General features: G+C 39.0%; 2 protein-coding genes across 8 annotated transcripts; one reads left to right on the forward strand and one right to left on the reverse strand.

Moving 5' to 3' along the window:
* The first annotated feature begins 33348 nt into the window (after positions 1–33348).
* On the forward strand, positions 33349–88808 carry GLCCI1 (glucocorticoid induced 1). Of its 4 annotated transcripts, none has more exons than XM_065666202.1 (8): positions 33353–34299; positions 54079–54230; positions 62368–62454; positions 70439–70555; positions 73491–73643; positions 80287–80497; positions 86113–86233; positions 87067–88808. In XM_065666202.1, the coding sequence occupies exons 1-8, from the start codon at positions 33843–33845 to the stop codon at positions 87413–87415; spliced, it is 1647 nt and encodes a 548-aa protein (XP_065522274.1). In that variant the 5' UTR covers positions 33353–33842; the 3' UTR covers positions 87416–88808. The 4 variants fall into 4 exon arrangements, with proteins under 4 accessions (XP_065522276.1, XP_065522277.1, XP_065522274.1 ...); XM_065666203.1 differs by having other exon boundaries at positions 70442–70555; XM_065666204.1 differs by lacking the exon at positions 86113–86233 and having other exon boundaries at positions 33349–34299; positions 87067–87242.
* A 12989-nt stretch (positions 88809–101797) lies between these two features.
* On the reverse strand, positions 101798–175771 carry ICA1 (islet cell autoantigen 1). 4 transcript variants are annotated; one of them, XM_065666209.1, is made up of 15 exons: positions 175607–175771; positions 163119–163156; positions 158910–159081; positions 156851–156923; positions 155242–155365; positions 152821–153019; positions 127319–127444; positions 127032–127130; positions 119823–119917; positions 117821–117870; positions 114359–114421; positions 114201–114242; positions 109821–110096; positions 104540–104638; positions 101798–102720 (listed from the first exon to the last, which is right to left on the reverse strand). In XM_065666209.1, the coding sequence occupies exons 2-15, from the start codon at positions 163133–163135 to the stop codon at positions 102599–102601; spliced, it is 1557 nt and encodes a 518-aa protein (XP_065522281.1). In that variant the 5' UTR covers positions 163136–163156; positions 175607–175771; the 3' UTR covers positions 101798–102598. The 4 variants fall into 4 exon arrangements, with proteins under 4 accessions (XP_065522281.1, XP_065522278.1, XP_065522280.1 ...); XM_065666206.1 differs by lacking the exon at positions 175607–175771 and adding an exon at positions 175407–175427; XM_065666208.1 differs by lacking the exon at positions 114359–114421 and having other exon boundaries at positions 175607–175690.
* Positions 175772–219226: the final 43455 nt, after the last annotated feature.

Raw genomic sequence — 219226 nt, forward strand, 5'->3', positions numbered from 1 at the left:
CTCTGAGGATCTGGCTGTGAGCTGGGAAGTACTCACAACTCTTATAAGGAAGAATTGATCTTACGAAGTTGTTTAGAAGTGGTTTGTGTGCTAGTTTTTTAGTTAACACATACCTGAAGCACTAAATTTAATTTTCATGATTGATTTATATTTAATCATTAAAAAAATAATCATTCTGCAAATAGCGTGTTTCCATTCAAGTTGTCCATTTCAGATCTGAAAAGTTTCTGCAGCTCAGCTGGTCTAGAAGCAGAACTGCAAAACACTGTTGCAGACTGGACAAACTCACAATACTTGTTCTTTCTTTTCTAGCTGACTTGGCGTGTAATTTTGTGCATTCATTTCTTGCCAAAAGTTAGCTAATTTATCTAAAATAATTACATCTTGTCAGAACTGTGCTCTGTTACACTCACAAGCATCCTTTCAAAAGAAGAGGGGAAGCAAAGGAGAGTAGGGAGGAGGTTGTATTCACCCATGATGAGAAATGTGGACACTAGGTTAAACATTTGGCCTTCATCCTTCGTCATGTTTTGTAAAGGGTAAAATCTACATCTAGCAAGAGTACTAGTAATGAGCAAGGGTACTTGGACTGTGTCTACTGACAGCCTTCTCTTTAGCCAGACCTGGGGAACAAACCTATCCCTTGCTTGAGATCATCCATAAAAAGTGGATTGAAGCCTAATGGTATCCAGACAGCAAAGGTAAAATTCTTCCCACTGGGATAAGAATAAAGTACACTTAAACTGTTATAAATTGGTAAGATTTATGGATATTACTATATGCCTACTGCTAATATGAAGGTGGCACAAAATCTTCAGAAAATTAAAGATTTCAAAGAGTCTTAATTCATTAAAAAAATGTGAATTACTCATGCAAGATGTTTAACCTTTTATGTTAAGTGATTATTGCATAGGATATATGTGAAGATCTGTGTTTCTGTTAGTGTCAACAAATACTGAATGGTTCCGTATATTGTCAATCAAATATTTGAACACCAAAAAACGAATATAGTTAATTTTTTAAAAAAATTAAAACCTATTAAAATATAATCAATAATGATATCAAAATAGTAAACCTCCCTGGCTATCCTTTCTGTATATAATAATGAGAACTGCAGTAGAACTGTTTGCTTTGTGTTATGCATAGATATGTAAATTATTTAGAACTGAAAGATATATCATAGCTGATGTCATTAATATTAGGATTAAGGCAGGTCGTCAACTCCAGAACTAATAATAAAAGAGAAGTGTGATCCTGGGCCAGTGAAGAGCTGCAAATGGGAGCTCTGTCGCTGCCATAAGTGGACGATTTACTAGGCCTGCACTCCTTTACTAGATAGTTTATTTAGAGTTACTGTAGCTCATGGGAGATTCTGAGTTTCGTTTGCAGTTCTCTACATTTTCCCTGCAAGAGATGTACTCTGTGTTGTGTGATAGCTTCCTTATGGAACTTCTAATAAATCAAACATAACAAGACACTTCTTATTTCCTCTGGAAGAGTTGTAAACACAGGCTCTGGAAAAGTCTAATTTTAAGCATAGGAAAAGGGGAGTGAAGCCCACATGAATGAAGGTAAATCAAAGAATAATTGCATCCAGAGCAGCCTGACAGAAGGCTGACTAGGAGCTGGTCCTCGGCAGACAACTCCCCAGTGACAGACGCAGAAGTGGAACCAGAAAATGCTGTGCCCAGCAGATCAGTCAAGGAGGTGGTTACAGATCCCATTTCTGATGTTTTCTCTAAAGTATGACCCAAACCCTGATACTGCAGTCCTGCAGGTGGCAAATATACACTTGTGTGGTCACAGCTGAGAGGTTTTGACCCTAGAGCAACTAAAAGGAAAAGGCAAACAGCATATTCACCGTGGTAATTACAGTGTCTCAAAAATAACACACAGCTCATTGCATTTTTAGCTAGAGAACCTGTTATGTTCACAAAAGCACTAAAGCAGTCTCCTGGGTAAGATGAGTGGGTTGATTCCAACAATAGCATAAAACTTGCACTTGGGAAACCGCTCTCCTCCCCACAACCACCCTTTTATTATGACATGACAGTTCATCTTGCTTTGGATTTTCTCTACTCAGCCTATTGAGTATGGAGAGGAACCAGAAGTGCAACTCCTAGGTAAGTCCTTCCCTTCTTAGCTAACTGCAACTCTTTGGCCAATGACAGCGCAATTCCAGATTAACCAGATTTCCTTTTGAAGCTAGAGAGTGTCTGGTACAGTAACAGAGGCAGAAAATCCTCTGTATATTCCAAAGGCAGGCTCCAGTTTGGTGCTATAAGAAGAAGGTTTAGTAAATGGAGCTGGGTTTGCTCAGCCCACCTGCTGTACTGCAGCTCTTTAACAGTGCTAAGCTTTGGATTCTGTAATGAGCTTACAAAGCTAGGAGGAGGTATGTTAGGCCTGATTTTTTCCCAGTTCCTTAAACTAAGGAAAATTACTGATCTCCCTCTATCCTCCACTGTGATCATCTTCTTTTCTTTACCAGCTAGATATTTACATCCACTGAGTCTGCGAGAGAACTACCTCGTTCTTTTCAACATCCTTCACACAGATGAAACTTTTCTGAAAAGAGACCTTCACTATGCTCCACTCTGCAAGAGGGTTCTGTTCCCAAAGGCCCTTTCTTAGCCCTCCTTCTGTCTGAATCACAGCCATTCAAAAGAAGCAATGCCAAGTATTCATGCTTACTGGAAGGGGAGAAAAGTCACTAGGTTGTTCCAATGATGTGGACAGTCAGTTAGCTTGGAAGCATTATTGTCCAAAGAATGAAATGGAGATTTTTGTCAACCCAGAATTTCATCATTTTCAGATGCCAGAAGCGTAAGAAGTAACCTTGATCTAGGCACAACATCTCACTGTTCAGTTCTGGAGCACACATTTTAGGTTCTGCATGCAGGTATGTGAAGTTTTTTCTTTGACTATATGGTGCTAATGATTAAGGCTCCTTTAATTCTCCTGCATGCGCCAGATAAATGATCGAAAAAACAGAAAGATCGAAAGTGCTCCTTTGACTTCTGTGCATGCAGTCCCTCATAAAACAGAGTTTTTCCCTCCATGTATAAGTGATTTTAGTCATTCAGTAGAAATACTAAAAAATAATGCTTTAAACTTTATTTTCTGAAACATATTAATGGAAAGTTTTTCAGCCTCTATGATGGGTCAGTAGTTCCTGACTAAGACTGGCTATTCTACTTGCAAGTACATTGAAGCTATTAAAAATTACTATTTTTTTACAGGTATTTACCTAGCAGGAAATGGCAAGGTTCTCATGTGTTCATTACTTCTTTTAGTTGTATAGAACGAAAAATATGTAGTAAAATGACACCAAACTAAGGAAGGGGTTGGAGAAAGGACATGTAAAGCAGTTTTTGTTGAAAGTTATTTCTGTAATATTTGCAGTTATGAAAACATGGAAACTAAATGAAGTGCAGGTGGTTAAGAATATGATGACACCATCATATGGTGACCTGAATCAGAAACTATATGGGTATCATGCCCTATAGTCTTTTTTTGTGTACATGGAGTAGGTAGCACCACGGTCCCTCATGCAAATGCCTCCATACATTAACATAAATAATAGAGAGTAACAATGGATCACATACTCCTTTCAACATCTCAGAGCAGGTACTTCTCTTTAGTCTGCAGCCCTTCATGCAATAGTCTTTCTAGATGGTGTTTTACTCCCCAGAAAGTTGGTGAATATTCTATTAAAGTTTACGTTCTGATGAGGGTAGCTTACAGAGCTTTATTGTATTGCAGCTCAGTGGCTTGTCAAATACATCCCTTCTCTAGAAGTAAAACAGTCTGAGCATGCTGCATGCTTTGTACAATAAACCAGGAGTTGTAAAGCTTTCAGCGTTGTACTGCCGGTTATGATGAGATGTTGGAGAAGCCTTTTTTAATTCTGTAGCAAAAGAGGGTATCTAGCAGTGGAAGTGGAAGTTACGATGACCCCAGAAGGATGCAGCAGCTGTGGAACAGAGACAAGAGAGCTTAGTTCTGCCAGCCAATTCAATTCACTTTTCTTTGCTGCAAAGATAAAATAAACTCTTGAGATCAAAGATCTAATTTACAAGGCTGTCCTCTTAAGTCAGTCGACACATGTACTTCAGTAACAGAACATAAAAGAAACTGCTCACAAGCAAACAAAAAAAAGATGAGCCTCAATTATAAACATCCCTCATCCAACTGTTTGTGGATATCAGCATTACGGTAGGAGTAGCCACTCACATCCAAATGTTCATGTAACTCTTCTGGGAGGTCAGCTTTGGGCATCCATCTAAATCACACTGGAAAAGAAGTCTGAAGCAGATGGGTTCAGAAGACAAAGTCTCAGGTGAGATGGACCATCACAGCGAGAAGGGAATTACTAAAGTAACTGATGCTTGTTAGAACTGAAAAAACTTTGCTGACCACTGCATCACCCTTTCCATGAAGAGATCTGCTATTTGTCTGTTTTCCTTAAGAAAATTAAGCAACGTGTGATGTTTTGGAAACTACTCTAATTTCCTTTTTCATCTGTTTTTAGAAACTACTGGTGCATCTGCTTGGCTTTTTCTCCTCTTAAAGACATTTTAGATTCCTGTAACTCAAATTTTGTCTATTAGATGTTTAGATAGGGCTTTTGTCAAAGACTTACTATTTATCTTACCAATTGAGTCAAAGGATCTTTTTGTTACTAGTTGACTTTCATGTATTTTGTCGTTTGGCTAGTTCTCCTTCAGTTGTCTCCCAAATAAAAAACATTTACACTTCTCCCTCTACTTGATAGGGTGGAATAGAACATTTGCCTTAAATTTATTCCAGAAAGGACTGCCAAATTTTGTTTCAAGCAGTATTACAGTACTTACAGATATTACATATCAATCTTAGTATAATTGTGGCTAAGATTGGACTCACAGGGTTAACATATTCTCTCTTTTGATGTAGTTCAAATAACATTGAAATTTATCTCGTGTTTTGAGGGCAGGCAAAGTAGGAAGGTGTCATATTGGGAATTGATATTGGATTAATACAGGGATTTAAAATTTATTCCTCTTCATATGTTTACTGCACATTGTGTGCAGTATATGAATTCACTCAATGATAAAGTGAAAATAACTACTTCAAAGATAGAAGCTGCCATTCTAGCTTTTCAAATGGCATCAAATAAGAGGCTATTGATTGAGAAATGGAAATGTAGTTTTGCTGCGGATCTCTCAAATGCTTTACAGTAGAAATCAGTATTAGGATTCATCTTGAATATTAATATCATAAATTGAAGACAAATTTTAAACCTTAGAAATGCTGTAAAAAATAGAGTGAATGAACAAAGATGGCTGATGTATTTTTGTTTTGTCAGAGGCTAGCTAGCAAAATTATCTCCAATCATGTTGCAGTTATTTCCCTTGTATGTCAGACTGTTGGTCTAGCTACTGATTTGTAGAAATCTGAGAGAATGTCTAGGAATAAAGCCATTTTCCAGGATGATAGGGTTTGGACAAAACTGTTCACCTTCATATTTAAGACCTCTAAGTCTTCTCAGACTAAGACTCCTCACCACCACCTCCAGTGGCTGTCTTTGCTTCAGAAGAAAGTTGCACCTTAATTTAGAAACATCAGTCCCATGTCTCCTGACCTCTACTCCATGCAGCTAGATTTGGAGAGATGGTTTGCTTCTGGGATGGGGCATATTCTGGTAGATAGGCATTTCAAGGGTGACAATCCTTAAAGAAAAGGATGTTGCACATCGATACTCTGTGGGAAAAAGCAATGCCGACTTGACCAACTTCCATTCCTATCTCCTACAATACTAGCCATGTAATGACAGACCTGACACACTTCCTCTGAGCATGTAAGGTGGCGCTGAATTCCTGCTCTGTCTTCTTGGAAAACAACTTACTTACGAAGACTTTGAACTGAGCAAGATCATCTTCTGGTGATCTGCCAACCTTAGCAGATTGCCTGAGCCATTTCACCCTGCTTAGACCAAAGGAGGAGATTTAGACCAAAACACTAAAGACATCCTAGAAGAGGAAGTCATCCCAAGATTGATCTGTTCACCACAGACATCACAAAGAAGTCAGATAAGACTTGCTCTGCAAGAATGTCCTGTGGCAATGGAACTCTGGCTATTTATACGAATATGTGCACAATGACTAAAAATAACTTTGTGGTATTAGATGGGTTTGTATATCCTTGTCTTCATACCACAGAGGAGGGAAAGTGTTCCTAGCGTCTCCACTACAACAGCAGCCTAGTTACCCAAAGATTATTTTCTCCAAAATAAAAATAGTTGTTAGTTAGGAAGAATAAAGCCACCTAGTACACCCTTCTTAAACAGATGAGGTAGTTTAACTAAAGGATAAGATCTTACTTGGAAATTTGTAAATAGATTATTGTGGGTTTAAATTGCAATTAACTGAACAAGGCCTTTCTAGCACCTACTGCCTCATCTTGCTTCAAAATGGTATTTTGTCTTGCATGCAAACTAATATTCTGCTTCCTCAAAGAAATGAGCTATGAAGGTAATGCTGAGGATGTTCCCCTTTGAAACACCATTCTCTTCTGATATATCACTTATTCTGGAAATCATGGCCCAGTAACCTGTCAGTCTCCAAGAGAAGAGTTCACTCTTTTAGAACTTATTCCAAAGCTGGTAATAGAACAGGTAATCTATGCAAACACATCTCAGCAAACTGGATCAGCGTAGGCATTGCCAGAGCATTAGAAGATGAGAGAAGGCATCCCCACAATGGGATTTGGTGAGAGCACTGGTGACATCAGAAATTAGAATTTCCTATGCTATTCATTGGCCGGGGGGACAAAAAAAGGAAAAAAAAAAAAAAAAAAAAAAGAGGTCGCAGTGTGGCACTTTGCTCTCATTTTTAAAAGTACTGAGGGTCTGCTTTGTAATAGCTGGCTGGAATGTTATTGAGAACATGGTAACTCAGCAACACTTGCCTTACTCTGCCTTTTTCCCCTGTATGTATCTATTGACCTACAGAAAGCGTCTTCTACCATGTTTATTACATTAATAAGATGATGAAGTTTGGGTTAAGCAGAGAAGAGAGATGATTCTTATCTGAGAATTTCCTCCCTTGAACCTTTTGTCCCAGATAAATCCTACCTGGGCTTGTAGGTGGCTTTTGTAAGTGCCTGATGGTATGCTGGCTCAGGCCAGGCCAGAAGATCCAAGCAGGCAATTTTTCAGATACAAATCTTCCATCTTCTCTGCTGCCTCCATGCTGATGTTCTTAATTACAATCCCAGTCACCCTAGTTTCCATCTGCTCATAGGAGAGGAGGGAAAGAGGAGCTCTTTGGCCAGTGTTAAGATGAGAATCACCTTCTGGCTTGTCCCCACTTCCTTTGACAGTCTGTGCAGGGAGCCAAGCACGGCTATTGCTGCCAGAGGTGGCTCCAGCAAAGTGCCTGGAAATGGTACGAATTTATCTATTTCAGCCTTTTTATCTTACTTGTCTCCTGATGAATCATTTATGCAGAGATCACACCTATCGTTAGCATTGGAAGGCTGTATTACAAATGTGTATTCGTTTACTTTTAAATAAGTATTTTGATTTATTCAAAGTTTTTTAAGTCCTTATAACGTGGTCTGGGAAAGGTTCAGTGGGCTATTTCTTTCCTCTAAATACAATGAAACAGTTGGTCTGCTGCCAGCTGTAGAGGGAGGAGGAGGAAATTAGAATATGCAGCATTTAAGGAAAAAGTCAGATAAAAATAAAACTTCATTCTGTAGATACAGTTTTAGTTACAAACTGAAGAGCAGTTCAAAGTAGAGAGATGTAGAGGAAGTTAATTTATAATGACCACGTCCTAAAATGGAGTGAGGTGGAATTCACAATACAATGCTAGAGCTGTAGGCCAGCAACCAGTATGCTTCAATCGGCTGCTTTCTCCAAATGTGTGAGCAAACGGCCTTGTGAGTTCACATAACTTCCGTGAAGCTCACTTGCCAGTTGGGGCCTGCAGATTGTCCTCAGCTAGGAGATATTTTATCCACACACACACACAAAAGCAGTTCTGAAAGGAAAAAGAGATTCTTTGCACAAACTTCGGTTACAGCAAAGTTGTTATAATTTATATCATCGTCACTGAGAACAGGTTTTGTCCCACAGGTTATAGTAAAATTCATGTAAAAAGTTAGGGCAACAGAAATGTCTCATAAACTCAGGTACTTAAACAGAGAATGCAGATATATATTACGTATATGTGTACATATGTACATATACGCACATGCATAGACATACAAGGTGATTATTCACAAAGAGATACATTGGGTGAGATTGGTGTTCAGTTTCTCCAGAAGAACTTTCTCACATCCTTTAATTCAGATGTCAGATGCCAGATGCTTCCTATGACTTTCCTTTTGGCATATCTGCTGTTAATAACACACTTACCAGCTTGTTCACATGGAGAAGAAAGAAAGGGTTTTTCTAATGCCCCATCAAAAATAGTACTTGAAGTTTTCTCAATTGTAACTTTTATGAAGGGGCAAAATGGCCATATACATGGATGAAGGTGAAGTTTCTAGACCTGTCTCTTTGGTGGTTTTATGTGAACCGTGTGCCTTTAAGAACTACTCTCTATACTCATAATTCCTTATTATAGGAAATTGCAGTTGGCAGCAATCAGGTTAAGTATTTAAATATTTTACATTTAATTGAGGGGATTAAATTCGCATTTCCAATTTAAAATGTTTTTCCATTTTAACTACAAAACCTGGTCGTATGTTTTAAAGCTTTTTAAAAATGTTAATACCGACTTAGTGAGAAAATACTTGATTTCATGAACACAAAAGAAAACACGTTGTCTTTTTCTCATCATTTAAAGAAGGACACATTCTGTCGCAGGGACCAAGTTGTTTCTTATTTTGACTGCTGCCTTCCCTTCGCTCCCCTTCTCCATCCCTCTCCCAGTGACTGATTTTAAGTGTGGAGAAAAGCTTAATAATAAAAGAGTTGGTAGAATCTGGTCAAGAACACCGACCCTTCTCTGCAGGGCTCACGCACCGCTCATTTTTTGTAGTGTACATTTTCCCACAGGTTTTGGAGGGGTTTTTGAGTGTAACTTAGATATTTCCAAGAACGAGGCTCAGAGAAAAGGAATTGTGGTGACCTCTTCTTTGAAGTTAAGATTAAAAAAAGGACAAGGAGAAAGTCTATTAAAATGTGGCTGCCTTCCGTGCTTTTAATAAACGTGCGTTTGTGCAGTGCCTGCCAAGGAGCCCGTCTGCATCTTGTGTGTTCCAGTCAACAGCACACACCCTGCAGTTGCAGCTCCTCTCCACTTTCAGGCAACTCTGTCTCACCTTTCCTCTGCTCTTAGCAAATATGTGAGAAATTCACTGGTGTGGTCTTCTGTACCTTTGTCATGAGGATTTTGACTACCAGGCTGGTGGAGCAGCTGTTGATAGCCCAGGCAGGATGGCAGTTTGAGACAGTGTGATGGATTTTAGGGCAAAAGCTGGGTTCATGTTGTCCTGGAGTTGTTTTTCTTTCTTAAACCTAGACAATTTCAGCCATTTAATTCTAATCTAAAAGAGCGTTAAGACTGCAAAGCCAAGCATGAGAGTGCTGCTCCTTTGCGGGGGCAGAGTCTGCATCTGGAGTATTTCCAGAAACTCAGCAAAGTGGCTGTTACCGCAGGGTTCCTAAAAGGTAGCTGGTGCAGGAGCTGTGCTTTGTAGGCCAGCACGTTCAGCTAATTGCCTGTCCCACTGACATAGATTGGAGCCTGCACCCCCTTGCTGCGTTCACCTGCTGTTCCTAGAGACAGAATGATCATTGATCTCAGTGAAAGCAAGGAGATCAATTGGGAGCCAGGAGGTTTTTTTCCTTATGAAGGCAAAATTTCGCTCCTGTGACTGGTTGTTGCTCCCATTTCCAATCTCCTGCTGGATCTGAACCCTGCTTCTCATGGATATGGACTCGTGCTTCACAGTTGCTAATAATTATACATCTAATTCAGAGGTCAGACTTAACTTCTTGCCTCCGATACACACCCAAATTGTATTCTGGGTGCACATTAAGACAAGGCCATGGTGTCTGCTATTTTTTTCCCCATGCTGCCTTCATTTGGAAAGAATGCGTGTGGGTAGAGGAGGAGCTGTGGTGCCTTGCAACAGATCCTCATCTGGACCACCAGAGATCCAGGCCTGCATGACACAGCACCCCGCGTCCCAGAGCATCTCTTCCCAGAGTTCACATTCAGCAGCAGTCTGATGACTGTCATGAGGGGTTCTTGATCCTCCAGGTTAAACCCTTGCCTTCCTTCTCTGTTTCAAGGAGGCTTGATACATGGTCTACCTTTAGAGGCTGGCTATAGTGGTTGTAAGAAAAACAATCTGAGAAAGATCATTCAAGTACAGACTGTTCATAGTCAAAATAAAATACCAGTGGAAAAAAAATGTTTCCAGGTGTTGGTTGGAGTGAAGGATGAACTAAGCCTGATGTCATGGGCAAACAAGTTCTACACACTCAGGTTCACCACAGCAACACCGCGGCTCCCTTTATGTCTTGGGCAGACCAGCACAATCTCCACACGCTGTGGAAGTACTGCTCCTCAGTGGGAGGTGGTTGGGGAAACATTCAGATCTTGCTAGGACCAACTCCATCAGGCACTTCAGAAGCCGCCAGAGATACCTTTAAAGCAGCCTGCTGATTACTAGGGCAACTTGTAAGCTGCGTCAGGGCGGACATGGTGTAATCATAGTTTCTCAACCGGCTGAGCGAGGATGCACTGGGAGCAGCGAGTAATGGAGCAACTGGGATTGAAGTTCACACGGGATGGTTGCATCTGTGGAGGAGAGGACTTTTTCAGAAAATCCTGAGCCCCGTCCATCCTTTTAAATGGACATCAGTTTAAGATGATACTCTAGGTACTGTGCTTTGTTGATACTCAGGGTAGTGATGATTCTCATTAGCTATGTCCATACTACATTAAGTAGTGCAGCCCAGGAAGAGTGAATCTGCAGAGCAAAAAAAAACCCAAACAACCAAGGCTGAAGTCTTAACACCCAGTCTTGCATAGAATCACAGAATGGTTTAGGTTGGAAGGGACCTCAAGGATCATGCAGTTTCAATCCCCTGCCATGGGCAGGGACACTTTTCACTAGACCAGGTTGCTCAAAGCCCCCTCCAACCTGGCCTTGAACACTGCCGGGGATGGGGTAGCCACAACTTTTCTGGTCAACCTGGTCCAGTGTCTCACAACTCTCACAGTAAGGAACTTCTTTCTTATATCCACGCTAAATCTCCCCTGTTTAAGTTTGCATCTCCCCTGTTTAAGTGCAGGCATTTCTAGTCCAGACTACTGTTGCTCTTGACCAGTGGGCTGAATGTCCCCTGGATCCCACAGCACATCTTCTGGTTGGGTTTCATTCAAAAGGAAACCAACCTGTATGTTCCAAGATGGCTCCATGATTCAAACGGGGATCATGTAAGCTGGAATCTTCTGGAGATGACCTCCCAAACTGAAATAAGCTGGAATGCTAACACATAGGAACCTCTTGTGTTTAAACAGGACTCCACTGCAACAGCTCTGCAAGCACAGGCTTGAGCTGGAGAGATGCTGAACGCTCTTGTGAAGTCATAAGCCAGGGATTTGTTATGGCAATTATATAATTATTATGTAATTGCTATCAAAGCAGGATTTGTCATAAAATCAGTTATCCTCTTATCCTCTCCATGCAGATCAGATAACAATATTTTTATTCAAGAATATCATCCAGTCTCCTACATCCATTCACTCTCTGGCTATGCTGAAACACCGCAATAAATTCTTCCAAAACAGTTCTTAATTTTCCATGCTTTGCCTTTCATACACATAACTACTGGGGAGAGAGATTCTGTGTCTTTTGGAAGACTTTTTATTCTTCCCAACTGAAAGAAAACAAACTCACAATGGAGTGAAACATAAACCAGGTCATTTCTGCGCTTGCATTTGTTGAAACTGTAAAATAATGTAAAAAATACATTTTCCACTTTCAATATTCATTTTTGGCAAAGTAATTTTGGAAACAAACTAGAACAAAATGTTGAAATAGGTATTAATGGAAAACTCTTCCAAGTCAAAAGTTGCTAGAATAGTAAAGCATGAGAAGAGTTTAAATTTTGATGACCATTGACTTTCCAGTGGTAAATATTCTCAGTAAAACTGATTAGTTGCCTCTTTAAAAGAAAGGAGGAAGATAAACAGTGTTCAGTTGGAAAATTGTCTTATCTATCCAACAGGAAAAGCAACTATATGATTTCAAATCCTCCTCCAGGTTCCTCATCATCAGTATCTAGGACAGTCTTCAAATTATGATTTTTAACTTGAAAAAGAATTAGGAATGTCAACTGTCTTTTGTGTGTGGTGCCTATGCTTTTGTAACCTTTTCCTAATCACAGCATGAGATGTAGCACGGCCTGGTAGTGGCTACTAAGGTGTTTGGTTGAAAGAAGCAGCACTTTTCACTCTACAGCCTTCAGATGCAGCTTTAAATGACTCCTATGTTTATATGCACTCCTTTATATGACTCCTATATTGAGGAGCTTTATATTTCTCCTCCAAACACAGTCATCTCCCCTAATCCATACTGTATTGAACAATTTGAAAACAACAATATTAACAGGAAGGTAGTCACCCACAGAAAGCATAATCACATTTGATTTTAGAAAATAATTATAAATAGAGCACCCTGTCTGGATCTCACTTGCTTATGTGCCTTTTACAAAAGGATACATGGACTATGGATGATTTATAAACATATACCATTATATTATTGATCTCTAATCTCCATGGTTACTGGGCTCCTCCAGTTTCATCTTGGCTTCTATGTAATTAAACCCTGTTGCACACGTACAGCAGTGCAGGCTTGGCTAGGCTGGAAACACAGGAATCGTTACAAAGGACAAAGAAGGAAATTTCATTTATTTTGCACCATGGCATAAGTGGCAAAGCTGCTTTGTCCCTGCATATGGGATTGGTGGGAAAAATCAGACGCTGTGCTCAAACACAAGATACTGAGTGCTTGCGAGTAACAGCGCACTGAAGTTAATGGTGTGCTGATGAGATTTAGGTCCTGATCTTTGTCCCTAGTATTGTTACAGACCTTTCTGGCACTTTCTGCCTGTTGTTATACTTGGATCTGGAACACTCTCATCTTTAGAGTCACTCTGTTCTAATGTGACTTTGAAGTCACATTAAGTAAGTACTCAGCTTGTACTGTTAATTTTTAACATTTTTTGCTTCCTTCTTGCTGTGTGAATGACCCAATCGACCAACGGGAGTGTTATTATTGTGTATAAAAAAAAAAAGCCATGTGGAAATACCCACACATACACTATTAAATGACATAAATCCGAGCTTTTGCCCCCTCCTCTATTTTTCAGCTACAGTAATCTCAAGCAGTTCTTGGAGCAACAGTATTGGGAAGTTTACTTTAAACTTCAGTGGAGTTTACTTTTTTAACAAACATGTTTTGAATACTCTCCTATGTCACCTTTGAACTGACCTGAAGCAGGTTAGACCTCTTCTAGATACCTTGAGTCCAAGCTATCGAGCTACTTAAAAATGCAAATAGGAAACAGTGGGGAAGCTTTTGCACCTTGAAATAACTTTTGGAAACCTTTCTTTTAGTCTCTGTGTGCTGATTATTCTTTTACTTTTCCTTATCAGACTGTTTTCCATTTAATTTTAGTTTCCCTGTTTCTGGATTCAATTTCCGCTAGCTTCATCTTTGTGGCATATTTATCCTGCCACAAGCTATTCCCCGAGGTTGGGGATATCTGCTTTCCAATCTAACTGCAGAGGTAACTGCTCTGAAGGGCACAGTCACCTTTACCATGGCAGCTACGAGAGGGCTCACTGACTGCTCCTTCCCCTTGCATTTCTGCATATTTTCAAACAGCAAAGTACTGCCTGTTAGCCTTGTCAATATTTTAATACTCTGCAGCCTCTCTCCTCCCTTTCTGTTTCTTAAAGGCCACAGATTCCTTCCCAAATAAAGCACATTGATGACTTTTTTTCCTCTCGTTCGGCTTTAGGTTCACTCCCAAATATGGTACTTCTGGCATCTATTGTATCTCTTGAGGCTCCCAATGGAGTGGATACTCACAACTAGTAGCAGACATGAAAATAGCCCCAAAAATGGGATTTACAAAGAAGCTTTACAGAATGCTCTTCCATGTAATCCAGTTCAGAAAAAGCAGCAGAAATGAAAGGGTTTAAATACAAAAAGCCCATAAAGTCGTTAAACCAATATGCTTAGGTACAACTGTACTCACAGAAGGACCATAAGCAACAAAGAAATCAGCTTTTAAAACACAAAGCATATACAAGCCTATGGAAAACCAGAACATTCAGTGTATGGAAAGAGGATTTGTGGATGTTTTTGGCTAGATCAAATCTCAAAAGTTGACAATAAGAGTAATTCCAGAACTGCATTTAGATGACACTTCAATGAAAAACAGTGAAGCAACAATGTAATTCTATCTATGTTTCTGCACGATTGCATCATGTCCCCCTCCAAATGTCTAAGTCTCTGAAACTTTTCCCTGACTTCCAAAGGAAAATAGTGGCCAAAAAGTGAGCCCAAGTGAGCCCAAATGAGCCCACTGGTAAGAATTTAGAATAGGGGCTTGCCAAGTGGAGTCTGTGGAAAAACACCATGAGATATATATATTAAAAATGATAAAATTGTCTTCAGGAATCAGAGGGAGTATTTTGGTCTTCACTTGCCTTCTAAATAGGAATGACAAACTGCAAAATGTGCAAGGCTGGATCACATTAGGGAATTCTCATAAATTATATATTCCATAGTTGGACATTAAACTGTTAATACAGGAAAGCTTCGGAGTGTGGGTTTCCAATTTCCACGTTATGAATTTTTGTCAGCACAGCTTCCTGTGGTCAGATGATGTGTCCTGTCAGTGCCAGGCTTTCTTTTTTTCCCAAATACTTAATTGAATTTTAATGATGCCCAGAAACTCACACACCGGTGTGGGGTTGAAAGGCAGTGCTAGCGGCTATTGCAGTTTTTTGCTCCTGATTGTATCCTTGTGATTTCTTCCTATACTAATTCTTGTAAGCATGTCTGATTTTCTCACCGAAAACTTAGCCACAAGAGCCTTAATTAAACACATTAGTAGTCATGGAACAATTAAAGTAAGTCTTCATCAGAAAGAACTGGTCTGCAGGGAAGAGGAGCCGTACAGTAAGTGTACTCTGTGCTAGCACATTATTTACAGAGGCCACATTGAGAAAACCCAAGATCAAATCAATAACAGTTTGCCTAAAGAAGAAACTATCATGCCTCGTGGATTGAGACACTAAACTCTTCTTCTTGCCTATTATTCTTAATACACAGCCACTGTCATGGAGCTTAATCAGAATTCATGAAGCTGCTAAACCCGAGAAAGATTATTGATCTTATTAAAGATGTAACAGCACCAGACTGAGAAGATGGGGCCTCCAGAGGGAGGAGAAGACAGGAGCCTCAGGGAGAAGCTAAAGCAGCAATAAACTTCATCTGTGTTTAGCTGGTGGTTCTGCAAAGAAACCAGAGGCATTTTTCCTCCCTAGACGAGAAGCTTGAAAGCCTGGGCACAACTGCTCCACACTGAGCATCTAAATATCTTTACCTACAGCTTCTAAGTATGCCTTCCTGGTCATCATCAACGTTTTAATTAACTTTGAAGACTTGATTCCTCTTCAGCTAATCCTGTCTAATGCTTCTGAAAACAAAGGAGTGGCATAGGTGTAGCTGGATGGGAATTTAAAAACTGTGGATTGCAAGGATGTTACAGATGGCCTAATTTGACTGACACAGCTGGTACTAAGAGAATCATTTAGGTGTACTTTTGTATCCTAGGTTGTTCTGGTTTTTCTTTCACTCTTTTTAGAGTGAAAATTAATTGCTATATTTATGGAAACTGTTGAGTGACAACATTGGAACTCAAGCTGCGGAAATGATTTTTTTGTATCAGTTGCCAAACTCATAAAATAAACAAAATTTGGTTAGACTGACCCAAAATAATTTATTTTCCATTTTTCATGATGACAAGAAGAAGTGAAAAAGCCCCAATTTGAGTAAATTGTTCCTTTTTGACAGGCAGTTAGCTATTTTATTTAGGAATAGCTGGAACCAAAGGAATCGCAGCACTCAGTTCACAGAAGTTTGGAGTCGGGGGCTCCCCCTGCTTCACTCTCTGAGGTGCAACAACCTGGGTTAAATTTGCAGGGTTCCCCCAGCCTCAGGCGACACGATGTTCCGAGATGAATCTCCTTCAGTCTCTCCACTACAACTCTTCCATCTTATTTCTATATAAAATGCATTAAAATATTAAGTCATTCAGAGCCTGTCCCTGTGGGACACAAACTCCTTACTTCTGGGCCTCACACTTTTTCCCTCTGCTGAAGGAGCAAAGGGATGGAAAGAAGGATGGCAGAGAAGAAGCACTGGTTCTTGCCCCCTCTCCCTGGCTGAGAAGGACAGAAGAGCCTGCAGCTGGACACCTTCAGGGTGAAGACACTGAGCTCCTAACCTTGCCCCTGCACTGCTTGTAGAGGTGCTGCTCCACCCTGGATGTTTAATTATATACACAAAATACACCAGTATCAGGAGCAGAGACTGGGCACCCCACCCAGGCAAAGTCAATAACATGATAATTAGAAAACTGTTGTAGGTAGGAAATCAAAAATCTGAATTCAAAGACTGTCCTGAAGAGGAAAGTCTTGCCTAAATAGCTCGTTTGCTCCGCATCGCTCGAGTGCCAGGCATTGCATCAAAGGAGGCACGAGCTTTTCCTTTTGCTCCTCCAGCTTTATTTATCTTAGGGAAAAAAGCCCAGCTGAAACTATTTGGCAAATCTGATCCAGATTAAAGTGAGGGGAAACTGAACCCAGTACTTTTGATAATTACTGTAGTCATCTAAAACATTCACCCAGCTGAACACCGCAGTGGCGTTCTTGCAGCACACTTGTGCAGGCAGGATCATCAAGCTAAACTGGAATTCATTTTGTCTGTCCACAGCAGGTGAAAATTCAAACCAGCAAGGAGTAGCACAGGTCTCCTGGCCAGCAACCACTCTTGACAGCAGGTGACACGCAGCTGCTCTTACTGGGGTGAAAACTACCACCAGAAAGGCAGAAAATCGTTTCTGGGTTTATTCCCACTGCAGATGATAGGAAGTTGGTGCTGTGTCAGCTGGGAGGAATCCTTTCTGGCTTTCCGCTCTTTCCACTGCGGTGCACTCTTACGTGGCAGCCCAGACAGTTCCTTGGTTGGCGAGGGCGTACCAGGTCCTCCAGCAGGAAGAGAGAGGGGCCCAAGCCCTTGCTCCCCTTGTTTGTTCTCCAGGAATCCCTCACCAGAATCAAGCAGTGGGCTGGGCTATGTCTCTGTGTGCGCTCATATGCTGTTCAGGGAGCTCATGCTGGGCTTCAGTTTCATGCCAGTGACACGTTTCCTGGAAGCCATGGATCAGGTTAGTCTTCCAGTTCTGCTGTGTTATTCAGGTAGAGTCACAGATTGTGTTTTCATCTACGATGGATATGTTCTGTGTTTCTGATCTATCCAACCTATCTGAAAGACTTCTGGCTGTGAAAAGGAACCACAACTTCATCAGGAATGAGATTAGGAAAAGACCACCTCAATCTTAGTAAGTGTTTATTGAGTATGCCCCATTGCAAAGGAATTACGTTCTCACTTTCCTGCATTAGAAAAACAACCTTTTGCTTCTTACAATAGTCCTTTGAAATCAGCCATAATAATTTCTGTGGAGTGAGGGCTGATCTCAGCATGAAGCTGTGTATCCAGGTGTGTCAACCCACATATGTCATGGATGTTTTAAGCAAATAATTCCATGCATAATGTCATTTACCTCCCATGTCAATCTGAATAGTTACAAAATCAAAATTCCTTGGTATTATCTAGGCTGATAAAACAATTTTCAGCATGGAATCTATTATAAAAACAGTCAACACTTGGCATGAAAACAGAAGAGGCTGCCCGAACACATGCTATCCTTTTGCGATTTTTTGTGTATCACATACCCCTTCAAAATATGAAATGGGAATGTACCTAAAAGCAGTTGTAAAGTGTTTTATGTGGATACTGGAACACCATTCCAGGACAGGCAGGACAGTGAAGGGGTAGCAGCATGTGGGAGAGGCCAGGACCTCTGCAGGATTTTTCCCTAGGCAAGAAAGGGACCATGATAAAGTTCTCTCTGATCTTCTGGAAGAAGACCAACGAAGAGAGAGATGACTTACTCTGAAGTGTGGCAGACACTGTGTTTCCATTGATAATCCATGCAAATCCACTGTGTGTAGAGCAGAGTTACTTTCACACAAGAAATGAAAGTTGATCTCAATATAGACTGAGTGACAGGAAATACCTGTTCAGCAAAAAAAATGACAACACGACAACTACAAAGTACATAATATCAGCACTAAGGACACTCACAAATAAATGCTGCAAAAGGGCAGAATTACCTTAGGTAGGAGTTCTTTGCCTTTCCAGAATAAAAGTACAGCAACCATTACCAAAGACATGTTCTAAGAAATCATATATAATTAGGGACATTTAGGATTGATTTGATAAAGCATGGAAAGCCATCTCACTGGAAATCCATCTACATGCCTTATTGGTGGAAATAGGTACGCTTTTTCTCTGTATATCTCACAGGCTCAGTATCTCAGGAGGAAAAGAAGATATGTGGATATAAATCTTAACTGGTAATTCTGACTCTCATCATCCAATTAATTCCTTGTAGAAGTTTCTTCCTTGAATAAGACATGGGCTATATCAAAACAGCCTTATTATGTTGTTATTCTATTGATGTACTATTATTTAGAGATAGGGTAACAGTAGATTGAAATCTACGTTTCTCTTTCCAAACTACTGATATATAAGAGAATTTGGCACAGCAACTAACTTCCTTGGTTTTATTAAAATTCTGTTGTGTAATTACAATAAGCACAACCTTTTCTCTCTGAATCTATACGAACTCATAATAGCATCCTTTTATAATGATTTTTTTTTTTTTTTCTCCTAAAGATTCAGGTTTCCTTGTTCTGCAGAATCCTTTCAATTAAAGCATGCCCGTAGACACCAGAATGTTGCAGGACGATGTTTTTTGGAGCTGCTGCTGTATGTTCATGAGTATGCTGCACATCTTGACAGAAAATGGCAGTTTCAAGACATACCTATATATCTTATAACAGTTTATTCTGTACTTTTAATTTATGATACTTTCTGAACATGTTGAATTTTAGCTTATATGTAGACTCAACCCAAAATACTTTTCTGTAAGTGTGTAAGGCTGCTGCAGGGAGCGATGCACTGCAAGCTGTAATTTAGGGGCAGCTGGAAACCGCCTGAAATACGTATATCTTCATAAGTTATTCCTAAAATGCTATTGTTACCTGAACTCCCCCCAGTCTCAGCACTAAACATCCTTTCCTTCCTTCTGCACTGAGGTAGAAAGGCAAAGTTATTCTTTGTTTCCATGGCTGTGGAGCTGTTATCACTGCTGGTGGCTTCAAGAGCTCAGCCCAGCTGGGAATACATTTGGGCTCCCAAGGGCTGTGCTAGCTCTGGGAAAGCAGGGATTCCCCAGACATCAAGACATCCTCAGGATGATGGCATTGGACAAGGGGCACACTTAACAAAGCTGACACTCAAATACGAAATGCCTACCTGAACTTTTAAAAGTGAGATGTGTGTATTAACACAGTTCTCAGAAGTCACAGCGATGTCCATTTGATACATCCCAATGCCTGGATCAAAGGATCAAAGTGATCATGCTAGTGTATGTATTACAATTTCTAAATGCACTACTTAAGACGCTGTTGCAAAAGCTAAACCAGTGGGATCTTTGTTCTTGTAAACTTTATAGTTATTCTTTACATAGTGGCTTGTACATAAGACTCTTCTTGTACAGCTATTCACGTTCTTGAGTGTCTTCGTGAAACTATAACCAATCAAAATTCTTTACTTGCATATAATAAAGTGGGATAGTTTTAGTGTTATTTAGCATAGCTAACTTGTGTACATGGAAAATAGCAGTAAGATGCTAAAACTTATATGTAATAAATTGTTTGATGGGAATTTGTAAATGAGAACTTTTCTTCAGAAAGTTTGCAGCTTGAAAGAAGAAAAGCTGTTTTACTTGGGAACTTAAACCTCTGCTGGATGGAATATTCCTACTTTTTGGTCTATCGGATGGACAAGCTGAGCTTCTAAATCTTTTCTACCTCCATGTGTCTCATCACTGTCACTGATAAATTTAAACAGCAAGAAGCTTAATTTATAGGTATGTAAGAATAATAAAAAGATAGACAAAATGAGGATTACACAGCAGTTAGGGGCTATTTGTCACAGAATTATTGAGGAAGCAGGAAAATGCCTGGGAGCTGGCAAAACACTAATAGCAAAAGTGGACTTCGACTTTCATTAAACACAGGAATAGGACTTCTAACTTATTATTTTTTTTACTCTTTATGTTAATTCAGACTTTAACATACACTAGGGAGTATATTTTATCTACACTGACACATACTTCCTGAGTGGCAGAAGACAAATTTTGCTCTCTGATAGTTGCTTAAAAATCCCCCACAAATTCATGGTTATATTTAAACTTTTTGTCAGCATTTGAAGATCTCAATATTTTTTGTACTTCAGGCATGTGACTGGAAAACAACCTTTACTTTTTACATGTATGTCACATTGATTCAAATTAAGTAAGGGCTTCTCCATGTTTATAACCTAAAAACGAATTTGCTTTGTAAAATACAAACATGCAGTTTAAATTGTTCTCTCCTGAAATCACCTTCACACACCTCTGCCACCTTCTTACCCGTGTTATCAGTTCTTTCTTTTTCAAGAGAAGATCTAATCAACGAATCCACATTCTTTCTCCTTTCATCCTCTCTCCCACTTTTTCCTCTCTCTCCCAACCCCTTATCCTGGCAGTTCTTATCACATTTTCATTTTGCCCCTCCTCCTTTACCAGTAATCCTGTAATTTTGTATTTGGTTGGGGTTTAGTTTTATTTTGTTTTGTTTTCCCTTGTTCTTTGTTTTCCTTAACTCTTCGTGTCCGTCCCAACACACACAGTATGTCAATCTCGTGCATCTTTTTTAAAATCCTATGTCCGACCTCATTTTGTTCTCATTTTTGTTCTCTCATTTTGAGATTTCTGCTGAGTTTTCCTCCTGCCTGTAATCCTCAAATTAAATAATGCATTGTCTAAAACAGTTACCTTGGGTGGCTTTCTGCCAACTTCACCTTTCTTTTCATTTGGTTGTGTGCACTCCCCTCAGCTCTTCTGAGGTCACTATTAACGTGACTGAATCTCAGGACTCCATCTTCACAGCCTGTCACATTATTGATCATACTGTGGCTCTAAAACCTTGTCTTCTCCTGACTCCCTGTCTTTTCCTGTTTTCTTTTGCAAATCATTGCCAGTTCCTTAACCTCTCTTTCAGTTGTGGGAGATCTCCATCCTACTTTATCTTTCAGCACGTTCCTCACCAGTCTCTATTTTTTACCTCTTATTACTCTGTTCATGTTTTTTTCTTAAGTGATTTCTTGTGATTGTATCAGTGCATCTCTACCACGCAAGTTCTCCACTTTTCGTTACGCATTCCTGGTTTCCCCTCTAGCCTAAAACACTGAAGTCAAGATGGCCTCCCTGAATTCTTTCTATGATTTTATCAGCCTGTCTTTGTACCCTTTCCTGGCATTCCCCTTTACTGCCATTCTGAATGCAAGTCAGGGGCACCCATGGGCACTCATCTATAATCTTATCTTGTATCTTACTGTGCAGCTCATTGTGCCAAGCTAACAATACCATTTTCAGTTGCCCATACATCTCTTTCTTTCAGAAGTTTTTCATACACGTGTTTCAGGCTTTCTTCTAGAGAACTATACCCAAAATAGGCTTTAAAAAAATCTGCGCAGCCTTCCTTCAGAGGTATCTCAAATCCCACTACTTTCATGATGCATTCAGGAAAATGAGAATAGGTGTCAGTCTGCAGCATCTTCAGTAGGGAGTACTCTTTTCAATTGAATTGTACACTTGTATGTTGTGTGCTACATTTTGCAGTATAGATATCTAGTCTGTACTAAGTAGAATCACAGAATTGTTTGGGATGGAAGGGACCTTAAAGCTCATCCAGTTCCAACCGCCCTGCCATGGGCAGGGACACCTTGCACCAGACCAGGTTGCTCAAAGCCCTGTCCAACCTGGTCTTGAACACTGCCAGGGATGGGCAGCCACAGATTCTCTGGGCAACCTGTGCCAGTGCCTCACCACCCTCACAGGGAAGAATTTTTTCCTAATGTCTAATATAAATGTACCCTCTTTCAGTGTAAAGCCATTCCCCCTTGTCCAGTCACTGCATGCTCTTGAAAAAGTCTCTCTTCAGATTTCTTGTAGGCCCTTTTTAGGTATTGGAAGACTGTTATAAGGTCTCCCCTGAGGCTTCTCTTCTCCAGGCTGAACAGGCCCAACTCTCTCAGCCTGTCTTCATAGAAGTGCTCCAGCGCTCAGAACATCTTCACACACTCTTGCCTCCTTCTTTTTTCATTTACTACATTTTCCCTTATAAAACAAGCTCTTTTGCTTTAAGAACTGCCTAGTTGGGTGTGCACAGTAACCAGTACAATATCCCATGACACAACAAATAATAACTATTTTATTTTAGCTCTACTCACATGACACTGATGAGATTTCCATAAAACACTTGTTCTCCCTGGACACATGTAGTAGCACATACACAACAATAAGACTCAGCACTCAATAATCTGATGGCAAAAAAGCAGTTAAGTTCAAAGATGTCAGACAGTTTGAGGCATAAATATTGTGGCATGTCAGCTCATTTCAAAGTAATGTAAAAATATAATTTGAAAACCAACCCTGTGCAATATTGCACACTTCAGTCCAATCAAAATCTTTTCACAATCAGGATTTTATACCTACTTTTAGGATACTGGGGCAGACAGAGGTTCCCACTGCTGCCAGGAGAGGAAAAAGGATGGAGAAGTACTTGTGTGCCATGTATATACAATGCCAAACAGGATCACAATTAACCACTAGGTCACTCAGGTGCTATGAGAGTACATGGGAAAAACCTTTGAGTTAAAGTTGGTTAGAGAATATTTTGAATTTAATTTCTTAACGGTATGAGAATCCCAGGCCATTCCAGATCAGCATATTCTAATTTTATATCAAACAAACAAACAACCCCAAAATACAAAACCCAGGCCCACTGCATTGCATAACTTATAAATCACTTCAAAAGACTTCAGTGTGAAAGGTGATATGAAAGTGCAAGTTGTTAACCACTGTTGCAGCTTATTTGTTTACTCTCTAACCAGGTTCTGCTTCAGGATTCTGTACCACAACTAATTTACTGTAATGCTTTGTAATTGTATAAACAGAATATCTAATAGATCTGTATGATACATAATTAATTCTGCCCTTAAGGAAAGCTTTTGTAAGTCAAACCATGTGCTGTTTGAGAATTGCCTCTTTATGTTCTCCCTTATGAGGCAGGTATAGTTCCCTGCCAGCAGAGCTTGGGGAACATTCTAGAAAATAATGTTTGTTGAGGCTGGCTGGGTGTTTTCTTGCAGGACTGACTGTTGGGAGCCCCATCTCCAAAGCTGTGGTGGTTGCAGCTGCCTCTGCCTTTTCCTTTATGCAGCCCACAGTTAGGAAAGGCATTCCAGTACAGAAATTAGTATTTTAAAAATAGTTTTGATTTTAGTAGTTTTAAATTAGTTTGAAAATTTAATATTTACAAAAATGAGTTTTAAAAGATGAAGCCCACTTGCTCTTGCCACCCAGTAGTTATTTGGTTTATCTTGAGTTTTGTCGGCCTTATTTCTCTATATTTTTTTTGTATATTACATTCCAGGCTCAACCCCATCATTGCTACTGGGCCTGCAAGACCAGAACAAAACTTCAGACAAATGCAAATATTTTGTTTCTGGATTATGACCCATAAATAAACACAACCCGATGTGGCTAGAGAATAGCAATTCTCCCATCTGGTGTTTGATATGCTTGTCCTTCCCACAGGAAAAGAAATGACACACAGGAGTTCAGGAGACCTGAGGAATGAGACACCTGATTTCATTAGCTGAGGGCCTGCTTCCTTGAGGAAGAGGCAGCACCTACCTTGAAGACCTGTTCAAAGGTGTGGAAGTGCCATGTCATCCTTATGTAGGGACCAGAGCTCTGTGTGTCCCAGGCTGTGGCTGGAAGAGAAGTCTTGAAACACCAGGCTTAGCAGAGCTGATTTGAGTCCAGTGAAAGACTCCACTAGACTGTTTTCAGAAAAAACCTGTCATTGTAAGATGCTGATCATAGCAAGCAGCCATCCAAGCACCCCAGGATGGGAAGTTCCCACCTACCTAGTACTCTGCTGATGATCTAGTTGGAGATGCATTTCCAAGGACCACTGTGCCTTGGGGCATTGGTTCTTGCTTTGGACATGTTAAATGTACATGACAAAAGAAGTTAATATAAAGATAAGATGTTTGCTGAAAGGAAGGAAAAAAAAAGAGAAGAAAATAAAGAGTGAGCAAAGAGCAGAAGCCTCCTTGATCTAGCCACCACTCTGCACAAGTTCATATTACACTCCTCTGGAATGATAATCACACCCTTCCTCAAGCCTGACACACCACTGAGAGGAGGATTATCTTTGCATGGCTGCCTCGATCCCTCTCACTGATAAAGCTGCTCTATCTGAGAAGTACTTAGCAGAACTGTCGCCATATATACAGAGGAGCCGACTCTTCTAACCTCAGAGGCTTGGTATGGGGAGTAGTCTGTATCAGCTTTTGTGTCCTCCAGATCACTTATGTAACTTCTAGAACAAGACACACAGTTTCCTTGGGGAGCTTTGAGGTGGTTTTATTAATTGGCTTCCAAACCTTTTGAGGTAACATTTTTAAGGTAACAAGCGTTTTTAATACAATTGCTTTCCCACCCACAACCACTTCTGAGTTCAGAGCTGTTTTCCATCCCTTGGTGTGATAAGAAGTCACAAAAAATTTATTAGTTTTCTTCTTTCTTCCAAAATTAAGAGGTACAGCTTCTTCTGCCCCCGTATGATCAACTTACTCCCTTTCTCTAGACTTCTTACAATGAGTTATCTGACATGTCCTTTTTCAAAATACATTTTCTGTATAACATTCCCTCTCACATAACAGAGGTACGCTGTATGCTGGAAGAGCCAAAGCCATAACTCAGTCTACAGGAGAAGGTCTTCCCCTTGTGACATTTCATCCCGTGCTTATAATAACTGAACAATTACATCAAAGAGTACAGTTTCCGTGTGATGACCCTGATTTCAGCTGTTTATTTGAATGCAGTAGTTCTGTCTCCACCAGGAGTGGTCACATTATATCTCAAGCATCATGGAAATTATGTGTGCCTACATCTGCCTAGCTGGCCAGTCCAAGTTTGCACATGACAAGCTTAGAAAGAATTTCTAAGCTATTCTTTCTAAGCTATGGGATTTTTTAATTTAAGACTATGAAGGATCTGAAGAAATTACCCAAAAGGCATACTTCATTGGAACTACTCTGATCTCTCAAAGAAAGAACTCTCTATGGGCAAGTAACATATATAGACAGATTTGCCAAATGATGCCTTTCTTTCCAAGGACCCGTAAATCTCAGATTACTCTTGAGAGTAATAAATGTTGCAATAATGCTGTTCTTGATTACAGGCAAGACTATAACAGCTCTGACTGGTAGTGATTCCATAATTATGTTTGATTACAGACATGCTCCTACTGTCTGCAAAGTGGATTATTTGTTGCTTTGTATCAGTCTCCTGGATTCCACTGGAGACCAAGAGCACATTGTGCCAGCATGCACAGCTCACTCAGCTGCCTTCCTCAGAGCTTTGTCACTAAAGCAGGACCTTAATAGCAGGACCTGTGATAGCAGGGCATGCAAAACCTTTTTGGAGCTGTAATTAAAACACTATATAACTGCATCAGTGGTGGCTACTTTCTAACAGGATCCTGAATCTCAGCAACTCTCAATGGCTCTTGATTGTTAATAAAGTTCTACTTCACAGTGCAGGGGCTAAAGTTACTCATGCCTTTAGTGTATTTCAATTACAGCAAGAACCAAAATGTCAATGAGAAATAAAGAAAATATCTGTAACACTGCACATGCTTTCTACTACTACAGAATTAAAAAAAGGAAAAGCTCCATTAAGTCAGGGAGCCCTCCCTCTGTCAATGCGCAACAATAAAAAGAATATCATGCCTTACAATTTATTCTCCAGTGCTTTGTTTATTTGGTATTAAATGACTCATGGAATAAGGTTTCCACCTCTCCCTGTGGGAGATTATCCCAGCTGCTGAGACCTACTAGCAGTTCCCTTTCCCTTTCCTTTGTCTCTCTTTTAATGATGCCCAAGTTTTGCATTCTATTTTAGTTCGGGATGTAAAATATACAAAGGAAATTCACATCCCCAAACCTGGTTTTAAATGCAATTAAGGCTGTGACATGAACCCACAAACCCAAGGAAACTTGTAGTTAAAACAGAAATGCATCATATATTTCACTTGAGCACTGTGCCACTTCAGTGGGACACTTTTAAGCTAACTGCGTGCTTCCTTGTTTTTACAGGTTTATTCCTTAGTGTTATGTAAATGCACTTTTATTGTATGTAAATTAGCATTAGGCTAACTGTTAAAGCCTGTTTTATAGCTGTCACACCAACAAACTACATTTGCAAGTAAATATTTGTTCTACATGTGAATATATTACCTGCCTGGAAATAATAATTATTTTCAGCATTTCGTCTCAGTGCTGTGACTCTGCTCTGGCCCAAAAACCTGTTGTATGCACAGAAGCTCTCAAAATGGAACATCCTGATTAAGAGGACATTGCTTATGGAGTAGCAAACCCTAAAGCAATGTGGCTCTCTAACATATTTTATTCTTACTCTTCTTACAAGGCTGCAAAATCTGTTTAAAAAGAGAGTATTCCCCTGCTGTGAAGACATAGAGACAACATGTTTACTTCCAAGTAGCAGTAGTAGAGGCCACTGTGTCACTCAACTTCATCCCATTTGGTTGGTATAGAAACAGTGGTGACGCTCCAAATAAAGTTTGTTGCTATTTGGTGTGCCTGGGAAGAAAGATGGCAGTGAACAAGGCTTTATTTGTGAGAAAAAGTAAAGTAATACAAATCCAGGGTAGGACTCTCTGAAACAGAGGCTGGAGTTCCCACACCCTCAGATTTACCTTTTAAATCGGTATTGTCAGAATGTACCCTTACTAATGTCAGCACAAACCTGATGGCTAGGGCACTGGTGTGGTATGAGTATTCACGGTTAGAGCAGTTCAAAAAGAACAACAGAAAAACAGATATAGACCAAATCAAGAAATCTTAATGCATAAATTTCAGGGACTCTGCTATCAGACACTTTTAATTCTTTTAGTGGGTCATAATGGACTCAAATCCCTTGTTAAAGGGACACTGTTCATTTAAAAAGTAAAATGCCATATATATCAAAGTACTTTAGAACACATTTGTGCTTTTCTTATATCCTTAGCAAGGTAACTGATCACAAAAAATGGTGCCTTTCATTTATTGTATTTGGTATGATTAGTAATAAATATAACAATATAAACATAAATATACTCAAATTGCTACTGGTATTTGTTTGTTGTTTCTACCTTTTCCATTCAAGGTACTGTTGCTCTACATACTTAGTACAGAGTACCTGAAAAAATCATTTGTTTTCTCACAGATGGTTCTATGATGTAGCGTGAGGGTGTTTTATAAATAGGAAGAATTACTTCCATTATGCCTATGTAACATGAAGTGTTGGATTTTTTTAGCTATTTTTATTGATATTTCACAGATGACACTGCAAGAACAATCAAGGTTAATATACTAGAAGTGCCCATTACATCTAACATGTCAGGTTATCAGAATACTTACTATTTTACACTGTTTCAATCAGCTCACATCGGTGTACAGGAACCACACAAATATGGCTGCAAGTGTCCTTAGACCAATTGCTTAGAAATTGAATAAAGGGAAAGCAAACCTGTAAAAGCTGTCAGCTACCCCTGTGAAAGGACTTGGGCTTAGTCCCAACTGTGCCAGATGGATTTTTTTTTCCCCAGATGATAAACTAGGGAAAGGGGATAGAGACGGAATTGAGTCAAGTGACCAAATTCTGAACAGTAACTTAGGGCTGGAGAAATCTCAGCTTCTCACGGGGTATGGTCTGACACAGTTGTCTTGTTAACTAAAGGAAAGTGTTGAATGGAATTACCTGTAGCAAAGGATAGAAAGAAAAGCTTCAGACTGAATGAGGAGCCTGGAGGAAAAAGGACTAGTGATTTTAGCTGTGAGTTGAACATTCACCTTTATGTTAAACCAGATGCCTAAGGAATACATAATTCAAAAGTCCCAAGTGGTTGGCCTATTTTCCTGAAGAAGAGAAGAGGATGTAGCAGCAGGTCTGATTCCAGATGAGATAAGAATTTGTTATAACAAAGGCAATGGTTAATGGTCATGTTCTGGTTTAAGTCAGTTATTCAGTACCACAAAAAAAGGTTTCTGTCAGATAGGATAAAAAGACAATTATCCAAAATGGTATTCAATTTTCTTTAGGGAAAAATCTTACGGTTCTTACTCTGTAGTTTCCTGGCTTGTTCATTATGCAGTCCTTATCGTGACAATCCTGTGCACTGAATGAAATACAGTAACAAGTAGTATTTGACTAAAAAGACAGAGCTATAAAACTTTTTTGCTGAAATTAAATGCTAACCTTAATTCTGAAATTTTCCAGTTTGTGAATACTCATAAATACTCATTTGACCTGGTATAAATACAGCTTGACTCCATAGGTCTAACATGCCTTTATCTAATGCCTTTTCCCAATCTCCAGGAAAATAAAGACATGAGGAAAGTAAATCTAACACCTGACCATGTTTGGCCCTAAATTGGCTGATCAGTAATGTGAAGGTGAAGTCCTCAGTAGTGGAGCTTCCTTTTGTGGTTGGAAGATAACATGAGCATGTAGAGACTTGAAAGTCATTGTGAGCTGGAGATGTTGTGAGTGACACTGAATATGTAGACAAAAGTTTTGCCTGCCTCTACCTGCCCCATTTTGGCTTCTACTCTCCTTTATTCTCTGTGCCTGAATCCTTGTCCTCCTACCCCATTCCCAAATACTTTCCTTCTTTTTTATATGTCTTGTCCCATTTCTCACTCCATTTCATCCAGCCTTCTCAACCACATTCTCAACTCCAATCTCTTCCCTGGGGAGTGTCAAGAAACCCAGCAGTGGAGATAATGACTTTGTACCAGCAGCCCTGGAGAATTCAAGGGCACAATTGAAAGATAAGTCCCAAGAAGACTGTGGACAGAGGGTGCTCAGCTGATCTGAGGAGGCTGTTATCTCTGCCATCAAACATCTGGAGCTGTGATAAAATGGAGCAAAACAGGCCAAAACGTAAACCAACACATCCACAGCCTGAGAGAGACATTTTCTTGGAAAATTTGCCACTCCTGCTTCGCAGAGCTACTCAGTGCCAGAGGGCAGCATTCCACACAGAGCCCTAACTACAAGTGATGCTCCCTTTCCTACCTAGGGATGCTGCAAGCGCACAGTGACAAGCTTACCTCAGACCCCGTTTTACCATTTGAGAGCTGCACTTTGGGTTCTTTGGCATTGTTCCAGTCTTCAGCTGTAGATAATGTTTTCTGGGCATCCTTTGCAGAATGTTACTGGGATGTAAGTACTTCATCTTGTTATTTCTCTCTTCGCAAATGTAATATTCCCAATTACATATTTGTTACAAATAAGTGAAATAAAGAGAATGGATCCAAAGATATGTGAAGATTAACTCACCCTTTCTCATTTCTGTTTTGCATTAGGTGCTGTATGAAAACCTCAGAGACAGTCAGAAAGAACTGAATTCTAAGTGGAGTGGGCAAAGGGAAGCAAAGAAAACACAGAGGGAGATAGACACAAAAATAATGAGATAAGCATGTAGATACGCTGGGAGCAGAGTATTGATGGCCTTACACCCAGGTAAGTGCCTAGAAACAAAAGATATGTCCAGATTTGATGAGTTTTTCCTCTCAAAAACTTTCAAGTAGGAACAAAATAAGGATTAGGATTGCACAGTGTCTAGTGACTGCTGAAACATTCGCGGTTTCCATGGCTCATGGCACTCAAATAAACCTGTTTCTGCTCTCGAGAGAGGAACCCATTAGTAAATGATAATAGTAGGAGAGACATGCTTTGCTTTTGCCTGTTGTTGCTCCACTACTTGAGGTCACTCCCTTGCTCCCATGCTTTTGCTGTGATGTGTAATTTCCACTGCTTTCATGATGCCTCTCCCAGAAGCTGTGCAAAGGATGCCTGTGTCTCCCAAAAGGATTTAAGTTTCAGAAATATCTGTTACCTCCAGTATAAACTCCCTTAAGCACATGCCTTCTGACAAGGTAGTTTCTTAAAATGGAAATGAGAAGCAAGAAGCGCCTATTATGTGGCTTTTGAGAAGTTGTCTCAAGGTATTTAAGGCAAACATGGATTTTTGAAAGATATAAAGATGCTGGTAGGAGCTCAGTCTTTGCTTCACTTTCCCTGTTACATCTGAATACTGCAGAGCAATGGTATTCCCAGAGGGAAGAGCTCTGAAACCTAGACCAAAAACATAATGAAAAATTCAGCAGTTGGCATACCACTTTAAAACACAGAAGAATACTTTCTTAATATCTTCCAAAATCAGCTTCCTGGGCTCATGGTGGTGTTAAACTACGTATGCTAATCCTAGTTAAGAAAGGGATGAAGCTGGAAGAAACTTTTGGGGAGCGATGTCTCCCCTGCCTGCCTGTTGATGTGTCTGGTAAGAGTCTCATTGGAAGTGGCCCTAGTGGGTCTCTTCCTCACTTGCTTTGAAGGCTGCACAAGTGATGTGTTGGGTCAGTTGTCAGTTCAGTTGTGTTTGAATCATTTCAGACTGGAAGGTTGCAGCACAGCCTTCTGTTTGGAAAGGAAGACTTGCTGCTGGTATTTTATACCGCAGTGTCCTATGGTTTGGGGGGTTGTTTTTGTTTTGGAGCTTGTGGGATTTACTTTGTGTCACAAGTTTATCTTGTCTTTCTGCATCTATTCTTCCTATTCAAATATCTCACTTGTTTTGACAGGAAAGAATGTGATGGACGTATTTGCACGGATTGCAGAACAGAGTCTAAGCAGCTAAAATCAAAAGTTATACTTGTTCATCTTTATTTTAGTCGGATGTAACCCTGAGCACCAGCAATCACTGCAGCATATCAGCTATTGTCCTAGTCAAAGATTCACCTTCTCTCTCAGATGACACCAAATGATTTTCAGTCTGTAAGACATGAGTGTATCAGCAAAGTTATCTGACAAAGATACAGGAAAATGTGCTTACTGTTTAAAACACCACTGATATTAGTGTGGGCAGGCTACTTCTACAGGTGAAAGCTTTCAAATCATTTTGATCCCAGTGCAGTGAAGCAGAAAATAATAAACTGGATAGACTTCATAAGCTGTGATTAAGCAGAGCATAGAATCCTTGAGGAGAAAAGGCTCTATACCACAGTTACACAAACAAATTTGGCTTATGTTAGCAGAAAAAATAAAACAAACAAAAAGACTGGAGTAGTGGAAAAATACATGGTTGCTGTTTCTTCTTAAAATTAATTGATAGGAGTAGCTTTGTTGACGAGCACATGTTCATGTGGATGTGCAGTGTATTATTCCAAGCCTTTCTGTAACATAACCACGGTGGCTGCATCACATGGTGCTAGTGCCAACATAGGCTTGTTAACAGCCCATGAATAGAAGCATTTTCCTAGAATACAGTTTCTCCTTGGGACTGTCGACTGGTTCCTGGACTACCCAGGGGTCATGATAGGTGCAGACAGCTTTGGAAGTACAGAGTGACTCTGCTAACCTGAAGTGAGCTATAGGACAACTGTAAGTATTTAGATAATCAAAAAGAGTACAAGGAATATAGCTAATTCTGGTGACACTTTTGTTACTGATTGGGACACAGTATCTTATATAGCAGAATATAGCTTGTTAAAAAGCAACCTTTTTATTGCTACCTATGTTTCATGTTGCCAATTTTGTTCTCTTGAAGCCTGCACTGTGAATCTGAGAGGCCATCACACTGTGCTGGCTCCCTCCATGAAGGAGGACTCACTGTGTTTTTCCTTTCACCTCCACCAGCATCCTGTTTGTGTCAGATCCAACATAAACCCTGCTCTCTTGGTGGACTCAGCTCAACTTATCTTTCTGATCTTATAGCCTTTTATTTTCGTAGCTTTTAAGATACCTATCTAAATCTTTATTTTCTTTCTGTCCCATTGTCTCATGTTATCCGTTCATCTAGTGGGAGCTTTTTCTCCTAAAACAAAAGCACTTTTCTTAGTATCACTGTAAAACTTTTTATTTCCTTCTTGACATTCTTTCAGGTTTTTGGATTTACACTAGGAAAACTTTCATATAAATCCCATCTACACTTACATGAAATTACGAAACTGCATTTAATTAGAATTTTAAGAACATCTTGATCTTTTAGCAAAAGGAAGATTATTGTCAGTCACACATGATGGACGTGAATAAACTTCGTCACGGGTAATTGTGGCTCTGTTTCTGAGCCTGCCCTGCATGGGAGTGGAGGATGTGGGGAGAGATAGAGTCTCATGGGATTAGGGGCAGTGCAAGACTTGGTCCAGAATACTTGCTATCTTTGGTTAGTATTAAATCGGCATCTGCTAAAGCCAACTTCAAACTCTTGGTACCTCACTGCCCTCCCCTTCCACCTATTAACAATACAGCCCGGTAGTCCGACGTCACCCGGCCCCGCAAACTCGGGCATCCCTGAACGCCCACCTGGGAGGCGGGGAACCAGCGAGGCGGCTGGAGCCCGGGGAGAAATAGGCCGCTACCCTGAGGGAAGACCCTGACGGGGTCAGGACGCCTCCGGCCGGGCCCCGAGCAGACTCCTCTCACCCCTCACAGTCCCACCGCCCCGGCAGGGTCCAGCGCCCGGGCCCCCGCGGCGCGGAGCAGCCCTGCCCGCCCCGCAGAGCCCGGCCGCCCCATGCCTGCCACATCCCACTTCCCATCGCCCGCCTCCTCCGCCAGCGGGACCGCCCCGCCCCAGTCGCCCCGCCCCGCCGCGAGGAGCCGCTTTCTCATTGGTTGAGAGCAGAGAGCGACAGGACCATCTGCCAATGGAGACTGATCTGTCGCGGTAGTGGCGCCCAATAGACGCACGTGCCTGCCGCCCCTGCCTGTCGCGGCCGGCTGCCGGGGCTGCGCGTTGCCATTCGGAGGCAGGGCGGCGCGGGGGGCGGATGGTGCTGCCTGGGGCTGACGGGCGCTGGCGGGTGCGAGAGCTGGAGCTGGTTGCGAGCGCCTCCGCCGCTCCCCGCCCGACCCCCACCGGTTCCGTGTGCTCTCGTCGCGTTCTGCCGCCGACCGCCCTGAGCCGGCAGCGCTGTACGATGTGAGCGGCCGCGGGGCTCGGCAGCGCCCCCGGTGCCCACGACGCTGGGGCGGGCGGCGATGGCCAGAGCCTGGCGTGGGAGCAGCCTCCGTCGCCGATAGGAAGCGCCGGGGGCAGCTGGGCAGGCGGCGCGGAGACTCCCTCGGGCCGCGAAGCGCTTGTCCCCCCGCCCCCTCCCTTCTTCCTCCTCCTCCTCCTCTTCCCCCGCGGCCGGTGCATGCGGGACGCCGGGGGCTGAGCTCGGCCCCCCAGTAGCAGCCGGAGCGGGTGGCCCTTCGAGTCCCGAGCATCCCCACCATGTCCTCCTCGTCCAGCTCCTCGCAGACCCCCCCGTCCCACCACCAGCCCCCGCCGCAGAGGATGAGGCGCGGCGCCGCCGGGTCCCCCACTGCCTGTGGCGGCATGGCCGGGGGACCCGGTAACGGTGCCGGGGGAGGTGCGGCGGGGACCAGTCGACTGCTGCAGCCCATCCGAGCGACCGTCCCGTACCAGCTCCTGCGGGGCAACCAGCACAGCCCGACACGGTCCCCCGCCGCCTCGGTGGGCAGCAATACCGGGCCGGGGGTTAGCGGCGGGGGTCGCGGCGGAGGCAGCCCGCCGCCGCCTAGCGCGACGCCGCCGTTGACGGCGGGAGGCATCGTGGCGGAGCCTGGCAGGGTGAAGGGCAGGCAGCGGCGCTCTCCGGAGAGCGGCGGCAGCAGCAGGAGGAGCAGCTCACCTGAGAGACGGAGCCCCAGCTCCCCAGTGTACAGAGGTAAAGCACCGGGACAAAGCCCGTCCCGCTTCCCTACCCCCCTGGGGTGCCGGCCGGGCCGGGGCCATGCTGCCTCCTGGCACCGTCTCCTCAGTTCCCCGGGGTGGGGGTGCGCCCTGTCCTTCCCCCGGGCGGACACCCGGCCTGGCCCGACGGGAGCAGCCCCGCTTCGAGTTCTAGCGAATAGGGGAGCGAGGGTGAGCCCTAACCCCCACCCTGGGGAGTGGGGCAGGTGCCGTGACCGGGTTTGCCCTGCTAGGAGGGAAAGCCCCTCGTCCCGCCGCCTTCCCAGGGGGAGGGAGCGACTCCTTAGAAGTCATCTTCCTCCTGGGGCGAGGTGGAGATCCAGCTTGGGAAAAACACCCCCTTCCCCCCTAGGCGCCCAAGGGAGGGATCGCATGCCCAGCGGAGTGGGGCGAGACCCCCCGACAGCCCCCCGGGGCCGCCGCGGTGCCCCTCTGCGAGGAGGAGCAGCCAGGGGCTCCTGCTCCTTCCTTCCCTTGTGCCCGGGCTCTGGAAGTGGAGCTGTGTAATAGAGCAACGAGTCTAAAATTAACTTGCTTCCCTGTCTACAGGTGTAATTATTTAGTGCGGGTTGTTAATGGGTTAGATTTATATCTAACTGGGTGTCACAACCCAGTTCTGAAGTGTGTGCTAAAACCGAGCATCAAACGCTCTTCCTTTCTGCAGAGCTTGGTTTGTTAAGGAGTTGAGTTTTTATAACATCTTAGGTTAAAGTACATGATGTTTTCAAGCACAGACTCCAAAACAAAAAAGCAATGCCCCTCGTGAGATGCTTAAAAACAAATAACACAGTCTGTCTCCTTGTGATGTTTAATATTGAATCTTAAGAGACTATAAAAAGAAACCAAACCGACAAACAAAACCTAACAAACCCCAGTGTAGAAAATAGGCCTGTAAAGTTAAAAATGTAAAATTGATTCCCAATAAGTCCAACTTAACCTACGTCAGGTTGTCTGTGAAATTATTGAATATGTTAAAGTGGCAGTGGCCATCTTACCTCGCCCCCCTCCCTCCTTCTTCCCCCATCACTTTAGCAGTTGAATGAATCAGACTAAATGCACTTCTTATGTTACCCTGCTGTAGCAATCAGGTATCGCACATCATCTCTTTCTGGGCATGTTTATGTGGTTCCGTACCCCTTGCTTGTTCTGCCTCTTCCTGAAGTCTTCCTGTGTTTCATTTGTGTGGCAAATTGTGATCTGTGTTGGTGGCCAACGTGTTTTGTAGCAGTAGAATCTGTTACCTCCTCCCCACCCCCACCCCTTTCAGTTTTAATGTGTAGTAAAACCTTACAATCTGTAGTATGCGTAACTTCAGTGACAGTCCTAGGACATAGGCAGCATTTTGCAAATGAGCAAAATGTCACTGCCAGTTACATGTGAAGTTAATTTACCTTGCATGGTGTTTGTGCTTATGCAGATGACCAAATGGGTTGTGTTACAACCTGAACAGAGATCCTTCGTAACTTAGGTCTCAAAAATATCATCTATTCTTGCAGAAGTTCTTGCAAAATGAGAATGGAACTGAGCGTCAGTGGTTTTTCCTCATTCAAGCTCTATTTAAAATGTTAAAGATCATACTTTTGACACTGTATACAATACTCAATGTAGATTTCTTTTTTTTTTTTTCCTCCTTTAATGCTTGCAAAATGCTCATGGGAAACTAGGCAAACCAAAAAGTTGATGCATAGGAAGAGTGATTGTGCTGGATACTGTAAATTATTTAATTATGGGAACCTGGAGGAAAACATTGTAGTGGTGCAGTGTGTAAAGGTCTACGCTTAAGGTGTACTGAAGAGGGGGGCATGTGGGCAGTTACCTGCAAGCAAGCAAAAATACTGCAAAGCTGTGAAGTATTTCACCATTGTGTACGATTTTTTTTCCTGTTGGAGGGGAAAATTTAATTTTAGAAAGTGGCTTCAGTTGTCTTCATCTGAAGACTATTTTAGCCTTAATAAATCAGGCTATAAATTAGTCCTGAGTGACTTTTCCTTCATTAAACTTGTTTGTGCTTGCCTCATGGTGGACCATGTTAGCAGCATCTATGGCTTGATTCGGCATAATGAGTGTAATGTATAAAATCATAAATGGCCCATCAAGAAATGCACCCTGTAATCTGTATGCGCTGCGAGGAATTTGTTCCCCCTCCTCCAGGTCAAGCCAGCTGCTGCTGCAGAAGCTGACATCCTCTAGCAAATCCTGAATGAATGAATGAAAACAACGTGATCGCCCTAATAATGACCACAATTGCACACGTCAACAGCTTTATTTTACCCGAAATACAGGCACCATTTTCTAGCAGGCGAGGGAAATAAGATACCCTATTTCTTCAGTCTGGCAAATGGGAAAAGGTTACCAACACCCCCCCACCCCCCGAAAAAAACCCAACAAAACAACCTAGAGCTGGTTTTACACAATTTGGAATATAGTTGCATGCCATGGGGCAGGATTTTGTCTTTGTTTCCCTGCTCGTTCTCGGCATTTTAGTATGTGACGTATGGATACTAAAACTGGTGTTTGTACGGTGATGTACTGTGTAGAAAATTGATTGCTGAACTGGAGGACTGCTGCAGTAATAATGGAGGGCTTGGGGGTGGGGGGGGAATAAGAATGTTCTGTTTTCAAACATGGACCATCTTGCTGCAGCTTGTTAAACAATGTGCTACTCCAGCTATTTATAGTAATCAGCATGCAAGTCTTGGGGAAGCAACTTGATTAAGTTGCGGGTTTTTTTTTTTTTTTTTGTCAGTATTTTCAGAACCTTTTCCAACTGCTGTAAAATGTGAGCTTAGGCTGTAGATATAATCCCGTTGTTTTTCTCACCAGTGCAGGGGATCTGTTTGTCTTTCATTCTGCAGTCTGACTTGGATCGTTTCACGAATATGCTTGTGCTGGAGGCTGCTTGTGATTGTGATGGATAGATGTTTTTCTCTTCTTTAAGACACCTGCCCTTTCCTTACCTCCTTCCAGCCTTTTCCACTATCAACTCCTTGAATTGGCTGTCCTACTAAGCCATCTTGTTGTGGATATTTTAGTCATTTGCCAGAGTTGTGGGTTTTTTTTCATAAAGGAGATTTCTGTGAAAACACTCCAGCTTAGAGCCTCTACAGGTCAGAGCAACTACCATTGCAGGCATTGACATCACTACTATACGAATGAAAGCAGCATGCTCTGTTTCTCATGCCATCATCATCTTTTATGTCCTTTCTTTCTAGGATGCTGTAAATGTTTTGTTCTGCGGCAATCTCCTGTCTGTTTAGAACTGAAACTTTAAGAATTTGATGATTCTTTGAGCAAATTTGGGGATTGGTAGCCGTTAGGTAAACACCAATGCCAGTATTTGTACTTGGTCAGTATTGATACTGAATTGATGAGAAATAGAGTACTATAGAGTAATTTCAATGTGCTAAAAAGGAAAAAGAGGAAAGAAAAACTTCAGATATCCTAGGATAAACCTGCATTCTCCTTTTTTAAAAACCATTTTTTTTCCTTACTAGTAGATCCATTTTTAGAGCCTGTATTCATGTTTTGGAGAGGTGGTAATGTAAAGTGTATGGTTGAATGTAACAACACATGGTTTCCTTAAAGGGAATGTGTCTGATAGATGTCTGCTCACATATATGTAATGTCAACAGAATGTGAAGCTGTGTGGTTTATGATAGACATTCCAATAATAATAATAATAATAATAATAAATACCTTGGATAGGTCAGAGAAAACATATTGCTTGCGAACACTTGTGTGTTACAGGAAAAAAGCAAGTTGATTTCTTTCTTGCCTTACCTGGATAAAATCTGTAGTTTCTGTTGTTCTGTAAAGAAGTTTGTATTTAAGCATGAGAGGGGTTTTCTGTTTTTTTTTAATTTTTTTTTTTTTTTTGCACATGGTATGCAATGTTTTGTGTACAGCGAGGGTGTAAATGACTTCTGTGTGTTTCATAGTGTTTTCATCAGATGCTTTAATTTGTTTAGTGCTAACTGGTGGTACTGTAATATTATGCTTCATATTTTTCTAACTTTCACTTACAGAGTTCATAGTACAAACTTTTTTCCCATATCAAATTTTGAGGCAAAGGTTAATTTTAAGGGCATCTGGAGAATATTGGAATCGATTTGGCTGTTAAAGGTTACCAGTATCTTCCCAAAATAACTCCTGAGATGTTGCTAACATTAGGAAAAGAAAGGAATTGAAAAAGATGCAAAACAACTGTGTAGCCCAGTTCTGAGTAATAAGTATGTGTATTCTGTTATGGTAGTAGACAAAAGGCTAGTGGAGTAAGACAGACTATCTTGCTGATCTCTAGACTTGTAAAGGATATCAGTATTTAAAAAAAAGAAACAAAACTCAGACTTCAAAAGGCGGAACTACTTTAATATCCTGGGTTCAAGCCATCCAATATTTTGGCATCATAAACATTTATACCAGAGATCAAGAAGATCTTTCCTTTATTTCTAGCAAATGTAGGTAAGGAAGTAATTTTTGTGACGCTTCCTATTTCCTGATGCCTGAATAAAAACAGTATTCCCATAATTGTATGGCCAAAACAGTTTTGCTCCAGCTTTCTCCCTCTCTCTTCCCAAAATAGCTTTCACTGGAATATAATATGGTGAAATAGAGGACACTGGCTAAATTTGAACCAGTTCTCTTGAACTCAGAGTCTTTTTAGTCGCATGTTTTAACATCACTTTAAATGGCAATAGTATATTAGATGTCCTTAATAAATATATTTCAGAACACAAATTAATTGAGCTTCTTTCAGGTGTTGAAAACAACTTCAGGAAAGAAAAATAAGATACTTTATCCATTGAACTTGAATGGCATGGCAGCAAGGCATTAGCTATTAAGAAAGCGCTACCTTCCCATATGGAAAAAAGTAACATAAAGTCAATACATGTATCTCTTTTAAATGACTACTTGACCTTTAATTCTTTGGACACAAGCAAGTGTTACTGTGTTACATATGGCCAAAGTGAAGTTACTTGCCGACATCCATGTGTAGTAAATCAGTGACTAATACTGAAATGAGGTTTCTGAAATGCATAGTTCCTGTGCTTTGTCCCTTCCCATGGTGGTGGGATGAATGGAGGTTCTTTAAACACATATGAAAATGCAGGAGGATAGATCAAGGGAATGTATCTTAGAATCTTACAAAAAGGCTCAGTGTTTATTAATATAGACATATATAATGAGTTCTTGAGCTTTGCTATATTGCAAAAATTCATAATGAAAAGTATTTATTTTTAAAATGGGGTTTATGCTACTACTCTAGATACCATAATGAAAGAAAAAGATAACTGATGCAGTAATTCTAAAATTTCAATTCAACCTGGACTTGAAAGCAATAGCTGTAACAATGTAAAACCTATTGGAAATAAACTATATGCTCCTCAATGTTTCAGTACAAGTGAATATCTGCAGTGTTCTTGTTTTTTTTTTTTTTTTTTTTTTTTTTGTGTGACTTCATCAGTTGAGTCATTATCTTCATCTGAAGAAGGTAATAGTTGTTTTGTTGCGTGGTTGGTTTGTTTGTGTTTTTTCTTTCCACAGTTCCTGTTTAAGTTGGATGCCAATATCTCCAGTAGGAAAAAGTGTTGCCAACACTTGACACAAAGTTAATTCTCCATGGATTTAGCATATATTCAGGCAAAGTTGTTAATGTAATAGGGTTCAAATATTGACTAGCATTTCTTAAGAAGTGTCTTTTATTAATGGAAAAAAAAAAAAAGGATCCTGTACTAAAGATAAACAACTAGAAAATTTTGCTCAGGACCTGAGATAGTCAACACTATTAATGATCATCATAGAATCATAGAATAGTTAGGGTTGAAAAGGACCTCAAGATCATCTAGTTCCAACCCCCCTGCCATGGGCAGGGACACCTTACACTAAACCATCCCACCCAAGGCTTCATCCAACCTGGCCTTGAACACTGCCAGGGATGGAGCACTCACAATCTCCCTGGGCAACTGATTCCAGTGCCTCACCACCCTAACAGGAAAGAATTTCCTCCTTATATCCAATCTAAACTTCCCCTGTTTAAGTTTGAACCCGTTACCCCTTGTCCTGTCACTACAGTCCCTGATGAAGAGTCCCTCCCCAGAATCCCTATAGGCCCCCTTCAGATACTGGAAGGCTGCTATTGGGTCCCCACACAGCCTTCTCTTCTCCAGGCTGAACAGCCCCAACTTCCTCAGCCTATCTTCATACAGGAGGTGCTCCAGTCCCCTGATCATCCTCGTGGCCCTCCTCTGGACTTGTTCCAGCAGTTCCATGTCCTTTTTATGTTGAGGACACCAGAACTGCACACAGTACTCCAGGTGAGGTCTCACAAGAGCAGAATAGAGGGGCAGGATCACCTCCTTCGACCTGCTGGTCACGCTCCTTTTGATGCAGCCCAGGATACGGTTGGCTTTCTGGGCTGCGAGCGCACACTGAAGCCGGCTCATGTTCATTTTCTCATCAACCAGCACCCCCAAGTCCTTGTCTGCAGGGCCGCTCTGAATCTCTTCTTTGCCCAGTCTGTAGCTGTGCCTGAGATTGCTCCGACCCAGGTGTAGGACCCTGCACTTGTTGTGGTTGAACTTCATAAGGTTGGCATCAGCCCACCTCACAAGCGTGTCAAGGTCCCTCTGGATGGCATCCCTTCCCTCCAGCGTATCAACCGGACCACACAGCTTGGTGTCATCGGCAAACTTGCTGAGGGCGCACTCAATCCCACTGTCCATGTCAGCAATGAAGATGTTAAACAAGACCGATCCCAACACCGATTCCTAAGGGACACCACTCATTACCGGTCTCCAGCCGGACATCGAGCCATTGACCACAACTCTTTGTGTGCGGCCATCCAGCCAGTTCTTTATCCACTGAGTGGTCCATCCATCAAATTGATATCTCTCCAATTTAGAGAGAAGGATGTTGTGTGGGACAGTGTCAAATGCTTTGCACAAGTCCAGGTAGATGACATCAACTGCTTTACCCCTGTCCATCAGTTCCATAGCCCCATCATAGAAGGCCACCAGATTGGTCAGGCAGGATTTCCCCTTAGTGAAGCCATGCTGGCTGTCACCAAGCACCTTGTTGTTTTTCATGCGCCTTAGCATTAAACGCATTCAGTTCCCTCTCTTTCCACACTGCCGCCCATATAAATCTGTAGTGCCTAAACAATGGCTTAAGGCATTTTCAGGCAAGTAAAATAATATTTGCATCTCATTAGAAGAGATATATACACAGCAACTTATCAGCCTGATATTATCCCCGTTTCCTTCATGTCACCATTTTTGAGGTGTGGACAGTTGCAAAATTTAGACAATTGGAGATTACAGTGAAGAAAAATGGGTGTTCATACTTAATCTGTTTTTTACATTTTGAACTTCTTGATTGTTCTTTAGTTATGCTTAAATGTTTCTCTGCCTGATTTGTCTCTGAATATCATAGACACTAATGTATGTTAGGACTATTTTTGAACTGGAAATTAAATCCTAAAGCTTGAAAATAGTTGATGGGTATTAAAAGGGACCACAATTTGAGACTTCCGCAGTATGGATACCACACAGAGTATCATGATGCAGTGTGTAATATCAATCCTTTTGAATGGTGAGATGGTCTCTCCAACTGTTATTTTTCCGAAACTAGGCTCTCATCCATGGTAACACTCACCCATGGTTGAAACTGGCGTACATGTCCTCCTCTCTTTTCCATCTGTGTGAATATGGACTTACAACCAGAGTTGCTCCCTTACATGGTTTTCTTAGACTGCCTGATGATGACTCTGCTCAGACTGTCTTCTGCTGTTAGACAGAAGAGGTCATGTAGTCTACCTTGGGGAAGGAAACCCAGCCAGGCCAAGTGAGGCCATGATGGGCAGTGTCCTCAGCCTGCTGTCTCTGGCCTTGTAATGCTGCCTCTGCCCTTGTAGTGCTGCCTCTGCCCTGTTCTGTTCATTTCTCTTCTGTACCTTTCCTGCTTATTTGGTATCTGCACCAGTACTTATAAGACGCTGCTGCTGCATCCTACTAAACTGCTGAGTTACCCCTGTTATAAACAGATTTGTTTTCTCTTATGGGGGGGATGAAAAACACCCAGAAGGTGTGGGTGTCTACACTCAAGCAATAATAGTTTTCTTTGCAAACCATTTGTAAATAGGGATTAACCTGACCAGTTGGTGTTGGGTCAATGGAAGAATCAGTGATTTTGATAAAAAGTTTTCATCAAAAAGTAGGAGTAGACCTCTTAATCAGCTTTCCATGTTTGATATTGCTGCTTCAAAGGCTGTATACTTCCCAGTAAGTCATAAAATGTTACGAACTTGGGTTTTGAAACCCTAATGCAAGGTTGTGTATTGGATAGTCCTTATTTAGTGTTGCATGTGTGCAAACAATAAATGATGACACAGATGTTGGTGTTTATAAAGATTTAACTTTCACTGCCCCTAGTGTTAAATTGAGGAGTAGCTGTTCACAGTGGATGTTATTCTCCAAAATCAAATACGAATGAATAACAACACTGGTCCTTATATGCCACTTGTTTTGCACAACCTGAATCTGGTTTTACCCATGCTACATAATTTGTTTTCAGGAATAATGTATCTTGTATTTTGCTTGTAAGAGTGGCGGCTAAGAACAGTACAATAGCAGTTCCATCATGTTTTCTGAATAGTCTAAAATTCATTGTAGAATATTCCATTCATATTCCACCTTCAGATAGCCTAAACTGGAATGATAATTTAGGTGTCCCGTTCCTTGAACAGCGCAAGTCTCCTGTGTGAATGAGGTTTAGCTTCATCCTTCTTTCCTACACTCTCACCACCAGGCAATTAAGCTTGAAGATTAGCTCTAGACACACTTCTGAATTTCAAGAATTAACGCTTGTCTAACTGGCTTGACCTGTCATTGCAAGGTACCTGGCATTCATGCTACAAACTTGAAACTCATTCTGTAGATGTATGAAGTTTAATTTTGTTTAAGTATTAAATGTCTCCTTTTGGAGATGTTTTCTGTAACAGTAACCACTTGGTTGTGAACAGATTAGATGTATGGCAAAATGGATATTGTTGTATCCTGTGCCTTTTAATCTCTGGTGTTTGGGGGTACAATGCCTATTCTGGAGTTCTGATAGACTCTGTGAAGGTTGGTTAGCTGGATTACCTGCATATCAATATTTTTCAGAAAGGCTTCATGTCTGGAAAAAACTAAACATTTTAATGTAGGTGCTTAGGCTGCAGTACTAAGTAAAAATAATCAAAACTAATCTGTTGACTTCTGTCACCATTTAGAAACCAAACTGTGGTTTGGAAATAATGTGTTCTTACCAGGAAAGAAATTATGGTTATTCAGCACTCAATTACTAGCTAATTCTTTTAATCATAGTCTGCAGAAATGAGCCTGTAAATACAAAGCCCACTTCTTCAAAGCATGACATGCAGCCAGCCACTGGCTGTCTGGGGGCATGCTACCTAGGTGCAGATATAAATGCCAGGTTTGTGAACACAGAGCTTCCAGGGATAATAGTACAGTTGCTGTAGCCATGCTGGATCAGAAATGTTGCTAGGTAAAACTTCAAATTTTTGCACCATGTTCCCAGAAGTCAAGCTACGGAGATCAACAGCATGTGAGTGGCTCTCCAGGACCCATGGGTCTCTGTAGGTATTTAACAGGTCTCAGTACCACTTCTGCACAGGATGGCAGTGCTCATTAGCCCAGTAGGATTAGAAGGTCCTGATGACTATGGCAGATACTATTGTGGTTCGGTCTGGGTTTGGTGAGTGGAGTTCCCACACACAGAGTCACTGTAAATTCAGCTCCACATATCAGCTGATCTGTCTGGAGCCCTGGAAAGTACATTGCAAAACCCAAGTGACTTTGCAGTGTTGACACTATGCAATTAGGTGTCACACCTTCATATCCACTAGATCATATATTACCTAATTTTTTTTGTGATATGCGATATCTTAACTTTCTGCTTTTCAAAGTAATGTAGAATTGACTTGCTCAATAAAAATTAAACCCAGATTTTTGCCGAGTGTCCCAGAACAGACTTTGAACATTGTGACTCTAAAAATATCAGCCAACTGCTGAAGAATGCAGAATAAGACTTAGGTTTACACAGTAGTTGGGAAGCTGCCAGGTTAAAGGAGAAGCTGTCTTTGCAGAAGTAAATTTGTGTTCAAGGCCTTAAAATTTTCATTCTTAACTGATAGCTGTGTTTGCTTGTGGCAATTGATAGTGGAATACCCTGACACATGCTTACTCTCATACTGTGATTTCCTGGTATTTCACCTTCAGTGGTTCCTTTTTTGTACGAGATACCTTGCCCCAAATATTAATCTTTGTAATGTTTTCTTCTCCCACAACGAAGCCATGAAATACATTAGAAATACTTGATGTTCTTTTCAGGGGGAACAAGAAAAAGTCCTAATCTGGAAGAGAAAAATTTGTCATGGGCAAAATGGAATCAACTCATGTATGCTTAAAAGTAATATGTATTTCAGAAATTTCCATACAAGGAAATGACTGGAGAGACATACTCAACTCGGGAGGCTGTCCACACTGAAGATCCAAATAACCTTTGGACATTACTGTAGAAACAGAGAGACTCATGCTTTCAAACCAAGTTGTGTACTGAAGTGTGTTTAAAATATCGATTTTGTGGAACTGTTGTATACATCTACCTTAAGTTCTTCCAAAGGAGGAATTAGCATACTAAGAGGATTGGAGTCTCATGATTATTATTATTTTTTTTTTCAGTGATGTGTACAATGTTTAATATTAAGTTGCAGGATGCAGGGAGATCTTTTGTTTGCAAGAATAGAAACTCAGTTTAGCTGTATTGAAGATGGGAATTGCTGAATCTGACAACACAAAATCTGGGAGAAGCAGAAGAAATGGGTGCACTGGCAGTGTATATACCATAAATGTTAGATTTTTTTTTTTTTACAACTAGGCCTTTTTTAATAATGAAATTTACATGCATATACAGCCAGAGAAAAACAATCCTACATAAAGGTGTGTTCTAAAATTAAGAAAAGCTGGACTACTGCTTCAGATTTCAGAAGGAAATAGTTTGAAAATTTGGCTAAACAAGGTTGTTCTGATGAATACAGAGAGGATCTGTCTTAATGAAAAATGTAAGCACTATTGGAATATTTAAAATGTCAGGAAAAATCAAGGATGTGATCTGGTTGCGTGGACAAGTCCTCAAAAGGTTGTTAGGAATAAGCAGGGAGCCTGCAAGATACAGCAGGAACAACTGGGAAAAAACTGACACATTGTCAATCAGAAGTGAATCTTTTCACTTAGCTGAAACCTGGAAAGGCTTGGACTTTACATGCATTAAGACAGATAGTAGAAACATGCAAGCAGAAAACCAAGGAAAAAGTAGTTGCACCATTTGGTACCAAGGGAAAAAAAAAGGTTAAGGATGGTCTAAGACTGATCTGATGGAATGTATGGCTTCAAAATCAGCTTCAGGGAATGGTAGCAAAAATCCCACAGCACAGATATTTATTCAATGCTTCGTACTCACCATAGCAAAGTGTAAGTTACTAGCTTCCAATTAAGGCAGTGATTTTTTAACCCAGGAAGATTAAAAAACCCCTCAAAAACCACACCAAAAAAAAAAAAAAAAAAAAAGGAGAGGGGTAATCTGGAATTAGAAATTACCAAGAGTATGATAAATACAGTTTGCATATTTTAATAAAGTCAATTTGGTCATCTCTATTGCAGGATTCTAGAAAAACCTACTCAGAAGTTCATGCTTACCTTCAGGTTTCTAAGGCAATCTTCTGAAAAGGAGGTGACACCATTTGAGTATAGATAGCCAAGTATGGTGTAGAGTCCAGTTCTGAATTACAGAGACTGTTGGTCTAACTCATGTTATAGGTGAAAATTCAGAAGAAGTCCCGAGGGATGGTGGAAAACAGGAAGAGATGTTGGAGTGCAAAATGAGTTTTCCCAATTGTATCATGCTAACCTGGTGGTTTTGATATAAGAGACCTGATTTTTCTAGATGGGAAGTAGATCTTATCTGCTTAGGCAAATTTTAAAATTAGGGTGATGAAACCATTGATGAATTTTGAGAAATTTAATTAGTACACAGGAAGATTATGCAAGAAGAGTAGAAGGACCTTGGGAGTTGAAATCATAATTTCAAAGAGTGAGATTTAAAAGCAAAAAAATTGAGGTTTACGTATGTGAGGTTGTACTTGGACAGAATACCTTTTCCTCTAAGGGGGGAGCATGTAATTTGAAAGTTCTGGAGGGTGGAGTTGGGTGATGGTGGGATCTCTGAACTGCCAACATGAGGTTACTGAAAAAGTACTGGGCACAGGTCAGGTCTTGCACAAATGAACAGTGCAGAGGCCTGCTGAGACATTGTCTGGGAAACTGCTCACAGTTCTGGCGCTCCATGTTTTCAGAAGGGTAAGATCAACTGGAGCAGACTTGGAGAAGGCATGCTAGGTTACACTAACAGTGGGCAGGCTAACTGTGGTGATGAAAAAAATATGCTCTGAATAAAAATACAGTTGTTTTCTCTGAATCCAGGTGAGCAGGGAAGGGAATGGAGAGGTGGGAAGGAAGAACTTTAAGTTAGTGCTGAGACGTGAATGGGTAGATTGGTTTCACAATGTAAATGTTTATGTGGAAAACTATAAGAAGGCCTGACACCATTGGAAAACTAAAATCAGCATTATTTTTTCCAGTAGAAATTGTGGGTCAAAGTAGCCAGGTGCTGTAAGACTAAGTCTGTAATTGTTAAGTGATTATGTGTGTTTTATCAGTGATAGTTGAGAGCTGGGCTCCTGATTTAGGAAGTTGTTTCTAGTCCTTTGTTTTTATGACTTAATTGATAATGGATAGATAATTTATTTAATCAGCAGAGTTGGGCAGCCTGATGTGAGCAATCAGTTTTAATCTGGTTTTATGTTTCTATTTTTCTGAAAAAGTATTATTCTTGTTCAGTATAATCATCTCTAGCTAGGAGAATGCCTTCTATCTCATCATTGATGATCATTATGATGGCATTGTATAGCCTATTGTACATTGATTACAGTTCTTTGTGTATTTTGATTGTGAAAGTGGTGAATCATGCCTTCTGTTTTTTTTAAGGGTTTTTATTCCCAATATGTCCAGCTGCTTTTTGATGGAAAGTGGTGTGCAAACCTCTCACTTTTCTACATTTTGTTAAATTGTTCGTGTCATTATACCAACAACAACAATCCCTTCAGAGTCATTAAGTTTATTCAACAAAGGTGATACTATTTTTAGTTACTGAATTAATTGCATGTGTTCATAATTTTCTCCAAGGTTTTAATGATTAATAAACTGGAAGAAGAAAAAAACAAGAGCTTCAGTGTTCTTTTTGGTTCCCAGTTAATTTCTCAATATTGGATAAATTTATCATTCAACAGATTTTAGATTGGATATAAGGAGGAAGTTCTTTCCTGTTAGGGTGGTGAGGCACTGGAATCAGTTGCCCAGGGAGGTTGTGAGTGGTCCATCCCTGGCAGTGTTCAAGGCCAGGCTGGATGAAGCCTTGGGTGGGATGGTTTAGTGTGAGGTGTCCCTGCCCATGGCGGGGGGGTTGGAACTAGATGATCTTGAGGTCCTTTCCAACCCTAACTATTCTATTCTATGATTTAAATTAATGAACTAAAATGACGAAAACTCTCTATACCTGTAGAAGTGCACAACAGTTAATAATTGGTTACTTGTTTCAATGTGATCTTTTCTCCAACTACTCCTGAGCTCAAATTAGTTTTGTTTTAGCTTTTTAAAGGACCAATTCTTAGATAATTAATTAAATGACGCCAAGTTTAGGTATTTGTATAGTGTTTAAATTAAAAAAAAAAAAAAAAAACAAAAACACCCTAAAAATGTGAAATACATAAAAATCTGAAAGATTTGGAATTGTGTTTTTTACCTACCTGGTGTTCTATTAGAGTAGAAGTATGTAGGTCACATCTGTTGAACAAAGCAGGCTTTTGTGATATTAAATGCTTTGTCTTTTGTATACAGATCCTATACATGCCAGCAGTAATCTTTGTTAGAGGAATGACTTAGTTTTGGAGAGCTGAAGCTCTCTTCCTTGTACTTTGTTTACTTTGCTTACTGAGATAAGAGCGTTCTTTCTATGCTTGATCTCTAAGGATAGTGTTCATTTTAAACAGGGGAGTTTTGCCCTGAACAAAATCGGACTTCTGAAAGTTATGTGTAGTCACGTTTTATGTGACCTGTACTTGGATGGAATAGTGAAATGGGGCAGAGACCATGCTTCATCATACAAGCATAAGGCAACCAATATTCTGAGTCAGCCATAGGTCCAATTAAATTTGTATGCTTACAGATTCATCCATCTGTCCCCCTTTGTCCATGTATCTATAGCCTAGCTCTGAGCACTGTGCCTTCCCATGCAGTTATGTGAGTAGATCTGTATGTTCTTGAAGAGTCATGCATAGAGTGGATGGAAGGAAATCTTCTCCTTGATGGAAGGAAATGCCTTCAGCTACCCATTGGATTCCATGACTAGACAGAAGACCTCTTCCCTTTTCATGTGGCTTAAGTTGTGGTGGCTTTAAAAGATAACTCAATATGGTTGATTACTGTAAACCCTTACTGTGGGTCTTTGTCTACAGCTTTCCTTTGAAAGAGCAAGCTGGTTTCGTGTTTTGACCCAGTGTAGGTTACCTCTTGTATTGACTTGCTGTTTAATGTAGTTCAGTTTAAATTCTTGTAAGCCTGGTCAAGTACAAAACTGAATTTGCCATGGCTACCAGTCTGTTAAATGACCCTTTGTTGTTGTTGTTATTGCCTGCTTGCTTATTTGTTTTCTTTCTTTCTTCCTTCCTTTCCTGAAGAATTTTGGATATAGAAAGCACATCATGCAGGGATCTCAATCTCTGAAAAGGTCTCAAATCTCAAGTGGACTGCTTTAAGTTTGTTCAGTTTGGTTGTTGGAGCCTTGGTGAGATTATGGTGCTATTCCATGCGTTTATTTTTGTTGATTCAGTGTTACAGATAATGAAAAGATAATTCAGAGTGGATTGTGTCAGTCTGTTTAGTTACTTCAGAATGTCATCCCCCTTCATTTTTAGTCTTCCTCTGTATTGGTTTCTAAAAATATAAATTTGGGAATAATTTCTGAAGTTGATAAAACTGAATCAAAACCAGTGCAGTGCACATAATAAAGATAGACATTTTACTGAGTTGAATGGATGTACAATATTTTGAGATGTATCAGAAGTAACGTAAAATGACCATCTTTTATTATATCCTCCTACAAATATCCTTTTGGTAGCAAAACACTGTATTGCACTTTACATGTTTGGAAAAAATGAATATTTTGTTTTGTTTTAAGTTATTAAAGAGACTTAATTTGAAATTACAGAAGGAAGAGTGCAATGATATTTTTTCCATTCAATTACATATTAAGGTGTTGTGTTTTTTAAGTTGCCATTTAAAATCCTATTTTTTGTTATTTTGTCTTAATAGTATGTAGCAAACAGTATGCTCTTTGTTGTTCTACACCACCCTGAACTGTTAATACAGTCATTTCAGCCAGTTTGCAGATTGGGTCAGACACAAGTCCATCAGTGAGTGGCAAATGGGAAACATCTTCTGAGCCAGTAGATCTATCTTGTGGCGTAAAAATTCTAGGGACCCCAAATCCCTTGTTAATCTTTTTCATGAAAGATTTTGGCTCCAGTTACAGGAGAAAAGCCTTCTTGAGAATGAAGATTGAAATATTTTTTTTTGAGTGTCCTCTAAATCCCCATTTTTCAGTGTTTTTCCTCACAAAGTCATAGTAATGAGTTCTGCAGACAAACATACACCAGCTTGTCCACCTACCTACCTAATTGGAGGTGGGAAAGACCAGTCAAATATATGTTCTGGAATCAGTACATTATCACTATGTATGCACTGCAAAAATGAACAAAAGTGAAAAAAATCCTTGACCAGACTCTTCAGAGACTGCTCCTTCTCTTGTATCTGAAAGTGTACTTTTGTAATACTCAAGGCATCATAGTCCAAAGCAAGCAAGAGTGAAGTATTCCTTTTCATGCTTGTAGAAGATGTAACAGAAAGAGGGCACTTGACTAGACATGGGGGGGTTAAGTCATCATCAGCTGCTACTGTGGTAAACATGACCTCAGTGTTGGGCTATCATTCTTAGTAGTCGCTGTGGGTCACCATTCATTAATATTCAGCTTTCTGTTTCCAGTTTATGATTTCCCATGCTGCGTTCCCACATACTTCATTATTTAAGAGCCATTCACATAGGCACCTCTGAATAATTGTTTTTGTCTAGTAAGGATGTCCAAAAATATATACTACTTCATAACATAATATCTAGTCCCTGCATCTTCTTCAAGCCAGACAGCTTGAACTCTGGGGCTCTTGAAAAGAGTCTTAAGCAAACTACTCATCAAAGTGAGTCCTTCCAAGAGTCTTCTGTATTTTTGGAGGAAATTCTTCTGACGTCGGTATTAATTTCCTAGGTAAAATCTGAAATTCTTTAGGAATGGATGAGGACAAAGCTTGGGAACTCATTCCTCTAGCAGCTCTGAAGGTGAACCAGAAGGCTCTGCAGTGTTAGTAATTGAACTGAACAGCATCTTATTAAACTTTCTTGTGAAACTCAGTACTGCTATTTCATGGTGTCATGACTTGGCTGTCTTGGGTAAATAGTTTCAGTTATAGATGAACTTTGAAGAAAAAAATCAAGATATTACTGCAGGAATGTGTTCTAGCATTTTGGCAGGAGTGTGTCACAGTTAACTGACATTGATAAGGAGCTGACAATATTAATAGTCCTAGTTTTAGGAAACAATGAATTTTATTTTTATTTCATGTTTTTCACTTAACTTGAAAGGAATTTGTGTCATCTGAGAAGTTCTTACGATAATTTCAGTCTGTTTAAGCTGAATATATCCATGCAGGAATGTGACTGGAAAAGTTTTGGCCAAATTTGAACTGCATCTGCTAACTGCTGAGAGAGAGATGGAAAGAAAAGATGCTGACAGATGAGCTCCTGTGAAGTGAAAGTTCTGTAGTAGCTGCCCAGAGTAGCAGGAAGCCAGACTTATAATGAGGTGAGAAAAATAGAATTAAGGAATCCCGAGAGCAGTTTTAATATTTAGAAAACAATTTAAGCTGATCTGAGCCACCACTGTTGTGATCCAGTTCAACACTGCTCTCTGTGACATCCTGTCATCTTTATGTACATTAGTGTACAAGATATTTTGTCAGATGCTGATTCGTAGAAGTTCCTTCGAATCTCATGCTTACAGATTCCTGTTTTAATTTTCATGATCTAAGGGTATGTCATGAAAAGGTGAGAGTTAAAACTCTCTTGCGGCAGGTTGCAGGGCTTCTGCAACCCTGTTGTTCCTTCTGCCTCTCCTGCGGTTGTTTCTGCCTGTTGTATTTTGCCAGCTCTGCCTTCCATGGGGAAAACTATGTATTTGTGACTTTTCTGGGGTACATTTTAGTCTTCTTTGCTAGGTATGTTCACACATCTCTACATGCCATTTCAAAGTAAGTCTAAGGAACACAGACGAGCGGAGCAGAGTTGGTATTAAATTAGTGTTAATTTGGATTGTTTATGCAGTTGAGAAGTGGTTTGTTGCCTGTAATTAAAAAAAAAAAAAAATACTGAAGAGTAGTAGGGTCTTAAGAGACTTCATCTTCATTTTCCCCTCTCCTTGCTTTAGGGTTTAACAGTCTACTTCCAAGATTACCATGGAAAAATATAAATATCGTAACTTTTGTTGATGTTTGTTTCCATTCAGTTGTAATGGAATTATGTGAGTTTTTCATTTTGGGATTGCTGTTGCCTTTCCTCTGGGTGTAGAACAAGACATAGACCTTAGTTCATTCTCTGGTTACATGTATTTTTGTGTGTTGGGGTTTTTTGGTTTTTTTTTTGTTTGGTTTTTTTTGGTGGTTTGTTGTTTTTTTTCCCCAGCAAAACTATTTAATGTAGACTTTACAAAGGATGCTTAGTCCTTACTTCTGTATCTTCAGGCATTGTCTTGTCAGTTTCTGTTTACATAGTCTCTGACTTGTTTGAAAAGTTGTTTTTTAGAACATACTTAACTGCTTAGATATTCGACAGATTCCTGATAGTTTTTGCATGGAATATATACCTAATGAACAGACCTTTTGGAGAAATTTTCAAAACTCAGGCTACCCAAGAGTAGCATAGTGCCATAGCATGACAGTGAAGGCTGGAAGAATGCTTTGTAGGAACTCTCCTTTTATGTACAACATGTTTCAGTGCATAAGTAAATGCAGGTTTTATGTTAAAAATTTGTCACCTTTATCTTGGATTTCAGGCTTCTTTACTTTTTATAGTTCAAAAGTCTTTTGTAAAATGCAGATTTGTCACAGTTGAAATCCTGTGATGATAGATCTGTTTGAAATTGTAGGGATTCGATTTATAGCTAAGGCAGTCAAAACAATTATATTCTATGAAGGCAGCATGATTTACTACTACACTTCCCAATTCATGGCATTATTTAGAAATCTCACCTAAAATGAGTAGCTAATGAAGTGTTTCAGCAGCTTTACATTTTCCTAAAATGATCTAATACTATCGTGTTCATATATAATACTAAAAGCATGTGTATTAGTGCAAGCTATGCCCTAATCTGAATGCTATATAAAGGATTGGTGATGGCATCTGCCTTTTGAGATCCAGCAGTTATAGATGTTGCACAAAGAGAAAATGCATGTGGAGGTTATTGGCCATGGCTGGGCTCAGGAGTGTGCTAGCAGGTCTGTTCTCGAGTTCTAAGGAGTGACAAGGGTTTTGGTAGGTCAGTCAGTGTGTAGCATGTGACTAACTTGAAAGTAATCTAACTTGTGAACTTCTTTTAGTAGGGGTGAGCAAAATAGACACTAGGTGCAATGTAGGTCTTAGGCTGGCTTACATGAAGTGTAAAAAACAAGTATATGAATTGTAAAAAACAAGTATATGAAGTAATTTTGCCTAAAGGATAAAGCAAGATGATCCAGAGAGCATGCTGTAAAACTCCGTTCTTTCCCACATCAATCTCATGAATCACCCTACTCTCTGCTTTCCAAATGAAATGCAGGAAAAAGTATTCCATGATCTAGGTGTATGGGAAGAAAAGTACAGGGAGGAGCCAAAGCCGCTGTGATGAATGAAGATAAACGTGGTAGCTGCCTTGACCTGAGCTGTGTCAGAAGGAAATACAGTCACATGCTTTTAGCTTGCTAAGGCCTGTATTAAGAACTTGTAAATAATATGGAATGATGTACATGAGAGCAAGAAAGTGGATATGTCTTCTTAAGAATCACGTTTTTTGTCGTGATTTGGGTTTTAGTGTTTAGAAAGCTAAGCAAGCTGACTTAAAAAAAAAAAAAAAAAGTAACCCAGTACTGGTACTATGTTACATTTTCTATTTCCATATGTTTGGCTTTCCTGAGTTGCATCATCACTGCATTTAAATTTGCTCAGTGTTTTTTGTTGATGAAAACATTTAAGTAGCCCAGTTCATTGCAGATATGAACACTCTTAAGTGTTATTTTTTGTAACTGTTGAGTTTTCCGTTTTGTATTTTCTTTTCCTCCTTTGTCTGATGTTATTTGCTTTGATGTGATGGCATTCTTTCCAGCTTGGCATTTAGACAAAGGTTTCTGATGTGTTCTTGCCATTGTGTGTCAGATTTAACTTTTAACATTTCACATCAAATTTAGCCTGACTTTTTTATTGATTTTGTTCTGGTTTTCTACAGTGGACAGGCCAAAATCCCAGCAAATCAGAACTTCTGGTACCATAAGGCGAACTTCTTCTTTGGACACAATAACAGGACCTTACCTCACAGGACAGTGGCCACGTGATCCCCATGTACACTACCCTTCATGTATGAAAGATAAATCTACTCAGGTAAAAGCCATAAAATAAGACAACACAGATGTTTCATGTAATTGATGTCTTCCTCATAATACTTTTATCAGGTGATCTGGAATCTTAGCTCAACTTAATTCAGAAGAAATGTGGATTTGCTTAATTTTATTGTAAATATGAAGCCTTAAAATAGGGTACAGTAGTGGTTTGGCTTTTTCTAAATCAGTACCAGTAATATGGTATGTGACAGATTATATTTTTATGCTTTCAGAAAACAGTTGTCAAAAATAATTTTCTGTATGTGGGCAGCTCTGTTGAGGCTAAATAAGCAGATTTCAATCTCAGCCTTGTATCTGTTTTATTTCGAAGCTGCTATATGCAAAGTTACGCTGAATGTTACTTAAAAAAACCCCAACATATATTCCATAGCAGTAGCGGCTGACAAACTAAAGATTTTACTTAAGTGTGGTAATAAATATGTGGGTCTCAAAAAATGCATACGTGGGGAGAGAGGAGGAGAGAGGTTACTGTTAAGAATTGATCAGTTTGTCACTAGTGGGGAAATCAAAAAGAGGAAGCTGGGAGTGAGCATACATTATGGTCTTGAGTTGTCTCCTCTGCTGCTTGATAGCAAGAAAGACAAACATGCTGTGTGGAAGTGTCCTCTTGAAGCCAGGTATCGGGACAAGAGCATTACCACCAGCTTCAAAGGGAAGGCTACTGAGATTATTTATGGCCTGATACCCTTGAATACTGCTCAGGGCTCTGTCCTTAGTAGTAATCTCTGGCAGGTAGGCTGCTGTGGTATTAATTGTGCTCCAGTGTTCTTTGGCTAGAAAGGTGAACGTTATTTCTTGCCTGCTTCCTCCTCATGCCGGTGCTTGTTGTTCACAAAGATAATCACTATCAAACAGGTAAAAAATATGTAATTCTAAACCCCACAAATTATTACCAAAGGAGTTGCATTCTTTTTCAGTAGTGTTACTAGGGTGTGATGCAAATCGTCTGAGAAATACTTATTTCTCAAGACAAATTAGAATGTATAAATTATTTTCAGTGTCTTTAAAATGCACTGTAATACAACACAGGAAGTCCTCTTATGGCGGAAGGAGGAGCGTAGAATGCTTAGAAAAGGAAAAAAGATCTGTCTGTTTCAGAAATCGTATTTAATGAATTTTGGAATCTGAAGATTAAATTTGTTTGAGGAAACCTTTAAAAACTGTGGTGGGACCCTTTAAGAAAATGCTGTCTTCGTGTCGTATTCACTCACTCAGCCAGCCAATTTTAGCAAAAAAGAAGCAGCAGTGATCTTTACTGTCATGAAAGTTCTACCTAAAAAGCTTTTAATCCTGGATTTACTTCCAAGGTTGCTTCCTTTCACAGTACTATGCCTTGAAAGTCTTTCTGGTTTGAAATCATAATTTCCCTTCAGGAGATTTTTCAGTAGCATGCTTTGTAGTTACTCTGTTTCTTAACCCCTCTCTTAAAACATGTATCCATATCAAATTTCCCAAATACCCTTATGAATAGAAAGTTTAGAATATTTAAGCATTCACAAACAAACCTTCTCACTAGTTACAGAAAAGAGAAACAAGCTTGTTTTATAAATATTTGAACTCTGAGTATTTGGCAGTAAAATTGCTTTCCTAGTGAACTCAAGTGTGTGTTTAGGTTATTTGACCTGTTGGCTGCCACCTTTTGCCTCATTCAGACACAAAGCTCAGGGAGGAAAAAAATAGAAGTTTTACCTTTTCAGCAGAGAGGAAAGCCAGTACTGTTATTGTTACAAGCTGAAATATTATTTCAAAAGGATAAGTGCAGGGAAGTTTCATGGTTTGGATTTGTGTGGATGTCTTCTAACAAGGAATTATATTAGCTGTCTTTTTAGTCCAAAAAATGGAAGTTTAATAGTGTTTGAGTTGAAAAACATGTGTCTTGACTACTCAGGGCTATATGAGTATGTAAAAGTAACAACCATAGTGATTGGCACAGTGAATTCTGTATTTTTGCTTTTAAATGAAATGTTCATTAGGGAGGCTTTTAGAAGATGATAAAATATTGACTCATGTTTTGGTTGTGTGGGGTTTTTTGTTGTTTGAGATCTGTGGGATTTGAAGTGTATCGAATTTCAAGAACTAAAGAGGAGTTCCAAGTTGTTGATGGGATGCATGCATGACAAATTAAGTTAAATTAAATTAAAACCTTACTCTTTGCCTGAGTACCCGTGTAAGTACTTCTACTTCATGTTTGTTGGCTAAGTAACAGTTTAGCTCATGGGAGTTCATATAGTTTACAGTAGCTAAAAATAACAACACTTGGTATTTTAGCAGAGTAGAAGATAGTAACATACAAAAGAAATAAAAATAAGATGATGAAAGTCCATAGACCAATTTTTTGTACGAACATGTTTCATTGGAGAATAAATTATCTCTTGTTTTACTTTAAAACTCACGAACATTTATACTGTTGGTATAACTTACATTGTAGGTGGAACAATTATTTCTCTTTCAAGGGTACTTTTTGTCTCCAAATAAACATTGATTTAAAATCCAAATTTTGTGCCATTTTGTGAAGGTGGTGATTATGACTGTGCTAAGTTTCTTAGAATTCTTGGGTTAAAAAAACATGAGTCAGATTCTGGTCTTCATCATGATCATACGAGCATTTAATGAGTTTCATCCCAAGTCCTTGTTTCTCATTTTTTGAAGCCATACACGCTCATGAAGAAAATGTTTCTTTTTTCTCTAAAATTAATCCAGGATTATTATTTAATAATTTTACTATTTAAAGAGAGGAAACAGAATTTTGTTTGTTTATGTTTCTTTTTTTTTTTTTTCTTGATAGTAACTATAGTTTGAATTTCTGTGTTCCTCTTCCCTACCTAGAGTATTTTGACTGCAAGCACTAAAGTAAGGTTGTTATGTTTGATTTTGAAAAAACATACTATGGCAGCATGTATTGTGACACACAGTTCCAGTTTTCTCAGGATTCTGCATGCATTTATGTTCATGTGTATGTGTGCATATGCATGCAACTATCTGATCTTTCAGAAGCAACAAGTTTTGTATAGTCAAACATACAGTATCTTATCTAGGATTAAATATTTCAGAAATGGAGGGAAGCTTACTGTTATAGGAAGTTGTTATGTGTTGATATACTTTGTGATCCCTTTCTTAGGTTTCCCCACTGTCCTACTTCCCTCTCCTTTTCAGTATATTTTGAACTTTTTATTAAGGCCATTTAAAACTCTGAATAGTTTCCTTCCCCATTTTTTGATCTCTGTTGGGAGCACTGATGCAGCAAGTTTGTATACATCTCCTTCATGCTGCGCATGTACATGTATTTCCCTCTTCCTACTATAAGGAATAATTCAGTGTTGAAATAGCTATGCCTAACCTCACAATCTTCAGAAACATTTGGATAATTGTCATAGTTGGTTTAATGTAATTATTTGGCAGTATCTAAATAATTTAAAATATTTTTATATAATGAAAAAGAAGAGATTAGAGATAAATGTGTGCTGATGTCAGAAAAAAGATATTTCTGGTTAAAAGTTAATCTAATCTTCCTTAGACTAAATAATACAGAGAAAAAAAACAAATGACTAAGTGGAATATGATCTCCCCCCCCAGTGATGACTTAAACTGGATTCCAGTATGCCTGGATATGCCTTTTTCATTGTATAATGCAATTGAATATTATACAAACAGAAATCAAGACAGTTGGTAAAATACCTCTCAGAATTTTTACTTCTCTCTAATCTGAAGAATAATGCATAGGGTAAAGAATAAACTGAAATGCTTAGCTAAAATATATTATTGTTGTTCTTGTGTGTGGGTCAAGGCTTAATGTAGTAAGCTCTCATTAGTCACCTGAGTAATGTTTTGTTTTCTTTTAGGAAGAAATTTTGTTGCTTAAAAATTAACATCATAAACCAGGAGGCTCAATTACCTGAAGCTTTTTCATTGGTGTATTAGTTACTGCTTTCATGGAATAGTATAATGACATGCTTTGGGTGGAAGGGATGAAAAGTAAGAGATGTGTGTCATATAACAATGAATTTGTGATTCTAACTTTCTGGTGTCTAAGAGGAGTCATCACCTATAGTCAAATTAACTTCCAACTCCAGGCTGTTTCTTTCTGTAAAATTTCTAGAGGGCCTTTGAATGCTTTAGAAACATCTGAAGACTCATCAGGCTTTCTCTCTCCTACTGCTGTTACTGTGTTTCTTTTGAATGTGGAAGTTCTTCAGAAACGTAATTGCTTCCCCTGGAAAACCTAGGCTTGTGTTCTTAATATTCGCACCCATCCCCCAATGTAGTTAATCTGGAATTCAGACTAGATATAGTAGTTGGAGTGAAGGGCTGGGAATAAAATGTGAAATAGAGTAATTCAGTCTCATTTTAGGTTTAGGTAGGTTGGTACTCCATGCAGTCATTCTGATTTAAATTAAATGGAAAGAATGTAGGCGTGTACCCTGATATGGGTGGAAAAGGAGAGCAGAATTACCAAACAAGTTGGAAGAAATGCTAATCTCTACAAGGTTGGGTGAGTTAGAACAATGGTAATTGTGATTTACATTAAGACTGAAGAGAGCAACCAGATGTGGTGTTCTCAGCATGCCCTATCCCATGCACATGCTTTAAGCAATGTGTCAACTGAAATTGGGACTGTGAACCTTCACATTTTGAAATAGCAGTGATCCTCCGGCTGAAGCTGCAGTATGTATGACATAATATTTTCCAGGTTCTCCTCCTAAAATATTTTAAATGTTAATTTCTGAACATAGACTTGCAGGAATAATTCTTCAGTTTCATGAAGTTCAATTCATTCTTAAGTGATGCTGTAAATTTTTTTCAGCTCTGAAATATTATCAGCTTCACTGATAGTGCTTATGACCTCTCTTACTGTGTTTCTGACTTGAGGTTCAGAAATTTTCATTTCATTCACTGTGATTCAGAAATTGTTTTTTGTTTTTTGTTTTTTTTTTTTTTTTCCAAATACAGTTTTGAGTTCCTTTTTACTTTTATCACTTTTTTTAATATGCTTACCACATGGGAAGTGCGCTTGCAGCTTGAATTGGAGGCTTGCGTGGGTAAGCCTGTTTTGTAGAAATTGTAAATAAAGATGGGAAAACAATTTTTATGAAATGTGGCATATCCAGGCTGCTGCACACCTCCATCTTATTTATGATATAAATTACAGCATTCAAGTGATATGCAAGGTGCTCATACATGAACTGTACTTAGGAAAACAGAATTTCTGTTTGAATGTAAGAAGTGTGGGGTTCTTTTATGTTGATTTTGGTGTTGTTTTCTTTTTTTAGAAACTTTTGCATGAATATAAGGATTTTGGGTTACAAACCCCAAACTTATCATCATATAATGTGGGTTACAATGTATTATAGGTGGAATTTTTTAGTGTCTGAAGATGACTGTCAAGTTATAATCTGGTAACTGCCTATGTTGTGTTATTTTTTTAACCTTCTTTTTTTTCCATCTGAATATAAATAACACATTAACATAACATTGCCTGACTTCAGTACTGTGCTAGGAACATCTTTATAGTATTTGTAATCTAATACTGCAGATAAATTGAGGGACACAGATAGTCTGCCCCCTGTATACTGATACTTGCGTGTATATTTTGAAAGGTTGTGACTTGACTCAATTTACCCGAGATTGAAAACAGCTGTGTAATCCTTGTCTCAGGGGAGATAGTATTTGAGTGGAGGAGTGCCAATGCATTATTTGCAAAAGTACAAAATTTAGTATTAAGAGATTGGGTGTTTTATGTTTGTTACTTTTGATTTCTGATTAAACCAGCTAAAATATAAGGATTCCAGTCTTTCTCTCCTAACAGCACTAGTGTTGTTGATGAAGTTTTTCAGGGTGTTGCTATTAGTTTGTTCTTGTCCTTGATATCTGGATCGATATCTGTACTCATTAAAAAATACAGGCAAGTGCTTTCTCTGTACGTATGGTTTGGGTGCTTTTTTAACAACTTCTCTTTGTTGAGAAACTCACTTTGGCATTTTAGACACTTGATGTCTTTTTGGTTCTTTTTATTAAGCTGTAGTTGAAAGGCTGTGGGCTTGTAGTGATCCCAGGTACACCCTCCTGCAATACAGGTAAATATTAAAGCAACTGAAATGCCTGTTTCTACGTCTTCCTGGAGTCGTTGCCAAACTGTGGAGCAATGTTATATTCAGGAAACACTCTTTGAAAGATAAATTTTCAAAGAATTCCCTTTGCATTGACCTTTTTCTGGTTTTGTATGAGGGTATGGTACAAGATGCACTTGGGATATAGTAGAATGTTTTAAGAAAAGGGCAGTTTAAATTGGGGAAGTAAATTGTGAAACTGTGAAAGCCCATGATTCTAAAAAAGAAGCAAATTTCCCCTGGCTGAGGAATTCCTCTGTTTTCCTCATAGGTTTACATAAAAGTTTTAATTCTTCACTCTTGCTATTTTATTTTCATAACCACGTTATATTCTAGCTTCTTCCCCAGACACACGCAAAGAGTCATATAATAAATATGCAGGACCCTAGCTTTTCTAAAGACTTGTTTTTTTCTTCTCTGGGAACATGCAGCAAGAACTTCATTACTGACTTTTTCCATTTTGCTTTCTAATCGCCCACTCAGCTTGCTGGGCCTTTGGTGGAAGTATTCCTGGTGGTGTAAAAATAATCGACGAAAAAAACCCACTAAAAACATGGAAAGTGCAGGGCTGGCAGAAAACACAAGTGGGATATGTAGTCCCGCGCACACAGACTGTCTCAGCACATTCAATATCAGCACTTACAAGTTAGGTGCTGGGCTGCCATAGTATTATATGTGCCATATAATGCCATGGCAGTGCAGTGATTATGAAGGTATCGCTTGTGCTCTGAAACTACAGTTTGGTGCTGAATGATGCCTGACCGGGTGTGCTTGGCTGGGGAGGTCTGGCCCCAGAGGGCTGCTTCCACCTCTCCTCACAGGGCAGTGAAGATGAAGTAGCTGCACATGCTGTTTTTGTGGTATTCTTCAGGGCAGTGCTTCGTTCCTGAACAGAGTAGTGTCTGCTACATGTGTGGGCACTATAGAAGTTTCGACACCCTAGAGAGGAAGCAAGAGTAAGGAAAGCTGTGGAGAAACAGGGTTTCCATGTGTAAGAAGGAAGTCCTTAAGGGAAGTGGATCCCAGATCCTGTCTTTCCTGCTTGGCAGGGGTCCTGTCTCCCTTGGAGGTGTATCAGCAGTGGTCTTCCTGAAAAAAGTCACTGCCAAATTTGCCTTGTTTCTAGTGGTATCAGTCACAAAATTATATATGTGTCTCTAGCCCTGAGTTTTATATGGTTCATACCCCAAACTCGCCATGGATTTTAGATGTCCCATTGCTCCTCTGGCAGCCAGTGACTACCTTGTTCAGAAATACTGGTGCATAGCCTCAATTTTCATAATAGTCTTATGGTGAATTTGGGAGATCTGGCTCCCAGGTTCTTCTCAATCTTTGGGATTTAACTTTATAGCCCCTGCATCCAGAGGCAGGCCGGACACTTCTGGGCTTGCAACAAGGCTGGAAGAGGTGACAGGAAGGAGCTGACAGGAAGCTGTCACTGTTGCGCTCCTGTAGGTCAGTGCTGAAAGTAACAAAGTGTATCAAAGTGAAAGTAACAAAGGTGTATCAAACTGTGTCATGTCAGAGTTAGCAAGAAGGAATTGATTATATGGCTCTGATTAAGGAAGACAGGTGGGAGAAGTGAATCCTGGTTTTGTCTTTTGAGTTTGTTTGTGCACTTTTATTTATTTATTTGGATTTTTATTGTGTGGCTTTCGAAACTGTCCACTGAATACAAACAAGAAATGGACACCAAAGCACAGATGGGAGTAGTCAGGTAATTTTTCTGTGACCGCCAGGCTTCTGATTCCTTCTTCAGTAATGTGTAGTCCTCACCCTGTGTAAATGCAAGTTTACAAAGCCTTAGTTTCCTATATTTTTTCTTATTATTATTTGAGACTGTTACTGCTGATATCTGATCCTGAAATTTATTCTTTATTCTTAATTTATTCAGACATTCTAATGCCTGTTCTCTGACACTGCAGAAAGAGTAAAGCAATACTTTGTGACAGAAGTTTCTTATCTAGAGAATTCAGTACAGTATATTTTCCTTTTTTTTTTTTCCTCCTCTAGACACCTAGCTGTTGGGCTGAAGAGGGAGCAGAAAAGAGGTCACATCAGCGCTCAGCATCATGGGGAAGTGCTGATCAACTAAAAGAGGTGAGAAGTTTTGCACAGTGGAGCCTTTCAAGTTTTGATATGTCCAAGACATTTTTTAATCCCTATCTGGAGTGCAAGAAACTGCACCTTTTCCCTCCCCTCTGTTGCTTTTGAAACAGGTTTTACCTTGTTTCAAGAGTGGTTGTTCTCTTATGCCCGTTCGATTTCCTCTCTGCCCACAACACTATGTTGGCTGTGAAGGAGTGGCCAGAGTGAGTGCTGAGGAACCAGGCTGTCATTGCTCACCAGTTTTTCTGTTCAGAGTTACCTTAGCTAGCTTTCTGTTCTTTAACACTGCTCTCCTGAGAGGGACGAAGTATAAGTCAGTATGTTAGCATATTCTTGTCTGGAAATGTTGTTCAAGTTTTAGGGTGGAGATAGAGGACATCATATTTCACAAATGAAAAAGGAGGTTAAGCGTTGATAGAGTACTAGTATGATTACTTGAAATAGTATTTTGCTGTAGACTACAATTGCAACTAGAAAGAACCCACCAAAACTGAAGTGGGTTTGCATCATGAGAAAGTAGATGCAGTAAAATGGTCTCCAGCTCAACTGAAATATCAGTATTTGTCAGTTTTTGTCCCAGTAAACTCCATTCTGTCCAAAGTTCATGTAACTCTAGCTCTGCCCAGTACTTAATAACTGGCTTCCAGTCAGCCTCATTCTGCTGTCAGGAAGGGTGCAGCCCTTGTTCAAGAGCTACACAGTTCTTTTTAAGAAGTTAATCTTGCAGCACATTCACACAGGGTGGGCCTTTTTCCTGATACTCAGCTTTTGAACCCTCTCTCCTGCATCCCTATTTAGTAGGATATTCAAAAATGAGAAGAAACATAGGTTATTTAAGGAGATGTTGTTACTGGCAATACATAGTCCTCTTCCAGACAGCCATTGATAGGAAGAACAGTTATCAAAAGGAGTGATGTAAATTTAATTACTTGAATTTTAAAATCAGATTTGATGAAATGGAATAATCTTGCATTCCAGTGGTGGCAGTAGCCTCATTTTTAAAGATGAGGACCTTGGCCAAAGAGAGGTTAATCCAGCAAGGGTTGTCTGTTCCCATCTGATTGAGTAGCTGTTATGAAACCCATCATAGCTCATTTATTAGTATGTGGGCCTTCAGTTGCCTGAATGACTTCATCTGCCACTGTGAGGAATCACTCAGAATCACAGATTAAGTGCCCAGAAATTAGTGCAGAAGGAGTTTTGTGTCTGAAAATGTTGGCTTAAGCATTGCCCATTAGCACAAAAGAATTGTGGCAGGGGTAGGAATACTGTCTGTATTTCCAGAATAATGCTTGTCTGCTTTTACTGGGAGACCATCCTTCATCATCTGGCGGTTTCCTATCAAGTTCTGCAACAAGCAGCTTTTCTTCACCACAGTGCTGTGGCTGTCAGTGATAATGAAACCTTCAGCACATGAGCAAGTCTCTACCACTGGATAACTGACCCCTTGTGCTAGGCTGTCACCCTCTTTATGGGCTGGCCACAAGAGAAAGATAAGAAACACGTGGCCAATGGGTTTCGTGGTTCCTTTCTGACAGAATGCAGTTTTGGAAAAAATGGGGCGCGTGGAAGTGAACTGTTTCTATTCAAATTTTGCAATGGTTGTTCATTCTAAAATGTGCCTTTGTCTTCTCCAGTTTAGAGTTCTTCCCCTTCCTCTCTTTTCCTTTCTTCATTTTCTCAAAACAGTTTTCTTGCCTCTTCTAGTTCTTGAGGTTCATAAATAGCCCTGGTGTCATTCTGCATGCATTATCTAGTCAGTTTCTCACCTACCTTCCCTTACATGAGTTCTTCCAACTTAGTGTCTGTTCTTTCTCTCCACTGTTTAGCTTCTATTTCATCCCATTCTTTTTCCTTTCCTTCATCTGTAAGTCATGGTTCCAGCTCCTCTGTCTGGCTATTCAGTGCCTGTGTGGTGGGTGTTAAGAGTTTGTTCAACATCAACAGTATCTGTGCACTCAGTTTCTTTGTACCACCGTGATCGCAGTTTCTGGAAGGAGAAATTCTCTGAGGCAGTTCTATTCAAACTGTAAAGCCCACTAGAGACAAAGTTACTAGCAAACGTCTTGCCATGTGCAAACTGATTTTTTTTTTCTAAAGCTTCTCCAAATGTAAAGATTTTTCCAAGGAAAAAGAGGGACACATTCCCAGCATAAAGGACCCCCAGACAAATGTTTGGCTTTTTCTTCCAAAGCCTTGGACAGCAGAGCTGCCCAGGTAAAAAAGCTATAATAGTGCGTTTAAGCACATAAAATGATAAAATGATTTCCACCCCCCTTTCATTTTAATGTCATTCTTAAAATAACTTTAATACTTGTACTGAAATCTCTGATGGGAGGAGGATAGAAGAGCTGAATGTTGCATGGTATCCTTCAGAGGAAATTTTACAAAGCTATAGGCAGATGAAAGCAAGAGCTTAAGTAGTAGAAATAGAAGTATATCACCTCTCCTGGGTGACTGCATTTGTTATGAGTAGCATAGGTAACAGTAGTTCAGCTCAGTGTTTTGCATTGTTTTCCATAGCATTTGACAGTAAACAAATAGAGAGCTGTTTACAGTTTCCTTGGCTTGTTTTAGCACTTTGGATTCATGTTTTCATGTTCCAACAATTCACTGAATTATTTCTAGGGTGTATTTTTTTTTATTATCTTGATACTTGTAAACTAGCCAAACACTTGTATACATAATTTTAATTGGTTTTGATAAAAGAAGATTGAATGTGCTTTGAAGTTTAAAAGACCATGTTTTTCCCTTGGTGAAGTTGAGAGCTACTGCAATTAAAAGTATGTATTTACTACAACTGGGAATTATTATACCATAAAATGCATGTATAGACTTAAGGTCCCAAGCAAGCAAATGAATTCTGTATTGCCACATAAAAAAAAAAAAAAAAAAGAAATCACTTTGGGTAGCTGAAAATTGTTTTGCCCTTGAGTTGACATAGTTGGGTGTCAGGATTGAAGCTGTCTAACAGTGAAATAGGCTATGATTGCTTTCTTGTCATGGGCCTATAAAAAAATTTAAAACTTCCCAGCTCTGAATATGGACTTTGTAAAGATAGAATATACCTTTTTGTCATCTAACAAAGTTTACTTTTTATTTTTTAGTTTATTCTGGAGGGTTCTTCTGCTCATTATTATGAAGTCTTGAAGATAACTTGTTGTAAGATAATGCTGGACAGCTTTAACATTATTTTAATAGATACATGTCTTGACTGGGAGATAAAGATTGCTATCAGTCTTTTACTGGACACAGACAAAGTAGTGTTTTTTTTTCCCCTTTCAATCTAAATTGTTAGCTTGAAATTCTGTTGAATAGGACCAATTTTAATTACAATTTACCCTGAACTGGAAAACTCCAGGTTTTAAACCAAATAGATTTCAGCTTGTATAGGTTTTTTAAGAAATGAGTATTTCAGCTGATTTTTCACTTCCCTTAAGCACCTCTGGATGCTGTATCTGTTAACACTAACACCAGCAACCCCAGCTGGAAGGTCCATTTTGCTCTAACAGACTACTTGAAAAGGACTTTGGAATAAAAGCGAATCAAAAATGAGAGCTTGCACTTTTCATGTGCTTTCATACGCCAATTGAAAGATTGTATTCAAAGGTTTAGGGTGAATTTCTAATGCTTGTTTTGCTCTTTGACCTACTGTTTATTAACAACTGGTTCATGAATGAGAGCCCATTCTCATTAATAAGGAGTTTGGTTTATTCAGCAATAGGAAGTTAACATGTTGTGTAGCCTGATTTGTAAAAATAAAACCTGTTAAGTGGTAAATATTAATGAATCTTTGGACAGGAATGGTGAGATGTGACATGTTCCTTCATATTAGTAATCTGCATCTACATCTCTTCAATTGAAAAGTTATCAAGGGTGCTCAAATTATTCCAGTGTTGTAAAGAACAGGCCTAATTTGCTTATTCCTCAGGTGTGTGCCATTACATTAGACTGCATGTGTATTACAAGTGATATAGAGAAGATTCATATTTATTTCAAGTACACTTCTAGCTGTAAAAAAAATCAGCAAGCAAAAAATATATTTATAGGGTTCTTTCTAACTTCTTGTTCAACAGTCTTTGATGGTTATCAAAAAGGGGCCTACAAGGATGGATGGAGTCTTTCTGATGCATCAACAGCATTGCAGGGAGCAGTCACTGGAAGAGGAAAGGCTGAAATCTTTCTTAAAATTTTTGAAATGTGCACAGATGTACGCTGTGTGCTCCTGCTGTCATATGGTCACATGAGAGTACTTGCCAAATGTGAATAAAAAGATACACTTTGAAACTTACTACCATACATGTTTATGCCTTACAGAATAGCAAAATAACTTTAAATAATTGTATCTCAATGTTGGCAGTAGGGTTCAAATTGTATTTATTCCTTGATGAATTCCTTGATTTGCCCCCACCTCCGCCTTTTATTCTTTTCTTTAGCTGTATCCTCTAAGTGTAAGAGAACTTTCAGCCCATCTTAAAGCTAGGTTACATGGGGAAAGCATTTGAATTGGTATACTAAAATAGGCGGCACATTTTATGTATCTCAGTGCACATATGTGCAAGGCTAAGGGTTTAATGTCTTCAAGAACTGTATGCTTTAAAGGCTACCCATTTGATCTTTTTCTGATGATTTACATGTGTCCCTTTAGTATGACTGTGTGTGCCCCAGTCACCTTCATGCTCAGTACTTGTGTGAGGGAAATGATGTCCCAAACCCTTTATGTTCTTAGCTGCCCTGTTAAAATTGAGAGTTTTGTTACTGCACTTTTTTTTCTTTTCCTCCCAGCATAGCACATCATTTCTTTTCTGCATCATCTTCCTAACTGAAATATCTGTATTCCTGCCCTGGGGGGAGTTCAGTGTCAGAGTGCATCTACACCATTGTAATGGCTGGATCTTCCAGTAGATGTTTTCCTGATACCACTCGTCACCATTTTCTTTGAACAGCAAATTCCCTGGCTCCTGTTAGTAGCATCAGTTACGTGCCCAAGAGAGAAGCTGCTTCTTTGAGATACTTGGTAAAACAGGTGCCATCAAGGCATATATTATAGACTTCTTCCTCACTATGCAAATTATATCTGTTTTCCTAGGATTAGTGTACCTCATATCTGTCTGCAGCTCATTTTGGTTATGTTTCATGCTTAGATTGTGCTTCTCTGCTGCTTAGGAAGAAGATGAACTTCTAGGAAGTTAGCACAACTACCTCTTCCTGTCATTAGTAATGGCTTTCTTTGAGTTTGAGGTGGAAAATACTTGGCAATAAAATCTTGTAGAGGAAAAAACACTGTTGGGATTTCAGGATTAGCTTTAATAAGTGCCAGATTTACTATGGACTCTCCTCGGTAAAGAGATGGAGAATCATTTAATTTGAAGGATTCATCTGCCCTTGTACTCTGTGTCACTGACTGCATAGTGTGGCTGCTCTGAAGCTGGGTTGTCTGTGCTGGGAAGCCTCTGTCCTCCATGTATGGAGGACGGATAAGAAATAGCAGATTCATTTTTAATATGGCCATCCTTAATTTCTCTTTGGTTTTGGTTTGGGTTTTGGGTTTTTTTTTCTGGTAATATCTGCCACATTATGGAAAGCTAGGGTCCTTCAAATTCAAGGCTAAGGACAGGTAATCTGAGAAGGCTTTACTTGCATTGCATGTTTGCCTCAAGTGATCACGTCAGTTCCAGATAGATTCTTCAAGTTTTCATCTCTCTGTTTCTCCCCAGTGATTCCAGAAGCCTTCTATTTCTGTTACTGTTAAGAACCTACTGGCTGCCAAAGCACTCATACTCTTGAGGTAGCTGAGAAAACCTCTGATTCCAGGGCCTTATGATTCCTTTCAGGATATCAGAGCTCCAAGGTTTTAGTCAGCCTAGACACCTACCAGCCTATCAACGCTCTCCCATTTAATGCTTTCACTGTCCAGATTTTACAGTGAAAGGCTATGTTCTCAAAGATTTGCAAGCTGTTTACAACAGAAATCCAGGAGCCAGATCTCTGGGGTGGAATTGTAGAGAATCTTTTTTTTATAGCATGCTCCTGAGGAAAGCTCAGAAAGCCAGATTTCATTTAAATAAAAAAACCCAAACCAACAACTTTTTAACTAGGAAGAAGCACACAGCATCAGGGAGAGACAGCGGAAGTGAAAGATTCATATACAGTACTCTCCCTGCTTTCTGATTAGTCTTGTGGCAGCCATCTCAGTCCACAGCTCTTCTGTTCTGGGCCTCATTTTTCTCTTCTGTTTCTAAGGGTTTTTTTAAAGGGGAAGTTGAAGATTGTTTCTCTGTTCTCCCTGTTCTCCAGCATTCTGATATAAGACACAAATCTTCGTAGATGGATGTAACCAGACTGGTTACCTGCTGGCTTTTGCATCTCCCTATAGAGCTGGGCTTCCTAATTGCCAATACTCCTACAGGGAGGATGAGGAAGTTCTGGGCATTTTATTTTAGTTTTTCAGGGATGAGCTATTTCTTCAGACTCCTTCAGAGTTTCTTCCTATATGGTGCCTGAGTTGCACCTTTCACTAAGAGATTAGTCTAAAAAAAAGAGATTTAGTTCTCTAAATCTAGCTCGTCTTTGTTAGAAACTCAGTCCTATTAGGCTTCTGTCTTTTTTGATATATTCTAAACACAGGCCCTCTTGGAAGTCTGAACTGTTTATCTGTTGCTGAAAAATCAAAGTATTCTGAGTAGCAGTTCTCTGAATATGGGTAACAAGCTGTGCAAGATTTGATGTGAAGCATGAAAGGTGATCCTTCTTTTGTGAGTGATACCAGAAACATCACAAAGAAAAGTCCACAGTCTGGAGTAAAGCTCCATCCAAACCTCTTCACCAAGCACTGTCATCTCTGATGCTGTGAAGAGTGATGTGAAGTGATTCTCTATCACAGAGTTGCCTTACAAGAGCATTGGTGATATATTTAACTACTTAGAGTTAACCACAGAGTGTATGTACTTGTAAGGTGTCACTCAGAAGGAGAGCTTACTTTCTAGCTGATTAGGTTCTTTGAAATATGAATTCTATGTGCATCTCCTTCTCCTTACTTGCCCTTCAGGTTTTTAAAAAATTGTTTCTCTGGCTGAGTTAGAAATGAAATGGGGCCATGCATGCTTTCTTTGCCTTGCATGCTGGTGTGCGGAGCATGAGGGAGAGTGGGGCTTGAGCCCAGAGGAAAAAAATATCCAGTCTTAAAGAAGTGTCAGTACCAGTTGTGTCAATTTGCACATCGTCTAAACTTCTGAGACAATGCTCATAGAGGTAAATACTCTTTTTCATGTAGAAATTATCCAGGAGGAAAAAATAAGTGGATGAATCCCTAAACGGAATACTTTGGTTTCTTGTTAGGGGGCAGGTCAAATGGATATTGGCTTTAGTTGCATTTGACATTTAAAATACGTAACTTTTGATTAGACTTCTTTGCAGCAGACAGCAGAAAAGAAAATTCCGTCTGCCTGAAGGAATCTGTGATAATTTACCCTGCAGGGAAATGCTATTAAATGTATTAAATAAGTTCTCCAAGATGAGCAATGCATATTTGTTGCCAGTTGTTTGTGAAGGCTCTTTGCTTTTATGATGAATTATCATTGGGAAACTTTGGTTTGCTTCAAGATTAAATAAATCAAACTGTAGGCTTCCTAGTCCCCAGTTTAAACCAGTTATAGGCCAGAAACTGCCACAGATTGTCATTCTGACTACTTTTGTTTGCATCAGTTATTACAGTGCTTATTTGTAAATGAGGAAGTTCAGTGATTAAACTAAGCCTGCTGTCACATTCAGGCTGGCGAATAGGGCATATACTTTGGAGAAAGTATCTAATAAGCAGAAGAAGCTTTAATGCTCATGCTTCAAGGGAGGGCAATCACACATGTATTTAAAATCCCCCAAAGAGGACTTAAAATGTCTGTGATTTGCTTTATATGTGATGATTTGAACAGTTATCCATTCGATAACTCACTGTCACTTCACCTGAACTTCTTTCCAGCAGATTGCCAAACTGAGGCAGCAGCTTCAGCGCAGTAAGCAGAGTAGTCGTCACAGCAAAGAGAAAGAACGTCAGTCACCTCTCCATGGCAACCATATAGCAATCAGTCAGACTCAGGTAAGTAGATAGTTCCTTGTATTAATAGCCTCCTACCTTATCAGGGTTGGGTGAATAGAGCTCTGTTTCTTCCTGTCTTTCTGCTGTTTGTTTTCTGATGTGGTACACTGAAATGTTTAATAACCCAATACCGTTGCATCTTCTCTGAAATGTATCTGCTAGTCATCATATAATAAAAGAAAGAAGGGTTATAGCGGGGTATGGCATGATAGCAACTAAAATATATTAAGGTGCTGTAAAAGCACTTATAAGTCTGCATTTCCAGGAATACATGCTTGCTTCCAAGTCTAATTTTTGTGGTGTGCTTTCAGAAGTGTCTGCTTCTCTGGAAGGTCTTTGCTTATCAGTTCTGCAACCCAGTTTCATCTGAGCTGGTTGGAAAAACACAAAAAAAGAAGATAAAGAAAAGGAAGTACCAAGCATTAGCAAGCCAACAATTGATCAGTCTTTGAGCAGCAAGCAGAACACTAACTGGCTGGTTACGAGCAGACTTGTAATTCACCTTACCATGTATTTAGCAGTAAAAGACAACAACACTGTATCGCCAGAGATATGAAGGGAAAATCTCATTTCACTGTCCCATTTTAAGATTTTTTTCTGATACTTTGCTTGTTGTTCAGTTCCCGGCCAGAGAGGCAATTTCTGCATGACATCGAGGAAAACAATATTGTGGTGTACTCTCTAAAAAAATGCAGTAATTCAGCTTGAATTCAAACTCGGCTGAAACCAGTGCTTGTCACAGTACCGCATCCCTGGTGACTGGTGACTAGAGGAGCTATCAGACTACAGGATAGACGTCTTTTTCTTCATGGTTTTGTTTAGGAAAAACCTCTTGGTTGTTACGGTAGTCCAGAATCATCGTCAATGCAGACTCTTTTCTTCTAGCATTAGAGTTTGTGGTTACAGTGGCTACATTATAGTACAGTTGTTACAGTATATTTTGAGAGGTTTCTAGGATATTAAATGGAAAAATTGCTATCATCACCAACCTATTCTTGTTCCAGACAGATTTACTGTAAAACCTCAATCAGACGTAAGCTTTAGGATGCAAAATGTGTCCAGATTATGTTGACGACCATTCTCATGTTCTGTACCTGTGGACATTGTGATGTCAAGACTTCTCTCCAGCCATCAGCCTGTGGGTTTCATATCTTCCTCTCTGAGAGGTTAAGATAAGGCTCCTAGTGTGTCAGCTTCTGTTTTCTGTTGTCTTATTGCTTACTCATTTTTCAAAGTGATGTGTGAGTTTAGGCAAATTTTAATAGAGCTGATAATTTTAACACAGGCTTGGCTAAGGCAATTTTTTGTTTTCAGGTCATTTTTGTTATAAAAATTTGCCTGTGCCCTGAATATACCAATATTCCTCTAATTATAAAGATGCTGACACATATGAAAAATGGCTTTGGACAAATTACCTGGTCAAATTACCTGACCATGAAGCAGATTCTCAGCAGGCTGCAATGGAGGGTGTCCCATGTAGTGTCTGCTCTAGCCATTACTAACTGCCAGTGAAACTGAAACCCAATTACGAGTTATAGAGCACAGGCAAGGTTCAGTCAATGACTTTGTGAACCTTAAGCCACTTGTAGAAAGCAGTTAATCATGTCTCATTTGACAGTGCAGACATTTGAGTCCTGATTAAATTTCACCTACAGTGGATCCTTAGCTTGGACCCCACGTTACTAACAGGCCACTATTTGAACTCCTGAAATGTTGGTTCTGTCACTGTGTTTCCTGACTGCCTTTTAAAATAGCTAGTGTTTTAAAAACAAGTTGAGCTGCGATAACTGATCCTTTATGTTCCTTCTGTTTGGATAAAATCTTATGATTAAAACCTAATCTTGTGTTGAAGGCATACAGGAAATTGATATTATTCCTGAAACTTTTATGCCTCTATAACAAAGGATCCCACTACATTTTGCAAAGAAATGGGTTTTGCTTTCCATGTCAAAGTAACCTGTTGCACATACCACTATGTATAGTCACAGGAAAAACAATTTTTGAGGCAGACCAAAAGCCACCTAGGATATATGTTTTGAAGGAACATTCTTTAGTACTTAGAGCTCACTCTGTTATGGCTTGTGTTCTCTGACAAGGCTGGTGAAGTTTTCCGTTCTGACACCATTGTGGGAAGCCGTTGTGCAGGCAGTGTGTTTTGTCAGAGAATGCCTCTACACAAGTGACGTGCAGCTTTGGAGCTGCAGGGAGAACATGCATTGGCAAGTGAACACTGCTTATGGTTGTCAGTGTAGGTACATCTGTGGTATGTTGCTGCTGCCAAGGTAAAGCTTTTGAGGCTGGCTGCTCAAGATGCACATGAACTCTTGTGCATGGTTCCTATTGGTAACAGAGCTCCACTCCAACAGGTTTTTTCTGAAACCATATTTGTATTAATTTATGTTTGATTCTTAAAGTGATATCTTCAGAGGTCTTTGACTTAAAGTTCTGAAAAGCCAGAAGCTAATGAAATTAAAGGTTCCGAGTGACTGCTTTATTTTGCATTCACTAAAGCCAATCAAAAGAGAATAAAAGTATATTAAGTGAATATTTCAGCTGAGTGATTAAGCTTTAGGAATGTTTTTGAAATCCAAACCCTTTGGATCCCCGTTAAACCATCACTGCCCTGTGTGTTCCCCATCCCACTTATGCAAATTCTGTAGTCTGTACATCTGGAAAGTACATATAGCTGCCTGCTTACTGATAAGTGAAGTACTAGAATGCTTTTATTCTAGGACACTTCTTTGAGTTAAGTAGAGGTGATTTTAGTGGCTTTTGGTTTATGCAAGCATTTCTTTTCATTTAAATTTGCCAAGTAAAAATGGTCACCTAGAAGGCAAAATTAATACACAACTTCTTAGGGGTTTTGGTACACATCTTAGACTTCTGTCTTTATTCCATTTTCCAACTTCAAATTGTATTTCCCTCTACCTTCTAGGCTTCTATTTCCAGATCAGTCCCTATGCCACTGTCAAACATTTCAGTGCCAAAATCAACTGTTTCACGTGTGCCGTGTAATGTAGAAGGAATAAGCCCTGAACTGGAAAAAGTATTCATTAAGGAAAACAGTGGAAAAGAAGAAGTATCGAAGGTAAGCTTATATTAACATGTTTATAGTCGTTTTCCCTTCGTAATCTATGAACATGGGAAACCTTCCTTGTGCCTGAAATGAAAAAATATTTTCTTCAAAGAACTGTTCAAAAATTTTGTTTGTGTTTTAGGGTGGTGTTTGGATTTTTTTGTTGTTGTTTTTTTGTTTTCTTTTTCATTTTTAAAGGGCTTCTTGCCAAACATACTTTGTTTTGAATGCTCTTTCTGTGGCAAACTTGAAAGTTTTTGGATGAAAAGTGAAAATTTAGATTCTTCAGGCTACAGTAGTAAGTAATTAGAGACCAGGAGATTAATTTATTTGCCTCGTTTTGCATTCCTTTTCTTAGGCAATACTTAAATTTCCAGTGCTATGATCTGCTTTTTGGTTTTAATGCTTTTCTTCTATAAACTGAATGTGGACTCTTTTACTTCCATGAAACCACTGTGGTACATCATGGGAGATCTCCATGTGGGAAATGCTGATAAAAGAGCAGGCTTTGCTTATGTGGGAAAACTGGAGCAATGGAATTGTCATTGAGGAGCACTGGGGTGCTTAGATGACACTTAAAATGGGAAATACTTGGTTTACAGATACTGTTCCCTAAATAGCCAATAAAATTTTCTGTTGTGGAATAAACTACCATTCCTTCTAATGTTCTCTAAGATGTAGGTTTTTTCTTGTGAATGGTCATGCAATAGCAATTCAATGTATAAGCCAAGCTGTAAAACTTCAGTTGGAGATTTAAGGTTATAAAAACTGATATTTGCAGTTCTTCATTTCAGTAGTAAACTTTAAAAGTTTTAGAATAGCCTTGGCTTCTCCAGAGACTTAGTTGTGTGGACAAAGCAGTCTTAAGAATTAAATACTGTCGTAGTAGAAGTTGTATGCTAAGTTTGCTTTGCTAAGGCTGGCTCATCCCTTCAGGAAGGGGTGTGTGTTGTAACAGAGGAATAAGGAAAAAAAGCAAACACACAAACCGAAACAGAAACCCCAAATCAATAAACCTTGTTGGACCATGTCCAAAAGAATATAAAAAGGTATGTATTTCAGTGCCACCACTGATGTTGCTTCGGCTAGAATTGTACTCTCCTACAGTTAGAGGGCATTTCATTTATTATCAGACAAATTATCTTTGTAAATGTTGTCCTTGGGCTCTAACAGCTTATTGCTTGGGATGCAGTCTCCTAAGTTACTGAATGTACTGGCTCTGATCCAGCAAAACAGTTAAGCACATACTTAAGTGCATTGTTGGACTGGGGCCAGAGGTGCTCAGCAGTTTATGCAACCAAGGCAATAGTGAACCCTTCCTCCAAACATCTAGCTGGGGAAAGTCTTCAGACACAAAAGAAAGTCATAAATTAGACATTCCCCTTGAAGTCAAGTCCATCTTTGTGCGTAGAGGGTTGTTTCCTGCTATGTAACTGTTGATTTCTGTGAAGTCTAGTCCAGCGGGACCTGAAGTAGAACTCCTAGCACTGTCTTTGAGCTTACTAGATCTCATAGCTTGCTTACAGAAGATCATAACAAGAGTAATTTACTCAATCTTACTGCTGGTGAACTTTCTCCTGGTACAACAATTTAGCTTCTTTTTAGCCTAGAGGAGTTGGAGAAGCTAGGTTAAAGGTTAGGAGTTACTGAACAAAAGATAAGCCATAGGAAACCAAACTTCATAAATTTGATTTCTGCCATTCTTTCTTGCTGTATTTTTAGAAAGAATTTTAAAATAGCAGTCAAAGGTAGTTGGTTGCTGTGGGTGATGTGTGAAGGATAAATTATTCTAAAGACTTGGTTATAAGATTAGTGTGTATCTAAATTTTCAGGTGGTTTCTTTTAACGTGTTTCCACGTTCACTTCAAAGTTTTAACAGTGCATGTTCAAACCCTAATTTTCATGTGATCTATCCAGCTGCATAAAACACTTTATGCACTATTGGGAATCTGTATTCATTTGCCAGGGAAGGTTTGGGGAATAACATACAGCCTGCTAAACACAAGCAGAAGGAATATTACCTGTAGTTTAGGTGTAGCTCACTACCTAATTTTATTTTATTTTTTTTTTCTTCAGATGTGGGCACTATTCCAGTAGCATTCTGATTCCTTCCGTTTCGTTTCAATAACCATGTTCGCGCTGTCCAAAGTAAAATAAAATGCATTTTAATTCAGTTAACTTTTAAAAATGTTAGCCTAGTGTTCCTAAATTTTTCCTGTTAGTCTCTCATCTCTTCAGTATAAACTTGTGATCTTTTTTTTTTTTTACCTGCTTCTTAGTTCATACATTGAAATTGGACTAGATGATATAGAGGACAAAAATAAGATTAAGGTTAAGTTTTATGGATAGATTTATGGATAATACGTGAATTGCTTTTTTTTTTAATGTAGCTCCCAGTTAAAAGGGGTAACCAGTGATACTTTCTTGCCAGTTTCATACTTTAGTCTTCAGATACACAACCCAGTTTAGTTTTTAGACTTGTCTTTTGGTTTTGTAGGGTATGATGTTACATACTTACTGCTTTTTTTTGCTGACTTGAACTTGTGTAATCCTACTTTAAAAATGTATAAATTGATTTAGAATATGTCTTCTGACTTTGTTTTGTTGGGTTTTCTTAATGCTCTGTTTTTTTCTTAATATTTTAATGATAACTAATTGTACTTTTACAATTTCTATAAAAGGAAGAATAATCATTTAGACATTAGTCTTGTTGTTTTTGTGTTTCGTAAAGATAATTGATGATACAGTAATGTCATTATGTCATTACCTTTTAGTAACTGACCATAAAGTTTAGAGGCATTGCATTGTAAGTGGTCAAAATATGCCAAATATTTCATTATTTTCAGTTTAGCCATGTATGTGTGTAATTTTTCAGATCATTCATCTTGCTTAGTTAGCTGAAGGTGTTCTTTCTTTCTTTCGTAAAACTGAGTTAAAGTTGGCTGGCTTGAGTCACTTCTTAACCACCTCTTTCTCCTCAGGTTTATTAATAAACTTTAAATTCATTTTCTAATGCATTTATTCAGATATCTTGGATATATTTTTTCTTCCTGTTTTATAGCTTGTTAACCAGCCTTCCAGGAAGTTGTGATGGCATGTCTGTGTTCCCATCGTAACTCGTAAGAGGGAATCCACTTTTTGTGAAGTAGTGGCAGGCTTTTGTTCTTTGTCTCCTTGTGACTCCACAATGCAAACGTTGGAGACTTGGGTACAATAAGGTGATGGACTTACTGTAGGGAGTGGGGGGTAAGAGGTGTTTCCTCTTGCAGAATATATTGCAAAATAATGAAAAATGCCCCATAGCAAGATACAGACAAGTTCATGCATCTTCTATTCAGAAAAAAACCCAGCCATCACCAGAACAGTCTTTTGTAATTAGAAGTAATTAGAAATGAAGCAATTTTGATGGAATATCATGCAGTATAAGTAAAAAGATAAATGTGTTTGATTTCTAATGCTTCTAGAAATAGCAAGGTGGTTTTATGTACCTTTCGGAAAACTTAATCCTGTAATAAAGGACTTTTTCTAATTTGTACAGGTGGAGAGGATCCTCACATCTTCATATTCTTCATCTGAAAAGTCTGTTTTTTTCCAAGTGTTCCTTCCCACGATACATTATGGTTTTTTGTACTTGCACCTTATCTAATGCATTGATGACTTCATTGATGCTAGAAGGAAGAAGCAGTTTCTTATGTCTGCCTTTGTGTTCCAGAGAACAGTTTTCACATCAAAAGCATTGAATGCTTTGCTCTCAAGAAATTGTCTCCCAAATAGACATAAGGCTTGTTAAGAACAGATTATTTTTAAGGCTCCCATTGGTACATTATATCATAGCAGCATTATTGATGCTACTAAGTAAGGGTGTTCTTGGATTTTTTTCCATTAGAAAGATCGATACTGAAAATAAAGTGATGAATTTTAACAGCGTATTGAGACATGCACGCTCTTGTCAAATCGAGCATTTCAGTACCTTTGCTGGGAGATGAGGGTAGTATGTAACTGTGTCCTAGAACATACTGTCCCACAGGGGTTGGCAGGTTTCCTGTCAGAATGCGTTTGTCATAATATATTTGACTGGACACTCTTGTAAAGAAACCCCAAAACGCAGCCTAAAGAAAACAGTAATTTCTAGTTGTTTTACATGCGTTGAGCATTATGGAAACTAATAGCAGCTGTACCAAATTAGTTGCCCTATTTCTTATGTTGTAAGGTTATGAGGATTTTGGGTTTTAGAACAGTTCATGCATGACTCATGGTAACTAACTCCTAAAGTATGTTTTTATGTTGATCAGGTTTAATACATAAAGTTTTTAAGAAGTGGAATACTTCTAGTTGGTATTTTTCATGAAGATACGTACGGAAGCACAGTAATCTGAATTAGTTGGTATTTTCTATGCCTTAAAAGTTACTTTACTTGGAAAGAGTGATAAATATTTAGCTTTTTCTGCTTGTATATATATTTAGAGGCATGTCTAAAAGTACAGATGACTTTTTGTTCCCCACATTTTAATTCAGCAGAGGTTGAAATATGTGATTTGGGATATACTTCCTGACTGCAGACTGTGCTGTTCTTCCAGGTGTGGAAGAACATCTTTGTTATCCTGAAGTCTTTAATTATGTGATCCACTCACTGGTTTTTTTCACTCCCTGGAATCTTTGCTTTACCTGTTATATAGAGCATAGCATATGCACTTAATGAGCAGCTGTTCAGTGTTTTCATTTTCTCCTCATTAGATATATGTCCTAATGCTCACTTTGAAGTCAGAAATCTGAATTTCTTCCTGGGTTTTTGCTTCTGTATAATAGGAGAGTGTCTGAAATTTTGTTCTTTTTTTATCACACCTATGTAACAAGAAAGATGATATTATCTACACTTTATGGATGGAGAGACACAAATCCATCAGGCTTCAATAAATGTGATTCTTGCGTAACCCGGGAAACTGGATGCCATTTTAGGAATTTAAAGTGCAGCTCCCATCGTCTCCTTCTGCATCTGTGAATGCTGAAGACTTTTGCACATCAGTCCTATACAGACTAGTCATCCAGAAAAAATACCATAGAAGAGAAAGCTTGGTTCAGATGACTTCTTGTCACCTCATAGGATTTTTGTGGCAGAGACAGAAATGAAAATGCTGTTCTGCATGGCAGTTATTTTTTTTATGTTAATTATGAGAGTGTTTTCTTTCTACAACTTCAGTCTTGTTTTTATATCTCCTCTGTGTAACAAATGATATAATGCATCAGGTCTATCTTGTGCATTGAATAAGTCCTGATGAGAACAGCAACACGTAGTCATGTCGTAACACATATGCAGTGTCAATTGAGCTGTTGGAACAGACCACACAGCTGTATCCAGACTTTTCCAGCATTTGATGTAGCAACTGTAATGTTCTCTTTATAGTGTGTTTCTTTGCTCTTAATTGAAATGTGAAATGGTATTAACTGGAAGGCTCAGAAGAAGTAAAGGATCTTCCTGCCTCTTTGTCTGCCTCTTTGTATAATATGTGGTGGTTTTCTGGATAGGCTGTTGCTGAAAAGAGGAGAATGCAATGCTAGGCAAATAGGTTTCATGCCCTCATCATTATCAAAAGTGTTGAATTTTAGTCTCTGGAACAAGCTGTTACAGTTTTGGAATATATGGGGAAGAGGAAAGCAATAAAATTCAAATATTCACTTGAAATGAGAAGGAAAAAGATGTTACTTTTCTGTAGATAGAACATTTAAGCTGTTCTCTGTGGCTTGGATACAATCCTCACTGAAGTGGGGGGAGAAAAATTATATTTAAATCTCAGAGGCATTTTTTCCCCTTCACTTTTAAACAAAACTGTAATTCTCATTTGATTTCTTACATTTAAAGCCGCACTGTCTTTATGAAAAACTACTTTTCCACTGGGAAGGACAAGTAGAGCGTGCCAGTCTATTACTGTGAAGATGTCTACACACTGTGTTGGGGAATGGGATGCAAGATCACTCTGGCCAGTGCCAACTAGGCCAATACGAGCAGGCAGTGCTTACTAGCCTTGGTTCAAGACAAAGCTTGTGAACCTTGTGTAAGCCTGTGCTTCATCAACTTAGTTGCCGTTTTGTCAGAGGTCACCTCCAGAACTGAAGAATGGAACGTAGAGGTGTGCTAGAGAATTACAGCTTACTAGCAAAATTTGGATGATTTCATTTATAATTGTAATTCAGTTGGTTATTACAGCAATAGTGTGCCATTGCACTTGACATTTTTTCCTTTTATCCAAATGTGATCTTTGTCATGGTACTTGTTTTTCTTTCAGTGCAACAGTGACCTTCATTGAAAATTATATTACAAAGCATAGAGATTGATTTATTGGGGAGGTTTACTTTTTAAAACTAATATAAAAGCATACTGCTAGCATACGCTGAAGTGCATTCTGGTGTTAACTTTCCATTAAGAGTGTATAGTAGGCTTGGAACATCTGTACATTGTCCCAGCATTCAGTGTAATTAATCTATGATGTGCCCATTGTACATTGCATTATTTTCTTGTGTCAAAGTTGTTATTTCAAAAGTGGCTTGTTTGCTGTTCTTGAGACCTTGCCACATTGCTTCAGTTATGAGTGCTACGGGCTCACATTGCTTAGTAGTTTGATATTTTCTCTGTAACCTGAATTGCTTGTTTCTCTTGCAGCCTTTGGATATCCCTGATGGTCGAAGGGCCCCATTACCTGCTCACTATCGTAGTAGTAGTACACGAAGCATTGACACTCAGACTCCGTCTGTCCAGGAGCGCAGCAGCAGCTGCAGCAGTCATTCACCATGTGTCTCTCCCTTTTGCCCTCCTGAATCTCAGGATGGGAGTCCTTGCTCAACAGAAGATTTACTCTATGATCGTGATAAAGGTGAGAGTAGAATGACCTGCCTTTACCTATGGGAGGCATGTGGTGTCCTGCTTTTACAACTACCTTCATTTTACTCATTACATCAGTTTTTGTTTTTGTTTGATGGTTGTGGAGGGATTGAGGATTTATCTTAAAATTGGTTTTGTTTGTTTACATATCTTTTTCCCTCTTGTTTGTGAAACTTCACAAACATCTTCCATAAATACGTCAGAGGAGCACAGCAAACAGTCTTAACTATTTATGAAGATTCTAATGTGAAGAATTCAGATTGTAACATGTTTATGTTTAAAAAAAGGTTTCAAGAAGGCTTGTGGTAGACTGTATGTATTCATCATGGGTGAGTTACTTGCTGCTCAAAATGGTGATGAAGTAATTTTTGGACTGCTTTTTAGAGTACTCTGCTTCTGAACTCTTACATTCCACTTGAAGCTATTTGGTGAGGTGCTTAGATATGAGCTTGAACAATCTGATGGGAAGTAATTACTTGTCTGTGTATGTTGCATAGCAACCCAAAATTTCTTAATAATTTATGTGTTTATTTGTCAATATATTGTGCCTTTTTTTTTTTTCCCCAAAGTCTGTAAAATGTCGTTTGGTTTTGTAGAGGGAGTAAACTGGAGCTTACATGTTCTGACACAGCATGTAATATGAAAATACAGGCACCATTGTAAGAAGATTTGATTTTTTGGACAACTGTTAGCTAATGAAATGATCCTTGAGCTTCTCAACAGCTAGTTGGAAACACAGGCTTTAGTTTGGAGGGATGCAGGATTTGTGTAAAACATGCAAGCTAAGAGTAGTAAGTTTCATGGAGAAAACAGGATTTTAAGATTTAATTTAGATTTACAAATGAGCTAAAGACAGCAGTATATTGAGGTTGTAAGTAAGGTTAAGCTTTTTCTGCAAGTATTGTCTGTCTAATAATTCTTAAAACAGCTTGGGAATAAGATTGGGGGAGGCATCAGGAGAAGTACTTGGTTTCTGAAAAGTATTGCTTTCCCATCTTGGATTTAAAAGGAAGTAGTGGAAAACAAATCCACCTGCCCAAGTCCTGGATTGAGGGTGGCCTATGTAAGTTAACCACATCAAAGCAAAAGTCATAGCTCAACAAGATAGTTGGCCAAGAGCCAAAAATAACAAAGGTATCAGCTCCCCCCACATTTCTCTTTATGGTGTGCATGTGAATTGTAATATGTCGTCAAGACTGAATCACTATAGAGTTATCCACTAAGGTGTTAGCATACAAGGAAACGTCTAGACGGGTTAATTTGTTCATATTTGTCCTGATAACAAGTATAAGTTAAAAAGCAAGGAAATGAAAAGAACAATTCCTCATGCAGTTAGCACTCAGTTATCATAGTAATTGGAATTTTCAGTTGTACTTTATTGGCAGTACTGTATCTAACCTTCTTAATGCTTTTCAGTGGTTTTTATCTCCTGTCTTGGATTTTTTGAACAGCTGATTGGAGTAAAATTTGCTGCTGAACTTCACAATGAGTAGATCCTTATTTGTGGACTTCAGCTTTAAGACTGGCTTTAGTGCTAGGTTTGTATCAAAAGCCTGCTTTAATCATAGCATATAGGTGATGGTGATAAACAGCCAGCTTTGTAAAGTTAAAATAATTGCATTTCTAAATTAGTTTAAGGTACTTAGTACTGTGCTTATGAAATAGCTTGAAATGTTTATCACAACTTTGTTCTTTAAGGACAAGATAGAAAAATATCTAGTTTTTTCTAAGAGAAAGTAATTTCTTCAGAGGTTGTAAAAATATAATCAAAAAGGTGCCTTCTGCTCTCAGATCATTAAGATCCCACAGGCCAGTTGTTCTGAATATTGTCTTAAAAATAGTTAAATATGAGGGATATAGGTAGAAATTACAAGGGAATAGCAAGCTTTGAGAGCTTATTAACATCTGTTGTTGATGTTAACTGCTTTATGAAACAAAACTCAATGTTTTTGACACCTTCATTTTAAAGGTCTTTGTGATGCTAGAATAAAACTTGTGAGTTTGCTGTCAGGCCTGTTAAGGTTTGAAAAACTTGTTGTATAACCAAACACAGACACTTTAAACCCAAGATATTTTTCTGATACTTTTCTCAAGTTGAGGTTTTATTTCCTCTCTGTGGGAATAACTTGGCTTTACCATTTAACATATATAATCATCAGCTTTATGAATGCTCCTGAGTGTGTTGCTGAATAGAAAGGGGAGGTTCTTAACTTCACTGAGACACATGAGCAGTGAGAGGAGCCAGCGCTCCGTACAGACACAGCACTGCTTTACATTTCTAAAACATCTTCTATTTATTGTGCAAAGCTGTGCTTTGGCCTGAGGCCCTCGCAGCTGCTCTTTGGACTGTATCAGCTGTTTGGTTTACCTTTTCTGTGAGAAGCTTCTAAACCTTTTGAATGTTTAAAAAAAAAAAAAAAGTGAAAACTAAATTTCAGAAAAGGGCCACAATAACTGCTCCAAGTGGAGCAGTGATACTGAATGGTATTGATTGGAGAGGGAAGCGTGGGAAAGAAGGTGTCTTAATTGCACCTGGCTTTATGATTTTGTTGTCTAGTATCAGCCTATTGCAAAGTAAGTGACTGCCTTGCTGCATTAAAGCTACTGGTTTCACTAGATCAGTTTTATGATATTCTGCTCCATAAGATTATAATTCGGAGTGCTGCACAGCATACTTAGCAGCTGTGACAGAGGTAAAGTTCAAAGGCATCTTTAGGTACAAGCAGATGAAAATCACCTTTTTTGTACAAAAATAGATAGATTTCCACTGTTGTTAGCAGGCTGTTACAAACAACACGTTTGCGAAGGTGAACTGAAGACACATTTTAACTTCAGGGCAGCTGATTCATAGTTTTTAAAATTAAAATTCTATGTGAAGTCTTTAGATAGTTTTAAGAAACAGGTATTTTTGAGACTATCAAAACAAATCTCATGGCTCACTGCCAGTGTTTCTTGTTTCCTTTAAGTTTTGTCACTTAAAACCCTATTTTACATATTCTTTTTGTTCTCATATATGCAGGGTACAGTCTTCTGCTTAAAATAGTATTTTTAGCATTTAATTACAATCTTGAACATTTTCTAGATAACAGAATACATCCATTTTGAATATTTATGTTTATAAATTCTGTGTGATAAGGCTCCATATTGTCTGCTATGGGGTTATGGTAACAAAACTCACTTTAAAGGTTACATCTGTTAATCTTCAATCATTGTCATTTTAATGAAATTCGATTAGTTGGCTGAAATATGCCAGCGGAGCACACCCTACTGGTGGAAGGGTGGAAGATACAGATGTGTCCTCTGGCATGAAGGCTCCCTCACCGCGGCCTCTGAGACAGTAAAAAAAAAACATGTGTAAATGGCACAGTTTGAGAATATGCATTTGTAGTGTCATTAAGGATCAGTAACGGGACAGTTTAGCACTTAAGAGCTTACAGGATACACACGTGGAGACTGGCTTAAGCTGTAAATTCCACCTTTTGCCACTTCAATTCATTGCGTGTTTGCCCAGTACCCTTTTGTTCTCACACTGCTGCTGTACGTGTAGAACTAACACCAAGCTTGTACATGTGAGCCTCCTAATAATCACACGTACTTTTCAAATAGTAGTGTGGTGTGTATTTGGTCAAAATGAAAGGTTAATAACTTAGAAAACTGAAAGCAGGGAGGGTAAGGAGAGCAACAGAATGGTTAAATTATCCAATATAATTTTTTTTCAGTTGTTTGACAGCTGTCTTATATAGGAAGTTTCAGCCAGACAGGGCTAAATAAACTGAAAACTTAATTGAAAACTGAACTGGCTAGACAAGGCTCTAAATCTTCCAAGAACTGACTTTGAATTCCATTAGATTCTTTCCTTGGATGTATTTCCACAGTTTTCCACTACTTGGTGGAATGAACAGTAGCACATTTTATGTCTCAAGTTTTTTAAATAGAAACTTGGATCTTCAATTTTAAATATTAGAAGGAAGAAACAAACTGTCTGGGTTCTGTTAATGATTTCTGAGTTTGGAATGAGCTGTGAGGGCCAGCAGTGGAAAAGTGCCAACAGGACCATCACGATCCCAGCTTGGCAAATATCCGTGTTGTCTCTAAGCTTTTTCTGCCTTTGTACAGTTAACACCTAAAATTCTGTAGATAGAAGTTCTGTGTTCACCCCACAGCAGAAAGAGCTTGAATAATCAATACACTGCTGAGGTTCACTTCAACTGGGGAGGTGTTTGTGTTTTTTTTCTCTTATCTTTCATAGTAAATCTCCAAAGGGAAGTGTGATATTTGAGCTGGTTTGTGTCTTATATGGGAGATGTTTCAAAAACCTCTAATGATTAGCCTTTGTATTTGAGTCATGGTTATAAAGAAGTTTATGTAGTTACTGTTTGTAAGCTGTTAAAGGCAAATTTAAATGCTTCAGTGAATCTAGATCATAGCGCTTGGAGCTTTGGTTGGTTTTCCACTGTTGATGAAAAGGCACACATGAACAACAGCAGAATAAACAAAGGTATCTGAGTTTAAAATGGCAAGGTACCCCACACTGGTGGGAGGACTCGAAAGGAGCTAAAGCAAGAGCAGTTATTTCTCTATAAATAAGATGTGTTTATAAGTTAGGGGTCCTTCCCCTCTTGCTATTTTGTTTCATTTGTTTAATTGTAAGCCTAAGCAAAGATTAGGAGTCACTGATAGTAGCCTGAGGTAGATGCTGCTCTTTGAAAAGGTAAAAGCCACTGCAGAAGGCTACTTTTCTGTAATTATTTTTGTACATACTTTATTGACTGTCACCTCAAGATGAATGTTTCAAGTGAACTCTTTCACAGTATTAAATTTTCAGATTTTTATACTTCTGTCATTACCAGAGTTGAGCCTTCTCTCTTAAATTTTCCTGGAAGTATAAAGAAATCTGCCTATTGCATTAGATCCTAGATCTTTGCACCTTTAGTTCTGAGTGTGTCTAGAAAAATATACACAAGACAGCTAGACTTCTGAAGAATACCTGTATCATGTAGTTAGTAGTGATGAGAGAATTGTATAGTGGCAGCTCGATTTTTGGATAACAAACAACTTCACAAAAGCAACTAAGGCTGGACATTGTAATGATGAGTTATCAGTACCTGTGTTACAAACATGTTCTGTTTCTTTGCAACTTCTATTCAGTAGACTAACAAAGTGAAGCATTATGTTTAAGATACATGCTATATACAAACATCTTCAATACTTGTGTTTATGCAGTGAGAAGGCATATTATCATTACCACTCATAGTTCTTCTTGCATGTATTAATATTACCTTGTTCATTTATGTTTTTGGAAATACATAATAAAGAACATACTTGTTTCCAGGATCACAGCTCTGCTTTGTTCTGATTGCAGTATTCTGGATAAAAATATCCTCCTGTTATGTGTTGTTATATGATAGATTACCACTGCACTGAAGCTTTTATTCAGAAGAAATGTGCTGTACAAGGGTGTTAGAAATAGCCTGCAATAAAGGAAGCATTGTTGTGGAAGCAAACCGGCATAGTGCCTAAATTGTGAAAAAAGGCATCTTGTTTGGAAATCGAATTTAATTAAAAGCACTCTCAATCTCTAGTAATATAACTGCTTTAAATTTTCAGACAGTGGGAGTAGCTCACCGTTGCCCAAGTATGCTTCATCTCCCAAACCAAACAACAGCTACATGTTCAAACGAGAGCCCCCAGAGGGATGTGAGCGAGTGAAGGTCTTTGAGGAAATGTCGTAAGTAATGCCTTTTATATCAGCTGGTATCTGCAAAGCAGTAAACCTGTTTACTGAGCCTATTCAACTGCAGATGAATAAACTATTCCAGCTGATGAGTTTTTCAGGAGCAAACTATCCTTAGAGTTTGTACAGAAGAGAAGTTGAAGTGTTCACATTGGTTTGAAGAGGAAATGGCGTCTTTTATGCTTGAACTCTTTTTGTGCATTTATAAAAGGCAACAAAAATCCAAGCAGAAAAGATAAGGTACATTTAATTTCCTAAGCATTTATAAACCTCTTTCCATATATTCTTTTTTATTAACTTTTCAAGTGTTCGTGGCTTAAAACAAAAACTCTCCTTGTCATAATTAAGGAGGGGACCTTTCTTGCTCTAACAGCATTCATTGCCCATTGGATGGTGAAGGAGCAACGTTGGGTTATGGAGGAAGCCTCCAAGACATATTACACAATGTTGGAAAGGAGAGGTCTATTTCATGGAGGTTCTCAAAGTGATTTAATATGACTAAATGCCTTGTTGCTGCATTGTTTTTATTCAAGAAGAATTTGTGCCACTCTAAATTACTGCGGCATTTTTTCACGTGCATATGTGCTGCAGATTTTTCTTGTTGGAAGTTGCATGTTTATCCAGTAATTAGTAAATCATTTTTGTGACAGTGCTATTCTTAATGCTGTGGATCAGTTAGCTGACTACCAATATGGAAGATGTTTGCCCCTCTGTCCAATTAATCCCATTCCTTGTCATTCACATTTTAGCAACGTGTAGAACCACAAAGTTAATGACGTAGGAGACATCTTGGATGGCCAGGTACATAATCCTTTTTCTTGTTGTAGGTCTCGTCAGCCTGTCTCAGCCCCTCTCTTTTCATGTCCTGACAAAAACAAGGTTAATTTCATCCCAACCGGATCAGCTTTCTGTCCTGTAAAACTCCTGGGCCCCCTCCTTCCTGCTTCAGACCTGACGCTGAAGAACTCTCCAAACTCTGGTCAAAGCACAGCTTTGAGCACCCTGACTGTTGAGCAGCTTTCGTCTCGGGTTTCTTTCTCATCTCTGTCAGATGACACCAGCACAGTGGACTCCCCAGAGGTCCCGGTACAGCAGCCGTCCCCACAGCAGCAGCCGCTTTTGCAAGAAATTCAGACTGAAGAGCATTCCTCTCCTCAGAGCTACGTGTTAATCTAGACCAAGGTGGAGCAGGCCTCTGCCCTGAAACAAGGACTGAGGAGACAGTAGTTCAGATACATCTGCATGAGCTGGCAACCTTTCAGAACAACACGGAATACTTAGCAGCATTCTCAAAGAATATCTCAACGCTGTTCTTGGCAGGGACAGAACTCATATTCAGCATTTTTTGTGAGAAAGCAGTAATGCCTGCAGAATCCATATGTCGTTAAGCGTTTTAAGTGGAGACTATGCATTTCATAGTATGTTTGACCAGATTAGTACTGTGTCCTGTGTTCTGTTTCAAATTCTACAGTATAAATAAGCTCTATATATATATATAAAAGGAAAAAAAAAGTTGCCTGTCTGAATAGAAGATGTCTTGCTGTGTTGTGTCCTATGGAAAATACTGTACTTCAGGATTATGTTTACAATTGATCCAGGTGTTTATGTTTCTAACTTCTGTAATACACACAATGCAAAAAAAAAAAGAAAAAAAAAAAGAAAAAAAGTGGCCACAACAGTTGCACAGTGCCCACCCTATGGCCTAGCTTCAGGTACTTCTCTTGAAGTGTAAACTCAGGTAACTTGGAATGTATATCATATTGGGATATAAAATATTTTACAGCTACAAAGCTAAAGAGGGAACATCACTCTTTTGCCTTTCCTTATTTTATGCATTAATATTTCCTCATTACATTCCACTCTTTTGGAATAAGTGCATTCAGATCCAGGAGAACGATGACCCTGGACATGGGTGAACATGAGGAGAACCAGCAAATCTGTGATGTATATCACTTTGTCATGTGCTTACAAGTAAAACAACTGTTGCATTTACTGTCATTTCAATATATGTAAAAATGTGGCATTTAAAGGTTTCAGGTGTTGCTCAGTTAATGACTGTTAAACTGTTGCAAATAAAGTGTTCAGTACTAGGCTGTACATGAGAAACATTCCACGTTGTGTGTGAGAGAATTTTGAAAGACAAGAATGTTTTTGTTCAAGGACAGACATTTTTTCAGGTTTCACAGAGGGGATGATGGGGATTTCCTCTCATGGTTTTGTTGGCAATTAGGGATGTGAAATGCTACTGTTACCGTCTAAAAGTCAAATTAATGTTTAGTTTCTCTTTTGGAAATGTTCATTCATTTGCTGGTTGGGAATAGGTTTTCAGATTTTGTCAAGCAGTGTTAGGTGCGCAGCATTTTATTTATGTAGTCAGTAATTGTGTTTTGGGATTAAAGTCCAAAAGTAGCAAGTGGGTGTTCTAAGAAGGGTGGGGAAAACAGTAGTTTTAAGTTCATGTTACTTAATCAAAGCTTCTCCCATAACTTTCAGTTACTTAAGCTGTGTGTGTGAAAGTGTGTTTTACCCCCTCCTTAAGTGTGAATAAAAGAAAAATCCTTATGAAATACTCCTGGTTTTGCAGGCTGGACACTTTTTCAAAATAAGACACAGCAAGAATGGGTTAGTGGTGCTCTTCTGTTGTACTGCAAGAAGAGGAGCGTTGCTTTCAGAGATAATTTCCTGTGATACAAAGAGGACCCCAAAGGCAAAATAAACTTGATGTTCTTGCTCCATTGCTTTCAGCTCAGTGGAACTACATTTATGCTGTCTGCTCCTAAGAGAATAAGGTTCACCTTTTCCAGGAATGAAGAGATTAGTAGCCTGCAGCTACTGAGCATTTAAACTTGCTCCATTATGTTTTTTTCCTCTTTTGATGATGAGACTGCAGGGGGGTGAGAGGGAGCCACCGATAACTACTCACTGAATATGTGCTTTCTTTGGAGATAAAGCATTGTTTCCTTTTTATTACTGAGGTTTTGGTAATACTGTCTCACAAGGTGGGATTTGCAGCCTAGAAAACAAGTCACTGTTTTTGACTCCCCTTGCAGAAATATAGGAGAGAGAGGTCTGTCTCTAACTCTTTTCATGTGAAAAAACACCTTGAAACACAACAGCCATCTTTAACCCTACTAATCTCAGGCCTGGGTGAAAACGCTATATATTTTATAGACTGAAGATAAAGGGGAGAAAATACTCATGGTGTAAGTATCGATTCCTTTTAATACTTTTCTTTCTAGCTTAACATTGCAGTATGATGACCTTTTTATGCTCTGGTTATGTCCAGATAAGAAATCATAGTCTCTGTTATTGGTGTTAGGTTACCAGGGGATATGATGAGTGGGTTTTAGATCAGTGATGAGCTCTGTACAGTATTTGCAATGCCATTATGTGTTCTCTTTATTTTTTCCACGAGAAACTAAATATTAATTAAATTGCACATTTGTTCTTAGCAGATTTGAAGGTTTTGAACCAAATGTGTTAAAGCTAATGCTTTGCCATGTAAATTTCCCAGCAGTTGTTTATCTCAATTGTATTCTACATCCAGCTGTAGAAATTTGTCAAATATTGTTTAAAGTTTTGTACATAGTTGTACTGTTATTTCTAGCCACTGTGCTGAACAGTATTCAAGTTATCACACAATATTGCTTTACACAAGGAAATGTGTGGCTTTTGTTTTGTAATTTTTTTCGGTATAGAAGTTCCTGTGTCTTATTTAAATAAAAATTATAGTTAAAAAAAACGTGGTGGGGGCGATGCACAAAAGCAGTGGTTCATTTATTTGGTTTGGAAACCGTATGAAACACCATAGAGAGAGTAAAGTTTAATACTGTTCCAAATTTACATCTGGAACAATGTCAGCCATGTATCCTTATGACTGGTCTGCTGTGTCTTCTAGAACAAGATCATTTCTTCTCTATGGTTTTTTGCATAGCACTTCTAGGAAGGGGAAAAAATATAAAAATAGCTGAATGCTTAAATATGCTTAAAATAGCGTATTTTATTTCTGCATGTGAGGTTATTCTTTCTTCAGAGCATGGAGAAAACATCAGTTAAGCGTTATTGGAAACTGTATCTGCTGCTGTGTTTGTGGTATGGCTAATTTCAAGTTGTCTGTTGAAAATTGTGAAAGCCATTAGATGTTTCACTCTGTGAAACTAAACTAAACCCCTAAAGGATGTGGTAGAAATCTACTGACAGGCTTGGTTTTGTGTTGTTTTGTATGAGTCAAATGATTGTCATGTGACTTGCAGAATAATTATTTCCAGATGGGAGTGAGGGGAGGGAGGAAGAAGAGTATTTAAATACATGTAAATCCTCCAAAGTCAGTGTTTACTGAAGAGCACCATGGCAATGATCATCAAGAATGGTTTAATGCTTATTATCAGTAAGTGGAATTGTAAGTTTTAAGCATCCCAAAGATTACAAGGTTTCGATGTGACTATGTTAAAAACGTTAACTGAAAGCTAACTGAAATGCTAAAAGTCTGGAGCTTCACAGGGCATATCATCCTACCCAGCATGATGTCCTTCAGTCAGAAACAGCTTGCTTTCAGCCATTTCATCATCGGGTCTTGATAGGAAACGCTTTGTGACTGCCTTGTCCTCTAAACTGGATTTGGCTGCAGCACTTTCGGGCTGTCCTTGTGTGGGAGGGTTTTTTCTTCTGAAGAATTGCTTTGACAAGAGCATGTATCTGGCCTGAAAGGACGTGATGCAACTTGTACCACCGGTAACTTTTTCACCATCCCCACGGTGAACCTAGGCCTCACCTGCTTAGTTATGGTTGTGGTTAACATGCTGCTTCCACTTTGAAGTTGTGTGCTTAGTGCAGTTCACTACCTATGTCTTCCCCAAAGCCAAGACAAGCAGTCTGAAAAGTGCTGGGAGTAGAGAGCTATGTAGAGAAATAATCTCTTGTGTCGCAGCTTTGTGACTAAAAGATCTTTCTTGACTTCTTCACCAAAAGGGTCGTGAAGCATTAGAACAGGCTGCCCAGGGAAGTGACGGAGTCACCATGCCTGGAAGTATTTAAAAGATGTATTAATGTGGTGCTTAGGGACATGGTTTAAGGGTGGACTTGGCAGTGCGAGGTTAAGTTGGACTTGATAGTCCTAAGGGTTTTTCCAATGTAAACTATTCTATGACTTGAATGTTACATTTTCTAGAGTTCTTGGTTCTGGAAGTGGACTCTTCAGATAATGGAAGAATTTGTAAGGTGAGCCCTTGGCTACATGTGCTGGAGGTAGGGGGCAACAGATAGTGACCCGCTTCTGTTTAGAAAGCAGAGTGCTGTCGGGGGAATGATTCACGGCTTCCTGACAAATCAGTTCTTGGGAAGGGCCAGATACTAGCCCAAGGTTAGAGTCTTGGTATCTTCACAGTATTTAAACATAAGCCTGCAAGCCTGGAGTAATACAAAATGAACACAAGAAAGTGAATGGATTAGAGGTGTTGGCTGGCATTGCAGTTGCAAGCAAAGACCACTGAGGCTTAGCAAACTACTACATGAGGTAATGGATTGATACCTTCACCCATTACTTGAGGTAAAAACCAAGCAGCTCAAAGATAACAGATGACTAGTAGAAGTGTATGTAACAATTACTGCTGCAAAACAGCCTGGCTTGCTTTGCCAAATACAGCCATGCAAATACATTTTGAAGCTACAGAACTGGGAGGAAATAACCATAGTTCCTGTGATGTGCTTCCAGAACATAAATGCAAGGAAAAAGTGAGTGAAAGCTGGGAAAGTACAACTGTTACTGGGACGTGCACGTACAGCCTTTCATAGCTGGTGCTTGGCTAAAGGAAGTTGTTTGATCAAAGATTGTCATGCTGTTAAAATACATGTGTTTTGTCTCTGTTTGTGTTAGTGTAACCAGTCCTGGAAAACTAGTTCAGGAAAAGGCTGGAGAAGGCTCAGAGAAGAGCTGTAGGAATGAGTGAGGTACTGGAAAAAAAACACTCAGCAAGGTTTTGTAGGAGCTCAGCATGTTTAACTTGATGGCTCAGGAGGGCTTAATCCCAGTTAGTAAATAACCTATGTATGAAGTACTTAGTAATGAGCTACTTAAATTTAACAGACACAGAGTACTGAAGCAATAAAAAAAAAAGCAGCTGGATGCATTCACACTGGAAATGTGGATTTATTTTAGCACCAAGAGTAATTAGGTACTGGGCCAACTTGCAAAGGTGGATGTTTTCAAGTACTGAGATGTTTAAAATGAGTTGATCTTACAAAGAATGTGCTTGAAAATGGTGTTTTTATACGCCTATCATGATTATTTGGGGCTTTTCATATTTCAGTTGACTTTGAAGAGGCAGGGGTTTTACCTACCATAAGCATTCTTGCCCCTCTAAAAAAGTAGCATGCTGCAGTATTTTTAACTAGAGAATTAACACTTTTTAAATGATCTGGAAGAGTTCTTTGAAGATAATCTCTGGCTTTTGAAAATCTTTTAGTTTGCAGCACACATGCAGTCTCCAGTAAAGCAGTGGTGGTTGAGCAGCTTTATAGTGGTTTTGATTTCTGTCACCTCAATAGCACCATAATTTTGGCTGGAGATTAGCGATGTTCTTTTGGGGTGCAAAAGATCACAGAAATAATGTGTCACTCAAATGGGACTGATTGATAGGAAAATACACTGATCCAGAAGGTAGAGCGTTTCCTCAGTAAAGACCACAGTGGAAGTCAATGAACATGCAAGTTGAACTGCAAATTCAATTGACAAAAAAAAAATAGCAATCAGATGAGCTGGATTAGGGAAATAACCCCTTTTTTATGAAGAACTTGAAGTTTATCTCAGGTTGCAACAAGCTTGGTGTTAAATTGGCTGCCTTGAGCTGGAGCCTGGAAGCTCCTGCAGAAGAGTTGGGAGCTTGGGAGAAAAGAAAGGTATGTAATCTTCCCCCTGGCCTTGTATGGGGATCTGAGCTTGTTAATTCAGCACAATTAGGCTAATAATGGCATCTCTAGAAAAATAAGTTTGTGAGGGGTGTTAGATGTTTTCGGTGTGTATGGGCACAGTGAAGTGCATGGTTAAGCTTTGCAGTGATTTGTACAGCTGTTGGTTGAGAAACAGGGTTTGCTCAGGGCAATGTATGTTAAGTGAAGTAATACCCATGGTAACTGATTTCTTGTACCCTGGTTTTTGCTTTTACTCCTCCAAATAAACTGTAAGTAAATAGCGCTATCTAAACCCACGCTTCTTAGCATGTCTTGGTAACTAACTCTGGGTGTCCAACTGCTTACTGCAGGAGGAGATGAGAACTGAGAGCTCTTGAGATTTTGGGGGAAGGAGGTTCTTTCTCCATGGAGGAGAAAGCTAAAAGGAACTAGACTCCCTGTTAAGGTTTGGTGCCAAAGGGCTGCGTGATGCAATTGCTCCTTTCAGATTTGTGTTTGGATAAGAATTTCTAGTCCTGCCCTATCTCTGTGATGCAGAGGTTTCTCAGGGGGTAACTGCCTGCATTTCCATCAGACTGGTGGTATCTCTGGGCTTGTTACATAGTGAAGAAAGAACTCATCCATGTGAAAAATTAAAAACTAAAGGTGTTGACTTTGGAAACTAAACCTTGGTTTAGGAAACAGGGGAAAAAAATACCCTTGACTCTGCTTTTGTGATTCCTTTAGATTCTAACTCACTGTATGTCGTGAGGTGTCAGTCACTGAAAAAATTTCAGGTGTAGCCTTACATCTCTCTGACTGTACAGAGAGATGTATTACAGGCTTTCACTGCATGGTTTTATTTTGGATGGGGCATGTGTGTGTATTTTAAGGATTGCCTTCTCATTCAGGGGCTGTTGCTCATGAAACGAAGCTGGGTACAGTGGTAGACATGCTTTCTGTTTTGGTGAAGAATGCCAAGGAGACAGTTCAGGCACTTTCTGAAATCAGTGCTTAAGAACCTGCTTTCCTCTAGGGGGGACTTTCTGTCCTTTTTGACTCTTTTCTGGAGGGGAATGCTGAACCCCTGGGGGCAAGGTGGGGGGATGACGATTGTGGTAGTAGGCCTTTCTAATCAAAGAGAAAGCAAAGGCAGCCTAGGCCCTACCTGAACCTGATTTGGAGGATACCCCTGTATGTGCATATTTGTATGTATAGGATGTTCTTTGGGTTAGGAAGATAGTGGATGCCCTAATACAGCACTAGCCTGGATAAGTGTCATTCCGTCTCCAAATGAGGCCATCTAGCAATTGCCATCTATCTCTTTGCTGGCATCCTAATTGAAAGGCTGTTGGGTGCAGCGCTGTAGCATGATGTGGGTTTGTACCCAGTGAGAGAAAATACAGCTCCTCACAGTGCTGTTGTCTTGGCATTATTTGCCTATTTTGTCATTTTCAAGGTCTGTCTTGACCACATCACCTTGCAACCTTTGTTTGCAAAACCTGGACCACCTCTTTGGCACTCAGCACTGTCTCCTTAATGACCTGGATACAAGTCCCCAGCAAGCTGGGAACCTCCCTGGATATCAGGTCAGACTGGCAGCAGAGAGCTGCCCACTGCATTCAGCCACTGGGTCCGGGCTTGGCAGTTGCAGGGGCTTCGTGGACATGGCTCCCAGGGCAGCAGCCCTGTTCTGTAGATGCAGATGGGCAGGTGGAGCAGGAGCTGTCCTCCTGGTGCCAGAATATCACCACCTCCCCACCTTCACCATCATGGGGGTCTCCATTTCCCAGCCTGGTATGTACAGGCTCTGCCTGCCCCTCCTGCCTGGGAGTCTCTTTCTACCATCTCTGGTAACCAGGAGAGGTTTCCTGCTCCTTGCTGCAAACCAAGAGGATGTGACATGGCCTCCTACAGCCTTCAGGACTTGAGGCAGGCAGCATCACAGTGGTGTTTTGGGCCCCAGCAGTAAGCTGGGGATAGGAACCATCATGAGCCCATCAGTCACGGTAAGACTGGCCCCAAGGTACTTGACACTATCATGGCTCAGGCATTTGTGCTGTGTTTTAGTTTTACTGTGTTTTGTTTCATAACCCTGATGCAGAAAATAAGCACCTTGATAGAGATTTTATCAATGCTGATGGTATGTATACTGGATTAAGTTTTCCTTGCAGAAAGGCACTTGCTTCACTTTGGCAGTCCTCCCTGTGGAAAGCAACTTGTTTTGTTTTGGCAGTGCTACACAGCAGGACGACTTATGTTGTGGCCATAGAAGCATTTTCCTGTATCTTAAAACACTTTCTTTTTTTCCACTTGGATAACAACCATCAAAAAAAACAACATTATGTACCCCAAACTCAATTAAGCCCTCCATTAAATACTTCATGCGTTTATGGGGAACAGAGGGGGAACCCAAACCACTTACAGCGAAGCTGTGCTGTTCATTGAAAACCACCCCAGGACAGACAGTTCAATCTGCTCCTGAAAATATCAAGTAGGAAAATGACCCATTATGGATTTTTAGTGTTTGCTGACTGCTTTTAGTGTTTGGTAGTAGGATGGGCTGTTAAAATGGGTGGGAGTAAGAGCAGGGGCCTTGAAGCAGTGTCAGTGCAGCCTTTCTTCCTGATTGCCTGATTGCTATTTAGTCTTGTTTCCCTTTGTTTTGTTTCGTAAGCCATTCCCATGGCTTAAACTGTGAGTGGTGAGATGGTGCTGCACTCCTGGAGGTCTACCCAGCCTTTGAAGCACAGCGATAATAGCTAATGAACATGGCAAAAGCTGGGAAAGCCAAGAGCTCTCAGGCCTCCGAGGAGACCCTGATTGCTTCCCTTAAAGCTGAAAGTAAAAGCTGTGAAGTGCTCGGTGTGGGGAGAGGAGGGAGGGTTAGGGACTGATAAAAGGAAGATTTTGTTTAATTAAGGGTTTCCTAATAATTTCCGTACATGAATAGCAGTAACAGCTGTGTGTATTGTGCAGGTAAGCTTGGCTGTGGTTTGGTATCCAGTGGAGGTGGCCACAAGCCCTGCCCAAGGGCTCTGGCATTGCTGTAGCCACTGCTGGCATCGCCCCCTAACACAGGCTGCCTGTGTGACCTCTGCTGCCTCTAATACTGTTTTCTTTCCTTCTTTTAGCCAAGTTTTCAGCCAAATCAGTGCCGTTACAGGCGACTCTTGCAGTTGGAAAGGCCCTGCTAGGACATTGGAGTGGTGGCCCACACTGAGATGGGTTTGGGATGCTCAAGGACCTGAGCCCTGGGCAGGCTTCTGTGACTTAACAGCACAGGCTGGCATTTCTGGGGGAAAAGCCTTGGGCTGCTCATGTGCCTCTGGCTCCTGTGCAGCCCTGGCTGCTATGGCCAGTTCCAGGGCCAACCATGCAGAAAGGTCAGACCAGCCCAAGACCAGCTGAACTGTAGATAGGAAAAACCCTTCCAGGGCTTGTCCCATTCTTCAGATCTCTCTCGTCTTCAGAAAATCAAATCGAGCTATTGCCCTGCCACGGTGAGGGTCATGCTCTGCTGTCAGACTCTGGTGTTACAAAGCTCTGGTACTCCAGTTCAAGGCAGAGATGACCATGGAAGACCACACAGACTGACTAATCAGTCCAGAAAAACAGGCAGCTGTAACAGCAAAGTGATTACTTCAGTGGCCCATGATTTTAATTTCTGCATCTTGCATGTAAAGGGTTCATTCTGAGGATTGCACATGGAATAATAGCAGGAGTTTGTTTTTTTCCCCTTGTCGGATCCTGCTCCTGTTACATTCAGCGTGCCGTTTCCTGCAGCCAGCTGTTACCCACCCACCTAGATGCACACAGGGTGGATGACTTCATTGTGCAGCACTTCTAAAGGGTTTTTTTCCTCTCTGCAGCCTGTTGATGAAGCAAGCATATGGCTTCCAGCACCTGTCCTGGGGCCTTTCCTACTGCTGTGGAAGTCCAAAATAAAAGATACACCCTACAGTAGGTTTCTGGGGTGGGTTAAAGACTTTTGTTTGAAGGGAAGACTGGCTGTAACTTCTTCAACAGCTGAGGTAGGTCTGTAGTCACTTCTTATCTACTTTTTTTCTCCTCCCGTTTTGGTATTCATTACCCAATAAAGATTCCAACAGCAACCAGTGTAAATAGCTGGCAGATAGAATGAGCCAGACCTTCACCTCCAAGCTACAGCACGCTTCTCTCTTTTTAATTTAAATGTAACTTTTTGAAAGCACCAAAAACTTCGTACCCTTCCACTGTGGCTTAATCACCAGGTTGGACACACCAAGCTTTTGCTACGGTAGAACAGTTAAAAGTTGATGCACTTGATAGGAGTTGTATGCTGCTGCACGGCAAATGGCAGTCTCCTTGCTTTGTTATAGCAAGAATGGTTTGGGTTGGGACTTTTTGGGTTGAAAGGGACCTTTAAAGGTCTTCTAGTCCAGCCCTCCTGCCATGGACACCTTCCACCAGACCAGGTTGCTCAAAGCCCTATCCAGCCCAGCCTTGAACACTGCCAGGGATGGGGCAGCCACAGCTTCTCTGGGCAACCTGTGCTAGGGCCTCACCACCCTCACAGGGGAGAATTTCTTAGTAGCTAATCTAAACCTGCCCCTTTATCAGTTCAAAATTGTTGGCCCTTATCCTCAGGTCCTGGTAAAAAGTCTCTCTCAGTCTTTCTTATAGGCCTCCTTTATATCTTGAAAACCAATATAAGGTCTTCCCAGAGCCTTCTCTTCTCCAGGCTAAACAAGCCCAGTTCTCTCAGCCTGTCTCCGTAGCAGAGGTGCTCCAGACCTCAGAGCATCTTCCTGCCCTACTCTGGACTCACTCCACCATGTCTAACATGGTGGGCTCCTGTGCAGGGAAATACTTTGTATTACTTAAAGGGAAGATTATACTGGTTTCTAATTAGTCAATGAGGAGAAAAGTCAATTTTATGCTTAGGAGAGCACTGTTAATGAACACCTGGGTAATGGTCTGATTGACTGTAATGTCAGTGTGCCTTGGAGCTAGAGCCTGGATGGGTTCCCAAGGCCAAATTTGCTGAACCTGCATGGCCTGTTTGACCATAGAACCCACAGGAGTGCGCGTGTGTGGACATGGGGCTCACTTCCTGTGCACCATGGCAGCAGGTGTCTGTGCACCGAGCACATGCAGAGCGATGCCAGCAGCCCCAGCAGTGGGAAGCAGCTTACTTGTACCTGGTTTGAGAGCACAGCACTAGACTGTCTTAGCGTTTCTGCTTCTCAGATGAGGCAGACCCTCTGCTGCTTCGCTACTGTCAAGCCTGGTTGTTGCCTGTTTCCTGCCTTCCCATAGAGTGGCTTGTTTAAAAATACATCATTTACAAGGAGCAGAAACTAAAAGTAGGCTAACCAGAGGGGGATATACAGCAAATGCTAGATGAGATAGTGTGCCTGGGCTGCAGTGAGGACTCAATTTTTGGTTCCTTACATACCTGTAAACAGCCCTTGTAAATACTCTGGGTCCCTAGCTGGCTGGGGCTTATTATGGCCCAAGTCCAAAGCCTGCAACTAGTCCTCATGGAGGAGGCGAGTCAGCAAGGCGGGGCCAAACTGCACTGCCCAGCTCTTCTGTGCTGGCCTGCCCTGTGCCCCCTGACAGGGAGAAAAAAGCAGCTTGTGCTGGACCATATGGGTGGAAGCAGTAACTGCAGGAAGGGAGCCTGGAGAAGTGATGAGGGGCTGCACATTTACCATGTCAGTGTCTTGCAGCTAGTCTGAAAAATCTTTGGGAACTGCACTCAGAGAAGATAAGTCCTCCCAGCTCTTCCTTTGCCCTGGGGCTACTCCACCCCACATACTCTTAGCAACAAGCATGGACAGAACAACCACCATTGCTTCCTCAGTGGTGCTCATCCAGTATCCCGTGACACTGTGGTGGGATGTGATGTCAAATGGAAGAGACAGAGGCCCTGGGAAAGCTCATCATGATGCACAACACCTGAGAGCTGTGTCTTCATGTTAAATCTCTGGCTCTACTGAGCATTTCCAGGCTTTGATCCTGGAGCTGTCAGGGCTTGTAGGCCTGCTGCTATTCCCACTTGGAGCAAACCTGCTTCCTGTGTTCCTTCTCCACTCCCAGCTGCCTTGTTGTTTAAGCAGTCCTGTTTTTTCCAGCATGTGGAGCCCCTAACATTTGAAGGGCACCCATTTTAAAAAGGGTGTTGGGGGAAGGCAGGTGGTTGCTTGTGGCCAAGTGGTCCCGCTTTGACATGCAACAGTGTCGTGCCCATGCAATGTTGGATATGGAACCAGTAGAAGGGAACAAGGTAAATCATATCATACTATGTTGGAAGTTAATTTTGATTGCTTAACAAAGCCAGAAAAGTTACTTGAAAAAGTTACTTGTTAGTTTTCTCTATGAGCTGTTCTGTTCCCAAAGCGCGTGCTCCAGTTCCCCTGGAGCAGCTGTTCTTAGATTTGTAGAAACCTCAACTCACCAAAATCAATTACATCAACTTTAATAAACTTCCTGATAAAGACAGTTAATCAATTACCTCTGTTTTCATCCACCATAGGGGCTCTGCAGCTGTTTTTATTTTAAAACAAACCAGTACTAACCCAGGATAGGCCATGGGAATGAAGCATATTAAATCAAGATGAATGTTATGGGGGTAAGAACAATCAATCTGTAACTTCACCAGGATGATGAACTACCCTGTTGTCCCCCCTGCTACATCACAGAAAATCTCTCCCAACAGCACTGGGGTGTGGAGTGACATTGCAGCCCAGACTGCTGAGAAGCACGTGCCCTACACCTCATTAGAAGCAGGGAAGTATTGCTTGTAACTCTGTAATTAAGATTTTTGCCTGGCAAAAAAAAAAAAGCCTATTTGCAGGATGCTAGCTTTCTTGCTCTAGTTTGCAGCTCAATAAATGTTCACTATAATAATGCATTGTGCATCGGGATTTCAACTGCTTTTCTTTAAGCAAAATTAATCATATTTTAAATACCTTTGGCTCCTTTTTTTTTTTTTTTCTCATTTGAAAGTGTGAAAAAAAATGCATAGGGCAGAGACTGAGAACTCAAAGTTAAAGTTACTTTCAAAAATTACATACTACAAGGAACCTTAATATGAACTTATTAGTAGTGCAGGCTGGGGGGAGGAGGGAGAAGAAAACAACCCTGCAGCCATATTCTTCTTGTGTAAAAGGGACAATCATTCAGATGTTTTTCTACCTAAAATCATTATGAGGATTCATAGCTGAACTTGTGCAATGCCCTTAATTGTTCCAATCAAGACAGGAGCTTTTTTGTTTTTTAATTTAAATCCTGAAAGTCTAAAATCTGCGACCTAAAAACCAAACCCAAACACTTTGTAATGTCTTAAAGAAGAGTTAATTAGCTGTTTTGAAGGCAGTACAGCCTCATCTTTGCTTTTAGCCTAACTGCTTCAGCTACTAAAAATGCTAGAGTAGATTGTCCAGAAGTGTTTTAGCAACTATCAAGGCAAATGTAATCCAGAGCAAATTTAGCAACCACAGACTTGCTTAAAGTTGCAAGAATCTGTTTTATGATTTCAGTGGTAACCCAGCTGGACTGAAAAGCAGCCTGTCTATCCCTTGAGCTGCTAATATTTCTGGCATTGCAGATAATTACAGTTTGAGATGAAGAGGACTTTGGGCAAAATCCCATGTTATGAGTGCAAACTAGGACTCATAAGCGTAAATGCATCCCAGCATAAACCTTAGGTATTTCCCAGTTAATCCACTTTGTGTAGATGTCTTATTTACTGCCAGAGGCTGAAGCACAAAGTCAAGAGTTCAGGCTACCCCCGCAATGCTCAAGAAGGTTATGCATCCTACAAAAGACAGCTTATTGAGCAAGGGGCTGCCAGTACCAAACACCAGGAAACGCTGTGGAAGGAATCAAGTTTTATCTGTAGAAACAGTCAGATGTTTGCGTCAGCTTCTATGCCTTCGTTACCAGCCTCAGTGCTGGTAACACGGGTGGGTCGGGTACTGCACAGAGAGACAACTGTTGTACATGCAAATATTCTGCTAAACATCTGAAGAATTTCTCTGGCAAAAATTGAAGTACCTTGACACTCCCAGGCCTACAGTTTTGAACAGGGGTGTTTCAAACGTGCTGTGAAGGTTCAGCCAGATGAACTCTGGTCAGTCCAACCCCCATAGTCACAGTATGTAGTGTTTTAGCTAGGAGCTGTCAAGTGCACATTAATGCTGCTTAGTGTGGCCGTCAATGATGTGTGCTGCATTTGAAAAGAAGCAGGTCAATTCAGTTAACTTCTATGTTTATATAGCTATTTTCATGTTTCCAGTGCAGGTATTTAGTTATCTAATAGACCATGAGTCTACCTGAGTGTACAGTTAACTGGTAGCAAAAAGCTTCCCCAACATAAAAGGAAAATAAACTGAATTAAAAAAAGGCCAAATATAATAAATTGCAAAAGTACAGCACACACAACTTGTGCTCTTAAATGACTACTGCCCCATCCTTTTTCCCTTCCTTTGCTGTAAAATGAGAGTGGAGAGGCAAAGGGACACCGAATGAGTTCAAATTTTCTTACTGTCCTACTGGATTACTATTCTGAAACAGGGCGAGTTATTAGGTACTGTATAAAAACTGGTCATATGTTTTATTCTCAGATGCTTGTTACGTACCAATTCAACAGTGCACCAGCATTCCAGTGGGAATAAAAGGTCCTTTTTGTCAAAATCATTTTATTAAAGAGTTAATGTCACAGCAAGCTCTAAATGACACATGCTTCAGAAAGAAACTGGATGAAAAATACTCCCAACAGAAATATGAATGTTTCGAAAGCATGGTAAAGCATTGGTTGTCAGAAACTTCTGCAAACAGGTGTAAACTCTGTTGGTGCAATGAGAGAAACCTCAGAAAAGAAGCCTGCTGGGCATGACTTCTATTTATGTAGTGCAGTTTGTCTAATAAGTTAAATCAGAAAGGGTGCAATTTCCATGGCTGCATGGACTCAATTGCATTTCTTCAATAATTAGCCCTGGCACAGGTTTTTTACTGCAAGTACTAACAAAACAAATTTAGTTGGCATTTTAACAGAGCATTGATATATATTTTATATACATGATAGATGTCTGACTCATGCAGCCTCCCCAGTTACATATTGTTTTTTATTGACTCAAGAAACATTATAAAAAAATAGGTCTGCAATTTGTATTTCACTCCAGTGTTAGCTTTGTATCACCTCAGGCAAAGACAGTGTTTCAGCAGATAATCTAATTTGGCAAGAAATCTGCCCTAATTCTTAACCTCATTTTTGTAAATCCACGTAGAAAATAAATGCGAACTCTTTGTACAAAACAAGAGCAAATAACTGTACCTATATAAAAGGGGATTCATTCCCTTTATTATCATGGCACATACTTCATAGTTTCACAACAGCATACTAATTTTCATTTAGGTTTTTTTTTTTAAACTCCAAAATAGTGTTGATGAATGGAAGAATGTGAGTTACCATAGGCAGCTGAGTCATGCATTAAGCAATTCATGTTCCTTATCAGTTTTCCCAACAGCATCAGGATTGGATAATGGGTCAAGGTCAGCAAAGAGACTGAACCAGGCAGTCAAGTCTTTAGGATTCTTTGTAGGTTCTGGAAAAAAAAAAAAAAACAAGCAAAAAGAAAAAAGTGCAGACTTGTCAGCTATTTTAAAACAAAACTGACTGAATGTTTGACTGAGGTCAAACAAATGCTATGCTATTGTCTAATTAATTACTAAGGGCACTTCTGAGAAGAAAATCGGAATGAGTGATGGCATTTTAAAACACTACTTTTAACTGAATGTAGAACTTTAGTAAGAATAAATGTTTTACATCTGTCTGCTTGTACATTTTGTATGCCTCCTACCATGGTAAGTACAGGAATGCTTTACTTAAAAGCAGAAATAATCTCACCCTGTCTAGCTTCGTTTCACAAAAGTTATTTTATTTGTGTGTAATGTACCTGCATGCCTGTAACAAAGTAAAAGGAAAGTGAGAGCAAATTTTACTTTCAACCTCTATTACAGGACTAAACTCTTTCGTCTAAATCCAGTTCGTGCAACTGTTCTGTCCCCCCCATATATGACCACACAAGGTCATTACACATTTGGAACAAAGTTTAATGGGAAGGTATTGGTTGGAGAGAGAGGGGATATGTTTGAGAGCCAGTCCCAAATACAGCTTCTAGTATTAGTGTATTATTTGATTTTTATAAAAAAAGTGAGCCAGGAACTGGTCCAACAGGAGCTGGACTATCGCACCTATGTGTCTATACTGATTTGCAGATTTCAGAGAGGTCTCATACCTTCTCTTATTCCAACAGAGCAGATGTTCAGGTTAAAGCAGTGACAATTTTGGCTGCTATAAGGAAGGTCCATCATCACTTGCTTTGTTTTTTGTGACCCTATGCTTAATTATACTGATATTAAAATAAGTATTGTACTGATAGTGAAGTAAGTTGTGCTCTTCAGCTCAGAGAGATGACGTTGCACAAAAGCATTCCTTCTGACACAAGGAATTTATGGGTAAAATAGACTCTGCCTGGCATGACATTCATCTCAGGCTCTGCAAGGCTGAAGGATCTGCCATTTTCCATAAACACAGGTTTCAAAGCAGCTGAAGGCTGTTCCTTTTTTCTGGTGAAGCACCACGGCTGTTGTATCACACTCATTTCCAAAAGAGCTTCCAAAACACCTTAACCCTCTTTTGTTGTTTAGCTGAGCTGAAAAACATCAGTCTTTTAATCCCAGGAGGCAGGGGAAGAAAAACAAGTTACTCTTCTTCTGAACTGAACATCTTTGACGTAGCCTCTGATCAAACGCGAATGCATAGAACAGGCTACAAACCAGCAATAAGGATTCAACGTATTTTTGGTTCATTTATCCAGAAAACCCTAGTCAAAATCAGCATGGCTTTGTGTCAGTAGATGGCAGGACTACGCACTCTTGGCTCAGTTGCATAAAGTGAATGAAGTTTCATAACAGATGATTACTGATATGATGTATGTTATCAACAAAATTTGCAATTAGGGCTCTTCTGCCTTACCAGTAGCCTGTATTTTAGCCACAGTATCCTCCTAGAGCTTCAAAACATTGTTCAGCATAGACAAAGTGCATGCAGATGCTATTCTGTGTGACTGAAAATTAAAGTAGTAGAAGAAACTGTAGTTTCAACTCACTCGTTACATAGTAACACAAAGTACCCTCCTGACTTACTACAAGCACTGAAGCCTACCAAAGAAATACATACACACATAATCAGCACCGAAACAAAGTGATTCATTAGTGAGCACAAGCTCATTGACATGTAATTACTGTAAATATAGGTTTTATTAAGATAGAGTAGCTAGAAGATAGAGTAACTGGAAAGACACAAGAGTCACAGCTAAAAAGGAAAAGCAAAGTAATTGAAAAAATAAATGACTGAATCACCTCTTAAGGGGGGTGTCTTGTTAGCGTTCACATTCAGGCTGTTTGGTTTCTGTGCTGGCTGGGGTATAGATGGCGGGCTCACACTGTTAGCTGCCCATCCTAAAATTCAATAATACAACAGCATTAGCATGAAAAATGACTTTGTTAACTCTAAGTGTCTGGCAGCACGATGCACACACCACACAACTGAGCAAAACATTACATTTATGGTTATGGTTGTTAATATCTTTCCTTGTACACAAGAAATCTGCAGCCAGATACTTCAGACACTTTCAGATACTTCCTTTATCCTTAAGAAAAGAATATCTGTGGATCAGTTCCCTCACCTCTAGATTCAGGCAACTGTATTCTTTTCAAACCTTTAACTTGGGTAAACAAGAAGATTTTCTCTTGTTTATTTTATCTAATCACAGTTAATACTTGTTCACTGAAAGGCTAGTACAGCAGTTAAGTCAAGCACAGCCACAGGGAGAAGAGTATCACTTACATTTGGGTGAAAATATCACGTACGCTAAACATTTTCTCCACCTTTCTGTACAGTTCCAAACAATTCCATTTTGTCAACTATTCCAGAAAAAAATATTTGGAGACCCCAGATTTTTTAGTTAATTTTGAAATAATTAATTATGGAAAAAAAATAATTCTTGAAAAGCACTTTGAAGAATTGAATTCAAGATGCACTACTTTGAGTTAACTTAAAACTAGGGTTTAATGGAGCATTTCTTTGTTCTTCATCTGAAAGGGTCATCTCATCAGAAAAAGAGTAACTATGCAGGAAAAAGTGAAACTGGGTATTAACAATTTTTTGTTCTTATATGCATATTCCATAGCTACAAGAGAGTAATGATAAATACAGTTAGTGATGCCAGATGAACTAAGGAAAATGAAGTAGAGGGGGGTACCCCTAGTTCAGAAATGTATTAGGAAAAAACCAAGCATTTTTATCCTTGGCTTAAGATACTTAAATTCTCATGCTTTATCACATTTAGAAGACTGGAGGTCACATTCCTACTTTCAGTAACATCTCCTTTAAGTATACCTGATTAATTATCCACCCATCCATCCATCTCAGGGATCTGGTATATCTAACTCTGCCGTATGAACAAACAGGATACTCATCTGTAGACAGTTAGCATTTCCTTATTCAGTCTGTTTTTTCTACAAGTTCATGCTTTCACATACTTTTCTAACCTCTTTGTATTCCCCCCCCCACCCCCCCACCCCCATCAGATACTGGTACCCAGTTGCTGTACTTTACTGACAGTTACTCTAACAGCCATATGAGTCACAAAACCCATTCCTCACTATGATTATTCTCATCACTCTTTAGCCTTACCTTGAATATAAAAGATCTGAAGCTCAAGGTGTGTTATTAAAAAGTGGCAAGAACAGTGTTTGTATAAAATCACACGAATTAAGAAGAAAATTTAAAGCCACAAATATCCTCTGTATCTCTAAGGAAACAAATAAAAAAGTTCTTCAAAATCTGGATGTGAAGTGCTCACATATGTTTGTTCTAGGCAAGGGTGATAAAGGCTTATGAGTTAGCCTGTGCCCCCTGATAAAGAGATTTTGCAGTTTACTCTTTCAAATAAGAAAATTTTAATCATAAATAATGAAAAGTATGGCCCTAACACTTCAGAATGACATACTTTTCCAGGCATTTTCTCTGCTTGTGTTACAAATGAGGAGTATGGCAGAGGACATTACACAAAACTACAGTAAACTGTAGTGCTTTGGGGTTGTTTGAAGATGCATTGCTAGAAAGTGTTTTCACATGTCAATGGATGGCAATGGATAAATCAAATGGCTTAAGTGAATAGGGCCAAATCCTAATTTCATAGAAATGAATGGGAGTGCTGCCTTGAAACTTTCTGTACAAGTCCCAGTGACTTCAGTGAGATCGGGAGTTGGCTGCCCCAGACCTCACTGATGTTGATTTACACTGATGAGACTGGCAAACACAGAACAAAACACTGCAGACCACTTAACTGTTTTGGAGCCCTCCTTTTGAGTCCCTGGACAAAGGCTGGGTAAATCCCTAGGGAGAGATGCTGTGGTCTGGTTTTCTGTTCATTGAAACACAGGTAGCTTAAGTACCACTTAGGAAACAAAAAGAACCTAATAGCAGCAACAAAATCATCCAACCAAAAATGTTTCAGAAAAGTTGTGATGCTTTCATAATTAACTTACCACCTATGAAAGTACCTGGAAAGTCTGCCAGAATTTTTATTAAATACTTTCATGAATTATGTTTTTAGTGTCCACTCACAATGAGCTACAGAGAACAAACAAAACCAACTGCAGCCTATCAACTTGAAAACAGTTGCAGGTCCTAAGCCTGTTCTGGTTTGCCTGTTCACAGGATGGCTTTGTTACATGACTAGACAAAAGATTATTGCTGAGACATCAAGGAAACCAAACAGCTTACTTTTTAGCTAGCATCTTCACAAATGCTACCACAATTAAATTTAGAAATGGAAATGGTAAGCTGCACATTTTCTTACCAACTAGAATAGATGCACATGTAGGGAAGATAAAGAGGAGCCCTTAGTGGTCTGAATAATTAAATGAAGCTATAACCTTCATGAAAGAGAAAGCTAATGCTGAAAAAGTGAAAAGACAACCAAACTACAAAGCTGCAAATGGAGTAGCATATAAAAGATTTCTTGGGAGCATGCTTTGTTTCTTATATACACACACACACACATACACACACACAATTATATGTATTTTAAACCAGCATCTGGTAGTCTTATAGCAACTCAAAATCTCATTGTGCTAGATCCTGCCTATAAATACAGCCAGAAAAAAATCCGAGCTGGGAATTCCTGACCATAACAGTTTATAACCTGCATAGCATTGTGCCTGTTTTACAGATTAAGATCTGAGGCAGAGAGAAAACAAAGCCCCAAAGATTTATGAGCATGCTTAACATAAAATAGGTAAGTAATCCCACTGAAGTTAATAGAAAAGTTAATGTGCTTAAAGTTAAGCATGTGAGTTTTAAGAATCTTTAGGGTCTTAAGGCCAAATTCACACAGGAAGTATGCAACATTGAGGCTCTAGTGTAGCACCTCACACTGAATAATTATTAAGCAATCCTACCAATTAGGAGGAAAAAAAAAAGAAAGTGTGGAGATGTATCACAAGTGCTCAGTAAAAATATCCCTAATTCACTTATTCTAATATTTGCAACTTGGGTGTTGAGATATGTTTAGTATTTGGTTAAAAAAGAAATAAAGTCTCTGTTTCCACATTTGTTGATAAAATCAGATTATGAAAGAAATGCTGTGAAGTGAAATGCAGTTTAAGATTAAATCTGAGATTTGACAAGATATAAAATGGCCATAATTTCACCTTCTGTTAGAAAATGAGAAATACAAAACTTAAAAAGGAAAACAGTCTATGAAAGTTAGTTTAAAAGATGAATTTTACATGGCAACCAGAGTCAACTGGGAACATGGTGATTATCAGAAACAATCACTCAGCTGATTAGCCCTGAGTTTTCAAATGCCAGTAGATCAATTACTACAATCTTTGCCAAAACCTTGGAAGTTCATTTGGAAACATCAACATGTTTTATTCTTCCAATTCAGATTTATTCCTTTTCTTATTCAAAAAGGTTTTGGGATAGCATGTTGACTGGAATGGATTTTCCACTTGTAGCGTTCCTTGAATGCAAAATACGTGAACTCAGATTTTGAAGTGCAAACAGCACAGACAATGCCAGTGTCTTGTGCAAATGAGAGCTATATCAACAGCCTCAGAAAGGATACCCAGCCCGTTTTTCATCTCCACCTCAAAAATATTATTCCTTCAAAAACATGTTTACATATAAAAATATGTAAAAACTCTGAAAAAAATTAAATCCCATATTTCTGTTGCTATTTTAAGTACTTTGCTTAAAATCTCTTTACATCTCTGTATCAAGAAAAGGTTTTTTTCATTGTTCTTTTTTTCCCTTTCAAAAGATACCATGTCTGCTTCTGTCACAAACTGTTTAATTTGACAATGCAATGACTAAACCTCTTGATTTTTTTTCAGCTCATATTTTATGAGGTCAAATCCTACACTCTTCTGGTCCCTCTTCACTCTATCAATCATACTCGTGTATGCATGACCTCATCATAAAAATTCATCTAAAACTGCACATCGTTGCAAATTTCGCTCCCCCAGTTTCCATCTAAACGCTGAAGTCAGTGAACACAAGTATCTGGCTTTAGGGGTGCTGGTGGTAACTGTATTTATAAGGTACATTTGCTGCCTTTGTTCTTGCCAAAATGTCCCAGGTCATTTTACATCACGTATGATTATACCAGCTGCATGGGTTCCAAGAAGTCATCTTCAGGACGGAATCAGTCTGCTAGTCTTTCTTACATCACTCTTGCCCAGATGAGATTTAAATTACTTGGGTTAGAGCCTAAAAAGGCAAGGTCTTCCTCTAGCCTGCAAAGCCCTAGGAGAAATCTAGCAGGACTGTGGGGAGGACGAAGGTAGTTGCTGTTGGCTGGTTATCACCAGTCTGCTTTCCTCCCTCCCTTCCTCAAAGCCAAAACAGCAGCAGGAAAGCTCTGCCCTAGTTTCCCCCCTCTTTCCTCTCCTCCCAGCAGCAGCTTGGAAAACCCAAGAAAATGAACTGTATAGAATAAAAGGGAAAGAAAGAGTTGCATCTCTCAAAGAAAGAGTTGATAACCAGCCTAAAAGAGGAATCCACCTGTATGGTTGCTAGGATGCGACAACCCATTCTATCCTTAGCCATAACCCTGCACACAACAGTATGGGATGCTTTAGGGGAAAAAAACCCAAACCAAACCAACAAAACAAAAAACCCAGGAAATTAATGACTGCAACTGATTTTCACCAAGTTGTTTAAAAATAGTATTCCCAGACAAAATACAGTAATAATTTTTGGTTCTTTGGCCCCTTAACAGAGACAGTTGTGAATTAAACAGTAAAACCAACTCAAGCAGATTTTCTGTTACAGGGGAAAAAAAAAAAATCTCAAAGGCCTCCAAAACATTTCAGAAACTCAATGAAAACATTCAAGACAGTAATTTTGACTTCAGGTTTTGGGTACTTCATTCACAAACATGGAATGCGTACAGCTAGAAAACCAAATACGCTACTCACATTTTTTTCTACAGGCCACACTGTACTTTAACTTGAAGGTTTCTGCAGCTATGGCACAACATAAGCTGTCACATAAGCTTCTGCATAGCAGAAACCCATACCCTAAAACCTAAAACTGAAACACTAGCAGAACAAGATGAGTTCTCACCATGTAAAGATGACTGCAAGTCATTCATGTTTTGGTCTAACAGCTGTGACGGCAAGTAGCCTGATGGTGTTGGGGCCACAGATGATGAAGTACTTTCCATATCTCCAGCTGAAGAGTTCACGGTGAGATCAGCAAGTGCAACCTGTCCAAAAACAGCTGTCCACTCTTTGCTGAATTCCCCATCGTCTGGGGAGGAAGCGTTGAGAATCTCATTCAGTAACACCATGTTATCACCAGGTTCTGACTCCAAGGACCTCACAAACTGATTCTTTGAAGCTGTCTCAGAACAAGAAAGTCAAGAGAAATCATTTTTTAGATGAACAAAGAAAAGAAGGAACCTTTTAAAAATATCCAATCTATGTTTTGCATGTTAAGTGAGATGGAGTATTTTTACATGAATATTTGCTGTTTTCTATTTTAGACCTAATTCTTTTGGACATCTGGACTTGTAGCTTATCCAACAAACAATTCCTCAGTTATCTTAGATAACTTCACTGCTGTTAAGACTCATTTCTCACTGAAACCAGTATTACAAGTATTCTTAAAAAAAAAAATCTATTGAACACCACACCAAAATCATTACATAGTCTAATATTTAAAACATTGGAGAAGACTACTTTTATGTTGCTTTTTGAAGTATTATATAAAGCTGTCAACCCCCAGAATGGTATAAATTTTAAATAAATAAAAGTTGGGGATTATTCTGAAATTTTGTGAGAAAACACTTAAGATCACCTTTATGACTTTCTGACCAGTGCTTGAGTCATTTGTTATTTCCTCGTAAGAACAGGCAACTCTACAGAGACTGAAATTTCTACACTGTTCAGTGTTGCAGTATCTTTATTTTTCCTCTCTTAGGCTGCTGAAAAATAACTGGGGCCACTTTCCTTCTGATTCCCCTTTCTAGTTTTCTAGCACCAGAACTGCAGCTGAAGAAACTCTTAGATCACTTGAGCCATTACTCCTTAAAAATTTTTTCCTATTTTAGAAATGTTATATGGCTATATAAAATACATGAAACACGTAACCAGGACTGTAATCCTTTTCTCTAGCTTACAAAATGTTTGGAAAGTGAAAGAACTATCAAGGAAGCCCAAGAGTTATTGTACTTGGAAACTAGAGCTCCACTGAGGGAGTACACAGATTACAAAAATGGTAGTTAACAATGTTGATAATGTTATGTTACTGATAGCCAGATCAGTTTATCTTAATTATGCTTGCTTCAAACTTGTGGTAAGGCACAGAAGCAACTTCAGTTTTCCAAAGTTCAGGCAGATCAGCTGAGCTCTCCAAGTTGCATAAGACTTGCAAAGACATCTTTAATCCTTTCTGGTTGGGATAAAAGATTGACAGTAGCAAAGTGGTTGCAACAGGCCATTTAATTTAAATGCAACTTCCTTCTCAGGAAAGTTCCCTTTCAATAGCTGTAATAATTTACAATGAAATGGCTGAAGTTGAGTCACAGGAGAAAAAAGGCACAAAACTGTTTTAAAATAGGCAGATGAGTCAGAATCCACACCTACGTACCAAGAAACAAACAAACCAACACATAAGGATTTTATTCATTACTGAAGTCAGCTCTGAGATTCAGTTCCATTCTAATTCACATGTTTATATACCTCTGTATGCCCTGACAAGGCTCAAAAACTAGAAATAGAAACATTACAAATACGTCAATTCTCCTGATGTTCCCACTAGACTAGAACTAAAATACCGTAGAAGACAATTTGTTCTTATGATTTTTTAGGCTGCTTTCCCATCTTCAGATAAACAGCAAAGAATGTTAATGTTGTCCAAACATCTACAATCCCCCTCAAGTTATTCACCAGGTGAGGCAGAGGGGTAAAGCCTTCTGTAGGCAAAACACATTTGCTAATTCAGAGGCACTTAAGAACTCTGATCTCTACAGGGCATCACCATCTCGAAGGTGACTTCAGGAGGCCCCTTCATGAACTTGCAAGGCTTGCCAGGGGAAATGCAAAGGCTGCATCATCAGTAACAGATCTACTAAGACATACCGCCAACACTGCACCTAACCACAAATGACCTACAACGGAACACAAGCTTTGCAGCAACACAGCTCAGTGCAAAACTCTGCGTCACGTGGGTATCCCATTGTAGTAGTCCCATTTTTACTGGGGGAGAAAGTACAACATATAGCTTTACATCTGATGAGCTGTTCTTGCTGTAGTGTGAACGACCACCAGAAATCACAGGAGTCACCATTTCTCATCTCAGCAGTTGTCCTTCCAATCTTCCCACAGGGACAACGCACCCAGGGCAGGGGAGGACAGGGTGGTGCTTATGCTCAGGCTACCTCAAGTAAGCAGCGGTAAGTTCTACTCTTGTTGGCAATAAATGTCATCTTGAAACCAGCCTTGCTTATTGAGATATTACTCATGTAGTATCTCTGCAATTTACTAGAATGATATGGACTTTCTCACCTCACCTCACCCATAAATGTTCTATTATTTCTTTTCCTGTTTCTGTTTTCACTGCCCATTTTCAGCCAAAATCCTTTTTTTCTATCTGCACATTCAGACCTAAGCTTATAAATGTCCATGAAAAAAAAGCCCCAAATTCCCAATAAAACACTGAAAAAAGAATGTCATTATATTTTTGTAGTTGCTTGAAAAAAGCCTCTAGCAACACTCACTGCAAACACACCTCATTTTTTTGGTAAAAATAAAAAAAATGGGAAGAGAAACTAAAAACATTTACAATGATACAAGATTGGAAACTCAGGATAAAGAATTGATTCTGAAACACACAAAAAGGTACCTCTAACTGAACTGTTTCACTTAAAATAATACAATATTCACTAGTCTAAAGCCAGCTAGTGCGTAAAATTAGGGTAAATGGCTGATACTGTAACATTATCATCCTTATCTGATGTAGCTACCCCACAACAATTGTACGCATTATCTGTATCTCCACTAAGAAGGCACAACAAGGAACGGAACTGAGTAAGGGGAAAACCAGAAGAAGAAAAGAACTTTATCAGACATGCACTCACCTTTTTTTATTAATCACAGAAAAGAAGTCATCACTACCTTATCCATCCACAGATTAGGGCTGCTTCTGAACAAACAGCTGAGGAACTTTCCCTGCTTCTGCCTTCACGGGTGATTCCCCACATGGGTAATTTCCCCATCCCCACAGTGCAAGAGACTGCCCATGGCAAACCCAAAGCCGAGGTGTTTGCAAATTCTCTCTTCCTTACCTACCATGAAGGCAGTTCTTTAAATAACGCCACATTACTCCCTCAATCTGACTGACTTAACTACACAAAGGGATTTTTTTCTTTGCTTCTTTACTTGCTTTTTGAGTTGCCACAGTTGTTTTTATTGTTGTTGAAGGTTTTTTATTCATTCTTTTGAGATATATGAGTGAAAAGCAATTGAGAAATTATAGGCAGTACTCTTCGTGCATATGAAAACTCAATATAAAACTTTTAGACAGATCTTTACATATGGTAAAATAGCAACCTTTGTTTAAAAAACCCAAGCAACCAAACAGCACATCCCCTTGAGCTGCCACAGATCTAACAAAAGCGTAAAGGTAGGAGTAGAGCCTGGAATGAAAAATTGCTTTCTCATGTGTGTATGAGAACAGCATAACTGATTTAACTGACTATGTGGCTGAAAGAAGCCACCAGTTCTTATAATGCTTTAATATGCCAAAATAATTTGTACATTTCTGACGTAAAATCTGGTTGTTACTAGTGTATTGCCAAGGGTTGTGGTATAACAACTGAAGAACCCAAAAGGAAAGTCTGTAAAATGTTATAGGAGGGGTAAGGTTTACAGAGTGGAACCTACTTAAGTGGGGAAAATTTGATATACTCAAGTATAGCTAATCTTGAATCATTAGCTATATGATTATATAGCTAATGATTATATATATGATCATTATATATATAATGATTATATATATTATATATATAATATATATATTATAGTATATAATAACCATTAGCTATATAAATATATATTACATATAGCTAATGGTTATATATATAGCTAATGATTACATATATAATTATATCTAATCATTATAGCTAATGACTATATATACAATGATTTTATATATATTATATATAGCTAATGATTATATATATATATATATATAAAATGATTATATAATTGTAATGATTATTACAATGCATTTTATCCCCAGTAAAGTTTACTTCACATTATAACATCAAGAATTGTGCCTCTGCATGTATATGGAGTTTCCTTTAACACTGTTCCAAAATTGCAGCTGTATAATTTCATTCAACCTTTCAGATTATGAAAACAATTATGATCTAAGATTAAAATTATACTTGGTGCTGTAATAGAAATGCAGATGAACCAGACATGCACTAATGTTTCATACCATTTTCTTCAGGTTGCAGGTCTAGTAAGTCATCTATGGCACCTAAATCAAAAAAGAAAAAAAAGAAGAAAAAAAGAAAAAAGCAATAAAGGAAGATCTGCAGTACACTAACAATCAGTATTTATACAGCTAAAGGTAGTTTTCTTAAGTCTCTTCACCTGAGTTCTGCTTGCGGTTACAATTTCCTTGTAATGTAGATGTGACATCCTTGCCATCGTCAGCTGTAATCAAAATCCATAAGCATGTCAAATTGCACTTTGCACAATACCTTGCATATAAACAACATCACTATGAACTCAAGATGCAATGGCTAATGTCATTCATGTTTAAAATGAACCTGGTAACAATGGATGAAAGGCCCAAGGTACAAGCATTTCTAAGAAGTGAGGCAAACTTCTGAATAAGAATCTGGGGGAAACTTCCTTTGAATCACCAACTGCCACACCAGTCCAGCTCCAGGATGAGTGCTCCCAACTGAGGTGACTAAAGGGATCAGACAGGTCTCTGCTGTCCTCTAGTAGCAGAGACACTTCTTTTAGAAGCCTCTACTTACAAAGGCCAGGAGAGAGCACAAAAGTGCCAGGACCTTATCAGTCCCTAAATCACCTTCCTTGCCAATTATGTTCTTCTCATGAAGCCAAGTCCAGGAATGGGAAAAAGGAATCTTTCCCCAAAGCACCCAGGTCAGTATATAAGAAAATGCACCTTTTCTCCTGAAGAAAAATAAATGGGCTAATTTCCCTCGCAGTAGGAGAGAAAATGTATAGCTGAGGGTTATAGGCTATCAGAGGTGAAAAAATACCACAGTGCTCCAACTATAACTAGTTTTGAGCAAGTCTCTTAAATTAGATGTGGAGTCAAAACAATCATTTATATTCCATCTATCAGTGAAAAGAAAGACATCTCCCTCAGGTCAGTAATCCCATTTAAGATACGTAGCAAAACAGGAGGGATGAGTTACCTGCTGAACATGCCTTTCCCCATTAACTGTTGAGGAAATCTAGCTTCTAGACAGCTAAGCCTGTAGCTCTGAAGGCGAATGAAGGACTTGGTCACAGTATTGCCAGAACTGGAAGGCAAATCTGCTGGAAGCCTCAAACTTGAGGCTGAAAAGGAGAAATAACATTCTCTACAGGGTAATAAAAATTGAATGCCAAACCCTTTCAATAGAAACTTCAAGGTGTGTTCAGAACTAAGTGAAACAGAACAGCTTGCTGTTTGAATCATATTATTTTAACAAGGCTTTCCTAGGACAATGACAGAAATGAATCAGATGGTCATTTAAGGACTGATGATCACATCTGATTACACTTTATATAAATAGTAGAGGCATAAGGATAAATACACATGACACTTCCATAAAAGGACAATGCACAAAGCTAAAGGGGAAAAAAACCCCAACCCTACACTGACTGGTGGGGGAGTGTGTGTTGGAAGTGAAAGAGAAGTTCACGAAAGGTGGGCTATGAATAGCTACAATTCTGTAACGAAGAAAGAACAACTGTTACTAAAAGCCTGCCTTAGTCAGTGGAAAATATGGTGGAGCCAACCTTAAAAACATCCGTAGTATAATAAGAGAAAATGCAGAGCAAATGATAATCAATTGAAAGTTATGAAGTAGAAGTAGTTGATGAGGAAAACTAAGATGAAACACAGCTCCATTGCGCGTAGCGTTACATCTGCATTACTTTAGTACATACAGAGTACTTCAAGGGGAAAAAAAAAAATCTTAGCAGTGGCACAGACCCACTAGTAAAGGGAGATGGAAAAATTTAGCAGAGCAGGAAGAAGTATTCCAAGATACTTCAGCTCCTTTAGAGATGATGGAGAAAGAGACAGAGCAAGGTATTTATATTATGGATGATAGTGAAATATTTTACAGCCCATAAGTAACTGAGATTCTAGAAAACATCTGCTAAGAAAATGTAAGTCGGATTTTGTATCCAAGAATATTAAAATATCTCATCAAAGAGGTATCTGATCTAATTAATCGCAAAACAGGTGAAGCTTCAAAACACTAGAAAAGTCCTAATATTGTGTCATTATTACAAAAATCACCCAAACAACAACAGTAATTAACAGGATGACTCATTAATTGTAGGTAACTATGGGCTGGTTGCTCACCATTACTTCTAGACAAAACATTAGCCAAATCCCATTCAAGTATGGGATTCAGCAAAAGAATATAAGCATAATAAATATTCCTGTAATAAAAGTTGGGTTTATGCAAAGCAGACCAAGTTAAAAAAACCCCTCAACTGATTTCTTTGATAAAACTATGAGCTTTCTTTGGTAAAAGTATTTGTTTAGAAACAACTTGTCTTTGTACTGCATAGCCTTCCAGCCAAAAGGTTAGCACTGCATAATATCTAGAATGAACATATTGAATGGATTAGGAACATGAAAACTAACAGATGTCAAAAAACAGTTGTTAGGAGAAATAACTGCAAAGCAGAAGTGTTTCTAGTTTAGATCTGCAAGGTTTAGTGTTATATCCATTGCTATTCAATGGCTTTAGCAGTCATCTGGAAGTAAATGCAAAATCACTCTTGAAAAAAATGCGCAAACAACTAACATACTATTAGAGGTGGTCATTCAGGCCAGTCATGCAGTTGCTGCAGCCAAAGCTGGGATAATTTCATACTGCTAAGTCATAAGTTATACCTCTAGGATAAGGAATATAAGTCATGCTGCAGAAATGAAGAACGAGTCTTAGAAAGCTGTGACAAAAAGAAACCGAGTCTTGATAACAAATTTAAATATGAGCTTCTAATTTGATATTGCGGAAAAATGAGATAATCTCCTTGAATTTAGAAATGGGAATGTGATTTTACCTTCTAGAAACAAGACATCAAAAATGTCCAGTTATATATTTCAGATTTTAAAAGGGATGTTGTACAGTGGAATAAACTCCATAAATAAAGGAGTAGATAAGATGTCTTCAAGACATCAATATAGTTAGCCTATCAAAATGGAGATTTGAAAGGAGTCTTGATTTTAATGTAGTACCTTTTAAGTATCTTCATGGAGGATAAAACACCACATGTTAAAAAGATTTTCCTCCATTCTCTTTAATTTAGTAGAAAAAGATATATTGAAGCCATGGCATTATTTAGGCTGGAAGAACCTCCAAGGGTCATCTTGTCCAAGCCCCTTGTCAGAGTAGAGTCAGCTGTGATGTTAGGTGTGGCCTACTTTCTTGATCTCGACACCTACTAATCATAGAATTGTTTGGTTTGGAAGGGACCTTAAAGATCATCTAGCCCATCATCTAGCCATGGGCTGGGACACCTCCCACTAGACCAGGTTGCTCAAAGCCCTGTCCAACCTGGCCTTGAACACTGCCAGGGATTAATCTGTAGGTTCTTTCCTTGAAGACATGCCCAATGTAAGAATTATGCCTTGGAAGACAAGCTATTCGACCTATCTAACAATAACTGAATGAATTGCAGTGTGATCTAATATGTAAGAGACTAGTTTAAATGGATCTTTCTGGCCTTAAGTTTCATGTATTTGTAGGGATTTGCTGGGTGATGCTGAATATATAGGAAATAAACAAAACTGAAAAAAAAACATGTATTACAGCACTTATGAAGTTATGATAAAAAGAAACAAAATACCTGAATAGTTTGATTCCTTGGTATGGCTCTCGTCATCTAATGAAATCAACCTTAATTTGAAAAAAATAAAAAATCGATAAAATAATTCTCAGGCTATAGAACAATATTTTTTTTTTTCTCTTTTTGGTCATACCATTAAAGAATCATATCAATAACAAACCAAGAGTAATTCAGATGGGCGCTCACATTTGCTGTATATGCTGGTCTGCTGTTAACTTTAAATGTTTCATTGGCAGAAGTCTGCTGAAAACCAAAATTAGACTGAAGACTATCAAAACCTACCACCTTTTCATTTTTCATCTAACTAAATCTCTGTAACGGAAAGTATAGTGTAGTGTGCTTCTCCAGATTTGGTCTTTCGTAACTATCATGGAGGTGATACAACTGTTCAAAACAAACAAACAAACAAACTAAAAATCAACAGGAGAGTTTTGTGCCATGGCAGCAGATTTCTAAATAAATGGAACAGCAGTGTTGATGAAAAAGCTCTTGACAGAATAAAAAGCTGTGGTTTACATGCAATTCTTATAAAAAGGTAACCACTTCTGTAAAGATTTTCTGCTAGAATACTTTCTAACTGCTGTTACTTTGTGTAAAGCTATTCAACCAGTAGGGAAGAAAGCTGACACAAGGCTGATGTGGTTAAGAGGCCTGTGCAGGCACATTCCTCCTATCCTCTAGTGACAGGACAGGAGTCATCACCTCTCCTGCTCCTGAGGATATGCTTGTGGCAAAGAAGAGGAAAATTAGAGTCAGGCCAAATTCTAGTATAAAGAATGTTTACTGTCAATGGAAAGTTTTCAGATTTTAAAAGCTTTGTTTTGTGTAATTCTTCTAGAATCTTAGATGATTATTTATGGTTTGTTTTAGACAGCAAAATGGTGACATATTTTTTCACCTCAGTTTTATGACAGACAAGAAAAAAGATAATCTATAAATAAATACAAGTACAACCATGACATATCATTTGATGCATTTGCTAGTAGGTGCAAATGCACACATCTTGCATAAATCATAAATTCATTCTAGACCTTTATATTCAACACTAAGGAGAACAGTTTATAAAATTACTTATTATTGTCACATGAGATGCAGCATATTCAAGGAAGTGCTGCGAAGACAACCACCTGCCAAATGGCACTTGGCCGAGTACTTTCTAATCTCAATAGTACCAAATCTGACCAATTTATATACTGGTTTTGGTCAGTGATTTTGAATCTAAACAAGTAAATAGGACTGGAAAACTGAACTCTTTAAAAATCCATTATAAATAGCTGAGCAAAACCCACTAGTCAGTCAAGCTGTTCTCTGCTTTTTGACAACTGATCCTTTGCTGGTCACTTTAAACAGGTGGCAGCAGGATTATATCAATGTTGCATCTCCTTGCAACTGAATCCTGATGGTCCCATAGGGGAGCAATCACATCTCATTCTCCTGTTCTCCTCTCCCCATAGCAGTTCATTCAAGAGCCTCTCTCACCTCAGAGCACCAAGTAACTCAAACCCCGGCAGCATCAGCTCACTTAGATGTACTTTACCCTAAGTACCTACTGCTTCATTGGATTACTAACTGATGCTGTATACATTACAAAAACTAATCGCTGCTCAAAGCAATCAGGAATCCATATCCTATTCCCAGGTGAAAGGAGATGCTGCTGAAGAGAGAAATAAAATGCTCGTATGTCTTCTCCCAGGTGTAGTTGTTTACCATTTCTTTTATTACAGAAAAAATGAAGCAAAAGCTGAAAAATATAGAGAAGGCTAACAAAGATGAAAAACATATAAAGGTTTAATGGGTCTTTTTAAATCTCTTAATTCCACCTTAAAATTTATTCATGTACACATTACAACATTTCAGGAATTCTTGTATTAAGCTTCCTATTAGCTAGTGTGATCAGACTAGCTGTGTCTGTATTTCCATTTATAAATCTTTGGTGACTTTAGCAACCAGAAAGCAGATTATAGACAAAAATATTTATTAATCTATAGGCCATGCAACTTACTGACTCTGCTGATCTTGTAGTGATTTGGTGCTCTCAATCTGCAGGTCCTCCTTTTCTGCTTTTTCTGTTAGTTTATTCACAGGATCTTGTAAGCTCTAGATAATAACCGTAATATAAATGAAGATAAGAAAACAAAATAGAATGTGTGTCATTTAAGACCAAACCAAACTACAGAACCCACATTAGTAAGAATGGTTTTGAGCTGTATCAAAACTATATCTGACTCAAACAAGCAAAATAAAAAAAATGCTTGAAGATACTCAAATTGAGTCACATGAACACCTTTTATACAAGAAGGTGATGCTTGAATACTTCTAAATTCATGCTCTGTTTCCAATATTTCTAAGTAAAACCATATACACCCTGTGCAAAGCAGGCACTGACAGCATGTTCTTTGCCATTTTGTGGGCTTTGCCTCTTTTTTTCCCCTCCTTTTTTCTCCCCATTCCCTTCTTTTTTTCCCCCAAGATGAGAAAAAATTTATTCTTTACATGATTATTCCTCATAAACTGCTTCTTTACTTCTTCAGTCTCTTTTTTCCTGACACAACTACTGACAAAACCTTGGCAACTGCAGTGTAATGGGAAGGTACTGTGTGCATCCTGAATCTGAAAACAAGCGTTATAATGTTGGATAGTTAGATAGAGGACAGGTGTGGTATTAGGAAGCCCTACTGTCCCTTTGCAATCTGAAAGACCGTGCTACAAGATAACAATGTGCAGTTTCCTTAGCATTTTTACAGCCAAAATTTGGATATGTGAACAAGCAATGACTGGCTCTCTGAGATTACAGGAGTGATACATATACTACTGGTTGTCTCTGTTATGCATTAGTTAGTACTGCTGTATGAAAAGCTAAATAACTGAATATAGTAATTAAATAATCACAGGTGTTAGCAATGTGGGTATTTGGCTTTATCAAATCGTTTTGCTGTGAAGGTGAAAACATGTTCCTATTCCCAATGCCTAACTCAGTTTCTGAAAAATAAAACCACATTTCATGTGCATAGTCCTGACTACTTGTGAGTTTATTTGTCTCACAGATATTCATAGTAGTGCATCTCACCCATCTTCTCCCCTCTTTCCCCAAAAGAGCTGAGGCTAAACCAAATAAGCCACCTTTTGTGCAGCACTTAATGAACACAAAAATCTCTAAATTGGAGAGATATCAATTTGATGGATGGACCACTCGGTGGATAAAGAACTGGCTGGACACAAAGAGTTGTGGTCAATGGCTTGATGTCCGGCTGGAGACCGGTAACGAGTGGTGTCCCTCAGGGATTGGTGTTGGGACTGGTCTTGTTTAACATCTTTGTCGGTGACAGGGACAGTGGGATTGAGTGCACCCTCAGCAAGTTTGCCGATGACACCAAGCTGTGTGGTTCGGTTGATATGCTGGAGGGAAGGGATGCCATCCAGAGGGACCTTGACACGCTTGTGAGGTGGGCTGATGCCAACCTTATGAAGTTCAACCATGACAAGTGCAAGGTTCTACACCTGGGTTGGGCCAATCCCAAGCATGGCTACAGATTGGGCAAAGAAGAGATTCAGAGCGGCCCTGCAGAGAAGGACTTGGGGGTGCTGGTTGATGAGAAAATGAACATGAGCCGGCTTCAGTGTGCGCTCGCAGCCCAGAAAGCCAACCGTATCCTGGGCTGTATCAAAAGCAGTGTGACCAACAGGTCGAAGGAGGTGATCCTGCCCCTCTGCTCTGCTCTTGTGAGACCTCACCTGGAGTATTCTGTGCAGTTCCGGTGTCCTCAACATAAAAAGGACATGGAACTGTTCGAACAAGTCCAGAGGAGGGCCACGAGGATGATCAGGGGGCTGGAGCACCTCCCATATGAAGATAGGCTGAGGAAGTTGGGGCTTTTCAGCCTGGAGAAGAGAAGGCTGCGTGGAGACCTCATAGCAGCCTTCCAGTATCTGAAGGGGGCCTATAGGGATGCTGGGGAGGGACTCTTCGTCAGGGACTGTAGTGACAGGACAAGGGGTAACGGGTTCATACTTAAACAGGGGAAGTTTAGATTGGATATAAGGAGGAAATTCTTTCCTGTTAGGGTGGTGAGGCACTGGAATCAGTTGCCCAGGGAGGTTGTGAGTGCTCCATCCCTGGCGGTGTTCAAGGCCAGGTTGGATGAAGCCTTGTGTGGGATGGTTTAGTGTGAGGTGTCCCTGCCCATGGCAGGGGGGTTGGAACTAGATGATCTGGAGGTCCTTTCCAACCCTAACTATTCTATGATTCTATGTTGGAAGTTTAACAAAATGGTAGTATGTTTCATCAGAACAGTAAAAAAAGGGAAAAACTGTGGCTGCTAAATCTATCTCATCTATTAAATAAAAGTTAAGTCTCCAGCCCATCTGTTATAATAAAAGCAGGCCCAAGCATGTCACAGGTCTTGTTTGCACTGCCCTGTTAACCAGGACAGATGAATCCCCAGTAGGGGCATTCTAGTTTCTGCTTGGCTCAGTACTTGTCTGTATGAGGAAATGTATACTTCAGTGTTTCAGAAACCAAAGTAATGGATCTGTTGTATACTACAGTTGCACTTTTTTCCTCTTAGTACGTTATTTTTTCTATCTAGAACTTCAGATTAATTCATCATAAGCTACTTTAGCACTGTAGATGTGTCCAAAGATGAGGTATCACAAAAGCAGCAATACCAAATACAGGCATTAAAGAAATTTACCTTATTCTGTGATTGTCACGTTTTGGTTTTTTTTTTTTTTTTTTTTTTTTTTGACACTGTAACAGTGCTACCCAGAATTACATGTAAGTGTACTTCCTGGATTCTGAATAATGGACACTAGTCACCTCAGGCTAGGTCACCTGTGAAGGAATATGTTACCCTTTAACTGCATTGGTACTGGCTATTGATTAGGTTCCACTTCTTGAACCATTAAAATCTATGGGAATTATTCCATTGACTCCAAGAGGACCTGAATTAGGATTCAAAAAGCATATATGCATTATACTTGTACAGAAGTGCAATGCAGAGAAAGACAGCACAGCTTTGCATTACAGGGACTTCCTCTGCTGCAGAGTTAACTCTGGTTCCAGCTCAGGCACTACTTTGTGGCTGACTGTTACTCACTCACAAAATTCCTTCACCTGTATCTGGGCTGCTTTCAAGTCAAGCCAAGATCATCTGGACTGCACACAAAACCTGTCCTCCGCAGTTAAATCACCAGAGTGTTGACAACGCACTCAGCTTGCCCACAGTTCCCCCCAGGTGCCTCGGACAACTAATGCGCTTCCTTTTGACTGAGAAAGAATCAAAGCAACACAGTAAGGGCAGATCCAGGAGCCAGGATATCATGACACATGGAGAAATGCAGCACCACTGAGGAGACAAAAACTTGGATAGGTTTCGTTTGGGGGAGAGCTGAAAGGGAAGAGGGAAAAGCAGGTAGCCTCAAAATTTCCTCATGGAGATTCATCAGGAAAAACCCAATAAACACCTAATGCCCCCACAAAACCCCTAGAGATAGAAAATTATATGCAATGTTGCTGTGAGTAAAGTCAACATGCAACAAAGGATAGGATAAAAAAAAAAAAGGATACCCGACTACAGCAGAAGTCAGCATGAGGCAACAGTGTTGTAGTACCTGCTTGGACAGGGTTCTCCAAACCATGTAAGGAGCAGTGTTTCACTTTGCACAGAAATAAATGGATGCACTGAGAAATACACCTTCTGACTCTATTACCAGAACTATTATTATTTCTAGGCTCATATGAACTCTTCAGGAAGTTAGGTATTATACATTCAAATGTAAAAAATGTAACTAATTATTCATTAAGTAACTAAGGTAAATAAATGGAGACAGAAATTGAAAAGAGGTATTATTCCTGAAAAATAGCCCCTGAAATAAATTTGAATTCATGCGATATACAGTAATTTCAAGACAACGAAACTTTAAAGGTTTTACCAAAACAGCAGCCCATCATCTTTAATAGTACAGCAATGGATACAGTAACAGATACTTCAGATAGTTTTACATCACAATACAGAGTTGTTAGCACATTAATAATCATCCTTCATCAAGCATAAAACTTGCAGTTAGGAAATACAGCTGCGATAGCACGATTATACTACTCTCAGTGTACACCCTGAAGCAAAGAAAACAAATGGGCTGTTTTTCATTAAGTGAGTTTTGGCAAACATCTCCAAAGACAATGTTTTCTTTCCAGAAACAATCCCGAGAGGCTTTTAAGAGTCTCTTTCCTGAGGTAAACCTGGTACATGAATATATTCATACTACTAAATACAGACAGTAATTTTCCAGTACATAGCACCTTCTAATTTTTCAGTAAGACAATCTACATCTAAGTCAAGTATTAACAGTTTCTTTAAATTCTTGTTTTACAGTAAAATGCTAATCCTATATACACATATGCTTAGTTTAATTCAAAAGGACCACTTGCAGCAAAAGGTGAATTAAGCTGCTAGATTTCTACTGGAATCATAATACACAAAAATTATTTGCAAGTACCAAACTAAAAAAATTCTTTTAGGAAAGATCTCTTTTAAGATACAACATACAGAAAATATTCTAAAAGGGGTACCTCCCAATTTAATCTAGAAATGGGCGCACTGAAATATTTTATGTGTGTTATAAGCTATTACATATTTGGATTGTATATTTTTAATGGGTAAGGCATCTTCAATTGGTATATTTTTAGATCAAAAGTTTCTCCATCAGAAACTACACTTGCCCTAGATCGCCTGTAACCATTTATTAAACTTCATAAAAGAAATAATACTATGTAATCTCAATATAGAATTATCTTGCAGCTCCTTCTTAACATATAGTTACTCTGGCATGAACATACAATATGAATGGGAGAGATCAGCTCCCTAGCCATAAACATCTATTGTTTTTGCACACCCAGGTCTAGCAGACAAGACATGGGACCCACAGGAGTCCCACACCTTTCAGAAATGACAAGTGAAGGTGAGGTGATTTACCCTAGTAAGGCACCTGGAGTAGCAGCAGACATATATTCTCCTACGCAACAGAATCTCACCTGATGCAACCACCAGATTTTAATTTAATCTTCTCAGCAATCATTTAACGTAAACAAACAGGAACTACTAATTGGGGGAAAAGAGATCATAGAGGAGACTTGGTATAGGAAATAATCCCATGCTCTAGCGACCGAAAGAAATAAAAGAACTAAAAGGCAGTAGCATACTCTTATTCCCAAGCAGCTGTTTTATGAAACTACAGACTTCCATGAAATTCTGTAGCATAAAACTACCTCTGACTAGCCCAATTTCTCAGCATACATTTCACTGCAAAACCAGGAAATTGTATCTTTTCAGTGCAGGAGGACAGCAATGAAAATGGTTCAGATTCTCATAACAAAGTTAGGCTGCATCCTAAACACACTACAATATTCACAACCATTATTACAGTTATATTTTGCTTCAAGGGTGTGCTTGTTACATATATGTTGACTCAATACGGATTGTATTTCTTCATCACAGATTTCCGATCTAATTTCAAATTCAGATCATATCGAAATCTTTCACAGAAGGAAGTTCAAAAGATAACAAACATCCCCAAATCTCTCTCATCCTCCATCACATGGGTGTTTCACTCTCCAGGGCAGGTGAATTTTCTCTACAAGTTTCTCTCCAATGTCCAAATGTTACTATGCTTTTTGAAAAATCATACATCTTGTTCAAATAATCAATTTTTTAGATAGAAAAGAGAATAAATACCCAGTAACAACACGGGCTACCTACAAAAATCAGAATGAAATTGGTTTGCATCAAAGCAAAGAAAAAGATTCCTGGGTAGCCTTCTAACATTGGGAAGCTATGAAAGCAGTCCACAAGCATGATACCCAGGCTCCTGAGCAGGGTAAATCCTGGCCATGCAAAACCCAGGCTGTGAACTAGACATCAGAAGCAACAGTGAGGAAATAAAGGGGATTTTCTTTTCTGGTTTGGAATTTAATTAGTAAGTGTGTAGGTAATTACTAGCAATGTCAAGGTAACTATGCCCTACTGTCTCCTGCTGAAATCTGCTCCAGCAGATTGCTGAAACAGGCTCTGGCTAAAACCCATCTTCTACGATGTGCACTATGCAAGAAAGAAGCTTAGAGTTATGTTAACTTCATAGCAAATGAGGTCTTTTCCTGCAAGACAGGATTCTTCAGAGGCTGGGTAAGATAAAACAATTTATAAGCCTCTTCATTTTTGTCCTTGGTCAAGAGAGACTGAGCTTAAAATTTGTTTGTTTGGTCTATTGTGATGTTTCATGCTGCAGAAGTAACAGCCTCCACAAGCTCTTTATGCACTTCAAAGTTCAGAAACTGCTCCCTCCCAACCCACATTCTAGAAAACAACTTTAAATATAGCATAGTCATGTACAGACAAGTTTGGTAGTCTGGGGTGAATTAAACCATATACCTTCTGGTGCTTCTTTTCCAGGAGCTCTGGGATAGCTGCAGGCTAAATAGCATAATGCAGTTCAACTTCCACTTCTAAGTGTCAAATGCACAAGCATTTCATGGATTGAGGCTATGACTTGTAATTGTTTTCAAACTGGGTTGTCTCTTCAAGCAAGCAGTGGCTTTGCTGCAAGGCATTCATTCCTCACTTTCCTTCCAGTGCTAACCCTTCCCTCAGATATCCTTCAGACAAATGTTATTTTTCTCCCGTGCAAATAGGATCAGCCAATAACATAGTTATCATGTTGCACAAAATATGGGATAATTGGAAAGATGATAAATTTTTTTTTACTGTTTTCCCATTCCTCTACTGAACCTCAAATTGCAAGGGGCAAAGCAACTATGAAGGGGCAGGCATGACCAGGAAAATACACAGTGCTGAGCGATGACTTTTAGATACCTGGTGAAACTCTGAACTCAGACTACAGCCAGATACAACATATATTCCATACTTCAAGATTACAAAGAAACAGCAAATACCACTAGTCAAGCAAAACTATTTCCCAGAGCACTGAAGGGTTAAAAAGTCTCAGTACAGGCGTGGAAACCGTGTAACTCATCCATGTACTCAACATTTAGCCCAATAAAGTGTTCTTAAAGAGTGTGAGTTTTTAAAAACAGATGAAAAGACAAAATAGCATGATTTTGGAGAGCAACATAATTCCCTAGTTCCGCTGCATTTTATGACTCTTTTGGAATAATCAAACAAAATCCCAGTTAGCACAAACATACCTCTATATTCCTTACCTTTAACATAGTGAATTCATATGGCTGATAACCTTTGAAACTTTCATGGATGGCTGCCATCGTGTGTGAAGTTTTTTCCCAAAAATGAAGAAGTGTTATCTGTAAGGTAGGATGAAATTTCAATGCAATGTTAGCTTTAATACCAATCTGCTTTCAGTGAAAATCTCACATCTCCCCTCCAATACTAGTTACAGTTCTTACAGTTGAATATTGCCATGGTAACCTCTTAAAAAAACATATACTAACAGTAAATCTTTATTTTGGAGGTCAACGTTTTCTTTGGATACCTGATATGTTGTTAACACATGAGAAAGGAGGTTGCATCTGCTTGCTCCCAAAAGATCCACTTTTTGACAGACATCAGTTTTCAGTTTGTCAAAGTTGAGTTTTGCATGTCGCACTTGAGCTTGAACCTTCAAACAAAGGAACAATTGTTCATGTAGTGAATTCTTTTTTTCCCCTCTGTTTCTTATGGAAGAGCAAATGAACACAACTTTTAGGCAAATCAGACAACTGAGCAGACTCAATTAAAATTTATATAGAACTTTAATATAGCATCAATCCCACTGAAAATAAGATATAGCAGGCTGAGATATGCTAAAATATGGCTGTGGCTATCTTCTATGTTACTATTTTTCTAACAATATTCAGTGAAGTTTTGTGTGCAACCTCTCTTTGCAAGATGAATATTAGCATTAAATATATACTGAGAAGGTAATAATTGGAAAACGTACTCATTTTGGTATCCCTCTACAGAAATACCAATTCAAAGGTTGACCAACAAATTTGGAACTAAAATTTTACTACATAATATACAGGTGCACAGGCAGAAACATCTCCTTGTACCTATTATAGCAGGAGATGAATTACACTGACAAACTTTAAAGCCGATCTGCAACTCTTGTTGACAATACAGCATGTCAGTAACTTTGAACTGCTACAAAAAATTTCACTTATTGAAGCTTTCCTTCTAAAACAGAGTACTTTTCTTGTAAACAATTTCACTTTTAAAGGGTTTTAGTTTTTCACATTATTCTTCTACCATCTGACAAGTAGATACAAGACACCCTCTGGTAGCCAAGCTGCATATGTTTGACAACACCACTGGTATTCTCATGTTCAGGTATCAGGGTAAAAAGCTGATGTAGGCATTTATACCCAGGATCCCTGTTTTTATGTCAGCTTTGTACACAATTTATTTATAATAAAATTTGTATACAAAATTCAATTTTCTTCCACGGAAATGTGAAACAACCAAACTACAAACATAATTATTTTCCTGTAACTCTTTCACAGTTAAGATAAAATGTTTACCCCAAAATACCCTGCACAGTAGAAAAAACCCCACTTGAAGCAAATTTTATCTATTTCCTTTCTTTTACTGCCCAAACTTGGAGAATAAAGTGATCTTGTTCAGAATATGCAGACTCCATCACACAAGATCTGACAAACATGTATGCTCCTTGTCTTCACAAGTGAATCCAGAACCTTGCAGCAAGTGCCTGTGACTTGTGCAGGAAGGAAAAATACATGCCTCACAATGCAATCCAAAATGTTAGGGTTACCATATGACTAACCTTGTTTTCACAAACTCAGGATATATGAGACTTCCAATCAGTTACAAACCCAGCAAAAGATGAGAAATTCATCAGATGACCTAATCACACAAATTGTGGGACTTCTGGGATGGCAACCTTTTTTTCACTAATCAGACCAGCTCTGCAGAAGTAATACAATAAGGTTGCACATATCATAGGCCTGATATAAGGAAGAAACTACCATAATATAGAATTTCTGATAAACACAGCATCTCACCTGTGGGATTTGAATTACAGAAAATGATGCCTAGAAAAATAATACTTTTTTTTTTCTTTTAATAAAGAAACAGCAGTGATACCCTACCTTTATGAGATAGCTTTTCAGTTAGTCTATTCATATAGAAGGGGAAGTCTTCTCCACACATTACACTGAGCTATCAATCAACAAATCTTGAGTTCTGGTAATAACAACCATGTCTCAAACTTCTGACCTGATCCAGTGCTCTAACCACAAGACTATATCAACTTACTGATGACTTGCTTTCTTGTTTTTTCAAACTGAAGAGTTTCAAACCAAAGAGGGGTGTCCAGAGCTGGCAGAGTTCTTGGGTAGTTAGGAGATGTTTTGGTGAGGTGGAGACAGATTTGAATTCCCTCAGGAAGGAGGAAAATTGCTCCCATGGCTTTCACTCCTTAGGCACAACAAATGCTAAGCTATGATATAAAAAGCAAAAAACAGCTACTGCCAAGGTATCTCCCTACAACGTACAGTATTTGGTGAAAAGCCTTACCCAGTCAGATCTACACTGGCATGAGCTGAGGCTGCCTCTTACTTTGGGGTCCTCAAGGGACTCTATACTACTACTTTTAGCTCATGCCTGGTGAAAGCCCAAGGGAGGCACTGTGCTATCCATGCCAGGAGTTCTATCCCACGCATAAACTCTCTAGTCAAAACAGCAGGTGTGTGAAGAGCTTATGAGCTTCCAAAATTAAGCAGCAATGGAAGAGGATGGAGGCAGTGGCAGGAGTGGGGAAGCTTTATCCAGTGCTCAATAAAACACCTTTGTCCTGCATTAGGTCCTTAAATTCTTTTAATTTAGTTGTGAGAGACTGAGAGCATAGATTTACAACTTCAGTCTAAAAATGAGAACTGTGAAAAAAAAAAAACCCAACAGAAAACCCCAAACCCTATGGGCCTACGCAAAAATGAACTTCTAACTGAAATCCAAACATGAGATTACCTGCAGCTTTTGCCAGAAAGAATTGCTACGACAGGAAGGTATTTACGTAAGAGATGTTGTAGGGTTTTAAAAAACTTAGTGAGATTTAAGACTAAAGTCTGATCTGAGTTGTGGCTATGAAATTCCAGAGAAATTCAACCGATGTCAGCAGAAGTGGGTCACATGTAAAACTATATTTTACAATGGTGCAGCTGAGATCAGAATCCCTTTCCTATTCAGTATATCATAGCACTGGTGAAAACACAGTAAGAACAGCTGTAGCTTTGTAAACCCATAATCCAAGTAAGTAAAGAATGTTAGTTCTGGGGAATATAAATACTCTGTCAGAGACGGTGGGTCACAAGAAAAGGGGAAAAAAAAAAAAGTACTACTAAATGTAATTATTAATTTATACAACCTCAAGTCTGCATAAGGACTTTATACCACAGACTGGGATTTGAATCTACCTCATGTCTCCAACTACCCAGAAGAGAAAAAAATCCAGAAAAGCAAAAACCTGTGAAATTTGAGTTGCAGTCTTCCTGCATACAGTCTGCAGGAACATTTAGCAAGAAACAATGTCAGCATTTATCTTAACTGAACATGTGATTAGTTTCTGTTTTCAAAGCTAGAGCATTCATAAAGAGGTGATCCACAAAGCAATGTGGAATACAAACCTGTATGTTTGACGTGACCGTATGTGTTATAAAATGCCACACATTTCTTTTGCCAACCAGGGAAGATACAATACTATAATAATTATTAAATTAAGAATGCTTTTAGGGTTTTTGATATACTGAAAGTTTATTGAGCAGAAGCACTCTCCATTTTGCCGCAGCAGTGCAGGTAAGCGAAGAACGAACACCGCATACTGCATCAGCATGACATGACCTTCTGCCTTTTATATATGCCAATAAATGTATTTTCAATTCAAATTATTATTAGACCTCTTTTAAGATTACTTGTGGCTTCAGGAATTAAGTATAAAAGCTTAGTACTTACAAAGCATAATCTACTCAATACCACACAAATTATAACCTTTGGTTTTCTACTCAAGGGAAAGCTAATGTAATACATACTAATCTCCTTTCTCTGCAATTAGTCTCCAAGACATGAGAAGCAGGGCCTCACTGTGGTCTCAGTATTGCACGTTTTTATTCATACATTTAACTTCATTAAAGATGAACATATCAAATTTCTTCAAATGCCTGGTCCGAAAAGTGTCAGGATTTTACTGACTATAAGAGAACCACACCAATCCAAATGCAACTTGGACATTTTACAATGAAAGAGCTCCTAAGCATCTAAAACTGTAGGTGTTAGTTTTAAGGTTTATGCTGTACAAGAAAGCTTATGGTACTGCTGACATAAAAAAGATTATTACTCCTCATCTTTTTTTTTTTCTAAGCAGCAACCTGCTTTTAATTTCCCAATGCAAACATCTAAGAACAATATTTATGGAATAGAATTCTTTAAAGAGAGCACACAAGAAAACATAGATTTGGAAAGCAGTATCTTACTAAATCAATAGCTTGATAAACTATAAGATGCCAGACAAACTGAAAATAATTTCGAGATTAAAATAAATAAGTAAATTAAAAAATGTTAAAAACCTGGGGGCTTGAAAATCAGATATGGGAATGTTTGATTGTGAGGGCCAATATTTGCTAACATAGGTTCCTAAACCTATATTCAAACAGAGAAGTCCCAGTCTTCAAGACTGCTAATATAAAACCCCCAAATGTTCAGACCCAGTTAAAAAACCCTATTCAGTATGTTCAGTTACTAAAATACGGATTTCTCATGTATTTCCAAGGAATCTTTATATCCTCTGTGGTACATCTGTGTTATTACTTTCTTCTACTCCACCATAAAATACAAAATTTATTTTCAGTAGTAGCCCAATTTCAGGGACAATTCATCTAGTGAAGCATCATCTCCAAAAGAAAAGTTGGATAAATGTGCTAACTCATTTTACATACAGTATATTTTTTGTCTCAGCATTTACAGCATAGAAGCAGAAACAGATGCTTCCAGTCTAATTTGTCACCCAGCCTCTCACTTACTCGATCTGAAAAGCATGCACAGCATGTATACAGGCTGGAAGAAGGGGGGTAAGTAAATCAAGAGAGAAAAATGCCTGGAATATAGTAAACCTTTCTGTTGGGGGCTCTGGGTAAACTCTACCAGCAGATGGAATCAGCACAAATCTCTGTGTTAAATAAGTATAGCACCTTCTGGCATACCTGATCATTGTGAAGACTACGTGAAAATTAAATTCAAACTGAAGTAGGCAGCAGTTTGAGGACAAAGTATTTAGCACACAGCGTATCTTGCGGCATGTCTGCATATGGCACAGAAAGCATAAGGAACTACATTTTCAGTTCCTACGAAACCGTAATAACTGTAATAACTTTATACCATGAGTAGTGTTATGACAAGGAGCACCCATTACACTCTTACATGCACATATATAAACTAGACTTTTTTATTTTTACTTTTTAAATTCAAGATTGATGCTGGGTAGTTAGAGAACAGAAAAGGCAATATTTTACACAAAATAATGCCTGTAGCTTAAACTTTTCCATGTGCAATCCAAGAACTTCCAACATCATGTACAGTACTGAACCTGAATTCAGTGAGCTTTGCTATGTCCTATATTTTACAGGCTATGCTTTGACTCAACTGTTCCCTTAGGTTGGACTAGTATTTACCACATTCATTAATCTCTGCCCATCAACTTGTAGGAGTAACACGTAAGAACAATGGTTAAAGAAGAGGTAGCATACTTCTGTTTGTCTGCTTCAGTCTTTGTTATTAAAATATTCATTTATGATCTGATGAGAAACACTGATAGAAATTAATTTTAGGACATAAAATTTATGATGTGAGAAACTCCTAGCTAAAGAGGAAAACTTCTAGGACAGTGTAATAAATCCAAATAATACCACTTGGGTCTGAAGCTGAGTAGATGTACATCAGACTTGTTGAAGAAACAAAACTATTCTTGAGATATGAATTTAAGTAACCTAAAGTGCATAATGAGTTCCAATGACACATTTCTTAAATTTGCCATTTTGGACTTAATTACAACTGCCTGTGCTTATGCACACATCCCCATGCACCCTCATTCCGTTAAGCCTGATTCAGCAAATTTAGAATCACAGAATAGAATCATAGAATAGTTAGGGTTGGAAAGGACCTTAAGATCACCTTGTTTCAACCCCCCTGCCATAGGCAGGGACACCTCACACTAAACCATCCCACACAAGGCTTCATCCAACCTGGCCTTGAACACCGCCAGGGATGGAGCATTCACAGCTTCCCTGGGCAACCCATTCCCGTGCCTCACCACCCTAACAGGAAAGAATTTCCTCCTTATATCCAATCTAAACTTCCCCTGTTTAAGTATGAACCCATTACCCCTTGTCCTACCACTACAGTCCCTGATGAAGAGTCCATCCCCAGCATCCTTATAAGCCCCCTTCAGATACTGGAAGGCTGCTATGAGGTCTCCACGCAGCCTTCTCTTCTCCAGGCTGAACAGCCCCAACTTCCTCAGCCTATCTTCATACGGGAGGTGCTCCAGCCCCCTGATCATCCTCGTGGCCCTCCTATGGACTTGCTCCAACAGTTCCATGGTTTTTTTTATGTTGAGGACACCAGAACTGCACACAATACTCCAAGTGAGGCCTCATGAGAGTAGAGTAGAGGGGCAGGATCACCTCCTTTGACCTGCTGGTCGACCTGCAGCCCAGGATACAGCTGGCTTTCTGGGCTGCGAATTGCAACATGAATTGCATTCATGTTGCAATTCACATAAAGAACTTCATTACCATTGCATGTCTACCTGTGTCACTCTTGAAAGCAACAAAACCCCTTCTAGTGGAAGGTGTCCCTGCCCATGAGAGGGGGCTGGATCCAGATAAACTTTTCATGTCCCATCCAACCCAAACCATTCTGTGACTCTATAATTCGATGATATTTTGCCTTCCTGCCACAAAAGGAGAACTGATATGTCAGCTTTGAAAGACAAGTTATGTCACTGTGAGGAGAAGAAAAACTGCTGGTACACCTGCCATACAGCCTGCCTTTTTCTTTTCCTGTGCAGGACTACCAGAGTGGAGCTGCTACCTATGACTCATACTCCCAATCATTACAGCAGCACAAACAAATAACACTTTGAAACAACTGTTGAAAATATACACATCCTGTGTTGAGGTAGTTTAATTTTATCAGCAAATTTAAGTCGAAAGGTATCTGTGAAAGCTGCATTAAATGTAAATTAGGCTAGCCACACTGTAAGAGATAAAGATTCTGGAAAAGAAACTGTCACAACTTCCTGGTATCCCTGAAGTGGTACAAAACTCTCACTATATACAGACTTGATGAAGGCAAGTCTATCACAAGATACAATACAGCACAAAGATTGCGCAGCCACTGAAGATCATTCTAGTGGCTGAAACATTTGTGGCAAGAAACAGACTAAATATTCAACTGAACCATGGTGATATTCAACATAATCCAATTAAATCAATACCTACTCAAATAACTGCAAATATCTACTAGCAAATTACTTGTCATGATTACTCAGAGATTTTAGATTTAATTGAAGCAACTAATTCACCAGTTCAGGTGTCTCACTGGAGGATACAGCATGCTCATGACAGTCCTAGAACTCAAAGTAAGCAACAGAAGAAGAATGTTAAAGTACACAAAGAAAAAAAAAAGAAAAAGAAAAAAGAGACAGAAACAATGCTATACCAAGAACAATTATGCTTCTCTACCAAACAATTTGATCTGAAACATCAATTCTCTGAAAAAAAGAACAACCATAAAGACATCATAAACTGGTAGAAAGTTTTCTTCCTTTAGTCATAATTTTTTTTTTCTAGTAAGAACAATCAAATCTCCATGATTTTAACATGTATTTTGCTCTCCTTGTGCTATGTCAAAGCGGTCTAGAGGAAAGAACTAGTAAGAAGTCATGTTTTAACTGAAATGTTATTCCCCCAAACCAGCAGCTTTCATGCAATTTTGTCATGCAAACCTGCTATATTTAGCTATTTTCCCAATCCTACCCTATTTGAATTCACATAGCAGAACCATTCTTGAACTTATTTTTCCTCCACAAAAACTGAGTTTAGTCAAAACCAGGATTTTTCACCTACCTCCACAGTCAGAATGGGAGACAAAATAACAGCTGTAACAGTTTTAACTCACACACAAGAACAATAGTGTCTGATGATAATTCACATTTTCATTTGAATATGCGACTATTCCGTTTGATTGCAGTAGTATTGGTCATTATTATTTAACATTTATATTACAGCAGTTCCTGAAGGTTTCAGTGAGACTGGGTCCCATTCTCCCTAACACCAAAAAGCACTGAATGAACTACAGGTCTGCTGCAGAGTTATGGGATATTTATGCACAAGCCCAACTGTTTGACAGACACTGAACTGCACTGGCAAAACATGCCCTCAACAGCTATATATAGGGGTGAGAGACTCTTGGACCCAGCAGTATAGGGCAGTCCACATATAATATAAACATATCCTGACTGCTGTACAAATAAAATGAACACAAATTCCAAGTTTGGGGGGCGAGGGGGGGAGAGCGATAGCTTTTTTTTTTTTTTTCAATTTCTCATGCGTAGGGCAAGGCCATAGGATTTTAAACACCTCTTTTTCTTCTGTTCCCCTCAGGAAGGGCTAATAAAGACACTTTAAACAGGAGAGTATTTGTGTACCAGTCAAGGAAAAGATTACATGACAGAACTGAATTTCACATGGACACTTTACACCGACACATGATAGCTTTGACACAACACACAGGTCTAAATTTCTGTGTAGTGTGCAACAGAATTTCTCAAGCCCACAAAATTAATAGAAATAAAATAACATTTTTTGTCTTTTATTCCCATTTGTGCCTGTGATGCTCTACTATGCTATAGAACAACCGGGGTGCTTAATTATTTTTTTCATCAGGAAAGTGATCATACTTCGACAGTTTTTACTTCTGCCTGTAACATGCTCTACTGCTCTGAGGCACTGAATAAATTATAATTTGAAATAAAAAAAACCCCAACAAACCAGGAACTTTTAAAGCTGCATTGAAGGAACTTTGCAAAGTTGCATTACTTAGACCTTAAACTCTATATACATACATATATATATATATGTATATCATTAGAGTATCATCTCCCAGAATGGACCACAACAACCTAAAATTCTTTTAAGGCTGGATAATCACAGAATGGTTTGGGTTGGAAGGGACCTTAAAGATAACCTAGTTCCAAACCCCTGCAATGGGCAGGAACACTTTCCACTAAACCAGGTTGTTCCAAGCCCTGTCCAACTGGTCTTGAATGCTGCCAGGGATGGGGCATCCACAGATTCTCTGTGCAACCTATGCCAGTGCCTTGTCACCCTCATAGTATAGAATTTTTTCATGTTGTCTAATCTAAATGTCCCCCCTTTCAGTTTAAAACCCTTATCCTATCACTACATGCCCTTGTAAAAAGTCCCTCTCCAGCTTTCTTGCAAGCCCCCTATACCTAATACTGGAATATATACTAGTACCTAAACCTGGAATATATACTGGTAATATAATACTAGAACCTAATACTGGAAGGCTGCTGTAAGGTCTCCTCTGAGCCTGCGCTTCTGAAGGTGGAACAAGCCCAAATGTCTCAGCCAGTACAAATCTGTCAGTACAGTACATGATGCTCTATACTTTAAATCTATTAGCAATCGCAGCTTTTAAAACCTTAGCCGCTTATAAAACACATCCCCATCCTTCTTACGCTGGGGGCTCAAAGCTAAATACAGTATTTTCCAGGTGAAGTCTCATGAGAGTGGAGCAGAGGGGAAGAAACACCTCCCTTGACCTTCTGGCCATGCTCCTCTTGATGTAGCCCAGCATGTGGTTGGCTTTCTGGGCTGCAAGCGCATACTCCTGGTTCATGTGGAGCTTCTCATCAACATGACCACATGCAGGACCTTGGACTTGGCATTGTTAAACTTCATGAGGTTCACTCAGACTTGGTATATTTATATTGGATTAAGTTCTCACAGTTTTAAAAACACATCAGATGTCATTTATTTAAGACAGTATAAAACCCCCCACATTTTTTACAGTAGTTCAACTAAAATTAATGGATACTTAATTTACTTTTTCCCGTATGTTAAAACACTATCAGAAACATTCAGGTATCTGTGGGTAGCAAAGTTTTAAACTCCAGGAACCTGTATTTTCTCCAATTGGGTGATGTGCAACACATCATAATAGGATATGGACCATTTTAGCAGTTTTTTGAGGAAAGCCACTATAAATTCAACAGTAATCTTCAAATTACACTAATTATTTTGGCTCACTTTTTGCCAGAGTTTGTCCCTGTGCACAGCAGGATTCCTGTCTTCTTGGTCATTCTTACCTGATTTAGCTTTGGGAAGCTCTGCAGGTGTTCTGGAAAAGCATTCCTAGACAGTTGCCATATATTTGGCTAGAGAGTTCAACTTCAGAACAAATCAGTAGATTAACATCACAAAATATACTTCTGCACTTACCCTAAGGCACGTTTTCCAGAGACAGACACTAGGTGTGCCTAGCTCTGATGCTGGTATCTACATTGTTACCCTGTGATCTGTTTTAGTGGATGGAGATCTGGCCAACACAAACAATTGAGACTAGAGTTTGGTACATATTACCCTAAAAGAGCCTATTTCTCTCCACTGCACTATAAAGGGAGCTCTTTTTGATTACTTTAGTGCAGACATCTACACAGCACATGTCTGAAGTTAGGTTTGATAAATCCTAACCTAAGCGAAGTCCAAGAAAAAGAAAAACCTAAAACAATTTCCTTTATTGCTAATAATAACAGTAAGTATTTAAATACATGACTTATTTACCATTTGAGTTCATCCAGTATAAGCTTCCAAGCCACGGCTCTTGATTAAACTCCTTACGAGTAGATTGACCCTCAGCAACTTATATACCATGGGCAAGCCTATTCTTCATTTTCTCTTTCTTAAATGATGTAGATTGGCTTAGAAACACCTTGTCTTAAGTAAGCTCCCCTACTCTTCAAGTTACATCTTACACTTCTTGATAATTTTCCTTAATTTTTTCTTAATTTCTAGCCCTGTCCTTGTCCTGTCAGTACTTTGGGTCAGATGTCTGACTTTTTGTTCCAGGTTTGAAATCCATGTCTATGGTCCTGGGTCAAGGAGAATCTCATGTTAAAAAGGAAAGTGCTTAAAAAGCATTGCTGCATTTTTTTTCTTTAACAGTAATATCAAATTATACTGTAAGAAAAGATGTTGTTCGGTACATTGAGTAAACTACTACTATTTTAAAATCCTAATAGAGATTTTTTTCCCCAAAAGATATTATACAAGTATCATCGCTTACCAAACAGCCAGGCTGTGGACATGCACCATAACTTCTTTGTGGATTTTATTCAGTAGAATATGAAATTTGCCCTTTGTGTCACATTTATACCACATTTCCCTCTTATGTTTTTCAGCACTCAGCCTGTAAAAATTTTACTGCCTTGAGCCTGTTGGCTCACACGCCATGTAACTCCAGCCTGGCAGTAATGAGTAAGCCATGGTCTAAACTGCTTACTTCATAACCACTGACAGTCAGCAGATGTGTGCAATTCTCTGACCCCTGTGAGGATATAAGGTTATGGCTGGTTTGAATATTCTTCCTTTTTCTCCCCTTCAAAAAACAAAGTTTCATTGTACCATCTTCTCATATACTCACTGACAACTATCGCAGAAATTGAATCCTGCTAAGTAGCTTTCCCTCTCTCCTTTATGCAAACTCATGCACATTTGTTTTACTCCTTTTTTCTCTTTCTTTTTTTTGTACTACCTCACTTCCTTCCCAGCCCTGTGTTTATTCCTGCTGTTTTATAGTGTAACTTTTCCAACTCTCTTGTGTCTCTTTAGGGATGGGGAAAACTGAGAACTTCCTTGCACATTATGCATGTGATTCCATAAATATTATACAGTGACATGAAGAACATTTTTCACTCTATGTTTTCTTCCACCCAAAGCTAAGCTGGATCTGCAAGAGCAGATCAGTTCAGGCTTAGCAATGGGGGAAAAAAAGCAGGCGTGAACAAGATGTCTGATCAAAGCTGTAAATTAGTTTCTGTAAAAAGATGACATACTAGCATTTACCAGCCCAGAAAAAAAGAGAGATGACTAAGGCGGAGCATGATGGAAGTCCATCACACCACATATACAAAAGTTGTAGAAGACTAGAATTGGGCAAAACAGCAATCAGAGGGCATTAAACCAAACTAGCTGTTTGAACTCAACACAGGAACAGTGAATCTTTACACAACACTTGTGTCAGTAGGGCAGCTTTCTGATCACAGTGAACAGATGATGGCCAAAATAAACACTGGTTCAAAAGGCAACTGAACAATTTTATAGAAAAGACCAAAACACTATGTCTTATGATGCCTCCACTGAGCACAGTAGTACACGAAAATGCTATTGTGTATTTGCTCTATCCTGGTTGCTAGCATTGGTCACCAGCGAAGACAGACGGTGGACGAAGAGTGCATTTTTATCTGAACTAACAGCCCTCCTTAAGAAGAAGATATAACCTTAACGCATGTTTGCAGGTCAAACTGGGCTTGCAAGTTTGCTATGTTATTCAGACTGGCTTAGGAGAATTCTCTGTTTTGTGGTCTATGGCAGCACCGATACTTCAAACAAGCTTTTCCAAGAAGGTAGTAATCTCTAACACCTGTGTAAGAGCAGATTTTCCATGATCAAAATTTAACAGCACATTGAGTTATATAATTTTGAAACTGTAAGAGTGCTCAGTTTCAATTGCCAGGGTGTATTCAAGTACTGCCTACGCCCAAACATGCCTAAATAGCAGAAAGCACGTACAAATGCTTCAGATACTGCAGCTGTATGACAGTATATAAACTCTGCAGTCACACAGATTCATTTGGAGAAGGAGTAGGGGCAATTTTGAGATGCTTGAACATTTCCACAATTGTAACTGCAGTGCACAGAGATGTCAGATCTCAGTACTTTACCTTCATAAGATTTTATACCCCTTGCACAGAAATCTACATATATATTAAGACCTGGGGTTTGAATTTCGGAAATGGATTGTCAAAACCTGCAGCTTCTACCTGAACAGGCTTAGTTTATCTTCCAATATCCACTGCCAAAGCATGCAGCAAACACTCCTCTCTCCTCATTCAAGTCTTAGAGGGTTGTCTGTTGAGTGAAACTGTTACTAATGATATTTAAGAGAGGAGTGGTGCACTCCACAGTGTTACTGTATAATGAATCTTCTGGGAAAAAGTATATATAGTTTCCCCCCTCCTTTTATGTTTTAAGAAGGTAGTTTGCTAAAAACAAATATTGTTGGAACAGCTGTATTACTGAGTTAGATATTTAATTAGAACAGGCCCATCAATTAAAGATACTCTAAATTCATATGCCAAAAATGTTTCTGCTATTCAACCAACAGGCTGTTCCAATTGAAGACGTCTCAAGAGAATAATGTTGGGGTTATTTTCCTTGCCCATTTAACTTTTTTGACTTGGATTTGACATGTTTTTCTCCCTACTATCAATACTATGGTAGTGCAAAGACCTGTATCCAAATGTGTAGCAGTACAATTTTGTTATCATCCAATTCAAATTTCTGTGAGACATCAAAACTACCTGTTGCAAGTAATACTACTTTCTGTGCTAAATAACTATTCTTTTAACCGCTGCCCTGCAGCAACAGAACACACTTCCTCCTCCATTATTAAAAAGTAATTGAGTCCCTTCATAGAAAGATAAAAAAAGATAATAAAAGGGGGTTGAAAAGTACAGTCCAACAGCAACAGAAAACCTCTGAAGGTTTTTTCCTAAAGAATTAACATGTATCAAGGAGGTATTTTTCTCCTCCTTCCTGATTTCTGCCCCTCTAGCATGGCCTAGTGCAGACAGACACAGCGCATGGTTTGGTGAGAGCACAGCCTCTGCAAAATCTTTTCCACTTACCCAGCAGCTGGACACAGCCCTGATCAAAATTACATTTCTCAGCAGAATCCAACAAGTTTACCCAGCCAAAAACCAGACAACAAAATCTTTAGCTTTAAGTCTCAACAACAGCTTTCACAAAGTAGCATAGAGAAGTTCCAAAATATGAATCCAATCGCTCTACCAGCAATGCATTCATTACAACAAAACATGAAGCAGAATATACACAGAAAATACAACATGTCAGCTTTTATTTAATAAAAAATATGTCTGTCAAATACAGGATGTGACCAACTCTGAACTACAAGATGTAGATCACTTTCACAACTCCAACCACTATTTTTTACAGTAAATTGAAAAAAAGTTGGCTAAAATTAAGAAGCTGAAAGCAGCAACAGTCTTTACTTTTCCAAAACCACACTCAAAGTCATTATTGAAATTAAGATCACAGCACAACATAAAAATCAGGCAAAGCAAAACAGCTTTACTGAGTCACACCACCTTAAAAGATTCAAGAACCCCTGAGCGCACAGCCCTAGAAATGGAGGTTAGGGTTAGGGTTACTTTTCTGCAGCTTAACCAAACTGTTTTAAAAATTACTTTGAACTAAACAGATGCTAAGCATGTTTACAGAAGGTATTTCAAATTAAGAGTAGTTTACTGGAATATAAACTGGGGAAAATACCCTTTCAGCTAAATTGATAGATGCTATTCTCAAATGCAGGAAGTGTTTACATAGAGTTCTGTACCAATTCAGCTTCATTAGGCACCACCTCTCAAAAAGCAGCATCTCTGCATGGCCAAACACCCTCTCTGGAAAAAGGGCTATGTGTAATCCTGACATTTCCTTTCCAAAAATCTTTCCCCACTCTCCAAACACATAGCCTCAAGCTCCTACCGACTTCCCTATCTCCTGCTTGTGCAGAAAGAAGCAATCTCCAAGTGAACATGTCCACACTTTATGCAGGGTAAGGCCTGACCTCAGCAGCTTTGCTCCAAACAGCTGTAGCTCTTGCTCCAAAGGAGGGCCCAGGGCGAAGCAGAGGGCAGCACTCAGCAGCTACATCCCAGCTGACACCACTGTTGGCTACGTGAGACTTCTCAAGTTTCTCTAGCATAAGACAAACTACTTATGGTTAATCTGTTTAACTTCAAATTGTATCAAAGGAGGGAGTTTTCATGCAGCCAGACATGTAACAGCTGAGAGCTAGAGCGCACACAGCCTTTCCTCCGAACTTATTCACTTTGGGTCATTACAGGAATAAACTGTATGAGAGCAGCTCCACCCCTCAGAGCTTACACCTTCTGGGTACTCTCTGATTATTGGCCAGCATAGAACGTAACATGCTCCTCAAGCTATTAAGATGGAAAGGTTTCTCACAGTAATTGTATTCATTTTTACAGTTTAGATCAATACGCAAATTGTTTTAAAAAGGGAACAGACATGAAATGACAATTTCAATGAAGGAAAGGAAATAAATACATTGCTTCTAGCCTTGTCAGAAGGTCTTTTTTTTTCTACTGTAAGAAGCCTAGATGCATGCTTCAACTTTCTGTTGGTAACAAGTTTCAGTATTAGCCAAATCCAAGATGTGTGCTTTACTAGGCTGTAAAAAACCCCAAACCTAAACCTCAAATGTGTTGACAGTAACAAGAGACCTTGAAGCAAGGACATACAAAGACAATAATTACAAATGATTTTTTCTATTCCTGTTACCAGGAGGCTCTTAAACTGCATACAGAATGACAGTCATCTTAATACCATTACTTCAGAGTTTGGGGATAGACTTCTATGTTAAAAGCCCCAAATATAGTTCTAGTAGTGAACACACATCTGTCAATCTGCAGTGGTAATTACGACAACAGCGTGCTTGGACATATACTATTTTAAACTGCAAACGGGTGCACATTTTCATGTATGAACATACATCCTCTTCAGGGAAGAGTTTGGTCCTGATAACTTGAAACATTTCCTCTCCTCGAATGACTACAAGGACTTGATAAAATCAAAGTTCTTCGCACAGATGCAAATAACTTTATGTAGTCTGAAAACAAAGAATCACATTTTCTTAATATGATGAAAGTCTACAAGTTGCCAAAAAACAACTACAAAGATTTGCAGTAAGAAGCAGACCGACCAAAATAAATGGCAAAAGCAAAGAAATAAGCTTTCAGGTCTGAAAGATCACATTCAGCTCTAAACCAGAAGTAACCTGGATTTAGAGATAAAAGCTCTGCGAATCGCTGAGTTTATCATAACTCAATTGGGTTAAACATAGGAGACACCCTGAGAACAAAGGATGGTTGGCACAGATGCTGCAGGGAGGGGGGATGCTGGCAAGTAGAGAGTAATTAGAGAGTTAACCACTGCAGGAAATGGAAACAGGTAATTACTACACCTTTGAACACTGGAAGACCAGAGGGGCGATGTAAAGAAAATTGTAATATAGCATAAACCTAATCTCTCTTACTATGCCAATGATTTTATTAATCTAGTAATTACACAGTTCAGTTTATCCTATTTCCTGAAGATCTTTTGGAAGTCTTCTTGACTCCTTTAAGTGCAGTGTCATCATAGTTGGAAAATGTCATTTGTATTTTTCATTTCTTTATACCCAAATTAAATTCTTCAAGGTCTGACTAACACAGTTACTTGACTCTAGGTCCCTCTGAGTAGGCAGATGGGGGGAGTGAATAGGCTGGAATTAGGTAAAGGGATGTGAAAAGCTCTAGTTCAGGTGCAGTAACATTTACCCCAGTGAAAACACCACAAAGCAGTAAGCTGGCCTGCAAGATCCTCTTGGCATTGCAAAGGGAGGTGGGATGGGCAGATATACAAAGTGCCAGGGAATACCACTGACAAATCTAGCTGCAAATCTAGCTGGATGTGACACCAACACTCCAAGAAAGATACCTTTAACAAGATCACTATGATGACTGAGTTGCCTTTATATAATCATAGAATAGTTAGGGTTGGAAAGGACCTTAAGATCATCTAGTTCCTACCCCCCTGCCATGGGCAGGGACACCTCACACTAAACCATGCCACCCAAGGCTCTGCCCAACCTGGCCTTGAACACCACGAGGAATGGAGTATTCAATTTAGATGCATTATACGAATCCCTGCATCTAAATGCAGGGATGGAGCACTATATTTTATCCCCAGATGCAATCCCTGTCCAGAACACAAAGCTACTCTGTTTACAGTGCTAATGCAGGAGCAGAAGTCCTATAAATTGAAGTTTTGGATTTTGTTTTCTATTAACTTCTTTCAACACAGAATATGAAACAGCACCCACTAATAATCATGATTCTTTTGTAACACTAGGTCTGTGGCACACAATCCCATGTGTCATTATTGCTTTTCCTGGTTGGCATTTAATGCATCAGTAAGTATACCTTGTTTCCCTCAAACCAATTTTATTATATTTTATCCAGAAAGTCAGAATGATTGCACTTATGAAAAAAACCAAAACCGAATCTTTCTGTAGTGCTCTTCAGACTTCACACTGTGCTATTACAAAAGAAACAACATTTGCAATCTAAGCAAGGTTCAGGCAGAATATCCCTAAAACAGAGATGAAATGGCATATTAGCTGTTTTTCTGGTTAGAACAGTATCCTTTGTTTTTTTGTAGTCCTACCTTCGTTTTGTTTCCTTATGCGAAGGAGAAAAACCAAACATAGTGTCTTTGCAATCACTCAGAGCCTATGTAGCATGCCTATGTAGCATATAACTGAACAGCAAAAGCCTTACGAAGTAAAAGCAGATGGACTACATTATGTATGTGCCCAGGCATTTTAGGAGAGTATAGGAAGAATTCCTGGGCAGTGGTGACCATAGAAAAACTTGGTTCTCTTGTGTAAACAATGTTTTCCCCAACAGCTGTATTCCCCTTCCTGTTTATTCTTCTCTCCTGCAGAAATCTCTCAGTTCAGTCACATCTGCATTTCATTTATTTTTAAAAAATATTTCTTTAGCTATTCTTCTACCCTTTTCAGATTACTAAGGCCGAGGGAATTTTCCAAATCTCATTTCTACTCTCACAACCTATCGTGTTTACATTTTCACACTTCATTTAGGTTCCGAATTCACATAATGATCCACAGGGGTTAGGAGCTTTGCCCACACAGACCAGTTTGCCAGGTTAGAGTTTTCATGTGAGCAATAGAACTTGTTTAGGCAATCACCTTTTCTCTGTGATTTTAAGACCACACCACAGCAGAATAATTAACTGAAAACAGTGTCCAGTTGTTCCTTTTTTAAAAAAAAGGAAATCAGTATTACATTTACAGCTTACATGTCTATAATGATTAGATGTAAGAAAAATTTTTGGAGCTTATTTTTTGTCACATCATGTTTGAGAGTGCCTTTTTTAATATCTGGGCTCATAATTATTATATTAAAGTTGAACTTCATATTACTATTGATTTCAATCACTGATTTTAATTATTAAACTATTTGCAGTATTCTATTGAAACATTACAAGTTCTGCTACTTATGTGAAGAGAAATTTTTAGTATACATCTGCCTGCCTTTTCTTGAACTAAATGTAAGTCTGAAAACGCACAATTAAACTAAGTCTAGGTTTTTTAATTTTAACTAGGTTACATGAAACAAGGTTGTTAAAAATATATTGTATCTGTAGTCTAGCACTTCATTTTACTCTATTTTACAGCCACTTTGCCAATTCTCACCTCAGACTCTTCTTTCTTAAAAATAACTGAACAGATGATGAACTGCCTCTCAAGGGCAAGCATCAATCTCTGGAAGCAACTATACTCTACAAGCAATACCTACTAAGATGATGTAATCTGTTCCAAGAAGCCTGTTTCTATTTTTATTGGCATACTCTTATTCTTTAAAAGGGCATCTCCATCATATAGCTACTCTGCTTTTAACTCAATAACAATCATCAGTGGTATTTAATATATAATGAAACAGATTCAGAAAATCATTGTTTTTATCTTATTGCCTACCGCGATTCTTACAACTGGTACTTGAATTGGTGAAGTTGCAAGATTGTAAAATGCTTACACTGTGAAGAACATCTCTGCTTAAGGTCACGTTTTCAAAAAAGGTGCATCTTTCACAACCACCTTAAAATGCTTGAACATTTTGTATTTAAAGTATCTTGAAATGTTTTGTTTTCTCCACTTTATGTTATTGAATTTGACATTGGAGAACCTGGAAAAAACATTACAGCAGAAACTGCAAAGAGAAAACACACTCAGTGTTGAAACTCCATCTGCTTTTACAAGGAGAGAAAATAATGACAAAGCAAAACCTCCAATTCTGTATAAAAAGCACTTTGTGTGTGCTTTGTTTTTGACTACCAGAATTCTAGGTAAGTCATTAAATTGAACATTTCCAACACCATGTATTTTCCTATTAAAAAAACCCAAACAAACCCAAAATCTTAAAAAATAATGTTCTAGCTGCTATTCCCTACCAGAATGAAAGCAAGCACACTCTTGGTGGCACAGGCATGTCACAAGAAGTGGTATGTGTAGGTGTTGCTTATCATCATATTGTAAGAGCATGCTGTTATCTCCTTATCTTTGCCGTCACATTGCTACACTAAGAGGCGGATCTCAGAGTGCAGTGTGACACCATCTTACTAATTTTAGAGTACACAGCTCTCTTGCAGAGATTAGTATTGGACCTCACCTATTCATCTGATGAGCAGCAGCAATCCAAACCAGCAAACAGATTGGGAGGAGGAGTGTGATTTTGTTTATTTAAGGAAGATTTTGAACAAAGAGTGGTAAAGATGGATTATTAAAGGGATAGACTTTAGCATCTCACATTCCTAATGGATATTATAAAAGCCAGCATTATTTTTCACATTATAGTATCATGTATATCTAATGTGTGGTCTACTAAAGCTACTCAGATCTTTCTGACTTCCAGAGCACAACAATCATCATCTGCTCTCACATGAAAAGGCCTACATTTCTCTCACCTACAGGTTGATTTAAGTTTTCCAGGTGCAGTTAAGCTTGGAATTTAATGTAGAAGCATAACCTGAAAAGAAACAGAGTCAGTCGCTGTCAGCAACATTTTCTTACCTTTTTTTCCTCTTTAATTTTTAAAAAAATGAATAAAGTTGGTAAACATTGACTACCATAGCTGGCTCTAAACATCAATCACACTGGTATTTGTAACTATGGCAGCTGAGTCTATTTGTTACACCACTGTGACTGCAAGGGCCAAAGATATTTTTCCTTGAGAAGCTGGTATACTTTGCTGCTTGGAAAACCAAAGGCTTTCCAGCAAATATCGTCTGCAGACGTAATTATCATTAGCACATTTTCTTTTGGTTGGCTTTTTAATAATTGAACTAGAGCACCACCAATATCCACAAAACTTCAAAGAGTGTCACCGTCAACTGAATTATATTTGTTAGATGTAGAAAAACACTTGGAAAATATATTACAAATGCACAATTTTGTGCTGGCAGGAAGAAAGCTTAGTTGATCTTTAAGGTATTTTCCATCTTTATATTCTATGAGTCTCTAAAACTTTGTTTAGTGTCCCTCAGCCAATACTCTCCACTCTCAGCTCCTGAGAGCTCTTATTTTTCTAAGCAAAGTTAAATTCATTTTTCCAGTAATCACACATGAGGAACTGCAACAATCCAGATTTGCAATTTTTTCCTAATTTAATACTTTTATTAAAAATGAGAAATAACACAAAAAATCTGTAATGTTATTTATAAATCTGTGTTGTTTACTTACTCTTCAGTTCGTGAGCCTCTAAATGCCTACAGATTCCCTTTTCATTTTTTTACCAGGAACTGAAATTAAATTTACAAGGACGGAAACTGTAAAGTCTATTCTTACTTCAAAGATCAGCATCACATTTGCTTTTTCCTCCTTCCCTAGGGTTTTTGGGTTTTTTGGGGGGTTTTTTTGGTTGTTTTTTTTTTGGGGGGGGGGGGGGCGGGGGGGGGGCGTTTTGCATTTACTCAGCTCTCCAAGAGTTTTCAAGATATAACAGACAAAAAATAATCCTCCACCACATTTTCACAGTGCCTCCAGGTTTGCAGGGCTGCTTTAAGCTGATGTTAATGGACAGGCAAGTAGCAGCTGATGCTGCAACATAGTATAGCCGGTCATCATCACACAAGCCAAAATGCACCCATCTCAGGCAGTGCTAATAGGCTAGGGGACAGAAGGGGAACAGAGATGTGTGTACCAAGACTTCCCTGTCAGGCTGCAGCAGATGTATCTTACCCATACTTGCCGAGATCTTTATGATGAATACATATACTTCAGCATTTCCCTTCTGACCTTTTAATCAATGGGTTTATTTAGATCTTCATCTTTATTCCCCAGCTGTCCCCACAAGCTTTAACTGTCATTTCTTAAAAAGATATTTAACAGAGAACTTGCATAGATCAGCCACTCCCTACATAATTTTGTACATTTACAAAAACAACAGTTTAAGGTACTGTTACATCATTATCAGGTCTTGTTGAACTTCCCTTTTTCTCACTGACTTTCCTTTCCTCTTATCAGATTTATGTTAAAAATGCCATTTAAGGGCATTAATTTTATTGCAAGTATGTGGAGTGCTACAACTAGGAAGAATTTGAGATAAACTGTGCCCAAACAACTCAGTTGCAAGTTTTCAAGTTTCCTGACAGCTGCATGCAAAGTAAAAGCGAGGCATTAAGGGTCCTATTATCATTTAGGATCTTTTGGGGAAATATTCTGACAATTCTCATCTGTGGTAGGATCTATTCCACTTCCTTAACACTTCTGAAGTAGTTCAGAGCTCTGCACTGTGAGGGAGGACCTTTCTAATCATTCAGAACAAGCCATGCTCCTTGTTCTCCTCACAGATCCCATGCAAATATATCGATCAAAATCCAACTCCTTTTCCAAATAGTACCCCGTCTAATACATACTGTTTTACAAAATCACACATATGCTGTAATATCCAAATAACACAGAGATATAGGACTTACATTGTATGCTAAGCAGATCAGCCTCCTGGCATTTACTTAGGTCTGCTGCAACTAGCCCATGCACCACTCCTTACCCTTATACAGCTTCAACCTATTCTTTGTCCCATCTGAGCTTCATTTGGTTCATATAGAACTCCCCAGAAAGCAGCTTTGGCAAAGCAGGGAGGACTAGACAACAGGGAGAAACAGAGTCCAACCCTTCAGGTACCCAGTTCTCAGTACACTGCTGCAGCACATCATGTCTCAGGGATGGCAGCATGGTCACTGGGTATTTACAAAGAAACTCCAGCCTGAGAATGAAAGGGAAGCAGAAAACTAGAATAATAATGGAAATGAAAAATAAATAAAGGAATAATATGCTCTATCAATGTAGCACAATATATGTCCTGCCATGTTCTCTCACTTTTAACTTGCTATAGGTGGCATTGTAATGTCTAGGTTTGATAAGAAAGTCTATATCGCAGGGTACAAGCATCTGAGGTAGCTTAAATAAGCAAAATTAAACATCAGAGTCTCTTCCGTGTTCCTGCAGGCTGCATATAGTAGGCTGCTGGTATCAGCTCATCACTCTGCACACTGGCATGTTCCTTCTCAGAAAACGCATGTCAAAGCTTAAATTTTTCAGAGCTAGAGGAAGGACACTGGGGGACTATCAGCACTTGGGCAATTTGGTCTATATTTTTACAACAATATGGCAGAGCTCATGCTGTAGTGTACAGTCATGAGACAGATAACACAACCTGGATTTAAGAAGCTTAAAAATCTGATGAGTGGTGGAGAATTTGGAAAAAGGCTACAAAATTATTCAAAATGTTTTAAATATCACAGCATTGCCAAGATGCTGTTTAGATTCTCTCAAGCAACACTTCAAACTGTGAACTTGGTGTGGAAGACCTCTATATCTACAATAGCACTGGAGTATCTATAAAAACTTTCAGTAGAAACAAAAAACAAACAAACAAAGAGCTAAGTTAATAACATTTATAGAACCCTCCAGGGGAAAGTAAATACTTCACCCATTTCCTTGGTTTGACTCAAGTAGCTACAGTCACAAAGACATCTTCAAACAACAATGTAAAAGGCTGTTCTGCAGCGTTCTGGGACACTTTGAAAGCGGTAGTATTGCCATGTCTTGCGTTTTTAGACTGTTGCCTTGAGAACAGCATTAGAAAATTCTTTCAAGTACCTCATTGTTTTGAAAGACAGCTACAAAAATGCCGATGTTTTAACTCAGATGTTATCAGTTCTGAACATACTGGCTCAACTATTGATCTTTTAGCCCGAGCTATTCTGATGAAAAGTATGAGAAACACATATAGATGGATTTAGCTTTGGTCTCCAAAATCAAGTACTGTATCTGTATACATAATGACACACTTAGGATTACATTATAAAAGGCCACATTCTTCAAAAACACATCCTACAAGCAAGTGATAGAAATAGTGCTGATGCACTAGGTGCATTAAAGATCACTAAACCAGCACTGTTTACCTGAAATAAAAAAGGTGTTTACTGAAGTAATACTTAGGATTTTTACAATTAGAAGTCTGAAGAAAACTTTCTTTCAAGTGGTCTGACACGATCAGCTTCATTAACTGCTTGTGCTGTATCACTAGACATGCAGCTCCAGATCAAATACTTCTCTCTGGTGATGGTATATTTTAGAACCAAAACCCTTACATCAGTAATTACGATATCTTTCTCAACACAGAACTAGAATGACTTTGTAAATTATTGTTACAGATCCAAAATAAGTCCTAAAATCCCAGCATTACACTGCCACACTATGGCACAATTAAGTTCTGCAAGCAAGAACAGAACAAGATGACAATAAAAATAACTCCTTTAATTATTTAGGACTACAGCATCCACCATTAGTTTTGTTTGCCTACTACATTTGTAAAGCACTAAATCCGAACTGTTGTGTCTTGTTACGCAACAGCTAGCTAAGTACATTATGCTTGAGGAACTTTTTTTTTCCCAAAATGAAAAAAGAGAAAGTTTACTTTCTCCAAGCGTTAAAATCTTCAAAGACTAGTTTGATGTGCCTGTTGCACAGATGGAGTATGCAGGGAAGTGGATACCAAGGGCATTTCTTTACTCTGTTGGCTACAAAATACAGAGCTTTTTGTTCTCTGCATTACAATGCAATCTGAAAGGCTTTCAGTTGACAGGCGGCTGGAGGAAAGAAAGGTTCAAAAGAACTTCAAGTTTTGGGTTGTTCTTTTTTTTTTAACTATTTGTAGTAATGCTACAGAATTTTAGAATCTACATTATTACTTTATGTCATAATATAACTCATTTCAGACTCAAAAATATTTCAAAATACTTAGTATTTCCACATTTTTACTATTAAGTTTTGTAAGACCTTTAAAAAAAATACCCCAAAACCCTGAAACAAATATTTTTGCTGACCTTGAAGCACAGCAACACAAGATGGCTGAAATTTCACATCTAACCTTTTAATTACAGCAGATAACTACATTATGCATACATTATTTTAATTACTTTGCCATTTATATAATTTATACCTTCCATAGTATTTGTTTTGCAAGAAAGCTATAAATCAATTTTGTATGACCATTACCAGTACTGCTTTATTCATTCTAACATTCCATTTTTTAAGTGTTTTTCTAATAAATCAAACATTATACATACGCAATTGGCTGAGGCCAAGACTGTACCAATTATTTTACCTGCAAGGACTCGCCATTATAAACATTTCCCACAAGGCATAATAAAACACATGTCTGGTGCCACAAGACTTACAGGAATACCCTATACTGAAGCATTAAACAAAGATTAGATGACTAGCTGGAGTTTCATTTGTTCCAACCCTTCCTTAATTGCTACTGTCACCACTTCAGTTTACAAAAAATTGCATAGCCCAGATGCATGCCAGTGCTTTCCCGTTAGGATGGATTATTCAAGCTTTTTAAATCACAAATTAAGTATCTTTTGTCTCCAAACACTTTCAGCCACAGATTACTTAAACCATTGATGAACACTGTTTTATCTTTAGTACATTACCTGTCTCTAAGCCACATGCACATACACTTTAATATGATTTTTGGTTTTAGGCCTCTGCTTTCAAGCATCACAGAAATCCTGTAAAATTTTTAATGCCTTTACTCAAAGCCCAGGCCACCATGTCATACCTAGGATCCTACCTCCTCCTAAGAGTCAAGATGTATAAACAGCAAACTGTGAACATTATAGTCTTCTAACAAAATTGACACCAGAACTTCACAAGCAAATCTGAAGTTCTCATGAGTGTTCTTGAACTGACTGGGACAGGAGTCCAAGTAAATTCGATACTTGCACCTGTTTGCAATACTGCAGATTGCCAGACTGTGGTTTTTGGAAGCCCTTTGAGAGGAGATGAATTTAGCAAACTTGAGTGATACTGAATGAAGATTTATGGAGAATGCATTATTAGCAGTTTTAGTGTTTAGCAGTTGACCAAGAGTTATGCTGGACTGCACAAGGAAATTGAAAACAAATTCCAAATTTGCAACTTCTCCCCAAAATCAAATTATGGATTGAATTTTGAATTCAATTTGATTCAGCCAATCTTGAAAATGTTGGCCTTTAACTGTACCAAAAACAATTAGCAGCAGACCCTGCAGCATTTCTGTTACTGTGTCCTTTTTAGTTGCAAAAATAAGTTTTCCCTTCCCCAGCTGACAGCAGTCATATCTTCTTGCATTTAGTGATTCAGGCATCACAACTAAGTACTTAAAATCAGATAACCTACTTTAAATTTTGTATTATTTAAATTAGAAAGCTTTAGGCTGAAGTTGAATAGACTACTGAAAAATGACGTTTCTTAGTACCATATCTTTCCTCCCAGCCCACTCTGTGAAGGATACTGTATTCCATATCAGATTAATTGGACTCCTGTCACATGGAAACGATTAGTTACAATAAATTGCATCCTTAGTGCTGCTGAAATTTGTCTTCCTTGGAAGAACTAAAACTATGCTTCATTGTCACTCACCAGGCATCCCCTTCTAGGAAACTACAGGAAACTTCATACCTTCCTGAACTTTTCCATCTGCTTATAAAGATCTGGATCCAGCTCCTGAGACACATCTTTCATCCAGAGTAGAGCTCCTCTATATTCAGTCCGATACTGTTCCATTCGGTTTACTGTCAGAGAAGTGTCTGAGATGGCCCTGTACCTGAAAGTCTCCACTTCTTGGTATAATCTACTCAAAGGTGTACGCAGTGCTAATCTGGAGGAAGGCATGGAGGAAAGAAAGGAAGGAGAACACATCAAAAAAGCTGTATTAATCTGTCTGCTTTTGTGGAACAAGTACTGACATATTAGTAGCAACCAAAAAACCACACACTGTCAAAACAGCTCATGTGCATGTTCAGATGGCCCTACAGCTTGGCTGGTGGTACACATGAATGGATTAATTTTGTATGAATATTGTATTTGTAATCTTCCTGTTCAAGTAGTGAATTTTCACTTACACATGCAAGTAGACAAGTAACCTTTTCTAATGCGTATCCATAATTTAGTTAGCCAAGCTGCTTGTGTGTATGCTATTACCACGCCTCTTCACAAGCTGGACTTAACTCTAAAAACGTACCTGAGGTAACTATTACTGGATGCATACCACAGATGTATCAGGATTGTCACGTTAAGCCTCACAAAAAGCACTTCCATTACCCCTTTAATCTTCAAATGTAAAGGTAAATAAAGAAGTCATCTGTCAAGTAGATAACAATCTCATTCCTCCTCATTTATTTATTTATTTTAGGGATCTGAATAATGTCTTTGAAAGACATTTAGCTTTTGGAAGGATTTAGGCATTTTCTTAAACATTTCTTCCAGCAACTACACTTTGGAAAGGCAGTAGGGGACATTGTTGTCTTCCCTATGTCATCACTTTAGCCCCTAATATGATCTCAAAACTAGATAGGACTACTTTTGCTTTGCTTCCTCCTGCTGGTTCTGCTTTCCTCTTGGTTGCCAGCAACCACCTCACTGAAATGGGTTCAGGCAGTTCTACAGCAGTGTTGAGTTAGTTTAATGTGTTACTTAGCAACTTCCTAGGCATAGGAGAATTCCTAATTTCAGCTCCAGTAACCAGTGAATTTTGTCTTCTTGATCTCTAACTACTGAGCTAGGTATTGGCATACAACATAAATAAGAGCAGCCCCAACTTCATGACCTTGGAGACGGCTCAAGAAGAGAAGCTAGACAAACAACTGGTTTTATTTTTATGTGATTTTATTTTAAAAGTTGCTTTAAAAATGCATGAAGTGAGAGATACAATAAAATGTGAATTTGTTAGTGTACTCCCTCTCAATTTTTTCTCATTCTACAAAAACTTACCCAGCCCTTCAAAGGAAAATTCGGTTTATGTAGATGTGTCATACACTGGGGTTTCTATAAACATTTAGACTTTATAAAGAGGAAATCACCAGTGCTTTTGCTCAAAGGTGCCTTATATGTGTTTTAAGGATCCCACTCATGGCTGTTACTGGATGTGCTAATGACCAAACCCTAACCCAAGATAAACATAGGAAATTCTCAGTGCTCTGTATGCAGTGTTTTATTTTGAGCCAAGCAGCTGCACTGTTAAGCTAAAGCTGGAAAGTATCACGGTAGTTAAGAGCCCCCAAAAAATCCTGTAAAATATTACAGAATAGAATTTTCCGTTGCAAATGATGGTGAATTTCAAACTTTCATAGTCCCAATACTGTTACAAAAAAACCCAAAACACCATAGTACTCATCAGGCATTGTTACTTTTAAACTCTCTGAGCAAACACAGGGTCAGTGAAACATCAAGGACTCTGGATAACAAATATATTTGTGTATATGTGTGTCTCTGGATTCCTTACCTTTTATTGATTTGTTCGTACCCAACCTACACAACCTCAGTGGGGGTATAAGACCTTCTCCTTGGGAACTTCAAGATGTAAGGCTGCAGCAGAAACTGGCAACCTGACTCCTCCTTTCTCCTCTATTTACTTGAGGCATGAAACTACATGGCTCAGAAAAAGGCATTTCCTTACCCATTTCCCTGCCCTCCCAGGACCCAGATACCTCCACAATGAGCCTGCTGTAGCATTTCTCTGCAGAGTGAGAAGTGCCACAAAGCAGGAGAGGGACCTGACATCAGCTCCTTTACAACCCCACTGCTAGAGATGTGCGCAGATGCACAGCTTTCTGAACTGCTGAGCTGTACAGGTGCAAGCTGGGGATCTGGAGATACACATTCGACATAGCAGGCCCATAAGACAAAAACCAGGATCAGGCAAAACTACACAGAGCAAACTGTTAATATTGCAAATACTACAGAAAGGTTGGTCAGTAACAATTTTCTTTATCATTTGGTTACTCACGTATTTCAAATGGCAAAATTAATTATGGCAATGGTGAATCAACTACAATTATCCCACACACTTTGTAAATCAGACAGCAATTTTGACACATATACCTTTGCTGAGAAGAAAAGCAGAGAGCTTTTCCTGTGGCTTGCATCATTTTTCCCGCTCTCGTTTTATCCTGAGAGCCCTGCAATCGAAGAAATTTCCCCAATTCATTTTCTTCCTGAGAAAGAACTAACGAAAAATAAATGAGTGGTCAAACATGTTATTTAATAGGTTCCTGACAGCTTTAAAACAAGCTTAACATCAAATAGGTTAAGTTACTCTAAATCCAAGCAGTACAGCAAAAACATAATTTCATTGAATTTCTACATTTAGTAAACAGAAGATCTGATTCATTCGAGACATTTGCTGATATACTTAAGAATCACAAAATTCCATCAGTGCCAAAAGCGAACAGGAGAAAGAAGAAACATGCTGTTACTTCCTTGAATAAAAATACTAGATTGGTTAGATTACACAAAGGGCTCAATCTTGACTAAAGTATCTTTTAGTCATGGGTTTTAAGACTTGTTTGGTTTGGGGTTTTTATTTTACTTTTTAATCATCATTATTATTTGGTTGATTGGATTTTGGGGTATTTTTAGTCATATTTTACCACCTACACTGCCTCAGCTGATCTTTGGTAGCATACCTTCTCTGAAGTTAATTCTGACTTATAGTACCCAAAGCTAGTTCACTTCCTTTTCTCTTGCTCTCAATTTTTCCTGCTTGACTACAGAAATTAATTTTTCATATGGAAAATCCAGTATTTAATTAAAAAAAAACATTCATTTTCAAATTACTCTGCAAGATTATTTTACAACTTTAACATTTTACACAATTCAAACACTATTTTCAAAATTATATTTCAAATATCTGAAATATTTCTAATAAAGTAATACTTTTTTAAACTAGAAGATGACAATGAATTGTTGACTATTTCCAAGCTGGAACTATGGGTCTTCATGATCTCACATCCTCATAAAAACATTTCATTATGGTCTTATCTATTAGTCTTCCAAGGCAGCTATTTACTAAAGTAACATTTCTTCCCACTATGAATAGTGAGAATGGCCTAATATAATGAAAAGAGATTCCCTGAAGTCCTCATCCTTTTTCCAAATGCTGGCAGTCAAATCCATTGCAGATTCTAGTAGAACGTCCTGCATGCACGTCTTTGTGTCAAGAGATTTCACCTGCTACTCTGGAACACTACACTTCTTGTACACTACTATTATATATTCTAATTTTACCTTCAGATCCTGAAACATTATCTCCAGCTCTCTTTGGACAGTCAAAAGAAGAAAACCCAAGAAAATATGAACAACATTCCACAGAAGAAAGTAAATTGAAAGATATCTCCAAAGCTGGATTCTCTTTTCCAGGCCAGAAATCACAGTAGCAGAGAATTAAACTATTGATTGCAGAGAACTTTTAGAGGTCATTTAATACAACCTGCTTCTTGAAGCTTTTTAAATGAGGTCCCTGCCTACCCCCAGTAACTGCCACTAATTACTGTACACCCATTAGAGCCAAGTCAGCATTATCAAATTTATTGTAATAGCATGGATTACTTAATAATAAAACTAGCATTAAGCCCAATATTCTTCATAGTCAATCCTGATTAAAAAAAATTATTCCACACTTATTTTAAATACTGTATTCGATCATACTTACAACAAATCCTTTTTTGATACAGTTCGATTGCTTTCAGCAGCTCCATACATGTTCTCTGAATAGAATGGAACAGCTGATATTGAAACAAAATACACACAAAAATAATGTAAGTATATACGAGAAACACTGACAATTCAAATACAAGTAAGAGATAAATTTTTGTAGAAATTACTAGAATCACCATTTTCTTCTTGAATGAGTACTTTTTCCAGCATGAAAGTAATTTTTCCTTATCAATTGTGTTTTTCTTTCAATTAAGTTGTCCACTGAAACTAAAGACAGACCAATCATAACTTACGAAAGGAAAACAAAGACAAAAATAATTTTAGAAACAGGTCGAATATAAATGGCTGATAGTTAACCAAACTACTCATGTTGGGGGTTTTTAATAGATATATTTGTATAGATATGAAGCTGTAGTACAAATCTTTCTAAAAAAAAAAAAATCAAAAATCAAAATAGAATAAAATGTTATCAAAAATGTGTATCATGCTTATCAGGTGTAGCAATACACATACTGAATTTTTAATGCTACAGAGTCTAGTGGAACAAGCTTGCATTGGTATTCCAACATAGAAAGTTATTGATTTAAACTGAGATTTTAGTGGCATAGCTCCAGTTCTCTAACCAAATTTTATAAAGCACCATTTTCCATAGGAAGGGGGGGTGGGGTGGGGGTGGGGGGGTGGGGGGGAAGTCAGGCTTGACTAAATTTGGGGATTGTTTCTAGGTAATAGAAAAGATACTACTCTTTCTGTCTGTACATCTAAAATATCCAACCTGTAACTTAAACCTCATCTCCAGTGTATCAAGCACTGTACAAATATATGCAAAATGGACTTCCAGAACTGTCTTTCTTCACATGTTTGACTTCCTGTACATTTACACGGGTCTTTTAGACTGTGTTACTTGCACTTGAGAAGTTGTTCAACTGAAAACATGCTTATAGTTTTGTATCTGGTAAATGCAACTTTCCCCATTTCCAATCCCACTTAACTAACAAAGCATCCTTTCTGATGAATCTGCAACACAGTAACCATGGTAGGAACTCAGGTACATATTTATAAGAGATCGTTACAGCCTTCCAGCTTGTTTTAAATCAATGCTCTTGATTTATAACCCATCATGAAGAGTCCATAGATAGAATCATCATGTTCTAAGTTATCACTATTATAACTAGCACTACAAAGATTTGTTTGTTGTAAACCAGCCTCTTGTATTTCAGCTAAAATGTGGATAAAATGAGAATCTTAAGTCAACAATTTTCTATGAAACTGCAAGAAAACCAGTAAGGCAAAACTTTCCTCCTTATATAACAAAACAATACAGATAAAAATTAGCTGGACACTAACTTGATCACTGCACTTTGGAAGTCCATTCTCTCTTCTGCTTTGTGTCAAAGACAATGAAGCTCTTCAATTTGTAGAGCCTTAATATTTTTATTATTTTTCCAGTGGGGTTGAGAATAATGACAGTAGAGCTGTATTTGTGACAGAGCAGGATTCCTTCTCTTGGTGACACTTTACGGACTGTCAGAAGCTTCTTGGGTAATGTCAGAACACATCTATCTGCACAAAAGCTCCAGAGAGCAGGGCGCATTATGCACCTTGCTCCTTCTTGGCACACTGCATGTTTTTCCCTGCTGTACGCAGTATTTTATAACTGTATAAAGAATGTCATTTGTATATGCTAAGGAATACTATTTAAATAAAAAATCTTGAACTGATAAAAGCAAAGGATAAGAATGACTAATACAAGTAGAAATGACCACCTCCTGCTCTCCTCTAACAACGAAAGGACCAAACCCTAAAAATAAGTAAGAGAGATATTTAGCTCCAAATACAGTTTGAGGGATGTGGGTTTGTGTTACAAAATCCCACTATGTTTCCTATATTTACATAGGTACTTTTGTAAAAAACTAGAAAACATACCACAAGAAAATAATTATACAAATGTATATACACTAATGTATACTAGGCGCACACATATTAGAAGCTTGATGGAAATGAAAACATTTTAAGACTTAACAAAGAATACACATTATGTAAACATTACAAACCTCAAGTTTTGCATCCAGATCTGCATCTGAAGCCACAACATGCTCATCTTCTTTTTTTCCTGTAACTTTTATAAGGGTTTGTTTTGTTTTCCAGTATTTTTGTTGCATTTTATTGACCACAGATTTTTCTTGGCTTTGAGCATATTGGTCATAAAATTCCCTTGGATAATTGCTAGAATATTAAGAAACAAAATTACAAAGCTCCAATATGATGCTTAAAAAAACAAATCTAACATGCTAGATTAATACATTTCCATCAAGAATATTGCATCTGCATGCAAACATGTACCTTCCTACCATGCATTTCATCATTATGCATTAATAACAAAGCAATTAAATTAGTACATTAACTTTCCCCGCCTACTTTAGAAAATAATGCACTGCTATCAATTTGAATGTATTTAACATGTACTTTAGCAGTACTGCCAAATAATCAGCTGCAAAGAATTCTTCCCAATGCATTAGGGAATGATTTATAGCCCATGTAATTAAATTTTTATTTTTATAACTAATAGGAGAGTTTCAAATGAACTAGTAGAGTTGCTTAGGCAGCAATCTCATGCAAATTCAGTAGTGTTGGTGTTTCTCAAAGTTCATTTCATGAATGGAATTAGATTACTTCTTGCCCTCCCTTTTTTACAATTGAATAATAAAGAATTAGAAGAGCACTCATCTCTTTTGAGCATGCTATCTGAAAGGTAGCTCACTCACGACTCCTTTTATACATGCAATGACTACATGACAGCTGTGGGTGCATATACATGTAATCTTTCTCCAAGGATTATTTTCTACTGACAGATGATTCTGAATTCCTGTAGCAGACCAGCAGAATAAAAAGTGTAATCTAAAGACAATCACAAGCTAATCTAATCTAAATTCCACAAAGACAAACTCCCTATCCCACAATATTTAAACCACACCAAGATGTGTGCCTGGCAAAATCTTGGAGCAGATTCTCCTAGAAGGCATGCTAAGGCACATGAAAAACAATGAGGTGGTTGGTGACAGCCAGCATGGCTTCACCAAGGGGAAATCCTGGCTGACCAATTTGGTGGCCTTCTATGATGGGGCTATGGAACTGATGGACAAGGGTAGAGCAGCTGATGTCATCTACCTAGACTTGTGCGAAGCGTTTGACACTGTCTCACACGACATCCTTGTACCCTAACTTGGAGAGACATCAGTTTGATAGGTGGACCACTCGGTAGATAAAGAACTGGCTGGATGGCTGCACGTCAAGAGTTGTGGTCAATGGCTCAGTGTCCAGCTAGAGATCAGTAACAAGTGGTGTCCCTCAGGGATCAGTGTTGGGACTGGTCTTGTTTAGCATCTTTGTCGGTGACATGGACAGTGGGATTGAGTGCGCCCTCAGCAAGTTTGCCGATGATATCAAGCTGTGTGGTTCGGTTGATATGCTGGAGGGAAGGAATGCCATCCAGAGGGACCTTGACACGCTTGTGAGGTGGGCTGGTGCCAACTTTATGAAGTTCAACCATGCCAAGTGCAAGGTCCTACAACTAGGTCGGAGCAATCCCAGGCACAGCTACAGGCTGGGCAGAGAAGAGATTCAGAGCAGCCCTGCGAAGAAGGACTTGGGGGTGCTGGTCAATGAGAAAATGAACATGAGCCAACATCAGTGTGCACTCGCAGCCCAGAAAGCCAACTGTATCCTGGGCTGCATCAAAAGGAGTGTAACCAGCAGGTCGAAGGAGGTGATCCTGCCCCTCTACTCTACTCTCATGAGACCTCACTTGGAGTATTGTGTGCACTTCTGGTGTCCTCAACATAAAAAGGACATGGAACTGTTGGAACAAGTCCAGAGGAGGGCCAAGAGGATGATCAGGGGACTGCATATTCCTGTATGAAGATAGGCTGAGAAAGTTGGGGCTGTTCAGCCTGGAGAAGAGAAGGCTGCGTGGAGACCTCATAGCAGCCTTCTGGTATCTGAAGGGGGCTTATAAGGATGCTGGGGAGGGACTCTTCAGTAGAAATTGTAGTGATAGGACAAGGGGTAATGGGTTCAGACTTAAACAGGGGAAGTTTAGATTGGATATAAGGAAGAAGTTCTTTAAGGGTGGTGAGGCACTGGAATGGGTTGCCCAGGGAAGTTGTGAATGCTCCATCCCTGGCAGTGTTCAAGGCCAGGTTGTACAGAGCCTTGGGTGACATGGTGTAGTGTGAGATGTCCCTACCTATGGCGGGGGGGTTGGAACTAGATGACCTTAAGGTCCTTTCCAACCCTAACTATTCTATGATTCTAAGATGACTTAATCAAAAATATAGCTTTACCATTAAATCTCTTTCAGGAAGTGTTATTCTGCTATTAACTTCCGCAAAAATACATGCCTTTTCCCCTATATGCATATTTAAAAAGCTGCAGTAATTTTTCAGATCTTCAGAAGTAAATGGTTGCTAAAACTTGCTATATTAAACATTCCAGGAAACAAAAGAGGTTGAGTTTATTTTGAGAAAAGATACCCTTCACCTGTGGAGTGACAAACTGTGGTTCACTACCGAGATACTGCCCACTAACCCACTAACTCTATTCACAACACACAGACAGCTCACAGATGCTACCCCAAGAGGTCTTCAGACCCAGCATGCCCATTGGTTCTATGTATGTATTGAGACACACAGGTATGCGTGTGTATATATATATAGATGTGTGTGCATGTGTGTGTGTGTGTATTGCTTGCTGTGAATACTATGGCCATTCTGAAACAAACCATTGGTACACATGTTCCCCAAAAGGGTAGCAAATCTGCTCTATATAGTTACTAGTGACACAGTTTAAACTGGAAAGGAAATTTGTCTCACAGGGATTTGTTACATCCTTTAGTTATTTTTTAAACAGTTTTAGGACACAGTGGCTTAATCACAAAAGATGTGGTAAGAAATGAAACTGGAAGTGAGCAAGGACAAAATTCAAAACACACTTATATACAGCAATTCTTCGCTTCCTCCCCAAACTTTGAAAGCAAGATATTTACCTATTTAATTCTACCCAAACGTTACTTTCAAAAGTTTTATTTATTAACTTCATTAAAATTAAAGGACATTTTGGTGCTACAGAACAAAATAACACATGCAAACCATACCATATTTCATGTGAAATTCTACACAGACAAACCCTGGACTCCTCTGACAGCCTATGAAGTCAGGTGAAGCCTATATTGACCCAACATATGCTGTAACTTTATAAAATCTACAACCTCTACAAGAAGATCCTCCTAGATTATGTGAGAATAGAATGTGAGAGTTTAATAAAAATAGCATTACTTTAATAATAATAATAAAAAATAAAAATCAAACTGCTCACAAGCTAGCGTAAGGACCCCAGTTGCCTGGCTAGTTGTGTGCTTTAACTTTTGCTACAGCTGTGCAGATAACCGATATCTCAGTTCAGTGGTCAACCGAAGAAAACACTGTAATTCATCTGATGTCAAACAGCCTCAATATCTACCCTACTTGATGTCACTAGAGATTCTGGGTGCAAGGAGTAAAGATGAGTTATTAATATGAAATCCCCCCCCCCCAAATTAACAATGCTGGCATTAATAGATTGCTGAATTAGAGAGTGATAAACCTATTGAAGGAATAAGAGGAATATAACTGTAGTATGGTTTGGGTTGGAACGGATCTTAAATATCATCTAGTTCCAACCCACAATAATCTTTTGCCAACATACACAAATTAAGCTTCTAATTTCATTTGGAGAATTTAATGGCTCCTGTTTATACTTAAGACAGTGAAAGATTTATAAATCCCATTACTGAAGTATTTGGTAGCAATTTTTACTGGTAGATACTTGTCAATACTTTTTAAAATGGATTTTGTGTCAAGCAATCATGGATATATTTAGGTTTTGTTGAACAATCAGAACATGAAACTAAAAGAAGGATGTATTTTATTGTGAAGTTGACAACCATGGATAAACCTCTTGAAATATGACAGTTCATACACTTCTTTCTATTAAACAGGAAATCAGTAACGTGCTATTTTTCTATCTATTCAATTTATTTGTTTTTCCATTCTTTGGCAGTCTTTCATCTCTTATTTTTATTCTTTTTAAACAGAATGTCTACCAATGACTTCACATAAATACTAGGTGCCAGAACATTGTGTGTGATAAACTCAGGCTGCTACAAATCAGCGTGCCAAACGCCATTAGCTCTTTAGAGTAAGAAAAAAAATGACCAAGGTACTTACTACTTATGACCTTCCATGTTTCCTGTTTTCTTCAGACACTTAAATAAAATAAGAAATCATCAGTTAATACAAACATCTTTAAAATGTAATGTTCAAGTTAGGCACTAGAAGGCCCTTTCTTTTTTATGTAGAAAATGACAGTGTTGTAGCATTGTGTTTCCCATGTTACAACAGAAAACTTTTCAATCTGTGGCTTTCCTCACATAACACAGAATTTTCACTTAAATCCATGACAAACACATTTAAGTGGTGTCATGGGTGTTGCCAGTTATTATGTTAGCAAATTTTCTAATTTACCTGGCATAAATTCAGTGATTTTTTTGATCAGGCAAGGCATCTTTCTCAGTCAAGTTTTTTTCCCAATGTTTTAGCCACAAAAGAAGTTCAGCTACTTTTTTCACCCATGTCCCACTGATCTACATTTTGAAAACACTAGCTATACCACATCTTGAGGCAAGGATGCAAAATTTAACCACCAGGTGTTTTTTCAATGAGGGACACCACAGTTCCTGAAGACACTTTTATGCATTTGGACTTCAGATTTTAGAAGTTAATATCTCCAAGCTTGGATACTCAAGTCTCCCACTATACTTTGAGCTGACCAGATGGCACACACATCACTTCCCAACAGTAACTGAACACACACCTTCCAGGCCAAATTTGTAAGTGAAGCCATACATTCCTTATAAACAATGAGCAACTGGCTTTTCCTCTGCTGCTTTCAGAGGGAATTCTATTCTCCAGTATACAGCCAGAATGGAAATGGATGCACTGCAGCATGATCATAGCCAATACCAAAAAGAAGCTGGTCAGATGGTGCTGCTGAGAAGTGGCCTTTGATAAGACAAGGCACAGTATGAACACACCAACATGCTGAACTAAGATGTGAAGCTGATTGAGAAAGTAGGAATGGAAAAGTAGCTATGAAGGTAACAGTGCTGAAACGGAACTTGGGCACTCATCTGGATGAGAGGGAAAAGGGGCTGCAACAGGGAAACGTGACACTGGAAGCATCTAGCATGGTGCTGCTTGCAGACAGCGTGATTAGCAATGGAGTGGCAAAGGGGCTGGAACAGATTGCAGAAACCGAAACATGGGAACGTGAACCACCAGAATGCTTCCTGCAACTGAGAAGCACATGCACTTCCATTTGGAGCCAAAGGGAGCCAAATCGCAGATTTCTGATTCTAACCTCTCTGCTGTCAGCACCTGCGAAACTTCTTGGCAAAGTTCCACGAGATTCTGCAAGACTGTATCAGAGCAGAAAATCTTCCTGAACTCGAATTTGTGAAGTGCTCATAAGAACTGCCAGAGAAACCACGAGAAAATTGGCAACTGCCTTCAGAGCAAAACTTAAAGGCCAAGAGCTACACAACTAAAGAGGAAGAAAAAACTGTTTCAGTTTGTCATCTGCATTATAGCACCGAGTCAGGCAACACACACAATGGACAGCATCAGTCGTGGCTTTGCTGTAGTTTCTAAAGCCATAAGGCATAGGCAACATTAACTCTGCTTTTCTAACACCATTCTGCTTGACTTCACTGGTTTAATATTGGTCCTCCTTAAGTCAACTGTGGGTGAGTGCAAGTGAGATAAGAACACAGGATTTAGCTTGTATACACACCCATGACTCAGTCAGCAGCACGGTTGGTTTGACAGGAAGCAAGGAACAGTCTATCAAGATGGAACAACACACACATTATGTGAAACAAAGAGTAAATGACCATTGTGGGGAACAGGTCTAATGCACTGACGTCACACATTGTACATGTCCACCTGTCTCTCCTGGAAACCAATGTCCCTAAATAAAAGTTTGACCTTATATTTTGATTCTGGGATCTTCGTAGTTATATTCCACTGAGTTCTATATAACACCCCTATGCCTTTAATATAATATTTGTGGAGAGTTTTTTTTACTTCAAAATGAGGACTGTATGAGAGCTATTAGGCCAGTGTTTTCATGGTACGAAAATAAGGGTATGCATTCCTTCCTAGTGTGAGGCGTTAAGGCATTTGAGGTGTTTGAGGCTACATGACCTGCTGGCATAGTGCTGTATGGCTGAGTAGGGTGGAAGGAAACAGAAGTGGAGCCTTACCTACACCGCCTGCTGGAAATGGCTCCTGGCATGTGGTGTCCCCCAAAACACGTCAGGAGAGAGAAAGGGCCTATAAAGTTCTAGGTGGTACAGATAAAAACTACGCCAGGAAGACTGCAGTAATTAAACAGCGGGAACAAGCAGCAGCTCAGTCCCTGGGTCCATTTTATTTCCAATACAGAGGTAGATTTTGGTCCTAAATGAGAATTCAGTTTGCACAAAGACAACTTAATAAGCACTGACATTGAGAAAACAGAACTGTGATTGCTCAAAAACGAACCAGATGACTTTTGATAATGTTTGCAGTGCTCACCTATGATTTCCATAGATGTTCCTGGGTCCCATCCATTTCAGCTGAGTTTCACCTTTCTCGGTGATTAACACTCTGGAAAACCTAGTTATGCACTACTGTTATGCCATTCTTTTAGCTGTTAATTTAGACCATAAATGTGCATTTGGTTTAGGTCCCACTGATCTCAATGGTAACCCTAACAATTTACATTCACACAGACCTTAGTTCAAGTTAGATACACTTGTATATTTGCAGCACTGTAAACCAATTCGTAATGCATGTTTCAGCATCATACTTAAGCCCTACTGAAACGGAAACAGTATATATTAACATAGACATTAAAATCAGGAATGAAATTAGAGAAACATAATAAGGGAGCTGTACGTAGCTGATACACTATCACAGGAATTCTCACGGTTGTATACAAGTTCTGCTGCAAATGTATCAACTTTTAGCTCGTCATGTTAGGATTTTATTTTTAAGAAACATCCACGCTTACTAGATAGGTCATATCCTTAACTGGGTTTTCAGGAGAAGCTCAGAACTGTGTGATCTTTGAGGTCAACTTCCTCAAAGCACATGCACAGCCCATTTATATGGGAAGCAAGTTGAGCATCTGTGGCAGAAGGCCAGAATAGATTAATTTTAATGAACTTGAATGCAAAACTCATGCGTGTAGAAGATGGAGGTAGAGACACATTACACAGGAGAATGCAAAAGTATGCAGGGGTGGAGTTAGGAAAGCCAAAGCCATGCTGCGGCTGAAACTAGCAAGGGATGCAAAGGTCAACATCAGTGATTCTATGAAAATTTGTATAATGTAAATCAAGATGAGACTAGAGAGCAGCAAATTTGCTGCTACCACTGGTTTAATACAGAAGACTTTCCACATAAATAGTGTAAATGGGCAGCAGAATAACACTGCACCGTGTGTGTGTATCTGTGTGTGAAGATACACACACACAAGGAAAAAAAATGTGTAGATGTTTTCGTCTTAAGAATTACCTACAACATTTTCACCTGTTGGTCATATTGTTTATCTTCATTCATAGCTGAAACTTAACAGTTTTCATTCTTCAGATTTTGCTATATGTACAATGTAAATTGTCCCTACACTCATTTAACAGGGCCATAATTCTCTAACATCATATGCTGTCACTGTTTATTCCAAGCCCAGGAAGCAAAGAGGGTTAAGATATTGGTTCAATGTAACAAATTACATAGTTATTAAAAGTATCTGGGAAAGCTGAAAGCAGTGAGATTTTTTTTTAAAGAAATCCCAAAGTCTACGTCTAGCCACAAAAAGTGAGAGATGCTAATAAAAGGGGACTGGAAACAGCCCGTGGAAGTATCTAGGAATTAAAAGGAACACTTCATAATAAAGAATCCCTATGTTTGTGAAATGCTGGCCATGAGGCTGCAGTGAACAAAGAATGAGCACATAACCTTTGACTACTTTAGGTTTTGAACTCTATTATGCTTTCAAAGAACAAGACATAAATGTCCCAAACAGAAGTAACAAGAGGGCTGCTCTTTGCCAAAGCTGACTACAACGGAAGCATACGACACTAACTAGAGTCCAACAATACCTTCTTCCAAAACTGCAGGCAAAAGTAAACTATACTGTCATACAGCTTTATATATAAAACAAGCTTAATCTGCCAGAAGGAAGTGATGTAAGAAACTTTTTTGTTTTATCTTCCCAGCTTATTAAAACTTAAAACCAAAACAAACCAAAACAAAAAAAAAATCCAAAAAAGTTTTGATAAATAATAATACACTGACACCAATTAAAAATAAAATAAAAATAGCATTCACCACCCCGTCAGAAAGCATTTGTATCAGAAAGTTCCTATTATCTTCGATGATGAAGAGTTACACAACACTTGTGATCTCCGTGACAGACCACCTTTATCTTGGTAAACAAAAGGCACGGATACTGTAGATAGGGGAGGAAAGCAAACATAGGTGCTCTATAGTGCTGCTTTCCCTAGCATGCTGTTATAGCTGACTGTTCACAAATCCACATTTACTACTGCACAGTGCTGGATCTGAGGCATCCTGAAGAAGTCCACACAGGGCTTCAGTGATTTTCCAAGTACTTCTCAGTGTTTTTTGAGGCAGACAGATACTACCTCAGTTTCAGCATTAAATCTGAGCTGGCCCTATTCATAACAAGTCTGCCCAGAACTCAAGGGACCACAGTGATGGAACATCCATCCCACATAGAACCAGCTGGGTTCATAACCCCTGCCGAAACCTTGAAAATCCCCAACAGGCTCTCTGAGAAGCTGCCAGGAAGCCATCATGTCCCACAGACCTCCCTGTTTGCAGACTGACTCCAGAGGCGACCAGCACAGCCCATCAGCCTGGACACAGTGAAGTACGGCCCAACTGTTTCTAGATTTAGCCTGGCTTCAGAAGCTGTACAGCTGCATCCAGGCAGTGCTCTGCCACAACTAACACAATGTGCTGGAACCACAATGGTCCTGCAAACAACCAACTATGGGAGCTCTGCATCTGTGGCAGAGCTTATCTGGGTTGTAAGGCTATTAACTCACAAATTATTTCCACCAGAAGACAAAATAGCTGGAATGAACACAGAACATATTTCTGGCATAGTGCATTGCCTCATGCCCTACTAAGATATTTTATTAGCCGTGATGCTGGAATGAAGCTTGATGGAGGATGCTCTCATTAGCAAATAGCATTTCTATTTCTATGGAAAATCCTCTGACTCTTTAGAGTCTCCAAGACCATTTGAGTACACTATCTACATTCTGCTATGCCAACAGAAAAATGCTTTCATTGTGTTTTGAGTGATTTAAACTCCAGCATACCCTAGGCTTACCTTCCAGCTCATGTTCTATACAACATTTGTACATGCTTGCTTCTCTTTTTTAGCTTCATTATATTATACTTTTGCATCATAAGTTGTCAAGTTTCCCAAAATCTGAACAACTTTATACAAGTGGTATCTGAAGATTATTTATAACATGGTATGAACGCTTTCTCTCCAGCAGCTAAACTGAATACAAAGAGCTGCATATTCTCAATGTCCTGCAGATACTTTTTCTTTTCCAATAAGTGTAAATATAAGAAGTATCATCTAGTGAGGTGAAGTTCATATCTTAAGATCTGAAGTTCAGATCCTAATTCAAATCTCTCTCCTTGACTGAGCATTGGTTACACTGCTCTTCTGTGCTCTTACCTTAGCTAACAGATCTTACAGAGCAAAGCAGGAAGCAGAGACAGCAAACAGGAATCTTTTCAACTATGAAGACTGTACCTGAAAAGTGTTGATCTAATCACAACTTCTCAGAACCAAGAGATGAACTGAAATGTTTGCAAAAATGTTATAAATGCTGATCTACAGATCAAGTTTAACAACCCAAGATGACCTAGGATAGTTATGTAGGGAGGCAGTATTGAACAACATGTTCTTTTGAGATGTATCCAGTAACAAGAAAAGGGAACAGAATGAGAGGCAGCACCCAATTCAGCAACTTCTATGTGAAAGTAATGTGAAAGACAGTCTACACTTTCACTGGTAGCACTGCGCTCCCAGTTTACTGTCCTTCCAAAGCAGCTAATATGTTCTCTGGCTCTTCAAACCCCAGACTCTCTGCACCCTAAGCCCCTGCAACTTATAACTTCAAATATGGCAGAATCATGTATTGCAGCCGTTTTACTTAATATAATGGTTTTATTAAAATGACTCATCTTCCAAGAAACAATGAATGCAGTAATAGTACAGTGGTACCAAATACAAAAAATAAGAAGAATTTTAAGCAGTTCTATCTGTGGAAGTTAAAAGTGATAGTTTAATTTATGTAAAGTACTCTGAAGGGAAGAAAATGTGCTTAGGTGAGGGAATCAATGCCATCTGTGCCTCCAACAGCTCTTGACTGACAACCTGTCTCCCCCACTCTGCTCACTGGAAGCTGTGATCAAACTGAATCTAGTAAATGGCCCTACAGAACAAGAAGCAGTCTCACTGCAAGATGAAGACTAGGCAGGGCACAGTTATATTTTCTCTGGTCTGTCTACAAACACACAGACCAGGATCTTCAAATTGTGTTCTACTTTGCCTTTCCAAAACAAAAGTGAATAGAGCAGCCTATTGATCTGAATTATCCATATTGCAAAAGCAGGAAGATTGAAGTATGGGCCTATATAGGCATTTAACATCAAGATTATATACAGATTTACAAGTATTCCTACTATTAACCACATGAACTGCAACTACTGTAATTCAGCTAAAATTAATCTAGAGTTTTAAGTTATATCAGTACGAAAAATGACGAGATTTAATTTTTCCTCTGAAGCTCTTGAGGCTCATCCTTGATGTTCTAATCCCAATGCTGAGCTTTAAATCCAGGATTTTCATTTAGTTAGCCTCCTCACTGATGCAATTGTTTATTAATTCCAAAAGTTTGCAGAATTAGTCAGCAAGTGCTGCACAGAACTTCCTTCCACTTTTGGTCTGTTCCTTTGTCTCAAACAAATTCACAGCTTTGCTACTTATCCTCAGAAGCATATATCATACAGATTATCCACAACTACTCAGGACAAGAAATACCACAATCTTATAAAAGGAGTTGTATCAACAGAATTACTCTTTCAGCCTATTTCAGGAACTGACATCTAGAAATAACTTCACATGTTCTTAAAAACAGCATAGAGCAAAACAGCATCTGTTATATACAGAGGAACTCCTGATACATTCATACACCTGGGAGGTGCTGAGGAGGAAACAAATTCATGCTGTTTGACCCCCAATTATCTACAATTACAGTAAATACAATTTATTCCATTTCCTTCTCCTCTCTATCAAGGTTTAAGAGATATCCCAGAAAAAAATAATTTATTCCATTCCACTTACTCATTTGTCTTGATCCTTCAAAGGATAAAACAAAATAAAATAATTAAAACCTAAATTCAACATGCAGAAAAACCCCAACCACTACTCAAAAACAATAGAAGTGTCAGAGAATTTGGGCTTTGTTTTCCAAGGAGGTAATTTGAGCTAATCTAACACTCCTTTCCCCTTCTTTTTCAAGCTAGTAAACTGTGTTAACAAACCACAGTAATACGAGCAGGTATCTTAAATGACTATGGCTGTGTGATTAAAGACTTGCATGGTTAGAAACCATGAACAAGGCATGCAAAAATCTGGATGTTTTGGATCTTCTTTTGTCATTTTACAGGGCTACCTGGACACCTGTCTGCAAACAGTGTATCCAACAAAATCAGTACTACTGCTACTGACATTAAGTATACAATGAACAGCCTTTCACTGAATTTTACACTGACCCTTCATACTCTCCTTGCAGGGCAGGCGATGAAGAGCTCCTGAAAAGAGTACTGTTAAGAGTACTTCATTCCAAAACTAATTATCATTCTTCTAATGTTTCAGAATACACAATTAACATAGGAAATTATTCTGCTTAATTTCCTGGTGTAGTCTAAACAGAGAATGATATTCAGGGCCTTGTTTCTTATGCTGTTATTTAGTCTTTTATTTTTCTATTGCCAACTCTGATACATACAAGTTAATAGAAGACAGTAGCAGATAAACAGAGAAAATTTGTATATTGGAAATTTATTGCTCACTTATACCTAGAACTTAATCCAAAACGCACTAATTTTCAGCACTCAAGTGGTTAGAGGTAAGTTTTAACCAACACAAAAAAAAAAAAAAATATTTGGCACAATGTCACCATTTTTTTTAAAAACTTGGTTTTGCTTCCACAAAGTGAAAAGACCAAGTCAACCATTAATATACCTGTTTAAAAAACAATTTTGTGCCTATTCAGTGCTCTATGTCCGTCATATTATTCCAAAGACTATCAAGTCAAACTTAACAGGCACAAGCGATCTCCTTCCTAGAGCATAACATGTATTAGAATAACACTTGAAGCTGAGTTGGTTTGTTTGTTTGTTTTTAAAAAAGTTGAATAACAAATTCCTAAACCCAGCAGTTTATCACAAAACCTCTGATAAGACTGGCACATGCAGTCACTACACACTACATGTATTCTCAGAACAAAATATTTCAAACAAATGCTGGTAGGCTCATTGTCAGAAGATTGATGAGCAAACAATAGCCTTTTCTAGGTAAGTTAATTTGCGTGCACTTCATCATTTACATAAAGACACAGACATTTAATTATACATAAAATTATTTTTAAATTCCTTTTTCAGGTTATACTGATTTTTCAGCTGATTATTGTGAAATAATATACAAACAGCATATAGTATCAGTTTTTGCCCTCACATAGCATCTTTTACTTGACTCCTAGCATTCCTCTTATGTTTGTGGAAGACACTAAGTGACTGTCCTTTGGAAAGAACCAGGTAAGTACCGTAGAGTACTGTGAGTTTTATTGAACAGTAAGTCGTTGAGTGGCAGGTCCAGCCTCACTCTACAAATGAGCAAAGCTGGGGATATATGCAAGCCGGCATTTAATCTCATTCTATATGCAGACTTGTTTCATATCTCTGAAATGACTATCAAATTGTTTTGTAACACACATTTGTTCTCTTAGTTTAAAAAACTGTATTTTTAAACTTAGTAGCTGAAAACAACTAAAGAAAATGCCATATGGAACACCTGTTGTGCATAAGTTATAAAAGACAATATGAAAATGGGCTTTGTGACACATTCTACCTATAATCAGTCTAGAGCCTTAATCTTAGGAATCCTTCCATTTGTAGAACCCGTGAGAAAAGCAGTGGATGTATGAAAAAGAATCACAAAACTCTTTTCACATGTATGAACAAATATGGTTTTAGAAGTTCAAACTAATGGCTCTCTTATTTAGATACCCTATCTGCTGACACAGTCAACACTCAAGTTTCTGCCTCCCTCCTCCCTTTTTATCCATGCAGTAGCTGGGAAGCAATGCCATTATACCCTGAGGTGGACAATGCAGGGGGAAGGAAGAGAGGAAAAGAATTTTCACTAGATTGCCTCAGGAGATCATTTTATATCCATGGATAAGAGATCAGATTAACAAAACAGTTTTAGCATACCCAGCAACAACAATATAGGGTGATGTTCTTTCACCACTCTTTGAGTAAACACCATGATCAATATAGACTGTATATTCTTGATAGCTGCACAGGCCACTCAACTGTTGCATTACTGTTCTCAGATCCTGGCACACCTGCCGACTGTCTCTAGAGCGGCAGTGATCCCTATAAAGTGATGCAAGATGGACCAGAGTACTGTTTCAGCAGCCCAGAACAGACAGCTCCCAAGGCTGACATAAGCAATTGTGTAACTGGTCAAAATGCCCCTGGGTTTGCCATGGTTAATTATAGCCACAGGAAAAACTACTCTGATGTTATTACTACTAGCAACTCCTAAAAGGTCATCTGTTTCTATTGTTCTTGATTGCCTGGTTCTTTACTTAACATTCTTCACTCTCCTGGCTTTTGTATTTTTAATGCTTCTGCATCACGTCATAATTTTGTCTTTAGAATGACTTTATGCTTGAGAAGTGCAAAAAATCAAGAATCAGCTCCTTCAGAGCAACACTGTTGGAGGAGATTTTTCAAAAAGTATTAAAAGAGACTTTGAGGACATTTCTCGACTTCTAGTTTAGCTGAGATGTTAGCACATTTTTTTCTGCCAACTCATACCAACAGCTTTCAACACTAGTTGAAGAGTGAAAAGAGCTGTTATTATTCATTTCTTCCAGAAAAAGGTTACTTGGGAATTCATCAGAACAATTTTGCAGCCCTGTAGAGCATAGATAACAGAGAACCAGCAAGATGGGTGGGCTTGAAACTCTACTAAGGGGGAAAAGACCCTGTAGTAGGGTTCAACAAGAATTTTACTTTGCCTCCACACCCCAATAATATAATCGGGGCAGGGGAGGAGGGGAGAGAGAGAAAGGGAACAAAAAATGGTAAAAGAAGCCTTTCCTTCCATTCAGCCATAACTGGTCTTCTTGAACCTGCAAATGTTCAGTAACCTGCATATTTGAATCTCAGTTCCCACAAACACAGGGGAAGAAATTGACATAATACAAAAGGCACTCAATTCTTTCACAATTAAGAAGAAGGCTAATTTTATTCTAGAAGAATACCAACATCTAACTCTTTTTGAGTAGAGGGTTTGAACTTTCTGGAGATAATAATGTTTCACCTATGAAGTTGTGACAGTATAAACAACTTTATAAACTCAGATCAAGGTTTGGCAGCATTTAAGTGCCACATCATCTTCCAGTAGAGCTGGGAAAAATGTGACTGGTTTTACCAGTTATGACAGTTTACTACTCAAAAGATGATCTCTGTGGCTTCATGCTAAATTCCTTCTTTAGTGCTATTAACATACATCTTAAATTATTAAGTTACTCAGTGTAAACCAATAGGCTACCCTATTCAAACAGCAGTATAAAAAAAATAAAATGTCTAAATGAGGTGTTCCTGGACTTCATGCTAAGTACCAGTAAGAACTGTGACTCCTAGACCAGTGCCAGGCAGATAGCACTGTTAAGTGGCATTTCCACTCATTCCTCAGGAAGCCTGGATAGACAAAGTGGGAAAAGAATGGATTACCAGAAAAAACAGATGAAAGACCACAACCAAATGCAGACAGCACTGAAGACTCCAAAACCCAGCGCTCCATTTTTCTCTGCCCAACAATTTTGAAAAGTGATCAAACTCAGTTTTTCCCTTGCAACAACAGCCTTGCTAGAGCAAAACATGAGACTAGTTTATTTCCAAGAAGTCTGCTCTGGAACAAGAGCCATAGCTGCTTTCTGACCCAAATTAAATAACATCCATCCAGAAACAAAGAAGATAACAGAAAGAAACATGGGGAAACAAGCAAACAAAACAAAATAAAGGCAAAAAAATGCAAACAAAAACTAACAACAAAAAAAAAAAACCAGAGAAAAAACCCCAAACAAACAAACAAAAACCCAAACATAAACCCAACAAACAGGTGCTTCCTGGAAATAAAAGGTCACCTTGGTTTAAAGCAAGGCTTACAGGCAGGGACAAAATATTACAAACAACAAAACAAAAGAACAACTTAATGCGAAGCTTCCAAAATATCTACACAATGTAACTTCAGGGTAGAAGGTTAAAGGATGTACCCTCAAGATTACCCGATTCAGTTTCACATTTACACATTTGAACTAAAGTAAACCTAAATTACTACTTTTAGAGGGTCCATGCAGGACCTTGAAGCTATCAGCACTAAGTAAAACAGCATGAACAAGAGACTTATTTACATTTGGGGCTGAGCATATACACAGTGATACCGATAATTAGCAGAACACAGTGCCCTTCATCCTTTTCTGTTACTAAAAACCGACCTGATGTTTCAAGTAATTTTTGGTATTTCTTCTTCTAAACGACTACAGGAAAAAACATTCATGTACCAGGTGGACGAATGCAGAACAAATCCAAATACTAAAATCAGCCTTTCAAACAAATATAACCTTTAAACGGGAAGTTTGGGGGGGTTTAACACCCATTCCATCAGCTACTAACGCTTCGATGCCTGCGTTGGTAACTGACATGACATTACCACAGGCACCCTGCCGCCCCTCTCATCGGCCGGCCCGAAGCCCTCAGGTACAAACGAGGGCCGCGCCCTGGCGAACGGCCCACCGCCGGAGCCGGACAACCTGCGCTTCATCCCGGAGCCGAGCCGGAAACCGCTGAGGAGAGGCGGCCGTTTTCCTCTCCAACCTCCCCGCTTCCAGCGGGCACGGCGCCAGAGAGGATGTACGGGAGGCAGAAACGGATAAATGCAATAATCATGGCGAGATAACCGCACGGCGGGAGGGAGGGACGCAAGGCAAAAAAGAGGGGCAGATGCCATCTTGTGCCTCGGAAATTTCAGCCCTGGACACGTCCAGCTCCGGCTACACCCACCGCCGAGCCCTGACGGGCACCAGCGCCTCAGGCCCGACCGCCGCACCGCCTCCGTCCCCGCAAGACACGGGAGTACCGTCCGCGGGGGAGGCGGCGCCCACCCACGGTTGCCCGACACCGGCCGCAGCAGGTGGTGGCGCAGCCCGTTTTCCCCGCCAGGATGCCGTATGGAGTCCAGCGATCCCCCTTCCCGCACTCACCTTGCCCGCTGCGAACGGGAGGGCAGGGCCGAGCTGGAGGCACCGCCACCACCCCTCCAGGTGTTCCGGCGCCGGCGGCGTCACGGCGCCGAGCGGAGCCGCCTCTGCCAGCCCCGCAGCGGGGCGGAGCTGCTGCCGCCGCCGCCGCCGCCGCCAGCGCAGCCCCCGAGGCAGGAGGGCGGTGGCTGCTGGGTCCCTGGCGCCCGGGGCCGTCGGCTTCCTGGCGTTAGTGTCGGCCAGGCCCTGCTTCCTCGTCCTTACCCGGCCTCTCCGTGAGGGAGGCTTGGGGGAAAGGCGGCAGTTAAGTCACCCGGGTTTGGAGCCCTTCCGAGGCTCCTCACTGCCTCTACCAAAACCCTTCTTCTGCTGGGGACCGCAGGTGTCCCATGGGGAGCATCGAGGAAGTATTAAAATGTTTTGGCTGCTGTAAATAGGCATTTGTCGTCAAGGTAGTGGAAACGGAGAAAAAGGCCCTTCGACGTAGCAAGCAGGTAGCAGTGTCAAAGGGGGTCAGAGGAGCATTGGCTTTGAGCTCGGGTTGGAAACAGATCGTTAGGGATTTTCTGAGAGCTGTTTTGAGTAAAGTGCTTCAGATGGATTTCAAGCTGATCAGAGCTTGAAATGAGGAAAAGCTCACACGTAGCATTTGAAAACGATCTTTTGGATAGGTGAGAGGTAAAAGGAGAAATGGGAGAGCAACGAGGGTGTAAAATTATCCCACTTAAATGGGAAAGTGTTAACTTCATTGCATGTGAAGAGAGCAGCAGTTCAAGCAGGAGTGGAGGACATAAAGTTGAGTTGGTAGACTCAAGGCAAGGGTTGAAGAGGAGTGCACTGGAGGGCACTGTAGAAATAAAGAGTGAAGAAAAGAATGGATGGGGCATCATTTGCTGAACCTTACAGAGGTCCAAGGCACGCATGTTAGTATCTTGGTGTTTCTGTGAGGCATAGCTGAACCACTTCACTCAAAATCACATCTAGGTGTGAAAATGCAAGATATTTACAGCAACAAGGACTTTACTGCAAGACAGTAGCTCTAAAAAAGACTTGGAATCCTACCTAATGTGTTTGTAGCTAAGCATATACTCCCAGAGCACTGCAGAAGTCAAAGGGGTTAATTTAATTAACACCTGTATAACCTGAGGAATTTCAGGTAAGATTTGGGAAGTTCTGTAATTTCCCTATATGATACTGGTATGGCCACTAACAGCAAGTTGTTCCAGAGGGTGGTCTGTGTAGTGCAAAAGTGCAGAGGAAGTGCTGACAAAACTAGAATGGGTTTATGGCAATGAACACCGGATTGTTTTCCAGAACTACAGGAACCCTAATGGTCTTTGCGTTTAAACACAGCAACAGTGAGCAAATATTTTCATGGAGGACAAGTCTTTTAATGGGGTCCTCAATCTTGCAGAAGGCATATAACATACTTTAGCAGCTGGAAGTTTGGCACAAGAACCGGAATGTTGGGTATCTTATTTGCCTTTAGAGGTTATACTGTAGACACTGTGTTGGTCACCTAGAGCTCTTTTTAGAGAAAATAGAGAAAAAATGCCTTTTAAGATGCAGTTTATCTGATATAAGTTTCTGATGAGATTAATTCTCTGGACATGAGTTCCCTTAACTATGAAAGAGTAACAGGCTCAGGTGTAAATGCCAGCATTAGAGGTGTTGCCCAATTAGTCAAATGAACTCTAGGTATTACTAGATTTGAGAAGAAAAGTGTTGATGGAGTTACTTCTTACCTTTCCAGAGGGAAGTGACAAAAGGGTTTTCTGCAGTGGCTGAGGATCTGAGATCCCTTCAGACAGGTCTGGCATTGGTTTTGGGTTGTCTTTCCTTCGTAAGTGAAGCCAAAGAATTCATTGTGTCTTTTGATTTATATATGAAAATCTCCTAGAGGAGGGTGGAAAAATAAAATCTCACAGCATGCAAAGGAAGTACTTTAACCATTGCAGGAACAGAGCCAAGACACAAAGGGAGATTATTTGGTAAACATTCTTAGCTGCACGAGGGTAAGGTAGAAGGACAAATAGTCTTGAATAAGTCTTGATTCTGAAAAGGATACTTTTGTAATAATGGAACTATTTTTATGCCAACAATTATGTGTATGTGTGAATATACCTAGAATCAGGGACTTAGGTTGCAGTTTACACAAGGCCAACATTTTGCAAGTTAAAGACAACATCTAGCATTGTCCAGCTTAATGTCTTAAAGCATTAGCTGAGATTACTATATAAGCTCAAAAATTTAGTTTTAAACCTCTATTCCTCGCTAACGTGCTGGCATTTCTTAATCTTTTATTATATTACATATAGTTTATCACCAGACATGAATGTTATAAATATAAGCAAGTGCCATCTGGTTGTTCTAGCACTTCTCTTATCTCCCATGGAGATATTTTTAGTGCAGCAGAAATACAGAAATGTAACGAAAGAAAACAGTTATTGCAACTGATGCATGAAATAAGGTGCACTTACTACTTTTCACAAGCTTAATTTTTTGGCAAAGCTGACTGGATGCATGAAATACCCTGAGGCATAGTGCTAAATTCATTCTGTTACTGACATTTTTTTTCCAATTTGGACATCAAAGTACTGTGGTTGCTTATGTCTACTAAGCAGTTGATCCACTGACCTTAAAAAAAGTCCATTTTCTCTGTTTTATAGAAATCCACATGCTCTTGCAAACTGAGATTGTTAAGATGACATCAGAATTGATGTAAGATTCAAGTAAATATAAAGTACAGCCCTCTGAAGTGTAACTATTAACCACACCACAGTTGGAAATGTCACATTTGTGGAAGAGTGCTGACTTTCCAAGCCCCTAGTCATACCAACCTAGAACTTTCGAAAGAGTGAGCTAGCAATAAACATTAGCCCTCTTCTTGTAAGATCTTTCTCACATCTGAGCCTTGTGTTACACTTTGCTCCATCTACATTTAATTTGTAGAAGGACAAATAAAGATTGGAATCGCATGTTGACTCAGTGAGACTCGCTATTCCATTATGTTTACTGTATCATATTGCTGCTGTAGTATACTATGGAATATCCTCCTTTTGTTGCTTAGTTGTATTCTGTGCTCTCTGTGTAATACAATATTAACAAATGTGGGGCATTCCAAACCTAGGTTATTATATTTCTTTAAGTGGTAAGACAGAAAATCGGATATGAAAATGGACAACCATCAGGACCAGGAGACAGTAAACTGGAAATTCAAGTATTTTTGAAGCCCAGTGGTAGTGAGCTGTTTGTCGGTTGAAGCAATAGGAACAATAGTTTTCCCTTTTGTACATTATTTTCCTAAGATTTCTTAAGGTTTACATGTGCTGTAATTTTGTTTCCCGTTTTGAATTGTCTGTGAGTTAGTTACTTTGTAAGTTTGCATAGTATCAGATATCCCAGAAATGACATTGAAGGTTTCTCAGGTTCCCTAGACTGTAACATTATTATTAACAACTAATGGTTAAACTTTCACACATGAAGATGATTTTTAATCTTTCCAACATTTCTCCTCTGTTTCTCCTCAACATAAGAAAATACAAACATGTAATGCTGTGTTTTATGGACACAGTTGCTGCATGTTTAAGTTTCTGCTCAAACTTTGGAAATCGGGGAGAAAAATGGTGCTCCCCTGAAACTTCCTCCAGTCCCTTATATGCATTTTTTTGGTCTTTTGTGTCTTTTCTGATCTGCTGCTCTTTTGTTTTTCTTGCCATGCTGCTCTGAATGTCTGGAACACCACTTTTTGCAGTTTTTAAATGGTCTTCAATCTTTAATGTGTTTTCAGTTTTCTCGGAAAAAATATCTAGTTTAATGGTGTTTAATTCTTCATTTTGTGTTCTGCAGTTTTGTATTTGTTCCTATAATTCAGCGTTATAAGCCATGTGGTTTGTATTGTCTGTGTGACAGACCTGTAGATGAAAAGCCAGTGGAAAGTAGAGCATATTCTTTTGGGCATTATCATTTAACATTATATTTAATTTTAAATTATATTTAATTAATGATATTTAACATTATCAACTGAAGGGGCCAATCTGTACAGATTGAGAGAGACTCTATAAAGTGATATATTCCTATGAGTAGATTAGTGAGAGGTTAATGTAGACCAATTCTAGTCATCAGTTGAAGAAATAATGTTAATGTAAGGACTGCCTGGCCACTTGTGTCTGTGATAAACATGATTCCTGCTTAGTGATCTGTTGAAAACCTTTAGTCTATTGGCAGCTTCAGAGATTTAATTAATTAATGATTTGCTTCTGTTTTCATGAACTGGCAAATACATACTAGGATAGTGAAGCTGCTGAAATGACAGCCAGGTTTAGAATTAGAAGGCTCCAGACTGGAGTGGTGCAGCATCTCTGGTCATCAAGGTAAGACCAACATTTTGCCAAATAGGAGTCTGCCTGTAATAGTGGCTTTCATGTTTTCTAGTCACCATTACTTTCCTATACTTCTGTGGACTTAAAATGAAACAGTTGTGAGCCCAAGAACTTGCCCTTGCCTGCATTTTTCTGTGTGCAGGATTGGTTTTAGTACTAGATATTGTCCAAAGTCCTAACTTTAAATGTTGCTGCACAAGTAAAGATTAACAAACTCTTTCTGGCAATTCATGATCAGTGGGCTCTGCAATACTTGTCTTTCCTCTTGTCTTTGTTGTTATTGTACTTTCTTCCACTATCATACACTATCTCTCCCTTATTATCAAACTCCTTGTAAACAGCACACAGTGTACTCTTTCCTGTCAAGTATTTTTCATTTGAATGACAGGGAAGGAGCATGTGGATTGACCATTTATTTTTCATACCTGACATTTTGAATCCAAAGAGTTAATCAGTTGTTTAGATGGAGTTGGTATTTGTGGAAATTCATCAGAGAATTTAGAGGCATTCAAGAATTAGGCTTATCCTTAGTAATTAAGACAAGTAGACAATAGAAAGATGAGAACTGATTTCCATTTGAGAACAATAATAATAAAAAAATAATTCTTTTTAAGTATTTACTTGCAAACATTAATTTGGGGACATACACGCACACACACACACACACCATGCAGTCATCGGTTTTATTCTGAAATGCAGATATACTTAAATTGATGTTATCTTAATCTACTGTGGACTTGGGTAAGCAATCCAGGCCCTGCGGTGTGCTATGATTTTTTTTTTTATTATATTCTGCAACAGCATTATCGAATAATTCTATCACAAAGCCAAATCCTGTAGTTTTAGCCACTATACATGTCTTGCAAATAATAATTTATTTCCCAAAGAGGCTTAGAATCTCAAAGAAAATGCACAATGGGAGAGAGACATCAAGGATCATGGTCTCCACTCATAAGTGAGAAATTGAGACACGAACTGATATAATAGTTTGTCAAGAAAAGCCTATGGCAGAGCTGGCCAAGGGTTCTTACATTGATTTACCAGTGCCTTTAATCATCCCATTTTCCTTCCAATGTTTTCAGAGGCTAGGAATTCAGAAGATGTGCTTGCCTTTTCCACAAGGTTGGGGATGAGAAGGGTGCTGGGTACTAAAAGAAGCTATGTTTAATAAATAAAACTTCTTGGCAGGAGTATATATATAAAAAAATGGTTCTTCATTGAACAGATTTGTATGGTGGCAATATGAATTGAATGACACATTTTCAATTAAATAGTTCTTTAGAAGTAAATACAGGCTGAAGCTCCTGAATATTACTGTATTCTCTTTAATGTGTTCATGAGAGTTGTTCCATCTGAAAAATAAAACCTTGAAACAATTATATTATTAAAATATTCTTGCTCATTAAGAATATGAGTCACCTAATTTTTAAAGATCTCCTGGAGGTGTTTCATATGTTACGAGAAGGAAATTCTATTAAAAAAAAACTAACAGCCATTATGCTGTGAACTGTAGGTACTGCTTGTTCTCAGAACTGGAAAATAATCCTGCTATGTCAAAAAATAAACCTCGCAGCACATTAAGTATTGCAAGCAACTAAACTGCTTGATTTACATTCAACCCCTCATTTATTGCATATACACTACTATATTAAATTGTATACTTACTGATTATTCTGAAGGTATGATCTTTAGTAGATATTTCCTACCAAGTAATACTATGGCTCGGTATCTCAGGTTCCTGCTGAGCACCATTAACAATACAAACTGCACATAAATCAAAAGATTTGATCTCTTCCAAAACATGTTTATGTTCAGTTTTGGGAAGCATTCTATTAATTACTTGAAAAGAAACTAAAATGAAGTAATTGTGCTTGATAAACCTTTGTAACATGTGCCAAAGAATTCTTGGTGATGAAATGGAAGTAAGGACAAGCATCATGTTTTAAGTAATCTCTGAGATTTTGACAGGTTGAATCAGATCCTCCTGTGCTGTGTAATCTCTTTGCCCTCCAAGGCAATCTGATCTGGCTGTCCCAAGATAACCATGTTTATATAGAAGATATTTTTCAGTTCCTTATATCATAAGGACTTTATGATATTTTTACAGTCTAATAGAAAAAAATGGCATTGCTTGAAATTGAGTAACAGAACATTGGTGAAGTTTCAACTTCTATTATCCTGAGATTTATCTTTACCAATCATTTTTTTGTTGCCCCACCAGGAGTCATGGAGGCTGCTATTCAGAAAATACTGCTTAGTCCAACTTGTTTGCATTTGAAAAACAAACCACTTAACCTTCTGAAATGTAAGGTAGATTTTTTTAAGTGATGAGAAATATCAATTGTTATTGAAAATTCTATTTTCCAACCATTTTTGTACTACGCTTTTGAAAAGCAATTCACCTCACCATAGGAATATTATTGAGCTGAACCAAGAAGAAAAGGTTGAGGTGTTCTTTTAAATAGAGAAAGTATTTGTTAGTCAAAATACTGCTGCATCTCTCATTCAGCAATGACTTTTTTTTCTCCCCCTCCTTTTGGGAACAGCATGGATCATTTGTCCAAGGAGACAAGATGTACTCTCTCAGAGGTTCAGTTTCTTTCTGATTGTGCTGTTCCTTTTTTCTATCACATATACTTATAGTCCACATAACTAAAGATAAGTAGATTTCTTGCATAGTGCTCATGAGGTTATCTTCAATCTGATTCTGTGAGAGGTGTTTTGTTATCCTCAGAATGTTTAACAAAGGTGAAAATGTTGTGGGCAATTAAACCATTTTGCTCACCAGGTTGATGTGCTGTAGCTCAGCTCATTCCTGCTGAAGAAAGATCAACATTTACTTGGAATATACATTTTAAAAAATCTTGAGATTCATCTTCTCTCTTAACTCAGGGTTTGAAAAAGGTTCTTAAACTCCACAGATACTAGTAAGACTTAAAATATCCTTTTGATTTTGGAGAAATCATATTATTTTGTTTATTGTGAAGGTACAGTAAATTGATTATTTGTCATTTTGAGTTATCAAAAACATGGATCATCTTAATACTTTTAAAGATAAAGCCTGCTAAAATTTGCTGGTTTCTCATGATCAGCTTAGTGATTTGTATGACAAGAGTTTACTGTGCTAAGCTGCTGCAGTGAAAGATCTGTCAGCTTTTCCATTATCACGTCCTTTTTGGAGAGGATCCCAATTCATTCATTTTAAGTCCCATCAGGATAAAATTTGGGTTATAATACATGTTATCAGTAGTTTTAAATTCACAGCTCTTTTTCAACTCTGTTGCCTCTACAGCAAAGAATTCATTAGACTGAATTATAGAAAATAAAATATTCAGGGCTAGACTGTGCCTTTCAGCACAGCCTTGATCTATGAATGACATGCAATCTGTGCAGCTCGAAGACGTTGTGCCTTTTAGGCAGTTTCCTGTGGTGAATTATGGTCTTGCTTCCCTCTGGTCTACACCACTAGCTCATTTTAACTTCCCCTGCAAGAGGTGGTTCCTATCCAGTGTAGGGGAGAGAAAGCTCTATCTGTTCTCCTTCCAAATGAATCTAATCAGTAAAAAATGTAGTATTTGCTATTTCTGCTTACTAGCATATAAGATCTAAGTAACTGGCTCATTTGTACAAAGGCAAACCTTTTACATATCCAGCTGTTCTGATAGAGGAACACAACCCCAGTATTATCTTTCCTTTTTTAAAATGCGATTAAATTTTTTTTAGCTAGGAATATATTTTCTATATTTGGCAGTATATGTTATAAGGATGAACAAGTAATAACACAGGGCAAAATTTCACTGAATGGATTCATTGTGGCTGAGCAAAAAAATTAGAATTTGAGCCCCTTGAACGGTTTTAAAACTAGAGGTCCAATCCAAAGTGTCAATGAGTTCAGTGGCTGCTGGTTCAAGCTCCTGTGGTCCTTCTATTTATGTATTTTAGAATCCCCAGCCCAGTGAACTCAGTTCAGTCCCTTAGCAATGTGTTGTTCATGAATTCCTTAAAACGGAAATGCACGCAATCTTAGCAACCAAACCAAACATTAATACTAATTCAGACTAAACCAAGATCCATTTATGATGCCTATAACCTCATCTCTCAGGTAAACATTTCTCTTTTGAAGAAGGAAAAACAATGCAGAACCAAATATTTGAGTAGTGTGAAAGACATTGAGCTATTTAACCATACCAAACACGCACTACAAAATATGGCAAATTAAAAAAAAAAAAACAAAACCCAGTTTTAAACGTCCTCCTTTCCTACTGGCTTTATAGCTACCTTTATAAACCTTTTTTGAGAGCCACAGAAGTATGTGTACAATCATCTTTATTGGTATTTGTTGGAAGATCTGCTTGCAGGTCTCCCAAGTACCTGTTACTTGAGGCAGAATTATGGGAAGGGGGATACTAGCCATTGTAGAGAAAGGCTGGGTTAAGGACCACTTAGGCGTGCTGAACATGCACAAGTTCATTGGACAGGAGGGGATGCTGGCTGGTGTCATGGAGAGGGTGCTATCTGTCATCCTGGAGAGGCTGTGGTGGCTGGGGGAGATTTTTGATAGCTGGGAAAAAGCAAACGTCACATCTGTGTTTAAGAAGGGCCATAAAGGTAATCGGGGAGGTGCAGCCTGCTCAACCTCTCTCTAGGATGATTGTGGAGCAAATCCTTCTGGAGGCCATGTCCAGGCACTTAAAAGAAAAGAATGTAATTAGGAACAGCCACCATAGATTTGCCAAGGATGAATCATCACTGAGAAATTTTATAGCTTTCTGTGATGAAATACCTGGCCATGTTAGCAACTGGGAGAGAACAATGGATGTTGTATGCCTTCAGTAAGCTTATATCAAAGTCTTACATAGCATCCTTATAGCCAAATTAGAGAGAGGGATGGATTACCTAGCGGCTGGAAAACTGGCTTACTCAGTAGTCTCAAAGAGTCAGTGGTTTAAAGTTCAGGTAGCCAATAGGGTAGTCTTCATTGGAATGATGAGGTGGAACACCCTCAGCAAGTTCATGGCTGCCACCAAGTTGGAGGAAACAGGTGATACACTTGAGGGCAAAGAAAGGGTCTGATGTGCTGCCTAACATGCATCTGTCTTAACTAGTAGATGCATATACATAGGCTTAGCTTGGGACACATACAGGGAATGGCTATTATCAATTCTGCAATATGACTTAATTATGATGAAGTGCTCTAATGTAGGAATATTTTTCCTGTTTAATAGAACTATTAATTGGTGATATAGTTCAAATCTCTGAAAACCACTATGGCCTGCCTGGCACCCAAGATATGAAGCAGAACACCTACAACATAATGCATCCTGAAAGGGCTGTGCTGCACTCAGGTGCAGTCAGATTTGCTAGACGGGTTTCCAAAGAGCACTAACATATATGTCCTTCCACCAACTTCAGTTATGCCTGGATTTTACTTCTAATGGTACAATCATGTTAACTGGGTACAAGCTTTGGAGAAAATAGCAGCAATTTACCTTATATCGTGCTGCTCATAAGCACAGAACAAACCTTATCATAAAATATATATATATATTTCAGTGGTGTAGAAATGTGTAAACACTGCTACTTGCTTCCTCTTTCATCACATCTAAACCAAATTCTTCTATTACATTGTTATAAATGTGAAATTAATGGACTTAATTGTTTCAGGTATGTATTTCTATCTGAAGCCAGAATTTGACCCATGAAGTTAGAATAATCAAACAACACATCAACAGACATTCAGTGATCCTTAATGTGACAAGCAAGTGTGGCTGTTATATGGAGAATCACAAAGAGAGCAGTAGGTCTTTCTTTCATGAAGCAAACTCAGTAGGAACTGATTGAAAGAAATCATGAAGCCAGCATATCCACAAGGATTTGCTTGAACACAAATTTGCATTTTTTCCAAATAAATTAACTTCTGTGTCTCTAGAAGGAAACTCCATGAAACCCTGTTGCCAAGATGAAATAATGCTGGTTTGTGGTGAGGAAATGATTGCTTTGTATGGCTACTTCTCTCCACCTCTTCTGGAAAAAATGGCAACATATAAAAGTGTTCCTTTCTATTTTGGCATGCAAATGTGACCTTACTATTCTGGCCTTGATTAAACTTATCTTGTATACTTTTCCAGAAAGATACCATCCTCAAACCTTACCACTAGAAAGCAATAGTGTATCAGTGTGGAAGAATTATTGCACTTTCTGCATATTGGCTCTTTGAAAAAAAGTAGGCTATGAGTATTTTGCATTAACATAGACTTACATTATAATAAACCTTTATCTATAATGACAAACATATCATGTTAGGTATTTTCAACTATGATTTAATAAATTACAGCCATTTTTCTCTGTGATTGTTATTTATTAATGAGTGGAGCACATAACTTCTGAACTCCAGTCTGCTGAAAATAATGAAATTAGATCAATAGAATTGTGTTTAATGGCTTGTGTTATGCAGCTCATCTGAAAGGGCTCTAACTGTACATTTTCATAAGGTCGGCATTACTCAACTCATTGACCAGAGTGTGGTGATTAACTAATGCTGTTATTTTTAGTTCCTGCAGGTTTTATCCAAGGCATTTTGGAGATAAAGAACTAAAAGGAATTACTACACTGAACGGGGAAGTGGGTTGCATTATGAATTACTTTTAAGTTCTGTTTTTCAGCAATGACAGTTTGTTAGACTTGAGAAGTGTTCTAACTGCAATTTCCTCATTTTAACGACTCCGGTTCATAGCCTTAGGAATATACCCATTTTCACATTTTCATAGACAGTGTCCATTGGCTAAAGGAGCAAAAAAATTGTACTACTGGACGAAACCAGTAGTTTGTATGCTGTCCTGTGTCTAACTGTGACCATCACTAGGGGAAGGTACAAAACACTGTACAGGAACTAGTTGCAGATCACATACAGATCTCAGCCTGATCCTCAGTCCCTTGATTTAGGACTATAACCATGAAATTTTCTTACTTCTACCTGTTTGTTACTCATATTGATCATTATAACCCTCATATCACTAGTATGTAGACATGGTTAGAATTGCTAGGAGGTAGAATAAAAGTGCCTTTACTGTAACTCTTGTTCATTTCCTTTCCAAGAAAAGCAGTATTGGTATTTTCAGTCTCCCTCTGTAAAACTCCTCTTTTTTATTTCTTTCATTCTTCTCTGAATTTCCTGTGATTCTGCAGTGCTGTTCTTGAGACACCATGTATGATCAGATGCACACTCAGTGCAGAGAGAGGACTCCTTCTATGGCTTATCTAACAGCCTTCCGATATGTTTGGTGATTTTCTCTAGCCCTTTCCTCATATCACCTGCCAGTTCATTTTTGTGAGAAGAGGTGCACATTAAGCAGAAGCTTGCCCTTTTCCCCCTTGCCATAAAAGTCACTTTTGCCTCTGTTAGCTTTATTAACGTTGTACTGTAAGAGTACCCATTCATCTGCTTTGCTTGGAATTCCTTTAACTTCCCCATCACCTTCTCTGGATATCATTAATCATAACTGTGTTTCCCAAATGTAAAACCCATATAATTTCTAGATTGACCACAGAGTTATAGTGGAATACAGAGTTTAGTACAGTGCTTTGGATTCTCATGTGTATGGTACCACGCAGAGAAAATGGAAAATAATAACGTTACAATAACAATTAGCTGTGTTCCATTTCTTGTTGGAATTCTTTAAGTCAGAGGACATTGTGACTGGGCCAAAAGAAACCTGATTTCCTAACATTGTCTTTGCTTTTGCTAGCCTTAGGTTTATAAAGACATTTGAAATTAATTTGAAATTTACATGCAGAACCTGGTTGAGTGCCTCTTAATGAATGGTGTTGGCTCAGGTCCAAACTCTTTTAAATAATTAGAAAAATAAACATGGGGCCCCACAGGATATTTTCAAAGGCACAAAGGACAGTTATGTAACTAAGTCCCAAGACAAATCTAAGACTTTCTGCAATTTGAGCCATTAATAAAGCTCCATAGCTACATAATTTTACACAAGCTGAAAAATGCAATCCATAGATACTGGCATATTTCTGCAAACTAAATCTTGAAAAACATCTAATTAAAAGAAATAAAGGGAGAGCTGTAGCAGTGGATTGTGTCAAGCTACAAGATTCATAATTACAGCACAGGAAATGGCAGCAGATTATGAAAGTTCTTTTGCCTGAAATGATGTAGCAAAAATCTCTAAGCAGCTGGTTGAAGGTGCCTATTAGCAGGTGCCTGAATTTCGCCAGAGCTTCTGTGTTGACTTATGTTGAACATTTTCAGCTGATGAGAACAAGTGAGTGTAAGGCAGTGACTTTGATTTCTCTTTTGGTAAACAGAAGGAGGTGCCAGTGATTTTCAGTTCCTATTTAAGTTGGTACTCCATAGCCCAGCAAAACCAGTTTCTTTGAGTATGTCTAGAAAGCAGAGTGGAGCTTACTAGAAATTACAGTCTCATACTGGCCTGTGCTTGTGTGCAGACTCGGTGTAGTGCACCAAGCTGAGAGATGTTTAGTGATGACTGACTGTGCTGTCATCCTGTAGTCATGGCCTTGCTTCCATGCTAAGAAAAGAAGTTAACACAGAGGCAGCATTTTGATAGCCTCTTGATACTACTCCAGTTACCTTGCTACTTAGCTATGCTGCTGCTTCTCTGTTCAGTCTTCAGACTGCATGGTCCAAACAGTAGTTACAATTTGTACATTAATCCTCTAATTCATTAGTATGGTTGCCAGCATGATAGAAACAGATTTATTGCCTGTTTGAGTTGATTCAGCTTTCTTCTACTCTGGTCTTGTATCCTGTACAAATCCAAATTAAATTACATGTGTTTGTAATAACCTGCATATGAAGAAACCTGTGTACATTTCAGTGTCACTGAAATCAACCTCTCATTTCTAAGGTCCATACATGTAGATGTAATGAAACTTCACTGATGTTAAAATATGACAAGTAATTAACTCCTTTATTGCATTCTAATATACTAACATCAATTTCCTGCATGAAATCCCAATTTGACTAGATTTTGGAATTATTTCTTTAAAAATTAAACAAAATGTTCATTCTACATGGTTCTTTCATTACATAAAGAGAACTGAAAAGGAAACTTAAAAAAAAATTGTCTGATTTCAGGAAATGTTAACGTATCATTGTAAAAAAAATAATTGATAAATCAATAAAACATGAGATGGATGGCCTTGCTTATATAACTAAAATTGTAAAGCTATTTTCAGTGAGTTGACATTTGCCATGGTATCTATGATTTATTAATAATGCAGTTGTAACTGTTAGCAGAATAACTGCATTGCTTGAGCACTCGAACATCCTGGAAATATATGGTCTCTTCTTTGTACACATGGTGTAAATAAAATGGAAGGTGGTCTCTGTCTCTGAATAATCTTAGCAGGCAAGACAGAAAAAGGATAGAAGAAAATAAGCAGAATTATAGTGGAAGGAGGTGACTTCTCCGTGGTTCAATCATACATAAGTGAGAAAGCTGAAAATAGAAGTCAAATCTGTCAAGCTGCAGACAGCTGAGGCTCAGTCCAGTGGCTTGTTTGTTAGTCTAATCTGTCTCTTAAATACCTCTTGATCCCACCTGACTGCAATGTCCACCAACTAAAATTTAACAGATCAGTTTTAAAGGCTATGTTTAATACTCATGGTTGCACAGAAAACCTTCAAAATTTGCAGAACATCAGTAATAAAGAAGCACTAAAACACAGGGTCAAAGAAAAACAAGTTTCAGAGGTCTTATGCTGACACTGGTTTACTCATGACAGTATCAAGCATCATGTTGATTATATGCTTACTATGAACATCTAGTTTGGCTATTTCCTGTGCGCCACAGGGTATTGCTCTGCTTGATGGTGGTTCTTGTTGGCTGACCTCAAAACTGTTGTTGGGTGTGTATTACTGCATTACTTCAGCTTCATTCTAAAAGAGGAAGCTACTGAATTTACCTTTTTTTTTAATGATAGAGCAGTAGAAACTAGAGTTAGACTGCACAAGACCCAAGCAGACTTTTAGCTGGGCAGCCGAAGGGATGTGCCTCAAAATTGACCACAAATTCATGAACTGATGCATCACTTTGGTGCAGTTGTCTGCCTAAAGATAAATAGGAATGGAAAATAACTAGAGAGCAAAGGAAATTGTGAATGTAGTTCTGGGTGGAAGTCCTATGAGAGAGAGGGAAGCTTCTTTTGTGCAGATGATAGGTTATTACAGATCCAGAACTGAATTTTTTTTAAGTCGGAAACCTTTGATACCATCTTGTGGAAAATTTGTCTATGTTCTTTGTATGCATTTGTGATAAAAAAGCATGAGACCATGGAAATAAGCTGAACCATGTATTACATTTCTTTTTCAAATGGAAACAAGATGGCTTGGGTATTGACTAACATTTGAAGGTTTTTGTGGTTGAAGCTGATGAAAGTGTTTTAAAATATGGGACCCAAAGGGCACTTACATATGAGAAGAAGCCAAAAAATTATTTGGGATCTCACAAAAATGACTACAAGTCCCTACATGAAATTATGGCAAGACTTAAAGCAGATAAGAATATAGAGTCAGGAGTCTTCTGTAGACACATTTGCTCTGTTCTTTACAGGTACTTCCCACAGGTTAGACTTTTCTGGGGCAGTGGGGAGTGGGTTTAAAAGATAATCAAAAAGAACATCAAAAATAAACAGGGTTGTGTGCTGCACCCATCAGAGTGATTGACAGCATCCCTGGGAATTCAGAGTGCCGTGGAAATTGGAGTGTAGCAAGAGATAAGGAGCCTTTTGGAAAATAAATTGCACAAGGGCTGGGATTTTTCCCACTTAGTATACAGAGTGTGTTACAGGACTTTGTCTTTATAAAGCCATATCTTGAAAGTTTTATTCCATGCATTTTTAATGAAGGGAACACTATATTTTGTTTGCATGTTGTGAAACAGCAGAGTGATCTATGGCATTGCAAAACACTACATGTGTGTTGTGGATATGCTGAATGAAAGCCTACACATCATTTCACCAGTTAGAATTTGGTATGAGGAAAACAAATGCATTTCTTGGGTGAATGCCTTGGAAACAGGCAAACAAATAACTGTGGAGAAGCCATAAAGGTATTATGGACACCATTTCCCTTGTGCAAAAAAACATCGCATGTAAAATGTAACTGCCAGATCAGACGAATTGCTATTTAGCTCTGCCTACAAATACTGACATATTAATTGGATTTCTCATCAGGAAGTTGTTCCAGTCTTCTAATTCCCCTAGCTACAGCCCATTTGATGAAGCAGTTGCTATGGTAACAGCTGTTTCAACATTTTAACCTATATAAATATTGCTGGATATAGTCTTCTTTGATAACACGGTTAACTTGTGTAACTGTTACTCCTCACAAGAAAATTACTGTCAATATTAATAATCAGATCAAACAAATTTGCAAGAATTTGCGTGCAAGCCGGGGAGAGGCTGGTTGTATAAAGCAAGGCTGACACCTGCCGGCTCTTTCACTCAGATGCAAATGTGCTTTCATGTGGGACACATCTTGCTGTATTTCAAATAGTCTCTTTAGTTCTCTCTGCATCCAAAGAATTTTGATTTTATAGCATCTTCCATATTTCTTATTTTGCCTTTTTTTTTTTCTGCAGGCTTGTGAACAATTCTTCTATAGCGCTTATACCTCATATTACAAAATGTAAGCATATCCTCTGTAAAAACATGCACAGAATTGGGGCTTCCAATTCTGACTTCCCAGACTGCTCATTCATAAAGTTTGACATTTAGGACTGATTCAGTGGCATAAATTGGCTAGTTAGGCATGCTGATGATTCTGATTCAAGGGTGAATAAGGCTTTTTATATTCCTTTTAAAATACTGTTTGCAATTTTTTGCAGCAGAGAATGAATGAATATGTAGCAGTCTCTTCCAGGCAGAACTTAAGTCTTATTAAACATCATGCATATGGCCAGTGCTTTAAAATACCATAAATAAATCCAGCAGTAGGACATGCATAAATCTTGTGTGATGCCTATTCTCCTGACACTAGCAAGGGCACAGCAAAATGATGGGGGAACTGCAGGTGCACTGCAGCGCTGGTAATTCCTGAAAGCGCTGTGCCTGTCAGCTCTCAAGGGCAGATGAAAAGTCCCACTGTCATGGAAAGGATTTCTTCAATGACAAGTAGTTTGTACGTCTCCTTTGTGGGGGTATAGAATAAACTCCCTCTGTTTAGTTTGGTAGCTAATGTGAGAGAAAGAGAACAGAGCCTTAACTGCCCTCCCTTCTGCTCCACTTTCCTTTGAAAAGTGTTCTGCTGCTGGCATTATTAACTCTGAAACTCCCTATACAGCTGTGGGCTGCAAGGACTGGCTCTCCTATGCAACCATGGAAGAGGCACAAAGGTTTCCTTGTGACCACTCATTTTTTTGTGTCCCCACAAAAGGCTAGTCACAATGTAGTATGCTGTTAATAGCTGAAGCACAAGATGTGGTAATGTAAATGAAGCCTGAGCAGCTGAAGCTAAGATTTGGGGGAAACTGGGGCCTAAATGACTGTGCTTTATCTTCCTTATTGAGTCACTGCCACATGACTCCTTTAGCTTAATCCCTTCATAGGATTTTATGCAGAGGCACTCTGTTCAGATGTTTCAACATTAATTCATTATATGCCATGTATGCTCAGATGTCCTTGCGTGTGAATATGGCTTTGTTATTATTCTGTCCTCGAGTATATATTTCACCTGACCATGTGAATACCGACGTACTTTGCCAAAGTGCTTCATTGCAGGGCTGTACTTCCCACTCCTTGAGCTAACATTATGCTCTTCTCATTAGCATGTATGTAACTGCACTTTTTGGTTTAATAAGGGGTTATTAAGAATCTGCGAAATAGCAATTTGGAAGCAAAGAAACTGAGCATTATTGAAGCTGTGCATGCAGGAGAAATGCAAAGAGCTCTGGCTTTTCAAAGAGAGGAGAAGGTGTAGTGGTGGGGAGAGAGCCTGAGAAGTGTGTGCATGCTGTGAATATCCCTTCTGTTTGTTAGCTCTGCAGTGGTGTCAAAGAAGCTCCTATCTGTGACAGGCAGACCTGACAGGCAGCATTATTTTTGCTGTTTTTATTCCTGCCTCATCTTCCATATGAGGTTCACAGATCCGAGTGTCAGGATAAAGTAGGACCAAGTAAGTGGTCTCAAGGGTCCTGCTCTTCTAGGGCTCAGGAGTCTAGGATGTGGGAACTACATGTAATTCACATTTTGCTGGCAGGGACTCTGAGATGAAAGTGAAATGTGAGAATTTTGTTAGAATGTGTGTGTTAGAATGTGTGAAGATTTAACCCTATTTCTAGATACAAAATATGGGCCCCTCCATAGAATTCTTAATTTGTGTTCTTTTCTGTGACAGCTTGCCAAGGTGAGGGAGCAGTAGCGGTGCAGGCTGATGCTATAAAGACTGTGAAAAAAAGAAGGTAAGAATAAAGTCAGTTGTGTTGGTGCTGTGCAAAAATCCTGCTGAGTAAGTCTTCTGCCATTGCTGAACAGTGCTGTTATAGGACACCTGACAGCCTCACAATGTTGGTTAGTATTTTCTGGCAAAGAATTTCTGTTTCTTACCTGATACATGCTGCTAGCTTGGATGTCTGTGACTCCTAAAGTGGAGAGCTACTCTACAGATATATCTAGGGTGGTGAGAACCACAGTGAATTATTATTGTTACTGGAGTGTGAACATCTGGAGCTAACATGGTCTTATAGCACTGAAGTTGTAGTCCCCATTGCAAGAAATCATATGCAGCAAGGAGTCCCAGTTCTTGCAGTGTAAAGCAGGCTAGGAACTCAGGACAGAAATGTCAACCCAGAGGGAAGATAGGCTAAAGTAGCTTCAAGATACTTTTGTTCTCCTTTAACCTTGAATTGCCCTGGGGTCTGGTGAAAGCTCTAGCATAATCTGTTTAGCTCAAACTGTGGTTCCTCTGCAGTGTCCTATGGGGATGTGAAACAGGATTTCATGAAATAGAAATGTCTTGGCTGAAATAGCCGTAATGCTCTTCCTCTTGTCCCTGATCCAAACTGTAGTATGCTCCTTAAACAAGACCTTGAGAAAGGATGTTAGGAACGGGGCTTATCAAATCCACATTTCTGGGCATTCCTATTAGTGCTGGAGAGCAAACAATTAGGACAAATAATTCAAAACCATGACACCTGACTTTATATTAGGTCATTTTACTTTCTGTGAATAGAAATGACAGGGGACCAGCAAATGACTCACTTTCATTACGGTGACTTCTGGTTCTGAGGACACATCCCAGAAACGTCACTGCAGTGGCAATGTTAAGTCCAGACTTCTGGAAACTTTCCCTTAAGAGCTCTCTGCTCTTGACAGGGTGCTAATGCTTCCCTCCCCATGCTCCTTGTGCCAAGCCAAAGTTGCATCTCATCATCCCGGTAATTTCAATGCAGGTAACCTTGGCAGCTGCTGAGTTAAAGGAGTGATAAGAGAGTTACATAGTCTTTTAGCTGTTTCCCACTGGGACAATTCTTGGTGTTTTTACCAAATGTCTATTCCATAAGTTGGCTTACTTTAAGCAGCACAGCACAATACTAAAGGCCTTTAAAACTTTTGTAAAGTAGTACATTTCGACACCTGGAGTTTGCTTGTGTAAAAACTAATTAAAGATCATTATACAGGTAGAGAGAAAATCAAGATTTTTCCTTGACCTGGTGACACGTCTGTTCCTCTTCACTTTTTAACAAGAATATGGCAACCATGTTAAATTTTACAGTTTCGCAGTTATTAAATATTTGTCAATACTCCCAGTGTTATGTAAATCATATGTCCTACTCATGTATTCATGCAGCATTTAAAATTGCACTTGCTGGATTATAGCAGCCTTTATTATCATAACTGAATTTTTTACCTTGATTTAACTCAAAAGCTTTAATGCTCCATTAATGTACGGTACATTGAATATAAGACAGATGATGAGATTTGAATGAGCTCGTATCTCTCCGTCTTTTCATCTCTATGCATATGAGTAGGATAGAAATACTGTTTTGAGGGCAACAAAAGTTGGAGGGATAACAGAGAGTAAAACAGCATTCAGAACTACTGATTTAGATGTTGAGGAAGGAAAATATTTGTAAATTCAAGTATCCATGAAATCCAGTGGTGTCGAAAAGACAATAAACACTGACAGCAAAAGAGAAATAATTGTAATACAACAATTTTGGAGTTGAGATTGTGATCTCACAACAACTAATCTCATTCATTTCCAGTTAAATCAGCAGAAATAATTTCCCTAAGTGATACTACAGATAGGTCTTGGTTCTCCATCTATATGTCTTTATCCTCTCTGTCTCTCTGTCCTCTTTGTCTTCCCTGAGGATGGAGAAAATGTTCAAGAGGTAGGTTAGTGTCTATGTGAACTAAGACCACTTTGGGTTTGGGTTTTTTATTATTATTATTTTCATTTGTTTTAAGCCTGACAATTCCTGGCAGGATGGGAGAATCTGTAAATACTGGTAAAACTATTTCAGCTCTGCAAATCAGAGATGACAAGTGCTGTCTCATCTCTCTTTGATGATTATGAGCTACACAAAAAATGATCAAACTCTAATTATATTACTTTTCTGAAAAATAATCTGAACTATCATAGAGGGAAACAAGATTATTTTGCATCTGTCCTTGCTAAGATTTTTAACTAGCCTGTAGCAGTTTGGACGGCCAACTTTTCTCACATTCAATGTTTTAATTTTTGTACCTTTAACTCTTGGAATGAAATCAAGGGACCGTCCAGCAGTTTGACTAAGTTGCCATCTCCAGTGAACAGTAAGTAGACTGTTTAGTGATTAGATCACTTCTAATACAAGGTAGCAGTAAGAATACAACAGTTAGAGGAAAAGGTTTTAAGACAAGTCACTTAGTCTCCCTGAAATAATGTTTCCTTTTACCAAAGGAAGGCAGACCGGCCTCCTTCAAGCCTTACCAACAGACAATGTCTGATAAACTTACCTACATATTTCTAGCTGTCTTTTCCTGGTAAAGAGATATTTATTAACTTTTCATGTGCAGAATTGCTTTTAACTCTTGAGTTCATGGAGGACAATGTGTGGGCTCACTGGCAGGATGAGACAGTCCTCCTAGGGCTAGGGAACCTCTCATCACCCAAGTGTTTACAAGGAGGTGCCTTGTCTTCTCACTGACTGTCCACCTTGCTCCTTGTCCAAACACCATATTGTTTCAACTCCACATAATCACAGTGGCTTGTGCTTAGTGCCATATCTAATGTGTACAAATCAGGGCAGTATTAACAGATTATTGCAGTCCACTGTCAGTTTGGTCAATACAAGTCATTCAGATAAACCAGATTTTTTCTAAGAGATCAGGCTTACCCACCCTTAAAGCTGTCTGTTTTTTTCCAAGACACACTGTAAGAGTCTGTTTTAAGATTCAAGGAGTGAAGATGACTCCTCATTTAATTTGTCTTCTCCTGGTAAGCTGGTGCATAGTACACAGATGGCAGACCTATAAGTAATTGCTTCAGTGGTCTTTTTCTGATGTTTTTTTCAGGCTTTTCTCAGTGATATTAGGACAGTTCTTGGTTTCCACTTTATTCTTTTGGGGTTTTGTACTTAGCTCATGACCAAAGCACCAGAGTGACATTCAGCAGAGCATGGAGCAGCACAAGGAACAGCTGGTATATGTGTTCTCTTACCCTTTCCTTGGGGGGATGAATATTTGCAGCCAAATATTTTCATTTGGAATTACTTTTAAAGTTGTGCTAATAAGAGAGAAGTGAGGATAAAAATGATGTGCTTGGTGTTCAGTGTATGAGCAGTGTGACTGGTTATGTCCTTATTTTCTTTGCTTACCCCAAGCACTGAACAAGCCTTCAGGCATTACCTGTCTGCTTCACAGACAGGCTTTACTCTTTGAAGAGAATACGTTATGGATATTACGTCTTTGCTGCTCTAGGGGGAGAAAGCTATTGTTTGGGGTTTTTTAATGGAATAAGCTGAAGGAAAGCTCAACAAAAATTGAATTTCTCAGTCTCTAGATCCATAGATAGCTATTTTTCCAAGGAAAGTGGATGTTCCTAAGTACTGGGAAGTTGTGCTGCTATTTCAGTGAAGCCAGTGACAATTAGGCTTATCTACAGTATAATCTCTGTGTATGAAACAAGATGAAAATTGGACAGGAAGCAACACTGAGAACTGTTCTCTTGGAAATGAACTTTGGAGCCATTACATATTGTCCATGGCATCCTGTTTGGAGCAGCAGAAATGAACCAGAAATGATATTACTGTCATTTTATTCTCAGATATTTCTTTCTGTCAAAGGATATTTTCTAAGCTAAATCTTGTCTTTAATCAGGCAAAATTTGATTCGATTGTCCTTATGTTGTATCACTATGGTAACACAACATGAAATGGTGCTTTGGGCTGGCTGTCACCAGCTGCTTCCCCAACCATGTCCAGTAACTAGCCTCCACTATAGACTCTGTACTCCCTTGAGTGCAGGGTCCAGTGCCTCCTGTTGTCTCTAGCAATGCTATCTTAGCTCTGTGAAGGAGTCTGTGGTGAGTCAGAATACTACCATGGACATTTTGGCATGTTTATACTCCCACAAGTATTGGGGCACAGCAGAGGACCTATTAGTATACAGTAATAGGATGCAGCACAGAGCATATGATCTCCAGGAGCTGTGCCACTCCTTGCACCATGACACCCCTGGCTCACAGCAGCAGGGGCGTTACGCTCACTAGCTCTAGTATGAGGAACAGCCCCACTACAGCAGCCAAGGCTTCACAGAACAGCACTTACCTACAGTTTTAGTCAAGGCAGTGCAAAAAATCTGCAGACATGCTACTGTCATTGCTGGTGATCACAGATGTGCAGGTTATGCCTACCTGGACTGTAGTCATGCCTCTGTGTTGACTTAGCCCTCAAGACTTCAGGTTTCCCAATGTCCCCTCTTGCCAGAGGAGGTTGGTGTGCCCTCAGTGTGGAGACAACTCAGCCTGGCCCAATTTTACTTATTCCTCAATGAATATGCTAGTAAACTATGTTTCTATCCTAGAAGGGTAAAAATGAGTCTTTCTGGAGCAAAGCTTTATCTCTAGCAGGATAATTATAGTGAACTATCTGGGGGTACCGTTCCAAGGCAGCAGTTCCCAGGCACTTGCTTTGAAGAATGTACCTCTGCAAATGTGAGAAGGATCATTTTTGGCAATCCACTATTGACTGCAGAAAATTGTTAAATTCTAGTTTCACCCTCAAACATTTGTCTCTCTGCTGCCTTATTTTGGAAAATGAAGCTTCACAGAAAAAGAACAGTAGCTCTTATTGATGTTATCTCTATTTTACCTAACAGCTCATTTAACTCCATCTTCTCTGCCTGCCTCCCTCCCTTTCCCTTCCTTTCCTTGCTGCTGCTGGCAAGCTAATTAGCATGCTCCCTCAAGAAAAATTCATCCAAGGCCATAATAGCCATATGAGATGAAGCTAGGATAAAACTCTGCGCAGTATAACCTTCTAAGTACCTCTCAGCTTTTCAGAATGTTTCCCTGCCTGCTTTCTTCTTATTGCTCACTTTGTAAGGAGGATTCTCTCGTCCTGTGTTCTGTGGAAGTATCGAGTAAATTAATTAAAAGAAATTATGATTTGAGTTTCCTGAAATATGCTGTTTTATTTCGCTTTATCCCTCGTATTTATACATTTTAAGTGCCGAATCATAGGCTTTGTCCAGAAAGCTCTCATTGTATATTTCTATATCTTCCCTTTTATAAATCCTTAACCTTCTGTTAGACTAATATTAAAATTCTTCAGACACAGAGTAGCAATGTTCATAATCTCCAGTTCATTATCTTAATTAGATCTGTCTTACATTATCCCACAGTTTATTCTCAAACTTTAAAGGTGATCAGCCTCAGAAGGGAATGTGAGCAGAATTTAGTGAATTCTATTGTGGCAGCATTTCCCTGATCTCAGTTTGGATCTTTCAGGTGCAATAATGATAATGCTGCTGGTGTAGTTAATTAAAAATTGCATTTGAATGGTATGAATATTCATTTTGGGGAATGAACACAGGATTAACTCAAAGGGGTAAAATGTCTGCAGTGGCCCAAGGATGTGAAGTGAACCTGGATCCCCATTAAAACACAAATGAATCATTAAAAATTATGGAAATTTAAAATCCTCCCACCCTGCAAACTATTAACGAAGTATTGCCTGGGTCAAGCCTATCTCCTAAGGTGGCAACAGACATTACTGTTCATCCTTCAGTAACAAATTATAAGACATATACTTGACATATGGCTCTGCCCCAGAGCTAATACCCATTGCTAAATCTTCATTAAATAATTAAGAAGGGCTACTGGCTTTTTAAACTTCACAGGTTAAAGTGCTGTGTCTGTAAAATTCAGATTACTTTTAATAGCTTTCTGGGGAAGATCAAAATTACTTTCCCACGAAGTGATTGTGACATCCAGGATGCTGTTGGGGAGGATACAGACAAGAACTGCTGAGACCTTTGATAATGAAGCTCTGTATACTCAAATCGTCTCTCTGGCAAAACTGAGGACTTTATATTCTGGTCAAGAATGTTGAAAAGGTATCTTTTCTTTGTCTTCTTAATAGCACCACTGAAAATACCGAAGTGGTTTCCTTTTATTTCCCCAACATTTATTTGTTGTCATTTTTTCTGAATAAGAGAAACATCAAATAATGAACAGATTTTCAAAATTTATCTGGTACTGCAGGATGATTAAAAAAAAAATGGGACTATAAACTAGAGATAAAGCCTCTTTGGTGTTGAAACATTATGTGAAGTTTAATGGGCATTTGCTAGAGAATATTTTGCTGGCTGTTAGCTAGTTACCAAGGGGATTCACAGGGTGCATGTTCTAGAACAAAATGCTCTGTGAATAAACTGGGGTCAGTTAAAGTAACTTGCATGCTGCTTTTGCCTGGGGCACTGGGGTCCAGGCTTACTGTGCATTCAGAAATAAGGGCACTGATATGTCTCCTCTCCTTCCTCGCCCTGCATATGAGTTACTTCTAGTTTCAGGCCTGCTCTAGGCATCTCCCTGGGAAAGCCCAAATTCACTCATCACTTATCCCACACAACACAGAATTTGTCCTTCCTCGTGCAAGAAACAGAAGCAGGGTGTCTTATTGATCCAAGCTGGATCACCAAATAACGTTAAGGAGGGTTTTCACAGTAAGAATCCCTTCCTTCTATTCTCATAAGTGAGGATAGATAAAAGTAGAAGGATTCTGGTAACTCACATGTTTTCTCATACTTACACTTGTCGTGGTTTAAACCCAACCACAAACCTCGTTCACTCACTCCCCCCCCCTTCTTGCCCTCCCCCTGCTCCTTGCCCTCCCCTGGAGGGACGGAGAGGAGAATCGAAAAGAATGCAACTCCCATGGGTTGAGATAAGAACAGTTTAGTAACTAAGGTATAACACAAACCACTACTGCTACCACCAATAACAATAATGGTAAAGGAAATAACAAGGGAAGAGAATACAACACCTTGGCACCAGCCAACAGATAACTTGCCCCACTCCCCCAAGCCGAGCACCAACCGATACCTCGTCCAACCCTCCAGTCCTCCCAGCCCTTCCGGGTCACTCCCAGTTATATCCTGGGCATGACGTGCTGTGGTATGGAATACCTCTTTGGTCAGTTTGGGTCAGGTGTCCTGTCTCTGCTTCCTCCCAGCTTCCCTCCTCCCTGGCAGAGCATGAGGCTCAGAAAGTCCTTGGCCAGACCAAATATTTGAGCAGCAACTAAAAACATCAGCGTTATCAGCACTGTTCCCAGGCCAAAAGATCAAAGCACTGCACTGTACTAGCTCCTAAGAAGGAGAAAAATGACTGCTACTGCTGAACCCAGGACAATACTGAAGAGGAGATATTGTCAGTCTTTCTCTAGGGAGGATGGTAGCAGGGACATAGATAGTCTTTGAGTTAGTGGGGATCTCCCAAGTTGCTCCTCCTTGATCAAGTGGGATAAGACAAGTGAGTCCTGTCCTTGGCCTTGCAGGTGTTTGTATTCAAGAGGGCATCTTTTGTCTAGTCCCATGTGGGTCCTTTGGAGTTGAGCTATAATTTGAAAATAGTATCATAAGAGTAAATACAGGAAAGATCACGAAGTAACAAAAATCTATTATCAGTATTTAATCTGATATTTAATTGCTGTTACCAGCATTATTTTCTGTATATTAGATAAAAGAAATGTGATAAATAGCTCAGGGTCATTGTGTCTAGATACAGCATACATAAAGGCTACAAATCTTTGACTTGTGGGGGCACATTTAAGGTTCCTAACCACTGGTGAATAGTGTCATTGAAGATAAAGTAGAGTATGTGTGCCTGGCAGGCTAATGTAGGCCTAATACAGTGACTACAGTGGAGTAGTTTTAATTAGTTAAAACTCTAGAGTTTTAAAACTCTAGAGTTTTAATTAGTTGACTCACTCTGAATTGTCTTTGACGTCTTAGTTTCCTTATACAGAGAAAATATCTGGGTGTTAGAACACTCAGCCCTTTATGAAATCAGATTCTTCAACATCTAAATACTACCAGACAGCTGCTTAAAAAAAATCTCTACCATAGCACATTAGTGCAAATGTATGCCACGTGAAAACTCTGCTGAACAGAGTAACATGAGGGCTTAATTTGACCTGTTCATTAGACTTGAGAAGGAGATTGTGGCCAGACAGCAGCTGTGGGAAGAAAGAATAAACAAACTCAGACTTTTTGTTCATCTGGTCATGCTTTTCATCCTTGTTTAACTCTCTGGCAATTATTGTGCATATATTTTATTGTTCTTTAAAATTTATCCTGCAAGTGAATGCAGATAGTGAGGAACTGCTGTTTCTTTCCTCCCTTATGATTTCACACCCCTGTGAAGGCCAGGATTAAGGTGATAGGGTACCTGGCCTTGCATTAGTGCCAGATGTTTTCCTTGGGCTTTCTTTGGAGGAGTAATCACATCTATTTATTCATAGAATGTCATGGTGCTCAGATCTAAGGAGGAGCATGCACTTGCCTTTTTACCGTGCTTCTGTTTTGTGTAATTTTGTGGAGTTCAAGGGTCTATTATCTGATAGTTAGTCCCACTGATAGTGTGATTTAATAAGAGGAAAGAATGATATGGCTGCATCCTGCCCATTATGCCCTTAGGAAGAGATTTTTATTTGCTGTCAGATGTCACTGATGGAGCATTTGGCTTCCTTTCATCAAGTGACAATTGCAGTTTTAAGAGTACAGTATAGAGTGCCACTTTAAAGCCAAACATCTCAATTCACAAGTGAGGGAATGATAAAGTTGTGCAGCTGGAGGATGCTATTTCTTCTCAGCAGCTGTCATTGAAAAGGCATGTGAATGCTCTAGATGTCAGGTGTCCTAACTGCTCCATCCAGAGTTTGTCACGTGCTTGGTAATGTCATGTGAAGTGTTGGAAAGAAGTTTCTGTACACATTAAAATTCTTCTCTAGGCAAGCTTGCCCTGGAATTTGCTATAATGAAATTTTAGAAAATAAGGAATTAATGTGAGATCTGCAGCAAGCTGTCCATGTTTTTTACCAGAGTCACAGAGCCTTTTTATGTCACTCAGATCAAAATGCTTGATTTCAGTAAGCAAAATGTCCATGACAAGTCCTCTGCCCCTCGCCCCAACTCTCCAAATCCATAGATGTACCTGCAAGGTGACACATTCATCTTCTAAAGACAGATGCATGTATGCAGTGGTGGCCATGAATTCAAATGGGGATAAAAGAGTATTCTAATATAAGACAAGACTTTACAGTATAAGATTATAAACTGTAAGTTTTCTTTATATGCCTCTTCACCTTTTCTCTCCCTTCTTTACTAGGAGCTGACTTCATCAATGGGATAGAAAAAAAGAAATCAAAAACAAAACAGCTGAACAGCTGAAGCCATGAGGAGTATCCAGGTCTTTTAACTTGATTCACACTCCTGTCTTCTTCTAACAGGTCCTTGCTTGGAGGAGTACAATGGTTGAGAGAGCTGATGTATGGAGGTGGCTGGGAACTCTATATGAAGGCTTCCAAGTCTCAGGTGTGTGATTGGTACATTAGGTACCTGAGATTGCCTGTGGAGTGATTCCCAAGCATGGCTTCACTAAGGGGAAATCCTGCCTGACCAATTCGATGGCCTTCTATGATGGGGCTACAGAATTGATGGACAAGGGTAAAGCAGTTGATGTCATCTACCTGGACTTGTGCAAAGCGTTTGACACTGTCCCACACAACATCCTTCTCTCTAAATTGGAGAGATATCAATTTGATGGATGGACCACTCAGTGGATAAAGAACTGGCTGGATGGCCGCACACAAAGAGTTGTGGTGAATGGCTCGATGTTCGGCTGGAGACCAGTAATGAGTGGTGTCCCTCAGGGATCGGTGTTGGGACCGGTCTTGTTTAACATCTTCGTCGCTGACATGGACAGTGGGATTGAGTGCGCCCTCAGCAAGTTTGCCGATGACGCCAAGCTGTGTGGTCTGGTTGATACGCTGGAGGGAAGGGATGCCATCCAGAGGGACCTTGACACACTTGTGAGGTGGACTGATGCCAACCTTATGAAGTTCAGCCATGACAAGTGCAAGGTCCTACACCTGGGTCGGAGCAATCCCAGGCACAGCTACAGATTGGGGAAAGAAGAGATTCAGAGCGGCCCTGCGGAGAAAGACTTGGGGGTGCTGGTCGATGAGAAAATGAACATGAGCCGGCTTCAGTGTGCGCTTGCAGCCCAGAAAGCCAACCGTATCCTGGGCTGCATCAAAAGGAGTGTGACCAGCAGGTCGAAAGAGGTGACGCTGCCCCTCTACTCTGCTCTTGTGAGACCTCACCTGGAGTATTGTGTGCAGTTCTGGTGTCCTCAACATAAAAAGGACATGGAACTGCTGGAACAAGTCCAGAGGAGGCCACGAGGATGATCAGGGGACTGGAGCACCTCCCATATGAAGATAGGCTGAGGAAGTTGGGGCTGTTCAGCCTGGAGAAGAGAAGGCTGCGTGGGGACCTCATAGCAGCCTTCCAGTACCTGAAGGGGGCCTATAGGGATGCTGGGGAGGGACTCTTTGTCAGGGACTGTAGTGACAGGACAAGGGGTAACGGGTTAAAACTGAAACAGGGGAAGTTTAGATTGGATATAAGGAGGAAATTCTTTCCTGTTAGGGTGGTGAGACACTGGAATGGGTTGCCCAGGGAAGTTGTGAATGCTCCATCCCTGGCAGTGTTCAAGGCCAGGTTGTACAGAGCCTCGGGTGACATGGTGCAGTGTGAGATGTCCCTACCTATGGTGGGGGGGTTGGAACTAGATGACCTTAAGGTCCTTTCCAACCCTAACTATTCTATGATTCTATGATTCTAAGTAGATGGGTGCTGAGTTGCACTCATTTTGCCCCTCTCTTTCTGGAATGTATTCAGTGTGATCTGTGCTTTGTAGCCACTGCACTATCAATGTACAGGAGCACTTATTACGAATCAGTGAAGAAAAACATGAACTTAGGAACTGTTTAGGTCTGATAGGTCTGGTGACTGCTGGGGGCAGGAAAGGGTGAGGTTTGAATCTTATTTAGTGATGCGTTTGGCCTTGGATTCTGGTGTTAACATAAAGGTTTTCTGTAATGCCCTGTTCCTTTTCGGTTGTTGCTGGTTGGCTTTCTCTGTGTACCAGTTCTGTCAACTACTGAAATCAGAGTATCTTTTCCTATTCCAGCTGGCAGTTGCCAAAGCTATGTGAAACAGAACTGGGTATACAGAAGAGCACATTCTTTTGTTGTTATGTCAGGTGAAGATGTAACACTGGAAACATAGGGATATTTATTGATGCAGGGGCCAAAAGGCACTGAGTGCTGGAATTATGCTAAAAGAAGCAAGACAGATGGAGAAAGAGGACAAATCCCCACCTGTCAAACATCACATCATTATAGGTGAGTCTAGAGAGTAACAGGTAGCATCTTCTTCCAGTCCATTAGTGCCTCTGCACAAGGAATCCTTTGCTAACACATGCCTGTGGTTCATTTAATTGTTTTTTAGATGAAGATTATGAAAACATTATTTACAATGTGCTTCACTGCATTGAGTTCATATCACATTTTATGAGGTAAGGAGTACTGGGCCTCACTGTACCAGTCTCCCTTCTGTGCTCATGATCTTAGGATATTTTGAGAGTTTAGATCAAGTCCAACAAGGAGACTGAGCTATGGAACTACCAGTAATGTCTTACTCATTTTGCATTGCAGATGGCAAATGCATGATTATTATGGATGACTGGAGTAATAATCTGCATGCAAGTCTCCTAAGAACTCATGATTTCACTTTGTCTCTCAACAGAATGCGATTGATTCCTTGTTGCACATAGAGACTTATTTGGGATCCGAAGGCTGTTCTATACTTAATGAATCTTAATATAGTTGTAATGATTGATAAATATTGCATTTAGATTTGAGCATAAGATTTGCTTTCAAATTTGTATGAATGGTAAAGAAATAATCTTAACAGCTTGACTGCATATCTGGCCTTACAATTTTCTGTGATACGTTTGTATGGTATGTTGAACAAAATGTGACTTCTAAGATGAAAGCATGGTTTGATTTCCATGGAAGAGTAACAATGGCAGGAAGAAAGGGATGCAGAAATGTCAGTCTTCAGAATATAATGAGAACAAGCTACATTTGTATTATTTCCTGTGCTTAAGTTTCATTACATCTATTTTCCCAGTGAATACATCGCATAGTATGCTATTTCCTCTTCTCGTTACCATCTTTGTCATGGAGAGGAGGTTATAGAATCTTAATGATTCAGTGTTATTTAAACCTTTTTGATAGTCTTTGTATTTAGAATGACCTCTCTGTTTCACCTCTTCTCTAAAGTTACTGAATTTGAGGAGTTGCTTTCAAATTAAATTACTCAGCAAGAAAAACGGCAAGGTAGTTCAGATTGCTATTATCACAATTACAGAGATTACAGAAAAGATGAGAAAAATAATAAAAAAAAAGAGAAAGAGCACAGTCTGAATCTTCACTAGCTTTTCACTGCAAAGCAGAGGAAACAACAGTAATTACGTGTGAGTCTGAGTCAAAGCTCACTGGAAGTGACAGGTCCCCACATACCAGTGCTAAAGAGATTGTTTAGGCTTCAGACACTATCAAATCAGGGGTAGTTCTGGCTTTGGGGTAAAAAATTCAGGTCCAAAGCACTGATAATCGCTAACACTGTGGTCTTTAAAAGTTTTGCCATCTTAAAAAATGTATAAATATGACTGGTTCCGTGCATTTGAAATATTTCAGGAATGATAATTTATTACTTCTTTGTATTCAAATGAGAGGAGAAAAACAGATCCCTCTACAATAGGATTCAATATGCTTGTCAAGTGATATGGATTGAAATGAACTGCAGAGTGCTTAGGACCCATAGTCCCTAGACAAAAAATTGTGTTAAAAGTGCTTAGTAAACCCCAAACTTTTGTATCAATATGCAAAGTATGTTGCCACACAGTGTGACTTGAATGTATTCTGCCAGCCAAATAACTCTCACCATTTAAAGGCATGACTGAGTAGTCTGTGATGCTTCACAGACATCTGAGATACTCAACCAAGAGCATTAAATGGTAAAAGCCAAGATTAAGGATTCAGCACTTTCCAGTATCATTAAGACCCTGAATGTGTTCAACTGACCATTCCAAATGGTAAATACACTTCACAGGCGTATGTCGTGTCCTTTCTATAAAGCTTGTTTTCCTACAGTGGGCAGGGAGATTGAGTGACTCAATGGAAAGTGCACAAGCAACAAATACAGGGAAAGATTTTACCTGCAAAGAATTTTTAGAGTGTGGAATTGCTTTATTTACTCACATTCTCCAATCTTCATCTGAATAAATAAAGTAGTGTCACGGAATATGCTGCAATACTGACAATAAGTTTTTATACTCATAAAGTATAAATATAAGTATATAAGTATATACGTATGTTGTGAAGTTTCAACATATATAGTTTACCTGTCAAATGGATTTAAACTTGTATTGTCACTGCCTTGCATTCTGCACCTATTGCTTTTGTATTGCAGTTCCATGCCTCAATAGACAATTTGATTGTCTATATCTGCTGCTTTGTTCATGAGTCTCCCTATATCTGTAGTATCAAACCTTTCATTCTAATACTAAAACTCAACATGTGCTCCTACAATGATTATTAACTTAGGGATATGGCAGCCAAAACAATATTTTGCTTTCTATTCTCTCCTTTTTTTTTCTGTGTACGTGGCATGGTAGGCAACAATCCACTTAGTTCAAGAGCTCATCTTAATAAAGGAAGCCTTTCAGAATGGTGTTGTGGGTACAGCTGCAGACATTTCCACAGGTTTGATTACCATGCTCTACAAAGCTGTAATAATAAACCTTGGCTACCCTTGGCTTGGCTATTATTTTAAATTCATAAGATCTGAATCCTAACTTTCAGCACAAAGTATAACTGCAATTTAACAAGTCTTCTAAGCATGTAGTTCCTAAAAATGAATGTCAAATGCTTTGCAGGGCTGAGGTTTTAAGACTTGATCTTAAGTCTTAAAATGACTTTAAGACTGATTTTTATCTGAAATTAATAAACCTCTCGAAAATTCTTAATGTTTATTCCTCTTTTTCTTCTACTATTTGAAATAATTTCAAACAGGTTTATCTTAGTTTCCCAAAGAAAGGAGGCTAATGAAATAATTGCTGGATTAATATGTACATGGATACAAGTGTGTTTTACTGTTACTTTCTCTCATCTCCTTATAACCACTGTATTTTTCAGCTTATTCCAATCAGTGTGAGAAAAAAATAGTAATCTCAAACATGAATTTCCAAATACTTTGTGAAATATATAGATGGGTGGAGACAGAAAAGTCTTTCTCTTGGCTCAAGGAAGACTGCAGTATGAGAACCTGATACCCCAAAGTATACCATAGAACACAACTGTAGGACCCAAATTTATAGGAAATCATCTCTACTGTTACTTTTTTTTTCTGTTGTTTGATTGGGTTCTAAGGATGACTGGTTTTGGAAGGTGTTGGGGTGATGATAGCAGGTGTTTTGCATTTAGAGGCTCCTAACAAAACCTAGACTATTTGAAGTTATTTCAGTCAAGTATGAAGAGATATATCAGTGGACTGTGCCTATGATATTACAATTTCTGGAAATAAATACTTTGCCAGGGATGATAATGATAAGGACGGGGAATAAAAAGAAGCTAATATAAAACTGGGTTAGGAGAGTTACTTCACAGAATGAAGTTTCAGTTTTGTTTCTTGCTGTGTGGGTTTGTTACTTAGTTCTTTTAATTTAAGAATTTCTTATTACTTTATAAAGGTTAATTATACCTCTTAATGCATGCCCCAGTGCTGACTTCCAACCTGTCTTCTACTTTTTCAGCAAGAATACTAAAATACAGGGAGTCTAAGTAGATGACTGAAGGCTCTGCTGCAGGTGTCTGGTTATATCTCCAGAGCCCAGTACTCTGAAGAAGCCTATTTGGTACCAGAAGCACCACAGTCATTCTAATAAAATAGTCTTTCTGAGATTAAATTACCCTCAGCAAGTGACTTGAAACTGTATACTTATAGGTATATCTTCAGTCACGATAAGGATAACAGTCTGGTTCCACAATTTATACTTTCGGTGACACCCTGGAACTTTGCCTCCTTTAAAAGAAGACAAAATGTCACTTCTAATCTGACAGAATACACCAGTTTATTGTGCTAGCCCCTGGATATAGGCTTTTAAATATGTACAGTATAAGAAACTTAACACAACCCTTTTTCTTTAAAGAAAGGTGATGTGTAAAGGAAGAATCCCATACACTGAAATGGAAACATAAACCAGAAACCATATATTTTACATTTTAATTCTTTTTGGGGTGTGCTAACACCACAATTTCCTAATACATATTTTAAAACTAATTAAACTGTATTGTTTATTTGGAGGCAGAATAAGAACCATTCACATATCTTCTTGAGGTCACTATGTCTTCTGATTTCCATATGCTTATGAACATCTAGTGAAACACAGAATTGCATTTTAATGTCAGGTAAACATAATCATGTCCAATAAAGCAAAATAGTATACACTAGTCCTCTTTATGGGTTCCTTTAAAGTGGGAGCTTTATGAACTCCTAACAAGAAGACTAGAAAACAAGGATATCAAAGAATCTTTTAGAAGAAAGATTTTCTTTACCAAATTCATGTAAGGAAGTGGCATTTATAGCTGTTAATCCTTTATTTCCCCTCCCCCTAACTAAATTCAGTCATCTATTCAACTCACACTTCAGAATTTACATTTGAGCTTCATGGCAATAATAATCAAGTGAGACAAATCAAATTAATATCCTTGCAAATACAATTAGTTTAATAACTTTGCTATTTCCATTCCTTTTTCATCTGCATTATCACAATTTGATAACTACAGTAAACCAATGCCTCAGTGAACTTCTGTTTGTGCCCAGCACAGAGAGATTAGGATTTCTAATTTTATTGCTTAAATTGTTGTATCTTGCGTTATATAGCATCTTTATTGCAAAAGGAAGACAGATGCTTTGATATAAAGAGGAATGACATTTCTCAGTTTATATGTATGTACTTTTGCTGTGGAACAGAAATCTTTCTCACAGACACCAGTAATATCATACAACCATTAAAACAGGATGCCCAGAGAACCTGGATTAGCATATAATAGTTTTGCTGGGATCTTGGGGGTTCCAGGGAATACAGGACATATACTTAAATGCAGATATATGAATACTAATGTATATTAAGGGTTTTAATGTTGATGCTTTTAAACTCTTGCTGAGAGCTGCTCTGCTTTTATAGCCTGAGTATTTGGGCTTTAGGTGAATAGAATACAGCCTGGCTGCAGAGGACAAATCTGCTTTTTAACCTAGGGATACTGAGCAGGACCGTGAAAGTCCAATTGCAACCATTGCCAACACACTGCAGTTTCCATGCATTCTCTGTTCTGGAATTACTGGATTCGAGCGAGGACAACTCCAGCACTCTTCAAGATGATCTTCTTGAATTATTTGTCATGAAGAGCTTTTCTGTAATAATTTTTTGTGTTTCTCAGTATGAACCAAACACCAGTTACATACATATGTATATGCAGAAACACTCCCTTTAAGGGACCTTAAAGGTCGTCTAGTTCCAACCTCCCTGCAGGAGACACCTCACACTAGACCAGGTTGCTCGAAGCCCTGTCCAACCTGGCCGCAAATACTGCCAGGGATGTAGCAGCCACAGCGTCTCTGGGTAACCCGTGTCAGTGTCGCACCACCCTCACAGTGAAGAACTTCTTCCTACTATCTAATCTAACTCTCCCTTCTTTCCGTTTAAAGCCATTCCCCCTTGTCCTATCATTACATGCCCTTGTAAAAAGCCCTTCTTGTTGGCTCTTTAGGTCCTGGAAGGCTGCTGTAAGGTCTCCCGTGAGCCTTCTCTTCTCCAGTTTAAACAGCCCCAAAGACTTATCCCCTGTCGCATGCCAGGCTTCCAGCAAGTAAACTGATATGGCTGTAACCCTATTCATTCCTCACAGCTGTATCTGGTGAGGTTTTCTCTCCTCATCTGGTGAGGACATTTTCCTGACAGCTCTGGAAAACTCAGTCTCTACTCTCCCCTAGCCTAACAAAGCCCAGCACCAGAAGTGGTTTCTTTGTTGTTTTTTTTTTTTTTTTTTTTTTTTTGTTATGTTTTGTTTTGTTATTTTTTTCTTTTTTACCCTGAGTGACTGATATCTGTCTTTGCCATCCATTTTCTGCAGGATGTGAGGACCCAAGTAGGGTGTCCTTCTCAGCAGAAAGGACAGGTATCTGTGGGAGTTGTGCAGTAGTAATTGTGTTGGGTCAGCAGTCTATTAACACTGGCAGTTTAAGACACCGTGTCCATAATTGTCCTATGTATGTTTACAGAAAAGATTAATATATACACATACAAACCTTTCAAGCCCATATGTGGGCTGGTTAATAGTTTACCAAGTGTTATCAGCTAGCTTAGTCCTCCCACTTGTTCTTGCTCCCACTGCTGAGTGTGCCTGGAGCAATTCGTAGTGGAAGGGTTATTCGTTATATGAATAGGAAGGGCTTTGGTCCTCAGGGCCATTCCAGGTGCACAAGAAGGGAACAGTCCATTTGAGGGAAAGAATTTAAGTCCCTCACTCCATCGCAGAGTTGTACATGACCTTGGCCAAATCTTGCTTTTCACATATAGTCAGGCTCAGATCTGAAACGTGACTGGCTCTGGGAGTGAAGTTGACAGATTTGAGTTAGGTGCCTAATGTATGGGAAAATTTAAGCACCTCAGACAGGGATTCCTTTTGTTTATGCCTCCATGTCAGCTCATTAGAACAGTTAATTAAATCCTTTTCTTCTTTGAAGGTACAGAGAAAGGCTAAGGAGAGAAATAGTCCCCATCTTTTATATAGTGTTTGAGAAGTGAAAGCTTACCATTAGGCAGTAGAAGACCTGGGTAAACAGATTTTGTATGTGTTTCCAAGTTTCTGTCTTGATAAAGCATAGCAAAGACTCAAAATAAGTGGGAAAGTAAAAGTGATATAGAAGGCTGAACACACTGTGGTTTTCTTGTAATTAATTTCAATGGTTTTTCCTATGAGCACAATGTCACAATTTATTACTTTTGGTGTACAAAAGGCTTTTTTTATTCAGCAGTGAAAGAGAGGGGGCATACAAAAATTACATACACACAAAATTACATTACTTTTGATACTAATATGATTCCAGAAGCACTTGAATGTTGCTGTGTTCACATACACTCTGCTGAAATAGTTTTAGTTTCCTCGAGGCCCTCCTGAGGCTGCTCTGACAGGCTATTTAACTCTGCTGAGTTTGGTGACAGCTGAAGCTAAACACATTCAGCCTTTGCAGAAGAGCTTAAGCATACCAATGATGAAAGAAATGGAAAACAAAGAAGATTTGTAGATCTAAAAAATAAATAAATAAAATCCACCCTTTAGGATTTTTTTTAAAGGATCGTTAATATTGTGGTTAAAGTTTCTCAGGGCTTCTGGGTCTTCCTCTGCCAGATCCTCTTTCCTGTCTTTGGTTGTGGGGGCAGTTTGCTACTTCTGTTGGTGTTGCTTGTAAAATCGAGTTTTAGATATCTCCTCTTCCTGTCCTTCCTCTGAGTTGCTTCTGTTCTCCATTCCTTCTCTAATTTGATGCTTAAAATTATTAAGAGTTAATGGCTCAGGCAGCAACTTCCATTAGGTTGCTGGGGGAAGATGTTCAAGGCCCCGAGGACTTATGTCTGTCTCTCAGGCAGGGTCTCTTTTTGCATAAATTTATTCCCTGTTGAAAATAACAGTCATAAACAGAGTTCATGAATTAGTGATAATTCATAACTCTAACTGAAAAAAATATTATCCAGGACATCACACAAACCAAGAATTAAAATATGAAGAGTTTTCAAAACTCTGTAAGTTGGTTGTTGACCCTAGAATGAACTCCAGGAATGTCTATGACTGGCTCCCTTCGAGATCAAATACTACACTTACTTATTTGATAAAATAGGTTAAGTTCTGTGAATGCATCATGACTTTGCAAGTGTTTCAGAACTTTAATAAATAAAAATATTTTATCATGAGAGAAAAAATAATGTAACAGAATTACACTGGACACTGAATTTCTCTTGCCCCGATGGTGTGTGGCTTAGACAAGTTACACTGTCCCCAAAAGGTACTAATATATGTTCACTGCTTCACACTGTGTGATCATTCAGTGTAATACATGTTCAAAAATGAGGAATGGCTTCATTGGTAGCTCAAGTTTTTCCTGAAGAGGTTCAAAGCCATATGCTCCTCTCATTTGACCCCGTGTGAACTTATTGATCTATATATAGTCTTCTTTGAGCCTCAGTGGCCTGAGAACATCAAGTGAGTCAATATGAAATTTATTTTTATTAGGATGTCACTCTTTGTGGACTTCTCTAAATGACTTTCCTATGTATTTGACATGGTCGAAGAGGAAGGATATTTGAACATATACTGTGGATTGTCTAGCACGAGATAACTACTTACATGTTGTAACTTGATGGTAGGCCTGAGCTTTTTGATTTGGAAACAGTCACTGAAATTACTGTGTGTGACAATCACTGTCTCTTAAGGTAAACAAGAGCAGTTAAGTGATAGTAGGTATTAAGTCACAACTGATACAATGGGGTTGCCACTATAAACACTGGCAGCAGATCTTGGCAGCTGCAATTTTCTGGAAAGCAGTCTCAGAACCTAAGGAATCTAATGAACAGAGAAGAAAATCAGCAGCCAAGAGAAAAACAAGCAGAAGGGACCAGAAAAAAGATAGAGAAATATGTGTGGCATGGCTGAAGGAAAACCAAAGAGGGGAAAAGAATCTTTGGGGGCAGAATGATTGTTAAAAAGACAGATTTAGAATAATGAAAGATGGGAAAAAAAAACCCAACCCCCAAACCAGACATTCTATTGTTTGTTCCTGTCATATCAGGGATTTATGCTTGCTACTGATAAAGAAAATGGGTTGTACTGGAGCAATCACAGACTCTCATCTATTTATCCCCATAAAGAAACAACCGAGAAAACCCCAAATATCTGGTTAACTACGGGGACAAGAAGAATAAGGATATAAAAGAGAGAACAATATTTCCAGCTGTGGAATTTTCTAGATAGGCAGTGAAATGCATTGTTCAGCTGAGTTTTGCATAAGAAATACATTTATGTTGCATTTCTAATGCAAATTGCCTGTATTTTACACGGACAGAATGAATCCTTGCTGGCTTGATCTTCAGCTTTTCAAATCAATAGAAAGCCTCTAATGTATTTTCAATAGACTTTGGAGCAGGCCCTCCCTCCCATGCACTCAAAATGATTTACAATCAATTTATGGCAAGAATCCACTTCAGAAAGCCTGAAATCTACAAATATGCAGTTTCATGGGGAAGCTAGCATCAATCGCCTAAAAATAGTCTCAATTTCAATATACTGATCCAGATGCCTGCCTCTGAAGAATTTACTCTCTGTGCATATGCTATCTAGCTTTTAGTGGCTTGAGCAAAAGAAGCAGAAGACTATGTTTAAGGAAGCGATGACAAGTGCCTCTTTTTATCAAATGTTCTCTGCACCAAAATGGAAATACTCAAGGAGTTCATTTTGATGACATGCTATTTCTCTATTTCTCCCCCCCACCCCCGGCTCCCCTATCCCCCCCCCCCCCCCCCCATACTTTGTCAGGCAACTGATTCCAGAATTGTTATAGAGAAATGGATCAGCCACTTGCATTCACACAGATGGTCTGTTCTAGATGGTCTGTTCTAATGCTGTGGCTTGGTTTTTTTCCCCCTGGCTATATCTGTACCTTATGATTTGGGATATTTTGCAGCTCCTGGCTACAGAGGCAGGCAACAGCAGTGTTCCAGCTCCTTGCTAAGCTAAAACTGAGGAGAAATACCTTCCTCCTTTTGTGCCTCAGTGTCCATGCAAAAAAACCATAAATGAATAATTCACAAGCACTGGCTGGAAGGGGAGACACAGTTTACACTGAGGGATCCACCAATCTGAGCAACCAGGGGATGAGGAGAGAAGAGGTTTTGCAGAGTTCATGCCCCAGTGATATAGACTCATAACACTAAATTGGGGAATAGAACGTATATACTAAACCCCTCAGTGCTCCCACTATTTAGAAAGAGGGGAGAGCCTGAAAGAGTCAGTGAGCAGGGTGAACTAATAGAATAAAACTGGTTAGCAAATCCAAAAAGGCACAGAATATTTTGGAGTTCAAATGTAGGATAAGACAAGATGATTAGGAAAGAAGTTTTATTTCTCTGGGGAGGCAGATGGGGGAGTAGAGAAAGGACAATACACAGTTCAGAGTTGAAAACTACCTGGAACAGTTTATGACTAGAAGAGGAGAAAATGTGTGAGGATGAAGGATTAGTATTCTGCCTTAGCAGCCGATAATTTACAGTTTAGCATCTGACTCCTTGCAGTGTGAAATAATGGAATTTGGGGAGTCCTGATTGGGGTTGAAAGGGGTCATGGGAGTCTTGTGTTCCAGCAGTGCTTTTGTTTGCTGTGTCAGTTAAAGCACATTGTATCAAATCTGTACTATGATGGCTTTGATGGGACAGCAGGAAAACTGGTAGAGATACTAATTAAAAGGCCCCTGGCAGATTTAACTATTCCATATTTAGTATTGTAAGAAAATTGCAATCAACCTCTTAACACTTTACGGAGAACCTAGCTCAGGGATGAACAGGCAAAAGCACAAAAGTCTTGGCACACAACTAACAATCTGTGTTACTCAAACAGTTAATCCAAAAGTTGTCATGAGACAGAGCAATGCTGGGAATCCTAAGCCTGCTAAAGCAAGCAGCAAAGCTCTGGACAGAGTCACCCCCACCATGACTGTAAGAGAGAATGATGCATTTCATTGTGAAATGCCTGCCACTAGGGCTTGGAACCATGAGTATTTGAGCAGATTCCTTTGTATCAGACCTCTAGAAGGCAACTCTGTCGATCAAGGAGGATGCCCAGAATGATGATGAGATTTGCTGTGAAGATACTGTACACTCACTTGGGTACCTGATAGTGCAGCCAGCAAGAAAGCTGTACTTTGGAAGCCAATGCAGTGACCATTTTATCCCTTGCAAATGATAGGAAAATAATTTCCCCCTCCTTTTATTTTGTTGATATAAACCCAGGATTTCTTAACAGTTTCAACTCAACAGAAATAAAGCTGAACTATACCCAGGCATTTGTATACCACTGCAAAAACTGCCAGCATCCTGTTGCTATAGACAGGGATTTCATTGAGTCAGTGGAGAACAGAGCCAGCACCTGGTGTGAATGCACCTGCCAGCAAGGGCTTCCTAGGATGACTTCCTTCTTTTTCTCTCCCTCTGTTTCTGTTTTAAAACACTCCCCACCATCTCCACCAACTGTTGATTAAGAATTTTCACTGTTTACAGCCTCATCCCTCCAGCCTTTGGGAGAAGTACATGAGATTGCTTCCAGCCCACAGGCTGGGTGCTCCCTGGCATTTGCAAACTCCTGGTGTAGAATTGCAACCTGCAAAGAATAGAAAACATTGCCAAGGGCTGGGGTCTTAGTGGGATTACACTGAGGCTGCACCTTGGCCTGTGAAAGGAATAGAGACAGATACATAAAAAATAAAATGTTGAGGAAATAACTGTGCATTTTTACAAGGTGGGGCTTTTTCTGAGTATCCTTTCACCAGAGTAGAAGGATTTTAACAGTGCTGTTCTTAAGTCAGCAAGAACATAACTCCTAGAAAAGAAATACATAGGGAGATTTTTCTCCCAGTCATTTTTGCTAATTTTTACATCCCATTTCATCCCTAAATATGTTGCTTCTAGGCAGTGAATCCTGGCATACGTTGTCCCACAAATGCGTGTTTTGATACTGATAGTTCAGCTCTGGACTCTTCTTTTCTTCCAGACCAGATGTTCTGCTTCTCTCTGGTAATGGTGAACATGGCGCTACCTCATTATACACCTCTCTCTGGAAATTATGCCAGTGCTATTTCAGCATCAGCCAAGAGCTATGCAGAATCAATGAGACAGCTGGCTGCTTCCCCAGGGATGGAGGGCTTTACCTTTTGGATTCAGGCAGTCACTGTGAGCTGAGATCCAGGATGCCGTGAATGATTTTTTGTACACAGGTGAGAACAAAAGAGCTTTGAAAACCCACTTCAGTCTAATCTGGGGATGTGGGGCTCAGTTGATTAAAAAAAAAAAAAAAAGGTACATATACACAGTCCAGTTGCATTTTCATCTTAATTGATTTTTGTATGAGATGGAGAAGTGGATTTTGTTGAACAAAAGCGTTCATAGAGATCTTTTCTTTACATACCATTAAGTAAGTAGATTTTTGCATGCACAACAGCTGTGTTGTGTTTGCAAAAATCAAATAATTCCCTTATAAAGCTCACAAAGTGTAAATTGATCTCTTTGATCTTGACCACAACATATGCTAATCCTCAAATATCCAGGGAAGAAGGGAATGAGATAATGCAAACAAAATAAACACCTGGTTAATAGAAAACATTTGTAAATTAGGGTTTGGGGCTAGTACAGTCTGCAGTTAGTATATTTACTTTGGGGTAAAAAAAGGGGGGGAGAAGAAAGTTAAGACTTTGAAAGGAGAGTTTAAACAGAAAGAATTTGGGTTTATTCTGTGAAGTCTCATTAAGCCTCAAGTTGGAAAATTCTCCTGAAAATAAATGAGAATGGACTGCACTTAATTTTCTTTCTACAGTGTGTACACCTACTTTCACAGAGGAACTTGAAACCCATCAAGAATAAAGCAGTCCGTTTCTACAAACACCGTATAACTAAACCAGACTGTAGGACTCTCAAGGTCATTCTTAGCTTATGACACAGCCTAGCTGATTTACTCTGTATTTTTTACTACGTTCCCTTACCTTTGACACTGTATTTAATTTAGGACTATAAGGTTAGGAACTGTTTTTTGTTGCTACTTGAAAGTTTCTCAGTCATGCTGGATGCTGCCAGCAACAGGTATTAATAATAGCCATTATCCTTCCAATGCAGTTGATCCTCCAGTGTAATAACTAGAGATGTTGCCAATATCTCTCTCTGTCAGGACTGCATGGAATAACATAAAACCATGCCCTGTCTTTGCTAAGTTTGTTGAAAGCAGTGTTACTAACACCTGATTTTAAACACATTCCTTTGTTTCACCTCACGGGTTTAATTTTTCTTCGATAGCGAGTCTCCAGACGTGCAAAACTCAATGAAATAGGAATGAAAGTGAAAGGTACCAATGAAAACTAGGCATCTGCCATCTTTTTCATGAGGAATTGCACTGGCTGTGTGACTGCTGACAGACATCTCTCTGTGTTTCTTTTTTTATTTCCTTTGGTATTCGAAGCAAGCATTAGTTTTGCTGAATAGAAAGAAATACAGCTGAGTCACGTCTTCAAAGTGGCTGCAGGAAAAGACCTGAAAACATATTAATACAACAGCTATCTTTCACAATAGTTTTTATATGTCCTGTAGAGATCATGCCTGGCAGAGAGAGCTATTTCCTTTAAGGAAAAGCAGTGTAGTTGGTTTTTCTTTCGTGTCTGGATTATATTTCAATTTCTTTTATTTTGCCTAATCAAAGCCAACTTTTTTTGAGGGGGTTGGAAGTAGATGATCTTAAGGTCCTTTCCAACCCTAACTATTCTATTCTATGAGTCTCATCTCAAAAAATTAAGGAAACTGAAATGTCAAGCAAAAAATTATGATCTTAATTAATTGCAGTCAAGATCTGTCAATTTTTTGTAAATATACAGGTTATCTGTATAACCGTGGTGCTTTTTAACTCAATCCTCTCAAAAAAAAAAGAAAAAAGTTTAAACTTCACAACGTTCCTGTTAGGCAGGTAAATCTTTTCATAAAAGGATTATTTCACCCTTTACAGTCACCTCCAGGGTGAAACACTGTGGTTGTTTAGCTGCCTGTAGCCACACAGCACAAGAAGTGAGGGAAAAGGAAATGAAAACCATCCCATTCAATTTAATTTTAAGGAAAAAAATAGATAGGTGGAATGTAAGGTTCACAGCTGGGATTTCACCAGAGTAGAGGAAATAACATACCGAAGAGAAAAGTGGCACAGACTGCAAGTAGGTTTAAAACTCTTGGGTTTACACTTTATATGGGAGACAGAATCCTTTGCAGGTCATTGCTCCTCACATCATCCTGCAATATCAACCCAAGAACTAGTGTTAGAGAGGAAGATGCAAGCTTCCAAATTACCATTTTTCCTTCCTCAGTATTCTAGATACTCCTTAGAGGTTTGCTATGCAAATACCACCTGTGCCTCACTGATGAGTTACGATGTTCAAGGTGGCAGGATGCAGCAGATGTTTGAAAGTGGCATAGCAGAAAAATACCAGGGAAAAGGTTGTCTACCAAAAAGGTTCATTCACTTTCCCTAGAGCCTCACGACCCATATCTGCCTTTTTATCCATTGTTCTGTAGTGACTGGAAATGTTTAGATGTCTTAGGATCATTTGGACAACTTTCCTCATCTGGGAATGTGCTTTTGCGCTCAAGGGTGGAGAAATGAGAAATGACACTTTACAGTCCCAAAGAGGCCCAAAGATGTAAGTAGCAGCAAAAGTATAAATAGCAGCAATGTGCACAAGAGTATATAGTTTGGTCATGTTTCATTGAAATGGAAGAAGCTGGAAG

The sequence above is a fragment of the Lathamus discolor genome, chromosome 2, assembly GCF_037157495.1.
Source record: "Lathamus discolor isolate bLatDis1 chromosome 2, bLatDis1.hap1, whole genome shotgun sequence".
NCBI classification, from domain to species: domain Eukaryota; kingdom Metazoa; phylum Chordata; class Aves; order Psittaciformes; family Psittacidae; genus Lathamus; species Lathamus discolor.

Coding starts and splice junctions, on each gene's coding strand:
- ICA1 (XM_065666209.1), bottom strand. Junction 127,445..152,820: donor AGATGGAAAAGTTCAGGAAG/GTATGAAGTTTC, acceptor CTTTGTTTGAAG/GTTCAAGCTCAAGTGCGACA. Junction 119,918..127,031: donor ATGAATTCACTATGTTAAAG/GTAAGGAATATA, acceptor GTTATTATCTAG/AGCTTACAAGATCCTGTGAA.
- GLCCI1 (XM_065666202.1), top strand. CDS start 33,843: ATGTCCTCCTCGTCCAGCTCCTCGCAGACCCCCCCGTCCCACCACCAG. Junction 54,231..62,367: donor TGAAAGATAAATCTACTCAG/GTAAAAGCCATA, acceptor TTCCTCCTCTAG/ACACCTAGCTGTTGGGCTGA. Junction 70,556..73,490: donor TAGCAATCAGTCAGACTCAG/GTAAGTAGATAG, acceptor TCTACCTTCTAG/GCTTCTATTTCCAGATCAGT.